General features: G+C 38.0%; 1 protein-coding gene, 1 long non-coding RNA gene and 1 pseudogene across 13 annotated transcripts; 1 reads left to right on the top strand and 2 right to left on the bottom strand.

The window, feature by feature from the left end:
• Positions 1-80,222: 80,222 nt before the first annotated feature.
• Positions 80,223-103,132, bottom strand: LOC106838963 (disintegrin and metalloproteinase domain-containing protein 18-like; annotated as a pseudogene).
• A 1,903-nt stretch (positions 103,133-105,035) lies between these two features.
• LOC106828897 (A disintegrin and metallopeptidase domain 3) lies at positions 105,036-229,003 on the bottom strand. Its single transcript, XM_070499710.1, has 14 exons — positions 228,938-229,003; positions 159,121-159,192; positions 158,728-158,894; positions 157,549-157,630; positions 151,211-151,347; positions 146,061-146,247; positions 132,618-132,716; positions 129,861-130,056; positions 129,279-129,369; positions 128,830-129,019; positions 121,108-121,194; positions 119,096-119,210; positions 114,282-114,441; positions 105,036-105,426 (listed from the first exon to the last, which is right to left on the bottom strand). Exons 1-14 carry the CDS (start codon positions 229,001-229,003, stop codon positions 105,036-105,038), a joined length of 2,040 nt encoding a protein of 679 aa, XP_070355811.1.
• Positions 229,004-247,662: 18,659 nt separating this feature from the next.
• On the top strand, positions 247,663-285,877 carry LOC123278288 (uncharacterized). 12 transcript variants are annotated; one of them, XR_006515608.2, is made up of 8 exons: positions 247,663-248,931; positions 254,611-254,735; positions 255,293-255,381; positions 265,357-265,625; positions 270,801-271,221; positions 272,980-273,093; positions 285,032-285,078; positions 285,786-285,877. It is a non-coding gene; the product is annotated as an uncharacterized lncRNA (long non-coding RNA). The 12 variants fall into 12 exon arrangements; XR_011498889.1 differs by lacking the exons at positions 285,032-285,078; positions 285,786-285,877 and adding exons at positions 279,612-279,695; positions 280,984-281,038 and having other exon boundaries at positions 247,664-248,931; XR_011498894.1 differs by lacking the exons at positions 270,801-271,221; positions 285,032-285,078; positions 285,786-285,877 and adding exons at positions 279,612-279,695; positions 280,984-281,038 and having other exon boundaries at positions 247,665-248,203; positions 248,347-248,931.
• The last annotated feature ends 2,481 nt before the right edge of the window (positions 285,878-288,358 follow it).

The raw sequence follows: 288,358 nt of genomic DNA, 5'->3' as shown, positions 1-288,358 counted from the left end.
AACACTTATAAATATATACGCACCCAACACAGGAGCACCAAAATTTGTAAAGCAACTCTTAACAGAACTAAAAGAAGACATCAACAACAATACAATAATAGTAGGGGACCTCAACACACCACTAACACCAATGGACAGAACATCCAGACAGAAAATCAAGAGGGAAATAATAGAATTAAATGAAAAATTAGACCAGATGGACTTAATAGATATATATAGAACACTTCATCCAAAAACAGCAGGTTACACATTCTTCTCAAGTGCACATGGAACATTCTCAAGGATTGACCATATTTTGGGAAACAAAGCAAACATCAATAAATACAAGAGAGTTGAAATAATATCAAGCATCTTTTCTGATCATAATGCTATTAATCTAGAAATCAACTACAAGAAAAAAGCAGAGAAAGGTGCAAAAATGTGGAGACTAAACAACATGCTTCTGAAAAACAATGGATCATTGAAGAAATTAAAGAAGAAATCAAATATTATCTGGAGACAAATGAAAATGAGAACACGACATACCAAATCATTTGGGATGCAGCAAAAGCAGTCCTAAGAGGGAAATTCATCGCAATACAGGCTCACCTCACTAAACAAGAAAAAGCTCACATAAGCAACCTCAAACGACACCTAACAGAACTAGAAAAAGAAGAACAAACAAAGCCCAGAGTCAGTAGAAGGAGGGAAATAATAAAATTAAGAGCAGAAATAAACGATATTGAAACAAAAAAGACAGTAGAAGGATCAATGAAACAAAGAGTTGGTTCTTCGAAAGAATTAACAAAATTGACAAACCCTTAGCCAGACTCACCAAGAAAAGAAGAGAGAAATCACAAATAAATAAAATTAGGAATGAGAGAGGAGAAATCACAACAGATACCAATGAAATACAAGAGATTATAAGAGAATACTATGAAAAACTATATGCCAACAAATTGAACAACCTGGAAGAAATGGATAAATTCCTAGACTCCTACAATCTCCCCAAACTGAATCAGGAAGAAATGGAGAATCTGAATAGGCCAATCACAAGTAAGGAAATAGAAACGGTAATCAAAAACCTCCCCCAAAACAAGAGTCCAGGACCAGACGGCTTCTCTGGAGAATTCTACCAAACATTCAAAGAAGACTTAATACCTATTCTTCTCAAACTGTTCCAGAAAATTGAGAAAGATGGAGTACTCCCTAACACATTCTATGAAGCCAACATCACTCTGATCCCCAAACCTGACAAGGACAACACAAAGAAGGAGAACTACAGGCCGACATCACTGATGAACATAAATGCAAAAATCCTCAACAAAATTTTGGCAAACCGAATACAGCAATACATCAAAAAGATTATACACCATGATCAAGTGGGATTTATACCAGGGACACAGGGATGGTTCAACATCCGCAAGTCAATCAACGTGATACACTACATCAACAAAATGAAAAACAAAAACCACATGATCATCTCAATAGATGCAGAGAAAGCATTCGACAAGATCCAACACCCATTTATGATAAAAACCCTCAATAAAATGGGTATAGAAGGAAAGTACCTCAACATAATAAAGGCCATATATGACAGACCCACAGCCAACATCATACTCAATGGACAAAAACTGAAAGCCATCCCTCTGAGGGCAGGAACAAGACAAGGGTGCCCACTTTCACCACTCCTATTCAACATAGTACTAGAGGTGCTGGCTAGAGCAATTCGTCAGGAAAAAGAAATAAAAGGAATCCAAATAGGTAAAGAAGAAGTAAAACTCTTGCTGTTTGCAGACGACATGATCTTATATATAGAAAACCCCAAAGAATCCATAGAAAAACTATTAGAAATAATCAACAACTACAGCAAAGTATCAGGGTATAAAATTAATGTGCATAAATCAGTAGCATTTCTATACACTAACAATGAACTAACAGAAAAAGAACTCAAGAACTCAATCCCATTCACAATCCCATGAAAAGAATAAAATGCCTTGGGATAAACTTAACCAAGGAAGTGAAGGATCTATACAATGAAAACCACAAGACTTTCTTGAAAGAAATTGACGATGACATAAAGAGATGGAAAGACATTCCATGCACATGGATTGGAAGAATAAACTTAGTTAAAATGTCCATACTACCTAAAGCAATCTACAGATTCAATGCTATCCCAATCAGAATCCCAAGAACATTCTTCACAGAAATTGAACAAACAATCCTAAAATTCATATGGGGCAACAAAAGACCGCGAATTGCTAAAGCAATCCTGAGAAAGAAAAACAAAGCCGGCGGAATCACAATCCCCGATTTCAAAACATACTGCAAAGCTACAGTGATCAAAACAGCATGGTACTGGTACAAAAACAGGTCCACAGATCAATGGAACAGAATTGAAAGCCCAGAGATAAAACCACACATCTATGGACAGCTCATCTTCGACAAAGGAGCAGAGGGCCTACAATGGAGAAAAGAAAGTCTCTTCAACAAATGGTGCTGGGAAAACTGGACAGCCACATGCAAAAGATTGAAAATTGACCATTCTTTTTCACCACACACCAAAATAAACTCAAAATGGATCAAAGACCTAAAGATTAGGCCTGAGACAATAAGTCTTTTGGAAGAGAATATAGGCAACACACTCTTTGACATCAGTTTCAAAAGAATCTTTTCGGACACTGTAAATCCTCAGTTGAGGGAAACAATAGAAAGAATAAACAAATGGGACTTCATGAGACTAAAGAGCTTCTTCAAGGCAAGGGAAAACAGGATTGCAACAATAAAACAGCTCACTAATTGGGAAAAAATATTTACAAGCCCACTTATCCGACAATATATCCATAATATACAAAGAATTCACACTGCTTAACAACAAAAAAACAAACAACCCGATCAAAAAATGGGCAGAGGACATGAACAGACATTTCTCAAAAGAAGATATGAATATGGCCAATAGACACATGAAAAGATGTTCATCATCGCTAATCATCAGGGAAATGCAAATCAAAACTACACTAAGATATCACCTTACACCCGTTAGATTGGCAAAAACATCCAAAACCAAGAGCGACAAATGTTGGAGAGGTTGTGGAGAAAAAGGAACCCTCATACACTGTTGGTGGGAATGCAAACTGGTACAGCCACTATGGAAAACAGTATGGAGATTTCTCAAAAAGTTAAAAATAGAAATACCCTATGACCCAGCCATCCCATTACTGGGTATCTATCCTAAGAACCTGAAATCAGAAATCTCAAGAGTCCGTTGCACCCCTATGTTCATCGCAGCATTATTTACAATAGCCAAGACGTGGAACCAACCTACATGCCCAGAAACTGATGATTGGATAAAGAAGATGTGGTATATATACACAATGGAATACTACTCAGCCATAAAAAAAGACAAAATTGGCCCATTCACAACAACGTGGATGGACCTTGAGGGTATTATGTTAAGCGAAATAAGCCAGTCAGAGAAAGACGAACTCTATATGACTCCACTCATAGGTGGAAGTTAGTATATTGATAAAGAGATCTGATCGGTGGTTACCAGGGAAAAGGAGGGGTGGGGGGAGGGCACAAAGGGGGAATTGGTGTACCCACAACATGACTAACAAAAATGTACAACTGAAATCTCACAAGGTTGTAATCTATCATAACATTAATAAAAAAATATTTAAACTATTAAAATGAAAAATGCAATAGAGAATTCAAAAATAGAATCAAGCAGAAGAAAGAATATGCAAATTCAAAGACAAGTCATTTGAAATTATCCAGGCAGAGGGAATAAAATTGAAAAACAGTGAAGCAATTCCACAGTACTATGAAATACCACCAAATGAACAAATATATGCATTATGAAAGTCATTTTAAAGAAATAAAAACAGAAAGAGAAAAGTGCAGAAAGCCCATTTAAAGAAATAATGGTTGAAAAATCACCAAATCTTTGGAAGGAAATGGATATCCAGATTCACAAAGCTTAAAATGATCCAAAATAGGATCAATCTAAAGAAGACTAAAAAGATTCACGTTACAATCAAATTGTCAAAAGTCAAGGACAAATATAGAATTTTGAAAGAAGGAAGTGAAAAGCAACTAGTCGCATCCAAGGGAACCCCTACAAACTATCAGTGAATTTTTCAGCAGAAAACTTGCAGGCAAGAATGGAGTGGGAGGATATATTTAAAATACTAAAGGAAAAAAATCTACCGACCAAGCATACTATATCCATAAAAACTGTCCTTTAAAAATAAAGAGAGAATATCATTTTCAGACAAACAAAAAATGAGAAAATTCACCACAACTGGACCTGCCTTACAAGAAATGCTTAAGGGAGCTGTTCAAATTAAAATGAAAACATGCTAAACAGCAGTGCAAAAGCACAGAAAACATAAATCTCATTGGTAAAGTTAAATATATAAACAACTGCAGTATAATGTAAAACTGTAATAATGATGTATAAAGTACTTATAACCTACTATAAAAGTATAAAATATAAAAATTTGTTTATATTTTGAATCACAATATAAAAAAAAAGCTAATTCTGACTAAAAGAACAGAAAGTGTGTGGAAAAGGAGTAAAAGTGTAGATTTTTTGTATTCAATTGAAGTTAAGCTTTTATCAATTTAAGTTAAAATTATAAGATATTTTATGCAAGCCTTGAGCTGATAATGAAGAAAAAAGCATATAATAGATACACAAAGAATAAAGGTAAAAGAATCAAAATCATTACAAAAAATCATCAAATAACAAAGGACAAGAATGAGAGGAAGATCGGGACAATACAATTGCAAAATAGACAGAAAACAATAAACAAAATGGCAATAATAAGTCCTCACTTATTAATAATTAATTTAAATGTAAGTGGACTAAATTCCCCAATGAAAAGGCATAGACTGGCTGAATGAATAAAAAACCAAAAACAAAATCCAACTATATACTGTCTATAAGAGATCCCTTTAGATTTAAGGACACACATAGACTGAAAGTCAAGGGATGGAAAAGATATTCCATGTGAACAAAGGAAAGCAGAGGTGACTAAACTTACATCAGACAAATAGATTTTAAGTCAAAACTACCTCTAGAGACAAAGAAATTCATTATATACTGATTAAAGGCTCAATTAAACAGAAAGATAAAAGAATTATAAATATATATGAACCCAAATCATGTAAAGTATAAGACTGACAGATGAGGAGGGAGTGATTGATAGCAATACAATAATACTAGGAGACTTCTTTACCCGATTCACAGTAGTAGATAGAACATCAAGACAGAAAACCAATAAAGAAACATCAAAATCAATTGTGTTTCTATACACTAACAATGATCTATCAGAAAAGGAAATTTTTTAAAACTCTCATTCACAATAGCAACAAAAAAAATAGAATACTTAGGAATGAACCAAAAAGGTGAAAGACTTGCACACTGAAAATTATAAAACACTGATGAAGGAAACTAATTAAGACACAGATAGATGGAAAGATATCCTATGTTTATGGATTCAAATAATCAATACCATTAAAGTATCATACGACCCAAAGTAATCTACAGATTCAATGCAATTCCTATCAAAATCTCAATGGGATTCTTTACAGAAATAGCAAAAACAATCTTAAAATTCATATGGAACCAGAAAAGACTGCTAATAGGCAAAGAAATCTGGAGCCAGAAGAATAATGCTGGAGGCATCACACTTCCAAATTTCAAAATATATTACAAAGCTACAGTAATCAAAACAGTATGGTACTGGCGTAACAACAGATATGTAGACCAACTGAACAGAATAGAGAGTCAAGAAATAAATCCACACATCTACATTCAACTGATATTCAATAAGGGCACCAAGAACACACCATGGAGGAAGGACAGTCTTGTCAATAAATGGTGTTGGGAAAACTGGATGTCCCCATGCAGAAGAATGAAATTGGACACTTTTATCATATCATACACAAAAAATCAACTCAAAATGGATTAAAGACTTAAATTTGACCTAAAAGTCACATGACCAAAATGGCAACAGAGGAGACTCCAGCCTTCTCATCTCCCTAAAAAGATCAACAATTAGATAAACAATTAGCAAAAACAGCTCTGGGACAGCTCTCAAGTCCACTTAGGAAAAAAATGTGAGACTAACCACTCAAGAAGAGAAGAAAGAGCTTTATTTTGTCTGCATTAGTCTATCCCCCAAGCTGATGTTATTCAGCACCAGAGGGAACTTTCTAAGCAGAAACAATTCTCCTGGCCATGAAAGGAAAAATGGGGTGAGATAGGTAGGAACAAAGAAGGTGTGCACACAACAGGCTCCAGCCACCACTGCCTACATTAGTACCTCACCACTGGGCCTGAAGTCACTGCTGAGGACACCAACAGCCCCTGTGGCCACTGTGGACCATCCATAATACTCGCCAAGGACCACAAAATTGTCAATTCTGTGGACCCCAGTGACCTGTGTCAGAGACAGCACACCCCACTGGACTCAGTGCCACCAACACACCCCAAAACTGGGTGCCCTGCACCACTAAACCCAGGGTCACAGCACAATCCAGACTATCCCTACCTGCAGATGAAGGTCTTCCCTTACAGAAGGCAGTCCATAAAGTCTGAAAGAGGTGATTGCTTCTTCAAATGCACAGACACCTACACAAGGCTACAGGATCACAAAGAAGCAGGGAAACATGATACTACCAGAAAGGAACACAGTAAACATCCAGTAAATGGCCTCAGAGAATTGGAGATTCATCATTTGTCTGACAAATAATTCCAAATAGTCATTCTAATGACTCTCAGAGAGCTACAAGAGAACACAAGAACATAGATAGACAATTTAGTCATATGGGAAAAACAATATAAGAACAAAATAAGAGGTTCAACAAATAGATAGAAAATATATAAAAGAACCACACAGAAATTTTGAGGCTAAAGGATGCAATGACTGGACCAATGAATCCAATAGAGATCTTCAATAGTAGAATTCACCAAGCAGAAGAAACAATCAGTAAGCCACACGACAGAGGATTGAAATTATCCAATCAAATGGAAAAAGAATGGAAAGGAATGAAACAAACCTATCGGACTTATGGGATACCATCAATAGAAATAACTTACACATCATTGAAGTCACAGAAGGAGAAAAGAGGGAGAAAGAGGTAGAAAGCTTATTTAAAGAAATAAAGGCTGAGAACATAAACTGGGGCAGGGGGCAGAAATTTGGACATCCAAGTTTACGAAGCTAATAGATCATGCCAAAAGTTCAATCCAAAATGATCCTCCCCAAGACACATTATAATAAAACTATAAAGTCAAAGACAAAGAGAGAAATTTACAGCATCAAGAGAAAAAAATTTCTTTCATAAAAGGGAACCCCCATTAGTCTATCAGTACACTTCTCAGGAGAAAACCCATAGGCCAGGAAAGAATGGTATGATATATTCAAAGTTCTGAAAGAAACTGCCAACCAAGAATACTTTAACCAGCAAAGCTATCTTTCAGAAATTAAGCAAAGATAAAACTTTCCCTAATAAATAAAAGCTAAGGGATTTAATTAGCAATAAACCTGCATTACAAAAAGTGTTAAATGCAGTACATTTAACTGATCTTCAGTTGCTGGGCTGACATGTAAGGAGCTAATCAGTAACATGAAAACAAGTGAAAATATACAACACAGTGGTGAAGGCAAGGATGTAGTCAGATCATAATACTCTAAAAATGAAATATGGTGGTGTGTTAACTACTTAATTCTAGTATAAAGGTTAAGGACAAAAGTGTTAAAAACAGCAATACCTACAATGATTTCTTAATGGATACACACTACAAAAAAGATGTAAAATGTGACATCAAAAACATAAAAGGAGGGGAGAAAAAGCTTAGGGTTTTGTATGCAAAGTTAAATTGTATCAGTATAAAATAGGCTATTATAATATACAATATTTTATGTAAGTTGTATAGTAAGCATAAACTAAAACCTGCAATAGATTCACAAATGATCAAGAGAAGGGAATCAAAGCATACCACTAAGAAAAATCACAAATTCTCAAAGCAAACCAGCAAGATAGGAGGAAGGGAACTACAAAACACCAAGAAAACTATTAACATGATAGAATTAGTAAATCCTTACCTATCCATAATTATTCTAATTGCAAATGAATTAAATTCTTCAATTAAAAGACACATAGTTGCTGGATGGATTCAAAATAAAGAACATGCAACTATATGCTGCCTACAAGAGAATCATTTCATGTATACGTACAAACATAGGCAAATGTGAAAGAACGGAAAAAAGATTCCATGCAGGTGGAAAAGGAGAGAGCAGGGGTAGCTATATTTACCTAAGACAAAATAGATTTTAAGCCAAAAATTGTAACAAAAGAAAAAGAGGGTCATTAAACAATGAAAATTCATGAAGAATATGTAACAATCATAAAAATGTAAACCCCAAATCAAAGCACCTAAATATCTTAAGCAAATACTAACAAAACAGAAGAAGGACATAGACAGTACAATAGTAGGGAGCTCAGTATTCCACTTTCAACAGTGGATAGATATCCAGACAGAAAATCAACAAGGAAACATTGGACTTGAAACATACTTTGGACCAAAGGGAACCAACAACCATATGCAGAATATTCCATCCAACAGCGGCAGAAGACACATTCTTCTCAAGTATGCACAGAACATTCTCCACAGTAGATCGTATGATATATCAAAAAACAATTCTTAGAAAATTTAAGAAGATTGAAATCATACAAAGTATCTTTTCCAACAACAGTGGTATAACACTAGAAATCAATAGAAGGAAAGCACGAAAACTCATCAATATGTGGAAATTAGACAACACACTCCTAAACAACCAATGAATCAAAGAAGAAATCAAGCAGGAAATCCAAAGATGAAACAAATCAAAATGAAGCACAGGGGCTGGCCTGGTGGTGCAGTGGTTAAGTGTGCATGTTCTGCTTCAGTGGCCTGGGGTTTGCCACTTTGGATCCCAGGTGCAGACATGGCACTGCATGGCAAGCCATGCTGTGGTAGGTGTCCCACATATAAAGTAGAGGAGGATGGGCATGGATGTTGGCTCAGGGCGAGCCTTCCTCAGCAGAAAGAGGAGGATTTTCAGCAGTTAGCTTAGGGCTAATCTTCCTCAAAACAAACAAAATGGAAGCACAACATATCAAAACCTATGTGATGCTAATCAACAAGGAAACATTGGCCTTATACAGCACATTAGACCAGAGGTACTTAATAGAAATATACAGAAAATTCCAATCAAAAGTAGCAGAATATACATTCTTTTCAGGTGCACACGAAACATTCTTCAGGACACATGACATGTTAGGCCACAAAACAAGTCTCAATAAATCTAAAAAGACAAGCATATTTTCCGACAACAACAGTATGAAACTACAAACCAATTACAAGAAGAAAACTGGGAAAAACACAAATACATGGAGGCTAAACAATATGCTAGTAAACAACCAATGGATCAACAAAAAAATTAAAGAGGAAATAAAAAAAAAAACTTGCATGCCAGCCCCACTGGCATAGTGGTTAAGTTTGGTGCACTCCACCTTGGCATTCCGGGTTTGGTTCCAGGTAAGACCTACACTACACGTCAGTAGCCATGTAGGGGCAGACACCCACACAGAAAATAGAGAAAGATTGTCACAGGTGTTAGCTCAGTGAAAATCTTCCTCAGCAAACAAAAATAACAATAATAAGTTTAGAGAAATGAAAACGGAAACAGAATGCTCCAAAATCTATACGAAACAGAGAAAGCAGTTCTAAGAGAGATGCTTATAGCAATATAGGCCTGCCTTAGCAAACAAGAAAAATCTCAAACAATCTACTGTCACACCTAAGGGAACTAAAAAAGAAGAACAAAGCTAAAAGTTAGTAGAAGGAAGGAAATAATAAAGATTGGAGTGGAAATAAATGAAATAGAGAGAAAAAACAATAGACAAGGTTAATGAAACTAAGAGGTGGTTCTTTGAAAAGATAAACAGAACTGATAATTCTTTCGCCAGATTGAAGACAAAAAAAAGTGAGAGGGTTCAAATAAACAAAATCAGAAATGAAAGAGGAGAGTTACAAATGACACCCCAGAAATACAAAGAATCATAAGAGATTACTATGAATAATTAAATGTCAACAAATTGGATAAACCAGAAGAAATGGATAAATTCCTAGAAATATACAATCTTCCAAAACTGAATCAAGAAGAAGTAGAAAATCTGAACCAACCATTTACTAGTAATGAAAATGAATCAGTAATCAACAAACAAGGTCCAGAACTGGATGGCTTCACTGGTGAATTCTACCAAATATTTAAAGAAGAGTTAATACCTATCCTTCTCAAACTATCCCAAAAAACTGAAGAGGAAGGAATGCTTCCAAACTCAAGCTAAGAGGCCAGCATTACCCTGATACCAAAACCAGATAGCATGCTGCAAAAAGAGGCAATTACGGGCCAATATCACTGATGAAGAGAGATGCAAACTCAACAAAATATTAGCAAACTGAATTTAATAATACATTAGAAGGATCATACACCATAATTAAGTGGTATTTATCCCAGGGATGCAAGGATGGTTCAAAATCTGCAAATCAGTCTAATGTGATAAATCACATTAACAAAATGAAGGATAAAAATCATATGATCATCTCAATAGATGCAGAAAAATCATTTGATAAAATTCCACATCCATTTGTGATAAAAATTCTCAAGAAAGTGGGTATACGGGGAACATAGCTCAACATAATAAAAGCCATATAAGACAAAATCACGGCTAATATCATACTCAACAATGGAAAACTGAAAGTATTTCTTCTAAGATCAAGAAGAAGACAGGATGCACACTCTTGCCACTGTTTAAAGTCCTAGTCACAGCAATAATACCAAATAAATAAATAAAAGGCATCCAAATTGGAAAGGAAGAAGTAAAACCATCACTATCTGCAGATGATATGAAACTATATATAGAAAACCCTAAAGACTTCACCAAAAAAGTATTAGAAGTAATGAATGAATTCAGTAAATTTGCAAGATATGAGATCAATATACAGGAATCTGTTGCATTTCTAAACATTAATAATGAACGATCAGAAAGAGAAATTAAGAAAATAATCCCATGTATAATTGTATCGAAAAGAATAAAATACCTAGGGAAACATTTCACCAAGAAGGTAAAATACCTGTGTTCTGAAAACTATAAGACATTGATGAAAAAAGTTGAAGATGACACAAATAAGTGGAAAGATGTACTGTGCCCATGGATTGGAAGAACTAATATTGTCAATATGTCCATACTACCTAAAGCAAACTATGGATTCAATGCAATCCCCATCAAAAGTCCAATGGCATATTTCACAGAACTAGAACAAAAATCCTAAAATTTGTATGTAAGCACCAAATACCCAGAGTATCCAAATCAGTTTTGAGAAAGAAGAACAAAGCTGGAGGCATCATGCTCCCTGACTTCAAACTGTACTACAAAGCCATAGTAATCAGAACTTGATGGTACTGGCATAAAAACATATAGATCAATGGAACAGAAAGCCCAGAAATAAACCCATGCTTATATGATCAATTAATCTATGACAAAGGAGGCAAGAATATGCAATGAGGAAAAGAGAATTTCTTCAATAAATGGTGTAAGGAAAACTGGACAGCTACATTGTGAAAGAATGAAACTAGACCACATGCTTACACCATATACAAAAATAAACTCAAAAGGATTAAAGACTTAAATGTAAAACCTGAAACCATAAAACTCCTGGAAGAAAATATGCGCAGTCAGCTCTTTGACATTAGTCTTAGTAACACTTTTATGGATCTGTCTCCTCAGGCAAAGGCAACAAAAGTAAAAATAAACAAATAGGACTACATCAAACAAAATCTTTTGCATAGTGAAGAAAAGCACCAACAAAATGATATGGCAACCTACTGAATGGGAGAAGATATTTGCAAGTCATATATCCAATAAGGGGTTAATATCCAAAATATATAATGAGCTCATAAAACTCAACAGCAAAAAGACAAACAACCTGATTTAAAAAATGGGCAGAGAACTTGAATAGATATTTTTCCAGAGAAGACACATAGATGGCCAACAGACACATGAAAATAGCTCAACATCACTAATCGCCCAGGAAATGCAAACCAAAACTGCAATAAGATATCATTTCACACCTGTTAGAATGGCTCTCATCAAAAAGCCAAGAGATAATAAATGTTGGGGAGGATGTGGGGAAAGGGGAACACTTGTGTACCATTAGTGGAAATGTAAATTAGTGCAGCCACTATGAATAACAGAATGAAGCTTCCTCAAAAAGTTAAAAATAGACCTACTATATGATCCAGCAATCCCACTGCCAATCCACTTCATATCCAAAGGAAATGAAAACAAGATCTCAAAGGACATATCTGCACACCCATGTTCATTGCAGCATTATTCAAAATAGCCAAGCTATGGAAACAACTTGTGTCCATCAGTGGATGAAGGGGTAAAAAAATATTGTAAAAACATACAACGGAATATTATTCAATCATGAGAAAGAAAGAAATCTTGCAATTTGCAATAATATGGATAAAACTTGTGGACATTATAGTAAGTGAAATAAGTCAGATAGTGAAAGACAAATACTCTATGTTATTACTTATATGTGGAATCCAAAAAAGCCAAATTCATAGAAATAGAGGGCAAGTGGTGGTTACCATGGGCTGGAAAGTGATGGAAAAGGTGAGGTGTTTGTCAACCAATACAAGTTTCCTGTTATAAAATGAAGTTCTGGGGATCTAATGTACAGCATGATGTTTATACTTAATAACACCATATTATATACTTAAAAGTTGCTAAGAAAGTAGATCTTAAATGTTCTCACCACAGAAAAGAAATGGTAATTATGTGACAAAATGGAGGTGTTTGTTAACACTGTGGTGGTAATCATTTTGTAATATATAAGAGAATCAAATCAACACATTGTACACCTTAAACTTACACAATGTCAATTGTATCTCAATAAAGCTGGTGGGGACCAGGGAGGGACACTTACACGTAAGACCTGAAACTGTAACACTACTAGAGGAAAACATAGGGGGAAAGCTCTTGGACATTGCTCCGGGAAATAATATTTTGGATGTGACACAAAAGCACAGGCAACAAAAGCAAAAATAGACAAGTGGGACCAAATCAAATTTAAAAACTTCTCAGAACACACCCAAAAAAATCAACAGTGAAAAGGAAACCTATAGAATGCAAGAAAATATTTGCAAACAATATATCTCATAAGATGTTAATCTCCAAAATATATAAGTAACTCATACAACTCAATAGCAAAATCAAATAATGAAATTTAAAAATAGCAAAGGACCTGAATAGCCATTTCTCAAAAGAAGACATACAAATGGCTGTCTCATATAGGAATAGGTGTTCAAAATCACTAATCATCAGGGAAATGAAAATCAAAACCACAACTCACATCTTTAGGGTAGCTATTATCAAAGAGACAAAAGATAAGTATTAGCAAGGATGTGGAGAAAATTGGTACAGCCATTATAGAAAATAGTATAAAGTCCCTCAAAAATTAAAAATGAACTACCATATGGCCCAGCAATTCCATTTCTGGGTGTATGCATGTAATGGATATATTAAGTAGCTTCATTGTGGCAACTATTTCACAATGTATATGTATATCGAAATATCAAGTCATATATCTTAAATATATACATTTTTATTTGTAAACATACCTTAATAAAGTTTGATAAAATAAAAATGTAGATGTTAAATAGAATAAATAATTTAAATTATTTAATTTACATTCTCTATATATTTATAAATATAGAATCAAAATTTTATGTATATAACTGCCCATTGTCTTAGTAATATTAATAAAAATACTGAATACCAACTATTTAGATGTTACAAAAGAATCTTACCTGCTTCAAATAGGCCCCGACAACATGCATCGAGATCCTGGCATTCTCCACTATAACAAAAATGTTTTCCTCTGCATAACTTTCCATCGTGAAAAGTTATATCAGGTGGACACTGTGGTGAGATTCCATCACAATTCTCAGGTAAATCACATTCATAATGCCTTAGGGACGTACATAGAACATTTCTTCCTGCAATCAAATAGAAGTTAAAATATTAAAAATTAAGCATTATATATGATTGTTGTGATTATCAACATTTATTTCAAAATTTGGTTAATCCATTTATAGTTTACTGATCTATTTATTCATTAATGTCTATTAGTAACTTCTTTGCATGAAACATTATACTAATCATATTTTTAAAATATTGAATGTTATCAACTAAAACAGGAGATAAGACATATGTACAAGAAAAAGTATAACACAAATATGATGTGATGAGAGCCAAAGTTTTGTTTGTGTTTTCGTGTGAGGGAGGAAAAGTCACTTTTAGCTTGGGATAATTATTTTTGGGGGATGAAGATAGTGTAATTTAGACAATTTTGAAATAAAATATGCTTATTCAAACCATAGCTTGTAAGTATGGAATATTTGTAATTCTATGACAAATGTGAAACACAAACAACAGAACAAAGAGAGGGAAACTGAAAGGTGATTAAAGAGGCAGTTCAACTACAGAAGTCTGCAGAGGAAGGAATTCAATTGCTATCTTGAATTATCCTATAGTTAATTAACACTTCCACATATAGAATTCTGAAAATCTATATGAAAGAATCTCAAGTGGGCATCTATCTCATACTTCTTAATTGATGACTTCCAGTTGACACTAAAAAGGGCACAGAGGTAAGAATGTAACCACATTATAAGATTCTAGAAAAAAATAATGCAAAACTGTGTCAGTCAAGAACACAGAACCCAGGGCAGGTAGTTCAATAGAGAGATTTTCATATGATGAATTTGTTACAAATAGATTGGAAGAGTTGAAAAGGAAAACAAGGGACAGGAGTCAACATCTTCAACATATAATCTAAAATGTGATCTTTAAGTCAAATGATCTTTGAATAATACGTTCAGAATTTAAATTTTGTGCTAACATGTAGCATTTGGAAAGTGTTACTTCTGGTGAGTTTCATTATTTACACATTTATAGGAAACTGCAGTATCTTCAATTACATACCTATAGATACCTATCACAACCAGTAATGACATTTTTTATTCATAAAAACATAAGTATTGGATAGAGTGAATGAAAATAGTCCCTCTTAATGGAGACTTTCTATATTGAAGAATTCTATAGCAGCTCTCAATCAAGGCTTAAAAACAATAGCACCAAGTTAGGGAGACTAAGAGCATTAGAAAGAGGCCTCAACATGCACTAAGTTCTCAAAATAAGAAACCTGATTCTGAATTTAGTATCTTTTTGTTTATTTGAAAGGTCATTTATTTTGACTTATGCCTTTATATCCAAGTGTTTTAAAGTATGTTAGACATGATTCATTACATATTGGGGAGATATTAATAAACTTGAATCTTACTTTACAGTTCTTGCAGCACAGTCCTTCCTCACATTGTGCTCCTTCTTTCAGTTTACAAGTTTGAGGATCACAACAGGTAAGAGGTCCACATTGCTATGAATGAGTGGCAAGCACAAGTAAAAATACATCATGACAATAATATAAACTTTGGGAGAAGCTTTAATTACTGTGTGTATTTTTTGAGTTTTGGGGAAGATTATGAATGCTATCAACGTTTATAGATTTTTGCATCCCTAAACAATTAAAATACTAAAGTAGGACTTTTACTTCGGGTTGAAACAGAGTAACTGGTGTCTCACTAATTCTTATCCAACTAGAACACTGGGCAAATTATATGACACAATTCTTTCAGAAATTGGATAACAATAACAGAGAGTAGAATGGTGTCTACTAGTGCCTGGAGGGTGGGAGGAAAGGAGAAATATTGATCAAAGGCTACAAACTTCCGTTTATAAGATGAATTAGTTCTCAGAATCTAATGCACAACATGGTGACTAAAATCAACAATACTGTATTATATACTTGAAATTTGCTAAGATGATAGGTGATGTATTCTCAATACAAGAAAAAGATAGTGTGAGGTGATGGATATGTTAATTAATTTGATTGTGGTAATCATTTCACAACATATACATCTATCAAAACATCATATTGTACACCTTAAATATATATAGTTTTTATTTATCAATAATACTTCAATAAAGCTGGGGGGAGAAGAGTGTGTAGAATTTAGGGCCACTGCAAAGTTAGCGAAGATGTCCCCACGACTTCCCTCACTTCTTACACCAATCACAAGTTCAGTGCACTCCCCAAATCCCCTCAGGTTTAATACTTGGCTGAAAGGATTCATAGAATTCACTGAAAGCTGTTATACTCACAGTTATGGTTTATTACATGGAAAGGATACAAATTAAAATCAACCAAGAGATGAAATACCTAGGACAGAATTCAAGAGAAGCACTAAACATGGAGCTCCTATTGTCTTCACCCCATGGAATCATAGACCCACTACTCTTCCTCCCTTGATGTGTGACACTTTCTAACTCATTCTATGAGGCCAGTATTACCCTAATACCAAGCCCAGACAAAGATGTTACAAGAAAGGAAAATTACAGACCTGTATTTCTCATAAACAAAGATGCAAAAATCCTCAAAAAAGATTAGGAAATTGAACCCAACAGTGTATAAAAAGAACTATGCACTACAACCAAGTGGGATTTATCACAAGTTTACAAGGCTGGTTCATCATTCAAACATCAATTGATGTAATCCACCATATCGATGGCTGAAGAAGAAAAACCATATTATCATAACAATTGATGTAGAACAAGCATTTGACAAAATCAAACACTCACTTATACAAAATGTTAGCAACTAGGAATAGGAAAAAGAAACTTCCACAATTTGGTAATGAACATCTAGAAAAAACCTACAGCTAACATCATACTCATGGTGAGAAACAATAAGCTTTCCCCCTAAGATCAGGAACAAGGCAAGGATGCCCCCTCTCACCAATGCTTTCAACATCTTACTGGAAGTCCTAGCTAATGTAATAAGACAAGAAAATAAAATTAAAAATATACAAGTTGAGAAGGGAGAAACAAAGCTGGTTTTGTGCATAGATTACAAAATTGTCTATGTAAAGGAAATAATTGACCAAATAACTGATTATAGCAAGGCTACTGGATACAAAGTTAGCGTACAAAGTCAATTGTTTTCCTATATACCAACAATGAAAAATGGCAATTTGAAATTAAAAAAGCACAATACTATTTAAATTAACATGAAAACAATGAAGTACTTGGGAAAAGTTCTAACAAAATTTTATAGGATCTGTATCAGAGAAACTACAAAACTCAATGAAAGAAATCGAAGAAGATGTAAATAAATGTAGAGATATTCCACATTCATGGATAGGAAGACTCAATATTGTTAAGATGTCATCTTCCAAATTGATCCAGAGATCCAATGCAATGGCAAATAAAATTTCAGCAAGTTATTTTGTGGATATTTACAAACCGATTCTAAAGTTTATATGGAGAGGAAAAAGATGGAGGAGGAGGAGGGGGAGGAGGAGAAGGAGGAGAAAAATTGAAGGACTGACAATAGCCAACTTCAAAACTTACTATAAACTATAATAATGACAGTGTGGTATTCACAAAAGAATAGAAGAGATCACTGGAACAAAATAAAGACCCCAGAAATAGACCTACACAGAGATAATGAATCTTTGACAATCGAGCAAATGCAATTCACTGGAGAATGGATAGTCTTTTTCAACAAAAGCTTGCAATAACAACCAGACATACACGTGGAAAATGACTCTAGACACTGATCGTATACTTTTCAAAAAATTAACTCAAAAATAGATCTTATACCTAAATATAAAATGCAAAACTATAAAACTTGTGTGAGGATAGATTTAAGAGAGTGGATCTCATGTTAAGTGCTCTTCCACTATAAAAATAATAAATAAATAGGAGTAATACCAATCTTAAACAAATTCATTCAGAAAGTAGGGAGTAAGGGAACACTTTCCAACTCATTTTATGAGTCCAGAATTACCCTGATGCCAAAATGAGAAGAAAATATTACAAGAAAAGAAAAAGCTACAGACCACAATCCCCTTGTGAAAATAAGTCCCAGAATCCTGAAGAAAATATGGGCAAATTAAATCTAGGAACATGTATATACATAGAATAATCCAAGTGGGGCTAATCTCAGAAATACATAGTTGGGTTAGAATTCAAAAAACAATCAATGAAATGCACCATATTAATAGGTAAAAAAAGAAAACTCATATGATCAGCTCCATAGACACAGAAATAAGACATCTCACAAAACTCAACACTAATTCTTGATTGAAAACTCTCAACTAACTAACATTATGCTCAATGGAGAGAAATTGAAAGTGTTTCCTCTAAGATCAGGAACAAGGCAAGTATGCCCATTCTCATCATCCCTATTCAACACAGTACAGGAAGTCCTAGCTAGAGCAATTAGGCAAGATGAAATAAAAGGCATCCAAATTGGAAAGGAAGAAGTAAAACTGCCATTATTTGCTAACAATATGATCCTATATATAAAAAATCCCAAAGAATTGATTAAAAAATAAAAAAACTGTGGGATTAATCAACAATTTCAGTAAAGTGCCAGGATACAAAATTAACATACAGAAACCAATTGCATTCCTTTACACTAATGATGAAGCATCTGAAAAAGAAATAAAGAAAACCATCAGATTCACAATAGCATCAAAAACAACAAAACACTTAGGAATAAATGTAACCAAGGAAATGAAAGATTTGTACAATGAATACAAAACTGCTGAAAGAAATCAAAGAGGACACAAATGGAAAGATATCCCATGTTCATGGATCAAAAGAATTAATATTGTCAAAATGACCATACTAACCAAAGCCATCTACAGATTCAATGCAATCTCCATCAAAATAGCAAAGGCATTCTTCACAGAAATAGAAGAAACAATCCTAAAATTTGTCTGGAACAACAGAACCTGAATAGCCAAAGCAATCCTAAGAAAAAAGAACAAAGTTGAAAGTATCAGACATCCAGATTTCAAACTATACTACAAAGTCCTAGCAACAAAAACAGGATGGTACTGGCACAAAAATAGACACGACAAAGAGAACAGAATAGAGAGCCCAGAATTATCCCTGGCATATATGGTCAGCATATACAATATCTCACAAGAAAGCCAAAATACCCAATGGGGAAAGGATAGTTTCTTCAACAAATGGTGCTAGAAAACTGAAGAAACCCAGGCAGAACAATGAAATTGAATCTCCATCTCACACCACTCAGAAAACTTAATTTGAAATGGATCAAAGACCGAAATGTAAGACCAGATACTCCTAGAAGAAAACATAGGGGAAGAGCTTATCCGTATTGGTCTTGGCAATAACTTGGAGGGCATGATGTCAAAAGCACAAACAACAAAAGAAAAAATCACCAAATGAGACTACATCAAAATCCAAAGCTTCTGCACAGCAAAAGAAACAATTAACAAAATGAAAAGACAATCTACAGAGTGGGAGAAAATTTCTGCAAACCATATATTGGATAAGGGGCTAATATCCAAAATATATAAAGAACTCAGTCAACTCAATAAAAACAAACAAACAATCCAATTAAAAAATGGGCAGATGAACAAAATAGACATTTCTTCAAAGAGGACATCAAATGGACAATAGGCACATGAAAAAATGCTCAACATCATAATCATCAGGGAAATGCAAATCAAAGCACAATGAGATATCACTTCACGTCTGTTAGAATGGTTTTCGAGAAGATATGCGAGAACAGGCACTGGCAAGGATATGGTGGAAAGGAAACCCTTATACATTGTTGGCAGGAAAGTAAATGGCCCAACCACTATGGAAAACAATATGGAGATTCCACAAAAAAATTCAAAATAGATCAACCATATGACTCAGCAATTCCACATCTGGATATATACCAAAGGGAACAAAAACAGGCTTTTGACAAGATATATGCACTCCCATTTTATTGCAGCATTATTCACAATAGCCAAGATATTGAAACAATCCAAATGCCCATCAACTGATTAATGGATAAACAAGACATGCATAATGGAATATTATGCAGCCACAAGAAAGGAATATATCCTTTCATTATGACAACATGGATGGACCTTGAGCACATATGCTAAGTGACATAAGTAAGACAGAGAAAGACACATACTGTAAGGTATCACTTACATGTGGAATCTAAAAAAGTTAAACCTGTAAAAAACGGAGAATAAAATGGTGGTTACCAGGAGGTGAGGGTGGGAGGATAAAAGTGATGGTGCTTAAGAGTACAAACTTATAATGAGTAGTAAATAAGCCAGAGAAATCTAATGCACAATATAATGAATATAGACAATAATATTATATTATAATTATGTAATGTGATAAATATTGCTACATTGGCAATCGTATTGATGTGGATTAAGGCTGCCCCAGGTAGAGAAGCCCAAGGTGACCTGGCCTACATGCCGATCTATATGACCTGGTGGATCTTTATGGGGTGAATTAGGGCTGCCCCAGGGAGAGAAGCCCAGGGCATCCTCACCTACATGCCGATCTATATGACCAGATTCATATCTAAAGTTATACGACCGCACAATAACCAGACCCCATCTGCACTGAAATCATTTAATGAGTTTTTACATCTTCTTTTCTTTTCCCAGCAAAAATAAGTCACATAACCATGCCTTATAAATTTAGCCCTAACCTTCAACTCCGGGCAGCAACTCTTCACTGCCCATGGGTCCTGTCCCCATGCCTGCAGCTCTTCACTGCTCATGGGTCCTGTCCCCATGCTATTCCGTACTATTCTCTAAATAAAAGAGCACTACTGCCAGACCTGGAGAGTCCAAGAAATCTTTCTTTCAACTCTTTAGCTCGCCATCCCCGCATCAATATTACAATATATAAATGTGTCAAATTAACACATTGTACAACTTAAACTTACACAACATTATACATCAAATTCATTCAACAATTAAAAAACCTCCCAGCTAACTAGAAATAGAAGGAAACTTAAGATAAAGGGCATCTGCTAAATATATATAAATATATGTCTAACATATTTAATGGTGAAAGTGAGAAAGCTTTGCCCCTAAAAATAAAAACCAAAGAGGAACACTCTCAGCACTTCTAATCAACACTAAACCCAAGGTGAACTCACAGAAGGCAACTGCATTTTTTTATACTAGCAATGGATAATTGTTAAGTAACATTTTAAAGCAATAACATCAAGACAAGTAAACTAGAGAAGACCTGAATAAATTAAAGAAGACTGAAATAAGTGGAGTGATACACCATGTGCACAGATTGGCAGACTCAGTATTGGTAAGAAAATAATTCCCCCCAAATGGATGGAAGATTGTATGGATACAACAAAACTCCAAAGTTCCTACATTCACATGCTGATTATCCAATTTATATGGAAATACAAAGGTCCCAGAATGGGAAAACTATGTTGGAAAGAGATGCAAAGTGGGATGATTTATGCTGTTTTCAAGACATCATAAAGTACATTAATCAAGACACTGTGGAACTGGCATAAGAACAGACATGAATAAACAGAAAAGAATCCAGGAATAGATACACATGGATGGTAATTTATTTTCATAAGGGCACTAAGGTAATACAATATGAAAAGATAGTCATTTTAACAAATACTGCTACAAAAATTTGATTTTCGTATGGAGGATAATGAACCTCAACCCAATTCTCTCACCAAACACAAAAACAAACTCAAAATGGATCGCAGACTAAATGTAAAAGTTATAATAGTATTTTAGTAGAAAACATAGGAGAAAATATTCACGACTTTGGGTAAGCAAAGATTTTTTAGGACAGAAAAAGCATGACCACAGAAGAAAAAAACAATACCTTGGACTTCAAAAAAATAAAAAAATGCCTGCTATACAAAGATGTTAAGAAACAGAAAAGGAAATACATAGACTAGAAACATGTTTGTAATATAAGTGTCTGACAAAGTTCTGGTATCCAGTCTGTATAAGGAACTCTTACAAATGAATAATAAAAACTAAACGACCTAATTTTTATTTTATTTATTTATTTATTTATTTATTTATTTATTTATTTATTTATTTTGAGGAAGACTAGCCCTGAGCTAACATCTGCCAATCCTCCTCTTTTTGCTGAGGAAGACCACCCCCGAGCTAACATCCATGCCCATCTTCCTCTGCCCTATACGTGGGATGCCTATCACAGCATGGTGTGCCAAGTGGTGCCATGTCCGCACCTGGGATTTGAACCAGAGAACCGTGGGCCTGCCACGCTGAAACATGTGCACTTAACTGCTGTGCCACGGGGCCAGCCTCTAATTTTTAAAACTGGCAAAATATTTGAATGGATTATTCGAACAACAAATGGCCAAAGGGACATGAGAACACGCTCAATATCATTAGAGTCATCAGAGAAGTAAAATCAAAACGAATGGCTAAAATTTTAAAGGCTGCAATATCAAATTTTGGTGAACATGTGGAGGAAATAAAAGTTTCCTATGTTGCTGAGAGAAGTGCAAAACGATACAACTACTTTGGAAAATAGTTTGGCAGTTTCTTATAAACATAAACTTATCATATGACCCAGAAATTCAACTTTTAGGAGTTCAGAACAATGGCCCAATACTACTAGCAACTTAAATGTCCATTTAACAGGTAAATGGAAAAACAGATTTTGGTATGTCTAAGCAATGAAATATTACGTAAAATAAAAACAAAGAAACTCTTGTGACATAAAACAATGTGGGTGAATCTCGCAAACACTGTATTGAACAAAAGAAGCCAAACACAAAGAATATGTGCTGAATCATTCCATTCATAGGACTTTCTAGATCAGGCAAAACTGACATAATCAGAAGTTGCCTGGAGATGAGTAGAGGTGGGCATGACTGTAGGGAGACATGAATAAATTTTTGCGGACAAAGAAAAGAATCTATATCTTAATTGCACCAATGCTTATATACATTTGTCAGAACACACCAACCAGTATCCTTAAAGTGGGTGCATTTTATTGTATGTAGATCATCCCCCAATAAAGCTAATTTAAAGATAAATGAAGAGGAGCAAAGAGGGAGGACTTGTTCTACCAAATGGTAAAACATTTGTTTATCTGCAGTGTTGCTGCAAATATTGAATTGTCTAGCAGCATTATTTCCTGGCCTTTTGCATTCATTATATTTTCAGGGCTTCCCTATCAAGTGAATAATCCAAATCACCCAATGTTCAGACTATAACATTAACACAGTCTTCCCTCACTATACTATTGATTCCACTGTGAAGTAATACCCTGCAGCATACTTGATGGTTTGCTGACATTTTAATTTTCAGTTAGACATTTATAAAATGTCCAATGGGTTAAGCACAGGTTTGGAAAAATCTTATATATTTAGTCTGGAACCCAAAAGCTCATTCTAGATTCACCTTTTCCCCATCAGCAATAATATTTTTGGAGTACATTTTATGTTTGTTCAAAACTCTTCAATCTATAAAACCTAGACAGTATATTCTTGTATTTCAAACTTGATTTCACATACTGCCAATATTCTGCATGGTATTCAGTCATAGTTGAGATATATAACATTTACAATGAAAAGATGAACTAAAACAATAAATATATTAATCAGTTTCCTAGTTATCAGACTTTCTTCCACAGTACCACAGTCACAGACTTCACTGCCCTACACTCTGCGGTTGCCACATGTTGATTGTGCAGATGCTTGCATTTGTGGCTTATTCTGAAGACATCTGGCACCCACTTTTGAAATGAAATTTTCTAAGTCACTCAAACTGCAACTGCTGAAAGTCTTCACACCACTGGATTGACTAAAGATGAATACATATAACGTCATTGTCAGTATACTGCTGAAAACACAATTCTGTATTACATAAATTAATTTCAAAATGCTAAATTTAATAGGTAATGATAAATGTTCATAACAAGTATTTAGAGGCCAAAATCATTCTTGAGGAGGTTATGTAATTTCATTCACTGGAATACATGTCCTTATTAAAACAAAACTAAATACAACCCAATAGCAAAGAACAACTGAATTTGAAAATGGGTGAAGGACTTGAATAGACACTTCTCCAAAGAAGACATTCAAATGGCCAACAGGTATATGAAAAGGTGCTCAATATCACTAACCATCAGGGAATTACAAAGCAAAACCATAATAAGATATCACCTCACACCTGTTAAGATGCTATTATAAAGAAAGATAGCAAGTGTTGGAGAGGATGTGGAGAAATTGGAATCCTGGTACACTGTTAGTGGGAATGTATATTCACAGTGGGTATAGCCACTGTGAAAAACTGTAGGGAGGTTCTTCAAAAAATTAAAAATAGAACTACCATATGATCCAGCAAACCCACTTCTGGGTATATGTCAAAAATAATTGAAATCAGGATCTTGAAGAGATACCTGCACTCCTATGTTCACAGCAGCATTATTCACAATAGCAAAGGTATGGAAGCAACCTAAATGCCCATTGACAGATGAATGGATAAAGAAAATGGGATACCTAGATGCAATGGAATATTATTCAACCTTAAAAAAGGAAGGAAATCCTGCCATATGCAATGACATCCATGAACTTTAAGGACATTATGCTAAGTGAAATAAGCCAGTCACAGAAGGATAAATACTGCATGAGCTCACTTACATGAGATATCTAAAATGGTCAAACTCATACATGCAGACAGTAGAATAGTAGTTGTTAGGGGCTAGAAGGAGGGGGAAATGGGGTCTAAATGGCATTCAATGGGTATAAGTATTCACTTATGCAAGATGAATAAATTCTAGATATCTGCTGTACAACATAGTGTCTATAGTTAACAATACTATATTGTGTATTTTAAAATTTAAGGGGATTCCTGTTAAGTATTCCTACCACAATAAAAAAAATCAAGAATAGATTAATTTTATTTTTGTACACATTACAAATTAAATCCAGTTAAGAGAAATTTTTGAGCTTTTGGGTGTGACTTATGAAAATTCTTGTATATGGAGGAAAAAATGGTTAATATATGTATGACACCTCTGCCTAGGTTAAATAAAACTGAAATGATGGCATGGAGAAAACCCTGTATCCATTTATATAAATTCCCAGATGTATATCAAGAACTCTTCAAACTTCTCTTCTTCTTCCTCTGTCTTTCCCCTGACCATTATAAAATTAAGAATCAAGCTCTTTGAAAGTTTGAATCTCTTCTATTTCAATATTTTTTCAATGTTTATTCACAGGTTTGTAGCACATTTATAATGCGACAGATAATGAATTAAATTGCAAGTTGCTTGAGGTGGGAACTTTGTCATCTTTATTGTTGGTATCACTTTTTACCAGCACAATTCTTAGCAAAAGTAGAATCAACTGTCTATCGATTCTTCCTACAACAAACTTTAATAACAACAAACTTTTATTAAACAGACTATACTGTGCTTAGTCCTGAAATTTCTTAAAGATCTCAGAGAAATTGTGTACTAATCAAAATTTTAGATAATTATGTCCATATTCCCACTAATGAAGATAACTTCAAGGAATATATGTGTAGGCTGAATCATTCTCAATATGTAGTAAGAACCTGTAAAGCAAGGAGGAAAATGACATTTATTGAGCACTTATTATTAGCCAGACATTTTGTATACTGGATTATTTAATGCTCACCACAAACCAGGGAGGTTGGTATTGTCATCAACATTTTATACTAATTGAGCTAAAGTTTGGAGAAGCTAAAAATCTCACCAAAATCAGACAGTTCATAAACTAGCATGATTAGTATTCATATACAATTGTTTAAGACTTCAAATTCAGTTACTTTTACTCAAAAATTCATCTTTGAACATTACATAATTCAATAAAATAGTAATATTTTACTACTTACCAGAAATTTTGTGATCTTACCACCAAAACTGAAAGGTGAAGAAAAATTTAACTAAAAAATTGTATAATATTTTGGCTCTTGGAACTATTTATAGTCAATTATATATAATCCCTACCCAGTCACCTTTTTGCTGCCCCATAATGGTGGTTAAGAACATGTATTCCCAAAGTTTATTTGTAATCAATTATCTGGAATTTTTTTTCATTATTTGGTTGAGATATTGCACTCTGAATTCTAATGCTATGTTAGCTTTGTTCCCAAATTATTTTATAAAAGCTTATTGAAACTATAATATAACTAACCTAAGTTCTGAGTTCAAAGAACAGAGAAATTAATTTATGGAAGGAAATGATGGAAAAGAAAGTAGTTTTCTAAAGTTGAGGTTAGAACTTGACAGCGTTTTGAAAAAAGAAAAGTTTAAATTTTATATTATCTCATTTTCTTTTCAGGGTCTTTATCTCTTCTACTTTTTTTCCCCCTAAATTACATGTTCTCACTGCTCTTGTCTATCCCTACCCCACTATTTTAACACCCTTCTGAGTCTTCCCTACTCCTCAAATAATAAGACACACCAGCACAATGATAAATAATTTACATACATCTTAATTACTTGAATCCTAACAACAACTGTATCAAAGTAGCTCTCATCATCCACATTTTTCAGAGGAGAAAACTAAGGGTTAGAAAAATTAGCAAACAAGTGAAATATTCCAAAGCCCATGTTCCCCTCAATGGATTCATACTCCAAAATGGTACCCCCTTCCCCAATCAAACTTCCATAGCTTAATGAAATTGCTTTTAGCAAGGAATCAAGAGGAAGCAATATGAGAAAAATAATTCAATTTCTTTAAACTGATAAATCCATGCTCCTTCTAAATGTTTTTGCCTTTTTGCAAAATGATGAAACCAGATAGGTGAGCAAACCTTGACTCTGAGTTTTCCCTAGGTTCCTACATTCGTAGCGATTGTCATTTTGTATGCCTCTTTCCTCTCTCTACTTCTGAAGTCGTTTGTGTGCACAGACTGTCCTGAAAGTGAGGGTTTAAGACAAGAGCTACCCATTTTCACAAAGGAGATATAAATTAAATCATCAAACTAATATACAAGCATGTGCCGCATACCGACATTTTGGTCAATGATGGGCCAACAGGGGTCCCATAAAATTAGTACCATATAGCTTAAGTGTATAGTAGGCTATACCATCTAGACTTGTTCAAGTATACTCTATGATGTTCACACAACAACAAAATGGCCTAATGACACTTTTCTCAGAATTTATCCCCATTGTTAAGCAACATATGACTGTACTAGAAGGACCACTGAAGTGTAAGAATGAAGTTTGTACAAATACATACTAATGTCCTCTTGCTACTTTGTTTAAGTTAATTCCAATATATTAACTGTCTTCTATATGAATTCAGTATGCAATAGAGAAAATAACAAAACTCTGAGTTAGATAGACCTGTTGACTTGTACCAACCTTGTGACTTGAGGCTTTAGGCAAAGTCATCAAACTCTCTAAGTCTCAGTTTTCACATCCTCAAAATAGAGGTAACACCTATGTACTTCATAGGATTCTTGTGAGGATTAAATATTATTAAAGTAAAGTGCCTAATTTAATTCTCTGGCTTATGGTAAGTGCCCCAAAATCATTGGTTATATTACTGACATCAGCTAAAGTTTGGCCACTAAGTAACCGTATATCCAATGTAGAGTCATTTAGGCTATCTGTGCTCCAGGGACTTTTTAAAAATAAAAACCATTAAATGAAGATAATAATATTTTATTTACTTATTCTCATTCCTTCTTTGAAAATTACATAAAACAATGTATGAGATGTACTGTGGAAATGCAATATATATATATATATGGAATATGCAATATATATATATATATATATATGGAATTGTTAGATTTTGTAAAAATTAAGATAATACTTGCCCTACACACATCACAAGAGTTTTCTAAGGAGCTGGAGAACATGTACGAAAGCAATTTAAATGTTATAAAGCACCATACAAATCTAAAAGTTTATTAGCACAGATTCTAAAGTCAGAATGCCTGGGTTCAAAATTCAGATCTGCTACAAACTAGCTATCTGACCATGGATAATTAATCCTTTTTACAACTCAGTTCCTCATCTCTAAAAATGGGAATAGTAAGACCTGCCCTATAGACATGTTGTGAAAATCAAATGAGTTAATATATGTTAATTTTTTGGGATCATCTCTAGCACATAGTAAATTCAACATAAATATTTGTTATTCTTACTATCATTAATACTAGACTTTGGGTGACTTGCACATAATATCATAGCATACTCGAGAAAACTTGGACAAATGAAGAATAGGTCCAAAATAGTAATACTCATTTTGTTTATATAGCTATATAAATTATATACTGGATTTAATAAACATATTATTATAATATATATTTAATTTATTATATATTAAATTTAATTAAAATTATATAAAACTTTATACATGTATAAAATATTGTTTTTATATAATCCATTTAGAGCTAATTAATAATATAATATGTGTAGTATATATAAATATATATGTTTGAGTTTGAGCTATTTCTAAAATGTAAGCGTTAACCCTTGGACAGTGCTTAAGAGTAACGATAAAAAGAGCATGGTTTCAAAAATTAATGGCTTATTTTCACTTGTAGCTTTTGATTTTTCTTCGGTTATGAATAGGTCATACTTAGCACAGGCCCTTTTCACAAATAAAAGACCTATAGAATATTAACAACATCTGCTGTAGTCCTTGTCTGATATATACTATTTGGGGTACATTGACAAACTTAGAAATCACTGTAACTAATCTATCACATACTTATGGGATTTTATAGTTTAGAAAATACTTTCCCATTTTGTTTTCACGTTACATTCTTACATCACTCTGTGAAATAAGAGAATTGACATAATCATTCTCATTCTAAAGATGAAAAAAATAAATCCAAGCAAGGTGGGGTAATTTCTCCAAAGTCACACAAATACGTATTTGATATGAGTCTCCAAGTAGGACCTCTTATTCTTTGGATGATAGTTTTTCTACAATATTAAACTACTCTAAAAGCAAAACCAAAAATTTTGTATAAAAACAAAGGCCCTTGTTTTGGCCTATTGATATATTTTTAAAGATCCTTACTAAGGGGTTTCATAAAATACACAGCCTAAGGAGAATTCCTTCGGTAATATAACTTGCATAGCGGACTTTTTAGCATTGACTGTTCTTTTTTCATTTTTTTAGAAGTAAATTAATTTTTTTCAAAATAACATCATAAGATGACTTATCTCCTATAAAACACATAACTGGCATGTAATCAGGAAATGAACTAAACAAATATTCAAGATATTAAATAAATAGTTTACATTTGTAAAAACCAATGCTATCTGAATCATTGTAAAAGTTACTTAAATTAGGTCTTCCTGATCTCTTACTTGGACTCAGTAGCCTCCTACTGATCTCTCCTAACTCCAAACTTCATCTTCCAAAGTCACTATATCCTTCTTTCAGAACAGGAAAACCCATCATGTAACACCCCTAGTTTTTTATTTAATTATTTTATTGAGGTCATATTGGCTTATAACATTGTGAATTTTCAGGTGTACATTATTATATATTGGTTTCTATACAGACTGCATCGTGCCCACCATCAGTAGTGTAGTTTTTATCCATCACCATACATATGTGCCCTTTAACCTCTTTTATCCTCCCCTGTAACCCCCTCCCCTCTGACAACCACTAACTGTTCTCTTTGTCCATTTGTTTATTTATCTTCCACATATGAGTGAAATTACATGGTGTTTGGCTTTCTCCTTCTGGTTTATTTTGCTTAGCATAATACCTTCAAGGTCCATCCACATTGTTGCAAATGGCATGATTGTGTCTTTTTTATGGCTAAGTAGTATTCCATTGTATATGTATATACCCCATCTTCTTTATCCATTCATCCATTGATGGGCACTTTCGTTGCTTGCATATCTTGGCTATTGTGAATAATGCTGCAAGAACATGGGGATGCATAAATCTCTTTGAATTGTTGATTTAATGTTATTTGGATAAATACTTAGTAGTGGGATGGCTGGATGATATGGTATTCATATTTCATTTATTTGAGAAATCTCCATACTGTTTTCCATAGTGACTGCACCAGTTTGCATTTCCAACAGCAATGTATGAGAGTTCCCTTTTCTCCACATCCTCTCCAACATTTGTTATCTTTTTGTGTTCTTAGTTATAGCCATTCTGATGGGTGTAAGGTGATGATATCACATTGTAGTTTTGATTTGTATTTCCCTGATAATTAGAGATGTTGAACATCTTTTCATGTGCCTATTGGCCATCATTATATCTTCTTTGGAAAAATGTCTGTTCATATCCTTTACTCATTTTTTCATCAGGTCGTTTTTTTCTTTATTGTTGCGTTGAGTGAGTTCTTTATATATTTTGGGAATCAACATTGTGTTGGATATATGATTTGCAAATATTTTCTTCCAGTTGGTGGGTTGTCTTTTCATTTTGTTCATGGTTTCCTTTGCCTGTGGAACTCTTTAGTCTGACGTAGTCTCATTTGTTTATTTTTTCTTTTGTTTCCGTTGTCTGAGTAGACATGGTATTTGAAAAGATATTGCTAACACCAATGTCAAAAAGCATATTGTCTGCATTTTCTTCTAGGAGTTTTATGATTTTAGGTCTTACATTCAAGTCTTTAATCCAATTTGAGTTAATTTTTATGTTCTAAGATAATGGTCTACTTTCATTCTTTTGCACATGGCCGTCCAGTTTTCCCAAAATCTATTATTGAAGAGACTTTCCATTTTCCATTGTATGTTATTGACTCCTTTGTCAAAGATTAGCTCACCACAGATGCGTGGTTTTATTTCTGGGCTCTTGATTCTGTTCCACTTATCTCTGTTTTTGTGCCAGTCTCATGTTGTTTTGATTACTATAGCTTTGCAGTATATTCTTAAGTCAGAGACTGTGATGCCTCCAGCTATCTTCTTTTTTTCTCAGGATTCCTTTGGCTATTCAGAGTCTTTTGTTGCTCCATATAAATTTTAGGAATTTTTGTTCTATTTCCGTGAAGAACGTCATTGGCATTCTGATTGTGATTGCATTGAATCTGTAGATTGCTTTAAGTAATATGGACATTTTAACTATGTTTATTCTTCCATCTATGAGCATGGGATATCTTTCAATTTCTTTATGTCTTCTTCAACATCTTTCAAGAATGTCTTACAGTCTTCAGTGTAGAGGTCTTTCACCTCCCTGGTTAAATTTATTCCCATATATTTTCTTCCTTTTGTTGTGATTGTAAATGGGATCAAGGCAAGCCTCCATAAATTTAAGAAGATTAAAATCATATAAAGCATCTTTTGCAAACACAATAGTATGAAACTAAAAATCAACTGCAATAAAACAACCTGGGAAAGGCACAAATACATGGAGATTAAACAACATGCGACTGAAAAAACATTGAGTCAATGAAGAAATAAAGGATAAATCAAAACTTGCCCCCAAATGAAAACACAACATACCAACTGTTATGGGATGCGGCAAAAGTGGCATTGAGAGAAATTTCTAGCAACACAGGCCTGCCTCAACAAACAAGGAAAATCTCAAATGAATAATCTTAAACTGTACCTAACATAACTAGAAAAAGAAGAACAAGAAAAACCCCAAGTCAGCAGAAGGAGGAAAGTAATGAAAATTAGAGCAGAGATAAATGAAATAGAGACTAAAAAAAAAAAAAAACAATAGAAAGGATCAATGAAACTAAGAGCTGGTTCTTTGAGAAGATAAACAAAATGGACAAACTCTCAGCCAGACTCACCAAGAAAAGATGAGAGAATATGCAAATAAAATTAAAAATAAAAGGGGAGAAATGATCATGGATACCACAGAAATACAAATGATTATAAGAGAATACTATGAAAAACTATATGCCAACAAATTGGATAAGCTAGAAGAAATGGATAAATTTTTAGACTCATACAAGCTCCCAAAACTGAATCAAGAAGAAATAGACTCTGAATAGACTAAACGAGAGAAACAGCAGTCAAAAACTTTCCAAACCACACACAGAAACACACACACACCCCAGTCTCATTCCACATTCCCTGAATCCAATCGCCCTCCCATTAAAAGCAACAACTACCAACCTCTCCAAATCCCTTCTAAGATAAAGTATACGAGTCTACCTCTCATACTGTTAGGTGTAATTTAAGATTAATTATTTGAGATCTTCCTTGTTTGTTGAGGTAGGCCTGTATTACAGTAAATTTCCCTCTTAGCATCACTTTTGCTGCATCCCTTAAGAGTTAAGATGTTGTGTTTTCATTTTTATTTGTATCCAGGTATTTTATGTCTCCTTTGATTATGTCATTGATCTGATGGTTGTTCAGTAGCATGTTGTTTAGTCTCCACATAGTTGTGACTTTCCCAGCTTTCTTCGTGTAGTTGATTTCTAGTTTCACAGCCTTGTGGCTGGAAAAGATTCTTGGCATGATTTCCATCTTCTTAAATTTATTGAGGTTTGTTTGCCTTGTTTTCCAACATATGGTCTATCTTTGAGAATGTTCCACAGGCACTGGAGAAGAATGTGTATTCTGTTGTTTTGGGATGGAATGTTCTATATACATCAATTAACACCATCTTGTCTAGTGTTTCATTTAAGGCCACTGTTTCTTTGTTGACTTTCTGTCCGGATGATCTGTCCGTTGATGTAAGTGGGGTGTTGAGGTCCCCTATCATTATTGTCTTGCTGTCAATTTCTTCTTTTAGGTCTGTTAATAGTTGCTTTATATACTTTGGTGCTCCTGTGTTAGGTGCATATATATTAATAAGTTTTACAGTCTCTTGCGGAATGTCCCTCTTATCACTATATACTGCTCCTCTTTCTCATTATCTTTTTTATATTGAAGGCTGCTTTGTCTGATATAAGTATGTCTATACCATACACTTCATTTTTTAAAATCTTAGTTCTCTTTGCTCCTTCACCTGAAGAATTTCTAGATTTCTATCTTCTAGGTCACTTACTCTCTTCTCTATAAGGTCTGCTCTACTTTTTATGCATTCTAAATTATTTTTTATCTCATTAATTGTGTTCTTTGTATTCAGAATTTATGTGTACTTTTTTTTAAGGGCTTCAATCTCTGGTGAAATATTCCTTCTGTTCAGTAATTTTATTCCTGAGATCATTGAACTGTCTGCATTTGCTTGTAACTCGTTGAGTTTCTTAAAGACAACTATTTTGAATTCTCTGTCATTTAGAGTGTAGTTTTCTGTGACTTCAGGTTTGGTTCTTGGGGACTTGTAATTTTCCTTCTGTTCTGCAGTGTTACTATTGTTCTTCATGGTGTTTGATGAATTGATCCTCTGATGGCACATTGTTGGTAGTATCTGGTTGCAGATTGCACCTGCCACTACTGCAAGGTGAGGCAGCAGTTGTGTTTTCCATTTCTGCCCCATCTCCTCCTGTGTGCTGATTGGGCTGCTCTGCATTTGTGCAAGCTGACTGAAGCTGCTCAGTGAGTTGCACTCGTGCAGATGAGGCCACTGCACTCAGCAATCAGGTCACACTTGCATGTGCAGAGTGCCTTCACAGGGGACAACCATTGTGTTTCACAGGTGAGTGGGTTGCAATCTTGCAGGCAGGGCTGCTGTGCTCATCAGGCAGGTCATGCTTATGCAGGCATGGCAACTTCATATAGGCCAGGTGCTGTGCTCAGCAAGTGGGTTCCATGGGCTGCTGCACTTTGGCAAGTGGGGTGTCTTTGCAAGGTCCAGCACTGTGCTTGGCAGGCAGAGCACCTTCGCAGGGACTGAGCCACCACCCCTGGTGGGGAGTATTCTCACTGTACCACTACAGCATAGTGGGCACTCTTATGGACTGGGCTACCACTTTGAAAGCATTTGCACACTGGACAAGCTGTTCTTGCCTCCACTCACAGTCATGCTGGCCACTGTGTGAGGATCTGCATCCTGGATCACTGCCACTGGGTAAGGGGAGGTCCACTCCCTTATTCTACTGCTTTATGGGGGTCCAGTACACCCACCTTCAGATGTATAGCTGCATGGGTTTCTCAGGTATCCTGTTGTGTTGTGTAGGGAATCCTCTGTTGATTAATAGATGTCAGGTTAGATGTAACTTAGAGGAAAAAGACAAAGGGAACAACACATCCCATGAAGCTTACATCACTTGTTGGCCTTGACTGTTTTTAATGGTATACCTCCTTCCACATTCTTCTTACACTTAAAATCTCATGTTTCCATTACTTAATTTCTATTACTTAATCCATTTATAGCTAATTTGCCCCATAAGTAAATGCCAAATTTTTGCACCTTACATATATAAAACAAAATAAACATAACCAATAAATAAATCTTACATTTTTTAAACTTACATAGCTTCTAGATTCATTATACAGATGACCCCTGAAGACTGACATTTCTTTGGGTCATCGTATGATATTCCCAAACTGATTCCCAGCGTCTGGGTGAAAATAACTGAAAATGCCTCCACAGTTATCTCCTTGGGATACTAACATTAACAACAACAACAAAAAATTAAAATGAAAGACAATTCATTGAAGCATGTTAAAAAATAGTTTTCTAATTCTGACCATTTTTATTGTTTCATCAAATACTTAAGAATAGGGAAATATAATTCTTTGGACAGATGAGAAGCTGTAGCTCTTCTTATCAAATTAAATTGATATAAGCATATCGAATCTATGCTAAGCTTTGCCATGATTTAACAACTGAACGTCTAACATAATACTTAAGTAACTACCATAACTATGTAAAAGGGCTGTTTTTGCATTTACATTAGATTTTTGGCTACATGGACCATAATCTTCAACTTACCTAATTTCTTACAACAGCTCTCATATTCATTTAGGACAGTCCAAATGATACTCTGCCTCCCAGCTCACAAAGTGGCTACATAACCAAATCACTCAGTTTAAGTATGCTGCCTGCTTCCTGCCAGGATGGGGCACTGATAATTCATAATATGCAATGATATCATGATTTCTCAGATTATTACCAAATCTGACATAGGATAAGGTGCAGAAGGAGGCCAAGTTGCGCGAAAGATCAAGGCACTTTATTACTATAATGACAAACTATGATAAAGATTTTGGGGTCAACTGGCTTCTATGACAGAAGTAGAGAATGTAGGTTATGAAAAATATGTAGGGAAAGCTGTGAACGAGCACCTGAGAATGCAAATATGCAATCAGAAAGCCTCTGTAACAGCACTGTAGTAACTCCTCATCTTCTGTAGTTGTTGGACTGACACGGCTGATGATCAATCTCCGGGCTTAGTTATGAGGACTACAGGATTGCAGCACCAAGCTAATCCTCAATTCTAACAGATTTGTTAGGGAAGGAGTTAGAATCTGAAACTTGGGATGGGAACAATTGGTGTGACATGCACAAATATCCCTGGACTTCCTTCGCCAGCAGAGGAAGCTTCTCTCTAAATAATGAGAGAACTCCTACATTTAAAAAAACATTTTTAATGACAATACCCAAGAGATTTGTCTCACCACCCCTCATTGCCTCCAGGTCCATATTAAGAACTAAATCACAACAGGAGTGATGTCACCAAAATGGCAACATACGTTGTTCTCAACTTCACTCCTCCTCACAAGAAGAACTAAAAGTTATTCATGGAGTAAACACCACTGAGAAAATCCTAGAGCACAGAGGAGAGGCTGAAGCATCCCCTGCACCAACAGAGACCAAGACAGACAGTATCAGAAGGGCAAGAGGAGTAGCTATGCACTGAATGCACTGCCCCTCACCAAGGCTGGCACAGCACCACACTGAGAGATCTCCCTAGGGCCTGTGGTTCTTCAAGTGGGGAAAGAAAGCCCAGGGTGGACATACAGCTTCCCCAGGATTGTCAGTCACTTCTTGAGAGTTCCAACTCCACTCTTGCCTCATGGGGAGCACAGAGGATGCTGGGGGGCTTGATCGCTGTGATACAATTGTGATGGAGAAGTGTGGAGGAGCATGCAACAACTAGTGTTTCGATCTTGGCAGACCAGGTTCCCACATGCAGTACCCAAGTTGTAGTCCTAATCAGCAGCTTTGGTCATCTGCAGAGCCAAGATAGTGCAGCAGTCTGACCAGAACCCTTGATGGGGTGTATGCATGCCTGATTTAGGTCCTCAAATAAAAAGTCTTGCCAGAACTGGGAGGCTTGTCTGTCCCACACCCCTAGGGGAAATGAGTCATAGCCCTGCCCAATGCCAAGGCCCCACCTGAACAGAAGACTGGCTGAAACAACTGGGAGCTGCATAACCCAGCAAGCTTGAGCAGAGAATAAGGCAGGCAGAGCTGATTTCCAGAGCAAAGCTAGCGGCATTGTTTGGCAAGGGAACTTGAGGTGTGGGTCAGCTTAAGTCAAGACCACAAACAAAGAGCTTTGCTGGGCTTTTAGTCAGTTCTGCCTAGGCAAGGGAGCTAATTCATAGCCCCACCCATTGCTAAATATAGCTCCCAGCTCTGCCCACCAAAAACCTTAACCACAAACACCTGAGAGTCTTCTTGGAACCTGCCCTCCCACTCTGCCCAGGAAGGGGAGATAATTCCTAGCCCCATCCACATCTGAGTATAGGTCTCAGCCCTGCCTGAACAGAAAGCCTGGCTGGAATACTTGGAAGCTGTATAGCCCAGCAATGCTGAAGCTAAGAGTATGGCAGGCAGAGCTGACCATCCACAGAGCAGAGCCAGCAGTGTGTTCAGCCAGGGAACTTGGGGTACAGATCAGCTTGAGTCAAGATCACAAAGATCCAAGTGCTTCTGCTGCTCCACCTGGGCAGGGAAACTAATTCATAGCCCCTTCCATTGCTGAATATAGCCTTCAGCCAGCCTGACCAGGGAACCTAAGCAGAGTACACAAGAAGCTGCATAGCCATCTGCATACAGTGGCACTTGAACAAAGAGCACAGCCCATGGCTTTCCCTATTTTCAGAGCAAAACCAGTAGCCCCATCTGGCCAAGGAATTCAGCACATAGTCTTGCCTGATTCAGGCCCCAAAACAATGAGCCATGCAGGCCTTGGGGCCCATTGTGTTGCCCTGACAGTGCAGAGAAGCTAATTCACAGTCCACCTGCTGCTGAGAAAAGTACCCTATCCTGACAATCTAGGAAGCCTGACCAGTGAATGCAGGCAACCATGGAGCATTCTTACAGCCTCGGTTGGACAGGGAACGAAGCCAGCAGTCCTGTGCAACTGTTATCATCCAGTGGCACCCCCACTCCTGACTTCAGAGCTTGGTCAGTGGCCTCACTCAAAAATAGGCACTGATACTAAGCCCTACCTGCCTGAGGACATTATCAGTGGACGTGTCCAGAAACCCAAACTGAGCTGACTGGTGAAGAACTATCTCTGCCAAAGCAAACCTGTAAAATCTGGAAGAGAAGACCACTTACTCAATTTCACAGATATCCACGTAAGGAATCAAGGATCACAAAAATATCAGGTCAATGTAACACAACCAAAGGAAACTAATAAAGCTGCAATAACTAACCCTAAAGAAATGGAGATCTATCTACTTCTGTCAGACAAATAACTCACAATAATCTTTTGTTTTTAATTGAGTTAATGACAGGTTACAATCTTGTGAAATTTCAGTTGTACATTAATGTTTGTCAGTCGTGTTGTAGGTGCACCCCTTCACCCTTTGTGCCCACCCCCCACCCCATCTTTCCCCTGGTATCCACTAAACTGTTCTTAGTCCACATTTTTAAATTCCTCATATGAGTGGAGTCATACACAGATTATCCTTCTCTAGCTGGCTTATTTCACTTAACATAATTCCCTCAAGGTCCATCCATGTTATTGCAAATGGAATGATTTTGTTCTGTTTTGCAGCTGAGTAGTATTCCATTGTGTATATGTACCACATCTTCTTTATCCACTCGTCTGTTGATGGGCACTTAGGCTGCTTCCATGTCTTGGCTATTGTAAATAATGCTGCAATGAACATTGGGGTACATAGGACTTTTGGGATTGCTGACTTCAAGCTCTTTGGATAAATACCCAATAGTGGGATGGCTGGATTGTATGGTAGTTCTATTTTTAATTTTTTCAGGAATCTCCATATTGTTTTCCATACTGGCTGCATCAGTTTGCATTTCCACCAGCAATGTATGAGGGTTCCTTTTTCTCCACAACCTCTCCAACATTTGTTACTATTAGTTTTAGATATTTTTGTCATTCTAATGGGTGTAAGGTGATATCTTAGTGTAGTTTTGATTTGCATTTCCCTGATAATCAGCGACGATAAGCATCTTTTCGTGTGCCTATTGGCCATCCGTATATCTTCTTTGGAGAAATGTCTGTTCATGTCTCCAGCCCATTTTTTGATCGGGTTGTTTGATTTTTTGTTGTTGAGTTGTGACAGTTCTTTATATATTATGGATATTAAGCCTTTGTCAGATATATGACTTGCAAATATTTTTTCCTAGTTAGTGGGTTGTTTTTTGTTTCAATCCTGTTTTCATTTTCCTTGAAGAAGCTCTTTATTCTGATGAAGTCCCATTTGTTTATTCTTTCTCTTGTTTCCCTTCTCTGAGAAGGTATGGTGTCCGAAAAGATCCTTTTAATACTGATGTCAAAGAGTGTACTGCCTACGTTTTCTTCTAGAAGCCTTATGGTTTCAGGTCTCACCTTTAGGTCTTTGATCCATTTTGAGTTTATTTTGGCAAATGGTGAAAAAGAATGGTCAATTTTCATTCTTTCACATGTGGCTTTCCAGTTTTCCCAGCACCATTTGTTGAAAAGACTTTCTTTTCTCCATTGTATGCCCTCAGCTCCTTTGTCAAAGATAATCTGTCTATAGATGTGTTGTTTTATTTCTGGGCTTTCAATTCTGTTCCATTGATCTGTGCACCTGTTTTTGTACCAGTACCATGCTGTTTTGATTACTGTAGCTTTGTAGTATGTTTTGAAGTCAGGAATTGTGATGCCTCCCGTTTTGTTCTTTTTTCTCAGGATTGCTTTAGAAATTCGGGGTCGTTTGTCGCCCCATATGAATTTTAGGATTCTTTGTTCTAATTCTGCAAAGAATGACATTCGGATTCTGATTGGGATAGTGTTGAATCTGTAGATTGCTTTAGGTAGAACAGATATTTTAACTATGTTTATTCTTCCAATCCATGTACATGGAATGTCTTTCCATCTCCTTATGTCGTCATCCAATTCTCTCAGAAAGGCCTTGTAATTTTCATTATATAGGTCCTTCACTTCCTTAGCTAAATTTACCCCAAGGTATTTTATTCTTTTTGTTGCAATTGTGAATGGTATTGTGTTCTTGAGTTCTTTTTCTGTTAGTTCGTTATTGGAGTATAGAAATGCTACTGATTTATGCAAATTGATTTTGTACCCTGCAACTTTGCTGTAGTTGTGGATTACTTCTAAGAGTTTTCCAATGGATTCTTTGGGGTTTTCTATATATAAGATCATGTGGTCTGTAAACAGCAAGAGTTGCACTTCTTCCCTCCCTATTTGGATTCCTTTTATTCCTTTTTCTTGCCTGATTGCTCTGGCCAGGACCTCCAGTACTATGTTGAATAAGAGTAGTGATAGAGGGCATTCTTGTCTCCTTCCTGTTTTGCAGGGGATGGTGTTCAGTTTTTGCCCATTGAATATGATGTTGGCTATGGGTTTGTCATATATGGCCTTTATTATGTTGAGGTACTTTCCTTCTATGCCCATTTTGTTCAGAGTTTTTATCATAAATGGCTGCTGCATCTTGTCAAATGCCTTCTCTGCAACTAGTGAGATGATCCTGTGGTTTTTATTCCTCAGTTTGTTGATGTGGTGTATCACGTTGATTGATTTGCAGATGTTGAACCATCCCTGCATCCCTGGAATGAAACCCACTGAATCATGATGTATGATCTTTTTAATGTCTTGTTGTATTCGATTTGCTAGAATTTTGTTGAGGATTTTTACATCGATGTTCATCAGTGATATTGGCCTGTAATTTTCTTTTTTTGTGTTGTCCTTGTCTGGTTTTGGTATCAGGATAATGTGGGCTTTGTAGAAGGAGTTAGGAAGCCTCCCCTCCTCTTCAATTGTTTGGAAGAGTTTGAGAAGGATAGGTATTAAGTCTTCTTTCAATGTTTGGTAGATTTCACCAGGGAAGCCATCTGGTCCTGGAATTTTCTTTTTTGGGAGGTTTTTAATTGCTGTTTCGATCTCCTTACTGGTGATTGGTCTATTCAAATTTTCTATATCTTCTTGGTCCAGTTTTGGAAGGTTGTATGTTTCCAACAATTTATCCATTTCTTCTAGATTATCCAATTTGTTGGCGTATAGCTTTTCATAGTATTCTCTTATCTTTTGTATTTCTGAGGTGTCTGTTGTAATCTCTCCTCTTTCATTTCTGATTTTATTTATTTGAGCCTTCTCTCTTCTTTTCTTGGTGAGTCTAGCTAAGGGTTTGTCAATTTTATCTTTTCGAAGAACCAGTTCTTGGTTCCATTAATTTTTTCTATTGCTTTTTTAGTCTCTATTTCATTTATTTCTGCTCTGATTTTCATTATTTCCTTCCTTCGGCTGATTTTGGGCTTTGTTTGTTGTTCTTTTTCCAGTACCTTTAGGTGCACTGTTAGATTGTCTATTTGTGATTTTTCTTCTTTGTTGAGGTAGGCCTGAATTGCTATAAACTTCCGTCATAGAAGCGCTTTTGCTATATCCCTGAGATTCTGGCATGGCGTGTTTTCATTTTCATTTGTCTCCAGGAATTTTTTGATTTCTTCTTTGATTTCTTCATTGACCCAATCATTCAGTAGCATTTTGTTTACTCTCTACATTTTCGTGGCTTTTCTGGTTTTCTTACTGTAGTTGATTTCCAATTTTATACCTTTGCAGTCAGAAAATATGTATGGTATTATTTCGATCTTCTTAAATTTATTGAGACTTGTTTTGTGCCCTAATATGTGACCAATCCTGGAGAATGTTCCATGGGCATTTGAAAAGAATGTGTATTCTGTGGTTTTTGGATGGAATGTTCTGTATATATCTACTAAGTCCATCTGGTCTAATGTGTCCTTTAAGGTGAGTGTTTCCTTATTGATCTTCTGTTTGGATGATCTATCCATTGGTGTAAGTGGAGTGTTAAAGTCCCCTATTATTGTGTTACTGTCAATTTCTCCTCTTATGTCTGTTAATAATTGCTTTATATATTTAGGTGCTCCTATGTTGGGTGTGTAGATATTTACAAGTGTTATATTTTCTTGTTGGATTGTTCCCTTTATCATTATATAGTGCCCGTCTGTGTCTCTTATTACAGTTTTTGATTTAAAGTCTATTTTGTCTGATATAAGTATTGCTCCCCAGCTTTCTTTTCTTTGCCATTTGCGTGGAATATCTTTTTCCATCCTTTCACTTTCAGTTTGTGTGACTGAAGTGTGTCTCTTGCATGCAGCATATACATGGATCTTGTTTTTTTATCCAGTTGGCCACCCTATGGCATTTGATTGGAGCATTTAGTCCATTGACATTTAAAGTAGCTATTCATAAATATGTATTTATTGCCATTTTGTCACTTTGTCTTTTTTTGGGGTGTTTTAGTAGTTCTTCTCAGTTTCTTTCTTTTTCTCTTGCTCTCTTTCTTTCACTTGTGGTTTGATGGCTATCTTTAGTAATATGTTTTATTTCTTTTGTCTTACTTTTTTTCCTGCTTGTTATAGGTTTTTGGTTTGTGGTTCCCATGAGGATCCTATTTAATATTCTATGCATATAACAGTCTATATTGAGTAGATAGACTCTTTAGCTTGACATCTTTCTAAAAGCTCTACTTTTTCACTCCCCTCCTCCCATATTATATGTTTTTCGCATCATATATAGTCTTTTGTTTAGTGTGTGTATATGCATTACCCTCTTATCATTGAAATAGGTAATTTTAATGCATTTGTCTTTCAACCTTCATATTATCTTCACAGGTAGTGGATCTGCTGCCTTTACCTTACAAGTGATTTTATTGACTGTTTTTTTTCTTGTTGTTTTTTTGATAATTTTTTTCTTTTATCTCTATTTGTGGTCATTGCTTTCCCACTTAAATAAGTCCCTTCAGCATTTTTTGTAGAACTGGTTACTTGGTGATAAACTCCTTTAAATTTTGCTTGTCAGGGAAGCTCTTTATCTCTCCTTCCATTCTGAATGATAGCCTTGATGGATAGAGTATTCTTGGCTGAAGGTTTTTTCCCTTTTAGCAGTTCAAATATGTCCTGCCATTCTTGTCTCACCTGTAGGGTCTCAACTCAGAAGTCCGCTGACAGCCTGAGGGGCTTCCCTTTATATGTCACTTGTGGCCTTTCTCTTGCTGCTTTTAGGATTCTCTCTTTGTCTTTAATTTTAGACATTTTGATTATAATATGTCTTGTTGTGGCCCTCTTTGGGCTTCTTTTGTTTTGGAGCTCTCTGTGCTTCCTGAACTTGGATGTCTGTTTCCTTCCTCAAGTGAGGAAAATTTTCCTCTATTATCTCTACAAATAAATTTTCTGCCCCTTTGTCTCTCTCTTCTCCTTCTTGGACACCTATAATCCGAATGTTAGCATGCTTGATATTGTCCCAGAGTTCCCTTAGACTCTGCTTATTCATCTCTTTTTTCTCTTTTCTGTTCTGCTTGGGTGATTTCCTCTAGTCTTTCGTCTAGCTCGCTGATCTGTTCTTCTGCCTCCTCTACTCTGCTATTGAGTCCCTCTAGTGAGTTTCTCATTTCCAGTATTGTATTCTTCATTTCTGATTGGTTCTGTTTTATATCTTCCAGTTCTTTGCTGATGTGCTCACTGTGTTCATCCATTCTTCTCCACATATCTGTGAGCATCCTCATTATATTTTGTTTGAATTCTTTGTCAAGGAGGTCGCTAGTTTCTGTTTCACTTAGTTCTTTTTCTGGGGTTTTGTAGTGTTCCCTTGCTTGGAAAGTATTCCTTTGACTCCTCATTATGCCTCTTTCTCTGTGCTATTTTCTTTGTACTAGGTGAGTCAGCTATGTCTCCTGATCTTGGAGAAGTGGCCTTATGTATGAGATGCCTTATGAGGCCCAGCAGTGTGCTTGCCTCTCATCACCAGACCATAAGAACCAGGAGTGACCCCTTTGTGGGCTACTTGTGTTCTTCTTCTGTGGCAGGGTTGCTCCCACTGCAGGTACCCAGGGAGTCTGATCTTTCCTTCCCTGGCCAGCTATTTGTAAATCCGGTTTGGAGGGGCCACAGCACTGTTGGCTACAAAGTCTATCAGCACACTCTTATTGCAATTGTCCTCTTAATTGGGTTGGTACCCAGTGTAGCTGGTTGCTAGGCTCAGGGGCATACAGTTGTGATAGGCCTGAGGCCAACAAGGCTCTTGTCAGTTCTCTTAGGAGTGCAGCTGAGTGGGGCTAGCCCTGGGCATGGAGGCACTCAGTTGTTTCAGGCTTTGGAAGGTGGGGCTGATCCTTTTTATGGCTATTTGTGAAGCACAAGTCTTCTGCTGCTGATAAGCCTCATCCCCCACTGGACCACATACACTGTCAACACAGTCCTGGTCCATGCACACTTCTCAACCCCCTGGAGCGTACCCCAATGCCACACTTCAGAGGCCCCCACCTCTGCCCCAATGCCCCCCACAGTTCACCTGGTCCTCACACAAGCCCTGCCCCACAAAGGCAGACACCCTTGCCTGCCTGTAGAGGATCAAGGCACTCAGTCAATGCAGGCTGAAAAGTAGCCTGAGGGCTTGCTGTTAGGTGGGGCCTGTCCCTAGGGCTGGTTGCATGCCCTGGCTGAACTGGATTAAATCTGTGCTCAAGTGGGTGTGGCAGATCCTTGGGCTAACAGCCCAAGGGATACACCTCAATGGCCCCCACTGGTGTCCGTATAAGCACTCCTGGACCAGCTCAGAACAATGGCCCCCACCAATGTCTCAGTCTCCGGAGAGGATCCTCCTCTCACGAAGATGCCCCCAGAGCCCACTGGGTGAGTCTTGATTCACCAGAGGACAGTCAGCCTTCTCTCCTGTGATTCTAGGTTGCTGCAATGAGTGAGTTTGTGCGTGGGCCCTGTAAGACCTGGATGTTTTTGGCTTTTGGCTGATAGCTTTTCTGGGGTGTCCTCGCTGCAGTTAATAGCCAGCAAAGCCAGACAGTAAGAACCCCCTCTCAGTTGGGCTGAGTCCAAAGGATGGTTATAGCAGTATTGACCCAGCTGCAGACCTCACTCCTCCAGGGAGGGCTCGTACCTTAGTGTGGCTCCTGCCTGGCCAGCTGAGAGGCTCCGCTGCTCCCAAAGGTGGCTTTTTTCCTCTCCTGCCACAGTTACTGCCTCTTCTGCTTTTGTCAGGACTGTCCCTTCTCGTGGGGGTTCTTTTTCTCCAGTTTTAAGTTTTCAATCCAGGGTTATTCTTCCCAAAATTGTTGTAACCTGGTTGTGTTCGTGGAAGGAGGCGAGTTCAACGTCTGCTCACAGCACCATCTTGACGAGATCCTCCTGCATACTGCTTCTCTAGAACATGAAGCCTTCTGGCAAAAGCCAGGTGTGGTCAGGTAAAGAAGCAGCAGCAGCACTTGTGGAAAAGACTGAGAATACAGTAAAGCTTACAGAACTGAACAAATTTCTTTAAATTTAGTGCAAGGCTTAGGAGGAAAGGGCTTAAGTGGCTCATTTTGAGAGGGGAATGATTAAGATACAGAATAATAATAAAAATAGACATGGGCTTACGGCAATAAATGTGGGTAATACGTGTCATAAAGCAAGAGACCAGTAGGTAAACTGAAGCTTAATAAGAGAGAATGCTAATTTGAGTAGCAAGAATTTTGTAATGGAAGGACTCTGGAGAATGGGCCGCCTTCAATTTATTATTAAAATGAGTTCAACTGAATAAAGATTTCTGCAACGGCAGTGCCAGAATAGTGAAAGATTACAAGTAAAGAGCCACGGGAAAAACTGGTTAGTTCTTTAAAGCAAATACGTGACTCAATAACCATAAGAGAAATGGCAGAAGGTAGCAAAAAATAGATGAATAAACATGCTGCTTTCCTTGACACCAAAATAGACGACTCCATTAGTTATGTTCTGACCAACCCCAGGAATACATCCCCACAAGCAAAATACCTATCCTCATTTTGTCACTGAACTTTACTTTAGCCCCTATGCCAGAGTCGCTCAAAGCAAGCTATTTTATTTTTTGCAAATCCTGAAGCAACTTCACAAAACAAAAATCAAACATTACACTGACCTTTGGAGTACCACAGTCACACTCTTCCTTGGAGTCCACCAACTTATTTCCACAGAAGGGAACGCTATAGGCTTCATCTGGCTTCGGAATATTAAGAAGGCAGCTTCCTCCTTTATTTAAAGTTAACTTCTCAATGTCCTCTGCACTGCAACTGCTAAACTTTCTGGAACCTCTATAATAAACATTAATAAAAAGATCTTATTGTCATATATATCAACAATGGAATACTACTCAGTCATAAAAAAGGCAAAAATCATGCCATTCGCAACAACATGGGTGGACCTTGAGGGTATCACATTAAGTGAAAGAAGCCAAACAGAGAAAGACAAACACCACATGATTTCACTTGTATGTGGGAGATAAACACATGGACAAAGAGAATAGATTAGTGGTTATCAGAGGGGAAGGCGGTTGGGGGGTGGGCATAGAGGTGAAAGGACACATTTGTATGGTGACTGACAAATAATAATGTATAACTGAAATTTCACAATGTTTTAACTATTATGACCTCAATAAAAGAAAAAGAAAAAGACCTTATGTCATAGCAAATACTCATTTCAAAAATTTTAAGTCATGTCTTCAACCAAGTGAATATTTAAAATGGCAGAAAATAAGCTAATAAAAATAGAAAGATGAGAATTAATCTCTATTTCTAATAAATATAGACCATTATTTCAATTACTACATAATAATTCAGCATTTTGGTTACAATATATTTTACCTCCATGAAAATATCTTCCAAACACATCACTTACATTGAAAATCAAAATCATAAATCTCATCATCAGGAGAGACCTTAAAAATTATCTATCTAATCCTATCCTGAATTAAGTTTTACTTACCTTCCATAGTAAAAGTTCTTCAAATATTTGAAGCTAACTATATGCTTCCCCAATCTTTTTTCACTCTGCACAGTAACATTCTTATGTTCCCTCACTGCCACTTACAGGGAGTCATATGAAAATAGCGTGAATGGGCAATTCCAGTGAGGGCGCACTAGAGTCATCCAGTAGTAGAACGCACAGGGGAGAACTTAAGCTTCAGTTTGAGGTTTAAATACCTTTTATGATAACTCCTAAGAATGACAGTTTATACTCTGAACGCTAGATGGGCTTCTAGAAACTCTTCAACTGCAGCTATGTGAGATTTATATGTACACAATTACACATACAATCTTGATGTGTTCTACATGTTGGGGGTTTTTAGTTATTCTTTTACTCAATAACTACAAAATATTTTCAGATAGTCCTATTGGCTATTTTTACTTTTTTTTTTTTGGTGAAGAAGATTGGCCCTGAGCTAACATCTGTTGCCAATCTTCCTCTATTTTCTATGTGGGACACTGCCACAGCATGGCTTGATGAGCAGTGTGTAGGTCCACACCCCGAATCCAAACCCATGAACTCCAGGCTGCTGAAGTGGAGCATGCAAACTTAACCACTACACCACCAGGCTGGACCCTATTTTTATTTTTGAAGACTAGTGGGAAACACATCAATATATACAACAAGAATCTCTGAAAAATCCAAGTCACATTAAAATTTTATCAGGGGAATATGGGGTGCCCTGAAAGAATCTGTTTTCCATTGGTTTGAGTAATGGTGCCAAAAGTAGCAGCAGGAGTGAAAACTGTTGCATTATAGCTATTGAGGAGGTCTCCCAATCTAAGCTGAGTCTTTTGCACCCCCATGGAACCTAAGAAACAGTTCCTTCGTGTGAGACTTTGCCCCCTGGGTATACGTGTTACACTCTTCTTTGCTAACTGGCCCAAGTCTCCAGGGAAGTAGACAGTTCTGGCTCTTGGCTCTTGTGAATGGAAAGCAGTCTGCCTGGAACATTTTAGTACTGTTAACTATTTGACAAAAAAGTCTTTGAATGGAGGAGGCTGAAGGATTTTAACAGATTAACCGGCAGAGAAAGAAAGGAGAAAGAACATGAATAATCAATTGTCTATAATAAAAAGCTCAACAAAGACAATATTTGAATTCATATGGAAAGAAAAGACTTACCACAAGGTTTTTGAACATAACAAAAACATTTATTTTCTGTATTCTTTTTCCTGCTAGTCTCTGTTTAAGAATATTTTGAGTAGGAGTTCTTCTGTGCAATATCATTCATTCAACAAATATTTGTCAAACATCTATTATGTACAAGGCATTCTTCTTTTTGCAAGGGATAAAACAGTAAAAAAAAAAAAAAAAAGCAGACAAAAATCCCCACGCCTGTGAAGGTGACATTCTAGTGAGTGGGACAGACTACAAACATAAGGAAGTAAATTTGATAGTATATGAGAAGATAAGAGCCATGGGGGGAAAAAGCTAAGCAGGTGAAGGGGATGACCTGTGCAAGGGATGGGGGGGCCAGTGCAATTTTTAAAAGAGCAGTCAGGACAGACACTTCATACAGCGAGACAACTGAATCAAAACTGGATATCTAGAGGGAGAACATTACAGGGAGAAGGAGGAGCAATTGCAAAAGCCCTAAGGCAGTAGCCTGCTCCACAAGTTCAGGAACAATAAGGAAGCCAGTGGGTTGGAATGGAGTGAGCCAGGGAGGGAATGCATAAGGAAGAGCCACAGTCAGAGAAGGTGGGAATAGGCCATTGTAGGCCATTGTAAGAATCTGACTTTTTACTGTGAGTGAAATGGGGAGATTCTGACAGGGGGGATGAGACAGTGGAAAGTGTTGAGCAGGAGGAACATGATTTGACTTCCGTTTTAATAGAATCACCATGCTTCCTATGTTAAGCAGGAAAACCACACAGAAGGCTCTTGCAGAAATCCATTCAAATGATGATGATGGATCAGCAGGGTATCAGCAGAAGCAGTAACAAGTGTTTGGATTATTTATATGTTTCAAAGGAACAGCCATTAAAATGAAGAATGTGGGGGAAAAAAGAGAGATGTCAAGGATGATTCTGAGGTTTTTGTCCTGAGCTACCAAAAGGAAGGTGTTACCATTAACTGACAAGGGGGAGACTGTGGGTAGAGCAGGTTTTAGGAGGGACAATAGTAGTTTGAGTCTAATAGACATCAAGTGGAAATGTCAAACTAAAGTGTATAATAATAATTTGATAAACAAGAGACTTCCATTTAAAGAGAGGTTTGTAATTGTTTTTTATTTCCTATTATTGGTCTTTATGTGGTTAGTACAGTGTCTGCCACATAGTACACATTCAACAATGTTTTCTGTTAGAATATATTAATCAGCCAACAGCGAGGGCAGTTGTGCAGACATATGTATATTCCTACATTTGAGTCTTCAGTTTTAATCTACACAAAGTCCACCACTTCTAAACAGATTATTTTTAAAATAAGCTTGTTGTTTTGTAGACAGAACACATTTTCTTATAGAAACAATGCTTTAAATGTTTGATTCTAAAGCAATCTACAAAAATAAAATCTATTTCACCCACAATGAAGTTGACTATAGTACTGAAGAGGATAACAAAATCATAATCACTTCTGGCGCTTTTTAGCAGATGGAGATAATAACAAACATCCCCAGGTTGGCCTTTAGCAATGCTTTCGAAGCTAAAATGAAAACATTCTTGCCCTAGTCATCCTTGGATGGCATGTACAGTTATAAGAAGGATAATCTTTCTCCTGATACTTGGCTTGAATAGCAAGTAAAGTATTCCTACTCTTCTACCTATCACTTCTGGGCAATAGGATATTAATTTAAAGCATCTCCTCATCCCTTTTCTCACATCTAGGTGAGTTTCCCAAAACTGCTTCAAAAGGAGATAGATATGACTGAGAATAATGGAAATGTTCTACCAGGATATGATTTAAAAAAATAAACTATCATGTAGAATTTTCTTTATACCAGTAATCTAGAAATAACCAGAACACATTCCCACCATTAACATCCTAACCCCCACAGCCTAGAAATAGGAAGACCCAAGAGAAGACTCTAAGTGATGGCACTTAGATTTAAAAAGAAAAAAAAAAAAAAGCACTCTGATTTTGGAGACCTCTGGTGTAGGTGGCACTGAGGGGGAGTTAAGAAAGCCATTTCTCCAGAAAATTACCTCCCAGGAAGAGCACCCGACACTTCCAGGAATCCAAGTGTGTGAGACGTGTGAGACGAACACTACCAGGTTACCCAGATATCTTAAATAATAATGAATATCATGTTACAAAGTTAGATTATAACTAATATTTACCAAATAGCATATGAAGTAGAAAGTGGAAAATCTGTCCTCAAAAAAACAAGATTTAATACCACCAAGGATAACAAAATCCTACTTGTCAAATTATTCTTACCAAAAATTATTCAAATACAATGGCCAATACATTAAGAAAACACAACACAAAACCACAGGATACTATGATAACCACTATGAGAAAAAATAAGAGACACTATAAAGAAAAAATGATACAGTCCAATGAAGTCTACAGATACTAGAATTATCAAACAATAACCAAAAAAAAAAAAAAAATCCCTGCTTGCTACATATAGGCAAGAAGAAAAATGACAAACTTGAAAACTTTAGCAGGGATTGAAAATCCACAATATAGGAGATTTGAAAAAGAACCAGATAGAAATTTGGCAAATGAACTATAAGAGGCAAAATTAAGAATTCAATGGATAGGTTTAACAACAGACTAAATACAGATGAAGGCAGGATCAGTGAACTGAAAGATGTCAAAAAAATTACCCAGAAAGGGGCTGGCCTGGTGGCGCAGTGGTTAAGTGCACACGTTTCACTTTGGAGGCCTGGGGTTCACCAGTTCAGATCCCGAGTGCAGACATGGCACCACTTGGCAAGCCATGCTGTGGTAGGTGTCCCACATATAAAGTAGTGGAAGATGGACACTGATGTTAGCTCAGGGCCAGTCTTCATCAGAAAAAAGAGGAGGATTGGCAGCAGTTAGCTGAGGGCTAATCTTTCTCAAATAAAAAATTACCCAGAAAGAAACACAAAATGATAGAAAATATAAAAAGAAAGAGTCAGAGACAAAGAGCACATTGTGAGGTCTCACACACAGTTAGTGAGAATAACAGAAGAAAAAAGACAGCGAATATGCAGAAGCACTATGTACAGAGTCAATATGTGAAAACATAATGACTGAGAATTTTTCACAACTGATAAAAATTATCAAACCACAAACCTTTAAACTCAAAAAACCCTAAGTAGGATATGCATGCATATTTTGTATGTGTTTCTGCATGTTCTATATATATATATTTATATATATTTATTATAAATATTTACAAATATGTTTATAAATATATTATATATATATATATAAAATATATATTTAACTTGAACATGATAGAGAAACTTAAAAAAAAACTTAGGGTGGAAGATGATACTCCAAGCAATGGTAGTTGAAAGAAAGTAGGCAAAATACTTGCACCAGGCAAAATAGACTTCAGAAAACAAAGGTAACAAGGGACAAAGATTGGCATTATATAATAATAAAGGAGACAATCCACCAAGAAGACACAAATATTTATTAATATATATGCACCTAACATAGGAGCACCAAAATATATAAAGCAATTGTTAACAGACCTCAAGGGAAAAACTGACAGCAATACAATAATACTAGGGGACTTTAACACCTCACTTACATCAGTGGACAGATCATCCAGAGAGTCAACAAGGAAACATCAGCCTTAAATGACACATTAGACCAGAATGACTTAACAGATATATATATATAGAACAATTCCATGCAAAAGCAGTAGAATATGCATTCTTCCAAGTGCACATGGAACATTCTCAAGGATAGACCATATATTAAAATACAAAACAAGTCTCAATAAACTTAAGAAAATTGAAATTGTATCAAGTATCTTTTCTGACCACAACAGTATGAAACTAGAAATCAATTACAAGAAGAAAACTGGGAAAATCACAAATTTGTAAAGACTAAACAACATGCTACTAAACAACTATTGGGTCAATGAAGAAATCAAAGGAGAAATTAAAAAATACATGGAGATAAATGAAAATGAAAACATCACATACCAAAACCTATGGGTACTAAGTACTATGCAGTACTAAGAAGGAAGTTTATAGCAATGCAGGACTACCTCAAGAAACAAGAAACACCTCAAATAAAAAATCTAACCTTAACCTACAGGAATGAGAAAAAGAAGAACAAATGAAGCCCAAAGTCAGAAGGAAGCAACATGGGGGCAAGAAAAAAAAAGAGTGAAACACCAACATGCTGACAGAAAATAACTGACAATATAGAATTCTATATTCAACAAAAATATCCTCAAGAATGAAAGAAATAAAGACACTCTCAGGAAAAAACAAAAACTAAGAGATAGTAAATACTATCAGACACACACTAAAGGAAATTCAAAAACAGTTCTTCAAGGATATTAAAAAATGATACCAAACAGAAGGTCAGAGATGCAAGAGGATCAAAGAGCAACGGAAGTGATCAATATGCAGGCAAATCTAAATGAATAGTAATAAACAATGCTCATTAAACATTAATAACAAACAATGATAACAATATCTTTCTGGCACATAGCTATACAAGTCAAGAAGGGAATTTTTTGTTAGTGCTGTTGAGTCAATTCTGACTCCTAGTGACCCTGTGTACAGAGGAGCAAATGCCCTGTTTTGCTATCCCATCTTCTCATCTTCCAGTGTTATATCAAATGATGCTCGACTGTTATTCATAGCGTTTTCATGACCAATTTTTTCAGAAGTAGATGGCCAGGTCCTCCTTCTTACTCTGTCTGTCTTAGTCTGGAAAGTCTGCTGAAATCTGTACACCATGGGTGACTCGCCATGGGGTATTTGAAATACCAGCAGAGGTTTCAGCATCATGGCAAGACCACAGCCACCACAGCATGACAATCAACAGACAGATGGTGTGGTTCCCTAACCTGGAAATTAACCCAGGCCTCGGTGATGAGAGCAGTGAATCTCAGCCACTGGACCACCATAAGAAGGGGAGAAAAGGAGTTAAGCTGCTCTAAAGGCCCAGAATTGTGTAAGGAAGGATACGAATTAATATTAGATATTATAAACCAAGAACATGTGTTATAATTTCTAGGGTAACTTCTAAGAAAAATAATATAATAAAAGACTACATAACTTCCATTCTAATCGAGGGGAAATAATGAATATCGAAAACACACTACCAATACAAAAGAAACAAAAAAGAGGATTTTTTAAAAAGAACCTAAAAGAAGACAAAAAAACATCATAAGATGGTATTTATACTACTACTACTGTATTTCATTAATTCTAAAACATATTTTTTATACATTTAAAATACTCTGAAGTTGGGATTCATCTTACAATTAAAGTATTGATGTAATTGGCACCATTTTTTTCTTTTTTAGTGATATGTAAGGGTATATTTTATAATCAATGACATCTACATTGCAATAAATACAGTATAGTATTAATTACATTAATCATAAGTAAATTAAGTGATACAATTAAGAGACAAATATTGTCAGTCTGGATTTAAAAATAAAACCTAAATGCATGTTGTTTAAAAACATATACCTAAAACAGGAGGATCAAGAGAAGTTCAAAGTAAAAGGATGGAAAAAATACACTGTTGACATTACAAAGTAAATCTGGGGAAGCTAAATTACTATCAGACAAAATTGACAGTCTTAGCTAATGCAATAAGAAAAGAAAACGAAGACATACAGATTGGGAAGAAAGAAAGAAAACTGTCTTTGTTTGCAGAAGACATGATCATCTACTCAGAAAATCCAAAAGAATCAACAAAAGAATTTCTGAAACTAATAATCGATTATACCAAGGTTGTAGGATACAAGATTAATTTACAAAAATCTATCGCTTTCTTATATTCCAGAAACAAAGAATTGGAATTTTCAATTAAAAACACAATACCATTTATATTAGCAGAAACAAAGACAAAAAAAAAAAACAAAAGAAATATTTAGGAATAAATCTAACAAAATGTGTACAAGATCTATGAGGTAAACTACAAAACTCTGATGGAAAAAATCAAAGAAGATGTAAATAAATGGAGAGATACTCCATATTCAAGAACAGGAAGATTCAATTTTGTAAAGATGTCAGTTCTTCCCAACTTGATCTATAGATTCAATGCAATCCCAAACAAAATCCCAACCAGTTATTTTGTGGGTATCAACGAACTGATTCTAAAGTTTATATGGAAAGGCAAAGGATTCGGAATAGTAAACACAATACTGAAAGAGAAGAATAAAGATGGAAGACTGTCACTATCTAACTTCAAGACATACGATAAAGCTACAGTAATCAAGGCAGTGTGGTACTGGCAAAGAATAAATAAATAGATCAGTGAAAGAGAATACAGAGTCCAGAAATAAACACACACAAATACAATCAACGTATCTTTGTACCAAAAAGCATATCTTTGGAACAAAAGCAATTTGAGGGAGACAGGATAGGCTTTTCAACAAATGGTGCTGGAACAAGTGGACACCCGCATGCAAAAAAAAAAATGAATCTAAACACAGACATTATATGCTTCACAAAAATTAACTCCAAGTCAATCACAGTCATAAATACAGAATGCAAAACTATAAAATTCCTGAATATAACATAGGAGAAAATCTAGGTGACCTCGGTTTTGGCAATCACAGTTTAGATATAACACCAAAAGTATGATCCTTGAAAAAGAATTGGTAAGATTTTATTAAAATTAAAAACTTCCGCTCTGCAAATACTCTGTAAAGAGAATGAAACAACAAGCCACAGACTGGGAGAAAATATTTGCAAAACACCTATCAGACAAAAGACATCTAAAATATACAAAGAACTTTTAAAATTCAACAATAAGAAAACAAATAACCCAATTTAAAAAAATGGGCCAAAGACCTTAACAGAACCTCATCAAAGAAGATAAACAGATGGCAAATAAAAATAACACATTATCAATAATACATTATTCGAGGAATAATTGTACATTACCATATCAATGAATATGATCCTCTACTTTGAAAGAATAAGAAGAAAATCATATGATTATCTCACTAGAAACAAAAAAGAGCATTTGACAACATTAAACATCCATTAATAATAAAATCTCTTAGATCACTAGGAAGAAAACAAATTCGCACCAGAATGTTGGTTCTGCAAGGAGAGAAATCTTTGTATTATTAATATATGTGAGGCACTTAAATTAGGGGCTAGCACAAACACTTTGCAACAATTATTTGTTCTTGAATGAACTCCCTTAACCCAATAAGGGATATTTACAAAATCGTCAGCAAATATAACATTTAATGGCAAAATGCTGAAAGCTTCCCTTTTGATATCAAGAATAAGACAAAGATACATATTACCATCACTTCTATTTGAACATTGTACAGGAGCTCCTAGCCAGTACACTAAGGTAACAAAAATATATAAATAAGTTTTAAGGATTGATGAGAAAGTAAAGAAATTATGATTATTGCCAGATGATATGATTGTATAAGTAAAAATCCAAAAGAATTTATAGGTAAATGTTTAGCACTAATATAAGGGTGTAATAAGGCTGCTAGACATAAAATAAAGTCAATTTTATTTTCATATAAAGAATGAGAAATTGAAGTTTTAGAAGATATTTTCAGTAGCTTCTAGAAATATTAAGTAGAGAGAAAACACTAACAACACAGGAAGTTTACATCTCTACAGAGATAAAAAAAAAAAGTACTATAAGAGGAATTAAAGAAGACTCCATACTGAAAATATTTGATTCTTCACCAAACTAATCTAGAGATTTAATACAATACCAATCAAACCTCCAATAAGACTTTTTGTGGAACTTGACAAGCTAACTCTAAAATTTACACGGGAAAGCCACAACTAGCCAAGACCCTCTTAAATAAGTAGGTCAAAGTAGGATAACTTGTTTAATATAACCCATTATAAAGCCATGGGAATTGGGAAAGTGCAGCATTGATGCAAATATAGACAAATAAACAAAAGAAATAGAAGCAAGAGCCCAGAAACATACACATATATTTGTGAACAACTGATTTATGACAAAGGTGACACTGCAAAGGAGCAATAAAGGAAAGTCATTTTAACAAATTGTGCCAGTTCAACCAAGTATTCATATTGGAAGAAACATGACCTCTACTTAGACAATGCACAAATGGTAATTCTAGGTAGATGATGAACCTAAATAGGAAAGTCAAAACAGATGAAGAGTTGGGAAGACAACACAGAAGGATATCTCTGTGACAGCAAGCTCAGGGAACAATTTCTTAAGTAAGACACAAAAAGCAATAGTCATACAGGAACAGATTGTTATACATGACTACAGTAAAATCATAAATTAAGAAGTTTTCACTTAAAGTCATAAAAAAATTTATTTAAAAACTTCTATAAATCAATAAAGATAGACACCCCAGTAGAAAAACTGAGAGGAAATTGAACAGTGTCTTCACATAAAAGGAAATCCAAATGGGCCATAAATATGAATAAGTGATCTAACCTAATCTCATTAGTAATCAAGGAAATGCAAGGTAAAAGCAAAATAAAATACTACTACATACCCAACTTATTATTAAAGTTTCAAGTGGAAGAATATCAATTGTTGATGAGGTAGCTAGTGGGAACTCATTGTGCCCCACAACACACCTCCTCCACCCACCTTTGATTTCAGCAAAGTCATAGTGGACAGTTCCCCACAACTCCTACCTCTAAGCTTATTTGCTTCAGGTGTAACTCAAAAGTACAGGGGAGTTAAAATCCCTGGGGGCAACCCTCAAACCAAAGGCAGTGGAAGCAACAAAAATTAAAATGTACTGCAGCTACCTGCGTCAGGATGGGCAAACATCCCAAACACAATGTCAACTAATAAAAGCCACACCAACAGGAAACATACCATATAACTTTGCTTATTACTCTATTTTATCTACTCTATGATTAGAGCTCAAAAGAGACAAAAAAATAAAGTATTCAAGAATACATATTTAGGTTGCACAACTGTAAAGAAAAGCAAGCAGAGGATCACCATGAAAATCAGGATAATGGTTAACTTTGGGGAAGGAGGTATGATGGGGAAAACCACAAAAGGGACTTCTGAAGATACTTGTAGTGACTTGGGTAGTTACACAAGTGTTCACTTTATAAAATTGTGCTCAGCTGTACATTTGTTTAGCTAGATTTGCTGTATATTTTATTTTCACAATAAAAATTGGGCTTTTTTAATGTAGCACAAGTTCTATCAGAATAAGAAGACCCAGCAAGAGTTATCCTTGGAGCTTCCCTTCCTGCAGTCAGGCTCAGTGGCATCTAGTAGACCAGAAGGGTACTCAATAAGGACTGGGAAATCCTTTAGGAAAAAAAGGATGAATTTGCTCAACCTGGTGGGGGTTGTCAGAGCTCAGAAAGCTGACATGGAGTCATAGCTTTTACAGGAAGTAACCATCAATAAGAAAATAGAATCATAAATAAGAGGCAAACATATTTGAGACAATCTTATATTCACGCTTAGGTTTTAATATGCAGTAAATTTTAAACGTAATATTCATAAGACATTATCTTCAAAATATTTTATAATTACTTTAGACTTTAGGTCTCTTCTTTGACACAAGATTTACTTATCAGAGTGTTTTAAAATTACCAGTCCATTTAGGGGTTTCTGTTATGAATATTTAGTTTTACCACTTTGTAGTCAAAGAATGAGAAATGCTCTGTTACTGCTTCTTAGAAATTATGTAAGTCTTCTTTTGGAAAAATATATGATCAATTTTCGTTGAAATTCCTGGACACGCAAAATGAAGATTTATGTTCTGCTTGTGCAGAGAGTTATATTTTTATCTATCAAACCAATCATATTAATATTTATTTATGACATAACAAACAATTATGAAGAATACTCATTAATGATTGTACATCTCATAAATTAAAAGTGTTCATTTTTGCCTTATATTGAGTCTCTTTGCTTAAGCTATGTTTCCTGGATACAACATAAAATTACAGTGGTTTGTGATCTAGTTTAAGAGGCATTCCACATATATTTGTCAAAACTGTTACATTTGGCCCTAAATCATTGTACCTTACACTTCGTATTTTGGAACACTTTAGTGATATGTTTTTGCTTTCTTTTTTCTATGTAAAATAAATTTCCTGTTATCAATTTTACTTAGGGGTTATTACCATAACAATTTAAGATAAATTAGACAGAAGCGAGATCAAAATGGCAGAGTAGGAAGGTCTGTAGCTCACCTCCTTCCACAGACACACGAAAACTACAATTATATAGACAGCAACTATCGCTGAGAACAACCTGAAGACTAGCAGAACAGATTTTCCACAACTAAGGATAGGAAGAAAAAGCTGCATCAAGACAGGAAGAGAGGTGGAGACACAGTTTAGTCAGGACCCACAGCCCCCAAACAATGACACACAAGTAGGAGGGCTATCACAACTGAAGAGGTCCTCCCAGATGAGCCAAGGGCCCAAGCCCCACATCAGGTTCCCCAGCTCAGGGGGCCTGCACCAGGAAGATGAGCCCTCATAGTGTTTGGCTTTGAAAACCAGTAGGGCTGACACCCCAGAGAATGAGAGAGCTGGAAAAACTGAGACTCTGTTCTTAAAGGGCGTGCACACAAACTCATTCATTCCAAGTCCCCATGCTGAGGAAGCAGTTTGAAAAGTGCCTGGGTTATATATGAAGGAGATTCATTGACTAATTTTAGGACACGTGCCAGAGAAACAGGCATCTGTTGGAACCTTCTCTGGGGACAGTATTGCAGGGTGGAGGTTTTTTTTAACTTTCCTTCTACATAGCTGGCCCGGTGCTGGCAGGTACCATTTCTGATACATTCCATCTACCCTCCCAGCACCGCTCACCCCACTCCTGTGTTCTGCTGAGGACCTGCCCTGGCTCTTGCCACACTCCACACAGTGGATGGCCCTGGCTGGCACCAGAGGCTCTCCAAAGCACCCCCATCTTGACCTACCCAGCAGCACTAAAGGAAGCCCCTGCCCTGCCCCACCCAGCAGGTGGACACAGCCAGCACCAGAACCCCTCTGAAGCAGCTCCCACCCCAGTGGGCTGACCCTGCACATCAGTGCACCCACAGCAATTACAGTTTAGGCACAACAGCAGGGTGCATTCAGCCTACACAGGGGTCACATCTGAAGCACCTGGCTCCGGTGACTAGGGGGCCTGTCTACTAGGCCCCACAAGACATCTTCTACTTAAGGCCACCTCTTCAAGACCAGGAGATGTAGGTGATCTCTAAAACATACAAAGAAACAGAGTTAAGCAAAATGAGGAGCAGAGGAGTATGTTCCAAAAGAAGGAACAAGACAAAACTTCAGAAAAAGAACTAAATAAAACAAAGATAAGCAATCTACCAGATAAAGAGTTCAAAGTAATGGTCATAAAGATACTCACCGAACTCAGGAAAAGAATGGAGGAACACAGTGAGAACTTCAACAAAGAGTTAGAAAATACAAAAAAGAACCAATGACAGTTGAAGAATATAATTACTGAAATAAAAATACACTAGAAGGAATCAACAGGAGATTGGATGATGCAGAAGAATGGATCAGCATTCTGGAAGGCAGGGAAGTAGAAAGCACCCAATTGGAACAGCAAAAGAAAAAAGAATTAAAAAAATTGAGGATAGTCTAAGGGATCTCTGCGACAACATCTAACATTCATATTGTAGGGGCCCTTGAAGGAGAAGAGAGAGTGAAAGAGACACAAAACGTATTTGAAGAAATAATGGCTGAAAATTTCCCCAACCAAGAGAAGGAAACAGACATCCCAGTCCACGAAGCACGAAGAGTTCCAACTAAGATGGATCCAAAGAGACCCACACCAAAACACACTGTAATTAAAGTGTCAAAAGTTAAAGATAAAGAGAGAATCTTAAAAATAGCAAGAGAAAAACAAATAGTTACATACAAGGTAACCTCCCTAAGACTATCAGCTGATTTTCTGGCAGAAAGTTTTTAGGCAGAAGGGAGTGACATGACATATTCAAAGTGCTGCGAAAAAAAAAACTTACAACCAAGAATACGCTAACTGGCTAAGTTATCATTCAGAATTGAAGGAGAGATAAAGAGTTCCTCAGACAAGCAAAAACTAAACGAGTTCATCACCACTAAACTGGCCTTACAAGAAATATTAAAGGTTCTTCTTTAGCAGAAAAAAAGCAGCCATAAGTAGAAAAAAGAAAATATATGAAAGAAAAAAAAACCCACTGGTAAAGGCAAGCATTTAGTAAAGGCAATGGATCAGCCACTTATAAAGCTAGTATGAATGTTAAAAGACAAAAGTAGTAAAATCAACTATAATTACAATAAGTAGATAAGGGATAAACAAAATTAAAAAGGCACAAAATATGACATCAAAAACATAAAACATGGGGGAAAGGAGAGTAAAAATGAAGTGATTTTAGAATGTGTTCAAACTTAAGCAACTATCAACTTAAAATAGACTGCTCTATAAATTTGTTGTTATATATGAATCTCATGGCAACCACAAATCAAAAACCTAAAATAGACACACAAAAACTAAAGAGAAAGGAAAACAAACACTAAAGAAAGTCATCAAGTCACAAGGGAAGAGAGCAAGAGAAGAAGGGAACAGAGAAAAACTGTAGAAACAACCAGAAAACAATTAAAAATGGCAATAAGAACATAGCTATCAATAATTACTTTAAATATAAAATGGACTGAATGCTCCAACCAAAATACGTATGGTTGCTGAATGCATAAAAAAAAACAAGATCCATCTATATGCTACCTACAAAAGACTTACTTTAGATCTAAAGACACTCAAAGATTGAAAGTGAATGAATGGAAAAAGATATTCTGTGAACTTGGAAATGAAAAGAAAGCTGGAGTAGCAATACTTATGTCAGATAAAATAGACTTTAAAATCAAGGCTGTAACAAGAGACAAAGAAGGACATTACATAATGACAAAGGTATCAATCTAACAAGAGGATATAATGCTTGTAAATATCTATGCACCCAACATAGAAGCACCAAAATACATAAAGCCAATATTAACAGGCCAAAGAGAGAAATCAACAGTCATACAATAATAGCAGGAGACTTTAAGATCCCACTTATATCAATGGGTAGATCATCCAGACAGAAAATCAACAAGGAAACAGTGGTCTTAAATGACATATTAGACCAGAGGGATCTGGTAGATATATACAGAAAATTCTACCCCCAAACAGAATACACATCCTTTTCAAGCGCACATGGAACATTCTCCCAAAGTGATCACATATTAAGCCACAAAACAAGTCTCAAGTAATTTAAGAAGACTGAAATCATATCAAGTATGTTTTCCAACCATAACAGCATGAAACTAGAAAGCAAGTACAAGAAAAAAAACTGGGGAAAAACACAAACATGTGGAGGCTAAAGAACATGCTACTAAACAACCAATGGGTCAACAAAGAAATCAAAAAGGAAATAAAAAAAAATACCTTGAGACAAATGAAAACAGAAACACAACTTTCCAAAATCTATGGGATGCAGCAAGAGTAGATTCAAGAGGTAAGTTTACAGCAATACAGGCCTACCTCAGTAAAAAAGAAAAGTCTCAAATAAACAATCTAACCTTACACCTAAAGGAACTAGAAAAAGAAGAACAAAGCCAAAAGTTAGTAGAAGAAAGGAAATAATAAAGATCAGAGCAGAAATATATGAAATAAAGACTAAAAAAAAAAAAGTAAAGGTCAATGAAACTAAGGGCAAGTTCTTTGAAAAGATTAAATGAAATTAATTTAACCATTAGGGAGACTCCAAGAAAAAGAGAGAGAAGGCCCAAATAAATCAAATAAGAAATGAAAGAGAGGAGGGGGCCAGCCCCATGGTCTTGTGGCTAAGTTCAACATGCTCTGCTTCAGCAGACCAGGTTCAGTTCCTAGGCGTGGACATACTCCACTCATTGGCCACCATGCAGTGGCAGGGACCCACATACAAAATAGAGGAATACTGGCATAGATGTTACCTCAGGGCCAATCTTCCACAAGCAAAGAGAGGAGGATTGGCAACAGATAATGTTAGCTCAGGGTGAATCTTTCCCTGCCAAAAAAAAAAAAAAATTTAATTTTTTAAAAAAGACAACAAATAACAAGTGTTGGCAAGGATGTGAAGACAAGGGAATCCTCATACACAGTTGACAGGAAGGCAAATTGGTGCAGCTGCTATAGAAAACATTATGGAGGTTCCTCAAAAACTTAAAAACAGAACTACCATGTGATCCAGCAATCCCACTTCTGGGTATTTATCCAAAGAAAATGAAACCACTAATTCGAAAAGATATATGCATTCCTATGTTCATTGCAGGATTATTTACCATAACTATGATATGGAAGCAACCTATGTGTCCATCAATAGATGAATGGATAAAGAAGAGTAATGGAATATTACTCAGCCATAAAAAAGAATGAAACCTTGCCATTCGTGGCAACATGGATGGACCTAGAGGGTATTATGCTAAGTGAAATAAGTCAAACAGAGAAAGACAAATACCATATGATTTCACTTACCTGTGGAATCTAAAAAAAACAAAACAAAACAAACAGAACAAAACAGAAACAAACTCATACAAAGAACAAACTGTTGGTCACCAGAGGGAGGAAGATGGGGGGATGGGCAAAAAAGTGAAGGGGATTAAGATGTACAAACTTCCAGTTACAAAATAAATAAGTCATGGAGATGTAATATACAGCATAGGGAATATAGTCAATAATATAATAACTTTGTATGGTGACAGATGGTTGACAGATGGTTACTAGACTCGTCAGGGTGATCATTTTTTATAGGATATAGTTGAATCACTATGTTGTACACCTCAAAATACTACTGTTGTGCATTGCTTAACAATGGGGGTACATTCTGAGAAATGCATCCTTAGGCAATTTCGTCACTGTGGGAACATCACAGAGTGCACTTACACAAACGTAGATGGTATACAGCCTACCACACACCTAGGCTATATGATACTGATCTTATGGGGCCACCTCACACATGCAGTCTGTCATTGAATGAAACGTCATTATGTGGTGCATGACTGTATAACACTGTGTGTCAAGTATACTTCAAGAAAAATAAATGAGAGGAAATTTTATAATAAAATAAAACACAATTAGACATATTTCTCCAATTATCAGTAATTTTCTACCCCCCCACTCAGTTACTTTTACTTTTTTCTAATATTATATATTTTCTTTCAAGTTGCATTTGTTCTGGTTGCTTCTCCAGTAAGTCTAAAGGCCATGAAACTGTCTTTCCACTGTGTTCTCAACATCTATAATATCTTTCTTTTAGTCTCTATGTCCCTTCCCCCTGGAATCTGAGAAAATTTATAAGATTGACTTGCAGATTGTTTTTGAACAGGCATCAAGGAGGAGTCACCCAACCAGGGCCAAAATGAACTTCCTATACTAGGACTGAGATAAATTGAGACATCCTAGAATCCATGGACAGAGGTCAAGAGGGAACCCTAAACACTTTACCCTTCTCCACCCGTAACACACACACATGGCCTTGGTACCACTATCTGCCTTTATCTCATTATGTCCTTTATTCCTGTTTTCATCAATCACCATACGAAGCTGCAGCCCCTGTGTAGGCCCTTGTCTCCTGCACTCTAATACCCACGAGGCTACACATGTATCCTGTTCTCTTACCATGCACTCTGGAAATCACAGTCCACCATCAGCAAAAACTCCCAGATCTTCAACCTCTTCTCTGAAAGTAGCCTTTGCCTTCAAGGTCTATTTTGAAACTCAGCCAGCCCCTGATTTCACAGCTTCCACTAGAACCATCTCGAGTGGTGGCAGCTTTTTCTCACAACTCTGATACATCTAGAGACGGAATCAGTGTTCTCCCTTGATTGCTGCTTTTAGGCCATTCTGTCTCCCTCCTTCCTAAAATGTCCAAGCTTTGAATCTTTTAAGATGAAATTAGCCGCTATCTTTGTTACTAACATCTACCAACCCCCAGGTTACTCCTGCTCATTTCCTTCTTGCAAACACTTTCACTGTAACACTACGCTTGTCTTAATTTTTGCTGATTTCAATATACAGGTTGATAATCTTATCAATCTCTTGGGCTGTCAGTGGCTTGAACTCTTCTCCTCCAATGATCTTATCCTCTACCATGTCAATCACTCATGCCCATGATTTTAATGGATACATTCTCATTACCAATAACCATAACTTACAATCTCAACTTTATGCGTTCCACTCTCCCTTTAGTATAGCTATAGTCTCCAAAATCTCTTTAATCCTACCAGAACATCCAATCCATTGATGTTTTCCCTTTTTACTTCTCTCGTCCCATTGATGTCCTCTATTTCATAAGCCTTATCCAGTTTAAATGTCACGGTCCACCAGTATAATTACTGCTTTGCATAAAGGTTTGACTTCCTTGCCTCCTCTTACTTTATTGTAGTTGGCCTAAACACAACCAACTCTGTTACATACCTTTGCAATTGAATGTGGCTGGACAAAAACACAACTCTATACTGATTAATCTCATTTAAAATTCATAACTGTGAATCTCAAGTGGCCCCATTAAAGCTGCCCAGGGGCTGGCCTGGTGGTGCAGCAGTTAAGTTCACACGTTCTGCTTCGATGGCCTGGGGTTCGCCAGTTCAGATCCCAGGCACAGACCTATGCGCTACTTAGCAAGCCATGCTGTGGCAGGCATTCCACATATAAAGTAGGGGAAGATGGGCACAGATGTTAGCTCATGGCTAATCTTCCTCAAAAAAAAAAAAAAATGCTGCCCAGAAAACACACTCTACTCCATTTACTCTCCCATTCTACTAGATGACTATTTCATACCTTCTCCTATTTCCTGAAACCCCCAACAGCTCCTCCCCATCCTCTGTGTCAGCTGAGGAACCTACTTCCTACTTCACTGACAAAACTGACCCACAGACTCCCACCACCACATCCCTCCATCTACCAGCATCTACCTCCATTTACTCCTGTTACTACAGATACCCCACCACTTCTCCACTAAAGCAAAGCCCTCCATCCACTTGTACCCTAGCTCCCAGACCCTCTCATGTACTCAAGGAAGACTGTAGCAATGTTGTCCTCTCTATCCTAGATCATCAATTTTTCACCCTCTGCTAAACCAGGTCTATCAGTATATAACCCTGTTGTAATTTCTTCCATCTTGAAAAAAGAATCTATCCTGCCCGCACTGTTTTTGTACTTGCTCTTCACTCAGATACCCACATTGCTAACTTTCTGCTTAACTTTCTTCAAGCATTTGGGCCAACGTCATCTCAAAGAAACTTACCCTGACAATACAAATTGAAAATTGAAAACTGACCTCTACCACCACCACCACACCACCCCTGGCCCTGCCCATCGTCCAATCCTGCCCTATTTTATTTTCCATAGGGTTTATCATCTTCTAACGTTCTACATCATTGATGTATTTATTATGTTAATAGTTTTTATTCCCCCATTAAAATATGAACTCCATGAAGGGCAAGTCTTTATCTAACTCACTGAGACATTCCAGATGCCTAAAACAAAGACTCCCACATAGTCAGGGCTCAATAATTATTTGATGAGTGAATGAACAAAGGATGAGTCCACCCTTCATCAGTTCTCACATCATTTTAAATTCCACTATGGCACTGTTTCATGACATTCCTTCCTTAAATCTGAACACTCCCTTTTGCATCTTAGTCTTCTGTCTTATCTCATTGTTGATTATTCATTTCTTGTTCCCTGAGTTCATGTCATCCTCAACTTCACTGTCCACCAAAGCAAACACTAAATTTACCTCTCTCTCCTACATGGAATCTTTTACAAAGTTATGACTTTTCTTGTGAATATCACTATTTTTTTATTAAGTCTAGTTTTTTCATAAACACTATTCTATTTCTATTTTTCAGCCTAGTATTTGCTCAAAAACAGACAAATCCTGCAGGAAATTCTACTTGAGTGCTTCTCTTTACACCAGGATGTGATTAGAATTGTACTCTCAGATCTGAAGATAAAGAGCTGGCTAATAGAAACTACTATGATTCTTTCAGTGCTCCAGGAGCTGGAGGGAGGCAGAAAGGAGTGAACATTGGAGGCCATGGATATACCCCACATGAAATCTTCATCTGTGTTTGTTAAAGATGAACATCTTTCATATCTAATTTAGGAGTGAACACTGGGAGTCATGGATATACCTCACATGAAATCTTCATCTGTGTTCGTTAAAGATGAACATCTTTCATATCAAATTTTTCCTCTGGCTCAGCTTCTACTCCACATATGCATTGTGGACATGTCCAGCTCTCTGCTTAGCACTACTGCCTACTAAATTAGGGAGGAATCTTGTTGCCTTATGAAATCTGCATCAAAAAGAAGCCCAACAAATTCAATGGTTTTGTTTGTCCTCAGACCCTCTATTGTAATTTTTTTTGAACCCTGCCAAAGGAAGAGGTTCTAAGATCATAGCCTCTGGACTCAGACTTCCTGACTTCGAATTCCAGCTTTACCACTTACTTAGATGTGTGACCTCATCCGTAGAAAGAGATAAAATAAGGTAGCTACATCTCATGAGGTTGTTGAGCATTAAGTCATTAGTATCTTTTAAGTACTTAGACCAGTGGCTAATACATAAAAAGAGTTCAATAAATGTTACCTCTTGTTTCTCCTCCTCTTTGTCTTGCCTCCCACATTTATCTATAAAATTTAGGGTGTTAGCAGGACTGTGTCAGGACTTCTTTTACTTACAGTGACAATGCAGCACTTTCTCAAGGTGGAGTTTGTGAGTAAATACTTCATATAGTCCTCCAATCTAATCCAACCTGCACTGAATCTAGCAGAAGCTCTTCCCTAGTTTCTACTTCAGATGCAAATTATTCCAGGTTCTTAGAGTTCTTTGGTCTGTCAATTGGTTTACAACAGAGTGTAGCTACATACCTGTGCCCATTTAAATGTTTCTTTCTTAAAGCTCCCTGGAATTATTTATTTAATTTAAAAATAGACTTCTGATTGGTATATCATGTAATTAATTTCAGGGAAGCAACAAATAATTTTCCTGTTTTGTCAACAGAAGACATGAGTAGAGCACAGTTTAAGAAACACTGATCTAGTGATCTTGTCAAGATGGCGGTGTGAGCAGATGTTGAACTCATCTCCTCCCATGAACTCAAACAGGTTACAACAATTTTTGGAAAAATTACCCCGGATTGAAAACTGAAAACTGGATAAAAAGAATCCCCACAACAAGGGGCAGTCCTGAGGAAGGCAGAAGAGGCAGAAATTCCTTCTGGAGAGGAAAAAAGCCACCTTTGGGAACAGCGGAGCTTCTCAGCTGGCCAGGCAGGAGCCACACTAAGGTATGCAGCCTTCCCTGGAGGAGTGAGGTCCGGAGCAAGAGCGATACTGCTATAAGCATACTTCAAACTCAGCCCAACTGAGACAGGGGCCTTACTATCTGGCTTTGCTGGCTATTACTGCAGCGAGGACACCCCCAGAAAAGCTATCGGCTGAAGGCCGAAAGGACCTGGCTCTTAAAGGGCCCGCACAAAAACTCACTCATTGCAGCAACCTAGAATCACCAGAGAGAAGGCTGACAGTCCTTTGGTGAAACAAGACTCACCTGGTGGGCTCTGGGGGCATCTTGCTGAGAGGAGGGCCCTCTCCGGATGCTGAGACATTGGTGGGGGCCATTGTTCTGAGCTGGTCCAGGCATGCTGACACAGACACCAGTGGGTGCGATTGGGGTTCAGCCCTTGGCCTGTTAGCCCAGGGGTCTGCCACACCCACTTGAGCACAGATTTAATCCAGTTCAGCCAAGGCAGGCAACCAGCCCTAGGGACAGGCCCCACCTAACAGCAAGCCCTCAGGCTACTTTTCAGCCTGCATTGACTGAGTGCCTTGATCCTCTACAGGCAGGCTAGTGTGTCTGCCTCTGTGGGGCAGGGGCCTGTGTGAGGACCAGGTGAACTGTGGGGGACATTGGTAGAGAGGTGAGGGCCTCTGCAGTGTGGCATCAGGGTATGCTCCAGGGGCTTGAGAAGTGTGCACAGACCAGGACTGTGTTGACGGTGTATGTGGTCCTGTAGGGGGTGAGGCTTATCAGCAGCAGAAGACCTGTGCTTCACAAATAGCTATAAAATGGATCAGCCACACCTTCCAAAGCCTGAAACAATCGAGTGTCAAGGGCCAGCCCCACTCAGCTGCACTCCTAAGAGAACTGACAACAGCCTTGTAGGCCTGAGGCGTATCACAACTGTAAGCCCCTGAGCCTAGCAACCAGCTACAGTGGGTACCAACCCAATTAAGAGGAAAACTGCAATAAGAGTGTGCTGATAGACTTTGTAGCCGACAGTGCTAAGGCTCCCCAAACCGGATTTATAAACAGCTGGCCAGGGGAAGAAAGACTAGACTCCCTGGGTACCTGCAGTGGGAGCAACCCTGCCACAGAAGAAGGACACAAGTAGCCCACAAAGGTGTCACTCCTGGTTCTTATGGACTGGTGAGGAGAGGGAAGCACTCTGCTGGGCCTCATAAGGCATCTCATACATGAGGCCACTTCTCCAAGATCAGGAGACATAGCTGACTCACCTAATACACAGAAATAAGCATAGAGAAAGAGGCATAATGAGGAGACAAAGGAATACTTTCCAAGCAAGGGAACAGGACAAAACCTCAGAAAAAGGACTAAATGAAACAGAAACAAGTGACCTACTCGAGAAAGAGTTCAAACAAAATATCATGAGGATGCTCACAGATATGCGGAGAAGAATGGATAAACACAGTGAGCACATCAGCAAATAGCTGGAAGATAGAAAGAAAAAAATAATCAGAAATGAAGAATACAATACTGGAAATGAGAAATTCACTAGAAGGACTCAATAGCAGAGTAGAGGAAGCAGAAGAATGGATCAGTGAGCTAGACAAAAGACTAGAGAAAATCAACCAAGCAGAACAGAAAAGAGCAAAAAAGAATTAGACAGAATGGGAACAGTCTAAGGGAACTCTGGGACAATATCAAGCATGCTAACATTCGGATTATAGGTGTCCAAGAAGGAGAAGAGAGAGACAAAGGGGCAGAAAATTTATTTGTAGAGATAATAGATGAAAATTTTCCTCACCTGAGGAAGGAAACAGACATCCAAGTTCAGGAAGCACAGCGAGCTCCAACAAGATAAGCCCAAAGAGGCCCACACCAACACATATTAGAATTAAAATGTCCAAAATTATAGACAAAGAGAGAATCCTAAAAGGAGCAAGAGAAAGGCCACAAGTGACAGATAAAGAGAGGCCAACAGGCTATCAGCGGACTTCTCAGCGGAGACCCTACAGGCGAAAAGGGAATGGCACGGCATATTTAAAGTGCTAAAAGGAAAAGACCTACAGCCAAGAATACTCTATCCATCAAGGTTGTCATTCAAATTGGAAGGATAGATAAAGAGCTTCCCAGACAAGCAAAAATTAAAGGAGTTTATCACCAACAAACCAGTTCTGCAAGAAATGCTAAAGGGACTTACTTAAATGGGAAAGCAATGACTACAAATCGAGATAAAACAAAATTACCACAAAAACAAAACAACAACAACAAAAAATCAGGCAATAAAATCACTTGTAAGGTAAAAATATAGTAAAGGTAGCAGATCAACTACCTGTGAAGATAATATGAAGGTTAAAAGACAAATGTACTAAAATAACCTATTCCAATGATAAGAGGCTAATGGATAGACACACACTAAACAGGAGACTATATAAGGTTTGAAAAACATATAACGTGGGAGGAGGGGAGTGAAAAGTAGAACTTTTAGAAAGAAGTCAAGCTAAAGAGTCTATCTACTCAATATAGACTGTTATATGCATAGAATATTAAATAGGATCCTTATTGTAATCACAAATCAGAAACCTATAACAAGGAAGAAAAAAATTAAGACAAAAGAAATCAAACATATTACTAAAATAACCATCAAACCACAAGGGAAGAGAGCAAGAGAAAAAGAAAGGAACAGAGAAGAACTAATAAAACACCCAGAAAAAAAAGAGACAAAATGGCAATAAATACATATTTATGAATAGCAACTTTAAATGTCAATGGACTAAAGGCTCCAATCAAATGCAATACAGTGGCCAATTGGATAAAAAAACAAGACCCATATATATGCTGCATACAAGAGACACACTTCAGACCTAAAGACACTCAAAAACTAAAACTGAAAGGATGGAAAAAGATAATACATGCAGGGGGGCCGGCTCCATGGCCGAGTGGTTAAGTTCGTGCACTCTGCTGCGGCGGCCCAGGGTTCAGATCCTGGGCACAGACACGGCACCGCTCGTCAGGCCACATTGAGGCAGCATCCCACATCCCACAACTAGAAGGACCTGGAACTAAAATATACAACTATGTATGGGGGGCTTGGGAAGATAAACCAGAAAAAAAAAAAAAGTTAATCCATGCAAATGGAAAGAAAAGAAAGAGGGGGTAGAAATATTTATATCAGACAAAAGAGACTTTAAAACAAAAACTGTAACAAGAGACAAAGACAGGCACTACATAATGATAAATGGAACAATCCAACAAGAAAATATAACACTTGTACATATCTATGCACCCAACATAGGCTCACCTAAATATATAAAGCAATTATTAACAGACATAAGAGGAGAAATTGACAGTAACACAATAATAGTAGGGGACGTTAACAGTCCACTAACACCAATGGATAGATCATACAAACAGAAGATCAATAAGGAAACACTGGCCTTAAAGGACACATTAGACCAGATGGACTTAGTAGATATGTACGGAACATTCCATCCAAAAACCACAGAATACACATTCTTTTCAAATGCCCATGGAACATTCTCCAGGATTGATCACATATTAGGCCCCAAAACAAGTCTCAATAAATTTAAGAAGATTGAAATAATACCTTGCATCTTTTCTGACCACAGACGTATGAAACTGGAAATCAACTACAGGAAGAAAACCAGAAAAGCCACGAAAATGTGGAGAGTAAACAAAATGCTACTGAATGATTGGGTCAATGAAGAAATCAAAGAAGAAATCAAAAAATTCCTGGAGACAAATGAAAATGAAAACACAACATGCCAAAATCTGTGGGATACAGCAAAACCAGTTCTAAGAGGGAAGTTTATAGCAATTCAGGCCCACCTCAACAAAGAAGAAAAAATCACAAATAGACAATGTAAAAGCACATCTAAAGGTACTGGAAAAAGAACAAACAAAGCCCAAAATCAGCCAAAGGAAGGAAATTATGAAAATCAGAGCAGAAATAAATGAAATAGAGACTAAAAAAAAAAAAAAAATACAAAAGATTAACGGAACCAAGAGCTGGTCCTTTGAAAAGATAAATGAAATTGACAAACCCTTAGCTAGACTCACCAAGAAAAGAAGACAGAAGGCTCAAATAAAAAAAATCAGAAATGAAAGAGGAGAGATTACAACAGACACCTCAGAAATACAAAAGATGATAAGAGACTATGAAAAGCTATACGCCAAGAAAGTGGATAATCTAGAAGAAATGGATAAATTCTTAGAAATATACAACCTTCCAAAACAGGACCAAGAAGAAGTAGAAAATTTGAATAGATGGATCACCAGTAAGGAGATCGAAACAGCAATTAGAAACCTCTTAAAAAATAAAAGTCCAGGACCAGATGCCTCCCTGGTAAATTCTACTAAACATTCAAAGAAGACTTAATACCTATCCTTCGCAAACTCTTCCAAAAATTTGGAGAGGAGGGGAGGCTTCCTAACCCATTCTACAAAGCCAACACTATCCTGATACCAAAACCAGACAAGGACAACACAAAAAAAGAAAATTATAGGCCAATATCACTTATGAACATCAATGCAAAAATCCTCAACAAAATACTAGCAAATTGAATACAACATTACATTAAAAAGATCATACATCATGATCAAGTGGGATTTATTCCAGGGATGCAGGGATGGTTCAACATCTGCAAATCTATCAACGTGGTAAACCACATTAACAAAATGAAGAATAAAAATCACATGATCATCTCAATAGATACAGAGAAAGCATTTGACAAGATACAGCATGCATCTGTGATAAAAACTCTAAATAAAATGTGTATAGAAGGAAAATACCTTAACATAATAAAGGCCATATATGACAAACCCACAGCAAATATCATTCTCAATGGAGAAAAACTGAAAGCTATCCCTCTAAGAACAGGAACCAGACAAGGATGCCCACTGTCACCACTCTTATTTAACATAGTACTGGAAGTCCTAGCCAGAGCAATCAGGCAAGAAAAAGAAATAAAAGGGATCCACATTGGAAAAGAAGAAGTGAAACTGTCACTCTTTGCAGACGACATGATTTTATATCTAGAAAACCCTAAAGATTCCACTAAAACACTTTTAGAAATAATAAAGGAATACAGTCAAGTCATGGGATACAAAATCAACGTAGAAAAATTGGTTGCATTTCTATACACTAACAAGGAAGTAGCAGAAAGAGAAATTAAGAATACAATCCCATTGACAATTGCAACAAAAAGAATAAAATACCTAGGAATAAACTTAACCAAAGAGGTGAAAAATCTGTACACCGAAAACTATAAAACATTGTTGAAAGAAATCAAAGAAGACACAAAGGAATGGAAAGATATTCCGTGCTCTTGGATTGGAAGAATTAACATTGTTAAAATGTTCACACTTCCTAAAGCAATCTATAGATTCAATGCAATCCCTATCAAAGTTCCAACAACATTTTTAACAGAAATAGAACAAAAGATCCTAAAAGTTATATGGAACAACAAAAGACCCCAAATAGCCAAAGGATTCTTGAGAAAAAAGAACAAAGCTGGAAGTATCACACTCCCCGATTTCAAAATATACTACAAATCTATAGTAACCACAACAGCATAGTACTGGCACAAAAACAGACACACAGATTGATGGAACAGAATTGAGAGCCCAGAAGTAAACCCACACATTTATGGACAGCTAATATTGACATAGGAGCCAAGAGCATACAATGGAGAAAGGAGAGTCTCTTCAATAAATGGTGTTGGGAAAACCAGACAGCCACATGCAAAAGAATGAAAGTAGACCATTCTCTTACGTCAAGCACAAAAATCAAGTCAAAATGGATTAAAGACTTGAACATAAGATCAGAAACCATGAAAATTCTATAAGAAAACATAGGCAGTACGCTCTTTGACACTGGTCTGTGCAGCATATTTTCAAGTCCCATGTCTGACCGGGCAAGGGAAACAAAAGAAAAAATGAACAAATGGGACAACATCAAACTAAAAAGTTTCCACACAGCAAAGGAAACCATCAACAAAATGAAAATACAACTTAACAATTGGGAGAAGATATTTGCAAACCATATATCAGATAAGGGGTTAATATCCAAAATATACAAAGAACTCATAAAGCTCAACAACAAAAAAAACAACAATCCAATTAGAAAATCTGAAAAATTTGGAAAATCTGAAAATTTGGGAAAAGTCTGAACAGAGATTTCTCCAAAGAAGATATACAGATGGCCAACAAGCATATGAAAAGATGCTCAACATCATTAGCTATCAGGGAAATGCAAATCAAAACTACAATGAGGTATCACCACACTCCAGTCAGAATGGCTATAATTAACAAGACAGGAAACAACAAATGTTGGAGAGGGTGTGCAGAGAAGGGAACCCTTGTTCACTGCTGGTGGCAGTGCAAACTGGTGCAGCCACTACGGAAAGCAGTGTGGAGTATCCTCAGAAAATTAAGGATAGATCTACCATATGATCCAGCTATCCTTCTGCTGAGTATTTATCCAAAGAATTTGAAAACACAAAGGCATAAAGATACTTGCACCCCTATGTTCATTGCAGCATTATACACCATAGCCAAGACTTGGAAGCAACCTAGGTGCCCATCAAGGGACGAATGGATAAAGAAGATGTGGTATTTATACACGATGGACTACTACTCAGCCATAAGAAATGATGAAATCTGGCCATTTGTGACAACATGGATGGACCTTGAGGGTATTATGTTGAGTGAAATAAGTCAGAGGGAGAAAGTCAAATACCATATGATCTTAAGAAGATAAAAACAATGACAAACAAACACATAGCACGGAGATTGGATTGGTGGTTACTAGGGGAAAGGAGGGAGGGCGAAAGGGGTGATTAGGCTCACATGTGAAGGGCTGGACTATAATTAGTTTTCGGGTGGTGAACATGATGTAATCGACACAGAATTTGAAATATATTATGATGTACATCTGAAAATAAATTTATTGACTAATTAAAAATAACTTTTGCTTGTAAAAAAAATATTTTCTTCTGTGGCTGTACCACTTAGCAATGCATGAGAGATCTAGTTTTTGCTAAGTCCTTTGCAGCATTTAATATTGTCACTATTTTTTTCATTTTAACTGCTCTAATAGTTGTATAATAATACCTGATAATGATGTTCATAGGCATTTTCCTAAAGGCTAGTGATGATGTACATCCTTTTATGTGTTTCCTTTTGTTTTGTTGTCATCTGTATATTCTCTTCAGTGAAATGTGTCTTCAGGATTTTACCTATTTTCTAATTGCATTGCTTGCTTGTTAATGTTGACTTTAAGAGTTATTTATATAGCCTAGGTGTCAGTCCCTCATCATATTCTCCTAGTCTGTAGCTTGTCTTTTCATAGTTTTCACAGGGTTTTTTGCAGATGAAATACTTTAATTTTAAGGAAGGCCAATTCATCTTTTGTTTTCTTTTATGGATCATGTGTTTGGTATTATGTCTAAGAATTTTTTGCCAAGTCTAGGTCCTACAGTATTTTTCCTATGTTTCTTCCACAAATTTTACAGTTTGACAGTTTAAATTTGTGATCAATTTTGAGTTAATTTTTGTATATGGTGTGAGGTTTAGGTCATAGCTCATTTCATTGCCAATGGATATTCAACTGTTTCAGTCCCATTTGTTGAAAAGACTAAACCCTTCCTTCATTTTTTTTCTGAGTTTTCTTTTGTGATCCATTGCTGAATGTGTCTATCCTTCCATCCATACCACACAGTCTTGATTATTGCAGCTACATAATACATCTTAAAATCAAGTAGTTCTTACTACTGTACTATTCTTCTGAAAATTATTTTAGCTATTTTAGTTTCTTTGACTTTCCATATACCTTTTAGACCAAGTAAATATATAACTGTAAAACTTCTTGCTAGGATTTTGTTAGGAATTTAAACCTATAAATTAATTTGGAGGAAAATGGAGTATCTATTATGCTGAATCTTCCAACATGTGAACATGGTATGTCTCTTCATTTGTTTCTCCACGGTGTGTCTACTTTGCTTTATTCATCAGCATTTAGTAGTTTTCAGTATACAAAGCGTGTATGTTTTGCTAGATATCAACCCGCAATGTTTGTATTCCCAAACAATTCATATGTTGAAACTCTAATCCCAAAGTGATTGTATTTGGAAGGTGTGACCTTTCAAAAGTAATTAGGTCATGAGGCCAGAGCCCTCATAAACAGGATTAGTGCCCTTATAAGAAGACACCAGAGAGCTAGCCAGCTTTCTCTTCACCATGTGAGGACACACCAAGAAGACAGCCATCTACACACCAGGAAGAGGGCATTCACCAAGAATCTGGACATGCTGGCACCTTGATCTCCAACTTTCAGCTTCTAGAAGTGTGAGAAATAAATGTTTCTTGTTTAAGCCAACTAGTCCATGGTAATTTGTTACAGCAGCCCAAACTGACTAAGACACTCTCTATTTCATTTCTGAATGGTTGTAAATGATATGCTTTTGGCCTACAGTTTCCACATATTCATTGCTAATTTTGATTTTTGAAAGTTCATCAAGTATTCTGTGACTTTGCTGATTTCTGTGACTTTGCTAGACTTATCAGTTCTAGGAGTTATTTTGTATATTCTCTGAGATTTCTAAGGAGACAATCATGCCATCTGCAAATAGACGCATTCTTAGGCCTTTCTTTCTGATCTGTATGCCTTTTATTTCATTTTCTTGCCTTGTTATCCTGCCTAGGAGTCCAACATTATCTTAAATAAGGGTGGAGAGAGTGGATATCTTTGCCTTGTACCAAATCTTAGGAGAAAAGTACTCAGTCTTTATCAATATTATGTCTGCTGTAGGTTTTTATAAGTGCCTTTTATCAACTAGAACAAGTTTCTTTTTATTCCAAGGTCACTGAGAATTTATGTAATAAATCGATGTTAATTTTGTTCTATGTTTTTCTGTATCTATTGAGGAGAATGTGTAACTTTCATTTTTTAACCTAGTAATATGCTAGAATATTTTGGTTTATTTTCAAATGAACCAGACTTCCATTGCTGGAAAACACTGCTTAGTCATGGTGTGCAATCCTTTTTATAAATTAATCAATTCCTTTTGATAGTATTTGTCCAGAATTTTTACATCTATATTCATGTGGCACATTCCTCTATGGGTTTACTTGTTTTGTACTGTCTGTATCCAGTTTTAGTATAAGGACAATACCATCCTCATAAAATGAGTTGTAAACTATTTTAGTTTCTGCTCACTCCTCTTCAATTCTCTGGAGAGATTGTATAGAATTGGCACTATATCTTCTTTTAACATTTATTATGAATTTCCCATGAAATTATCTATATCAGAGAGATCTTCTGTTTGAGCGTTTTTTTTTTTTTTCACTGAAAATTCAATTTTCAATGCTTACGGGACTATACAGGTTGTCTATTTCATCCCGGTTGAGTTTTCATAGTGGGTTGTTTTCAAAATACTGGCCCTTTTACTTACATTGTCAAATTTATATAATTAGAGTTGTTTGAAATATTGGAAACAATATTTTGTTTCAGATCAGAGAGTAGAAAACTGGACAGAGTGCTGCTTCCTTATGTACAACAGAGTAAAACCTGGACAAACTACATATTAATGATTTTTCTTGAACCCATCAAAAATCTGACATTGCAGATTAAAGCAGTAACCAAAATTTTGAGAGAGAATTGTGACTGCAGAGACAAGCAGGAAGCAAGTATTTGCTTACCTGGTTCAAATGACACCAAATGCCATATAAGCTGGTAAGAATATTCAGCTAGAAATTTTGGCTGAATTTCTAAAGGCCAAGCTTGGGATAGCATCAAAGTGTGAAGTCTCTGAAAGCCATAAAAATAGTTGGCTTCATAGCTTCTTACAGGTTTTTCTCCTGAAACCCCACAAGCTATTCACAATGAAAACTGGAGAATATGCTGAAAAAGATTCCTTCATGGTGCTGGCTGGTGGGGAAGAACATCAGCCACCACAAAACTCTACCAAAAGTCCTCTCCTCTATCTACTCTCTGATACAAAAACCTTAATCTACTGGAGGAAGGGGAAAGAGGTTTGTAGCCTGAGGGCACTGGTGAAACTCACTACATCTGGGAGGGTGAAGATGGAAAAAAGGTCTAATTCTGGAGGGAGAGGAAGGAATATTTGCTAGACCCAGTATCACATCTGAAGGAGAGAGGTAGAGACATTTGTGAACACTACATCCCCAAATCCAGGTTCATAGTGCCTTCCTAACACCAAGTCTTAATCCAAACATCAGAGAATTCCTCTATTCTTCACTCTATGTCAAACCCATGTTCTATGCTAAAATGTGTCAAGAAAAAATTACAGTGGAGAAAGCACAGGGATCTGTAAGAAGTAGATTTTATCTGTAAAATCTCAAAACAAGGCCAAGTGGAGAAATCCAAAGCCAAGCAGAGAACAGGAGTCCCTCTAGGAAATTATCATTCACCATAAACACAAGATCTCCCTGAAAGTGATGTGAAGCTTCTGGTAGGTACCCCGGGGGTATCCACAGCAACAACACACACAAACAGGCATACATTCTGATTAGATTAACACAAACTTTCAAAGTAAAGACCTGGTAGAAAGATATTCTCATCTCTGAGCCTAAAAAATTATTTAATTCAGTATCTACTGCCTTAGGTAACATGTCTAGCTTTTACCAAAAAAATGAGAGGGAATACAGACAGGCAAGAAGAAAATGCAATATGAAAGCTATAGCCATCATGAGAATCAGACTGATAAATGATACAGATGTCAGAAATATCAGAAAGAAGATTTAAAGCAACTTCAATTAACATGTTAAAGGCATTAATGGAAAATATTAAACAACATGCAAGATCGGATATGTAATTTCATCATCAAATACTTCTACCACAACCACTCAACACACAAAGGAGTTGGTTGACCTACCCACATGTGTATAAGTACACTTTATCATTGAGTACCTTTGCATTCTGTTCTTGATAAGGAAATGTTTGTTACCTTACAACTGGAAATGGTCTGGAAAAGAGAAAAGAGTTCTCTCTACTTGCCGCTCAGAGAGAAATCTGTTATTATAATTTTCCTACAAACTTATAGACAAAACCAATAAGTGTCTGAAAGTAAAAGTGAATGTTTTCCAACTTATCCTGTCTTATTTTTATATAAGAATTAATAATGATATACCACTTAAAAATGAAAAATGCAGAATAAAGTTCAAAAATGCCCCATGGGAGGATGCTGAGCAAGAGACATAAACTACAAATTCCCTACAAGAAAAAAAGATGTGGAAAACAGAAGTTTTGAAGAATACAAATAAATTGACCTAACTTGTGTAGAATACTTCAGAAAAAATTGCATAATAGAGAGAGAAATATACATATTGAAGTCAAATGCATTATCTAAATGTGATAAAATTCAATTAAAAATCAGTATCATAAAGATATCTAGAAAATCCCCAACTATGTACACTTCTAAATTTCCCATGGGTCAATGGAGGAATAATTGGGAAGGAAACTAGAAAACATGTCATATTAAAGGTTATAAGTACATTTTATAGAAAATTCATGAAATGGAGTGAAATCTGTGAAAATTTAGGGGAGAACCTCCAAAAATTCTCTCCTACAAAAAAACAAAAAGAGAACTGGCAAAAACTGTTAGAATCAACTTTCTCAGATCTCTAGAGATTAACCAAAGGCTTAAGGCATTCTGGGAATATTTATTCAAAAAAAATAACTGATCTCAGTAAAACAGTGATATCTGTGGAATTTGAACTTGCCCTAGTCTCTTCTCCCATTAGTTGAAAACTAATAGCCTGCATTTGCTGTGAATATCACCAGACTGGCAACCTCCAACAAAAGCAGAGTACAGCTGGAGCATCTTCAAAATCTCATTTCCATAAAAATGTCATGATTCGACCTATTTTGTGTTTCCTAGAAGACCTATTTCAAGCTTGTCTGAACTTTACCTAAATCATATCTCATCCAGTATGAAAAGCTTTTTTCTTTGGCATCTGTTGAAAACAATTACAGGCATTTTTTTTTAAACTGCACAGTTGTCTGAGAAAGTAAATAGCAATGGGGCAAACAACAGACCAACCAAAAAACTTAAAAGGAAAAACTGGAGAATGAGAGGTACACATGGAGTTTTGAAAAGCTATGACAAATACCTGGGAATCTAGAAGGCCACACACATGTATAGGACTAAGTACATGCCCAAGGCTATGGTACATGTTTAGTAAAGACCAGCAAAGACCCTAAACTCTTACCTCTGGCTGATTCATGGCTCTAAGCAAGAAAGAAGTAAAATGAAAGTCAAAATTGTTAACTGCCTGGCTGAGTGAAAAAAGGCATGTGCTAACATGCACACAGAGGTCCTCAGCAAAGACTAGGAGACTTATTGGTCCTAAATATTTAAAGAACTCTCTGACTGATCATCAACCCACCAATAAGATAACAGAATAGAGACTTCAGTGGCCGCACACAACAAAGAATACAAACTTTAGAGAATCATCAAAAAAATTTACAAAACAAACAACTATGACAAACAGCAATAATATTTGGGAGGCAGGCAGAATCTGATTTCCAGAGTTACCACATTATATTATTTGGAATGACCAGTTTCAGTTTTCAAAAAATTATGAGACACAAAATGACCAAGAGAGTATGGCCCATGTACAGGAAAAACGCCATCAATAGAAACTGTCTCTGAGGAAGATTACATGTTGGAATTACTAGAAAAATACTTTAAATTAGAAATTTTAAATAATTTCAGAAAACTAAAAGAAGCAGTTAATAAAAAATGTAAAGGAATTATAATAATGATGTCTTACTAAATGGAGAACATCAATAAAGGCTTAGAAATTCTAGTATTGAAAAATACAATAATTGAAATGAAATATCCATTAGAGAGGCTAAACCACAGATTTTGGAAGACAGAAGAAACAATCAAGGAACTTGATGATAGGTCAATTAAGATTATACAGTCTGAGGAAGACAAGGAAAAAAGAATAGAGAAAAATGAACAGAACTTAATAGACCTGTGGGGCACTATCAAGCATACCAACATACACATAATGGGAATACCAGAAAGTGAGGAGACAGATAAAAGGGCAGAAAGAATATTCAAAGAACCAATGGCCAAAAATGTCCCAAATTTGATGAATAACATTAATTTACACATCCAAGAAGTTCAATAAACTCCAAGTATGATAAACTCAAAGAGATCCACTTAAAGACACATCATAAAAAAAACTGTCATAAGGAAAAGACAAAGAGACAATCTTGAAAGAAGCAAGAGAGAATGGACTCATCATGTATAAGGAATCCTCAATAAGATTAAAATAGCTGATTCTTCCTCAGAAACCATGGAGGCCAGAAGACAGTGAATTGAAATATTCAAAGTGATGAAAGAAAAACACCTGTCAAACAAGAATTCTTTACCCAGTGCACAGGTCAATCAAAAGAGCTTAATAATATACAAATGATTATCTATTTTGGAAACATATGTTCCAGTAGTATATAAAGCAAAATATCAAAATATTGAAAGTAATTTTACCAGAATAGTGGTAATTAATGATGATTCTACTCCTCCTGCATCTCTAAATTGTATTTAATAATATGCATTTTTATTTGAATAACAATAAAAAATAAGAAATGTTACATAATACATCATAAAACAATCAGTTTGAAATACATACTATATTTTTTTCATATATTTTAGATGGAATATGGATGTTTTATTTAAAGGTATAGAAAGAAGATATCAAACTCAATATTCCTGCTCAACAGCTTAGTTCCTTTTCACTATTAACAAAATTCTACAGAAGTAATTTCATAGTATGTCATAACATCAGAATCATCACAGTTACCTGTGAGCTTAAATGAACCTTGTAGGGCTGGTCTTTCTGCCAAATATTGCTGTAATTTTCTGATAACAGTGGTATGTCTGGATTGTCATTTTTCACTTGATAAATTATGTGCTCAAATCCTGCTGAAGATTCCAACGGCTCGATTCCATAGCTGATATTTTCAAACTAAAGGAATCCCCTGAAAATGTAGAAAGCAATGATATAAAAATCCTGCAAATGATCCCATCAAAGCTATAACCAAAAATGTTGTGAGAAATGAGGAAACATAGTAAGGAACATGTTTAAAGGCACTTTCTTTTCCTATTTTTTTTCAGTCTACCATTAGTAACTGAGTCACCACATCTGCCTTAGTTTTGCTCACATATTAAAAAACTAAACATATTGAAAAGTATTTTCTATTTTCTGTATAGTAGTCACATTCATTCAAGATATATTAAGGCCAAGTACTGTCTTGGAATCAAGATATTTGCTGAGAATTCCAAGAATAAAGTTCCTGTTCTTACAGAGATGAGAACAAGGGAAAGCAGGTTTATAGAGTAGATACCTAGAGAGGTTGATATCTATGAAAACCACAATCAGGGAATGCCAATTTTCTGAGTTGAAATGAGTAAATTCTGGAAATCAGTCAACCAAAACCAAAAGGGAGTTAGGGAGAGTCTTTTTTCTCTGCTTTTCACCCATCTTCTTCTGATAAACTTACCACCTTCCTCCTGCCACCATCAATGATGAAAATCACTCATCCCTGCCCTGTACTTCTAAGGGACCTTCTTAATTAGTTTTTTTTTTTTTTAAAGATTTTATTTTTTTTCCTTTTTCTCCCAAAAGCCCCCCGGTACATAGTTGTATATTCTTCGTTGTGGGTCCTTCTAGTTGTGGCATGTGGGACGCTGCCTCAGCGTGGTCTGATGAGCAGTGCCATGTCCGCGCCCAGGATTCGAACCAGCGAAACACTGGGCTGCCTGCAGCAGAGCGCGCGAACTTAACCACTCGGCCACAGGGCCAGCCCCTTAATTAGTTGTTTTATGTCTGACACTGGGTGCACCCAAACTGACAGCATACAGAGTGTGCCTATTTAAATAACTAATTAATGTCATTTTCCATAACTATTTGAGATAACTGATAGATAATGTGACAATACTTAGAGAGATGTTCTAAAGTTCCCTTTACTGAAACCATCCCCTTCTGCACTGTGTCCTGAAAATATCTCCAGTCAGGATTCCCCAGACTGATTTCATTTGAATGGACACTAAGGTCTAGCTACTAGTACTACTATAAAAGGGAGGCCATCATAAAGGAAGCTTTCAGACTAGAATTCCCCTTAAACCTTCTACAGTTGTGTCAGCCAATGTTTCTTTTTTTTTTTTTTAAAGATTGGCACCTAAGCTAACAACTGTTGCCAGTCTTATTTTTTTTCCTGCTTTTTCTCCCCAAATGCCCCAAGTACATAGTTGTCTATTTTAGTTGTGGGTCCTTCTAGTTGTGGTATGCAGGACGATGCCTCAACATGGCCTAATGAGCGGAGCCATGTCTGCACCCAGGATGCGAACCAGCAAAACCGTGGGCCGACGAAGCAGAGCGCATGAACGTAACCACTCGGCCACGGGGCCGGCCCCTACTAAGTTTCATCTTAAAGTATGCCCTATGTTTTCCATGTATAAATGCCCTCTAAGATGTTATTACCTGAGTCCAGAACAGATGCTGAGTGTCGCAACTGAATTTGGAAAATCTGCAAAATATCCTTGGTAATGGCAATGCATCTGAAAACAGTACAGAAAGGCAAATAAATACATTCTTTATGAATAAAACATGTATTGGTAAACATTACAGAAGACTCAAAATGTTAAAAGAGTTGAAAATAATAAGATTGTATATCAGATAGATTTATTAATGCAGATTTTCAGGGAAAAAATGTTTTTGACAACTCTACTTTGTACCACCTAGGTGCCCAAGAATATTCTCTCAGCCTGGGTTTCATGTCTATCACATGCTGTTTCTATGTACAACAATCAACGATATGACAGGTCATAATTATATAAAACAAAATATTTGTATTAAACTGCCAACATGGCACAAATGCATCCCAATAGTAATGCTTTGTCCACTTCAATAAAGAAACACATAATAATAAACATCTATGACATCTGGGTCTTACCTTAAAATATGAAGACTCAGCATGCAAAGATCCATTTTCATTGCATGCATAAACCAAAAAGTTCTGGGATAAGAATGAGCTGAGAAAAGCAAAAATAAAAAATGTTTGAGTTATGAATTTAATATGGATATAAATAGTAAAATAATAAAAATGAACGTGAAATATATGATTCACATAATAATGTGCTTTAATTAGAGCAATTTTAATGTGGCATAACAGTTTAAATTCATAGAACTGCTGTATCAGAGAGTCCAGGCTTTGTTAACACTGGAATAGACTCCAAATCCTCTGTTAGATATTTGTGTGTGTGCCTGTTTATGTCTGCACTCAACCAATATTTACTGAGTGCCTACCATCGGACAGATCTTCTTCTAGACACTGCAATACAGCAGTAAACAAAAGACAAAACCACTAGTCTTCATGACAGTGAGGGCCACACATTGCTACCACGTTAGATAGTGATAAATAGGCCTGGGTGAGGGAGATTGGTTGCAAAATGTAGATAAGATGGCATGAAAAGGCTCACTGAATAGACAAAGACATGAAGATAAGCCACACGGATCTGCATAGAAATGTTATTTCAGAAAGAGTTAGGAGAAAATGCAAAGACCCTGAGGGAGAACTATGCTTTATGTCTATAAAGAATAGCTAGGGGGCAATGTGTCTGGAGTGGAATGGGACTGAGGATGACAGACAGTAGTAAGAGATGCTGTCACAGAAGTAAGAAGTCATTGGAAGATTTTTGAGCAGATAAGTGATAGAATCAGACCAACATTTTAATAGAATCAGACTGAATGCTGTGTTGAGAAGCATTTGTAGGGCAAATAAGCAGAAGCAGAGAGTGCAGTTAGGCTGTTGCAGTCATTCAGGCAAGACAGGATGGTGGCTTGAACTAGGATAGGAGCAGTGGTGGAGGACAAATTCTGGATGTATTTTTGAGGTGGAAAACGTGGGACTTAATAATCCATTGGGTATAGAGGAGAACAAAAGAAAGCTGTCAAGGATGACTCCAGGTTTTTGTTCTGAGAAACTGGAAGAATAGAGCTACCATTTACTGAGATGATTGCAGGAGGATAAATTTTGGAAGAGGATCAGAAGTACATTTGGGACATGTTAAGTGTGAGAATTCAGGTAAACAATTGGTTATCAAATAAGCAGTCAGAAAAAGGAATATGGTGTTCTTTGGAAAGGAATAAAGTAGAGATGTAAGTTTGGGAATAATCAATACATAAAAATATTTAAAGCCACAAGACTGGATGAAATAACTAGGTGACTGAATATAGCTAGGAGAAAACAAGATTCAGGAATAACATGATGGGGTATTCTAGGTTTTGAGAGATGAGGAAGAATCTGAAAATGAAACAAAATGAAAAAAACAAAACACTGAGCAAGAGTAAGCACAACGGTGAGAGTCAAACCAGGAGTCTATGTTATTCTGGAAGCCAAATGAAGAAAGTATTTTGTGGAGGAGACACCGATCAGCTATACAAGATGCTGCCAATTGGTCAAGAAAAATGAAGACTGAAAAATAACTGGCATTTAGGAACATGAAGATCAGTGATGGTCTTATCAAAAAACTTTTTAATGAAGTTGGAGAGACATTAAAGACCAACATGGGTTTCATTGTCATGAACTAGGTGAGAACAGTCATGAATTAAGTGAGGATAATTTTCTCCAGCCTTGTTCAACTGCAAAGATGCAGGCAGACAAAATCCAGGTGTTATAAATATATGCTTTCAAAGATGCAATCAGAGAAGGGGCTGTTTGATTTCATTTATATGAAATGTTGAGAAAATGCAAACTAGGAGACAGAAAGGAGACTGATTGTTGCCTGGAGTAGTGAGTGGAAACAGGGATTAAATGTGAAATGGCATGAGGGATCTTAGGTGGGGAATGAAAGTTCTAAAACTGATTTATGGTTGATGGTTGCAACACTGCATAGAGTTATTAAAATTATTAAATTATACACTTGAGTGACTTTTATGATATATAAAATGTGCCCAATAAAGTTGTTAAAAATAAATGCACATATAATCAATACATTCATAAAATGTGCACTGCTAGTTGAGTTTCCCACCACTAACCACTCAATGTGTAACTATGTTTGATTTCACCTGAGACATACTTAACTGCATACATACTTGCAGTTCTTGGGTTCAATGGCTTTATACTCAATTGAAGATTTACATATATGTAGTTTATTTCTTAATTTGAAAATAACAAGTTGGAAAATTATATTGCAACATTGTTATAGATCTAATATTCAAGACCTACTGAATTCTAAATTGAAAAATAGACTGATTAAACAGTCTACATTACACTTCAATCCTGAATTTATATAATGCACAAAACATTTAAAAAGTAAAATCTAAGCTCTAAGGGAAAATCATATCTTACTGTTTTCTGAGATGCAGAGTGTAGTTTTCACCAATTGTAATGATATAAATCACCTAAAATAAAGCAAATAAAGATGATTTAGTAAATCAGAAATATAGACAGACAGGATTTTTCACCCATGTCAAGAAAAGACTCATTCAATCCACTTAAAAATTAATATATTCTTCAGAATTTATTTTTCTAAATAGTAATAATTTACTATTCTAATAAATTCAAGTTATGGTAATGAATTTTTAATGTGTATCAATGTTTTTCTGGGAAAGAAATGAAGACTACCTTTTGAAAAAAACATAATTTTAGCATTATTAATACTATATATAAGTTTTCTTTATTTAGAAAAACATACACATTTTCTAGTCAAGATGAATGAGACACGGTTGTGGGCTTACATTTTACACCAAATATAATGAAACAACAGCACATTTATAAATACATATATACATTCTACCATGCTCACCCAGAGCCACTTAATAATCCTCAACATACAATAGTGTGAGGAAAAAAGACCTGAGAGACGGAAGCCGGCGAGGAATGCGCAGCTCCAGGAAGAAGACCTCTAATCCACCAGCACTGAGCTCCAGCAGCGCTCTAGGAACAGGAGGGGTCTCTGGGGATGTTCACAGAGTGAGTCACTGCACTATCTCCACAAAGGCAGATGGGCATCTCTCCTAGGAAATGCACATCTTCTTTTCAAGACAACCCAGTTTCAAGAAAGATCTCAGATTTTAAGCTGGAACAGAGCCTGTGCATTTGGGGAGAGGGCAGTGCTGCTTATGATTGGAAATAGCCAAGAACTACAGGGAACGCACACTCAGAAGATCAGATGCCTAATAACCCAGAACGGAGGCAAACCTTATCCCTGCCATTCCCCTAAAACCACTGTTATGTCCTCAGCAGATCTGGTGCATTCTTTCAGACTGGATGCAGATGAAAAAGAAAGTCTGACAGGATCTCAACTGCAACGCCAAGTGCACAATAAAAACAGTTTCACCTTTGAGGAATGTCAACACCAAGAAGGAAAGACAACAAATGAAATTAATTACTCCTGAGAAAACTGTAAAATGCGTAAGACGGAACCTGAACATGAAGACATTCAATATCCTTAGAGAAGTAAGAGTCGGTATTATGCCCAAGGAGCAGAGATTAGGGGTACTGGAACACTATTTCTAACACTCAGTGAGTGTTTGTCACATGCCTAGCACTATCCTAAGTGGTTTACATGTTCCTTTAAAAACATTCTTACCCTCATGACAACCATAATTTTTATTTTGAGAAACAGAGATTAAGTGACTCTCCCAAGATAACACACGTAATGAGTATTAGAGCTTGGCAGAGGGGCTATGTGCTTTACCACTATATTAGACTGCTAACACATGAAGAAGAGCAGCCAGTGGTTATCAAAGGAAGAACAGACTATTATGAACTTAACCAATTATAGATCATATAAATGAAAATGTGAATGTCGATTTTTAAGTAAATCCTTATCATGAACAAGAGATTGGATATATCTGAAGCATGGATTGGTGAGGTTGAACATCAATGCTAAGATAGCTTCTGAGAATTAAACACAAAATGATTTCAACAGTGGAAGATCTGCAAGAACAAATAAGAGACAGAGAAGCTATTTCCAAAACTTCCAACATCAGCTAATAAGAATTTAAGTAGGCAAAAAGAACGATAACAAAGAGAGAGTAAAGTTAAGAAATATTACTTCAAAATTGCCTAGACATGGAGATTTCAGTATTCTCATTTCATGTGCTCATGAAGGGTCATAGAGGAAATTAAAAACAAAAAATTAACAAAAAGTGAAGGACCCAGTATAGTCAGTCATCATAATTCTAAGGAAAAACAAAATTGAAGCAATCACATTACCCAATGTCAAGATTTTCTATAAAGCTACCATAAACAAGACCGCATGGTATTGGCAAACAAACAAAAAAACCAGATACATTGACCAATGAAACAGAAAAGAGAGCTCAGGAATAGACCCACGAAAAATATAATCAACTGATTTTTTTAAGAATGTGCAAAGGTTATTCAAAGGAGAAATGACAGTCACTTCAACTGATGGTGCTGGGAAAATTGGATGTCCACATGCAAAATGATACTCAAAACACACCTCACACCTTACACAAACATTAACTCACAAAGGATCATAGACCTTAATGTAAAATGCAAAAGTATAAAACATCTAGAATGAAACGTCAGAGAAAACCTATGTGAACTTAGTGTTGGTGATAACATTTTGTAAATGACAGAAAAATACAACCCATGAATGAAAAGTTATAATAAATTGGACTTTACTTAATTAAAAATCTTTTGTTCTAAGAAAGACAATGTTAAGAAAATGGAAAAATAAACTATAGACTGGAAAAAATCTTTGTGACTCACGTATCTGATAAAAGACTTGTACCCAGAGTATACGAAGAACTTGTAAAACACAAGAAGAATGAAATAGACAACGCAGTTGGAAAAAGGGCCAAAGAGATAAACAGGCATCTTACCAAAAAAGATATACAGATGGAAAATAAACACATGAAAATATGTTCAACATTATTTGTCATTAGGGAAACACAAATTCAAACCTCAATAAGATGATACTGTATAACTATTGGAAGGGCTAAAATTCAGTAACCTTATAATACCAAATGCTGATGAGGATGTGGAGCAACAGATACTCTCATTCATTGCTGGTGGAAATGCAAAAGTACAACCACCTTGGAAGACAATTTTCTAGTTTCATAGAAAACTAGCAAACCTATGTAATCTTAACATACAATTCAGCAATCATTTTCCTAGGCATTTATCCAACTGATTTGAAAAGTTATGTCTACAAAAACCTGTACATTAATGTTAACAGCTTTATTCATAATTGCCATAAACTGGAAACAACCAAGATGTCCTTCAACATGGAAACGGATAAACAAACTTTGATACATCTATACAAGAGAACACTATTTAGCAATGAAAGGCATGAATTATCAAAGCATGAAACCAACCTGGATAAATTTTAATTGCATATTACTAAATAAAAGAAGCCAGTCTACAAAGGCTACATTCTGTATGATTTCAACCATATGACATTCAAGAAAAGGCAACACTATAGAGACTAAACAACAGATCAGTTGCCATGGGCTACACAGAGGGAGGGTAGTATAAGTGAATTTTAGGGAAGAGAAACTCTTCTGTATAATTCTGTAAAGCTGGATACAGGACATTATGCATTTGTCAATACCCATAGACTGATACAGAACCAAGAGTGAACTTTAATGTATGCAAATTTAAAAAAATCATTCCGAAGGTCAGGGATTCCCAAGTGAAGGGCAGATCATGACACAAGAATCTAACTTTATTACAAATGTATGACATTACATCACTGAAAAGGGTAGGGGACAAAATGTTCTGACCTAAGAAATTTTAGAAATAAGTGGAGATCTGTAAGACTTTATAAAGGCATATGAAGTCCACATGGCACTAGTCTAGTTGGTAAAGTCTTTTCCCACTAGTGTATGGGTTAAAAAATTCTGAAACCGCTGTCCATCTAGACTGCGATTTAGAACAAATAAATAACTTGGTGATGGACGATGGGAGTCAGATTTATCACTATTGGTCATGTAAGCAACTTCTGCCAAGGACGCACCAAAATGACAGAAAACAATTCTAAAATTGTAAATGATCTTTAACAAATTCATCCAAACAAAAGATACTTTTCTTCACGTAGTAACGCAGTGAGTTTACCACCTATGGATATGCTATGAATGAATCACTGTAAGATGAACTTCAGCAAGAAGAAAAGCGAACTGAGAAGGAAGGACAGCATGCAAGAAGCAGTGACAAGAATTCCATTGCTGCCATATTAGAAAAACCAGCACTGAAGGTGCTCTTCAGCTGCAAATAACTAGAACACTATATACAATGAATGAAACACATGCTTTATACACTAGAAAATAGGCAGTACAAGGTTGTGATCACAGAGAGAAGGGATGAAACTGAGGTGGGCACTACAATTGCCCTGGCTTTCAGTCTCAATGAACTTTCTAGACTATACTAAAGAGGAGGGATTCCCTTGATTCTATTAATGAATAAAATCATACACAGAACACATACATAGAGTAGAATTTCATGAGGCTGGGGGTATTAGTTTTCTATTGCTGCATACCAAACTATCACAAACACAGAAGCTTAAAATAACACACATGTATGATCATCTAGTTTCTACGGGTTAGGAGTCCATGTGTGACACAGCTCTGTTCTCTGCTGCAAGGTCCCGTCAAGCTGTAATCAACGAGTCACCTGGACTATATTCTTATCTGAAGGCTCAATTGGAGAAGAATCTATTTCTATTTGCAAGTTCAGTCAGGTTGTTGGTAGAATTCATTTTCTTGCAGCTATAGGACTGAGAGCTTTAGATTTTTGCTTTTGGCAAGGAGCCCTAGTCATCAACTAGAGGCCACTTCCAGTTATCTGCTTCTTGGCTGTTGCTATGGACAGTACACAATATGGCCTTCACAAGATCATCTGGAAGGTGAGAGAGTGTCTGCTGGCAAAGTAGAGTTTTATACGATATTAACAATGACAGGAGTGAAATTCAACGTTTGGCATATAGCATAATGCAATCAACAGAGTTAAATCCATCAACTTGGCCACATCCTATTGGTTAGAAGGAAGTCACACGTCCTTCCAACACTCATGGGTGGAGCTTATTCAACAGCATGAACACCAGAAGGTAAGAATCACTTCGTCAACCTATGGTCTCTGCAACACAATGGGCAAAGAACAACTGGGGAGCTGAGGAATAACTCCCACAGCTCACATAGTGCTGAAAGGTATTCAAGGTCTGATCAACCAGAGAAGAGAGATGTCAGTGAACACCCATGCCATTCTGTAGAAACCACAGAAGAATCAAATTTTAGTGTTAAGAAGAAACTGGCCTTAGAGTAAGGGCTACGCTAATGTTCATCCTAAAAACATTAAAAGCCAGCCTGAAATTGTCAATCTGATTCATAAGTAACTTAATTGCCTGCCAGAACAAAGTATAACACATTTTAAAGGAAAACCACAAAAGCAAGAAAAGAAATGAGCCAAAGAAAATTGGCAAGGTTAATCCAATGAAAAATAAATATACATGAGGGCATGAAGTCAGAAAAATGGCAGGATAAGAGGCTCCTGACTCATCTTCCTCCCAAGGATGCACTGAATATATAGCTTCACATGGATCAATTCCCTCTGAGAGAAATCCAGAAACTAGGTGAGAGACTCCTAAACATTGGAAGACTGAGAAAATATCCAGATTGAAACATGTAGGAAAGGCTGATACACACTCTCACCATAACACCCACCCCTGGCACAGTACCTTACTTTCAGGAGGGAAAACCCAACTCTCAGTTTCTCCCTCAGGACTGAAGTGTTTGGACCACACATCTAGCACCCCAGCTTTTAAAGCTGCCACAGAGGGACTGACTTCTAAATCACCTAGTTCAGTGACCCAATGGGGCTTGGTATTCATGATCCCCCAGATCCACATTAAACAAAGAAGCAGTTTTTAAGTAGGTGCATGGGTACTTCACATGGTTATCCACCTGGAATCATTACAGAGGAACAGGCAACAGTACCCAACTCCTAGTTTCTCCCTGGAAGGAGTTTGGCTTCATACTTTCCCAGTTGCAGCTTGAGGGTCCAGCTTCTAATCAGATAGCATGAGGGGGCTGACTGGGAACTTCCAAGTAGCCTGAGAGTGCCAGTGGGCACTTCTCTTGCCTTCTCCCCATTGGATCAATCCAACAGTAAAACTAAGTCTTCAGCTTCTTCCTGGCAGGAGCTTTGCTACACATCTAGACCCTCAACTTTTATGTCTGCCACCTGAGGGCCTGCGTCCCAAATCACTTAGCTCTGAGAGCTGACAGGGCTCCGGGAGCTGACGGGACACATAGTTAGTAGTCATCTGGGAGCCTCAATAGACATGAGCAAACTCTCTGTGCTTTCTCTCCCAGCTCATTCCAACTATAAAACTAAGTCTCCAGCTTTTCTGACAAAGGAGTTTGCCCATAAGTCTAGTGCCCCACCTGCTATAGCTGCCAGCAGAGGCTAAGTCCTAAGTCACCCGGCTATGAAAGTTAACAGAGCTTGGCATTTGTGAGTCCCCCAGGAGCACAGAGCACAACAGGTGGAAGAAGTAAAACTGTCTCTGTTTGCAGATGACATAATCTTATATACAGAAAACCCTAAAGACTACACCAAAGAGCTGTTAGAACCAATAAATGAATTTAGTAAAGTTGTGGGATACAAAATCAACATAAAAAAATCCGTTGTGTTCTTATACACTAACAGGAACTCTCAGAAAGAGAAATAAGACAACGATCCCATTTACAATAACATCAAAAAGAATAAAATAATTAGGAATAAATTTAACCAAGGAGGTGAAAAAGGTATTCACTGACAACTATAAAACATTCACGAAAAAAATTAAAGACACAGATAAAAAAATATTCCATGTTTATAGATGGGAGGGATTAATATTATAAAATTTCCCATACTACCCAAAGAGATGTATGGATTCAATGCAATCCCTATCAAATTCCAATGGCATCTTTTCATAGAAATAGAATAAACAATCTTCAGTTTCATATGGAACCACAAAAGACCTTGTAGTTAAAGCAAACTTGAGACAGAAAAGCAAAGCCAGAAGCATCACACTGCCTGATTTCAAACTATATTACAAGGCTATCATAATCAAACAGCATGGTATTGGCAAAATAACAGACACATGGACAAAAGGAACATAAAAGAAAGTCCAGGAATAAACCCATTCATAGAGGGTCCGTTAATTTTCAACAGACTCCAAGAATACACAGTGGGGAAAGGACAGGCTCTTCAATAAATTATCTTGGGAAAGCTGAATATCAACAAGCAACAGAATTAAATTCACCCATTATCCTATACAAAAATCAACTCACAATTGATTAAAGACTTAAACACAAGATCTGAAACCATAAAACTCCTAGAAGAAAAGAAAGGGGAAAATCCTTGACATTATTCTTAGCCATGACTTTTGGACTTGACACCAACAGCACAAGCACAAAGTAAAAAATAGAACACTGGGACTACATCAAACTAAAATATACCTGCAGAGAAAGGAAATAATCAACAAAATAAAAAGGCAAGCTTTTCATTGCCTTAGAGAATGGGAGAAAATATTTGCAAACCAAATATCTGATATGTATCCAGAATATATAAAGGATTAATACGATTCAAAAGAAAAAAATAATTAACCCAATTAAAATGTGGGCAAATGATCAGAATAGACATTTTTCCAAAGAAGATACATGGATGGCCACATGGTATGTGAAAAGATGCTCGACATCAGTAATCATCAGGGAAATGCAAATCAAATCACGACGAGATATTATCTACATTTAGGTTGGATATTATCAAAAAGACAAGAGGTAACAAATGCTGGCCAGTATGTGGAGAAAAGGAAATACTTGCACAATGTTGGTGGGATGTAAATCGGTACAGCCATTATGGAAAACAATATGGAGTTTCCTCAAGAAAGTAACAATAAAACTACATATGATCCAGCAATCCTACTTCTTGGCATATATCCAAAGGAAACAAAATCACCATCTCAAGAGACATTGGTGCTGCTGTGTTCCCTGCAGCATTATTCACAATAGCTGAGGTATGGAAACAACCTAAGTGTCTGTCAGTAGAGAACAGGTGAAGAAAATATGGCATATATATACAATGTAATATTATTAAGCGTCAAAAAAGAAAGAAATTCTGCCACTTGCAACAACAGGGATGAACCTGGAGGGTATTACGCAGGTGGCGTGTCAGGCAGGTGGTTCTGGCTTGTCCGGCAGGTGGTACCGACGTGTCCGTCACATGGTTCTGGCATATCTGACAGGAGGTTCCGGCGTCAGGCAGGGGGTTGCTGTGTGTCTGGCATGAGTTTCCGGTATGTCCGGAAGGTGGTTCCCACATGTCCGGTGAGTGCTGCAGGCGTGTCCGGCAGTTAGTTCCTGCATGTCCGCGGGTGATTCTAGTGTCTCCGGCAGGGGGCTACGGCGTGTCCGGGACCTGATTCCGTCGTGTCCAGTTGGTGGTGTCGGCGTGTCTGGGTGGTGGTTCCGTCGTGTCCAGCAGGTGGTTCCAGCATGTCCGGCAGGTGCTTCCGGTGTGTCCGGGACCTGATTGTGGCATCTCCGGCGGGTGGTTCCAGAGTGTCCAGGTGGTGGTTCCAACGTGTCTGGCAGTTGGTTCCAGTGCGTCTGGTGGGTGGTTCAGTCATGTCTGGCGGGTTGTTCCGGCATATAAGCGGCCAGGTTCTGCCGTATCCAACATATGATTTTGGTGTGTCCAGAAAGTGGTTCTGGCGTGTCCAATGGATGGTTCCTGCGCATCTGGAAGGTGGTTCCGGCATGTCTGGCATGTGGTTCAGGCTTGTCTGGCAGCGGGTTCAGTCGTGTCCGGGATCTGATTCCGGCGTGTCCATGTGGCGGTTCTGACGTGTCCGGTGGGTGATGCCGGTGTGTCCGGCAGGTAGTTTGGGACTGTCTGGCATGTGGCTCCAGAGTTTCCCAGACCTGATTCCGGCATGTAAGGGGGGTGGTTCCAGCATATCGGAGACCTGCTTCAGGGGTATCCGGCAGGTAGTTCCAGGGTGTCTGGCACCTGGTTTTGGCATATTTGGCAGGTGGTTTCAGTGTATCTGGCACCTGGTTCCAGCATATCCAACAGGTGGTTCCAGCGTGTCCGGTGGGTGCTTTCGGTGTGTCTGGCATTTGCTCGCGGCATGTCTGGCGGGTGATTCCAGTGTGTCTGGCAGGTGGTTCCAGACTGTCCAGCAGGTGGTTGTGCCCTGTCCCGGACCTGGTTCCGGCGTGTCTGAGTGGTGGTTCCAGTGTGCCTGATGGGTGTTTCCGGCATATCTGGTGGGTTGTATAGGGGGCCTGGTTTCAGCATATCCAGCAGGTGATTTTGGCATGTCTGGCAGGTGGCTCCGCCGAGTCAAGCAGGTGGTTCCAGCGTGTCATTCAGGTGGTTCCGGCGTGTCAGGCAGGGGGTTCCTCTGTGTCTGGCATGAGTTTCTAGTATGTCCCAAGGTGGTTCTGGTGTGTCCGGCACCTGGTTCCAGCATGTCTGGCAGGTGGTTCTGGTGTGTCCGTCAGGTGGTTTAGGTGTGTCCAGCAAGTGGTTCAGGCCTGTCTGAATGTGGTTCCAGCATGTCCAGCACCTGGTTCTGGCGTATCTGACAGGTGGTTCCTGCGTGCCCCACATGTGGTTCTGGAGTGTCCATCAGGAGGTGGCTACGGCGTGTCCGGCACCAGATTCCGTCTTGTCTGGTTGGTAGTTTCAGCACGTGAGGGTGGTGGTTCCAGCATGTCCAGCAGGTTGTTCTGTCCTGTCTGGAAGTTGGTTCTGGCGTTTCCAGGACCTGCTTCTGGCGTATCCAGCAGGTGATTTCGGCATGTCTGCAGGTTGTTCTGGAGTGTCAGGCAGGTGGTTCTGGCTTGTCCAGCAGGTGGTTCTGGCGTGTCTGGCAGCTGGTTCTGGCATAGCTGGAAGGTGGTTTCACAAATACTGCATGGTGTCACTTCCGTGTGATACCATCATCAGATTTCCACGTAGGATATATACATACAGGCTACTCATACACTCGTACAAACTACATCAAGACAAAGAATCAGACTGAAATAAAAAGTGCTCCACACACAGGCAGAAAAACATATGTTAAGTGTTTTCAGAGTAATACTAAGGATGGCCTGAGACTTTTCACCAGAAAATGTGCAGGAACAAGATAAAAGATTTGCATGTTTAGAGGTTAGCCCTGTGGCTGTGGTTAAGTTTGTGAGCTCCACTTCAGTAGCCCAGGGTTTTGCTGGTTCTGATCCTGGGTGCGGACATGGCAGGGCTTAGCAAGCCATGCTGAGGCAGCGTCTCACACAGCACAACCAGAAGGACCTACGACTAGAATATACAACTATGTAGTTGGAGGCGTGGGAAGAAGAAGAAGAAGAAAAGAAGTTTGGCAATAGATGTTCACTCAGGTGCCAACATTTAAAGAAAAATGATTTACATGTTTAAAGTGAAGAATCAAAAAAAACAATAAGAAAACCCCACAAATGCTGAGAAGTTTCATCAACCACAAAGCTACACTAAAGGAAAATTTAAAAGATCTTCTTCAGGAAAAAGAAAAACAACATTACATGAAGCGTGATCACACAAAGTAGCAAAAAGCACCAGGAATATTAAAAAAGGGGATAAATATGTAATTTTCTTCACTTGAAATCTAAGGATAATTTACAATTTAAAAGAAAAATAATGATAACATTCTGGGGTTTATAACAAAGGGAGAAATACAATGTATGACAACAGCACAAAGAATAGGAGAATGCAAATAATATTACATCATTTGAAAATTCTACGTTATGTAACATTGTATTATATTATTTGAAGGTAAATCTTTGATAAACAAGATCCAAATGGTGAAACAATGATCAATCACTAAAAAGAAAACAGAAAAAACAATTGAAAGTAACAAGGAGTATTAATGAATATTCAATAATTCACAAGAAGTTAAGAAAGGAAGCCTTGACTCAAACCCACCCACTCAACAAGTCCCTGGGGCTAAGGGTGCAACTGGTTTTGCTCTGCAGACAATCAGCTCTGCCTGTCTAACTCTCTGCTTAACATTGCTGGGCTATGCAGCTTCTAGGTATTCTTTCCAGCCTTTATGATCAGGCAGGACTCAGAACTACACTCAGCACTGCTCAGCTCTCCTGCCTGGACAGAATGGGAGGGCTATCTCCTAGCAGCCTCCCAGCTGTTCCCATTCAGGCTTTCTGGTCAGGAGAGGCCAGGAGCTATACTCAGCAATGGGCCAGGCCACCAAAAACTGTTAAAGCTAATCAATGAATTCAGTAAAGTCACAGGAATACACAGTTAACATACAAAATCATTACTGTTTCTATACAGTAACAATACATTATCTGAACAAGAAATACAGTGGTCTCCCCTTATCTGCTGTTTCACTTGCCATGGTTTCAGTTACCTATGGTCAAGTGCGGTCTGAAAATAATGCTACATCACAATGCCCACATTATTCACCTCACTTCTTCTCCTCATGTAGGCATGGTATCATCTCACATCATCACAAGAAGAAGCATGAGTATAGTACAATAAGATATTGTGAGAGAGAGAGAGAGACCACATTCACATAACTTTTATTACAGTATATTGTTATAATTATTCTATTTTATTAGTTATTGTTAATTTCTTACTATGCCTAATTTATTAAACTTTTTCATACCTATGAATAAAAGATAGTCTATACAGGGTTTGGTACTATCAGAGTTTCAGGCATTCACTGGGAGTCTTGGAATGTATCCCCTACAGATAAGGGGAGACTATGATAAAGAAAAAGATCCCATTTACAATAAGATCAAACAAAGAAAAACTCAGGAATAATTTAAGCAAGGAAGTGAAAGATCCCTACACCGAAAACTACAAGACATTGATGAAAGAAATCAAAGACACAAATAAATGGAAAAATATCCCATGTTTATGAATTGGAAGAATTAATATTGTTAAAATGTCCATAGTCTCCAAAGCCATCTATACATTCATTGCCACCTTTACAAAGATTCCAATGATACTTTTCATATAAGTAGAAAAAAACAATCCCCTATTTTGTAATGAACCACAAAAGACTCTGAATGTTCACATAATCCTGAGAAAGAAAAACAAAGTGAGAAGCATCACACTTCCTGATTTCAAACTATATTATAGAACTATGGCAATAAAAACAGTGTGCTGCTGGCATAAACAGACACAAAGATCAATGTAACATAAGAGAGCCCCAAATAAACCTATTCATGTGTGGTCAAGTAATATTTGACAAGAGAGCCAAGAATACTCAGTGGAGAAAAGACAGTCTCTTCAATAAATAGTGCTGGGAAAATGGAATATTATCATGTAAAAACATGAAACTAGACCCTTATCTTACACCACTCACAAAACTTAACTCAAAATGGATTCAAGACTTAAATGTAAGACTGGAAACCATAAAACTCCTAGAATAAAACATAGGAAAAACGTTCCTTGCCATGGGTCTTCGTAATGATTTTTTGGAAATCACATTTAAAGTACAAGCTAAAAAATCAAAAATAAACAAGTGGGACTACATGAAACTAAAAAGCTTCTGCACTGAAAAGAAATGACCAACAAAATGAAAAGACAACCTACGGAATGGGAAAAAATATGTGCATTTTCTCTATTCATATATCTATTGATATATTTCATATATCTATTAAGGGGATAACATCCAAAATATACAAAGACTTCATACAACTCAATAGCAAAAACAAATAGTAATAATCCAATTAAAAAAATGAGCAAAGGACCTGAATAGACATTTTTTAAAGAAGATACACAGCCAACAGGTACATGAAAATGTGCTCAAAATCATAATAATTAGGGAGATACTAATCAAAACCACAATGAGCTATCACCTCACACCTGTTAGAATGTCTATAATCAAAAAGATCAAGAGAGAAATGCTTGTGAGGACGAGGAAGAAAGGGGAACCCTTCTCACTGTTGGTGGGATTGTAAATTGGTACAGACAGTATGGAAAATAGTATGGAAGTTGCTCAAAAGATTAAAAATAGAACTACCAGCAATTCCACTTTGGGGAATATATTTGGGGAAAATTAAAACATTTTGTTGAAGAGATAGGTGCACCCCCACGTTCACAGCCGTATTATTTATGATAGCCAAGATGTGGAAACAACCTAAGTGTCCACTGATGGATAAATGGATAAAAAAGCTGTGGTACATATATACAAGGGAATAATACTCAGCCATAACAAAGAAGAAAATCTTGCCATTTGCAACAACATGGGTGAACCTTGAGGACATTCTGCTGAATGAAATAAGACTAGAAGGGCTGGTGAGAATACCTGGAAGCTGGGCGAGGCAGCAATGCTCAAGCCAAGAGACAAGCAGACAGAGTAGTAGTCTGCAGAGCAAAGCCAGTGGCCCTATTCAGCCAGGGAACTTGGAGCAAGAGTCAGCTTGAGTTAAGAGAACGAAGAGCTTTACCAGCTTTGGTGCCACTTCTCCAGATGTGCCCGGGCAAGGAAACTATTTCATAGCCCTGCTCATGGTGGAATATAGCCTTTAGCTTGCCCAGCCAGGGAACCTAACCAAAGCACACAGGAAGTTGCATGGCCCATCCAATAGCCCTGCCTACAGGGGCACTTGAACAAAGAGCACAGCCCATGGCTTTCCCCTCTGCAGAGCAAAACTGATGGCCTCACCTGTCCAGGGAGTTCAAGGCCCACTCTTGCCTGATTCTGGTCCCTAAACAATGAGCCATAGAAGACCTGGATCCCCTCCTGCTGCCCTGCTGGGAAGTCAGGGCATCTTCTCTGCCTGCATTTTATAAAGAAAGCCCAGAATGTTTCACAAAGAGATTTTCCAACCTTGTCTTTTAGTCTGAGACTGGTTTGTCCTTTTTTTGCTTGCAAGACTGAATAATGGACTAGTCAGTATTTTGAGGGAATACTTTCAACCAGTTATTGAGCTATCTTTCTGGCACATTTTGGCCCATCTCTAACAGAAATATTAATATGCAAGTCTTTAATACCTCTCTTGAGATACTCCCATTTGGCTTCAGCCATCCATTTTCAGACCTCAGCAAGAACTGACATCATGTGAACAAATCGGTAGAGATCTAGCGGGTGGAATCCCAGATCAATCGTAAGCTCCAATTGGAATTTTGAATTCCTCAATTAAATTTTTGAGGATTCCCTTTAGAGTTTGAAAAGTCTTTGACAATGGCCCTAAGTTCACTTTTGACCATGGAGAATAAATGGTTATATCTGGTATTCCAGGCTCAGCAGAGGGCTCCCGTTAAAAGGCACTGTTTAACCTCCAACTCATCCTCATAGAGGGCAGGCAAACTGAGCAAAGGGATTAGTAGGCTCAGGGTATTTAGAGAGAGAAGAGTAGAGGCAAGGAAAAGTTGGAGTCCGTTAGTATTTAGTTCTCTTTAGTTTCACCAGCAATATGATACTTAAGCTTTTTATTTGCCTTTTTGTAAGGAATCTTTTAAAGAGGCAATTTTTTTATTCATTCAGTCTCCTACAAGCTTCTCCACACCAATGAAAAAATGCAGGGTTTTTGGGAAATTCAGGACCTCTTTTTCTCTAGGACACTTCATAAAAGGATAAGCTTATCTAGATTAAAAGTTCTCCACTGTGGCCACTGTAATTCAATATTATCTTTGTTATCGTCAACCCACTTATTCAGAAAAGCACAAGTTTGGGGGTCATATCTTTTAGTTATATAGTTAGCCAGAGTCCCAAATGAAGGAGTCCCAGACTCTTAAGATTTGGAAGAACTTATTTTCCTTTTATTGTCTTAAAAAAATTTACCTAGCCTGAGGCCTCACTGCATGTAGTCCAGTGTAAGTTGGATCCAGTCCAACTCTGGACCCAGGCTAGAGAAAGAAATGCTCAAGTAAACTCAGAAATGTAATGCAAATGTGCAGAGCTGGGATCCTAAAAGTTGCATACCTTTGACACTCAGGTGCAGTGAGAAAGCAGTGAGCACAGTGGGCTCAGCGGGTACCTTCACCTGATTGCTCATTGCTCCCAGAGGGCACGGGGGCGAGGGATCTCCTTCCTGTCCCACTCCTAACACCAGAACTGTAGGAAGATAAGCTGAGGCGCATTAAATTCTGAAGAGCTGATTTGAGAAAACAACAATTTGAATCAGGCAGCATCAAAATCCCAAATGATTAGGGGCACTCTGGGGTGGGGCTAGGGCAGAGGTTTTTATCGCAAAGCCATGGAAGCAAAGCAAACTATTTAATTGGCTACAGCTTAAACAGTTGCCTTATTTGGGAAAATCTAGTTATTTGGCTATTGATGATTGGTTGCTCTTGAGTTTCATTTTCTCAGATTTGAGAAAATCTAGTTGGCTATTTATGATTAGTTGTGCTTGAGTTTCGTTTTCCCAGATCCAAGTGCACTGACTCCACCTTCATTACGGTTTGCTTCTGCAGGCTACCACAGGCACTAGAGGCACCTCAGTCTACCGGCCTCCTTCCTGAACTACTCTAACAGTCTGTAGATAGACAGATGTACAACGTGAAGTCAACAACCAGCTGAAAGTTCTGCCTAGATGGCTCTTCCGAAACCACATCTTAAATTTAATAGAATATACATATATGTATCCTATGTTATACATATACATATATATACATACAGTATACCTATATATCCCACTTGTCTTCTGCTGTCATTTAGGATTTCAATACTTGCTTCACAGTGTAGCTTTGATTGAGGTCTAATATGACCTAACATAAATTAATTAAATAAAAGGTAAGAAAGAGAAAAGCAGTCTGATATTGAAGAGCTGAACTATCAGCCTTTGCTGTTGAATGTAAGTACTTTCACAGAACATCAACATCACACACACAGCCACTGTGAGAAAATTATGGATCTAAAAACAAGACTGTTTCATAATCATGTCTGAATACAAACCAAATATAAATATTTTCCAATCAGAAAAATTGACCAAATATACACTTATTGGGCTAACATGACTGCGAGTAGCTGTTGCTTTTTAACCAATTAAAGCTTCAGGGCAGTTCTAGTCTTCCCTTCTAGGTAAGACTTATGACACACAATCATAGAATTACCCATACTTCCTGATTGCATGCAAACCAGAGTAAAGTCCTGCTTCCTAAAACCTCCCCCAAATCCCCTAACACAAGCCAAAATCTTACAAGGCCTTTCTAACGCCCTTGTACGGAGATGCCCCATGCTTCCCCATAGCGTGTGTTCTGCCTCACTGCGATTACTAATTTGTCTAACCACAGGTGTGTTCACAGTGGTCTTCAGCAGGAAGGCACTGACAGGAGGAAATGAACTCACTACAAGTGAGGTCAGCTCTCCTCAGCTGAGCAGTTTCTTCCCAGTGTTATACTAACAACAGTACAATGGCTTCCACAGACATACTTAGAAGGCTGAACACCTTCTTCATAATTCCTATAATATCCCCAAATCCTAGCCATTGCTTTAATGGAATGTGTGTTATCATGACAAACTGGAAGTCCATGAGGAAGAATCCTTTATATGTTAATCAAAAAAAAAAAAAAGCAGAAGATGCAGGGTAATAAGGGAGCAAAGGAAGAGAACAAGAGAGATATAGGGAGGTCTACTCTAAGAAATAGAAGGAGAACATTAAGCATTCTCTATCACAGGAAAAAACGGCTTCCAGAACTCCATACACAGACTACAAAAAAAGCAGAAAAGTATCGAACACTTGATGTCCTTCATGGCAAAACTATTTCAAATCCTGCACAGTTGCTCTATGCTTTGTGACAGGCAATTTCAAATAAACAATTTGAAGTTTAAAGTGGTTATTCAATGACAGTGCACTAAGAGAAGTAAATCAGAAAAAAATAATAGAAGAAAATAAACTTTTATGTAAAGAATTTTTCAACAGAAGGTAGTTTACCTGTAATGGAACTGGAGTCGTAAATTAAAGATTAGATTCCATGTCCTGAAACTTGTAACGTTGACACCCTTAACATTTTTAATCCTCTTTGCTAAATACATACATATATTAGGAAAAGTAGGAGATATACACCCACTTCAGAAGGTTAATGTGAGAATCAAGTGAGCTTAGTATATGAAAATACAACCTCTCTAAGAGAAACTATTTTATTGAGATTTTCAAGTGTAATTTACATCTATTTTATTTTTATTCAAATTGTTAAGTAGTAGAACATAATCACGATAGGTGCCAATACTATATGCCAAAATAGAGTTAATGGATTCTAATTTTCTTACTTCCTCTTATTTCAAAAATTTTTCCTTCAACTTGAAAACATGTTTTCAGGGTTACCATAGATTGACCACACCACTTTAGCCACGTGGAAATCTAAATCCCTGTATTGTGCCTTATGGCTTGTAATATAAAACACTGTAACTGCCAGTTTGAAGTATTTTAATCAGGAAAATATTTGACTGAATGCCTTCAATTTAATCACTTTTTTATACAGCAGATAAGCATTTTGTTCAACTTGTTTTTCCAGTTAATATTTATTTATTGTGCAATCATTTTCATCATAATCGGGCAAATGTGAGATTTTTATTTTTCCTTTTCTTTCTTCCTTTCTTTGTCTGGCCATTACTTCTACTAAGTCTGATGCTTCTGGGTCAAAATCTGCAGGTCTAAATTGTGCTCAAGACCAATTTCTCTGTCACTTAGTGGCCATTAACAAATTTTTATAGATTGCAGGCTAGACCATAGTTACATCCTTTTCATACTGAATTTTTTTCTATCAGCATGATTCCTGAAAACTGTTCAATATTTCTTGGAAATTGTGAACAAGTACATCAGAAGAGATGGAGAGATGATGGGACGGGGACAGGACTGAGCAGCAGACAGTGGGGAAGGGAGGATCCAAATGTGCTAAGAGACAATAGTACAGTGAAAATGTTTTGCTTTGCGGTTGAATAGAAATCAGTATGATCTGACTGTAATACAAAGTAAATAAAAATAGTCTTAACATTTTAAATTATACAACAAATATTCTTGGTCATTTACCTGCTTCTCTAAATCTTCACTCTCATTTGACTTTATCTTCCGTGGAACTGTGACCTGCAGGAATATCCCTTCAGAATCTGCAGTAAGAAAGTGGGTGTTTTTGTAACAATAATCGTCTCAGCAAAGCATGGGGTCCTAATCCTGAGTCCATGGGGGGTCTGAAATTGTGAGTAAACTTATTATATGTGCCCACCCTCCTTGGTCCACAGCTTTCACTAGATTTTCAATGGCACATTAAAAATGGCTAAGGTACAAACAAACAAACAAAAATTAGACATTGCAGTTCTACACGACCATCCTGTTCGTTTGCAGAACCACGCTGGAGCCTGTTTCCCTCCGGACGCTGGGGAATAAGCTGAGGGCAGCAAACACCCCCCTGAATCCTCTGGCCACAGAGTAGGTGACCAGGAAGACCGGCTGCTTTTCAGCTGCTGAGACCGTGGACCCCTGATGCAGAGAGAGGACTCCTTGGCTGACATCCTCACTCACCTGGTCTGGTCTGTGGGGTGGGGAGACGAGGAGGAAGGCACCAGCAGGGGATCCAGGAAGGGGGCTTTAGGGGTCCCAGAGCTACAGGAAACTGTTCAGCAGGAAGAGCCCAGCCCTGCTCTGAAGCAAAAGGAGAAGGAAGTTCAGGCTGCTCTGGTCTTACCCAGGCGGGCATGCAGCCTTCCAAGCTCAGCGAGCAGTGCAAGGAGAAGGAACATGGCTGCACCAGAGCGCAGGAAGCACGGCCAAGGTTGAAGGCGGTTGGCGGCTCTCAGGCTCACGGGCACGAGGCCTCAAGAGGACAGCGCACCAGCTTGGGCCCCTGGGCAAAGGGCTGCAGCTGCTTTCAGCCGCGCTGCTCCTCCTTAGGGATCCTGAGCAGCCGGGCACTTCCACCAGGTGGGGAGGGGAAATGCCAGACACAAGCATGTGCGATTGTGCACAGCCAGTTTGTTGGGGCCAAGTTTACATTGTTTAAACCTTCAGTAGTGACTTGGGGGGCAAGTAAGCATGATTAGCTTTTCTGGTGAAGTTCTTGGTAATTTCGTTTCTCCATGACACAGTTTTCTGCCATTTTTTATTTAGTGTGGTGGGGGAGAAAGAGGAAAATAGAAATGTTAATTTTTAGGAGAAATTTTCTACTTAAATCATGCTGATGACAATAGTTTATGTCTTTGCAAATAAAGAAAAAGTAAGAATATTGAACTTGATCTGGCTAAGGCAATTTAAAAGCACTTTTCTTCAGCTGAGTGCCTGTTCTTACAGTTTTCGATTATAATCGATGGAGGAGAGGGAAAGGAAACTTGAAGACCCAACCTAAGTGTATTTTGTTAACAATTACTTTAAAGCACTAAGGAGGCTGGAGAGATGGGAAGGGCAGCACGACAAATGGAAAGAGGAAAAGTGACACCACCGGAGAAGAAAGAGCAGGCAGTTGTCTGAATTTTCTGACAAATATCTGAAACTGCACAAAACCTAACTCAACTTCTATCCCATTCCTCACCCAAACCTTCTTTTATCCCAGTACACCCTATGACAAGGATGACTCGTGGCAGCGGTTGCAAAAATAAACTCTGGCCAGGTGTAAAACCTGGACCTACCAGGTAGTAGTACACCTGATAACACTGATCCTCAGAGGTTATCAGAATAAAGCAGGCCCGTGATCATAATGCCCCAAATGAGTGCAATGAGGATGACGGAAACTTAGGGAAGAATGAGTCCTATGTGTACCTTTTTACCACACAATTCACCCACTTGAAGAGTACAACTGAATGATAGTAGGACTTTTAGTATCTTCACAGATATGTGCAACCACTACCATAGTCAATTTTAGTTTCATCATCTCAAAAAGACATCCTGTACCACTTGGCTATCACCACCCCTCATCTCTGCTCTTCATCCCGCAGCCCAACTCCCAGCCCTAAACAACCACCGATCTTTGTCTCTAAAGATGTCCCTGTCCTGGACATTTCATACAAATGAATCATGTTTAGTGTTTCTGACTGGCTTTATTCACTCGGCATAATGGTTTCAAGGTTCATTCATGTTGTCGCAGTGTCACTGCTTCGTTCCTTTTTATGGCTAAATATTCCATTGTATGGATAGATCATATTTTGTTTATCCATTTATCAGTTGATGGACATTTGGTAAAGGAAACTCTTGGGCTCTGTGGTGACGTACTCCAATCCTTGACCCAGAAGCATCTTTGTTTATTGATGGAGGCTCCAAAGGTCCTATTAGACTCCAGGTAGGCTGATGGTTCCTCAATGCATGTAGAATGCTTTGAGGTGTCCAGAAGTGCACTCATCCAGTAAGAGGGAGATGGGGAGAGGGAGCACCGAAGCAAAAAAATCTTACCCAGAAAAGCTCAGTTTCAGTGAAGAAAGAGCAGCAAGTCGGGGTTCCCCCAAAGGACAAAGATATATCCTAGATCTCAATTCACATGAGGCCAAGGACGTATCACCTGGAGACAGAACAGTTATCTATGACCAGGAACTCAGTTTGAGCAATTCTTTGAAGATAGAATGGATGCTAGTGACTATCTGGGGGCTCTGGGGCTGGCCATACCTAGCAACACTTCCTCTCAATATCCCAAAGCCAGCAAAGGACAGGGCAAGGGAATCATGAACTATTGGAGAGGTGCCGACTGCAGGTGTCCTCTCTTGAGATGTGAGCAATTAGCATAGCCATCTGAAGGCAGGCAGTTAGCATGGGTATCTGAGGGCAGGCAGTGAGCATGGGCATCTGAGGGCAGGCAGTGAGCATGGGCATCTGAGGGCATGCAGTTAGCATAGGCATCTCAGGGCAGGCAGTTAGCACGGGTATCTGAGGGCAGGCAGTGAGCATGGGCATCTGAGGGCAGGCAGTGAGCATGGGCATCTGAGGGCAGGCAGTGAGCATGGGCATCTGAGGGCAGGCAGCAGCAGTGGACAATGGGTGGTTTTCAGCTTGGGATGTGACAGCCTCCCAGGTTCGAAAGAGGCAAAGCTGCTTATTTCCTACTAAAGGATCCCTGCAGGGAGAATAATCAATAGACAGAAACCTACATACTTTCACTCACGGGATTTATTTCGGTTTGTGAAAATGAAAGCTCTAAGTCATAGCAAAAGGAGAGAGAAAGCAGATTTTTTTCATTCTTGGATCAGGCCGGTTAATGGTGAGTTTCTTAGTAATATCCTTTCTCCAACCTCTAGCTTTTTGACATTATTGTTTACTCACTGTTCTGAAAGAAATAAAGAAAAATAGAAGTGCTAAGTTTTAATTAACAAAAGCTGTCTAATTTTACTACACAACTACCGGTATAACAATTAATTAGTGCAGTAAGACCCTGGTTATACTGTCACAATCTATGCCTGTGCTCCACAAAATATGTAAAGCCAAGTTCCTTTTCCTGAATCATTTGTGACAGCCACCTTAGAAGGAAATATTATAAACTGATGTTTGTATATGTTTCATTTACATGGTCTCTATACTTTAGGTGGGTAAAACCATTCTTCACTCCCCTGCACTTCCTCACTCCACGCCAAACTGGTTCTTAGTCTACTATACAATGTCACTAGTAAAAGGTGTCATTATCCATGGTGTCAGAAATGTTTGTCTTCGTAGTTCTCTCTTATTCCAACCCACATATGTCCCTCCAGTCACCACTTCGCTTGAGTCTACCTCTGTTACTTCTCAAGACTTTTCTGTTCTTTTCCTCTTATCCAAGCCTGCCCTCACCACACCTTTCCTGTGGATTCTGTAGTCTCAGCTGTTTCACTGGTCTCCAGTTCTGACTGAATCCGACTGAATTCTCCCCTCCCTTATCCCAGTGGAATTTGTAAAAAGCAAACCATACCATGCTGCATCCCTTCTTTACCACCTCAAAATTGGTTTAACTATGTTCTTATTCATATACGGGAAAACTTAAACTCCCTATCATGGCATCCCAGACACTTGTCGTGGCTCCCTATTACCTATGTATATTTTATCTCTCATAAATTTTAAAATGTATTAAGAGCACAAACTTAGCAACAGGTAGGTCTGGCTTTACATTTTACCCTTGCTATCTTCCTGCTTTATATCAATAAACAGTATTTAAACACTTTTTATTACACTCTACATCCACACTGTCAATTAATCCTGTTGGTTCACCTTCAAAATTTATTCCTAAAGCCATCCTCACTGTCCCTGGTCTGAGGTACTATCCTTTCTCTCCTGGATTAGTGCAGTAGTTTCTGCACTAACTGGTTTCTCTACTTCTACTCCTGCCATCATACAGACTACTTTCAACAACCCAGACATTAAAAGTGTAAGTCCTGTGCTTGGAATCTAAAGCCTCCAGTGATTCTTCCCGTTCAATCAGGGTAAAACACAGATGGCCTCCAAGACCTCCCAAACCCTACAGGAGTTTGATTTCTCTGACCTAATCACCACCGCAGCCCTCTCGCTAACTCTGCTTCCGATACATTGGAATCACTGTTATTCATCAAACATTCCTGACATTTTTTCATTGGATCACCATGTGCTTGGAAAGCGCCTGCCCAGATGTATGCATGGATAGCTCTGCCAGCTCTATGCCTCTGGAAGATAAAGTTGATTTACAGCTGGAGTGGAAAAGGTCTATCTCTATGTCTGGGAAAGGCTGGATGTCTGGTTTCACTTTGTGCCAAGATAGGGGCAGTGGGATTTACGATGGGATATCTAAAATTTAAAATAAGGAACCTTGAGACCTTGAGCACCAGGTGTCTCTTTGACCCCCAATGCTTGCCTGTACTCTCTCTTGCTGCACTGCATACTTTGCATTTAAATAAAAGCCTTATGTGAGTTTCCCCTGTGAAGTCAAGGGACTCCTTTCAAATATCTAAACTGGGTAAATACTTGCACCTCCTCCAATTATTTGCTTACATGTCACTTAGTAATGCCTACTCAGTCAACCATATTTCAAATTGCTATCCAGATCCTCCCTCAACATCATCTCTCCCAGTTATGCCTACTGCTCTAATCTTTTCCATATGATTAATAACCTTTCAATACACTAGATAATCAACTTATAAAATATGTTTATTACTTATGGACTGACTGCCTAACCCACTCAAATTCTTGAGACAAGATTTTAATGTAACTATAAAGTACTGTTGGCAGGAGAAAGCTGTGAAAAAATAATAAAATAAAATAAGATATTGAATTTATGACAAGAGTTGGAAGACATCAAGGAATTGGCAAGCACACTATATTGCTTTGGAGAAAATGACTGAAGTTGGCTGGTGTGAGGAGTTCAGGTGAAGACACTCAGCGTGATAGTGAGAACACAACTGAAGGACATGAGAGGAAGACAGTGAGCCAAGAGCCAAAATCCTCACTTAAGATGTGGGCTTTTAATCAAGTTATCAACAAAGAGGTAGAGATTGGTCTAGGTAGAAATAGGCTATTTTACATTGAGGGTAGGACTTATAAATATTTTCTGGGGGCAGATAAACAGAGATCCATTGACTTAACTCTGCATCTAAATCAGATATGCGAATTAGCAGATAGGTAATTGGATTAACTCTTGATCTCACTCTTGGTTGAATTTTTGAATTTTTCCATTTACTCCCAGTGATAGGTCTAATATGAGAAATATCGTGATTTCTTTACACATGAGTTAGAAATTTGGACAATATATACAGATGCCTATTTTATCCCATTTTATAACAAAGAATTGTCTTCCTGCCTTGTAAGGAGAGTGCATTTAGCATTTTGCCTGGAATCAAATAGGTCCTCAATAAAGGTAAATTCCATTCCCCATCCCCAGTCATGTATCAAGCCATATGTCAAAATTATGGAGCTCCTAAGAGTTGAAACCCTATTATCTGATTGTCCTAAACTCCAACTCAAATACCTACTAAAATTCTATACACATGGGAGATTATTTAAATTCTTTATGTGTTTTTCCTTATGTCTAAAATAAGGATAACAATAACCGTGGAGCCTTACTGAGGAAGAAATGCAAATGTCAGGAAACAATCTCAGTAAATCTACCAATTAGAACCTTAAATGCAGGAGCAAGATGCATAATTGCTCAGAAATATTTTAAGAACATATTTAAAATATCTTTAAAGTCATTTATTATGGCAAGAATTTTGGTTAGTAAATCTCTGGCTAATATTAGTTAACACTGAATATTTCTAAGTTAGTCTAAAATAAAGTTAACATCAAATGCTTTGTTTCAATATATGATATTGACAAATAGGAATCAGGATGATAAAGCACGGAAACAATAGCTTTCTTATACTGAGGTATTGTAAAAATTATAACAAGTATTTCATGAATTGTATCATTTTGTCAATAATTTGATTCCTTCAATTCACCTTTAACTCTACATGTGACTGGATGCTGTTACTACTGCTGTCTTCTGATATAGATCTGCATAAAAGAAATAGCATTAGTTTTAGGATTAGAAAACATTGTAATCTTAAACAAACTCAAGAAAAGTAAAACAGCTAGATTTGTACTAATCAATCAATTAAAAAGGACCAATATCCACTGTACTTCCCGTATCCCACTAGGTAATCATATATTCTAGTGTTTGGTCTTTTCTAATGTTGATTTAACTTTAAAGATTTAAGCATTTTTAAAATTTCAAACTAAAAGCCCATCTATTATTTTTCTATATTTTACCTACATGGAAGACAGGATGACATATTAATATATCTACGTCATGCTTCACCAAGGTTAAAAAGGTAATTTACACACAAATCTTCAAACTCTTATTATTATCTGTCCAATTGTAATACTTCTATTTAAAAAAACCTATGTAAATGATTAATTATTTCACTTTTATTAGTGAAGTCCTAAATGAGTCCTCTATGTCTTTCAGCTATGCTTAGTTATATTTTGTGGTATTTATACAGCCTACATTTTTTCTATGGAAAACTCCTATACATCCCCAGTTCCTGTTGAAAAGGACTGTCATGGTGTCCAGGTTCGTACTACATGTCTACAATTCCCTGGTCACAGATGACAAGATCAGGTTTGAACACCTATCTCAGACAGACAGAACACTGGCTGAATTTAGGTACACTTGCACAGCTATTTTCTTCTGTCTCTTGAGAATATGAATTAAAAGGCATTGGCTGTGGGCAGATTATTGGTGTTTTATTTGAAAATGAATCTACAAAGGTTGAGATATGTATCCTGGCCCATGTGGAAGGAGAGAAGTCATTTTGGAGAGAATGGGCATAGACAAGAAGAGACGATGTCAATCATAAAGCCTTTGGGTGATGGACTGAAAGACCTAGTTCCTGACCATATAGATTATTACCACCCTCCTGTGCTTCAGCTCTACATCATTTCTTACCCTTGCAATCCAGAAATGACTATCATTGCTGTAAAACTTAGGCTTTTATGATCAGATTTTGTTATTTATGATCAATGATCCTTTATGATAACATCTCTTACAAAAGTCAGATTTACTTCCAGGAACTATTCAGATTTTTCCAGGATGTCTTAAGTAATAACACTGGAAGGTTTATGCCAGATATCATTCAATTAAATCAATTTATAACAGTTTGATGGTCATGTAAATGTCTATATAAATCATACAGAATACTGTCCAGAATTTAACTAGTTGCTGCTAACTTGATAAATAAAATTAACTTAGGAAGTAGAAGTGTTGCTTGAACTTTTATATCTTTATCTTATCTCTGTATCCATAAGAAATAAACAGAACCATTTTTGTTTAGTGTGGAACGAGACACATTTATCCTTACTTCTGCATTCTCATTTTCCTAAATATTCACTAAGCAAATTGTGGCTTGCATTGGTGTTAAGGTGAAGAAGAAAGCTGTGCAAGTACCTTAATTCTAATTTTAGAAACACATGAGCAATATTAATTTCGTGTAAAATGGGGACTATCCTATCTGTGTTCTCTCCCTTATTCTTTGCCATCTTATATTTTTCTCACCTTTGTCATATTCTGTTCACAAAATTTGCTCCCCTATCTCTACTAATCTCCTTGGCACAACTGGTTGTCGATGCAAGGAAGATGCTGTTGCTTTGGAAGTAGAACCCCCTAAAGCAATTATAGCCAGTGTGGCTCTCTATTGGAAAGGGAGAAGATTGACTGAGTAGCTCCAATTGTTTCTAGGTCTATTAGAACATAAAGGATACTTAACAACCTGAAATCTGAAAAAAATTTGGTGTTTACTAAGACCCAGTATTTTTAAACATTAACCCAATCCATCCAAGGATCCCTACTTATAGTAAATCTGAGTTACATCTGAATTCTTCCCATAATGCATTTTTAATATTTAATATGAAAAATAATGAGTTTACTTACCCTTCACTTACTGTTTCCTCTCTCTTCCAAGATCTCTTAATTTTATTCCATTTAAGAGCAATGACAGCAGTTAAAATAAGGAAAGGTAGAAAAACATAGAAACTGATCAAGAGGCCATTTTTTCTAGGAGCAGCAGCACGTTGTTTTATAAACGAGTACGTATTCTTACCTGAAAACGTGAGAGTAAATTTTAACTTTCTCAAAAATGATATTTGAAGCTTATTAGTAGTTTGAATTATAACAATTTGGAATTCAAATAATACAGTTATGGAATGAATAAACAAATTTAAAAGTATTTTCGATATTATGTGACTATTCCTCAAAGTGTCTTATATATTTATGTCAACTCAATTAATAGACGTACATATCTCATTGGCATGTTTATTTTTAATTTTATATGCATTTTAATCTTTATTTGTGTGCCTTATTGTAATGTATTTTATCCTGCCTTATTCCCTAATATGAATTGCTACTTAGAATGCATTAAATTGATATTATCTAAGTTCTTCCATTTAAAATGTAAAGCAAAAAGAACTGTTTTAAAAATGATTTAATGAAAAATTATTGATATAACTGAATTTTAGGTTTAAAACACAATTAATGATAGTAAACTAAGTTAAATTTCCTGATTATCTGTATAAGGTGATATTGTGCTAATTTTGAATATATTAATTAGAAAAATAGATATTCCTTTAGGTGTTATAAAGATATTACAGAAAATTAGAAAAATAAAATCAATAGAAACTTGGTGCAATAAAACAAAAGAAATAAACCAGACAGGTAAAATACAAAAAACTAAATCAAGCAATCAGAATTACTACCAAAGCAACTATCATGATATTAAATGCAAAAGAACTTAATGCCCCTGAAAAAAGCCAAAACAATCGGTAACTTTAAAACACAATCCAATTACATGATGATTAGAAGTGAATTACCAAAGAAAGTGATGCAGGATGTTTTATGTATTATAGGAAATAAATTGGCGAACATAGTCCTGTGCCACATAATGAAGTTTCAGTCAATGACAGACTGCATTTACGATGGTGGTCCCATAAGATTAGTACTATACGGCCTAGGTGTGCAGTAGGCTATACCATCTAGGTTTGTATAAGTGCACTCTATGATGTTTGCACGACAACGAAATCACCTAATGACACATTTCTCAGAACGTGCCCCCATCATTAAGCGATGCATTACTGTACTAGTTTGAGCATGCTGGAAAAAAAAGCACCAAGAAGATTCCAATTTCTCCACATCCTAACACACTTTGCCTGAATTTTTTATTACGATTTGAATAAGCATGAACTAGTATCTCATTGTGGTTTTGATTTGCATTTTCCTAAGATGCTGAGCATCTTTTCAGGGGCATAGTGGCCATTTGTAGATCTTCTATGGAGATGTGTTTATTGAAACCCCTTTCCATTTTTAATTGGGTTATTTCTCTCTTTATTATGAACTTGTGTTTTTTATATATTCTGGATACTAGTCCCATAAGAGATATAAAATTTGCAAATATTTTCTCCCATTCTGTAGTTTGTCTTTCACTTTCTGGGTGGTATCTTTTGCAGCACAAAAGTTGTTAAGTTTGAAGAAGTTCCATCAATCTATTATTCTTCTCTGTACGTGTCCTTTGGTATTTTGTATAACATAGCCTATGCCACCCTCACAAAGATTTACTTATATGTGTTCTAAGTGTTTTGTAAGTTTAGCTCTTATATTTACTATCTATGATCCATTTTCAGTAAATTTTTGTGAATGTTGTGATGTAGCAGCTAACTTCCTTCTTTTCCACGTGGTTATCTACTTGTCCCAACACCATTTGTTCAAAAGACCATCTTTCTCCATTGAAGTGCCATACATCCTTGTCAAAAATCAAAGACGTTAGGTATAAGGCTTTATTTCTGGACTCTCTATTCTATTCCATTGAACTGCATGGCTATCCCTTTCCTTAGGACAGTAGTACACTGTCTTGATTTTTAGTTTTGTAATATATTTTGGAATTGAGAAGTAGGTTTTCAGATTCAAGTTTTCTTAAAAACTATGTTTTCAGGATTGTTTTTACTATTCTATGTCCCTTGAATTTATATATGACTTTTAGGATCAGCTTATCAATTTCTGCAAAAAAGACAGCTTGGATTTGTTAAGGATTGTATTGAATTGGTAGATCAATTTTGGGAGTTTTCCTATATTAATAGTATTGAGTCTTCGAAAACATGAATATGAAATGTCTTTACATTTATGCAGATCTTTCTTTCAATGATGTACTTTTAGTTTTCAGTGTCTTACACTTCTTTTCATAAAATTATTTCTAAATACTGTATTATTTTGGGTGATATCATAAATAGAATTTTTTCCTAATTTAACTTTTATTGTGTTAAAATACACCACACTGAAAATTTATCATTTTAAACATTTTTAAGTCTACAATCAGTGGCATTAAGCACATTCACATTGTTGTGCATCCATTACCACCAGCAAACTCCAGGACATTTTCATCCTCCCAAGCTGAAATTCTCTACATTTTCCTCTCCTGTCAGCCCCTGGCAACTACCAGTCTATTTTCTCGTTATGAATTTGACTACTCTAGGTACCTCATAAAAGCAGAATCATCCAATATTTGCTCTATTGTGACTGGCTTGTTTTAGTTAGCATAAGGTCTTCAAGTTCCATCCATGTTGTAGCATGTGTCAGTATTTCATTCTTTTATAAAGCTGAATAATATTCCATGGTATGTATGTATCACATTTTGTTTCTCCATTTACCTATTAATGGGCATTTGGAGCTTCCCACCTTTTGGCTATTGTGAATAATGCTGCTCATGAACATGGGTGTACAAATATCTGTTTTAGTCCATACTTTTAATACTTTTGGGTATATACCTAGATGTGGAATTCTAGAATATGGTAATTCTATGTTTAATTTGTGTGTGTGTGTGTGAGGAAAATTTTCCCTGAGCTAACATCTGTGCCAATCTACCTCTTTTTGCTTGAGGAAGATTGTCGCTGAGCTACCATTTGTGCCAATCTTCCTCTATTTTGTATGTGGGACATCGCCACAGTATGGCTTGATGAGCAGTGTGTAGGTCCACACCCAGGATCCTAACCTGCAGATCACTGAAGCAGAGCATGTGAACTTAATCACTATGCCACCAGGCTTGCCCCTATGTTTAATTTTTTGAGGAACCACCATACTATTTTCCACAGAGGCTGCATCACCTTACATTCCCAACAGCAATGCACAGGGGTTCCAATTTCTCCACATCCTCATCAACACTTGATATTTTCTGAACTTTTTTGGTAATAGCCATCCTAAGAGGTGTGAATTGGTATCTTGTTGTGGTTTTGACCTGCAACTCCCTAACAGTTAGTGGGGTTGATCATTTCTTCATGTCCTTATTGGCCATCTGTGTATCTTCTTTGAAGAAATGTCTATTCAAGTTCGTTGCCCATACTTTAATTGGGTTATTTGTTTCTTTTGTTGTTGACTTGTAGGAGTTCTTTACATATTCTGGATATTAACGTTTCATCAGATTTATGATTTGAAAACATTTTCCCCATTCCATGGGTTACCTTTTTACCTTGCTGATAGTGTCCATTGATGTGCAGCAGTTTTTAATTATGATGAATTTCAATTTATCTATTTTTTCTTCTGTTTCCTTTGCTTTTGGTGTCATATCCAAGAAATCATTGTCAAATCCAATGTTGTGAAGATTTCCACCTCTGTTTTCTTCTAAGAATTTTATAGTTTTAGCCCTTACAATTAAATATTTGATCCATTTGGAGTTACTTTTGTATATGGTGTAAGAGGCCAACCTCACTCTTTTGCATATTGATATCCAGTTATTTCAATACAATTTGTTGAGAAGACTGTCCTTTCCCCTGTTGAATGGTCATGGCATCCTTATAAAAAATCATTAGATCATGTATGTGAGGATCTATTTCTGAGCTCCCTATTGTATTCCATTGGAAAATTTCAGATTTTTTATTTTGTTGCCAGAAGTAATGTATCAACTTTCAAGAAGGTACAAGAGAGCCCTGGAGTCAATTTCTTTCTTTTTCTTTTAGCCTCTATTGAGCACAACTGAGAATTCAGAAATTTTCTTTTACTGCTATACTAATAAAAAAACAATATTGATAGAGAAAGATATTTTATAATTTTTATCAGACAAATGCAAAGAACCAGAGGGCAGAACTCTAGTCTATAATGGTGATGTTGAAATTGATCATGTAAATGAAATCTCATACTATGAGTCTTCATGCAATGATATATCATAATTTTCCTCCAACTCAAGAGTCAATGAGTTAACAGAATATTTCTAGTGACAAAAAGGAAGTATGGTATTTTATCCGGAACATTCTATATTGTGAAAAAGATCTTCAACAGTATCCTTTCATCTTTTATAACAATTGGACATAAACTTTTTTTGATATGGTTCACAAATAGTCAAATATGTATGCAAAGTTGAATGGAAGGCGTTAGATGTTGTAGATGTGATAAACAGTAAGATTAATCATTTTGATTGTTGTTTATAAATATAAATTAAAATATGTCAAATTATAGTACAACATCATTTACAATTGCTCTAAGAAAATGAAATAATAAATATGAAATAATAAAATGTGTACAGTATCTGGTGAAAATTACAAAATTCTGATGAAGGAAATCAAAGAAGATCTAAATAAACGGAGAGACACACCATGTTCATAGATTGAACAATTCAATAATAAATAGTAAAGACGTAAAATGTTCCAAAACTGATGCATAACTTTAACACAATTTGTATCAAAATCACAGCAAGATTTTTGTAAATGTAGACAAGATTATACTAAAATGTGTATGAAAAAGAGAAACCCTAGAATAGCCAAACAATTTTTGAAAAACAAGAATAAAGTGGGAGGAATCACTTTTCCTAATCTTAAAGATTACTGTACAGCTACAATAATCAAAACAGTGTAGCATTGGTGGTGAGAATGACATGTAGATCAATGGTACAGAATAGAGAAATGAGAAATATACCCACACAAAATTCCAATTAATTTCTGACAATGGTGCAAAAACAATTCAATGGACAAGTATAGCTTTTTCAAAGAATTGTGCTGGAGAAACTGACACTCATTAATCAAAAATTAATCTCCTACCCTTTATAAAATGTAGCCAAAAATGGATCATGGACTTAAATGTAAAACATAAAACAACACCTTTTAGGAATATCACAGCAGAAAGTCTTCAGGACTTAAGACTGACAAAGTGTTCCTACACTTGACACCAAAAGCATGATCCAAAAAGGAAAAAAGTAGACCTTATCAAAAGAAGAATTTGAAAAAGCTTTTGGTCTGAGATAAAACCAATTAACAGACTTGGAGAAAATATGTTCAAATTACATATCCAACAAAATACATATTATCTTAGAAACAAACAATTTCTGAAAATTCAACATTTAAAAAACTCAAAAAATCCCATTAGAAAATGGACAATAGATACGAAGAGACTTTTCCCTGAAAAGGATATGCAGATGCCAAATAAACACATTAAAGATATTCAACATCATTACCCATTAGGGAAGTGCAATTTAAAACCACAATGAGACATTAGTACACATCTAATAGAGTGGCTAAAAAAATAAATAATGGTGTCATCAAATGTTGCCAAGGATGCAAAAAGACTGGGTCATTCATAGATTACTGGTGGAAGTGTCAAATGTTACAGAGACTCTGAAAAATAGTTTGGCAGTTGCTTTTGAAACTGTAGATGCCTTACCATAAACCTGAAAATTTCACCCTTGGGTATGTTTTCAAGAGAATTAAAAACTTACTTTCATGAAGAATCTTCTACATGAACGTTATTGCAGATCTATTCATAATAGCTAAAAATTGGCAACCACCCAAATATCCTTCAGGAGGTGAATATTAAACAAACTTTCATACATCCATATAAAGGAATATTAGACATAAATAAAAAGGAATGGAATATTCATACATGCAACAGCTTGGATGCAGTTCATGCAAATTATGCAAGAGAAAAAAGCCAATCTGAAAGAGATACAAGCTCTATGATTCCATTTATATAATATTCATGAAATGGCATAATTAGAGAGATGGAAAGCAGTTTAGTAGTTGCCAGGAGTTAGGAATAGGGAAAGAGAGGACCAGTGTTGCTATATAAAGGGGTAATATTAGAGGCCATATAGTGATGATACAGTTCTGTATGTTGATTGTGGTGGTGGTTACACAAATGTGAACCTGTGGTAAAACTGCACAGAATGAAATACACACACACACAAATGAGTGCATGTATACTGGTGAAATCTCAATAAGGTCTGTGTATTTTACCAATGTCCATTTCCAATATCTACTGGTTTTGATATTCTACTATAGTATTGAAACATGTTTACATTGACAGAAGCTGAGTAAAGGGTACACAGGACTTTCCTCTACATTTCTTTGCACCTCTTTTTGAATCTATAATTATTTTGATATAAAAAGGTAAACAAAAATCACAATGGACTATCATTACACATCTAAAACTGGTAGAACAAAATCAAACGAAACAAACAAAAAAGACAATATCAAATGCTTCTGAAGTGTGGATCATCTGTGTAGAGAAAAAGGAAGTCTCAAAGACGAAAATAAACCTCACTCTTAGGTATTTACCCACCCTAAAATGAGAACTTATATATACACAAAGCCTATGTGCACATTTATAGCAGCTTTATTCATAATAGCCAAAATCTAGAAACAGCCCAAATATCCTCCAATGGGTGAATAGATAAGCAAACTATAATACATCTTTTCAATAGAAGGCTGCTTAACAATAGAAAAGAATGAAGTACTAAGACATAAGGCAACAGGGATGAATTTCAAATGTACATGTAACATATATAACATTCTGGAAAAGGCAAATCTATAGGGACAGAGAACAGGAATTGGTGTTGGGGGATAAATATAAAAGGGCAGCCAGAAGGAAGTTTTAGGGTGTTAGATCCACTGTGAATCATGGTTGTGGTGGTCGGAACAGGGGTGTATACGTTTTCAATACCAATAGAACTGTACACCCTGGAGTGAATGTTACTGTGTACAATTTCTTTAAAAAACCAAACATGTTAAATAAAAAGTAAATATTAAAAAAAAGACAATGGCTAATTTTTTTTCCAAACTTTCAAAAAATACATCAACCTATAGAATCAATAAACTCAGCCAACCCAGGAGGGATAAATTCAAAGGAAAATATAGCTTGTTAAATCATAGTGAAACTGGAAAGTCAAAGATATAAAATAAGTCTGAAACTCAGACAAAGAATAAAAGAAGCATTATAGGCTTGGATGAATAATAAGAAAGATAGCTGTATTCTCATCAGAAAATAAAAGCCAGGATATGAAGGGATTGCGTCTTTGAACTGTTGAAAGAAACAAGCCTCAATGTAGAGTTATACTTTCAGTGAAAATATCCTTCACAAATTAAGACACTATAAAAGCATTTTAAAGACAAGCAAAAGCTGAGACAATTGGTCACCACAAGTTACACACAAAAGAAATACAAAAGGAAGTTTTCCAGGCTGACGGAAAATGACCCACATGGAAATTTGAGAGTGCTGGAAGAGCCAAAAAGCCCTAGAAAGCAATAAGGAGGTGAGTAAATGTAAATATTTATATTAAAAAACTTTAATATTCCATTGGCTATTTAAGGCAAATATAATAATATATCATCAGGTTTACAACATATATATAGATACAATATGTAACAGTAAAAGTAAAAATGACAGAAAGTCACTAATAGAATTACACTGATAGGACATTTTTGCACTGTGAAGCTTAGAAAAAACAAATATGCCATATTTGTTCATGAATAGTCACCAAATAATTAAAAATGCTTTGTTCCATCTACTATCCATATGCTATGGATATGGAAGATTTGATTATTTTTACCTTCCAATAGTATGGTTAACTTTAAAGATGCAAATCGGTTGTGAACTAGCATATCATATCACTTAACATCTTTGGAATACACAGTCTATATAACAAAACTATCGCCTATTCTGTAATTTAACTATACCTATAAAGAAAATATTGTGTATAAATAGAAATGTTTTAGGAACCATGGTTCAAATTAAGGGAAGGACTATTAAAATGTTCACTTCTAGATTTGAATTAAAAGTGTGTACAAAACTTTGATTGATACTATAGAGCTCTTCTGTCTGCTATAGTAGCTACCAGCCCCAAGTGGCTATTTAAATTTACATTAAATAAAGTGAAATAAAATGAAAATTTTAGTTTCTTAGTTGCACTATCCACATATCAGGGGCTCAACAACCACATACACAGTGGAGATGCCAAACATTTCTATTAAGTGCGGAAAGCTCTATTGAAGCACATTGATCTAATACTAACTTTCCACAGTCCAAAACCCATCATCCACACTTCCTCCTGGTGATGATGACGTTGGCTCACAAGTTGGAGGAGCATATCCAGCATCACATTGACAATTAAGGAAATTATTGCAAATCTAAAACGAAACCAAATAAAAAATAAGAACATTTTACGTACAACGTAAAAGTTAAATGCATTATTTGTGATTGTTAGTCTATGTAAATTATTAAAGTACTGTAAGTTAGTATATTATAGGTAGTTTTTAGTTTAATGTGGAAAATGATTTTCAAAGTTAAATATAATAAATGTCCATGTAATATTTTTTCAAGTGTCATAGAGATTATTTGTATTTATTTTTAAAGATTTTATTTTTTTTCCTTTTTCTCCCCAAAGCCCCCCAGTACATAGTTGTATATTCTTCGTTGTGGGTCCTTCTAGTTGTGGCATGTAGGACGCTGCCTCAGCGTGGTTTGATGAGCAGTGCCATGTCCGCGCCCAGGATTCGAACCAACGAAACACTGGGCCGCCTGCAGCGGAGCGCGCGAACTCAACCACTCGGCCACGGGGCCAGCCCCGAGATTATTTGTATTTTTAAATAAAACTACATAACATTCTTGATACAACTGAAATGCCTTATTCTAGAAAGGCATAGAAATTATAAAATAGCAGGAGTTGAAATCCATTATGAATTGTTCTAGATTAAAAAAAATACCTGTGATAAGAGCCAACTTTTACAAAAAATGAAGGAAAAAACTAAAGGGGCAAGCTTGCTTAATCAGACACCGATATCAAAATTTATTTTGCTAAAAAATAGGAAGGCTAAAAGATATAAGTATATCTTATGCATGAAATGCAAGGATTAGAAGCAGAATAGAGAATCTAGAAATAGGTTCATGCAAAAATTAAAATTAAGAAAGGAAAGAAACTGAAAATAATAGGACATGTGAGTGATTTGGGAGAAAATTTTGATACAAGACACACAGGTCACTTTTCTCATGAATTACTATATAAAATATGAAGCATCAATATGGCAGGAGACACTAGTCACAAAGAAAGTCAAAAGCATACTTGGAAAAACTTACAAAGTTTACAAAATTTCTACAACCAAGTAGATAATTTCACAATGCATAGACAAATAGAAATGCAAATGACAAATATGAACATACATACATACTTAAGAATTGTACAATTAATTATTAAACAAATGCAAATTAACAATAATTTCGCATGTGAGAGGAGATTAAAAAGACTAAGAAATTAGTCTGGGCAGAATTTGAGGAAATGCACATTTTTATGCATGATGGGTGGGAGCAAACATATATTTCTTGGAGACAATATAATATTTATGAAAATTTAAATGGTGTATATATTTAACCCATCAGATTTCATTGTTAACAATTTAAGAAATCAGATGAATGTGCAAAGGTAAACGTACAACAATGGGCATTGTACCACTTTTTACAATATTTACAAAATTTAACCTTATTCAGAAGTCCATCAGTAAATGATTTTTCAAATATAGTATGGAAGAGACATACAGGGAAACAAACTGAAGCCATAGAAGGATGAAACAGATCTAAATGGACAAAAGCTCTGCTGTCACAAAAATATTAGATTATAAGTAATATGTGTAATATAAATATATTAAATGTTTGAGTATTTAAATATATCAGTATACATACACTCAATTATAAGCAATATTTACGTATATGTATAAATACATATATGTAATCTTCAATAAATCCATTGCCAAAATTTCATAATCTTAATCTAACATTATAATAGATTATCTTTCGTGTTGCATTTTTGTACAAAGCTCAAAGCTTATTTGCTCATGAGGCCTATAACACTATGAGTGAACACACAGACCATGTACATATTTATAAATAATGGAATCCACTTTCCTTATTTAACTGCAATATTTCAAAAGAAATCTCCATATCAAGTAATTCTGAACCTTATTCCTATTTTGGAAAATGTTATTGACAAGGATTTTAAAAACAATATGTAAAAATAATGTAATCATTACATACCCCATGTCCTTGGCATTTTGTTTCTGAGATACACCTGTTTTTTCCTGGGTAGTCACTGACAAAGAGGCAAGCTCCTCTGGAACAATACTAAAAACAACCAACAACAAAAACTGTAAATGTAAATTCAAGAGTTGAGCAATTGTAGTTGGTACAAAAATTAGATGCCGTAGAGATATGTATACATGTATATATAACATATATATGTATACACGTATATATAAAAGATGAATCTGGATTTCAGGACATCTACTCATTCTAATAAAAGAACTTGAAGTCAAAATGGTATGTTTTTACTTTATCAAGTATCAGATTTTGAGAATCAGATACTATTTTTCCCTTGAGGGAACAGAACTGTGCATTTATTGATACTAATTGGTATAAGAACAAAAATAACCAACTTGTAAAGAGCTAAGATCTGTCTTTGCACTTTTTACACATTTTTATAATATATACTCACACTGAATCTGGGAAGGAGACGTTTTTATACTCATTTCACATTTGGTGAGAAGTAAATTTATATTTTTAAGGTCATGCCATGAGTTATTGACAGGGCAAATATTCAGTGCAAGAACTACTTTACTCACAGAACTCAATGATCAATGCTAAATGCTAGGGTTCTTGTCATTTTTTCATTTGCCAACTTTAATGACAATATCTCTTACCTTCCGCATTAGCAATGTGACTTTGAGCAGCTTATTTAGTCCCTCCATACCTCAGTTTATCCATCTTTGAATTTGGAATAACAATTATACCCAAATAAATGAACTATATCGATCATGAGGATGCAATAATTTGTTACACATAAAGGAACAAAAGCAGAGTCTGGCACATGGTAGATGCTCATGAAATACAAGATGTTGTTTTAATTATTCATTTATTTAACCTGATTTTCCTGTAGACTTTATGTTAATATTCCTCTATCCAAATGTTAATTTAATTTGAATATCTTTGGGGGCATCCTAAGATTATCTGCTGGCTTTTCTCAAGTTATCTGATAGAGTATTCAATATACGACGCATGGTCTAAAACCTTCATTATTTTCTATCGCCATTGGTAAATAAAGAATGAACCTCGGCTTGCTCATTAACTGAAAGTGCTCTGATGAAGCCAGAAAGCCAGAAACGAAATGTTGAACAAACCAGCATTACCAGTCCACAAAACTATATTCACTCTAGTACTCCTTAAACATTGTCATTGAAGAAATAATAAATTAGTCATACTTCACTGGGTTGTTTTCAGAAGAAAAATAAGCCAGGAAAAGTTAAGATCCATGCTTCCGATATAATTTCCTTCAAGTATGTGTAGCTGGCTCTTCTGTAATGACGAGAAAACCCAGGGAAGCAATAAGAGTACTTAGCCCCGGTCAACACCTGGGATGATAACTAACATGCAAGAATTCCTTCGTTGAACAAGAGACAAATACTGTCTCAGACACAGTCACATCACGGTTTAAAAACAAATCCCTAATATAACTAAGCACACATTTCCTAAAGGGAAATGCCTGGATTGTGTAAGCATATTTTGTTACAGTCCTATATATAAGAATGCGTAAGAAAAAGGCAGTTAATTTTAAGTTTTCATTGATTAGCTCATCTATTTTTGAACAATTATATGCCTCAAACATATTCCTTTTCACGTTTGAAATCAAAGTGCTGAGATGTGCTTAACTCCCCTAATCTACCCTATGTCAGCTAGGATCAGTTGGATAAACTATTTTCCTGTTCTACATCTTACAAATGAAAAATTCAAAGCAGCTTTCTATCACGACCAATATTAAGCAAACTTGCCTTGCTGGAAGAATGCCTATCTCCATGTAGTAGTATATTGTTCACTTAGTACATTACAGTATTAAATTTGTGACAGTTTTATTTAGAATTTTTGTTAAAATTAATAAGGGACACATACTTTTCTTCATGTTGATAAATAAGAAATAAAATCTCTCTCTCTCTTTTCCTATCTATCTGTTGGTCTATCAATCAAGATACATAACCACAGAATGATTTCAATTCAAACTGATGACTTGGCGCACACAGTAGCCCCCTTTTTTCCAATGAATGAGAGTAGAGGATAATCATAAAAAATAAGTTAAAAGATGAGAGAATTAAGAACTTCCTGGGATTTTGAAATGAAATGAAGGGGACTGATGGATAAAAGGAAGTGAGAAAGCAAACACATTGAACACAACAGCAAAGGAGAGAGCGAGCTGATCAGTCTCACCTTGCTCTAGAGGAACTGCAGCCTCAGAGTCACAAGGAAAAACAGGAAGGGTCAAAAGAGCAGGATCTGGAAGGGTGGCTAACATGTAGAATTATCAGTGGAAGTCTGTCCACAAACCACAGAACTACTTAGCTCTCAATATCCGCTACTCACCTCTCGCTTTCTCTATTACCAAAAGCAGTCAACACAACATTTTAATCCCAAAGCAGAAAATTTAGTACTTTGGGTACTTTTAGTACTTCAGGGTACTTTGTGCCCTAAAGCAGTTGAATTAATGGTGACTACAAAATTCAGGCTTCTCAAGTGGTCCGTCCTTTAGAATAGGCAGTATCCAATTACTACTGGAAGTCCCATGGCCTAAAAGCCAGCTTCCAAAATGAAGACTGTCATGTGACAAACCCCAGTCACACAGAGAAAGTGGCCAATTAGGTTCTTTATTAGAAAAGGTGTGGTAGTAAAAAGTCATGCCAGCTTAAAGCTCCTACTGAACAAAGGAGGGAAAGTCAAAGCCTTTGTCCTTCCTTCCTTCCTTCCCTGCCTCCCTCTATCCTCCCTTCCCTCACTTCTTTCTTGCTTTCTTTTCCTTCCATGAGGACATTGGCCAGTTGGACATGAGCTAATGATCAGACTTGCCCAGGCAGAGGATCACTGCTGGAGAAATGAGTAATGTGCAAAGCTTTTAGCGGTCATATAGGGCTGATGTGAAAAACCAGAGGGTTTTCAAGTGCATTATTCATTTTCCCACAAGACATTTGCTGACTTCAAGGATGGCAAGGGATGGTAGAGATGAATTTAACCAGCATGGCAACCTTCTGTGGTATTTGTGTGCCTAGTTCCCATATGGTTTTACTTCCATTGTTGTCATCGCCATTGTGTTTTTCCTGCACGTGAGATGTTTCACTCTCACTACTTTTAAGATTCTTTTTCTTGTCTTTAATTTTTAGAAATTTTGTTATGCTGTACCCTACTGTGGATTTCACTGGGTTCATTCTACACCATGTTCTTTCGGCTCCTTGCATGCGTGCGTTTATGCCTTTTGCCAAATTTGGAAACTTTCTAGGCATTATTTCCTCAAATACTTTTCCATCCTTGAATTCTCTCTCCTATTCCAGGATGACAACGACATGGATATTACATCTTTTGTTTCAATCCCACATGTCCCTGGGGCTCTATTCATTTTTTTTCAGTCTATTTTCTCTGTATTGTTCAGATTGAGTATTTTCTGTGATCTTTCTTCAGCTTCACTGATGCTTTCCCCTACCCCCTCCAATCTGCTCCTGAGCCCATCACTGAGTTTTATATATTGCTTATTGTATTTTTCAGTTCTAAAGTTTCCAGTTGGTTTTTCTTTGTATCTTCTATCTCTTTGCTGGAACTTTCTATTGTTTCATTAGTTTCAAGCATGTTTGTAATTGCTCATTCAAACCTTAAGGATGGGTGCTTTACATCTTTGAAGATATTTCTAATATCAGTGCCATCTTGGTGTTAGTGTTTATTGATTGTTTTTTCTCATTCAAGTCGAGATTTTCCTAGTTCTTAGTATGAAGAGTGACTTGTGATTGAAACCTACATACTCTGAGTTTTATGTTGTGAGACTCTGAATCCTGTTTAAACCTTCCGTTTTAGCAGATCTCCTATGTCAGAGCTCTGGAGGGGGGATAAGGGGCCACTGACTCATTATTGCCAGGTAAGGCTGGAAGTATAGCTTCCACTAAAACCTGGGATGAGAGATGCTCCTACTTACTGCAAAGGTCAGTGATGCACAGGCTCTCCCCTGGGCCTCTACACATACCACTCTTGGTGGGGCGGGGGGGGTAGGTGTGCGGCGTATTTTTGTGTTGTTTGGCTGAAGTAGAGCAGCTATTGTTTCACAGTGTACTCTCTTGCTAGGCTGTTCTTTTGGCTAAAGAAGTCAAGATTTCCTTGGTGACTTCTTTTTGTCAGCTACATTTGGTGTTTCTGAGTTTCTGGCTTCTCTGGCACCCAGTTTGGGATACATGGGGCAAAAAGAAAAGGGAAGGCATTATTATGTTGTTCCTTGGGTTCTGAGGTCCCTGGCTAGTTTGCCTTTCTCTCTCCAGCTTTCAGAGCCTTCTTATGTTTGCTTTACATATAATATCCAGGGCTTTTTAGCTATACAATCTAGAAGGAATAGGGAAAAGTGTATCTAGTAGGTCCTTCTGGAACCTCAAATCTTTATCCAGTGATTTTTCATCACAATATAATACATTTATCAATATTTTACTTTATATGTAAATTAATTTTATCATTTAAAAATCTTTTGAGTACACCAGACACTATTCCCAAGTTTTCTCTGAGGTCTTTATTAAAACATTTTGACCTGCAATGCCTCTAAAATAATGTTTTATATTTTAGTCTATAGGTCACTTAATTTATCCTTGTTACCCATTCTGTATTGTTTTAATTACTTAACTTTGCGATGTCTTGATATTTAGTAGTTTCCAGTTTCCATTTTCTCTTTAAAATTTCACTGACTATTTTGTATTTTTAGCCCTTTTCATTTTCATATAAACCTTAAATCAGTTTTTCAGTTTCCAACAGCAACACATCCCCTCCCCCAAAAGTGTCCTCCTGGGAATTTTATTTTTGATAGCATCATATTTATCAATTGATTTTGAGAATATTGACATCTTAACATTATTAAGTCTTCCAATTAAGGAGTATGATTTATCCCTCCATTTATGTAAACCTTCTTTGATTCTCTAGTAACCCTTTGCAGTTGTCAATGTAGAGGTTGTCTTGCATATCTTTGATTAGATCTTCCTAGGTTTTAAATGCTTTGGAATGCTATTAAGGCCACAGTATCTTGATGCTAAGGCTTCTTCTAAAATCTTTATTTTTTTTTACCTGTTTTAAACTTATAATAACTAAGACAGAAAGTCACAGAGTTGCTACAATCTTGGCATGGGGAGGACCAGCAAGACAACTTTAAACCAAAGACACAATCTATGTTTTAGTAGAAATCGCAACTCACAGAAGTTCCATGTGCAATTCAAACAGTAGAAACTCAAGTTTTTCCCTGATTTGTCATCCTCCGTAATATTGTAAATATACTTCCATGTCACTGAAAATTATTTGCAAATGTCATTTTGGAAAGAAATACAGACATGCATTGCTTAACGACAAGGATTCATTCCAAGAAACACATTGTTAGGTGATTGGCTGTGTAGCCTACTACATAGCTAGGCTATATGGTACTAATCTTATGAGACTACTGTCATATATGCAGCCCATTGTTGACCAAAGCATCATTATGTGGCATGTGACTGTACAGGATTGGATATACTGTAATTTATGTAACCAACCTATAACTGGCATTTAATGTGTCCTGATTTTTTCCTCTATTATAACTCACATAATAATTGCTCTATAACAATATATATTTCCTAATATCTTAAAGTTAATTTAACATTATTACATTAGAAACGGGTTAAAAAGTATGCTATTATCTTCGACTCCTTACATGTTTCTAAATCACTTTCCAGAAAGTTTGTGCTAATTTAAACTTGTTTCAGGATGATAATAAGCTATGCTTCTCACCATCAAATATTATTTCCAATGCCCAAATGATAACACCAAAGCAAAAACTGGATATTCATTTACTTTGTATTTATTGAATCTCAAGTTAGGTGGAACATTTTCATGTTCCTTAGTCATACGCTTAATTTCATGAGATTTTTTTGCACTAATACATATTGATGTGCATGTATTTTATGTGTGTGTATGTGTGCACACATATACATAACATACATATATACTGTGATATACGTTTATATTGTGGAGTATATTCTCTGACGCCACCTGGGTGTCCAACAATTCAATTCAACTCAATTCTGACACAATCTACCTGGAATTAGAATCAGATCCCACAAGTTAAAGGGCTCAGTCCCACAAGATTGCCTCTACTTTGACATCAGATGCAAGTCCCAGACTACCCACACTTCTGCCCAACTGATTGTAAATAGAAGGTTCCCATGGCCCTCTCCACAGGTTTGATAATCTGCTCATTTGGCTCACAGAACTCAAGAAAACACTTTACTTAGGTTTACCGGTTTCTTGTAAAGGATACAACTCAGGAACGGCCAAACAGAAAGAGATGTAGGCCAAGGTATGTTGTAGGGGAGGGAACTCAGAGCTTGCATGTCCTCTCTGGTCACATCATCATCACAGCAAATTGATGTGTTCACCAACTTAGAAGCTGTCTGAATCTCATTGGTCAAAAGTTTTTATGGAGTTTGATCTCCAGCCACACCACTCCCCTTCCTGGAGGTCTGTGAGTGGGGCTAAAAGTTCCAACTCTAATAATTTGGTCCTTCTGGTGACCAGCTCCACCTGAAACTCTCTAGGAGCCCCACCCTAAGTCACCTCATTAGCATAAACTAAGGTTTGATTGGAAGAAGATGAGTAACAAAAAACATTCCTATCTCTCAGGGGATCCCCAGGGGTTTAGGAGCTCTGTGTCAGAAACCAGGGACAGAGACCAGATTATTTTGCTATGTTATACCACACATATATACCATTTTAATGCTTTTTTCTAATGAATGAATGATTAAATTAGTTAACAAATATATGTATTTACTCTGCCATATTTACCACAAAACCTTTTTCAGTTTGTTTTAAATGACCTTTGAAGGAATGATGTATTACTTTATAATGTCAGCACCAGTACATTCCTTTGAGATTACTTCATTATTTTTATGTGAGAATATCTATTCCCTTCTGAGATAAGTTTACTATTCACTTCCATTTTCCTCTTACTTTTCATTTCTTAAACTGTTATATCTCATTGTAAAGTATTTTAATTAAAATGTGAGAAATTGTGTACTTTTTTCTTTAGTCAACTAATTTTTAATAATAATAGTTTAAAAATCCTTTATCTTTTATGATTCTCAAAATTTTTAAGAAAAAGAAAAACGACTAAAGCTTAGACTATGTTTTATTATTGTGTCTTGTGGGAGGGCTACATTTTTAACAAGTATATTATATTTTTGGAGAAAGAATTAGAGGAGTAAGTTAATGAACAAATAAATGTTTCACTTTCATTACAAACTAATCTCTTTGCAAACTACTGCGAGACTAAATACTTGGCATTTTTTGTTTTCTTATTATTCACCTTGTTCTGACCTACTTTTTTGGTGTATATTTGATTCTTTTTTTTTTAACACAAATTATTGCAGACCAGATTTTGTCCTAATGAAGAGGCTTACATTTTCAAGAATGAGAAAATAAACTTAAATATCTATAGCAAAATTCACAATAAAAAATAGATAGTGAAGCAATTGTTCCTTTGACCAACAGAAATTCGGAACTTCGAATCTTAAGATCATAAAGTGGTAACCAAAATGTGTAACATTAATTACAAATAAAAAATCTTAAGGTGTTTCTCTCCCTCACTTTCTCTTTCTCTCATTCATACACACACACAGACACAGACGCTCAGATACACACATACCATACACAGAATCAAGTAAAACTTTTATTTACCTTTTGCTCATCACACATAGTGCCATCAACTGCATAAGTTCTATCGCTGGCTATAGATACTGATCTATTTCTTATGAATGCTGACATACATACATGGCCTCCAAGGAAAGTATACTGAATATCATAAGTTGTCGATGGTACTATCTGTGAATGTGTCCAGTGACAAACCATCTTTCCACAAAGGATTTGCCTAATAATATACAGCAGAAAAAAATGTGCATATAAGATACAATATATTAGGTAAGTAACGGTTAAAAATAGGACAACTAAAAATGTTACTCAAATCATAACACCAAAGCTATTCAGAACATATACCATCTTATGAAGTGCAACATATAAATTCATCTGTATATATGGGTTCATCATTCATTTCTAGTAAATGACCCTTTGCTGTACACACACATACATACACATGCATTTAGAAAATGTATAATTTTCTGAATACGTACCTATAAGTACAACGACCATTATTACAGTTTCCGTAGTCATCTGCTTGAAAATTCACTTCTTGTGTACATAGATGAGTAGAACCTCTAGCAACTGAAAACATAAATAAAGTTCCAATTACTCATTTTAAAAAAAAAATTTTAAATCAAAAGTGTGGTAAGTTTCTAAAGACATATCTAGAAAACAGCGATACCCAGTCAGTGTCATCTACTATAAATTTTTGGTGTTATCTACTGGCTATACAAGAAAGAAAAGCACTAAAAACTACCCACTTAAAAAAAAAGGTATCAAAATGTAGAAGTGATTAAGAAGTCAAAACGTCATTTGCTCTTTTATCTACAATTCTAATACAACTCCTTTTCCACCAATCACCTAAAATTTGAGTAATAGCCAATTCATTTTGTCTTATATTTATTAGTCCTATTTTACCTCTTCACATAGCTCAAAGTTGCTTTCATTTGCAATTTTATTTTCAAATTTGAATTTACACAAACAAGACTTTTTATTATGACTACAGGGTGGATTACTGACTTTAGAAAAATATAGTTTAAAAATGAACCCCAGAAAAAAGATACAACTATTACATTTTCCAAATAACTCTAAACACTGTACATCTGGATCTCGGCATGTTCCCTCATAGCAAAAGGCAGTTTTATTATTGCACGGTTCTAAATCAAAAGCCTTTGTATCAGGTACACAAAATTCACTTATTCCATTGCAATATTCTGTAAAATCACACGGATCTTTGCTTTCCCTACAGATAGTTCCTCTTCCAATTATCTGTGAGACAAAAGAAAACAATACTTTTTAAATTAGTAAACCAAAAATGTAAAGAATTTACATAGAAGCATTATATGTGTAGCCATCATTTCCATTATTATATTTTAACTACTTAAAGTTAAATTATGAATTTATTTAAACATTCTAGTGAAACAGATTGGAAAGAACGGAAATGTCCGAAAATCAGACACAAAAGGTCACATATTATATGGTTCTACTTATATGAAATCCCCAGAATGGGTAAATCCATAAAGACAGAATGCAGATTGGTGGTTGCCAGGGACTGAGGAGAAGAGAGAAAGGAGAGCAAGCACTTGAAAGGTTGGGGGTTTCTTGTTTGGCTGATGAACATGTTTTGGACCTACATAGGGGTAGTAGTAGCACGTTGTGAATGTACTAAATGTCACTGAATTGTTCATGAAAATGGGTAATTTTAAGTGAATTTCACCTCAATTTAAACGAAGGCTCTAGCAAAAGCTCTGATAGTTAAAATTAGGTGGTTATCCTGAATATTTACTTCAAGATAAAACGAAAATAGCTGATATAAAGCTATGCATATTTGTTTGTCAACTGTTGATGCTTGGGGACAAACTACACTCCTGAAATGTTGTCTTAACCATCTCTCTAAAATATTGCTTATCGGACATCTTGTTCATTTCTGCATTTCAAGAAATTTTCCTTTCAGGACCTACCCCACCTCCACCATGATGGGTGATAAATCTCAAGAATCTGCTTCTAAATCAAGATGATAATCAGAACACTTCTCCCTAGACACAGTGATTGACACAGCGGTGGGAAATTTAATTTTACAGGATCAGTCAGGCTTTCCTTCACTATCAAAGACTGACATGGACGCTGGTAAAGAGAGGATTACTCTACTGTTCTGAAATATTGTACACTATGGACTAGAAAAGCCAGGAGCTGCAATGAACGATCTCTATCACATGCGGAGAAAGCTTGTTTGAGAACTGTCAACCAAAAAGCAAGGATATCCAGTAAGTAATTAGAATGAGAATCCTGTTGTACTTGTTTTAAACAAAGATTCAAGTGAGCATGAAGCTAGACTCATCTTTTACTTAAGCTTCATAAGCTTCATTTGCTTGGCCATTCATCATCAGCACACAACTGACCAATACATAATCAGTATTACGCAGTAACAATTGCAATTTTTTAAATTACATATAGGAATGTCTGAGTATTAGTCAGAAACGTTAATTATTTTATGTGTCAGCAAAACAGCTGGTTAAATATTGTCTTCCGTATCATTGCACTGGGACTTCTGTCTATCTAAAGTGAACGTGCAGAAGAAAAAATCTGGATTAAATCACTAAATTTCAGACAAGCATTGGTGGAAACTAGCCTAATTGAAAGTAGACAGAAGAAAATAGGAAGCCCTTTACACTTACGGCCAATTATGAAAGAGAGCTGAATGTAAGACACAGTGAGCCTTTAAATGACAGCAAAGCCAAATTGTATACTATAACACGTAATGAAATTAATGTAAACTAACATAGCACACTTAGCTGTCACCCTGAAGCTCTCCCCAAAAACTTGTACGGTGAATTTTCACTCCACCAAATACAGCAATTATCCCTGGTTTAAAGCACTATCCTTTGGGATGTAGGTAGCGGGCAATGGACTCTTTAGAAAAGCCTTATTGTCCAGTCCAACTGATTTGGAGACAAAGGCCAAGAGGAGAGCTCTAGTGAAGGGAAAAGCAACATGGTTTATTGCTAAAAAGTAGAAATTCTAGGCTGGCCTCTACATTCATGAGCCTTGAAAACAAATGGCCATTGGCTTTAATTACTAGCCCATAGAGTGAAAAAGAACACACATAGAACAAAGAAGAATAATGTTAGGAGAGGTCTCCTTGACAGAGAAAAAACAAATCTGGCGTCAAAATCTCTAACTAATCAGCTTTCATGTTTGTCATAGACTTTTGAAAATGACAAAAAAAGGTGACGTGCTATCATGAAGCAATCGCCAGAAGACAAATCTCACCCAGTCTCCACTCAGATGTGACTAGAAAGGAAAACTGAACGGAGAACTTCCCAGGAGAAATCCAGGATTCAATCCCCTCCCGGGGCCAGAAGTGCTTGCTTCAATATTAGTCATGCTACATACTGCTGCCTATTTAACATGGATCCCTTTTTTCTTATTTTCAAAATGAGGTTGTTTAAAATTATTACTGTCTATTTATTCAAACTTGCATGTCAAGTGTGTGTTGAGTGGCTTATGTATAATCTTCTCATAAGTCATTTGATCATGAAGAGCTCAGCTTAGGCACGACGAAGAGGAATTCATCACCCAAGTGATCTGACATTGGTATGGAACGCAATCACTGGATGTGCCTTAGTGGAGACTGAAACAATACAGAGATAGAGCTAAAAAGGAGGTTGAAAAAGACTCAAGGACATCCTCTGAATTCTGAAATCAACTCTGGAACCAGGTACATAAAGTAACGTAATTGAAAGATGTGTAAAACAAAAAGTAAAAAAAGTGAATGAAGAAGAACACAAAAAATTCATGAAAGAAAATAATGTAATAGTTTGAAAGCTTACTTCACAAGTTTTTTTATCACAGCATATTCCACTGCCACACTCTGCATTTCCAATCAGAGTACAATTTTCAGGATGACAGCATTTTTTATGACTGCATTCCTAAAAGCAAATATAATCAAATTTTCAATCAAATAAATAATTGTATTTATTGTCAAAATATACTAAAGTATGTCTCTAAGTTAATTACATCACAATATGATTTTTACTACTGTGTTTATTCATTCAATTTTTTTGGAAGAAGATTAGCCCTGCACTAATATCTGCTGCCAATCCTCCTCTTTTTACTGAGGAAGGATTGGCCCTGAGTTAACTTCTATGCCCATCTTTCACTACTTTATATGTGGGACCCCTGCCACAGCATGGCTTGATGAGCGGTGGATAGGTCCACACTTAGGATCCGAACTGGCGAGTCCCAGGCGTCTGAAGCAGACTGCGCGAACTTAACCACTATACCACCGGGCTGGCCTCACTACTGTATTTATTTTTAACATCACTTAATATATTTTCAGTATAGAAAAGCAATATAGCAATGAAATTATTCATGATTCATATTAAAGAAGCTGAACTCTTAAAAATGTAATGCAATTTCTTTGTGTTTGTAAACACGTGCTGCAAGTTTTTAGATTTTTTTCATTTATTATATGATAAGTAATTTTCCATCTTATCAAGTCTCCTCAAGATATCTTTTTGGGAATATATAACAATTTACAGATGTCACAAAATAGAGGTTTCTATAGTATAACAACATTTTATTATTGTAAATAATGTTTCAAAGAAAATGTTGTGGCATTATTTTTTAGCTATAAAATTTTATATTAAAGATTAATTCTACAAGTTATTAGGTCATAGTGTACAAAATATTAAGGGCTGTTTATAATACACTCATTTCCCTCCTTATATACAATTATCTATTCAATGCAAGAGTGGAGTTATGTTTCACAAGACTTATAGTAATATTTAAAAAATTAGTAAAGTGGATAAGCACAAATAACTGTGTCCATATCTTTTTCAATTTTATCTTTATTATTAATGTGTGAAACATTTTACATATCTATACATTCTGGGTTATTTTATATTTCTATGCCTATATTTCTGTTGCGGTATTCCTCTATTTCCTTTATTTGTAAGCATGTTTATATTAATGATAGGAACGCCTAGCCACTAAGATATGTTACTACATTTTACAGTTTATTGTGAAAACTCATTTTTGTTTTTGTGAGGTTCTTTTTTGGGGGCAATTTTTTGATGTTGTGATATTGTGAAATGGAAAACTTTTATGAAATCTGAAAACTATCATCATTTTTGTGTATTTGCTCTTTGAGTTTATGGATAAAACTTTTTTCCACCCTAACCTCAGTAAAAATGTGAATGTGTAGTGTGTGTGTAAAATGTTAGTGTCATATATATATATATTTATTTATTTTTATTTTACATCAAATGTTTTGACTATTATGTTAGCAGAGAAGCTGTAATAATGGATCTTTTTCCAAAAAGACTAGTTAAATTTATCAGTTGCATTTATAGAATAATAATCTGTTCCTGATGTTTTGTAATACCTGGATTATCTTGTAATATCCTATATAAAATTAGATACAATGTCTTCAATTATACTAACTGCACAGTTATTGTATTATTAAAGCATATCAAAACTTTATTACTATATAATACATTTTTATATTTACAGGAGCCAGATAATATTCTTTTTTTCAATTTTCATAATTCAACATTAAGAGGTGTGCTCTGCTTCAAAAAAATATTTTAGTAAAGAATTATCTAAAGTATTTAGTAAAGATAGAAGATTGAACACACACTAAATATTAATGTTGGAGAGAAAAAAGCAAAAATAAATAACACAAAAGGGAAATTTCCAAAGGCTGAAATCAAAGAGAGAGCCTAGAGTGGAGAGTATGATTTGACAAAACTCAATGTATAATGGAAATCTATCTAAATGCCAGGCTTAGAAATAGACTTTTAATGACTTGTGGTCTAGGTATAGAATCCCATCACTGGAGGGATGGAAGCCAGAATTTTGTAAAATAGGCAGCTGTGGTTTATCATTGAGAAATTATAGAAATCAAAAGGACATTCCTTTACTCCTAGTAGTCCAAATTTTATCAAATGTTCTTCAATATTATTCAATATCAAATTGAATATCAATATCAAATGTTCTTCAATATCAAAATGTTCTTCAATATCTTATCATTTTTTTTCTCTTTGTTAATTTAATGATATAGGCTGAAAAATACTGAAATGTTTCTTTATTTCTGGAACAAACTCCAGAAGCATATATCTTTTCATATACTCATTGGGATTATTTAATAATTTTGATTTAGACATTTTGCAAGAATTTTCCAAAGTGTGAATCAATCATTCAAAGTACTTTTAAACTAGCTAAAGGAGGAATCAATAACTTTCATGATTTAATCCTATTTCTATATGCCTGCAAAGAACACTGGAAATTGAGATTTTAAAATATGTAAATAATCTATAATAACATTAAAAAATATGAAATACTTAGAATTAAATTTAAGTAATTAAAGGCATGTAAATAAATGGAACAATATACTATATTCATAGTTGGAAAATCACAAAATTATGAATATGTCAATTGTGCACAAATTCATCTATAGATTCAAAAACTCCCGAAATTCCAGCAAAGTGTTCTTTGGTGGGGGTAGAAATGGAAAAGTTGATTTTAAATTTTGCATAGGTATGCAAAGACTTAAAAAAGCCAAATCTATCTTGATAAAGAAGTACAAAAGATGAGGATATCTTTTACCTGATTTTATGAGCTAGGGTAAGGAGAGCTGGAATTGGTGCAAGGATAGATACACAGATCAACGGAACACAACTTAGTATGTGGTAAATTGTTTTTCAATAAAAGTATCAAGGTAATTCAAGGGGAAAAGGATAGTCTTTTCAACAAGTGGCATTATAACAATAGACTATCTATATGGGGAAAATATACCCTGATCCTTAACCTATAAAAATTACTCAAAATGGATAACAGACATATACATAAAAGCTAAAAATCAGTAAACTTCTAGAATAACACTTATGAGAAAGCTTCATAATCTTGGGATAGATAGGATACAAGTAGCGTAATACATAAAAAAAATATGATAAGGTGGATTTCACCCAATTAAAAACTCTGACTCATTGAAAGACATCATTAAGAAAATACAGAGTCAAGCCACATACTGGGAGAAAAATCTGCAAAGAGCTTGTATATCGTGTATATTAAGAATTCCTATAACTACACAATAAAAAGAAAAACAATCCCATAAAAGTGTACAAGATATTTGAACAGACACTTTAAAAAAGGGACATATGAATGTCCAATAATCACATGAAACACTGTCCAATATAATTAGTTATCAGGGAAAGACAAATTAAAACCACAAAGAGATACCAGTACACACTCAAATGACTAAAATGAAAAAGACTGACAATAACAACAATTAGTGAGGATAAGGAACAACTGTCACTCTCATACACAGTTGGTTGGAATGTAAAATATGACAATTATTTTGGAAAGCAGTTTGACATTTTGTTGTAAGTGTAATAATAAATTAACATATAACCCAGTAATTCTACTCCTAGATATTTAGCCAAGAGAAATGAAAACCTAAGTCCACACAAAGATTTGGACATGAATGTTCTTCGGAAGTATTTTTCATAATACTCCAAACCCAAAACAACCTAAATGCTCATTAGTAGTTGCATGGATAAATACACTATGGTATATCCATACAAAAAGATACTACACTACAATAAATACCAGTGAACTACATATACATTCAAGCATATGAATGAATATCAAAAATATTATGTAAAGCAAAAATACCAGAATCAAAAAGAATCCATAAGCTATGATTCATTTATATGAAGTTCAATAGTGGGCAAAAATAATGAGTTGTGACAGACTTTAGAAGCTTAGATACTTATGGAATTGACTTGGAGGAGGTAGAGGAGAACTCTCTGTGGTACTATAAATGGTACTATGGTACTCCAAAAAACTCAGGAAGTCAGAAGGAAAACAAATATAAATAAATATAACGAAGACCACTTAGACACATTGTAAGTCCTTGTGTTGAAAACAAAAGACAGGTCACAATGCCTATGTGGATACAAAGAGAGATGGGTCCTATGGCCAGGTATAGCAGGCAGAAACAGACTTGGTCACTGAAGTCTTCAGTGACAATGAGGGCAAATTGTTGTTGAGGCTCTTGATGAGTTCCATCAGTGTGGAGGTGTGGTCTTGTAATACTAAAGAAAGTGTATCACGGTTATTGTTTACTCACCTACACTATCAAGAAAGTAAAACTACTTATATTCTGCTGGTGGCCACAACTATAGGTAGAAAAATACTTGGTGATCAAGAGCAGTTAGTCACTCCAGAATTTACTGAGATACATTCTTATAATGCAAGAGAAAGGAAAAAAATTAGAGCTATACTTAAGCAAAAGCATGGTGAAATCATAAAACCTAGGCTCACCCAACTAGCATATTAGGGATCTACAGAAGTTTTGCTGGATTTCAAGGCTGGGAAGTCACTTGGTCACTTAAGAACCAACCTCATGCTCTAAGCACCACTGGTCAATAATCACTCTGGCTAATGAAATGGACATGGAGTAAGAGAATGTAAAGACCTACTGGGGCTGATTGCAGTAGGTCTTTACAGTCATAATAAAACAGTGGCCTACCCAAGATGAATTCCCATTTTCCAGTAAATACCCTTGGAATCCAGTGGAGCAAGCTTCCACTTCTCTTTGGTCCACTGTGACTCCATCCTGGATTCTTAATGAAGACTAAGAGGGCCCAGATGATGAAATAGTCACCCGATCAGATCCGTTTGTCCAAATGGTGCAATCAGGATATCAGAGACAAGTGAACCTCCTCTGGTGTACCAGGAATAATCTCTGAAAAAGTATTCAGGAACTGGGCAATGAAATCCCCAGAATGGACAAAGCCTCGGAAAAAGCTAAACAAAATTTCCTGCAAGACAAGGGCTATAAAAAGAAACAAACCAATAGTTCAAGTCTACATCATAAGGCCATGTAGATCTGGATGTTGAACCAGAGAAAATTTAATGAGGAAATTGATGGTCTGCCCTTTGGAAACATTCTCTCTCACTACTGGGCTAGAGAAGAGCCCTAGTACTTGAAGATTTGGGTTGTGGCCAGGGAATATTCCTGCCTTCCTTTGTACTTACTGTGGGCAAGCAACAGGAAGACAAGAGGGTCTTGATCCCCTATGTGACATGATGCCATTTGGATTGGCACCTTCTCTGTACACAGATTTTACCTCCTTCAAAAACAAACAAGACAAGGATGAATAGCTTCATTCATATGAATGAAAACCATATATACTGGTCAAGGTGTGTTGGAGAACTGATGATAATGAAGTGGCCAAGCCATTTCATCTCTCCTGGGCACTGCAGCACAATCCATTATGATACCGGAAATTTCCCAGGGATGAGGTTGAAAGAATATTCTTACTGGATTCAGAAATACTTTCAAAGTAGAAAATGGAATCATATAAATTTCTGGTGGGCCCTTTGGGGCCAACACATACTCTAGTAGTTGTAGCCAATATTACTGAATATATGGTGGGAATAGATATTTTATGTGCTTTTAATATTTCTCTGGATCTAAAGAGATGTTCTCAATGGGGAAATGCTACAATTTGGACAATGATAGTGGGATGAGTATACAACTGGAATACCATGTAGCTCCCTTGACCTATCCATATCCTTATTGTGAAGCAGCACAAGATACTGGGCTAAGTGGGGAGAGAGAAAGTAATAGGGGCTTGTTGAGGAGAAAAGTGAGCTGGAAAGGAGGTCACTATCTTGATCAAGGAGACAACAGAGGGAGGGATATTCAAAGAAACCTAGCATCTTATAATAAATCTATTTGACCAGCAAAAAAGGCCAGTAGTGCGCAGTGCCTCACGGTGGCTTACAGCAAGTCAAATATGGCAGTGGCCCCAATGACAAGGGCAGTTTCAGATATTATCATAATCACAGACTGTAGGCATCTAGAGTGTGTTGGTGGACATTAGTAAGGTCTTTGTTTAGCATCCCACTACACCCAGAGGATCATAATCAGTTTGCATTTGCCTCATGTAGCTTGGGCTACAATAAATTTCCATGTGATTTGCTATCGCTGGATATTCTGAGAGCTTGAGAAAGTTGGAATTGGATAAGAACTGTATTATTACCACTATATTGGTGACATCATCTTAATTGGAAAAACTAGAGACAGTGCACAAATTGCCCAAGATGAAATGGTCCAATATCAAAGTGAAAAAGGCTGGAGAACTAATTCAAGATACAAGGGCCCACCACTCAAGTAAAGTCTTTAGCAAACATGTGGGTTGACACCCAGAAAACAATACTTTAACCTGTAAAATTAAAAAAGAGAAAGAAAAAGATAAACTGCTAATCTTAAAAACCTCTAGGAAAAATGGAAAAGAAATCCATGTGTTGGCCATGTTCAGATATCATACACAATTTATAATACACCTGGGTGTTTGAAGACTGTTGCAATCCACTTATAATCCAGACTGGACCCCAAAACAAGACCTAGTGTTTCCAGCACATGGGATCAAGGAAGACCGGCAAATGTGCCTGTTCTACCATCTACAGTCAAGTGACATGGAAAATCTGGGGCACATATCCCAGAGCAATGGACATGGCTAGTGCTTGCTAATACAGCTTGTAGGCCCTTACTCTCCTGTCAAGGGTACTGTTTGGCATTGACTGTAAGAGAAACTTTTTCCAGGTATCATATAGCAATTTCTTTCTGCACAGTGGATCTTAGTCATACTAGTCAAGGACTCTTAAATGGGCAATATTACACATCCAGTCAGACAATGGTGCCACTTTTAGAGCCAAGAATACTTAGCATTGGGCAACTGGCTGAGGTAGTCACTGAACATTACATGACCACATTGTGCACCAGCAGCAGGTGCCATTAAAAGGTGAAATGTACTTATGAGAGAAGTTGAAAAAAGTAAGTGGAGAATCAAGGCTTATCTCTCAGTGCAGCACACACTTAAGACAGGCAGTATCATCTCTAAATGTGGCAATTCCCTGGAAGTAATTAGATTCAGAAGGAAATCCAGACTGACTCTAAAAGAACCAAACCACATTATTAAACCTCCTGTTTTTCTGTTATTTATTCCCCGTGTCTACCCCAACATGCCAGGCTACTGAGACTGAAAGGTAGCAGATAAGAACCAGGGAGTGGTAGACACAAACACGGTGCTTCTTTTACTGCCAGCTTTGCTTGCTGGATCAAGGTGATAATGGATAAAAATGATCACGGCTAAGAGGTCAAAACTACCAAGGTGATCCTGCTGTGGTTCACATATCAATGGATGGGAGATGTTCTAAGATGGTACAAGATATACAAGAAATAAACTACTAAACTACTTAAGGATGAACCCAGCTGAATGGTTTGGTTTGCCCTGGTGAGGATGGGAAAAGAGCATCTTACTGTAGATGCTGGTCATACTGACCTCATGACTATGGAACAAGAGCAACAACTCTGGCAGATGGAGAAGGAACATCTTAGATAGACTCTGGCAGGCCAAGGGTGAGAAGAGGGACAATTGAACTCTTGGCTCCCACAAGACACTTGGCCTGGCCCTGTCAATTCAGAATGCTTTGGTGATCTTGCCCCAGACTATCACCGCTGCCTTAACCTAAGGACTGGAAACCCATTCTATAAGGAAACCTTAACCCTAGACTTGTTGACTTTAGAGGCAGACAGCTGCTGCCAAAGATAAACTTTTCAACACTGATGTGGTTCCCATTAGTCACATTTTATTGGATCAGGAGTTCTGCACTTCCTACTGAAGGAAAAACAAAACTCTTCTGTATGCTTTCCTCAGGTCCATAGCTACTACTCTGATTGCTGGATGTATCATCTCATGACCCTCTTGATGAAAACCATGAGCTGTTCCTTTGAACACTTCATAATATAGATTTCCTTCTACAGGTCCCTTCTGGCACTTAGGTTTCTCTCACTTTAATAATCTCCACTTTCTGTCTCCTAAGAATTGGCAAGAATTGATCTCATGTCAGGAAAATATTGCTGCTGAGATTGCTACAAATGTCTTGGCAGAAATGATTTCACCCAAAGTAGGCCAATGCATTAAATCTAGGTTTGCTATGATAGCCAAATTGTTGTTCTTTCACCAAAACTGCAGTCTGTTTGGCTGGAAATATTTAAATCCATTCAAGGAGTTTGTCCATAAAAGGGACACTGAATTGGCTCAGTCTTGTATTCATTTACTATTTCTGCTGTAGAAAATTACCATAAGCTGAGTGGCTTAAAACTACACACAGGCATTCTTTTACAGTTCTGCAGGTCAAAAGTCCATAAGGGGTCTTACTGGACTAAAATCAAGATGCCGTGGATTCTACATTCCTTCTAGAAGCTCTAGAGAAAAGTCTCTTTTGCTGCTTTTTCCAGCTTCTAAAGACCACCTGCATTCCTTGGCTCATGGACACTTTCTCCATCTTCAAAACCAGAGTCTAGCATCTTCAAATATCATTGTCACATATCCTCTGACTCTGACCTGCTTGCATGCCCCTAATAAGGACCCTTGTGATTACATTGGGCCCACCTGGATAATATAGGATATCTCCCCTGCTCAAGATCCTTAACTTGATCTTATCTTCAAAATCGCTTTTGCCATGTAAGGTACGATATTTGCAAGTTATGGGGATTAGAACATGGGAAACTTTGAGGGTTATTCTACCACATTTCACTATCTGGTCCCCAAAGATTCATGTGCATCTCGCAGGCAATATACCTCCATTTTATCCTAACTCAAATTTATCTAAAGATTCAGTGAAACATCTTTTGATCTTTTTGTTGGCAGAAACTGAAAAGACGAACCAGAAATTCATAGCAGAGGGCCAAGAATATTCAAGACAATCATGAATTAGAAAAACAATGATGGGGAATATGTAATATCATATTCCATGAATTAATAAAAATCTACAGTGATTAAGATAGTGTAATGTTGGCACAAGAGTAGGAAAACAAATGTTCACTTGATCTATACTAAAATTATGATTCAGAGCAGTGAAGGAAGTATCGTCCTTAAGTAAATTGTGATTGTTCAATTTGATATCTATATAATATATATAACAATAAATTACAGCTGGATTGCATATGTAAATATAAATTGTAGAAAAGTTCCAACCACCGTTAGAGGAAACATGTGAACATTTTTGTGAAGTATAGAGCAACACACATAAAGTGGCATGTGTCATCTATTGCTGCAGAACAAATACTTAATGGCTTCAAACAACAATAGTCATTTATTATTTTATGGTTTCTTTGGGTAAACATTCAGGTATACGGCTTAGAGGAGTAATTGTGGCTTTGGGTCTCCCACAGATTCTAATTCTAAAAAAGAATTTAGATACAGATCTTTCCTTTTTCACAAAAATCAACTCAAAATGAATCAGAGACGTAGGAGTTAGAGAAAAAGGAAGGAGAGCTGAATATGTGAACTGAAGGGGATTTTTTAGGGTGGTAAAACTATTCTGCATGATACTGTAATGGTCAATGCATGTCATTAGGAATTTATCAAAATCTGTAGAATTGTATAACACAAAGAGTGAACCTTAGTGTAAACTACTGAATTGAATTATAATGTATCAATAGTGGCTCATTAATTGTATAAATGTACCACACAAATACAAGATGTTAATAATAGGAACATTGTGTGCTGGAGTTGAGGTAGAGAGCGGGGCAGGTAAACAGAACTTATCTGCTCAATTTTTCTGAAATCCTAGTACCACACTAAAAAATGTCATTATTTTTAGGATTTTGTAGCCCAGAAATATATTCTACAAATATGTATGTTGTATGTTTAAGCTTATTAAATATTTTAACTAATCTGGCTATTAGTCTGGTCTTTTATGCCTTTCAAATATTTTTGTTCTTTTGTTAGTCTTTGTGGATTTGATAAATTTTTTCTAGGTTCTCACACACATAGATAAACACTGGGTATTGCTAATACTTTTTATACAGTTCTGGGAAGTTGACCAAATCCATTTCAATTTTATCAGGTAAGGCTTAGAGCACAGTTTGCTGTTCTGGACTTCCACAAGGATGTGTCATCTCTAGATTATAACAATTCTTGTAAAATACTATTGAGTGTGTAGATATCCTGTCACAATTATAACATTTTTATAATGACCTGCACTGAGAAACTTGTTTGCTTTGCACTGCATGCCATTTAAGTATAACTGGATGAAAACAGACTACCATCCAAATAACCTTCTTGATCCACTACTATACTGAGTTACAAACAAAAGCAGCTAAGTTTCTATGGCAGTAGGTGGAGCTCAGCAAGAAGAAGCATTGAAAGTAGTTCAGGATAAAAGGAGTGAGGGTGAAAAGAAGGTCCTGCCATTGGGCACTGTATCTGATTAGGACTCCATGCAACTGCAGGCATCTCTGACCACCTTCACAGCTGATTTCATCCATTGGCCCTGAATTTCCCTTGAGGTTCACTGGTTCCTGGAATTTGAAATCAAAGCACTTTATCCCATAGTTAAGTGAAAAAAAGGTTTGATTCCAATATTCCCATTCTGTTAAAAGTCCTTTATAAAATCCAATTCAAACGGGTGGGTAAACCCCCAAAAGTTCCACTATAAGAGATTGGCCTCTGACGCTTGTAAACTCCACAAATAGGAGGCTTTCCACTCATAAGAAACAAAAGTAGCCCACCTACTGCTGCAACTAAACTACTAGATCTCTGGGGGTCCTCTTCAAAGACTTGTCTCCACCAAAAGAACTTAGTTTAGTGGAGAAACAGCATACCTCTGAGCCTTCTACTATATTGATGATAAATTGCTGACAATTCACAGAAGTGAATGCTGATTAAATGACAGGAAAATGTGGGTAAGACATGAAAAGACTATTCAAGCATAAGAAAACCCAAAGTAAGTAAGATATCCTCAATTCAAAGTTATATTCACTTAAATACCTCATAACATGGCACATTCACTTCTTGGTATACAGCCTGAGAACTGCAGGCACATGTGCAGCAGGAGACATGTGCAAGAAAAGTCATAATTGCAAGTGTCTTAATAGTCAAAAATTGAAAATAACAAATTTTCATTGATGCATAATAAACTATTGTATTCATAAAATTAACACTAAAAGCAATCAAAACAATTGGACTATAGCTACACTCAAAAATTGATGAACTTTTGAAGTACAATATTGGGTGAAAGACCAAGTCACCAAGTGATATAAACCACAGGATTGAAAATTATATAAAAGCATAAAACAGTCAACCAAACTATATTGTATAAGGAGTAAAAATAGGAAGGAAAAACTATGATGAAGAGTAAAACACAGAAATGATTACAGTAAGTTCTAAGCAATGGTTGGAAGGAAGGGGCATGTGATTGCAAAGGCACACACAGAGAACTTCTTTGTCAGAAGTAAGGTTTGTTTTGACCTGAGTGCAAATTATTTAGGTGCTTGTTAAGTGTATACTCATTGCACTCTTCATCAACAATTCATGTTTATATTTCATGCATATTATATATCATAATTAAAAAATGAGAATGACATAAATATTTATTGTTAAACAAAAGTGGGCAGAGAACTGTCCTATCAAGAGAACTGCCCTAAAGCATATTTTAAGAAATAGAATATAATTCAAATGGAAATTATTTCAGAAGGAAACGTTGACATGTCAAAATAAAAAATGCTAATAAATAAAAGGAACGGTAGATAAAATAAAGCCACTACTTTCTGAATAAAGTCTTCAGAGTACTTTCTAATGTAAAGAGTAAAGATGACTGAAATGAAATATTTACAAAAATGTTATGTAAGCTAAGTGAGTTGTAAACCATGCTATTTTGGGGGAAGGTGGCTCAGATATGGTTAAACCTTTAAAAAGTATGGTAAAAATTCAAGGATAATCAGTAAAGGGAAATAAAAAGTACATATCCACTAAATCACTGAAAGAAATAGTGGAAGAAAGGAAAACAAAACACACAGATCAAAAGAAATGAGCAAAAGTTTAATTAAAAAGGAAATGTGGCAAAATACACATAAAAATTATAAATTTTGAGACAAATAAAATTTTAAAAGTATGCAGTCTAGAGGAGCATAAGGAGTTATAACAAATAAATGTAACAAGGTATCCTGGTGGAGATCCTGGAACAGAAAAAGGCTACTGCGTAAAAATAAAGGAAATCTGAATGAACTATGTGTTTTAGCTAATTAAAACAATATGCAAAAATTTAATCACAATAACGTTTAAGGGAATAATCTTGTAAATCAAAAACAAATTAAATAAGAAATTAAAACCCAATGTAGATATCGAACTTAATAGTACAGAAAAACTAAGTGTGAATAGAGAAATATCAGGGAAATACTAATTAAAGCAAGCTAGTGTGTGTGTAGATATAGAAAGAGATATATAGATATGACCGGCAAAATAGACTTTAAAACAGAAAGCAACATTAGAGATAAAGAGATTCAGTATTTGAAGGTAAAAGAAAATTTCTAGGAAGATATAACTATTGTAAATAAATTTGCGTCATATAAAACAGCTTCAAAATATATAAAGCATGAAGTGAGTAAATTATAGTGAGAATTAGGCAAATCCAACTGTATAGTTGGAAATATCAATACTATTTTTCAAGTACTGAGAGGCCAGGCAATCAAAATCAGTAAAAATACAGATTTGAGTCACTCCCTTAAAAGTTATGATGTAATCACGTTATACAGACTTTTGTTCCTAACAATTAAAGAGCTTTCAATTTCCCAAGTAAATAAGGAACATTCCAAAAAATCATCACACATAAGCATATGAAGGCAGTCACAACAAAATTCAATGATTAGTTGTCTTACCAAGAACAACTGAAAAAAAAAAAGATATGCGCAGAAAGCTAAATATAGCAATTACAAAGGAAGGATTATGACTAATTGAATTTTGTGAAAGCAAGTTAAAATAAATGAAGCTACCCTGGATGCAAGGACTAAAACTAAAAGGTGAGGCAGTAAACAACAACATACATTTAATAACTTAGTGAACCGACGCAGTCACCTTGGAGGAATTCAGGAGATGATTTAGGTGATGATTATACTACTAATGGTACCGATGTTTATGATAAAGAAAGGTGGTTATTACTTTTAACAGTTACACAATGAAGAAAATCTATTTCTTTAATCCATGCTAACTTACCCCATAGTTACTCTTCAAATGCTTCAAATCCAGGATGAGTCAGTTATCACATGCCCCCATCTCCCTATCTTAGAAGTCTGATAAAATAGTGCAGCATTTGCAAAAAACGTCCTCCCCTTTTATACCACACCCATATTTATAAGACTACATGAGAAACACAAAAGCAAGACTTTAAATAAGCTATCAATTTTTGTTACTAACCTCTACACTTCCACAATCACATTCCTCGAATTGTTCCAAAACCTGATTGCCACAAGTTGAAGATTTTTCTTGGTAAACCACTTTTGAAACTGTTTGATTCTGAAGACATTCAAATTGAGGCTGTGAAACCACATGTTTAAATTCATTCACGCTGCAACTGCTAAAAAACTTTACACCATGGGAGCGTCTAAAATGAAATCATAATCCTCAGATAAATGGAATACAATCAGTACCAAAGTAACACTCTTCAATAAAGTGCTGTGAATTCTGTACTATTATTCACTTATAGAAGAGCCAAGAAGGAAGGGTGAGTGCTTCTATTTTTAATACAAGTTGCAGATAAAAGCAGTAAGTTCATTTCTATCGTAGTTTGATATAAAAGACATCTAGCATGTAGAGGAAGTTGAGATGACATGAGTTAGAATATATTAAAACACAACAGTGCTTGGCACACAAAAAGCTCTAAGTCAGTCTTATTATTTTAATTATTGTCAACATCATAATTATAATCATTATAACAAGAAGCACTAATTATTTATATGAAAATAAAACATACTAAAAATTTGTGTGAAAAACTGAAGGAATAAAAGAAGATAGATTATGTTAATCAAAAATCAGGGTTATTTGTTCTTTGGTAACAAAATTAATCAATTGAAATATCTCAATGTTAAGTATATAAAATGTATAAGCCCTAGATTCTTTTTACTTTTTTGACTTTTTAAAATATTTCTATACTTCTAAGCATACTATTTAAGGGGTTTTTATTTAATTTTATAACAGTCTCAAATTTAGAGAAATAATACAAACATAGTCCAAAAAATAAATTTTGTTTGCTGAAACCGTTAAGAGTAAAATGCGAACATGATATCCAAATTGGAAAGGAAGAAGTGAAATTGTCACTATTTGCAGATGATATGATTTTATATATAGAATACCCTAAAGAATCCACCAAAAAACTTTTACAAATAATAAATGAATAAAGTTGAAGGATACAAAATCAACATACAAAAATAAGTTTCACTTCTATACACTAACAACGTAGTAGCAGAAAGAGAAATTAAGAATAAAATCCCATTTACAACTACAAGAAAAATAATAAACTACCTAGGAATAAATTTAACCAAAGAGGTAAAGACTTGTACACTGAAATCTATAAAACATTGTTGAATGAAATTGAAGAAGACATAAAGAGATGGAAAGACATTCAGTGCACTTGGATTGGAAGAACTAACGTAGTCGAAATGTCCGTACTCCCTAAAGCAATCTACAGATTCAATGCATTATTTATCAAAGTTCCAATGACATTTTTCACAGAAATAGAACAAAGAATCCTAACGTTTTCATCGAATAACAGAAGAACGCGAATAGCCAAAGGAATCCTGAGAAAAAAGAACAAAGCAGGAGGTATCTCATTCCCTTATTTCAAAATATAATACAAAGCTCTAGTAATCAAAACAACATGGTACTACCACAAAAACAGAAACATAGGTGAATGTAACAGAATTGAGAGGCCAGAAATAAACCCATACATCTATGGACAGCTAATTGTCGACAAAGGAGCCAAGAGCATACAATGGAGAAAGGAAAGTCTCTTCAATAAACGGTGTTGGGAAAACTGGACAGTCACATGCAAAAGAATTAAAGTAGATGATTATCTTACACCATACGTGAAAATTAACTAAAAATGGATTAAAGATTTGAATGTAGGACCTGAAACCATAAAACTTCTAGAAGAGAATATAGGCAGCATTCTCTTTGACATCTATCTTAGCAGTATCTTTTCAAATAGTAGGTCTCACAGGAAACAGGAACAAAAGAAAAAACAAACAAATGGGACTGCATCAAACTAAAAAGCTTCTGCACAGCAAAGGAAACCATCAACAAAACGAAAAGACAACCTAACAACTGGGAGAAGCTATTTGCAAACCACATATCTGATGAGGAGTTAATATCCAAAATATATAAGGAATTCATCCATCTCAACAACAAAAAACCAAACGACTCAATTAAAAAATAGGCAAAAGATCTGAACAGAGATTTTTCCAAAGAAGATGTACAGATGGCCAACAGGCACATGAAAAGATGTTCAACATCACTAATTATTAGGGAAATGCAAATCAAAACTACAATGAGATATCACCTCATGCCTGTCAGAATTAACAAGACAAGAAATAAATGTTGGAGAGGGTGTGGAGAAAAGGGAACTCTCATACACTGCTAATGGGAAAGCAAACTGCCGCAGCCACTGTGGAAAACAGAATGGAGATTCCTCAAAAAATTAAGAATAGAGCTACCATATGATCCAGGTATTCTACTGCTAGGTATATGTCTAATGAACATGAAAACAAATATGTAAAGATATTTGCAGCCCTATGTTCACTGCGGCATTATTCACAATAGCCAAGACTTGGAATCAATCTAAGTGCCCAGTGAGGAATGAATGGATAAAGAAGATGTGGTATATATACACAATGGTATACTACTCAGCTATAAAAAAAAGATGAGATCTTGCTATTTGTGACAACATGGATGGACCTTGAGGGTATTACTCTAAGTGAAGTAAGTCAGACAGAGAAAGTCAAATACCATATGATCTCACTCTTAAATAGAAGCTAAAAATGATAACAACAACAAACAAACACATAGATACAGAGATTAGATTGGTGGTTATCAGAGGGGAAGGAGGGGAGAGAAGGGTGATTAGGCACTTGTGTGTGGTGATGGGTGGTAATTAGTCTTTGGGTGGTGAACATGATGTAATCTACACAGAAATCAAAATATAATGCTGTACCACTGAAATGTATATAATGCTATAAACCAATGTCACCTCAATAAAAAAAAATATTTGGAGAAAGGTACTTTGGTTGTATGTAAATATCCCTTTCCTAATTACATTTTCAATTCATTCATTCATGCATTTATATGAATATGGAATCATATTTTCCTATTGTACTAAATGGATTATAATCCATTATTATAACTATTATTTACGACACTCAAATTGTCCCAGATTTGGCTATTGGGAGCTCTATTGGCTATTGGGAGGTTTTGGTTTTCCTTCGACAAATCTCCATAATTCTTTGAACACTTCCTTATTTTCTGACACACGATGTTCCAGGCTCACTTGTATTTTCTCTGCGTTGGCACTGGAATAAATCATTTCTCCAAGGTGCTCCCGTTCCTTTTAGTGGAGAATAGTATTTTAAAAACACAATCTGGGTGATACATGTGCTCATTGTTACTGGACTTTTTAAGGTCAGAGACCAAGGCCATACCAGCATCTTAAGAAATGTTCGCAGTCCCTTGGCTCTCACCTACAATTTGCAATATCCCCACCAAATCTGCCTCCTGTAATGTATGAGCTTACTCATATTTCAGTCTCAGGGGATCACTTTTTGGGATGTAGATTAGTCAATGATGTCTGAGTTCCCAGGTCTGTACGTTTTGTAGAGGTTCCACTGTGTTCCTTGTTCATTCTCCTACACAGCTACTTTCTTTACGCAGGTCTTATTTTGTCAGTGGATTGGCCCCACCTGCTGGTATCCTTGGTGCATTCCAGTTTGGGAAACGTGTGGAATATGTCTTTGCTTTATGTTTGTTTTCATCGTTTTACTCTCTGTTTTGTGAGAGAATTGGGGGAGGCTAAAATACCATGCTGATACTTTTACCATCTGACTTCCAGCCTCTCCCTTATTCTTAAAACACATTCCTCCCGAGGTAAGACTCCATCCTATCTTGGTTCTTGTCCTAAAATTTTCTTCCTTACTGTTCCTTTTTACTCCATATCACTTTTTCCTCAATAACTCAGCCTGTAAATATGGGAAGTAGACAAAGCTACATCTTAAGGCACCTCTTTTCACCTTCTTTCTAAATGATCTGTTCATGGTTTTAATTCCCATCAATATGCTGATGGCTCATACATTTTACATCCCTTGTCCTTTGAGATCCGGAATTATACATCTGTGCACTTAACTCTAATGGAAGATTTAGGACCCAAAATTTAATACATATAAACTCCCCTCAAGATTTCCCCCCATTTTCCACCTTTCCTAAAATATTTGCCTTTTTAATATCTGTTAATATGTCGTGATATCCAAAAATCTACAGATAAGTCTTGACATCTCCCTTTCTCTCCATCTATGAAACTGCTATAGATTATTATGAGAATCATCATTTCTTAAATATTACTGTATTCTTGTCCCCACTGACATATTTTACATTCATTTTACAAGATAATTTTTACTATCCACACTGCATGAATCAATAACAATGTGTTTTGTTACATTTATTATAAAATCCCAAGTCCCGCATCATGACTCCGTGATCACGCTCTCTCCTACATTTCCTATGTCCTCTCCTGGACTTCCCCTGACTCGTTGTGCTTTAGCCTCATTGCGTTTTACTTTCTCTCCAGGCCTGAACCATTCTTCCTTGTAGTCTCAGGTGTTCTTTCTTTTTTTTGGGGGGGGGGGGAGGGCTCGTTTTTATCCTCCCCTCCATCTCCTTATTTCAGTTCGTCGAGCTTTTCTAATTTTTTTCCAACCAAGTATCACTTCACTTGCTGACCCTGAAAAGTTTTCAACAAGCTTTTTACAGGACCAGATTCACTCCTTCACTTTCGGGTTCTGACATAATTATTTCCTCAGAGAAACTCTCCTAAAGCACTTTATCAGAAAGTTTCTCCTCCCCATGTATTCCCTACTTATTTCCTTCTTGGCACCTATAGAAAGAATTTATATTTTGTTTATTTTTATGCCTATTTTTTAACTCTCTGTCCCTGAAGGACTAATGTAAGATATTTAGGACATATCTATCTTGTCAACCATTCGTAAGACAAACTAACATAATCCCTGGGACACAGTAGATGCTTATTACAGATTTTTAGAATGAATGAATGAATTTCACATGAAGATTCTAGAAAACCCAGAAAGTCATCATCAACATCCGCTTTATACTATAACATTGAATATAGAACTACTAAACACATTTTCTACAATATCAAATACTCATTTTCTTCAATAAGTTTTTAGGCACATATGCATTTAATAAAAATATTCTTACTTAAATTATATTGCAAAAGACTATATATCAGGGAATACTACAAACATTTCCCAAGAGAAGACATAGATTTGATAAAAATAACACCTTACATTGCCTGAGGATTCATTATGCATGTAGTTCCTGGACAGTAACAATTGTAGATGTCATCATATGTTAATCCTAGATTAATTCCAAGCAACTGTACCATAACAATTGAAAATGCATCTAAAGTTATCGTCTTTGGATACTAAACACACACAAAAAACAAAAAACAGATTTGTTGTCTAAGTTATTTCTTCACCCTTTTGATTTTTTCAATAATTTTGTGAGCATATAACCTAAATGCAAATACATATTTAAGAAACTAGTACACCACAGCTCATTATTTTATTAGGAATATGGAAAAAAGTAGGTAAGTTTTATTATGTTTTTGAGTGACAGTGCTTTTAATCCAAATGTCATTGACATACAACAAAATAAAATTACAGCTACCATATGTTTTTACTATACGTTACTGATTTAAATTGAATAAACTTTAAAAATTTTTTTGAGAAGAATAAGCATTGTTTCAGTGACTCTATTACTTTTCAAATGAACACTTGGAAAAAATACACAGATTCTTAAGCGTTGAATTGGTATCAGTATGACTTTAGAAATAGTTTTAAAAGAGAGAGTCAAGTTAATTTTTTCCAAAGGCAGAATACTATAACACCTTGCAAATGGCTTCTTTTTTTTTTTGTCTTAGCAAAAAAATAAAGAAAAAAAGAAAACCCTTGAGAAGGAGCGGTGCCATTAAGGCACAAACCCTTGGCAACCCATGATCTTTTTATTATCTGCATAGTTTTCCCTTTTCCAGAACATCATAGAGTTGGAATAATACATTATGTAGCCTTTTCAGAGTGGCGTCTTTCACTAATGACTATACATTTAAGTTTCCTCCATGTCTTTTCATGGCTTGATGGCTCATTTTTGTAATCACTAAGTAATATTCCTTTATATGGATTTACCCAAGCTTGTTTATGCATTCACCTGTTTAAAGGTCATCTTGGTTGCTTCCAATTTTTGGCAATTATGAATAAAGCTGATATAACCATTCATGTGCCATTTTGTGGGGGGGCATAAATTTTGAACTCATTTGGGTAAAGGCCAAAAAGGACAATTGCTAGATCATATGGTAAGAATACATCAAGTTTTGTAAGAATTTGCCAAACTGTTTCCACAGTGGCTGTACCATTTTGCATTCCCATCAACACTGAATCAGAGTTGCTATTGCTCTACATCCTCACAGTATTGGGTATTGTCAGTGTTTTACATTTCCAGTATGATGCTGAATAGGAGTTGTAAGCTACATTCTTACCTTGTTTCTGATCATAGTGGGAAAACATTTAGTTTCTCACCACTACTGAGTGATGTTAGTTGTAGGTTTTTGTAGATGTTCTTTCTCAAGCTGAGGCAGTTCCCTTATATTCATAATTTGCTACAATTTTTTAAATAATAAATTGTGTTGGACTTTGTCAAATCCTTTTTATGATTCTTTTGATATGATCATATGATTTTTATTGTTTAGCCTATTGATAGGATCGATTAACTAAATTGATTGATTTTTGAATGCTGAATCAGCCTTACATATGTGACATAAATTCCAGGTATAAATATCAAGAAGGAGATATAAAATATTAAAAACAGAAATTCTCGAGCTGAAAAATATAATAAATGAACTAAAAATATTCACTGGAGGGATTCAAAAAGCAGACTTGATCAGGCAGAAGAAAGAATCAGACCTGAAGATAGGCCATTCGAAGTGAGAGGACAAAAATAAGAATAATAAGGAAAGAATAAGGGGAAAAAAAGAACAAGGGAAGTGAAAGAACCTATCAACACTACAACCAGACCAATATGAGTCTCTGAAAGCAAAGGGAGAAAGGGGCAGAGAGCTTATTTGAAGACATAATGGCCAAAAACTTCATACATCTGAAGCAGAGAATGAACATTTAGATTCAAGAAACACAACAGTTCCTAAGTAGGAGAAACCCATAGAGACCCACACAGAGACACATTATAATCAAGCTGTCATACGTCAAAGACAAAGAGAGAATCTTGAAAGCAGAAAGAGAAAAGTGACTTGTCACATGTAAGGGAGCTCCCATAAGATTACTAGTGGCTTTCTCAGCAGAAACTTTGCACTGCCAGAAGGGTGTAGGGTGATATATTCAAAGTACTGTAAGAAACCATCAACCAAGTATATTATACCCAGCAAAACTTTCTTTTTCCAAAGCAAGATTTTTCCAGAGAAATTAAAGTTAATGGAGTTCATTACCATTAGATCTGATCTAAAAGAGATGCTAAAGGGAGGCCTTCAAGTTGGAAAGAAAGGGTACTAGATAGCACTATAAAGCCAAAACAAAATTATAAAGTTCTCTAATAAAAGCAACTATATGGACAAATATAGTAACCTGTATTATTGTAATTTTGGTACATAAATTCACTTTTAATTCTTGCATAGCATTTAAAGGACACAAACCAAACACTAAAGTCTATGTAATAACATAAAGTGAGAGGTAGAGCTGTAAAGGAGTAGAGTTTTTGTATGCAATAGAAGTTAAGTTGCTATCAGTTTACAACTGACTGTTATAACATTAAGATGCTTTAAGTAATTGCAATAGTAACCACAAAGAAAATATCTACATCATATACACAAAAGGAAAAGAGAAGGGAACCAAAGCATGTCACAATAAAAGAAAATGAAACACAAATGAAGGCAGTAAGAGAGGAGGAGAAGGACAAAAATGCTACAAGATAGAGAGGAAAATATTAACAAAATGTCAATATAAGTTCATCCCATCAGTAATTACTTTAAATGTAAATGGATTAAGTTTTCCAATCAAAAGACATAAAATGGCTAAATTAAAAAACAGGATCCAACTATATGCTGTCTACAAGACAGTCACTCTAGATCTAAGGACTCACAAAGGCTGAAAGGTTAAGGATGGAAAAAGATATTCCATGCAAATAGTAACCAAAAGACAGAAGAGGTGTCTATACTACTATCAAACAAAATTACCTTAAGTCAAAAACTGTTAAAAGAGACAAAGACATTATGTAAGGATAAAAGAGTGAATTAACCAAGAAAATATAACAATTATATTTAAGTACCCAAAAATAGAGCTCCTAAATGAATGAGTCAGATTTTGACAGAATTGAAGGGATAAACAGATGGCAACATAATAATAGGAGACTTCAATACTTCACTTTTAATAACGGACAAAACAATCAGACAAAAGATAAATAAGTAAATGAAGAACTTAACAGTATAGATCACTGGACCTACTAGACATATACTGAACATTCCAGACAACAGTAGCAGGATACATGTTCTTCTCAAGTGCACAATGAACATTCTCCAGGTCTCCAGATAGATCACCTCTTACATAACAAAACAAGTGTAACCACTTTAAAAAAACTGAAATTATACAAAGTATCTTTTCTAATCCCAATGGAATGAAACTAGAAATTAAGGAAAGAAAACTTGAAAATTCACAAAACTGTGGGATGTCAACAACATACTTTTAAACATCAGTGAGTCCAAAGAAGAAGTCACAAGGGAAATTAGAAAATACCTTGAGACAAATGAAAATACAACATACCCAAACTTACAGGATCCAGCAAAAGCTGCACTAAGTGGGAAGTTTAGAGCTGTAAACAAATACGTTTAAAAAGAAAGATCTCAAATGAACAATGTAACTTTATACCTCAAGGAATTAGAAAAAGAAGAAGAAAGTGACCCCAAGCAAACAGAAGGAAAGAAATAATAAATTTTAAAGCAGAAATAAATAAAATAGAAAGAATAGAAAGAAATCAATGAAACAAAGAGTTGGTTCTTTGAAAAGATCAATAAAATTGGCAAATTCAGCTAGATTAACAAAGAAAAGAAGAGATAATATTCAACTAACTAAATAAGAAATGAAAGAGGGGACATACAATTGATGACACAATTTTTTTAAAAAAAAGTTTATAAGAGAATACTATGAAAAGTGTATACCAACATATTGGATAAGCTAGAAGAAAAGGATACATTCCTAGAAACACACAACCTATCAAAACTGAAGAAACAGAAAATCTGAACAGATGAATAACCAGCAAGAAGATTAAAGCAATAACCGTAAACCTTCCAACCATGAAAAGCCCAGGACTTGATGGCTTTTCTAGTAAATTCTGCAAACATTTAATGAAGAATTATTACCAATAATCTGCAAACTCTTTCAGGACTGAAGGACTGAAGAAGAAGGAATACTCCCAAACTCACTTTATGAGGTCAGCACTACCTTGATACGAAAACCAGACACTCAACAAGAAAAGAAAATTACAGACCAATATCCCTGATGAATATTGATGCAAAAATCCTCAACAAAATACTATCACACCAAATTCAACAGCACATTGAAAAGATTATACACCATGATCAAGTGAGATTTACTCCTGGAATACAAGGACCATTTAACACAAGAAAATCTACCAATGTAATACACCATTGTTACAGAATAAAGGATAAAAACCACATGATCATCTCAATTAAAGCATAAAACGCATTTCACAATATTCAATACCTTTTTGTGATTGAAACACCCAAGAAACTAGGAATATAAGAAAACAACTTCAGGAGCCAGTCCTGTGGCCGAGTGGTTGAGTCTGTGTGCCCTTCCTTGGTGGCCTGGGGTTCGCTGATTGGGATCCTCGGTGTGGACCTACGCACCACTCATCAAGCCATGCTGTGATGGCATCCCACAGAGAGGAACTAGAGTGACCTACTATTAGGATATACAACTATTCCACATAAATAAGCTGTTAGAACTGATAAACAAATTTCATGATACAAAATCAACATAATCAGTTTCTATACACTAACAATGACAATCTGAAAAGAAATTTAGAAAATAATTCTAGTTACAATAGCATGAAAAAGAGTAAAATATTTAGAAATAAACCTAATAAAGGAGGTGAAGTACTTGTCTATTGAACACTGCAAAATATTGCTGAAAAAAATAGAAAACAAACAAATAAATGGAAAGACATTCCAGTCCAAGGATTAGAAGACAATATTAAGATGACCTTATTACCCAGAACAATCTGCAGATTCAATGCAATTCCTACCACAATCCCAATAGCATTTTTTGGCAGAAAAAGAAAAAATAACCTAAAAATTCATATGGAATTTCAAGGGATCCTGAATAACTGTAACAATTTTGAAAAAGAACAAAGTTGGAGGACTCACATTTTCTGATTTCAAAGCATATCATAAAGCTAACGTAATCAAAACAATGTGGTACTGGCAAAAAGCCAGACCTGTAGCTCATTGGAATAGAAAAGAGAACCTAGAAATTAAACCCTCACTCATGTTGCCAAATGACCTAGGACAAGGGTACCAAGACCAGACAGTGGGGAAAGAACAGTCGCTTCAACAAGAATATTCAACAGAGAAAAGATATCTCTTCAATAAACGGTGATAGGCAAACTGGATATTGACATGCAAAAGAATAAAGTTGGACTCTTATATTACACTATATACAAAAAATAACTCAAAATGGATAACCATCTAAATGTAAGATCCAAAACTATAAAACTACTGGAAGAAAACATAGGGGAAAATCTTCATGTGATGAATATAATGTGAACCATTTGTTGGGATTATAAAATGGTGCAATCACTCTGGAAATCAGTTTGATGGTCCCTCAAAATATTAAAAATAAAACTACCATATAATCCAGCAAACCAACTTCTGGGTATATATCCAAAATAATTGAAGACAGTATCTTGAAGAGATATCTGCACTGTCATGTTCATTGCAGCACTATTCACAATAGCCAAGGTATGAAAACAACCTCAGTGTTCATCGACAGATGAATGGATAAAGAAAATGTCATACACACAATGGAATATTATTCAGCCATAAAAAGAATAAAATCCTGCCACTTACAACAACATGAATGAAACTGGATGGTATTATGTTAGGCGAAATAAGCCAGACACAGAAAGACAAATATTGTGTGATCCCTCTTATATACAGAATCTAAAAATATCATACTCATAGAAGCAGAGGTTGGTTGCCGGCAGTTAGAGGCTGTGTGTAATGGGGCTTTGTTGCCAAAGGGTACAAAAGTTACAGTTATACAAGATGAAAATTTCTGGAGCTCTGTTTCACAACAATGTAAATATACTTAACACGACTGGACTGTACACTTAAAAATAGTTAAAGTGGTAAATTTTATGTGTATTTTACCACAATTAATCTTTAAAAATTATAACATTTGAGTTTCAAAATCAAAAGAAGGATTTTATAAAAATTTCTCAAAACAGCATGGAAGATACACTATATACACTTTCATTCCTTGAAGTGGATATTAACTTTCAAAATGTGATATAATTACTGAAGAGATGGGAATAAAATGCATACCAGAGCAATTCCTGCAGCAAACTTTGGATCACATGCCATTCCATGATATGTTGCTCCCACGTAATTTTGATGGTCCCGATAACTAAGTAATAAAATTTTTCTTGTGGATAAATGCATTTTAAATTGTTAATAACTTAATGACTTTTTAAGAATTGGATGCCTCAATAAAGCTATGTTTTCTTAAAACATGAATAATACATATCATGTCTAATGCTTTCAATTATTCTGTATCGGGTAATCTCCCATAGTTCATACAAAGGTAAGTTCTAAAGGCTACTTTAACATCAACTGATACACAGCCTAAAACCTAGTAGTGCTTAATCATTCAAAAATATTAATTACCGCCATTGTCACCACTGGATGAATATAATCCTAAAATGTAAAATTCAAGACAGTTTACTGCCATGATTTGTACATGGTGAACCCTTAAAGTATGTAAAAAATGTTGGATTGGAGGACAGGAGAGAAGAGACAGAACATGCAGTAGACTCACCAAGAAAAAGAAAGACAGGAGGTAGAAAGTGACCGCACTCATTTTAGTCTTTAGTTAATGTTGTTCCTGAATCCCCAAACCTGAACTTAAATTCCACAGGAGACACCAATAGATTTATAAATGTATTCCATATTATTTAAGATCTTCAGAATTGTCTTTTTGTTTTTTTCATCTAAAATAATTAAATTATTAAAACAAAAATCTAAAGACTTGAAAGATACGGTACAAGTAGTTAAATAGCTACACGTTATGTCAGTATAGAAATACTGGAAGGTAACCACATTACTATTTAAAGGTTTTGTACTGTAACCAGCTTTGTATGCAATTATTGCATTCTGTTAACGAATTTACATTTTATTTAATGTTAAAATGATGGTTTCAATTATTTACTCCTGGGAAAATCTTTAAAACCATCAAGGCCTCATGTTTCTCCTAAGTCTTTCATATTTTCCAGTTCACTACATTTCCACAGGTAGACAGTCCACTCTGAGAATAACGGCCTACTATGAGTTAGTGTCTTAAGTTATTATTGAATTTTTATATTTTGCCTTCTGCCAATACAGTACTCATGCAGTCTTTGTTTGAGATGTCTTGTTATTATACATAATAAATTTTGTATATAACTTTGATAGCTAAAATATCAAATAATTTGATAAACCCTATATCAATGCAAACAAGGTACTTACATTAATAAGAATGCCATGTCATGAGACCTTTGAAACAAAAATTTTTCTTTCCATGACACAAATCTTTGCAGTACTTCATCAGCATCCCCATTAGAGGAAATCTTATTTTGATCTGACCAGATCTCCAAAGAAGTTAACATAACAGTCATTTTAAGCTGGGAAAACATCTGAAAACAGAAGACACATGATACGCAGTTTTAGGCTACATAAATATAACATTACATCTCATACATAAAGCTAATATAATCAATTTATTATTTTTTGGAGATGAAATCCACTGGTGAATGAAATTAGTTGGTAAGACTACTTTTTATAAAAATACAAATGCTATTAATACAATGTTACTTCATTAATAGGAATATTTCTTATTTAAATGTGAAAATAAATACTTACAGTGTTGATAAGACTAAAGATATGGACAACCTTCTCAGTTGCAACTGCCACTTCAGAGCCCATGTAATTATACTGAAAGGCAAATTTTTGTTTCTTAATCACTAGTAAAAATTACCAAACTACTACATTTTAAATGGATATAAAATATAAAACGCTAAAATAATGCAGTGCTCAAGTGAAAGAATGAAAGTAGAATTAAGATTTATCAAGTATTTAGTAAGTTTTAGGCATAAAGCTAGGGACTTCGTATGTTAATCAGTAATATTTAAATGAGGTTGTTGTGATTATCTTCCTTTGTACACATACAGAAATTAAGGATCAAAAGGTAAGGTCAAGGGGCCAGTCCCATGGCTGAATGGTTAGGGTTCCACTCTCTCACTTTGGCAGCTCAGGTTCGTGGGTTCCAATTCTGGGCACGGACATACTCCACTCATCAGCCATGCTATGCAGGTATTCCACATACAAAATAGAGGAAGATTGGCACAGATGTTAGCTCATGGTTAATCTTCCTCAAGCAAAAGAAAACCAAAAACAAAGAGGAAGATTGGCAACGGATGTTAGCTCAAGGCAAATCTTCCTCACCAAAAAAAAAACCCAACACAATTAAGGTTACGATTGCAACAATAATTAAAGGTGAGTACCAGGACTCAAATCTCTAAATAGCTAAACTACTGTCTATGTTGTCTGCTGCAGTGTGCTGTCATCGTTTGTCTTTATCCCAATAAGACAACAGGACCATATATCCTGGATCAACAATGTACTTTGTAAATGCAGAGCTCTAAGTGCTATATTAGTGAATAATTTAAGAAGATGTCCTCATTCAAGGGAACAAAAGTCATACTATTTTCTCTGAAATACTTCTAATTGTGTGTGCACACACATTTCTAAGTGTTGGCTGAAAACATAAAAACTGGCAGCTTGAGATCTTCAATATCTCCAGTAAGTCTGCAGAAGACTCCTGGCAGAAAATAAAACGGAATGGATAGAGTTCTCTGATACAGACAAGAGAGTTGCCATCCTCCCAGCTGTTTAGAGACTGTTTGCACTTTGCTATTTCTCTGTATGTAACCTTCCCCAATAAACCATATTGAATATTTACACAACACAGCAGGTGTAGCATGAGTGAGGGTGATCCTTTGCAAGAATAAACATATGAAAAGCAAGACAAAAGAAAACAAAAATATGGTTTTGGAAATGAATCCACATATGTCAATAATCACAAATTATCAACACATCAAACACTAGGCAAATGATAAAGACTAAGAAAACACACTATACGCAAATTAAAAGAAAAACACTTAAATTATAAAGACATATAAGTACTAACAGTCAAAGCAGGAAAATATACCAGGACAATACTAGACAAAAAGCACATGTTTCGTGATGTGATAGTTACAGTAATTAACATAATAGTAACATTAATATGAAAAAGGAAATAATTATCACAACATATTTATAAAATATTTAATTCATCAGAAAGATGGAAGCATTCTAAGCTTGCTTATAACTAATAGCCTAGCAACATAATACATAAAACAAACTTAACAGAATTATAAATAGAAATTATCATAGTGACGGATTTTTACATACTTCTCAATCATTAATAGATCAAGCAGACAAATTAACCGTAAAGATATACAAGACTTTAAAAACTCAAGCAAACTTTGGACATTATACACATTTATAAAAGCTTATATAAAACAATAATAAAATATATATAAATATTTTTTCAAATATATATGAACGTTTTACATAAGTTGACTCATATTAGGCCATGAAACAGTTCTTTGACTGTAAAGCATAGTATCACGTAGATTACACTGTCCAATCACAAAGCAGTTGTTATAGACTTGATTAAAAGTGTTCTAACGATGTTATTTTTACTTACATGGATAACTCTATTGTGGTTATATAACGTACTGATCTTATTCTAGTAAATGCACACTGAAAAAAAGCTGCATGATGCAATTTACAATTTACTTTCAAATAGAGCACAAGCGATGACGTGATACAATATTAACAATAAATCCAAGTAAAGAGGATACAGGTGTTCTTTGCATTATTCTCATTCCTGCAACTTTTCTGGAAGTTTGAAAATATTTTCAAATAAAATGTTTAAAAAGTGAAAATGAAATAAAGATAATTTCAGATGAACAAAAGCTGAAGAAAATTCAACAGGCTAAACAGAAATATCAGAAACACAGGCCTAAAAGAAGGAAGACAGGGCTTTGGAAATGGTAAATAGGCAGAAAAATGAGAAACCCTTTTTTCTTTCTTTAAACAACAATTGAATATTTAATTTAAAATAATTTATTTTGTGGTTTATAACACATGGAGAGGTAATATAGGTTACAGTAACATCACAAACGTATTAAATGGAATTTTACTGTTACAAGGATTTTCCATTATATATGAAATGGTATAACATTAATTCCAGATTGTGATAAGATAGGAATACTAATTGAAACTACTAGTTAAACCACTGGGGTGGGTCGTGGGAGATAAAGGGGCATAGCAGAAAAAATATATATACGAGATAAAAATAAATGCTAAAAATAGCCCACTAATCCAAGAGCAGCAAGGGAGGAACAAAAGAGCAAACAGTTGACAGGACAATTAGAACGCTAATAGCACACACCACACGGGAGTACTTAACCTCCATCTGCTGTTGTCAGTACTTGTGATAAACAAATCAACTAAATACTCTAACGAAAAGGAGGGGATTATCTGATCCAGCAGAGAAAAAAAAGACCTATGGATATGCTGTTTAGAGTCATACTTTAAAATTTAAGACAGAAAAGTTGAACATAAAAGGAGAGGAAATACTAATCATAGAATATTATAAAGAACTCTTTGGAGGTGTTTTTGCATGATGACAATAGCATCTGAAGATGTCTTCTGTTGCTATTGGCAGGTTAACATCTAAGTGGAGGGAGGAAAGTGGGCTGTCTAGATTTAAATTTAGCAACCTCATGGGATTATCTGGGGGAGCATAATTCCAATGTTCCCTGGTGTTAAACCAAATAATATTATTCCGCATGAAACAACAATAATGAAAATATAAATGACCCAAAGGGCATTAGCTAGTAAAACAGATTAAATTATATTTAATATATTAATTGAACACTATGTAGGCATTAAAATATGGGATAATATTATTAAATTGTTTAGAAAATAGCATTACAAAATAGCATATATAATGCAGATATATAAATATACACATACATAAATATAAGTATGTGTGTATTAAAAATAGGAAATGTGTTGGAGCCGGCCCAGTGGTGCAGCGGTTAAGTGCACACAATCGGCTTCTTGGCACCCTGGGGTTTGCCGGTTCAGATCCCGGGTGCGGACATGGCTTCGCTTGGCAAAAGCCACGCTGTGGTAGGTGTCCCACAAACAAGATGGAGGAAGATGGGCACGGATGTGAGCTCAGGGCCAGTCTTCCTCAGCAAAAAGAGGAGGATTGGCAGCAGATGTTAGCTCAGGGCTAATCTTCCTCAAAAAAATGGGAAATGTGTGCATATAATTTATCTCCTGGTGATAAAATTATGTGTTTTTTTAAATGATTTTGTCTGTGTATTCTTTTCTGTTATTGTTTTTGTAAAAATCATTTAAAGATGTAAATATTTTCTTTTATGAACATAATCTAGAACATTATGGCACTCACCAAGGGACTTTATGCAAAAATATCAGTGATAATGGACAAATCATATTTTTTAACTTGTTACTCATATGGCTTTGTTAAAACTGATTATATAAACAAACATTTCCATAACTAAATGAATGTTCCTATGAATAATTCTTCTCATTTTAAAATGCAGAACTTCCACCAGAGAACCCAAGTGATTACAAAGCATAAAATAATCTTATAAAAGATAATATTTAATAACAAGGATCTCCAATTTAGTAATAAACAAAATAGCTAGTTTTAAAATGGAAATCAATTTAAAGAGAACAGTTTCACCACCATTTTGGGTGGATTCAGAAATATCTGGAGCTAATTATAATCCAATAGGTAATATTGTACTAGAATCCTTCCATTATACAAAGTCATATATTATTGATAGAATTCTATACTGATTTGGAAATCAATATTGTAAATAGCAATCCCCCTATGTCAATGTAAAGGCAACTGACAACATTTCTTTATGTTGTGCTTTACCGAGAGACATATTTTGAACAGAGAAAATGTATCTATATTGCAAACAATGGAAGTCTTTTTTCTCACATTTCCTTTGAATTTAAATACAAAATAAAGATATGAAGAAATATATCAATAATGCATACCAAGGCTTTATCCATAACGATTTGCATCTTCAGAATTCTTTTCGTTAGCGCATCTGAATTTTTCTGGGAAACAGCAGACATGAATTAAGTAAAACACTTTTTAAATTCTCAAATTGTTTGTAATTATGTACATTATATATGTACATTATTACATGTATGCATACATACACACATTATATGTGTATACATACATATACACCACACACACAAAGTATAGATAGATAAATAGATAAATAGTTACAGATACAAATATATAAAGATAATAAGAAAACAAAAGGATAGATGCCCCTGAATAAATAAGCAGGTGAGATTCCAAATAAAAATTTTACGGACAAATCAGAAGCTCTTACTTTATATTATTGATAATTAGAGTCCTCAGAAAATTTACTGAAATGAGGGAGAACTCATGTGTCCTTCCTCTGGAAACCTTCCCCCAAACTTCAAGCTAAACAAGCTCTCACCAACTTTCCCTGAAACATTGCCTCTATTTTCTCATTGCTTTTGTCCTTTTAATTAACTTTAACTTTACTGTGGCTTACACTCAATAGAATGCATCCATTTTAAGAACAGTCATATGAATTAGTACTAACGTGTACACCCATGGAACCATTTCCACAAGTAAAGCAAAGCATGTTTCCATCACCCTTGTCCAAGTCAATAGCCCAGAGGACTCAAGGCAACCAATTATCTGCTTTCTCTCACCATAAATTAAAATAATCCACTCTAGAATTTCACATAAATAGAATTATATGGTATGTACTCTTTTATATTTGGCTTTTTTCACTCAGCGTTCATCTATGTTGTTGTGATTATTAGTAACTCATTAGTTTTTATTGCTAAGTAGCATGCCATTTTAGAAATATATCACAATTTGTTTATACATTTACTGTTGATGATCATTTGGATTATTTAGTCATTTTAGCAATTATAAATAAAGCTGAATATCCATGTGCAGTTATATTCTTTCATTTTTCCTGGTAAATACTTAGAAATGGAATACCTGAGTCATATGGTAATTGTGAGTGTATAAAGTATTATGAAAGCGCCAGATTGTTTTCTAAAGCAGTTTGATCATTCCGCATTTTCACCAAGGATTAATAAGAGTGCCAGCTGCTCCATATTCTTGCCTATATTTGGTATTGTGTTTTCTCATTGTATCCATTCTTGTTAACCTGTATTGATATCTCATTGAGGTTTTAATTTGCAGTTCCCTGGTAATTAAGGACGTTGAACATCTTTTCACATTCTTATGGTTCATTAATTTGGTTTCTCCTAAGTTCCTTACTAGAAATTTTGTTTAGTCTTGACATTTAAGACTATTCTGTAATTCAATTTTTTAAATAGGGGTCAAGATTCATTTTATTCCATATGGATAGCCAGTCTTCTAGCATAATTTGAAGGGATCACTGTTTAACCTTTCAAAGTCCTTCACATCGTTGTGGAAAATCAATTGGCCAATAGTACACAGGTTTACTTTTGATCTATTCTGTTCCACTGTTCTATATGTCTATACTTACACCAATAAAACAATGTGTATCTCTATAGCAGGGATCAGCAAACTATAACCCAGGCTATGGCCACCTGTTTTGTAAAAAATCTTTTATTGGAACACAGCCACACCATTTGTTTGTATACTGTCTATGCTGCATTCATGCTACAAAGGGAGAGTGAAGTAGCTGCAACAGACCACATGCCCCACAAGCTTAAAATATTTACTATCTGGCCCTTTAAGAAAAAGTAATGTAGAGGCTGGCCTGGTGGCTAATGGTTAAGTTCCATGCACTCCTCTTGGGCAGCCCAAGGTTAGCAGGTTTGGATCCTGGGCGTGGATCTTGACACTCATCAAGCCACACTGTGGCGGCATCCCATGTATAAAAAATAGAGGAACATTGGCATAGATGTTAGCTCAGCAGCAATCTTCCTCAAGCGAAAAGAGGAGGACTGGCAACAGATGTTAGCACAGGGCCAATCTTCCTCACAAAAAGAAAGAACAGAAAAAAGAAAAAGTAATGTAAGTACTCTATCTTATTCTTCTTTTTAAAGCTGTTTCACTATTCTAGGATATTTGCATCTCTTTATGAATTTGAGAACATACTGGAATTTTGATTGGGATTACACTAAATCCACAGATAAATTTCAGGAAAACAAACATCTTGATGATGTCAATTTCTTTCTCTCCTGTGACTTTGCTAGACCCTCTTATTAGTCCTGATAGCTCTGGTGGGGATCCTTTGGGATTTTCTACATACACAGTTAGATCACTAAAAATATAGGGTTACTTTTTCCTTTCAAAAGCATGTGCCCTTGATTATTACTCTTTTTCCCATTGCACTATCGAGGAACTCTAGTAAAATGTTGACTAGAACTAGGGAGGGCAAATGGCCTCATGTTATTCCTAATCTTAGGGGCTATTTTAGTAAGCTCAGACTATAAAAAGTATGTCAGAGACTAGGTGGCTTAAACAACAAACATTTTATTTCTCACAGTTCGGGAGGCTGGGAAGTTCAAGAACGAGGAGCCAGTAGATACAGTAGCTGGTGAGAGCTCTCTTCCTAGTTTGCGGACGGCCGTCTTCTTGTGTGCTCTTGGGAGGAAGAGCAGAGAGAGATCTCCTGTCTCTTCCCTTTTTTATAAGAACATTAATCCCATCATGAGGGCCCCGCCCTTATGACCTAATCTAACCCTAATTATTTTCCCAAAGCCCCACCTCTTAATACCATCGTATGGGGGGTCAGGGTTTCAACATATGGATTTGGGGGGGACACAAGCATGCAGTCCACAACAGGGGCAAAACATTCAGTCACTTACATTCATTATGTTAGCTGTAGATGCTAACAGATGCTGTTTGCTAGATCAATGAAGTTTTCTATTCCTAGTTTTCATCATGAATGGGTGTTGAATTTTGCCAAATTATATTTCTGGACTATTTATCAATGATTCTGTGGTTTTCTACATAAATATGTTAAATTGTTTGATTCGATTCCTATTTTGCTATACTGATTGAAGTAATATTGCCTCAAAGTTCCACAGATACTATAGTCTCAGAATTCCTGAAAAAGTAAGAATGTTTTTATATAAAACAGCAACTTGACTAGGTTAAAAAAACTGTTGGGATGTTGTATACAGGCATACCTCATTTTATTGTGCTTTGCAGATATTGTGTTTTTTACAAGACCCTTCACCAGCAAAAAGATTACCACTTGCTGAAGGCTCTGATGATGGTTAGCATTTCTTATCAATTAGGTATTTTTTAATTAAGGTATGTACATTGTTTTATAGACATAATGCTACTGTACACTTAATAGACTACAGAATAGTTTAAACATAACTTCATATGCATTGGGAAATGAAAAAATTGTGTCTCACTTTATTGTGATATTCTTTTTATTGCAGTGGTCTGGAACAAAACTTGTGATATCTCCGAGGTATGCCTGTACCCCCTAGAGAAGCAATTCTCTATACAAGCCCCCAAGACAGACATTGTTGACTGTCTTACAAGCACTTCATTTGAGCAAAGGCTGAGTTTTCCTATCTTTGTAGGTGATTTCTGTGGAGGCCAAGGTGCCTATAAGATTATTCATTACACATTTATAAAGTCCAATATACTAACCACATTACATCTCAGTGTTGCCAGTTTTTATCAGGGTTTCTTGGGGCACCTTTCAAATTCAGAACTCCTTTACATGAACAAAGTTTTATTCTTAGTAACTTGTAATACTTTGGGTGCTATTTTACTCATGAAGGACAATTTTATTATTTTGAATTTCTCTTATCAATCTTTTATACTCTACTAGTCAGGGTTCCCCAGAGAAACAGAACCAACAGGATGTCTGTGTGTATACTTATACATTTATTTTAATTTACTATAATTAAATTTATTATAAGGAACTGGTTCACATGATTCTTGAGGGTAGGCCGGTGGGCAGGAGATCCAGGCAGAGCTGCTGCTGCACTTCCAGTCTGAAGGCAGCTGGCTGGAGAATCCTGTCTTACTTAAGGGAGGGTCAGTCCATTTGTTCTATTCAGGACATCAACCAATTGCATGAGATCCACTCACGTTATGGAGGGCAATCTGCTTTACTCAAAGTCCACTGATTTAAATGTTAATCTGATTCAAAAACATCCTCACAGAAACACCCATCAAATTTGACCAACTATCTGGACACTGTGGCGCAGCCAAATTGACACATAAAATTAACCATCACACGGTCTTAGGTGTTCTCTATCATAATTTTTATATCATTGCTTTCTCTGTTTCCTTAAACCTGACTATAATACTACAATTTGGGGTTTTAGCACAATGTTTATTCTATTATTCACTAGTTCTATTACCAATTTTTTTTATTTTTAAAATAGCTTTATTTTTCTCTTACACTTATTTCCTGAGCACTTTCAGGGCTCTCCTAAACAGACTGTATAGAAGTAGTCCATTAGACTACTAAAGAGCATATCTTTAGGGTCATATTACCTGGGTTTGAATTTTAATGGAGCAACTTACCAGAGAATTTCATAGATTAATAATTTAAACTCTCTAAATCTCTGTTTCCTGATCTGAAAAGAGGGATAATCGTACTAACTCTTAGAACTATTGAAAGAATTGAAAAGACAGGATATATGTAAAGCTTTTAGAACAATACATGGCACCTATGAGACAGTGCATGAATATAAAATAATATCAGTATTGTTTTTTATTCACTTTGGATTTTGTATTTTTCCTATATTTTATATTTATGGTCATTCATATGGCTCATGTTTATTCCTTTCTGATTATTATTCTTATTTTAGAACACATGCAGTTCTCTCAAGTCAAACTTTTCTTGGAGAAACGGTAGGAATTAGTGACTATTATTATACTTTGGGGTATAAGGAATGGCCAGTTATCCAAGAACGATGCTAACTCCCTCTCCAAGAGAAGAGATGTCAGTGACAGGCAGCTGTCCAGGCTCAACTGCATCAAGGTGGGGACCTACGCACTCTTTTCCCTTTATCACTGACTAGACTCAGATAATCTAGTGGGAGATTCTCAGGGGTCCTGAGTCAAGCTAGGAAGACAATCAACCAGGAGAGTTTCATCCAACTTGGTCTTTGCCTGAACAAGACATTAAAACAATGAGCGTTGGGAACTGTTTGCTTCATAATCAAGTGGGATTTGACCTAATATTGATTCTCATGAAGAATACAGTTTGGGGAGAACTGCGTACACAGTTGTTCCATTGTTTGATTTGGTTGAAAGTTCACTCTATTTGGAAAACATTCTTTGTGAATTTGGTTCTGATTGTGGCTGGCTACTATTTTCATTCAGGATGAGATTAGGGCCTTTTTTTTTCTGTTTAACTGTGGCTTGTTTATTTTACAGAATAAGAAGGACATTTCGCATTAGGGAGGAAAGAAATGATTTCTATTAAAAAAACTCAATTAAGTAGTTTTGGTTGGATACAGAATTATAGACTGGAAATTACTTTGCCTTATTTTAAGCAATTGTAGTATTGCCTTTCAACTCCCAGTATTGCTGCTGGAAAATTTCATGCCATTCTGCATCTTGAGCATGTATAAGAAATCAGATTTTCTTATATCAGTCCAGAAATTCATCTTAAATAATTGAGAATTTTTCTTGTCTTGTCTTCAACTCAATTTTCTCTGTTTATTTGTACTGGAACCCCTATTTCTATCACCCATATTGTTATTTTAACTTCATTTCTTCTCTCTCAAACTTCCCTTTCATTTGTCTTTGTTCTTTACGTTTTGTGTGATTTCTGGAATTTTATCTTGTAAACTTTCTATTGAGTTTTTATTATCATACTTTTAATTCCCAAGAACTGTTACTTATCCGTTGAATGTTAGTTTTTAAACAGCACTCCATTCTTACTTTGTGGATGAAATATTTTCTCTTAGCTCTCTGAGGATATTGTCATTTTGTTTCCTTCACCCGCTATATTCTTTGGTACCTCAAACTTTAAAACTTTGATTTTTTTCACGTCTCCATCTTCCATATTACATTGTTTCATCATATATTTAGTGCACCTTCATATTAAGAATTGAGCGTTTAATAGCTTATTCCAACATGTATGATCATACATGTAGTTTCTGGGCTGCTGTCTTCACAGAGGGTAATTTCTCTAGGTGGTTGGTTGGGAAAACCTTGCTGTTAATATGGTTAGTTTTGATTCTTTGGTTGGTTTGATTGCCTCCTAGAGAGGAGTCTCTCCGATATATTTCTTAGAATATATAAGCCGGGTTTCCAATATCCAGTGTGCCAAGTTTAACTTAATTACCTTAGTTTCAGTATGATGATCTTCCCCTAGTGTGGAATACAATAGAACGTCTGTGCCTAGTGCTCCTGTTTCACAGACCCCTCACCCCCCGCCAAAGTAAACAACCTTCGATTATCTATCAGTTTACAACAGAGACAATTGATTAGGAGAGGAAATCAGGATTTCTAAATACTTAACTTATTTTCAATCAATTCTCTTCTTAGGTCTACCTTTAAAGTTATTTCCTAAGGTATGTGAGCATGCAATTCCAGAAACACTGAACAGCACTGCACTAGGTACCAAGTTTCCAGAGGCGATCCCCATTGCCAGTTTAGGATTCAGCTTTTTAGGGGCTAAATCAGCTGTCTATTTGCTATTAAATTTCCATTGTTCTTATTCCTATCTTGTTCTATTTGTGCTTGTATGTTTATGCATTTTAAAAATCTCTTTTCATAGTAGTGGGGTTTAATGGAGGGGCAGGGGTAAATGCATACGTCCAACGTGCCGTTAAAAGGTAAGCCCTTTCTTGTATTTTGTTTGGTTTCTGTTCCATTTTTCAACTCTGCTTATAATGAAAGTGTTCAACTTGCTTGTAAGTTTATTCGTGTTTACTTTCAGAAATATAAAAATGTACCAAAAATATGTTTTCATGTTACTTTTTTTCTGTTCTTTTAAAAAATCTGTTATATTGGAGGTATTCACTTTGTTTATTTGTGCCTGTAAAAGCACTAGTGCATGTGAGAACATGATTACCTAAACTCAGAGATTTAAGTCTATCAGATTCAGGATGAAAAGCAATTATCAAGTTTCCCTATGAAAGATACACAATTCACAAACATGTACCACTACCCACCTATCTCCATTCCTGCAGTGACCTCCCGGGTTTTTTCTTAGGTTCTGAAATCTTTGTCTTTATTTTATTTCATTACTGCATTTTGTTTTGTACCCAAACTTTCCATAATTACTTCCAATATGTTGCTTCACTACATTAGAAAATGCGGTGAGCAAATATTATTAGTAGTAGTAGCAATGTTATTGATCACTTACATTTCTCCATATACTATGCTAAGTAATTTCCATTTATAAACTTATTTAATCTTTGAAATATTGCATGAGTTAGCAATTATTTTTATTATTGGATTTTACAGATGAGAACATTTAAACACAGAAAGGCTATGTTATTTGCCCAGGTTCTTGTGGCTACAGCCGGACAGACTTGGATTTCAAACTAAGGCAGCTGGGACTGTCTGTTATCTGTATCTCTTCCAACCCCTCTCTTGTTGCTGATTCATTGGAGAGGGATGGCTTCAAGTGCGGGGTTATTTGTCTTTCTCAAAGCATATCCACCTCTTCAGGTTTTCCCTCTGCCACAGAAGAGTATTTATGGAATACTTTAAAGTTTTTAAATTTATGTTATAGTGCTCTATTTCAGCTGCGAAAATTGTCTTTACTTGTGTCCAATGTTGTATGGCAACATGCAGATAGTTTCCAGAGCTGGCATAAAGTTTGCGGGCACATCTTAGTTTTATTAAAAATAAAATTTTCGTCTCTATATATGGCTATATTTTATTGTTTTTACGAGATTCTGAAAGGGTAATTTTATTAATCTACATCTGAACCAACATCTTTGCCAAAATAAACAAAAGTAAATGAAAGCAAAAGTGAGATGGAGTTCATCATAAATTAAATTATATTTTCACTTTTTACTATTTTTTTTTTTTGCTTCTCTTTAACATGACATTCAATTTTGATGAGAATATGTAGACAGAGATTCATTTATTTAGCCACTGGTGATAAAATGTAAAGTTGTATAAAATTTCTTAAGGAGGAACTTAGGAGATTATATATATATATACATACATCAAAAAGCCTTTGGAAATATGCCTACTTTTATATGCAAGCATTTATAAGCAAAGTATGATTGCTCAAAACTTGGGTACATTCATGCAGTTCATTTCTTGATTAAAGTAATAATGAAATATGTAAAATATGACATAATTTTATAAAATATATAAATTTCAAATTTGTGCTTAGTATATATATTATATACGTATATGCTTATACATGGATATTTACTCATATATACATATATATGCTTCATATATGCACACACACATATACAAATAAAAAACTATAAAGGAATATACATCCAAATAATTTCAATGGATAAAATGCATTTACCTCTAGAAAATAGAAAATATTTTCTTTACATATGTACATATTTAATATTTTAACACGTTAACCAATATTATCTAATTTAAAATAATAAGTGAAAATTATTTAATGATAAATAAAAATGTACATATCCTCTTAATAGCAAAAAGAAAATTTCGAAGCAGCATATATGGTTAGATCATTTTTTGTTTTAAAAAAATCTGTACATTTATAAAGCTGCATTTATAACCAAGTATATTACAAAAACTGGAACAAATATTTGAAAATTCTAAGACAACTATCTCTAGACAATGAGCTCTGAAACAATTTCTTGCCTTTTACTACTTTTAAATTTGCTATTAAGATAACACTTTTTTACAAAAAAGTGTAATGACAAGGAAAATGCTGACAAAGTAATAATCAGCAGATTTGGGTAACATTATATTGGTAGGATACAAATTCAGTCACAATGCAACTATGTATATATGCTTAAAAATACTTGCAATTAGGGAATTGTGAGAATTTTTAAATTATATCTTTATATCTCTTACATTTTCTAAATATTATATGAATAAACATAAAATATATTTTAAATAAACACCTTACAGGAGAAGATATTAATATGATCAACATCAGTTTAAATTTGTTTTCCAAATGTATCACACCTCAATCTGAATAAGTTTATCAGAAGTAACACAAGCGAAGATCTCACAAAAGGGGTTACTTACTTCTGATTTCACAAAAATCCTGAAGGATTTATCTACCAATTCGGTCATAGGATAAGTTTCTTGTAAGGGAGGAAAAGAGATTTTATTATTCTTTATTCGATGAAGCATGTGCTCATATGTAGCTGCTGATCCCAGTGGTTCAATTCCATAACTGACATTCTCCAATTTCAATAATCCCCTGAATATTTAAATTAAAAAAGAAAAGAAAGAGTAATTAATATAGCTGTGCCATTGAGAAATGTAAGTCAACATTAAATAAAAACATTTTACAGAAATTTGACAGTGATCTTTGTGGTCTAATACCTAAGAATCATCCCATGTTACTTGGATTAACTTTCAGACCCAATTTTATACCGTCTTCTATTTATTACGGTATTTAGGAGTCATTGTGGTTCTAGTGTGGCCAAGAAGTGTGAATATTCTTCAGACTAGTGGGAGGTTTTTCTGAATAAATTTTATGACTGCAAGCATGGTACAGAGACAGAGAGAATAGGAAAAATGATAAGAAGAGGAGGAGGAAAAGAAAGCATATGAGAAGAAAACAATCAAAGGCTATTTTTTTATCTGTATTCTTTAAGAAGTTTTTAAACATTAAAGTTTACTTAAGATTTTCAACCATGTACATCTCTGAAATATGCTGTTACCTGAGTCCAGAACAAGTGCTAAGTGTCACAACTGATTTTGGAACCTCTGCAGCATATCCTTGATAAAAGCAATGGCTCTAAACAGGAGTGTATAAAGATACATTCGTGAATGATTTGAAAATAAAATTTTCGGTTTTATCCTTACTTTGTAGACATCATGAAACATTCAGATTTAGCCATTATCATAATATTGTTCAACAGATATTCCTTTTTTTTTCTACCTACCTGCAATCTCTTCCTCTAAGCCTTCTTCTGCCTAAGAATAATCATGACTCCTATCCTCCCTCAAATAATTCTTGCTATACTTCTAAATTTTTGACAAACAACTTTCTTTTCTTTCTCAGCCACATTTCTTGAATGTACATTTATAACTGCTAACTCAGTGTAATTAGCAGTGTTAATTTGACTTCAACTGTGAACATTTCAATTGTTTTTTCTGTTCCCCAAAGGTATCTTAAATGACATTTCCTCATTTTTATTTCTTTTTAGTATCTCACCATATTGATCACCCTAGTTCCACTCTCCTGCCCATGGACTCTTACAGCATTAGTCTTCCCAGAGTCTTCCCTAATATTCTCTTTCAGTGAATATTCCCTTCTCTGCCCTTAAGAGTGTGGTGATATCTAGAATCAGTCCTGTTCTTTTGTTAATCTGTGCTATGAGAGCTTTAGTATCATCACATTCTCTCCTATGCATTTGTTTATACGTTACTAGTTCCCAGATATATTTCCATTGGTAACTGTTCACTTTTTCTCCAACAAAGGCTTAACTCCTATCCCCCAACCACAGACAGTGGCAGAGCATACCCTGCTCCAAACCAAGCAACAGCAGCAGCCACCTCCACTTGCACTGGTGCCAGCAGACACTGTAGCTACAAGCTCATCACAAAAAGAGAGAATGTAAACCAGATCTCAAGCCTTTACCCAGCAACAGAGAGCAATTCAGTCTCCTGGCCTTGCACCCAGTGGGAGAAAATGATTCTCATGAGATAATTCCCAATGTCCCCAACTCCAAGCAGAGGGAAGTAGCCCAGTTAGGAATATTCCTCACCCAGGGGCACTAGCAGAGATAGAGTGAGAAACACACTAACATCCACTGGAGGGAGAACAGCCAGATGAAATGCTTTCCAGCTCATGGGTCTTTCATCATGCAACCCCACCCAGCAACACAAGCTGGCCCAGGAAAGCACCTTTTATCACTAGAGGCTGCACCAGTGGAGATTCAGCAGGAGCTCCAGCAGAGCCAGAAGAATGAAGCACAACACAATAATATTTAAAGACCCAAGAAAGCTAAACTGTCACTGAACAACAAACAAAACTAAAGCTAAACTTAAATTGTGTGACTGCCTCCGAAAATAGAAGATTTAAATGTCAAGGAAATAACTGAAAATCACACACTATGCCAAGAACCAAGAAAATCGCAACAAGAATGAGAAAAGACAACCAACTGATCCCAATATTGAGATGAGCCACATGTTGGAACTATTAGACAAAGATTTTAAAGCAGCTGTGACAAAATTGCATAAATAAACAATTAAAAAGTATCTTGAAACAAATGAAAAAACAGAAAATCTCAGAAAAGAAATGGAAGCTATAAAAAACAAATAAAATATTAGACCTGAAGACTATAACAAACAAAACACAAACACACCAGATAGGCTCAAAAGTAGAGTGGAGACAACAAGGGATAGGATCAGTGAATTTGAGGACAGATCAACAGAATTTACTCAATATATAAAAGAGAGAAAAATGAGCTAATAAAATACATAGAGCCCCAAGGACCTGTGGAACAATTACAGAATATATAAAAATGCATATCAGAATCCAAGAAGCAGAAAAGAAAGAATGTGGGGTTGAAAAGTATTCAAAGAAATAGAGTCTGAAATTCCGGTCAGGAAGATGGTGGAGTAGGAAGCCTGGATCCCCTGTCCCCCAACAAACACACCAATTCACAGACAAATTCCCTTTGTGAGAAATCAGAAACGAATTGAAAGGCTCATGCTCACCCTGAGAGAAGGCAAAATCAGACTCACCAAAGCAGTAGGGAAATTTGGGACACCCTTTCACCAGAGACTGTCCAAGAGCACTGCCATATGATCAGAAAGAAACCCTCTACCTTCCCAGATTGACCCAGGAGAGGAAAAGGGCTTGTTCACATGTCCAGTGCCCCCATTTTTCTGAGGAGTATACTGAAACAACTAGCATCTGTGTCACCAGTCCTGGTGCTCTGATGGGTTTAGCACAGTCTAGCCGCCCAGAAAACAATGGAGGTGGTGGCTTGTGCTAGTAGACACCATTGATCTGCACCCCCCTCCCTGCCCCCATACATCAGAGTGAATGGAAGAAAAATCGCAGCTCTCTGCTTCTCTCTGGGAAAGGAAAGGGTTGACCTGTGCATGGAGTACCCCCATTACCAAAACGGTCCAAAGAACTAGCATCTGTCTCAGAAATCCTGGAGCACTGATGGATCTGGCATGGTTTAGCTGTCTGGGGGAGAATAAAGGCAGCAATTTGGAATAGTAAACGCCACTGATTCTCCCTCATTCCCAGCACAGAGAGAGTAGGAAAAACACAGATGCCTGCTTCTCCCCAATTCCTTGAAGACACAATTTGTCAAACCTCACACAAGAGGAAATAGACAATCTGAACAGGTCTGTATCTATTGGAGAAATTGAATCAAAAATTAACCTTTTCCTGCTCCAAAAAAGGGATAATCAATGAAGATGCATTTTTGTCGAAGGCAAAAAAGAAAGTAATTTTGTCCTAAAGTAAAATGATTGTTCCAGAATAAAAAAACCAAAAAGATAGGACAAAACCTAACTAGATATGAGAAGCTACAGAAGGTTTGTGGAAAAGAAATCTTGAGAAAGGAATTTTATGTGTGGTTAAGCTCACTCTTCCCTCTTCGCATTCCCTGGCCATAAATACAACCTACTCCACACCCTCAAACAACTTACCTGTAGCTTGCTACATTTGCTTGTCCTAAATTGCAATTCTCTGGCAATTCCCAAATAAACTCATCTTTTTGAGTTTGCCTCAGTTTACTTTGTTATTTAGGTCAACAAATATAACAGAAGGATAAGTAAAAACTACATAGATATGTGGAAATTAAGCAACACACCCTTGATCAACAATAGAATCAAAGGAAAAGTCAAAAAGGAAATTACAAAATGTCTCAAGACAAATGAAAGAGGAAACACAACATACCAGATTTATGGGATCTAGCGAAAGCAGAGCTAAGAGTAAGTTTATAGCTGTAAATTAAAGAAGAAGAAAATCTCAAATTGACACACTAATTTCACACTTCAAAGAGCTAGAAAAAGAAGAACTAAGCTCAAAGTAGCAAAAAGAAGAAAATAAAGATTAGAGCAGAAATAAAATAGAAAGCAGAAAAAATCATGAAATTAGAGTTGGTTTTTTGAAAAGATAAACAAAATCGTCAAACCCCTAGCTAGGCTAAGAAAAAGAGAGAAGACTCAAATAAATAAAATCATAAATAAAAGCAGAGACATTACAAGTGATGTCACAGAAATAAAAAGGATCAAAGAGAACACAATGAACAATTCTATGCCAACAACTGGACACCATAGAAAATGGGTAAATTTCTAGAAACATACAACCTACCAAGACTGAATCATGAAGAAACAGAAAATATGAACAGACTTAAAAACAACTACTATGGAGACTGAATAAGTAACCAGAAACCTTCCAAGAAAGAAAAGCCCACACCAAATGGCTTCACTGGTGAATTATACCAAACATTTAAGGAAGAATTAACAGCAATCCTTCACACACTCTTCCAAAAAGTTGAAGAGGAAGGAACACTTCCAAACTTGTTTTACAAGGCTAGCATTACCCTGATACAAAAGCCACACAAACTGTCCATAAGGAAAGAAAACTACAAGCCAATATTCCTCATAAATGTAGACACGAAATTTCTCAAGAAAACCTCAGTAAACCAAATCCAGTGTAAGCCAGCAAATTACAATGATCATACATTTTGACCAAATTAAATTATCCCTGAATGCAAGGATGGTTCAAGTCACAAAAATCAATAAATGTGATAAAGTCACATTAATAAGATACAGAATAAAAATCACATGATCATCTCAATATATGCAGAGAATTAGATAAAATTCAACATGCCTTCATAATAAAAACTCTCAACAAATTAGGAATAGAAGGAAATTATCTCAACATAGTAATGGCCATATATGAAAATCCACAGCTAATATGATATTCAACAGTGAAAAACTGAAAACTTTTCCTCTAAGATAAGGAAAGGCAGGAATGCCCACTTTCTCCACTTCTGTTCAACCCAGGACTGGAAATTCATGCCAGAGCAATGAGACAAGAAAAAAATAATAATAAAAGGCATCCAAATCAGAAAGGAAGGAGTAAAATTGTCTTTGTTTGCAGATGACATGATCTCATATATAGAAGAGACTACAGACTTCACAAAAAGCACTAGAACTAATAAATTTAGTAAAGTTTCAGGTTACAAAATAAACATACAAAAATTGGCTGCATTTTTGTACTGACAATGAACTGTATGAAATGGAAATTAAAAAAACAATTCCACTTATAATGGCACACAAAACAATAAAATACCTATGACCAAATTTAACCAAGGAGGTAAAAGACCTGTATTCTAAAAACTGCAAAACACTGATGAAAGAAGTTAAATAGGACACAAGCAAATGGAAAGACTTCTTGTGCTTAGGGATTGGAAGACTTAACATTGTTAAAATTGTTGAACAGAAGACAAACAGGTATAGGGTGAATAGGTATATGAAAATATATTCATTATCACTAGTCATCAGGGAAATGCAAATCAACACCACAATGAGATACCACCTCACCCTTGTCAGGTTGGCTATCATCATATAAACAAAAACAAATGTTGGCAAGTATGTGGAGAAACTGCAACTGTTGTACACTGTTAATGGGAATACAATATGGTACATTTGCTATGGAAAATAGCATGTAGGTTTTCTAAAAATTAAAAATGTAACTACCATATGATCCAGCAATGTCACTTCTGCATAGTTATCCAAAACAATTAAAATCAGGTTCTCAGGAAGATATTGGCACTCCTATATTCATTGCAGCACTATCCACAATAGCTAAGATGTGGAAACAACCTAAATGTCCATCAACAGATGAGTGAATAAAGAAAATGTAGTATATACATTCAATAAAATACTATTCCATCTCAAAAAAGAAATAAATTCTTCAATGTGTAAAAACGTGGATGAACCCTGAGAGCATTATGCTAAGTGAAATAAACCAATCGCAGAAAGACAAATACTGCATGATTCCATTTATATGAGGTATCTAAAATAATCGAATTCATACCATCAAAGAATGGAATGATGTTTTCCAGGCGCCAGGAGGAAGGGGAAATGTGGAATTACTAATTAATGGGCATAAAGTTTCAGTTAAGCAAGATAAATAAGCTCTAGGATCATCAATGAAACATCATACCTATAGTAAGAATAATGTAATGTATAACTGAAATTTATTAAAAGAGTAGAATTCACACTGTTTTTACCACAATAAAAAACATATAAACAAAAATGAAGAAAAAAGAAAGAATGGCTGAAAACTTCACAAAATTGATGAATGACATAAACTTTAGACTCTGGAAGCTGAGCAAACTCCAAATGGAATGAACCCAAAGTAACCCAAAACAAGAAACATCATTATTAAAAGATAAACAAGAAAAATATCTTCAGAGTAATCAGAAAGCAATGTCACATAACCTACAGGGGAATACAAATTTGAATGATAGCAGATTTCTCATCTGAAGTCATGAAATCTTGATAGAAATGCCACAGCAATGTTTAAGGAGTGAAATAAAAGTACAAACATGAATTCCGTATCTGGCAAATTTATCCTTTAAGAATGAAGGAAAAAGAGGCACTTTCTCAAACAAAGGAAAACTAAGAGATTTTGTCACTAGTACACACATCCTTAAAGAATGACAAAAAGAAACTCCAAAAAACAAAGGTAACAGTTAGACAAGAATGCTTGGATCATCATAAGGAATTGGGAAAAACCTAATGGATTAAAATAGAGGTAAATATAATGGACTATCTTTGCCCTCATGAGTTTCTCAAATCATATTTGGTGGTTGAAACAAAAATCACATAATATCATGTGATGCTTAGTGTATGTAGAGAAATATTTAAGCAATTATATTTAGCAAGTGCAGAGCATAAAGGAATCTCAGTGGAAGTAGAGTTTCAATATTTCACTCAAAGTAGTAAACATTCCACAATAGTAGGCTATTATAAGTCATATATACATATATATACATACATATAGTAATACCTAGAGCAAACAGTAAGGAAACTACAATGAGGAAAATGCTTAAAAATACTATAAATAAATCATGACATAATCCTAAAAATGGTCAAGTAACCCAGAAGAGGGCAAGAAGAGAGTAACAAAGGAACGAGAAACACAGAAAAAAGAAACAGAAAAGCATATATTTTATAGCAGACAGAAAGCACTTGCATATCAATAATTACTTTAAATGTAAACGGTCTAAAAACACCAAGTAAAATACTCAGTGCCAGGGTAGACGGGAGAAAAACAACACACAGGAAAAAAACAACACACTATGACCCACTAAATACGTTCTATAAGAAACTCACTTGAAACATAACAACACAGGTGCACTGAACTTAAAAGGATGTAAAAATAGATATCATGCACATGTTCATAAAAATAAAGCAGACTGGCTTTAGTAATATCAGACAGAGTGGACTTAAAGCAAAGAAATCTACTAGGGACAAAGAGAGCTATTACATAATCATAAAAGTATCAACCCATCAGGAAGACACAGCAATCCTAAATGTACAGGCATCAAACAACACAGATTCAAACTACATGAAGCAAACACTAATACAGCTGAAAGAGAAAGACAAAAAACCACAAGAATAAATGAGGAGTTCAACACACCCCACTCAGTTATTGATAGTACTAGACAGAAAATCAACAAAACATAGAACAGAAAAACAGCATCAATCAACATGATCTACACGACACTTATGGAAGACTCCACCCAACAATAGCAGAATACACATTGTTTTCAAGCATCTCAGGACATTTACCTACACACACAATGTACTGACTCATAAAGAAAACCATCGCAAATTTACAGGAGCTGAAATCACACATGGTATATCCTCTAACCATAGTGTAATCAAACTAGAAATCAAGAGACAGACGAGGAAAAATCTCCAAACATTTAGAAATTAATTAACACACTTTGAAAAATTCCACATGTCTAACAGGAAGCCTCAAAATAAATTTTAACAATAAGTATAAATGTATTTAAATGAAAATACAACATTTTGTTGTAGGATGCAGCTAAAGAGTGCTGAGAAGGAAATTTTTACAATAGAAAAGAAGACAGGTCACAGACTGATAATAAAAGTTTTTCCTCAACTAACTAGACAAAGAAGAGCAAAGTAAACCCAAAGCAATGTAGAAGGGAGAAAAATAATAACCATAAGGGTAAAATACTAAGAAATCGAAAATAAGAAAACGGTAAAGAAAATCAAAGCAAGAAAAAGCTGGTTCTTTGATAAATTCAATAAACTGAAAAATCCCCAGCAAGATTGACAAAGAAGTTAAGAAAAGAGAAGACAGAAATCATCAATGTCAGAAATGAAACAGCACATCACCATAGCTCTTGTACTCATTAAAGGGATAATACGAGCTATGATGAAATTATACTCATAAACTCCACAAGAGATATAAAATAGACCAATTCCTTAAAAATCACAAACTATCAAAATAATACATAAGAAACAGATAAAATATGCCTATAACTATTAAATAAATTGAATTGGTAATTAAAAAGCTCTCACATACAAAATAATCCCCAAGCCCAGAGGCTTCACTGAAGAATTTTACCAAACATCTTAAGAAGTAATATGTATTTTACATGTCTTCCAGAAAATAGAAGAGAAGATATTTCCCAATTTATTGTATGAAGCCAGTATTACTCTAATACAAAAACTAGACAAAATCAAGATGAAAAAAGAACCATAGACCAACATCTCTCATGAAATTTGACAAAAAAAATATCCTCAAGAAATTATTAGCACATCAAATTCAGCCATGAATTTAAAAAAAGTTATACACCAGGACCAAGCTGTAGCTTTTCTAGGTATGCAAAACTGCTTCAATGTTTGAAAATCAAGCAATGCAAGCCACCATATCATAATAGGCTAAAATATCAAATGATGCAGAAAAGGCGTTTGATACAATTAAAAACACACCCCTTGATGAAAAAAAAAAACCCAACAATTTAGCAATCCAGAAATAGAGAATTTCCTCAACTTTATAAAGAATATATTTTTAAAAATCTACAGCTGGGGCTGGCCCAGTGGCACAGTGGTTAGGTTTGCACCTTCCACTTCGGTGGCCAGAGGTCCACTGGTTCAGATCCCGGGTGTGTACCTACACACTGCTTGTAGAGCCATGCTGTGGCAGGCATCCCATATATAAAGTAGAGGAAGATGGGTACAGATATTAGCTCAGGGCCAGTCTTCCTTAGCAAGAGAGAGTAGGATTGGAGGCAGATGTTAGCTCAGGGCTAATCTTCCTCAAAAAAAAAAAAAAGTACAGCTAACAGTATCCTTAATGGTGAAAGACTAACTACTTCATCCCTAAGATTGGGAACAACATGAAGATGTCTCCCCTTACTATTGTTATTCAACACAGCACTGGAAGTTGTAGCAAGCACAGTAAGGCAAAGCAAGGAGAAAAAGAAGAAAGACTGAAAAGGAAGAAATAAGTGTCCATATTTGTAAGACATCTCAAGAAATCTATCCAATAAAACCCCAAAAAACCTGGGGCCAGCCCCATGGCATAGAGAGCCTGGGGTTTGCAGGTTCAGATCCCAGGTGCAGACCTCCACACCACTCATCAAGCCATGCTGTGACAGCATCCCACAAACAAAATAGATTGGCATAGGTGTTAGCTCAGGGCCAATCTTCCTCATCAAAAAAAAAAAAAAAAAAAAACCCTGGGGCCGGCCCAGTGGAGCAGCAGTTAAGTCTGCACGTTCTGCTTCTTGGCGGCCCGGGGTTTGCCAGTTCCGATCCCAGGTGCGGACATGGCACCACTTGGCAAAAGCCATGCTGTGGTAGGTGTCCCACATATAAAGCAGAGGAAGATGGGCACAGATGTTAGCTCAGGGCCAGTCTTCCTCAGCAAAAAGAGGAGGATTGGCAGCAGATGTTAGCTCAGGGATAATCTTCCCCAAAAAAACAACCTTCATAGATTTAATATGTGACTTCAGCAAGGTTGTAGGATACAAGAGCAACACAAACAAATAAATTTTATTTCTAGATAACAAATGTGGAAACTGAAATTAAAATACAATACCATTTAAAATTTCTCCAGAGAAAATGAAATACTTCAGTGTCATCCTGAAGAAATATATACAGGATCTGAATGGTAAAATTACAAAATGCTAATGAAGGACATTAAAAAATAGACCAAATAAATGGAGATACTGCATTCATGGATTGGAAGAATCAACAGAATAAAGATGTCAATTCTCCCCAAATTGATCTGTAGGTTCAACACAATGTCTATCACAATCCTATCAAGGTTGTTTGTATACATAGAGTAGTTTAGTCTAAAGCTTATATGAAAAAGCAAAATATCCATAGTTTAAATGTCTTGAGAAAGAAGTATAACACGGTAGGAATCACTGTAGTTTGCATAAAGGCTTAATATGCAGGTAAACTAAAGAAGACAGCATGACAGTAGCAGAAGGATAGACACAGAGAAGAAGTGAAGAAAACAAAGAACTCAGAAATACATCCACACAAATATGCCCCACTGACTTTTTGACAAATATGCAAGAGAAGTTCAGTGCAGAAGGATACTATTTTCTATAAATGGTGTTGGGACAATTACACATCCTTAGTCAAAAGAAAAGCTTTGATCCAAATCTCACTCCTTATATAAAATTATGTCAACGTGAAAATACAATTAAATGTAAGTAAAACTGTAGAACTTTTAGAAGAATCTTGTGGACGTAGCAATACATAGAGTTCTTAGGTTTGATACCCAAACCACCATTCATAAAAGGAAAAGGTGATAAATTAACTCTCATCAAAATTACAAATTTCTGATCAATGAGAGATTTTATGAAAAGGATGAAAAGACAGCTTACACACTGGGAGAAAATATTTGCAAACCACATATCTGGCAAAGGACTTGTGTTTAGAACATAAAAATTGCTCAACAATCAACAGTAAAAAAAACAACCAATCCAATCAGAAAATGGGTAAAAGACATTAGTAGACATTTCACAAAAGGTGACAAACAAGCACATGGAAATATGTTCAACATCATTAGTCATTAGAGAAAGCGAATCAGAATTACATGAGCTATCACTACACATAGATCACTATGCCTAAAAAAAAAAAGAATTAAATAGTGATAACACCAAACGGTGGCAAGAATGCAGACATTCTTTCTCTCTCATACACTGCCAGTGGAAATGTCAAATGGTACAGTCACTCTGGAAAATAATTTTGTAATTTCTTCTAAAAAATAAGTATACACTTACCATATGACCTGGCAATCGTATTCCTGCGCATGTATCACGGAAAAGCAAAAATTTATATTCATGCAACATATTGTACACGAACGCTCATAAAAGCATTATTTTTAGTAGTTAAAGACAGGAAACAACAAAAATATTTCTCAACAGTTGGAGTGTGAGAACATCTAAACTTGGTGTATTTTTGTGGGAAAGTGGTTGTTTAGGAATTTAATTTTTTCAATAGATTTCAAATGAATTGAGATCTTCTCTCAGTTTTGTAAGTTGTCCTTCTGAAGAAGTTGTGCATTTCATCTAAATTATCACGTTTATTGACATAAAGCTTTCAAATTACTCTGAAATGTCATTTTATTCTCTGCATAACTAGTAATATCTCCCATCACTCCTAATATTGATGGAATTTATTTTTGTTCTAGATAAGTCTTACCAGAGTTTAACAATTTTAGCAGTCCTTTTAAACATCTAAATTCTGGGCTTTAATTTTTTCTATTCTTTTTCCTTTTTATGTCTCATTGATTTCTGTCCTTATCTGCATTATTTCCTTCCTATACCATGTTTTAACCCTGTATAGACTATTGGGTTTTGCATTGGAAGGCAATTAATTTACTGGTAACCCTCCTTAATCCTCTTCTTGCTGGGTTTTGGGCTTTGGGATGTAGAATGGGGATGATAAGAGTATCTCTTACTCTGGAGCTTGAACCTTCCTCCTAAGGATTAGCCTTTCTTGTCTCAGGTGAATGCCTGGGGTTTTAGCAAGGTCAGTCTACTCTGCCTGGGTTGAAACTCCAACATTTCCCAATACTGTTTGACATTTAGTATTATCTCCATTTTACCCTCTATCCTTCAGTAGAGTCTTACCCACCACACATGCAGCCTAATCCTTAATCAAGGACATAAGGACAACTCCTCTCCTCCCCCAAAAACATATATCTGATAGCCCCTCTACATCTCTGGTCCCATGTCATGCATGTTCTGGGTGCTTCAGGAGCTCTGAACTTCAAACTCAGAGTTCTACTTGGTTCCACCTCTCTGTGCTTTGGTTAAGACATTATCCCCAGTCAGAGGGCTGAGTCAAATGTGAGACTCACTTTCTGTGCCTTCTTTCTCACAGAGAGAAAATTTCTGAGTACCTATTGTCAAATGTCTGAAAACAGATGCCTTATGTATTTTGCTCTGCTTTCTACTTGTAGATGGTGAGAAAGACAAATGTCGTACTAGTTACCATATTTTAAATTTCATTCTCTCTCAATTGCGTGTCGAAAGCTGAGGTGATGTCAAAAGCTCGGCCTTTTGCACCAAACAATTAGCCAAGTTGTGAATATAAAGGAAAAGTTCTTGAATGGAATTAACATTGCTACTCCAGTGAGCACATGAATGATAAGAAAGCCCCACAGCAACAAAGCAGTACAGCAATAGAATCAGACCAACCACTTGCATCGTTTTTTTCTTCTCAGTAAACTGTCCAACAAACTTCTGGATTTTTCATCTGTCAGGCCCTATAATTTTATTTCAGTTAATTCCTTCCTACTAATACTTTCAGATATTTTAAATTACCTCTTTCAATAAGTGATTCTTGAGTTTCAAATTGTAAAAGTAGTTATTCTATTCAATATGTTTTCATAGTAACTGGCACATTATTTTTAGGTTTGTGATCTGTTTGCCCAACAGTTCTGTGGGATATAAAGCATTCTATCTCCTCCCACCAATGGCACCTTAACCACATAAAGAATGCAAATATACACAGCATAAAATAAATGTTACCTTTATAAATGAAGAATCTGGATACAATGTTCCTGATTCGTTGTATGAATACACCAGGAAATGAGGGTCTAGAAATGACCTAATTCAACCAAAGTAATGACACTTCATGTAATAATATCATCAATAAAAATAACTTTCAGAATCATGAAATTAAACAAAGTTTACTTTCTATTTTACAAGCTCAAATATCCAGAAATTAAACAGACCAATTTCACCATGACCTAGCTTGCTTTCTGACAGCATATTGTATATATAAAAAATAAAAAACAGTATAACCAGATACCAGTATGGACTTACATACAATAAAAACCAGGGCTTCCTGACTGCCACAACAAAGTTTTCTTTTAGATTCAACCACCAATAAATTTCACAGCATAGATATGTTAGTTAGAATTTGCTAACAGGTGGCTAGGGATTGATAAAACCAAAAAATATAAGCTTTATTTCCTTCATTTTCATAAAGTTATGCTGTGGTAAAAAGAACTGTCAAATTCTTACTGTCTTAAGACAACAATAAATGTTCTTCACAAGTTTGCTGCAGGCTCAGCTACACACTGCCTTCATTCTAGAACCTAGAGAAAGCCATGGCCCCTCTCCAGAACATACCTTTCTTGTAGCAGAAGGAGAAAAGAAACTGTAAAAGTACATAATAGTTCTTAAAGCCTCTGTTTAGAAGTGGGATATTAGTGTTTTGCTCAAATTTCATAAGCTAAATGATTTCTGTAGACAAACGTGATATAAACATGGTACAGAAGTATAAAACTTCTTACAAGGAAGACAGCGATTATTACGGAACAATCTAAACCGTTATTTATTGTAGGGAGACTGGGATTTCTCAAATTCCAAACACCAAGAGGCATTTCGAGGCCAGAGTCAAAAAGAAACTAGCGTATTCAGAGTGCTTTCTTTCACCACTATAGGCATACCTCGTTTTATTGTGCTTCACTTTACTGAACTTTGCAGATATTGCGTTCTTTGCATATTGAAGGTTTGTGGCAACCCTGCCCTGAGCAAGTCTATCAGCACCATTTTTTCCAACAGCATCTGCTCACTTCGTGTCTCTGTGTCACATTTTGGTAATTCTCTCAATATTTCAAACTTTTTCATTAGTATTATATTTGTTATGGTGATCAGCAATCAGTGATCTTTGATGTCATTCTTGTAATTATTTTGTGATGCTACAAACTGCACCCATATAAGACAGTGAACTTAATTGATAAATCTTGTGTGTGTTCTGACTGCTCCACTGACCAGCCATTCCCTCATCTCTCCCCCTCTCTCTCCTGGGGGCTGAGACACAACAATATTGAAATGAGGCCAATTAATAACCCTATAATGGCCTCTAAGGGTTGAAGTGAAAGGTAAAGTCGCATGCCTCTCACTTTAAATCAAAAGCTAGAAACGATTCAGCTTAGTGAGGAAGGCATATCAAAGGCCAAGATAGGCCAAAAGCTAGGCCTCTTGTGTCAAACAGCCAAGTTGTGAATGCAAAGGAAAAGTTCTTGAAGGAAATTAAAAGTGCTGCTCCAGTGAACACGCAAATGATAAGACGGCAAACAGCCTTATTGCTGATACAGAGGAAGCTTTAGTGGTCTGGATAGAAGATCAAACCAGCCACAACACTCCCTTAAGCCAAAGTCTAATCCAGAGCAAGGCCCTAACTCTCTTCAATTCCGTGAAGGCTGAGAGAGGCGAGGAAAAGTTTGAAGCTAGCAGAGGTTGGTTCATGAGGTTTAAGGAAAGAAGGTGTCTCCATAACGTAAAAAAGCAAGGTGAAGCAGCAAGTGTTAATGTAGAAGCTGCAGCAAGTTATCCAGAAGATCTAGCTAAAACAACGAAGGTGGCTACGTTGAACAATAGATTTTCAATGTACACAAAAGCCTTATGTTGGAAGAAGATGCCATCTAGGACTTTCACAGCTGGAGGGGAGAAGTGAATGTCTGGTTTCAAAGTTTCAAAGGGCAGGTTGACTCTCTTGTTAGGGGCTAACACAGCTGGTCACTTTAAGACGAAGCCAGTGCTCATTTCCCATTCTGAAAATCCTGGGGCCCTTAAGAATTACGCTAAATCTATTCTGCCTGTGCTCTGTAAATGGAACAGCAAAGCCTGGATGACAGCACATCTGTTCACAATATAGTTTACTGAATATTTTAAGCCCACTGTAGAGACTTACTGCTCACAAAAAAAATCTTTTCAAAATATGACTGCTTATTGATAATGCACCTGGTCACCCAATAGCTCTGATGGAGATGTGCAACAAAATAAGTGTTGTTCTCATGCCTGATAACACAACATCAATTCTGTAGCCCATGGATCAAGCAGTAATTTTAAATTTTAAGTCTTACTATTTAAGTAATACATTTCATAAGGCTATAGCTGTCATAAATTCCTTTGATAGATATGGGCAAGTAAATTGAAAATCTTCCAAAATGGATCCACTGTTCTAGATGCCATTAAGAACATTCATGATTCAGGGGAAGAGGTCAAAATATCAGCAATAACAGGAGTTTGGAAGAAGTTGATTCCAATCCTCATGATGACTTTGAGGAGTTCAAGTTTTCAGGGGAGGGAGGAACTGCAGAGGTGGTGAAAATGGCAAGAGAACTAGAATTAGAAGTGGAGCCTGAAAACATGTCTGAATTACTGCTATCTCATGACAAAACTAACTGATGAGGAGTTGCTTCTTATGGATGAACAAAGAAAGTGGTTTCTTGAGATGGAATCTACTCCAGGTAACCATGCTGTGAAGACTGTTGAAATGACAACAAAGGATTTAGAACATAACATAAACTTAGTTGATAAAGCAGTGGCAGGGTTTGAGAGGATTGGCTCCAGTTTTTAAAGATGTTCTACCGTGGGTAAAATGCTATCAAACAGCATCACAGGCTACAGAGAAATCATTCATGACAGGAAGCATCAATTGATGAGCCAAACTTCAATTGTTGCCTTATTTTAAGAAATTTCCAAAGCCACCCCAACCTGCAGCAATCATCACTGATCACTCAACAGCCATCAACACCAAGGAAGGACCTTCCACCAGCAAAAATATTATGACTCACTGAAGGCTGAGATGATGGTTAGCATTTTTTAGCATGAAGTATTTTTTAATTAAGGTACACACTTTTTTTAGATATAATGTTACTGCATACTTTATAGAATACAATATAGTGTACACATAACTTTTATATGCTCTGGGAAATCAAAAAATTTGTGAGTCTCTTTATTGAATATTTGCTTTATTGCAATGGTCTGGAACTGAACCTGTAATATCTTTGCAGTATGAATGCACTTCTTTTTTCATACCTGCTTTGTTTCCTCTCATTCTTGACAACTTTCCCTATTCTTCAATGCAAATAAAACTAGAGAGCTTCCCAGAGAAAAACTTCTATTTATCTGAATGGCCTGGGTTGGTTTAGGTGCAAGTGCCTGTAACATGAATTCTGGCACAAGGGCAGAGACACCTTTTAATAACTGTGAGCATGTAAATGGAGATGGTGGAAATAAGAATCCTGAAGCAGTTCCAAGGAAAAGGAAACTAGAAGTAAAACACCTAAAAGATATCTGGCAAGCATAAGAAAAAGGATAAAACTTTAGTTTGCAAGTTTATTTGCCCAGGGCCCTCAAAAGTTTCCTATTTGCTTCTACATGAAGCAAAAAGTCTGGCTTAATCAGTGAAGTAATAAAAATACAAATGATCATTCAAAGAAAAACAACATCCAATGTAGGAAAAATGAACAACAAAATAAAGAAGGCAAAACTTGAAAGTTAGATCCTAATGAAGTAGCATTGATTGAAGAAAACAATCATAATTTTAAGAAAAGTCAATAAGCTGCCACAAGGAGATCATTTCAAGAGCAAAAGGACACTCTGACAGCTAAAAGGACACATGACAGCTAAAATTAAACAATTCAGTAAATGTGCCGAAGAGAAATTGCTTACTGAGAACAGAATTAGAGGCCTAGCCAAAAAAGAGAACAAATAATGGTAAAACACATAGCAAAAATAAAGATTTGGAAATAGTTATACAAAAAAACTATAATATAGAGGGCATGACCATAAGACCCAGGATGAATCTATAGATTTTCCATAGAAAAAAAATGTGTAGGAATTCAATACTAAAATGAACAGTTAAGGGACTTTTGATCTATCAGGGATGATTAATACACCACACACACACACACACACACACACACACACACACACACATTCACGCATGCACATAAAACATACTGGAAAATTCACTTAAGATGTACTATATCAAATTATAAAAATTTATAGTAAAGGAAATGACTCACAAATTATACACATTGCCTAGATGTTATTCACTTATAAAAATAAAAAGGACATTTGCAGATGAGCACAGTTTCAGAAAGCTTGCTGTCTGCATAGCCTACCTGAAGAAAATAATCTGAAAGTGTTCTAACTAAAAAACACCTGAGTCAGCATAAAATTGCAATTAAAAGAATAAAAAGGAAGCAGCGATAAAACTTGGAAAATGCAATATAGTTGTTAAGTAAAGAAATTGAAAGCATTGAATTTATATCTTAAATGTAAAAATAATTTTAAAAAATACTGTGGGAATATTATGAAATAAATTCAGGATCTGAAAGAACCAGACAGGAATCTGAGAACCTATAAAAGAAAATATGAATATAACGATTACACGGAAATTTAATTTTTATAACAATAAATCCCCTTAACAAAGGATAGGAAATGCCATTTTATTGTATATTAATATTTTCACTGGTTATTAATAACATGTAATATCTTTTCAAATGTTTACTGACCATTCTAATTGAATTGCCTCTCCTCAGATTTTATTTTTAGCTTTTGAAATTTGAGCAAAACACTAGCATCCAACTTGTAAAAAAAGGCTTCTACAATTATGTGCTTCTACAATTTCTTTTCTCCTTCTGCTACAAGAAAGGCATGTTCTGGAGAGGGGCCGCGGCTTTCCCTAGGTTCTGGAATGAAGGCAGTGTGTAGCTGAGCCTGCAGCAAACTTGTGAAGAACATTCATTGTTGTCTTAAGGCACTGAGAATTCCTTTCATCCATTAATTAACAAAAATAAGTGAGTAAAGACACTTATTTTCTTGAGAATGTAGAGAACAGAAACACCTTGAATTGCTGATGTGAGTGAAAATTGGTATAAACCCTTTGAAGAAACAAATTGGCAGTATATAGCACACTTGAGAATTTTCTTATTTATAGCCCATCAATTTCACTGGTGCCCACAAAGTCATGGCAAGGAGATCCACAATACAGCTTTTCTTGCTGTAAATACGGGTGGATAAATAATAAATGAAATATATTCATTTGATGGCAAATACGCATTTAAAAGAAAACTCATTTTGCACACATCAGTATGAATGAATTTCAAAATATAATATTACACAAAACGTTTCACAAGAAACAATCACAAAACCACAACCACATATAATAAAGTGATAAGTATCTATTGCTCATACTCCTAGGTCTTGCTTGAGTAGCCATGGTAGTTCGGCTCTGCCAGGCCAGGCTTGCCCAATGGTTTGGGATTCAGCTGAATGGTGGCTGATCTAGGGGTGATTAGGGCACCTGGCTGTGCTCCACCTATCTCCATCTTCCATCCAGCTAGCCCAAGCATATTCTCATGGGAACGGCAGACAAATAAGATGGAAAGCAGAAAAGCACGAGAGCTTTTTCAAGCCTCTCTTTCAGCCAAGTCAGCTAGCATCTCTTTGGCTACACTAAGTCATATAGCCATAGAGGTCATTTAGCTACATAATCTGTGAGACCCAAGGTAAAATGAAAATGTGAGGCCTCTTGTTCAAAAGTATTAATCATCCCAGGACAGTATAGCAGAACATTAAACCAAGTATAGGGCCCTTCTAACTATGGGGTCCTGTGGAACCACCCACCCATGAAGTTGGCCTTTCATAGATAAACTCAGATCCAAGGGCTGGGGAGTGGGGAGGTTGGAAGATATGTATACAAGCCACCTCTTGATGATAGGAACTCAAAGTTATATGGTAAAGAGTGAAGAAACAGGGACAGGTAAAGGATTGGGGTCACTTTTGTGGTGCACCATATTAAGATAAATAGTATAAAGCAATATACAGTATTGTGTCATTTATATCTAGTTAAAGTAATATTCAAAACATGATTTTTATTGATCTCTAAGTATATGGATGAATGAAGATAAAATATGAAAAATAATATGGGTGAATATCATAATTATGATTAGCACTGGGTGCTAATCATATGAGTGAGAGAATTGAATAGGTCTGGGCATGGAAATAATAACTATTACTTGCCATGTATGCTTTAAAAAAAATATGTAGGCAAAATGCTTATACGTATATCATCCGTGGTAAGAATCTAATTGTTTATATTATTCTCAGAAATTTTCTTTTCTATTTTTAATCATTCAAAACAAAAAAACCAATATAAAAATATTGGGCTAATATAAGCTAGGGACTTTGGGTAATAATGATGTGTCAAGGTAGGATCATCAATTATAACAAACATATCAAACTGGTGGGGGATGTTGATAATGGGGGAGGCTGTGCATGTGTGGAGGAAGGAAGCATATGCGAAATCTCTGTACCTTCCACTCAATTTTGCTGTGAATCTAAAACTGCTCTAAAAATGAAAGTATATTAAAACAGTAATAATAAATAATAACGGGAAAGCCTCATACAGGAAAATTCAAATAGCTGATAAATGTTTAGAGAAATTATTTAAGGAAGCGTCAACTGATATTAAGATGAAATATAATATTTTAACACATCACGCATGATTTTGGAAACCTTAATTGCTACTGTCTTTTCAGAAAATAACTGGCAATATTGCCCCAAATCTTAACATACTATAAAATAGAAGTAATAAAGAATGCCTATCTTAGAGGTTATTGTGAAAATTAAATCGGTTACTACGTGCAAATTGCTTAGAAATATGCCTGGAAAATGCTATGTGCACATAAATGTCAATTACTTTAGTAGTTTTTGTTATTATTATTATCATCACTATTATTATTATTCATACATCTTGATCCAGATGTATCTATTTCTTGATATCAAGCCTACAAAATAAAATATCTACTATGTAAGAATATACATACAAGGATGTTTATTTCAGGACTCTATAGTGACAATACCTGGATATAACCTCAATACCTATCAATATTACTTATTAGTAAATGTTATCTATTAAAGAATAAGTTATAATATATACATAGAGCAAAAAATGAACACCATTAATAAATAAGACCTTCCAGTTGCAAAATACTATTTCCATTAGTGTAAAAACAAATTTTTTTGGTTGGTTTCTATATGTTTTATTTAAGGGAAAGGTGAAATTTAGAATAGAAACTTGTGGAAAGATATACACAAGGTTATTAATATTGGTTTCCTCAGAGTGTGAAAGTAAAAACTAGAAAAGTGGAGAAATTAAAAATATATATTATGGCAAAATGAGAAAAACTTATAGTGCAATATCAAGTAAAATGTTTAAAATCATATGTAAAATGACATGAAGACAAACAAAACAAAACATGGACAAATAAAATTATTCCCCTAATTGTTGCAATCATGGTTATATTTTAAGGAGTTACATAGAATAATTTTCATTTATCAGATATACATTAACATTTACATCACTGAATTAGAATTTGGTTCGAATAGTAGATTTAAAATATCAAGATGAAGACTTGAAATTCTAGTCTCACATGAATCACAAAGTAGATATAACAAGATAAATAAACATAATATTCATGCTCTTGTTTAGGCTTACTTTAAGGAAGTGACTGTAAAAATTAAGAAACTAAAAACAACTGCATGAAAAGAAGAGTGGCAACTTACTGTTTCTTAAGATGGAAAGTGTATATTTTCCCATCAATTTTGATGGCATAAGCGACCTGAAGCAAAGTATTCAGAGAGAAAGTAATTATTAGAAATTCCAATTCTTAAAAATCAAAAGCCGTAATTTTTAAAATGTATGTACTCTTTTGTATAAATAGATTGTATCATGCATGTCTCAAAATTATATAGACATATATAAGTATATTGCAACATTCCTCCATCTTGGAATATATGACAGAATCACTGATAGTCAAATTTAAATAAAATCAAGGAGTCTAAATCAATTTCAAAACCAAGAGCATTAGCCATTAGCATTTATTATCATAATCAAGTTATATTTAAAAATGGTTACATTTAGAAATGCTGAGTGATCTCTGAAGAAACTCTAATTTTATGTATTATATTTTTCTACTTTGCAGTTTCTAGCACAAATAAATTGAAACTTAAATAATACAGCACAAGTCCCCTTTTAAGATTAAAGGAAGTATGCCCAAGCTGTCGGAAGTTCTACCTACAGACAGCCTTCACCTCCCCGTCCCCTTTAGGAATTGCCTCAGCTAAAGAAGGTCAGCTCACATTAAGTCACAACTTTCTGGAAAAGCCCACGTTCAATGAGAAGCCCCCTCATTCCAGCTCCAGATATTCCGACGGGGCATGGCTGCTTCACATTTTGTTGAGCCTCAATTGAGCTTCCTTCTCCCCAGTTCTGCTTCCTTCCCTGCCCTTCAACAGGGTCTCATCATAAGGGCATACCATAATAAACTTCCTTCACAAGAATCTTCTCAGAGACTGCATCTCAAAGAACCCAATCTGTGACACCACCATAAAACATACGCGTTCATTATTGTCTACCATATAGTTAATTCCAGTGAGTGTCCCACATTTGCAGAGAATGTGAATTTTGTCAGTAGGCGCAGTTTTCTGTGTAAGTCATTTTAAACGTTCTAATTTTCAGTCTTCTGTACCTTACAGCTGTTGAAAAAGTTGTGTTGGCATCTCCCAAAATTATCGTGACATTTTTTCTTTCTCCTTTTAATCTGTAGTTTTTTTTCTTTACATATTTTGGAGCTTTGTTGAGTGCAGACATATTTAGTATGGTGATATTTTCAGGATAAACTGATCACTTTATCAATAAAAAGGTACCTTTTTTCTCTAGAAGTGCTTCTTACTTTAAATTCTACTCTGATATTGGTATAGTTGCACAAGCTTACTTCTGATGTTTTCACTTTTTTATTTTAAGATTTGATTCATTTTTATGTAATAAGTAAGTTTTTTTGAGAGGTTTTCACTAATATAAAATTTAGAGATGGATTCTGAAGGATAAAAGTAAGCTGCAATTTTCAGGGATTTACTAGTATAAAGATGCCTTCCAAATCTTATTTATTTCACAATAGGTTCTGCAACCACCTTTGTATATATGCAAACTATATAGAAATTAAACTAATTTAAGAACTACATCTTTTGGTATTCCTCCTGTATTCTATTGATTGAAAATAAATCTGGGTAATTTGCCTTCTATATTCTGGATATTGGGTAATGGCATCACCATATACCCAGAATTCCAGGCAGAAAGCTGATCTATGTAAGAGCTGGTCTGTGTCTCACCTTTTAAACTCACTTTTTTTACATTTCTTTTTCCTGATTTTTTTATATTGCAAATTACTGAAAAAATGAAAATAGGCACCCCTATCGTACTCTGCCCCAAAGGTGGAATGCTGTAACGTTTAGAGCATTAAGTATGACATTTGTTATAGTCTGCTTTTGTTAGTGCTGCCGTTGTTGCTTGGCTCTGTTTAAACCACACTGAGGCTGCTCTCTTCTAAAGTGAGGTACTATGGTGCATCTGGTGAGTCCGTGTGCGTGAATGTGCAACTAATTTTCTAAAATGCTCTTTCTGGATGCATTTGTTGATTTCTTTTAATATGTCACTGTGGTGAGTTAATTTAATGAATTTTTCCAGTATTACGACATCCTTCCACAGAGGTAAAACCTATTTGGTCATAATGTTCTAAAATTATTTGCTATTTTCACTTTTCAAAATACTTTTGTAAGTGAAAGAACCTATAATTTTCCTTTCGCAAGCTTCTTTGTCCTCTTTGTGTTAAAGTTACATTAATCTCTTAAAATGATATTAAATGATCTAAGGGATTAGTTAATATGTTCCATTCTCTGAAAAAGATATTTATCATCTTTCCTTGAATATTGTCTAAAACCGTAAAACCATTTGACTAGCAGGATTTTGTGGGCAACTTCAATTATGAACTTCACGATTATAAGTATAATCTATAACCAGAGATTATATTTCTTCCTGAGTCAAAAGAAGCTTATTAGGGGAGGAAAAACAAATATCAAGACAGTAAACTTATAACAAACCACATCAATAATTACAGAAAAGGAATTTGATAAAAATTCAATATCCACTTTCCGTGTTCTACATGTGCAAATTAAAGTCAAGGGGACTATTAGTATTTTAAGCCTTCTATATCCCTGTTGATTATCTGTTTGAATTTTTTATCATTTACTGAGAAAGGATTTTTTGAATCTCTAATTATAATTGTGATTTGTCTACTTTCTTCACTTCTATAAGTTTTTGATTCATGTTGTTCCATGCACTCTTATTGGATGCAGTTTTAGGATTATTATGCTTTCTTGATAAATTAAGCTATCTATCATTACAAGATGCCACTACTTCTCCTGGTAATATCCTTGTTCTACAATATACTTTGTCAGATATCAATTTATCCACTCTAGCTTCCTTTTGATTTGGATTTTAATGAAATACAGTTTTCCATTCTTTCATTTTAACTCATGCATGTCCTTCATTTAAAGGATATTTCTTGTAGATAGCAGTCAATTTTCCCACCCAATCTGACAATCTCTGACTTTACTTGCAAAGTTACACGGATTACTTTTAGTGAAATTCATTAGAATATAAGCCTATTCTCTTGCTGTTTGTCTTGGCACATCCTATCTATTCTTTCCCCATTTTTTTTCTTTTCCTGTAGCTTTGGATTGCATTTGGATATATCAATATAAACCTATGGTTTTGATATAAATACACATATATTTAGACACATGCACATATGTGTGCTCAGACACCCTACATCTGTGTCTGTGTGTGTACACACACATATTTTCTGGCTTGGGCACGTGACCACTACATAAGCAGTGACACTCCAGTAGGGATTAGCACATCTAGCATACAGTGATTGGATTCTAAACACCATTCTCCACTCCTACTAATAGGAAACAAGCTCTTTAATTGAAAAATAGTTAAAATACAATTTACAAGATAGATTGGATTAATGAAAAAGAAAACACAGAAAGAACAAAAAAAAGTAACAGAAACAAGGTTCAAACAGAGATAGTAAAAATTTGATAGGTTTAAATCCAATTATATCAAGAATCTGAATTTGTAATTGAAAATCTTCTAATAAAGGAATCTCTAGGTCCAAAGGGTTGCAATGGAGAATTGTACTAAACATTTGAATAAAGAAAAAATACTAACTTTACAGAAATTTGTGAAATACAGAAAGTTAGAACACTTTCCAACTAATTTTATGAGGCAGCATAATTCAGATATTGCAACAAGACAACTATATTCGAAGGAAGTAAAACACTTCTCATGATCATAATTTCAAAACCCTCAACAAAATATTAGCAAATTAAATCCAACAAATACAAAACATATTATGACAAAATGGGCTTTATCTCAAGAATGAAAGGCTGATTCACTACACTGACAGGAAATGTATATATACATACACACACAGACAAACATACATATATATTTCTGCAGCTAGCTAGACAGATCTGAAGATATATATTTATATAGCGTATATACATCTAAAATTAAAAAAACCTTTCACAGACTAATAAAGGTCATTTATGAAACCTACAGCCAACATCATACTTATTTTTGAAACACTGAGAGTTTCTTCCTACAGTAAAAACAAAATAAACAAACAAAAAGCATGAATAAACTAGATGAACTATTACGTGCCATTCAACATCATATGGGATTCCTAGATCATACCAAAAAAAAGCAAAAAGATTGGAAAAAAGAAAACTGTCCTTGTCTGCAAATGATATGAATGCAATACCTAGAAAAGCCAAAGGAAATAGCAGAAAACTATTATTAATCCTAGTGATTTATTATTTGCAAAATTGATATGTATAGTTAAATGCAGAAAAATATATTGTATTTCTATAAAATGAGAGATACACAATTGGAACAATAAACTTTATAAATACCATTTACAAGAGCACCAGAAAACATAAAAAGATATGTAGGGCCTACACATAAAAACTACAAAATATGGCAGAGAAAAATTAAATAAGACATAAATAAATGGTACAGATATGCCAATTTCATGAATTGGATATCTCAACATTGTTAAGATTTCATTCCAGTCAAAGTTGATTTGTAGATTGAATGTTATCCAATAGCTTATCTGTAACATTTAGCAAGATAATGTTCAATTTTATATATAATGTCAAATGACCTATAATAGACAAGATAATACTGAAGAAAAGCAAAAAGAAGAGACTTTAAGCACTAAATTTCAAGACTTACTATATAAAGCTATAGTAATTAAGATAGTGTGCCATTTATGAAAAACAATTATATCACCTGGAAAGAACTGAGTCTATAATAAATCCACAAAAAGCAACTTTTTTCAATGGAGGCTCCCATTTAAACTAATGGGAAAAGGATGGCATTTCAAATAAATGGACTTAATACATATTGACCCTTGACCCCTACCTCATATCATAAAAACATTCAGAAATGATCACAGACATAAATACCAAAACTAAAACTATGAATTTTCTGGAAGAAAATATAAGAGAATATTTCCAGGACCTTGTGTAAGCAAATAATTCTTAAATAAAAGATAAAAAGAATAGAGCCAGCCCTGATGGCCTAGTGGTTAACATTTGGTGTACTCCTCTTCGGCAGCCCGGGTTGGGTTCCCAGGCACAGAACCACACTACTCGTGTCAGTAGCCATGCTATGGTGGCGGCTCACATAGAAGGACTTACAACTAGAATATACAACTATGTATTGGGGCTTTGGGGAAGCTAAAGAAAAAGAGAGAGGAAGATCGGCAACAGATGCTAGTTCAGGGTAAATCTTTCCCAGAAGAAAAAAAAGGCAATTATAAAAGAAAAAAGATAGAATAGCCATAAATAAATATTTTATTAATTGGACACCATCAAAATTAAAAACTGTTGTTCATCTAAAGACACTATTAAGAAGGTTAAAAGACAATCCCTAAAGAATATTTGCACTTCATATCCACTTGGCCCATCAACATTATACAAGTCACTCATCATCAATATTCACCATGGGATGCCAAATAAACCAAAAAGGATAAAGGGACCGACTCAGTGGCACAGCAGTTAAGTTCACATGTTCCGCTTTGGTGACCCTGGGTTTGCTGGTTCAGATCCTGGGTGCAGACCTACACACCGCTTGTCAAGCCATGCTGTGGCAAGTGTCCCACATATAAAAAGTAGAGAAAGATGGGCACAGATGTTAGCTCAGGGCCAATCTCCCTCAGCAAAATGAGGAGGATTGGCGCCGGATGTTAGCTCAGGGCTAAATCTTCCTCAAAAAAATGATAGAGAAAAAGGAATCACAGTAACAAAATTGCAAACAACAAAGGATTGAGAATGCCACGTGTTAGTGAGGCTATGGAACAACTGAAATTCCCATTCACTGCTGGTGGACATGAAGAAAATAGTGGACAGTGGACAAATAAAATAGGAAACTATTTTAGGAAACTATTTACTAGATTTCTGTAAATTAAATGTGCACTTACTCTATAAAGCAGTATTTCACTACTTGAAATACCCACATGAAAGCAATATCAACAAGATACTTTTTTCTTTATAGCAGATTTATTCATAATGTTTACAAACTGGAGACAATGTCCACTAACAGGTTAATAATTCTAGTATATTATACGACTATAAAATTTATGAACTAATTCATACATGAATCTATGTGGATGAATCTCAAAAATAGCATGTTGAATGAAAGAAGCCAGGCACAAAAAAGAGTACTACCTGATGATCCCTTTCATGTGAAGTTCAAAACAAAATAGTGAAGTTGCTGGTTATGTCTGAAAAAGGCACAAGGGGACTTTCTGAGGGATCCAATTGAGCGAGGGTACACAAGCGTTTAGACACGCATAATAATTTTCAGATTTGTGACTTTTGATATAATTACACATGTTTTTAAGAATCAGTATAGATTTTAATTGGAAGGAGGGGCATAGGATTTAAATAATGTTTCACTTTCTTAATATGGTAGGAGTATCAATGCTGTTTATTTCATCTTATGTCAGGTTTTTTATATTTTTATGAATTTATTTTGTTTAAATTACAATTTATAAGCATACACTTTTTCATATTTTTATTTACTCCTTTGTATATTTCCCATTTCTAATATTATATGCTTTTCTTCTCCTTTTCATTTTCCTTAGTTTATCTCACCAAAATACCTGTTTTATATTTTCCAAAATCCACTTTTGATGTGAACCCACGCTACTTTAGCTTAATTTTCTCTTTCATTAATTCTACTTCCAAATTTAAGTAATACCTTTAAAAATTTTAAGATTATAATTATTTTTCTGACTTTAATTTTCAGAATTTTTTTTGCTTAAGTATCTGTAGTTATTAATTATGACCCTATACCATCTTCAGCGCATGACTCAAATTTTAGTTTGTAATTTCCTCATTCTTGTCCAACATTTATTATGATTTATGGTTTCTTCTTCAACCCATGAATCATGTGGAAGTGTATTTTTAAATATCCAAATAGATTTTTCAGTCTTTTCTTTAGGTTTTAACTTACCTGATTTGTTACCACATAATGAATTTTGTACTATTAGTATTTGATTTTTAATTTTCTTTCCTCTGCCGTGGTCAAATTTGTTGAATGTTCTGTATATTCTTGAGAATAATGTGCATTATTTACTGTGAGACAGAGCTGAATTACAGCTTGACTGGAAAAGCTCTATCTTTATTTCTGGGGATGCCTACAAATCTGAATGTTTCTGACACTTAGCTAAGGCAAGAACAGTGAGAGTTACAACGTAATGTACTGTTTAGGGTTCAAACTCCCCGCTGCCTGCCCCCTCCCCCCCCCCCCCCACACCGCGCCGCCCCGGCCAAGGTTAGCTTCTTTAGTGTTCCCTAACTGCTTTGATGAGGTTGGTGTGGCTACTTAAAGGGTCACTGAAAGCTTTTTAAGGAGTTCTCCCAAAGCCAAAATTCCTCCCATAGGTCTTGTTATTTCATGCTAGAGCCTCAGCATGTTCCAGGAGCACAGAGACTGGGTTCACGGGGAGGTCGCTGTGGATGTTTCTTGGATTCCTGATACATATTTGCCTGAATTCTCTTTCTCTTGCGGCACCACGTGCTCTGTCATTAAATAAAAGCCTCATGTGGGATTCTTTGAGGAATCTAGTGAATCCTAACAAACAGCAGAAAGTGGAAAACAAGACATTCACTTGGTTGGGTTCACTTCTCTATGTATGCATTGAATAAAATACTTATTTTTCTTGTTCAAAATGTCTTTATGTTTATGAATACTTTTCATATGAAATGAGTTTTCAACCAACATTTGAGAAAACCATTTTAAGATCTATGAAAATGGATCTGAAAATTTCTCCCCCTAATGCCATCAGTTTTTATATGTGCTGAGGGCATCTTACTAAATTCATACAAATTTAGAATTGTTACATGTTCCTAGTGAACTGAATATTTTATTAAGTAATGATGCTTATCCCTCATAATGTGTGTGTGTGTGTATATGTGTACTAAATGCTGGGGTCCTTTTCATTATCCATTATCATGGATACTAACGTTTCCTGTTGGTTAGCATTTTCTCAATATATGTTATACTCTCCTAAACATTTTAACCTCTCTAGATATTTATGTTTTTGCTATAATAGTTTTCATGAACACACAATCACTGGATTTTTTAGGTGCCATAAGGTGAGACAGTCAGACAGACCACTCAGTCTATACAAGCTGCCTTAGTGTCTAATAGTTTTTCAGTTGGCAATTCAACATTCCTTTCAGACCTTGCTTCTGCAGTTCCAATCCTTGGATTCCTATCAGATCCCTGTGGGTCTTTACATCAACACTTCTCCTTTTCTTTTTTTGGAGGAAGACTAGCCCTGAGCTAACTCCTGCCAGTCCTCCTCTTTTTGCTGAGGAAGCCTGGCCCTGAGCCAACATCCGTGCCCATCTTCCTCTACTTTATACGTGGGACGCCTGCCACAGCATGGTGTGCCAAGTGGTGCCATGTCCGCACCCGGGATCCGGCTGGCGAACCCGGGCCACTGAGAAGCAGAACGTGTGCACTTAACTGCTGAGCCACTGGCCAGCCCCCACTTCTTCCTTCTTGAAAACAAAGTTTCCTAACCCAAACTGCTAATTCATATAAAAGGAGAAGTCAAAATCACTAAGAAATTAACAAGAAAAAAAATGATTCAAATAGTCTATATAAAGCCATATCTTGTTAAGACAATCAAAAACTACCTGTTGAAAGTGAATCATTCATTACCACGCTCACAAGAGTGAGAAGAGAAGACTGGACCAAGTGTGGAGAGGCCTCAAGAAGATATGAATCATTACTCTTGGTTATGGGAGTCAAAATCAATGCAACTTTTCTGGTAGACATTTTGCAATATTTACCAAAAATTTTTAAAATGGCTTGCCTGTTGAGCTTATTGAGATGACCATCCAAGAAGGCTTATGAAACTATCTGCATGTGGAAAAGTTGATAAACTATATGATGCTATACCCATATAATGAGATATCACGCAGTTATGAAAAATAATGGGAGCTATATTTCTTATTATAAATGTAAGCTCTAACTTTATAAATAAATGAAAAGGCCAATTATAACTCATATATTATCATTAAAAAAAGTGTGTGTATGCACGTCTCTAAAATTTCATTTAGTTCAAATTTACTACCTTTTAAAAATGATGTGGATGGACAAACACTTTCCTAACAACTCTCTGTGCTATCTAGATTTAATTTTACAATGTACATGTGTTATTATTTTAATCAGGCTAAAAATAACATCACTTCCATTTTTACAAAGATTTACATATGCATATATATGTAAATATAGGCAAGAAGATAGTCTTTATATATAGTGTTATTTGAAAATCCTATTACAAGATAAATATTAGTATGACCTTACTTACATAGAACAGATATTTAAAGGTACATATTTTCTAGAAAAAAGTCCAGTAGACTGTATAAGTTATTTTCTGTGATAGGAGTTTGGGGCGTTTTTTCTTGAGTCTGCATTTTAAAATAGTTTCATAATGTTCATATGTTACTTGAGATATTAAAAAAATTCAAAACACTTGCTGTCGTTCAGACAAAACAGTTCTTTAACACAGTAATTAGAACACAAAATTTCAAAGAGGACTAGGCACGAATGGCTTTGGGTCATGTAGTCTAATAATAATAAAACACTCATTTAAAAAAAAGTGATTTCTTAATTACATGGTTTCCTGAAACAGGGTCATCACTGCTGTTTGTCCCAATCTTCCGTGGCACGGTAATTTGTATAAGTGGTGTTTCAGAATCTGCAGTAAGGAAAACATGCGTGAGCATCCTCAGTGCATGGCAGCATCCTTGGTCCTCACTTGTCCTCTCATATCACATCACTCTTGGAACTTTCAAGCCCCAACACACACACACACACACACACACACCACAAAATCATACTTTGTAGGATTCCAGGAAGAGCCTCCTCTAGAGGTGGCAGTATTACCCCAAGACCCTCCAGAGACACCATGGGGCTTGTTGACCTCAGCCCTGAGTGGGTGAAGAAGGCTGGCCTCAGGACCCTATCCAGGCTCTCTCCTTTCCCACCTCCCCAGGAGATGGGTGCCCTGTCCTGCAAGCGCAGGGTCAGGTAAGTGAGGGACAGCTGTCCCAGTCCTGCTCTGAACCCTCCAAACACAGGCCCGGCAGGACCCTGAAACTAGGCGGGCTCTGACAGGACACTGGGCTCTCCCCAGCCTGGCCTGGGGTTTTGGAGCAAGGAGGGCGACGCCCGCCACTCAAAGGGGCTCTGAGACAGGCGGTCCTCCTAGCATCAGGGTCCTTCACTTACCATGAACCGCGGTGGTCAAGCGGCCCAGGCCTGAGAGGATCAGGAAGAGAGACAGCATTGTGTGGCCTGCCAGCCTGGCCGCAGCGATAGCGGTTGGCTGTTCGCGCGCTGGGGAGGCGGCTGGAGGGAAAGGGCGGTGGGGGTGGGGGGCCCGGGGCCCACCTCTGCGGACTTGACGCCCGGTTGCAGCCCCAGGGGCGCCCAATCACGGCCCTCTGCACACGGGAAGCACCCTGGAGCCTGCGCTTCTGGCCACGTGGGCTTTATTCTCCAAAAATTTGAGTTTCTAAACATATCCTGGGTAACATAAGGGTTATAAAGAACCCTTTCTCCTCTGGAAATAGACCATTTGTTGGTGAAGTTCCTGGCAGTGTTAATAGTGCACCTGACAGCTTTCCAGTACAATGGCTGAATTACTGTAGCGAAAGAAAAAAACGGAAAGTCACAGTATGTTTAGCAGCAGACAGTTGCCTGTTTTATCCAAATCTACTGCCGAATTTCTCTTTTAAGTTTCAGGTCAAATACACATATACACAAATACACATAGACGCACACTCGTAGATAATGTAAAAAAGAAAAAAAATCTAAAGCAATTCTACTGTAGTTAAGTTTCTTAGAAAACTCTTTGGTTAAGGAAATTAAATAAAAACCTAAACATGAAGTGTATGTATGTATGTGTTTTAATCCCTTAGTATCGATTAACAGTCTGAGTATCAGGTCAAAAAAAAAATCACAACTATGAAGTGAGCCTGTAAAAACCCCTTTATTTTCCCATTGTTTGTATATTCCATCGTGTATAATTTGACTTCTTAGAAAAATCTGTGGCTAAGGAGACCAAATAAAAGGTTAAATGTAAACTATCTTTCCCCCTCAACATGGAGTTCACACATGGAAAGGCAATGGAATTAACCTGGAAGGAACTTTCATTTTATGGCTTAATATGCAGGTTGGTGACTGGCATAATTTCAGTTTTGCAAGAATTTTTTACCGGACAATTCTTAAGTTGTCCGTCCACCGAAAACTTGTGCTTGCATTCATTACATGCTCTATTTATACACAAAATCAAATAATGATTTTTTCTCAACTTGTAAAGGGAAACAGAAAAATGGATAAAGCTAGACTATTTTGAAAAAAATTCTTTTTTTCATGCTTTTCCTAAATCACTTCAGTGCATATTTATCAAGAAAATATTTGACCTAACAGTTATTTGCAAACCATATATCAAATAAGGGGTTAATATCCAAAATACACAAAGAACTCATAAAGCTCAACAACAAAAAAAACAACCCAATTAAAAAATGACAAAAGATCTGAACAGAGATTTCTCCAAAGAAGATATATGGATGGCCAACAGGCATATGAAAAGATGCTCAACATCATTAGCTATCAGGGAAATGCAAATCAAAACTACAATGAGGTATCACCTCACTCCAGTCAGAATGGCTATAATTAACAAGACAGGAAACAACAAATGTTGGAGAGGATGTGGAGAGAAGGGAACTCCTGTACACTGCTGGTGGGAGTGCAAACAGGTGCAGCCACTATGGAAAGCAGTATGGAGTATCCTCAGAAAATTAAGAATACATCTACCATATGATCCAGCTATCCCTCTGCTGGGTATTTATCCAAAGAACTTGAAAACACAAGGGCATAAAGATACTTGCACCCCTGTGTTCATTGCGGCATTATACACCATAGCCAAGACTTGGAAGCAACCTAAGTGCCCATCAAGGGACGAATGGATAAAGAAGATGTGGTATTTATACACAATGCACTACTACTCAGCCATAAGAAATGATGAAATCCAGCTATTTGTGACAACATGGGTGGACCTTGAGGGTATTATGATGAGTGAAATAAGTCAGAGGGAGAAAGTCAAATACAATATGATCTCACTTATGAGTAGAAGATAAAAACAGTGACAAACAAACACATAGCAACGGAGAATGAATTGGTGGTTACCATGAGGGAAGGGGGGAGGGCAAAAGGGGTGATTAGGCTCACATGTGAGGGGATGGACTATAATTAGTTTTCGGGTGGTGAACATGATGTAAGTGACACAGAATTCAAAATATATTATGATGTACACCCAAAAGCTATATAATGTTATAACCCAATGTTACTGCAACTAAAAATAAATAAGTAAAATTGAAAAAAAAAGAAAATATTTGTATGAGTAACACATGACAATTAACAGAGGAAATTTAACTTCAAAATAGCCAATTCTGCATATTTCACTAAGGTATTTATAGCTTATTTGGTTTTATTATGATGTGTTGTATACCATATTAATTTAATTTATTTGAATATTTCTATATACTGTATATAAAATACTATAAACAGTATTTTTTATTTTTTTGCCAAATTATATGAAAATTGATAGAATTTAATATATTAGGATTTATTATGTCACTCTTAATGTAAAGTGCCTTCTGGATTGTCTACAACTTGATCAAATTTTTGAAATTTAATTTACGTCACTGAAGGCATGATAATTGTTAAAAGATTGTTCATGGTTCTACTAAAACTCTCTGTTATTCAGTCAAGTAACTAAAAGTGGAATTATGTATTTATTATTTACATTTATTATGGTATTTGCATGATTGGTCTCGACCCTCATTTTTTAATGGGCATGACTTGCAGGCATTCAGATTATCTGTATTTAATTCAACAGTTAATTTTTACATGCTTACTACAAGCTGGGAACTAGGCAGATAAAATATGTATTACACCATCCCTGTTTCCAACTACGTTAGAAACTAACAGAAAACTTGACGTGTAAAAGAGATGCCACAGCTAGAAATGAAAAACTTTGTTAGAGGGATATTCAAAGCTTTCTAAGATACAGCTAAGATAATTTTATTTTCTCTTCAGATATCAAATGAAGCTAAGGAGTGGATGTGACATTTGAGATCTGAGCCATATTTGGATCAGTGAATGACTTCTATGGATGTTAGTGCATTTTAGGACTTTATTCTTAAATAATTTTAAATCATTCAAAAATTTTGGTGCAAAGGAATGATGAATTTTCGTGTTAGAATGGTAACTTGTAACAGTCTGGGAGTGGTGGGATTGAGATGATGAAGACTGGAAGCAATAAGTTCATTGAGGGGAATTTTCCACAGTTTAGGCCAAAAATGTCTACATCTTCAGGATTAGATAATGAGAAGAAAAATAAAAGTAGGAAAGATATCAGAGGGACACTTAGGAATAAAGATAAGTTTGAATAAATTGATATGGAGGTTGATGAAATTGTTAAGATGACTAAGCAACTGTAATGATGGGGACACCGATTCTAGGAGAAGCAGATTTATCTAGGGAGTGGGAAATAATGAGTTCAGTGAAAGATATGCTGAACTGGAGGTGCTTGGGGAACAACAGGTATCGATAACGGATGAGTGGTTGGGAATATGAGTTTTGCGCACCAGAGTTTGAGTTGAAATATATAGGTTTATGAACACATAAAAAGGGAACTGAAGGAAAAAGAGTGAATGAGATCATCTAAGAGAAACATATAGAAAGGAAACAAAGATCCCAAGTAGAATTGTGGGCAATACAACAGGTGATTCGGGGATTAAGAGAAAAGAATTCAGATACGAAATGAAACTAATAAAAATTAAGATCAGTAAGGAATTAGAAGACAGTGATATTATGGTGACTAAAGATAAAATACAATAGAATTTCGAAGTGGAATATTAGTCAACAACTTCAAATGCTACTCAAAGATCAACTAGCATGAGAACTGAGAAAGTGATTATTGTATTGGTGGTAATGAATCCACAATGAGTCGTGTTCTCCAGGAAGCAGATGCTGATGAAGAGTTAGAGAGCAAGAAGTTTTTTAGGAAGTAACATCTGTGAAAGAAAGAGGGAAGCAGAATTGCATAAAGAGAGCCAAGGACCATAATAAAGACCTAACAAAGTTTCTGCCAACCCAGAAAGGGTGCTCCAGAGCAAGGCAGCACCAGAGCAACAATTGTTCATTAAAGGAGACGAAGCTTAGGCCTTCATAACGCTGGCTTGCTCAGTAACTGAACTGAGCACTGCCAAAAGGTCATATACTTGGCTCAAAAGCTGAGATAGACCTTAAAGTAGCTAAGAATTTGAGGCTGTCAGCTAGCCACACTCCTCCCTTGGGTAGCAGTACCTTTCTTGAAGGGGGATCTGAGTGGTGCAGTTTTCTGTTAGCCAAACAGAACTTTCTAGAGGCTGGCGGAACAGCAGGGACAGAAGCTGTCATGCAAAAATTAGGAAGGAAAGTGAGGTGAAGTGATGCAGCTATTAGAAGAGGTGGCCTACATTTTCAGCAAGGCCAAAGAAAGGTCAAGTTAGGAAGGAAGAAACTTAGCAATGGTGAAGGCGGACGAGAAGGAATGAGGAGAAAACTAAATATGAAAGTAAAAAGAAAATTAAATCACCCTTTGAAAGGACATGATTAAAACATGAAACTAATAATCTATTACCTTTTTTTAAAATTAAAGAAGAGAGAACTATTATGCCAAAAGATTTAAGATTTAGATGAAACTAGCAGTCCAAATGTTAAGAGGCCTTGTCTACTGTGGGACACAGAATGTAGTAAAGATAGTAATATTTTCTTAATTAGAATGCAAGCTGCATAGGGCAGGGATATCTTTACTATTTTTTTTATTTTCTGTTTTTCTTGCTATGCCTAAAACAATGTCTAGCATATAGTAAGTACCCTAAATAGCCAGAGCAATCCTGAGAAAGCAGAACAAAGCTGGAGGCATAGCATTCCCTGATTTCAAGCTATTTTACAAAGCAATAGTAATCAAAATGTGTGGGATTAGCAGAAAAACATACATGGACCAATGGAGCAGAAAAGAGAGTCTAGAAATAAACCCATACATATATGGTCAGTTAATTTATGGCAAAGGAGTCAAAAATATACAATGGGAAAAGGACAGTCTTTCCAACAAATGATGTTGGGAAAACTGGACAGCAACTTGCAAAAGAATAAAACTGGGCGACTATTTTACACCATACACAAAAATTAACTCAAAATGGATTAAAGACTTGAACAAAAGACCTCAAACGATTAAACTCCTAGGAGAAAACTTAAGTGGTAGCCTCCTTGACATGGGGCCCGGTGAAGACTTTTTGGATTTGACACCAGCAAAAGCAACAAAATCAAAAATAAACAAGTGGGACTATATCAAACTAAAAAGCTTCCACACAGCAAAAAAAAACTATCAACAAAATGAAAAGGCAAACTATTGAATGGGAAAAATATTTGCAAATCATATATCTGACAAGGGGTTAATATCCAAAATACGTAAAGAACTCGTGTAACTCACAAACAATCTGATAAAAAATGGCCAACAGGTACATGAAAAGATGCTGAACATCACTAAGCATCAGGGAAATGCAAATCAAAACCACAATGAGGGCCGGCCTCAAGGCCAAGTGGTTAGAGTTCTGGGCACTCTGCTTCAGCAGTCTTGGTTCGCCGGTTCAGATCCTGGGCGTGGACCTAGTCCACTCATCAGCCACGCTGTGGAAGCATCCGGCATACAAAATATAGGAAGACTGGCACAGATGTAAACTCAGAGCTAATCTTCCTCAAGCAAAAAAAAAAAAGAAGACTGGCAATGGATGTTAGCTCAGGGTGAATTTTCCTCATCAAAAAAATAAAATAAAATGAAATAAAATAAAACCACAATGAGATATCACCTCACATCCGTTAGAATGGCTGTTGTCAAAAAAAATGAGAAAAAACAAGTGCTGTCAAGGATGTGGAGAAAAGGGAACCCTCGTGCACTGTTGGTGGGAATGTAAATTGGTGCATGGAAAACAGTACGGAGTTTCCTCAAAAAATTAAAAATAGGACTTCCATATGACCCAGCAACTCTACTTCTGGGTATTTACCTGAAGTAAAAGAAAACACTAACTCAAAAAGTTATGTGCAGCCTCATGTTCATTGCAGCATTGTTTACAATAGTCTAGATATAGAAACAACCTGTGTCCATCAACAGATGAGTGAATAAAGAAGATGTAGTACGTATATACCAGGGATTATTATTCATCCATGAGAAAAGAATGAAATCTTGCAATTTGCGACAACATGGATGGACCTTTCGGGCCTTATGCTAAGTGAAATAAGTCAGACAGAGAAAGACAAATACTGTATGATCTCGTTTATATGTGGAATCAAAAACCAAAACAAAACAGAAACCAAGCTCATAGGTACAGAGAACTGATTGGCAGCTGCCTGAGGCGGGGGTTGGGGTAGGTGAAACAGGTGAAGGGGACCAAAAGATACAAACTTCCAGCTATAAATAAATTAGTCATGGAGATGTAGTGCACAGCATGGTGACTATAGTTAATAATACTATATTGCATAATTGAAAATTGCTAAGAGAGTAAATTTTAAAAGATACAAACTTCCAGCTGTAAATAAATTAGTCATGGAGATGTAGTGCACAGCATGGTGACTATAGTTAATAATACTATATTGCATAATTGAAAATTGCTAAGAGAGTAAATTTTAAAAGCTCTCATCAAAAGAAAATAATTTTTTTAACTATGTATGGTGACAAATATTAACTACACTTATTGTGGTGATCATTTTGCAATATATACAAATGTTGATTCATTATTTTGTACACCTTAAACTAATATAATGTTATATGTCAATTATTCCTCAATATTAATAAACAAATTAATTAGTAAATAAAAACTCTCAGCAGATCACTATAATAAAAAATGAAACTTCCCCAATATGATAAAGAGCATTAACCAAAAATCTCTGGTTAACAGCACACTTAAATAAAAAAGTAAATGTTTCCTAGTAAGATCAAGAACAGTTCTCAAATGTCTACTTCCACCATTCATGTTTAACTTTGTATTAAAAGTCCTTTCTAGTGCAGTAAGAAAAATAAAAAAAAAACCTGTATCTATGTTTACATGTATATTTCTGTCTATGTCTATAACTATATCTATCTAACTTTTCACAGATAAGAAAGGAAGAAATAAAACTACTTGTATTCTCAGATGACAAGGTTGTCTGCATAGAAAATCCCAATCAACAAAAAAGCTACCAGAATAATGGAATTTAATATGCAAAAATTATTTTTTTCTACAGTTTAGCAACATACAATTAGAAATTTAAAAAACATTTTAAAGGAGCCAGCCTGGTAGCATAGTGGTTAAGTTTGCACACTCTGCTTCGGCAGCCCAGGGTTTGCTAGCTCAGATCCCGGGCACAGACCTGCATACCACTCATCAAGCCATGCTGTGGCAGCATCCCCCATACAAAGTAGAGGAAGATTGGCACAGATGTTAGCTCAACGACAATCTTCCTCAAGTGAAAAAAGAGGAAGATTGGCAACAGATGTCAGTCCAAGGGCCAATCTTCCTCATCAAAAGAAAAAAAAAACCAAAAAACTTTAAAGTACCACTTACAATAGCCCCCAAAAATATGAAATTTATACTTAGATATATTACTGATAATGATTTTCAGCATATCAAATTATACACTGAAATCTCCAAAAACACCAACTTAAGAAGTTAAAGACCTAAATAAGCAAATAGTTATATTGTATTTATTGGATAAGTAGTTTCAATATTGTTAAGATGTCAATTATCCCATAAATTGATATATAAAAGTCAATACAATGCCAGGATTAATTTTTAGTTGAAAAGCTGGTTTTCAATTCCCATGGAAAGGCGATAGGGTTAACTGGCAGCTGTTCTGGGTTAGCTATGTGCTTGTCTCTAGGGATAACGCCTAGACTGCTAGTATTGATTCTCAACCCTGATAAGGATGAAACGTACTAGTGTTTTATGGTGTATTGTTTTAAATGCTGAAACTCCACTGGAGGCATCCTGTGCTGGCTTCTCTACATTGTTCAGTGAAAATGTATAGATTGATGGTGTACATCTGGTTCAACTGGTTTAACACTTGTTTTAGCTACATGACCAGTGGAGTAAAAGAGACCCCTCAGTAAACTTGTACCTGTGTATCTTAAAACCAAGATACCTTACACAAACCTTACATCTTAAAACCAAGATACCTTACACATATCTTGGTGGATTACAATCCAAAAATAAGTATACCTATGGACCTGAGAAGATAAACCTTGAGGCTGTATCTAGAGGTCTCAGTCCTCTCTATGACTGTCTAGATTTTCCTTCTCCTCCTGGATTACTTACATTTACTACTGCCTTACATGAGTATTCCCTGTGAAGTCTCATGAGTCCTTTCAGTGATCTCATGCTGTGTGATAACTGCAGGCAAAGGAATACAAATAGACAAAAGAATTTTTTTTAAAAAAGAATAATGTCAGAGGACATACACTATCTGATTTTAAAGCTACAATGTTTAAGACTGTAATATTAATAAAAGGATAGACACATAAATGAGAGAAAACGTAGTTGAAACCTAGAAATAGATCCACATATATTTCACCAATTATTTTCAACAAAGATGCAAAGGCAAATCAATAGACACAGGGTATTCTTTTCAGTAGATGGTGCTGGGAACATTTCCAACAAATGAACCTTTGCTCATGCCTCACACATATACAGAAATTAGTAGAAAATACTTCATAGGAAATAAAAGTAAAATCTAACATAAAAATTCTCAAGGAAAACATAGGAGAAAATCTTTGTGACTTTGGGTAAAGGAATATTTTCTTACATAAAATACTAAAATCTTGCTTCATAAAAGAAAAAAAAAATACATAAACTGCACTTTACCAAAGCCAGAATCTTCTGCTCTTCAAAAGTCATTATTAGGAGAATGAAACTCCTAATAAAACAAACTGTAGATAAGCCTTTATTATTTGAAAAAATACGTAAGAGCTAGCCACATATTGGTGAGATACGGAGCAACTGTATTTCTCATGTATTGCTGGTGGGGATAAAAGATTGTACAGCTACTTTGAGAAACAGTTTGGCAGTTTTTTGTAAAGTTAAACATATACTTACCATTTGATGCAGTAATCTCACACACAGATGTTCACTCAAGAAAAATGAAAACTGATCTTTATGCAAAAATTTGAACATGAATGCTTATAACATTTTTCTTCATAATTGCCAACAATTTGAAACAATCCAAGGGCCCTTCAATTAATAAAGAGATAAATTGACTAAATCCATACAACTGACAAATAATTATTAAAAAATGAACTGATACTTGCAACACGATTGAATTTTAACGGCAGTTTTATGTTAACTAAGATAGACTCAAAAGATGCCACAAACTATATGATTTAATTTATGTGACATTCTCAAAAAGGCAAAATTATAATGACAGAAATCAGATCGGGGTTGCCAGAGGCTGACTATGGTAGGAGAATACTGACTATAAAACAAAATGAAAAAATTAGGAGGATGGTGGAAATGTATTCTATTTTATTTTTCATAGTGGTAACATAACTGCATATATTTTTTCAAAGTGCATAAAAGAGTGAATTTTATTCTATGTAAGTTGTGTCAATAAATCTGATTTTGTTTTTACAGAGAGTAATAGAGAAGAACTAACAAAACGGATACATTATGGAACTGGTTGAGAAAAGAGACATGCAATAAAGAATAGTTTTTAAAAAGTCAGAGATATCATTTATCTAGTTTAGTGTTATTTTGTTTTTGTTTTTGAGAAATTGAAAAATCTGGACAACACTAAGCCCAAACTTCTGCAAGGTGATAAGAGGTAAGAGCTGAGTAGAAGCTGTTCACTTTCAATGGTCCTTGTACTGTCACTGTTTGGGATTCCCCATACTCCTCACTCTCTTTCACCTAATCTGCTTTACTGATTGCCAAGATAGTGGGGACATCACTCTTTGCTGCTCCTAAACCAAGATACCAATAATGATCTATATCTGTTGTTTGAGAGAGGGGAAAAACAAGGATCATCAAAGGAGAAAAAGGTATGCTAAAGACAAGAAATACTTATAGGAAAAATTGTTTAACCAGCAGCAATAATGATAGTGAATATTAGGAATTTTAACATTTTCAAAAATAAAAACTTTGTTTAAATGATTTAAGAGTATCTGAGCACACAGAGAGTCACTATAATTTAATGATTAGAAGCACACATTTGTTATCTCTATACAGAAAGATTTGGTCATATTAATAGAGACAGAACTAAAAAATTATTTTTATTTTTTCTATATAATAATTCACAGTATAGGATTTATAAGGCTTTCTTCCACAACAATAAATCTATCACATGTAACCAACTTTGTCAAAAAATTTAAACATTTCACTTTTTCTTTTAAATTAGCTGAAATAGTGCCTGAGGGATGCTGGAAAACACTACAACATAAGGAAGAGGAACAGAGATATATATAAGATTTATAGTCCAGGACTGCAGGCAAAGTTTATCTCTATCTTCTTATCAATAAAAAGATAGCTGTTCCTGCTGATTTAAGAAATTGCAAATTGGGAGCTACAGTCTACCTCAGAAAACCAACTCATTTGTCAGAAGCTTCTAAGTATCTAGCTGTTTTGTTCTTTCTTAAATCTTTTTCGATACATTGGGACAATTAAATTTCCAATAACCCATTTGTTTCTAACATCCACTAGTATCCTTGTTGAATGGGGGGAAGAGATTGTTTGTTCAGAGTTTGTTAACCTTGAAATGTTTTTCAAAATTGTGCCAATTAACCTTTTTCAATTAAATTTTTTATCTCTTGTTTCAACAAGAAATTGACTAACGATAGAGGTCAGGTCTGGAGCACACGCGCCCAGGAAAAGTCTGAGTTCAGCAATAAAGTTTATCCTTTCTCTCCTGGCTTTTGAAAACTGTTTTAGGGAGACAGCTTTAGAATTCAAATTGCATGGGGAAGATCCATTTTGTTGGTTAAAGGATGCAGACCATTGGATATTGGAATTTGTTTCCTTTTGATTTTAAGACTCCTCTCAAATGAATGATCTTGTTCATGTCAAAAGTTCTTTAAGGTTGTCATTCCAATTCTCAATTGTCCTTGTTGAAATTATGCCATTTAAAGAGACACATGCATGCATTAAAATTACGTGAAAACATAAGAGAAGCAGGAGTTCAGCCTAGAGGAACACAAATTTAAACAAGATGACCTCACATAAACTAAAATGTTCTGTAAGAGTGGTATTTCTGTAATGTCATATCTCTAGGAACTGGCCAAAAACAGCTGTCAATAGTTGTGGAACTGACAAATCCACAGTTCCCAGTAGACAGGATAAATAAAGCACTTCTCAGAAAAACAAAAATAATGCTAAGGAATGCCCCTAAAAGTTACTGAAAGGGTGACCCAAGTTAAAGTTTGGCTAAAAGATTGCAGTCTGATAAGATCTTTAGAAACCCCCCAAAAAACCAGTGGACTAGATCAAAGACATATATCAGACAGATATATTGTCAAATTGTTATTATAGGCCACTTATAACTGAATAACACTTAAGACACTGAGCAAGAAAACAGATAATTGAAATATGATGTTAGAAGTCATGTCTCATCAAGGAACATGTAATATGATCAGAGTTCAGTTGCATCAAGAATCAAAAATAAACCTAACAGGGGCCTGCCTGGTGGCGCAGTGGTTAAGTTCATACGTTCCACTTCGGTGGCTCAGGGTTCGCCAGGTTCAGATCCCAGGTGCAGACCTACACACTGCTTGTCAAGCCATGCTGTGGCAGGTGTCCCACGTATAAAGTAGAGCAGGATGGGCACAAATGTTAGCTCAGGGCCAGTCTTCCTCAACAAAAAAGAGGAGGATTGGCAGCAGATGTTAGCTCAGGGATAATCTTCCTCCAAGTAAATAAATAAATAAATAAACCTAACAAAATATTCAGAGATCACAACTGGCACAAAGTGTATTTTGCATTACATGCAGAGGAGTCTCAAGCAGGTGAAAATTCAAGGCCTTTCAGATGAACACACTATTACTGAGTCAAAGATTCTAGTCCATGGCAGGGAAGATTTTAGCCCAATTTCAGGCGAAACTCTGGGATTATTGAAAATTGGATAAAAATAAAGTTAGGTTTATATAGCTTGCTTCAGGAAAGAAGAGCACGATATTAAAACAAACAAATGCACAAACAAAAGCTATGAGGCTATCTCAATAAGAGGAACAGACAGGGACTTTTTATATGATTTTGATTTCTGACTGACAACACTAAGGGAGGATTAAGAAATTCGGGGGCTGGTTGTGGATTATATACTATCAGAAAGTAGTGTTAAATCAGCATCAAAGTATCTTAATTTTCACCTAGGAAAGAGTATTAAGTTTAGGCTAGAGTTGCCATTGCTAAGAAAGCAGCAATCCATCCAGGTTACTCAGAGAATAAAGCTATTGAGAAAGCCGGTGGCGTGGCGTAGTAGTTAAGTCCTGCATGCTCCGCCTTGGCAGCCCAGGGTTCTGGGGCTTGGATCCTGGGCATGGACCTACACCACTCATCAGCCATGCTGTGGCAGTGACCCAAATACAAAATCGGGGAAGACTGGCATAGATGTTAGTTCAGAATGAATCTTCCTTACCAAAACAAACAAAAAAGCTGTTGACTCATTTTGTTGGTTGCAGAGAAGCCCTGTTCCAAACACAATCATGAAGTGTACTTGCCTGTCCTTCTCTGAGCATATTAAATATTAAATTAGGGCCATCACTAGATTGTTATACATTTAAGAAGCTAATCGTAATCCCCAAGATAACCAGTGAGAATATAACAAAAAATACCAAATAATAAAAATTACAGAAAAGGAATAAAGAAGAAAATCAAAACAGTACCCTGCAAAGGCAGCACATGCTAAAGAATACAGTAATGGAGGAAATGATGAAAAAAAATATTTTAAGACGTATAGGAACCACATAGCAAAATGGCAGAAGCAGTCCTTCCTTAATAGTAATTACTTTTAATGTAAATGGATTAAACTCTCCAAACTCTTAAAAGGCAGAGATTGGCAGAAGAATAAACAACCAAACTTAATCCAACTATTTGAACTGTTTGCTGTCTAAAAGAGACCCACTCTGCATCCAAGGATACAAATAGGTTAAAACTGAAAGAATGTAAATATACTCAATTTAAATAGAAACCAAAAGAAAGTGCAAGTGGCAATGCCAGTATTAGACAAAATAGAGTTTAAATAAAAATTGTTACCAGTGACAAAAAAAGATATTATATATTAATAAAAAAGTCACTTCATTAAGAAGATATAATAATTATAAACATTTATGGAAATAACAACAGAACCCAAAATTATGTGAAGAAAAATCTAAAGGGAGAAATAGATGGGTCTACTCTAGCAGTTGAAGATTTCAATACTCTCACTTTCAATAATGGATATAACAACTAACAGAAGATCGGTAAGAAAACAGAAGACTTGAACAACACACCCAACTAGACCTAATAGATATGTAGAGAATACTTCACTCAATAACAGCAGAATATTTATTCTTCTTACCTGCACATGGAACATTCTTCAAGATAGGGCATATGTTAGGGCATAAGATAAATATCAATACATTTCAAAAGACTGGAATTATTCCAAGTATCTTCTCTGACTACAATAAAATGAAATAGAAAGAAAAAGGAGAAGGACAATTTGAAAGTTTACAGTATGTGGAAATTAAACAACACAATGTTAATCAACCAGTATCTCAAAAAAGAAATCACAAGGCAAATTAGAAAATGCTTATGGTCAAATGAAAATACGAAAATTTGTAAGCCAGATTAGTACACAACTGTACACCAAAAAATAGTATAAGATAGATGAAATGGACAAATTCCTAGAGACACACAAACTACCAAAACTGAATCATGAAGAAATAGGAAATATGAACAGACTTAGAACAAAGAGATGGAATCAGTAATCAAAAACTTCCCAGCAAAAGATAGAGAAAGACAAACTCTGTATGACTCCACTCATGGGTGGAAGTTAAATATATAGACAAAGAGAACTGATTGGTGGTTACCAAGGGAAAGGGGGGGTGGGAGGAGGGCACAAAGGGTGAAGTGGTGCGCCTACAACATGACTGACAATAATGTACAACTGAAATTTCACAAGGTTGTAAACTATCATAATCTTAATAAAAAGTTAAAAAAAAAAACTTTCCGTCAAAGAAAAGTCCAGGCCCAGAGAGCTTCACTGCAGAGCTCTACCAAACACTCAAAGAATTAATATCAAATCTTTACAAACTCTTCCAAAAAACAGAAGCCAAGAACACTTCCCAACTCATTCTAGAAGGCCAGTATTACACTGATACCAACACCGGACAAATACATTACAAAAATAAAGAAAATTATAGACCAATAACTCTTATGAATGTAGACGCAAAAACTCTCAACAAAATACTAGCTACCAAACCCAGCATCATCTTAAAAGGATTATACACCAAGACTGAGAAGTGTATAATTTATCCCAGAAATGGAAAGGTTGTTCAACTTGTGAAAATCTATGTAATACAACACTTTAATAGAAAGAAGGGAAAAAAACACTTGATCACTTCAATTATGCAAAGAAGGCATTCAACAAAATTTAACACACTTTCTTGATAAAAAAAAAAAACTCAGAAGACTAGGAAAAAGAGGAATTTCCTCAACATGACAAAGAACATTTATGAAAAATCCATAGTTAACATTTTACTCAGTGTTGAAATACTGGAAACTTCCCCTCCAAGGTCAGGAAAAGATAGGGATGCTCATTTTTGCCACTTGTATTCAAATTTCACTGGAAATTCTAGCCAGAGAAATTAGACAAGAAAAAAAAAAGCTATCTATATTGGAAAAGAAGTAAACTATATCTATTTGCAGATGACACAATTTTATATATAGAAAATCTTAAGGAACACACACACACACATACAAAGAAATGGCTAAGGATAAACATATAGATCCATATATAGATATATAGGAATAAAATTGAGAGTCCAGAAATAAACTGACACATCTATAGTCAACTGATTTTCAAACTAGTCAAGGGAAAGAAGGGTGCTTTTAACTGAATAACCACATGAAAAAACATGAAGTGGGACTCTTACCTCACACAGTATTAAAAGATTAACACAAAGGACCAGCCCAGTGGCATAGTGGTTAAGTTCCCACGCTCCACTTTGGTGGCCCAGGGTTCTCAGATTTGAATCCCTGGCATGGATCTAGCACCGCTGGTCAAGCCACTCTGTGGTGGCATCCTACATAAAATAGAGGGAGATTGGCACAGACCCTAGGTCAGCAACAATCTTCCTCGAACAAAAAGAGGAAGATTGGCAAGAGATGTTAGCTCAGGGCAAACCTTCCTCACCCACAAAAAAAACAGTAACACAAAGTGGATCAAATACCTGTATATAAGAGCTTTACATATTTTGATGTTATATCTCAAGTGCCTATATATTTGCTATTAGTATATGTTAGATAAATTCTTTATTATGAATTATAAATCTTTAATTCAAATGCTTTCTTTTCTTTTCAAAACTATTCCTGATTTTTATTAAATATTTCCATAAGACATATATTTCCATGTTTCTATTAATAAAATTTCTATATCCTTGCAGTGTTTCATTTCTAAGATACATATACTTAAGAGTTTTTTTGTTCACAGTCTGATATCTGTTTTTAAATGTGTATGGGTTGCTAAACTATTCGTGAAATATCACTGAAATTTTAAAATATAACAAACCTTTTCAATCATGCTTGTTTTTTTTCTTTTACTATAGTATATACTATTGCCTTCCCTAAAATTGGGAATATTGAATATATGGCTAATATTCTGAGTGTGAAAACCTTCAATAATCAGGATACATATGTGTATATATTTATGTAAAATATATTTATAAACAGAAAGATAAACAGGATATATATACGCATATGTGCATATATATATATATATGTATATAGAGAGAGAGAGACTCACACATGAATAAATTAGTTAATTAGTTTATTTATTCTACAAATAAGTTAACCTTGAAAAATTAATGGTCAGGATAAAAAAACATAAACTACTTGCCGTCATGTCAATTTAAAAACACAAAGTCCAAATTTCAAATTCAGCATTTATTTTAGTACTTCTGTCCATTTCAGCTCATTGTTATGGAAATAAGCAGAGAGAGAGAAACTTCATATGTATGATCAAGCAAGTAAAATTTGAACTCATGGCAATATATAATATGCATTTGAATTTATATTAAGATTTACCCTCTCAAGCAAATGAAGAACATAAAAATAATGTGTAGGGGACTGCTGTCATGTGGTTTCTTCATTATGAGGCAGATTATAAGGATCAGAAGGATTAAATTATCTTAGAACAACAGTCAAAGGTAACATTGCCAAAAGTAGTTAAATACATATTTTATGTCAGGTTGAAATGTTGTAGGTCCACAATGTCCACTAAAAGAGTTTACGTTTATTTATTTTCTAATCACTATCATTTTTCATATATAATATTAGTATATCTATATTCTTTAATATATAAATACAGTGAACATTTTCAATCATAATTAAAGTATTTGAGACTCACTTTAATAACTTGGATTCTTTGTTTCCAGGCTACTCTTGGGGCATATCCTCACTTTCATACTGTCTAAATATATTTTTAAAAATCATAAGGAATAAATATTTCTATTTAAAATAAATTAAATAGAAACATATTTTCTTAGGGATTCTTATGGACCACCAAAACCCTGCTATTATCCAAAAACATTGAAACCCTTCTCACTCGCTGACCAAGACCGTTAATGCACCTCTTTGCTTCCCCAAGGTATGCAAGCAATTGAAAATTATAAAAATCAAAATCAAGATGTTTTGAATTTATAATTTTCTCGGTTTTACAATTTTGTGATTTTTTTCTCTCCTAAATGTTTCTGTTGCAATCATGAAACTAACAATATTATTTGCAAAGACTTCTATTTCATTTTTTCCACAGTAAAAGTGTATTTAAGTAGTTTGGTTTAATATGTTTAATCATTTTCTGTACTACTCTACTCTGTATATTTCTGTACTTCATACATTTTCATGCTTATTTCATGAGAAACTAATTGAACTGTTATCTGTAACTGAGTCATAGCTATAACCATAGATTTTTAGTCATACGTACTATTTAAATTTTATTTTTATTCCTTCTCTGATTAATTGTGGGTGTAGCAGAAAGACTTAAGTTTCTCTGCCTTATTTTCTTTTAACTGCACAATAGGTTAAAATATCCTCTTGAATTTTCATGAAGCTTCAATAAAATTGTATATATAAATATTTTTTAAAGTATCTAGTTTTGTAAATGCAATAACATGTTATAATAGTAATAATGTGATTAGTCAAAGAAAATAGAAATATTTCAAAGGAGAAATAATTTCTACTTAAGTTCATCGTTAACAGAGTTCAAGTTGCTATAAACTTAAAAACATTAATCTTTTTTCTTTTATTACTCTGTTACTTTCCTTTATATTAATCACTGTTATATCAAGTAATAAACTTGCATATAAAGGCATTTTAAATCTGAGTTATTATTGTTAATTTTACCATAATACTATCTATCAAATAGTTTATATGTATAACTTAATAAATCTTATAATTAAAAATCTAAAACTGACTTCTCTATACTCAAAGCTTGAAGATTTGGCAGTTCTTCATTTTTTTCATAGGAGAGTAACTTTTCTAGGTACAATGATCAGAATACAGAAAATAATAAGATAACAGGAAATACAATTGGCCATTTCCCAATTTTTGAATGGAGAGCACTCTCACTGTAGCGATATCTAGGAAAGAATACAGTAGATATTAGAGAGCATTTAACAAGATCATTAATATTACTACATGTTATTTGATTATCAAAATAAATTTGCTTATATTTTGAACTATTTTACAAATATATAGTATGTATTTTATGTATGAAAAGGATCTAATCGGAGCATGAAAGCACACCCACCTTTGACGCAGGTATAAAACTATGTATAAAAAGTAAGATTTTCTCAGAGATTCTTTAAACCCCCTTCCTTGCACTGTTATAGAGAGGCTAACATTCCTCTTATGAGAATTGCAGTAGCCTGCTTCTTTGCAAATATTTGGTAGTAAGAGGCTTTTTAACTTTTGATATTTTATATTTAATTTGTATTTCCTTGATTACTAATGACATGAAGCACCATTTCATGTGCTTATTGGGTATTCCTTTTTCTTCCAGAATTTATAAATAGCTTCTACAAAGTAGTAACAAAAAGATAAACAGAATAAAAATTGGCAAGGATTTTGATATGTTCCTCACAAAAAAATATAAAGGGATATCCTATAAGTACGTGAAAAGGTGCTCAGTTTAGAGGCCTTGTCCATCTCTTGCTAGATTTATTCTTTAGTTATTTGATGCTTTCTAAAGCTAGTATAAATGATAAGGATTTTCAATCTTATTTATTTTGATTTATCCTATTTTGTTGCCATTATTTTTATAAGGAAATATAACTTTTTAAGTTTACCTTCTATACTGTGATCTTGCTAAATCTATTAGTTCTAGTAGTTGCTTGTAGTTTCCTTAGGATTTTCTATTTACACAACCACGCTACTAGCAAAAAAGGGCAATTTTATTTTTTTCCTTGTAATTTTTATCCTTCCTTCCGTCTATCCATCCATTTGTCCAACCATCCTTCTGCCCATTTGCCTGTTTTTCTTCTTTTCTTCTGTCCTCTCATTCCATCTCCCCAACTTTTCCTCCTTGTTTTCATTCTTGTTTTCTTCTCTCTGACCATCTGTCCACCCTTCCTTCTGAACTTTCACCTGTTTGTCCTTCCCTCCTCTGTCCTTCCATCCTTCTTTCCTCCCATCTCTCCAAAGTCTCTTCCTTGTCTTTATTCTTCTTCTTTTATCTTTGACCCTCCATTTGTCCATTCTTCTTCTGTCCATCGAGGTCTCCCCTCTATCTGTCCATTTGTCTGCTCATCCATCTGTCTGTCCTCTTTGTTCAGTCTCTCTCATTCACCCATTCTCACTCTCTTGGGTTCATTTCATTCACAGGCTTGATCATCCTTCTATTCACTCAGCCACTCCTTCCTTCACTCTCATTTATGGTACACCTGTGAATTGCTGTCCTAGGACAACCACTGCTGGAGCCCAGGTGAACATGGAGGGCTTCTCCCACTCTGTGGGGGTCTCTGTCCCTACCTGATGACAGCCCTTTCCACAGCTCCCAAGCCAGCCACCATGTTCCTTCCTAGTTCCTCATCACCTGTGCAACCAGAAGCCACCAGAAGTATCTCAGGGGCTCCTTTTCCTTCCCAAGAGAAGCTCTCCAGCCCCACAACTCCACCATCAGTTGTAACGCAGGAGCTGGGAAGCCAAGGTATGGAATTCTAGGTTTTGGGCAATCATACTGATCACAAAAATTATATCAACAATTCAATCTGATTCCAGTCCTAAGAATGACCCTAGTTTTGTGAAATTAACAGACAATTATAATACACTGTGGAATGTTTTAGGGAGAGGCACCTGGCATAATTTGGAGGGGAAGAATTTTCTGGAGAAAGTTTCACCTGAATGGAGTCTTTAAGAACGAGTAGGAGTGATCCAGGCAAACAGAGAATAAAGAGTTTTCCTGGCAGAGGGAATTCCTTGAACAAAGGCTCAGTGGCCAGAAACAGCATGGTATATGGGGAGAATTGAGAGAAATTTGGTTTGCATGAAGCACAAAGCTTAACCTGGAGTAGATGGATAAATGAAACAGAAAGGTCAGTAAAAGTCAGACTGAAAAGAGCCTTGAATGTCAGATCAAGAAGCTTGAGCCTAACACCGAAGGCCATAGGTAGCCATGGGCAGTACTAGAGCAGTTGTTCATTTGTTTACTCAAGATATGTTATGGAGGGCTTTCTACATAAATCCAGGCACTAGTCCCATCCTCTAGAGCTTACAGACAGTGTCAGAAGAATTTTAAAATTTTATTTATAATATATACATACAGCACTTGTGATATGCTATGTGTTCCAAGCATTTTTCAAACATTAACTCCTTTGATACTCTCCATGACCTTACAAAGTAGGTATGCTTGTCACTAATGCCAACTGACAGATGAAGAAACTGAGGCACCAACAAGGTAAGTAATATCCAATACAAATATCTAGTAGATTACAGAGCTGGAATTTGAACATAAGGTGTTAGCTCAATATTTTATGCTCCTAACTGTCATCTTTGCTCTCTAAAAGCTTCACAGCAATAAAAAGTGTGATCAACTTACCCATTTTTTGGTACATTCAATAGCCCCACTATTTTATCTGTGTCTGAAAAATATAACACCTGCTTAGGAACTATTGCACATACACACCCAAATTACTTCTAATTATATCCTCTGTCCCTGAAAATTGACACAAAGAACATTTCAAAATATTTCTTCCCCTCGATGGGAGGGCTCTGAGGAAATTCTGTTGTTTCTCTGAGAAGCCAAGGGTAGGCTGGGAGTTGGGTCTCAGGGGAAAAGTGACCTCAGAAATTACCACTGAATTACAAAATCGATGGGAGGTTCTCAGCAGCAACTGAATTCAGGATCTGGTGGAATTTCAACCTGAGCACTCATTTCCTGGCTGTGGATTTACGGGTTGGTAACACATTACAGGGAGGGAGGACAGCTCACTGTGTAGACCCATGAGAGAAGAAATGATGGTTTCCTTTCACAATAGACGTGTGGTGGGAAAAATTCAGCCTGGAAGAGACAGTTGTGTGCCTGGTGTAACCAGAAGGAGTTGCATCTGCTTCAGCCAAAGCAGACAGCCCTTCCTCATGGACTCACTTTACTTAAATAGGACCAAGAAGGAGGAAATAATTTAATGCTCTTCTGGATGTGAGATATGTGATGGTAGAGACTGTGGCTGGGAGGTTCTGAAAGGTGTCACTGAGGTGACATCTGCGGGGACACAAATGACAAGTGTAAGCCACCCCTGCCTTTGTCTGAGAATAGTGTGTCAGGGAGAAAGCACCAGGTGCAGAGACTCACAGGTAGAGGTGAATTTGACCAGAGATGGTTAGAAAGGCAGCCAGTGTGGCTGGAGGAAGCCTGAGAAGAGAGAGGAGGGGAGAGGAGAGTGTGATAGGGTCAGATCGGGGCACCTGGTAGACTGTGTTAGTTTCTGTTCCTCTCTGACAACATCACTCTAAAACCTTATACTTATAAAGTACAAATATCTAACATCTCACAGTTTCTGTGGGCCAGGCATCTGGGCACAGCTTAGCTGGGCGCCTCTGCCTCAGGGTCTCTAGGAAGCAGGAGCTGCAGTCTCTACTGGGAGGGTTTGCTGCCATGTTCACTCACCTGGGTGCTGTCAAGATTTATTTGGACTGAGAGTCTGAGTTCCCATCTGTCTGTTGCTTGGGAACTCCTCAGGACTCTCCCATGGAGCCTCTCCATGGGGAAACTGAAAACATGGGCATTTGCTCTTCTAGTTACAGAGATGTACTAGAGAGAGAGAGAGAGAGATTGAAACAGAGGGAGAGAGAAAGGGAGGGAACTCAAGAAAGTGAGCAAGAAGGAAGAGACAGAGTCTTTGTAATTAAAGCTTAGACTTGACATCCCATCACTTTGGCTGTATGCTGTTCTTCAGTAGCAAGTTACTCACCACTTATTGGTTACACAAGGATGTGCACACCAGGAGGCAGGGAACATTGGGAGCCGTTGTGGAGGCTGCCCACCACATAGGACAACAGGAGGCATTTGAGTCTGATCCTAAGTAAAACAGGAGACCATAGAAGGTTAAATGGCAGACAATATCTGAATGTCCACCAATTTCAACCCCTTAAAGGTGCAGACCTGAAAATGAGGGCAGAGGGGCAGCGACTTTCCCAAGATCACAGAACTGGAACCCAGGCCTGTTTTGAGTGGTGTTCTATGATATATCCCACCCCTTATAATTCTTCCATCTCTGAGTTTGTGCATCAGATACATGTGACACCAGCCCATGGGTGTTGTAGGTATTATCTCATATACACCTGACAGTGTCCCAAGGAAGCTGTGAAGTTTCTAGCATCAACCTCATTGTACAGTTGAGAGACTGGGGAGGTCCTGAGAGGCACAATGGCTTTTCCAGGCCACAGAACTGAGAAGAAAAAAGAGGTCTGGACTCAGTTGTCTCCTCAAAGCTGAGACCCTGGTTCCATTCCCAAGGAGCTGTGGGGAGGGCGGTGATGGATATTTGTGTACAGTTATAGAGATGACACGCGTAAGGAAGGTGAACAGTCAACGGCCCAGAGGGGACTTTGGGTGCGTCTGTTGGAGAAGTGACCTCACTCTGTTGGTGACAGACCCTAATGGAAGTTAACACTCTGGTCACCAGGCATACACACCCTAGACACAGCCTCCTATCCAGCTCACGTGACCAAAAACACTCAAAAGAGCAAGAGGTTATCATGCTGTATCCCAACTTCCTGAGGCTCTGGCTCCTGGAAAACCAAGAGTGAAACCCTCTTGAAGTCACCGTAGACATTGACTCAACCCTCACCTCCAACTCCTCTGGTCATTTGGCAGGAAGAGCCCTAAGGTAACACTGGGCTGCTAAGGACAGGCCATTCTAGGGCAGGCCACAACTTCAATCCCATCTTGGCAGCCTCCTACCCCTTGGCCTTCATTGTGTATTGAGGTGGGTGGAGTGAGGGAAGGTGAGGATGAGGGGGGATCTACCTTGTGCAGGAGCAAGTTCTTAGGTTGGAAGCCTGGTGTCTTTTTCATACACCAAGTCATGGCTGGCAGGATAGGAAGGTGAGTGCTGGGGACCAAGCCCCTCTACCCACGTGTTAATCCAAAGCCCTCGAGGTGTCATTTCTTTCCCTCCTTGGCTCGACATCTAGGCAGATGCCCCTCTCTGCCTGAACTGTGCCTTTCCCCCTGTGGCAAGATCTAGGCAGGCCCCTGATACCTCCTGGCCTAACTACCAGGCACTATCTTTTCAGAGCTCCACTTAGGAGATGATCAAGGAGCTGGTGGGTGAGTTCAACTATTCCACCTCTCTGGACACAGTGAGGTGCACTGGGCCACCGACAATGGCCAGGGCTGGTCTGAGGTGAAAGTGAGTACAGAGTGGTCTCTACAACTAGGACACTGAGATGACTGGAGTGGGCCCAGAATCCAGACTCAAATCCAGGGAGTCCCCGGGACCCTCCCAGGGCTTTCCCACTAGAGTGTCCCGCAGTCCCACTCCTAAAGGAAATGGGACCTCCACTCCTCCCCATCAGCTACATAGGAGGATAGAAAGTCACTCTTCGCATATTCCTAGAAATGTTAGAGAAAAAAATTCTGTTGTTTTCACTTCACACTAGGCCATGAGTATCTTTGAATTTTGACTTTTTCTGAATCTAGGATCTCCATAACGAGGGTGCCCAAACTCCTTTTAATGTTAAAGAAAGAAAAGTCTGTGTCTTTGCTTTGATGTCAGCAGGATTCTTATAGGGTGCATCTGCCCTGTACACTGTCTCCAAACTAGGGAGAGATGAGGTTGCTGCAGAACATTTCACCCAATGTCAGGGGCAGATGAATCCTCAGGCAGTTTAGAGGGAATCCCATGCAGCCCTAGCTTAGGGTGGTTCTCAGTTCTGACTCGCATGGCTGTGAGCAGCCTCTTGACATCACTAAGCTTCTGTTTTCTAATGTCTATAATGAGGATGTTTGTTGAGGATTCACTGGGATAGTGCTTTTAATACAGGGGGGTTTGTTGCTTCTTGGCTAACAAAGTGCCTGGAAATCACTAATTTTATCCTTCACCACCCAAACTCAAATTGTACTTTGAAAGCCCAGAACCTTCTTCAGTGTGGGAACTCCCATCCTTCCTCTTGCATATGTGCCTAAGCGGCTGGGAGTTCCTGGGTGAGCTCCAGACCTCGATCCTCCTGGTGGTTCATGGTGCTGCCACTGACTGTACGTCTCTCCTTGTCCCACCAAGCGTGAAGATTAGTCAGTCGTGTATCTAACTGAAGCCTGCAGGATGTGGTCCCTCCAGGCAGGCATGAGGAGGAAGCTGGCAGAGTCCATGGTACTAGCCTTCTAGGGGAGAAACATCTTCTGCACCACTATCTTCCTGTTCAACTACTCAGGCTTCAACACCGCCCAACAAGTCCTGGACCAGTTGTTCACTATGTAAGTGCCTGCCCACTCCACAGCACAGTGATGACTCTGCCCACGGCTAGCTATGTGTCTTGGGAATGTCACCACATCTCTCTGAGCCTCTGAAAAGTAGAGTAGTAGAAGACAAACTTCATAGGCTTCTTCTAGGGACTAATGGGATCAGCCATGGCAAGTTCTTATCTGGTGCCCAGCTCTGCAGAAAGGGTTACTGGACATGCTGTGGTTGTTCATGGTGATTATTTCTCTCTCCTCTATGAAAAGTAGACTGTCTCACCTATATAGGGATATGGCCTTTCTAAGTTTAGAAAAGCACATGGAAATCGTCCTGTCAAGGAGTTGGAGATTCCATCCAGCTGGTCCAGGTCCTTGTCTTTGTTGCAGCCAATTGGGGATCTCTGGGGGCAGCAGAAGGGCCCCAGGCCCACTCGAATATCTAGGATGGTTCTGGTTGGAGTTCATTCAAGAATGTATATTAAGCACCTACTATACGCAGGACTTTTTGAGATACTTAGCATAACTCAATGAATGAAGCAGACACAACACCTGGGGCTCAATTTTAGCCTGAGCCAGACAGTCACACTAGACATCAGTCACAGGTCCTGTCCACCATACATCACATGTGATGCCCTCATAGCCTCCTTTACATCTGGAGGCATCTTCCATATTCTGACTAGCATGAAAAATCACAGGACCAACTAAAGAAGTGAATGGTCTTTGGGTCCAGATGGAGAGCCCGGTATCTCCAAAGAATAGGGTAGGGGTAGAGTGTGGGGTTTATGGCTGGGATAGGCCCGGAAGAACCCTGGATCTCACTCATCTTTTGATGCCTAAGGGAGGGTATAGGTCTGGTGACTTCCACTCCAGGAAGACAGGAGTCAAAGAGGGCTCTAGATGGGGTCCCAGAACCCTTGGGAATCAGACATGAAGCTGAGCTGGGTTGTCTCCTAGGGACCCACCAACAGTCCCATCTCGATGTTCCTCCCCTTCCCACATCCACCCCTTCTGATCACCACCACTAGAGGCCCAGGACAGGAGGTATGTGAACAACCTGCTCACAAATATGCCTCAATTATTAGCAGTTGCCCGAGTGCATGGAGGGCTAGGGCGGGCTATTTCCAGGACCTTCAAAAGAAGATTGTCAGTGGGAGGAAGAGTCTCACACAGACTCTGTGTTAAACCTGCTGGATGACCAGCCCTGCCACTGCCAGGACAGCCACACAGGTGTCAGAGATGGGATGGGTCGTTCCGCTAGATGGGAAGGGCAGACATAGGGGCCCAGACCCAAACAAGGGTTCATCAGGAGGGCACTGTGGAAGGAATGGCCAAGCCTTTGACTCTGTTGCCTAAATGCCTCCCTCTAGTGCCATCTCTTCTATGGTGGGAACCTGGCTGAACCTGGTGCAGGATTTCTGGGAGCCCCTGCACTTTGCCTGTTTCAAGTCGAAGTTGGCCTAAGTGCATGTCATCTTGCCTGACTCAAACCTAGAGGGTGACTCCCACCTTCTCCAGGTCCAGCTGGAGCATCTAGAGCCCACTGAGGCAGAGCTGGAAGGTGAGGGGACTGCAGGCTGGGAAAACTTATCTGCGGTGAGGTTCATGGGCTGGAGTTCCCTTCAAGGCAGTGGAGTCTTTCTTGTCTTTGGAAAGTCACAGGGAAAGTTAGGTATGTTGGTGAGGTTTCCTCTTTATCCTACTGCAGCCCCAGCTCTACAGCTCCAGCCAGCTTCAGAGCCAGAACAAGGGCCAGCTCCTGGGCTGAGCCAGCTACAGCTCTAGTTCCACCACCTGTGCTAGATCTTTAGCCACCGTCACCTCCACTACCTCCTCCAGGGCCAGAGCAAGTGCCAACCTCAACTTCAACCTCAGTGCCAGCTCCTGAGCTGGAGCCAGATGGACCATCGGCTCTAGTACGACTTCTACCTCCAGTTGCAGAAATAACAACAGAGCCAGATCCAGCCCCAGATCCTTCCTGCCCCTGAGCTGTGACCACCAAGAACCTGCTGAGGGAGGAGAAGCCGAACCTCTTGGAGTTCCCTCCCCAACTGGTAGCAAAGTAGTTGACTTTGTTGGTGCACTGAACAGCAGGGCTCTCAGGCCAAGCGGGGCCATCCCTGTGCCATCAGCTGCCTCAGACCTGCCATTCCCTGATTCGGAATCCAACGATCTGGGTCCAAGACGCAGTTCTCCCACTTACCAACTCTGTGACCCGGGAAACTTGCTTAACCCCAAGCCTTCACCATCCCCACATGGACAGTAGAGGTGGGCACTAAGAGCACCTGCTGCACAGAGTGGCTCTGCAGATGAGTGAGGTAGAACAGAGAGGCAGTAGGGCAAGTCTGGCCTATGATGAGGGAGGAGAGCTCATTGACATGCTGCCAGGTTCTTCAGTCACTCACCCATCTGCCCCGGAGGCCTCAATAGCCTGAGCACTTATTAAGAATATGATCTGTACTTTACTACACAGGAGACAAACAAGCAAAGCCTCTGGTTGTAGCAGCTTCTGGGGAGTGTGCATCTGAATGGGGAGTTTGGATCCAAGGTGTAATCTCAATGGGTGGAAGATGTCCTTTGAGATGGGCAGGTGTGAGTAGTGCCCTGGTGTTTGGAGGAAGTGAGACTGGGCTGGAAGCAAATGCCACTTTCCTTCCCCACGGTATTGGGTCCTCGGTTATCCTGCTCAGGGCAACTCATTGGGCATAGACAAAACCCAGGGACTCCCACAAGCTTCAGGCCACATGCTCAGCTTCCTGAGCTCCAGCTAACCAGTGACTTCTGCCTGGGACTGTGGGGGACTGTGGATGCTGAGCTTGGCTGTGGCAGGGCCTGGTGACACTCTCCATCCTCCTCAGGAGCTGGTCAAGATGGTGGTACCGTGACAGTGCCTCGACTCCATCTGGTCCCAGCAGGACAACAGGGGCAATGAGCACATGGTGCCCACCCTCCATAACACTGTCACACACTTCCACAGTGTGGTCAACTGTATTGTCATCATCTGTCTGGGGACCTGAGAATGACGGTCCAGAACAGGGCTAGGGTGGTGGAACTCTGGATCCAGGTGGGCAAGGTCTGTCTTGGGGGGGACCAGTAGAGTCCCTCTTTGGAGTTGGAGTCTTCCCTTTCTCAGCTCTCAGGATTAAATTCTGATAATTGAATTGTGTCCTGAGCCCCTGCACAGTCCCTAGGCCCCTCCTGGCAGGTGAATTCTGACTCCGACTTCTGTGCCCAGTGTTCGGAAGCTTACTTTCTTTCTGGGCTCCTTCCTTGGGTGGAGATAAAATAATCCTCCCTGTGAGTGTTACTCATCAGGTCCCAGGTGTTCCCTCCCTGGGTTCCCTGGGCATCAGTCTCATCCAGGACAGCAGAAGTCCATGAGGGGACAGAAGCCAGAGGAAGCAGGGCTCCAGCTCCCCCTCACAGCTCACTCCCCTCCCTTTCCCAGAAGTGCGAGTCCTCAGGGACTTCTCCCCACTCCATCCCATCCTCTCTGCTCTGCCACGTCCCTCAATTCACCATCTGAAGAAGACGTGGGGACAGGTTTTCAGGTGGGTAGGCTACTCTCCGTCCAAGCACCACCAGGTGTACCAGACATCCCCCATAGGGCTTGGCATTGCCCCATCAGTGAGGTGGGACCTCCTGGAAGACAGCAGACCCTGGGGACAGGGACTGACCTGGTTGGCAGGTGGCTGAGTCTCTCTGAGAACTTCAGCCAGCAGTTCTGCTTCAGGAATCAGTTTCCTTAAATGTTGGATCCTGGTTTGAACCATATTGGAGATTTTCAAGTGTTTGCTTTGCAGCAACAGAACTCTCTGTCCAGCCGAAATCAACACTCTTCAAAACAATCTGCTCAGTAGATATGGGAACGGAGGCCCCAGGTGACAACAAGAGAGTTCCCACAGAGACCTCAGGGCTCAGAGGAGCCCAGTGAAAACCCTCATTCCAGCTATTTGGATCTTCTGGATTTTTAAACAAAAGGGATTTGCCCTTAAATCTCTCACGTTATTCCCCAATTTTTCCTTCCTTCCACCCCTCCGCTCAGGAAGGGCTCCCCCAAATTTAAGAACTTGTGCACCAAAGACCAGTGAGTGAGCAGGAAGCTATCATTGAGGTAACACGGAGGCTTGAGATCTGGAGGAGGTGAGGGGAAGAGAGGTGGCCCTCTGTCCTAGTCTGTCCTCAGAAGTCAGGCCCACTGCTTCTTCTGTCTTCACTGCACCTCACAGGGGAGGGCACCCTGCCCGCCCCAGGTATGGGCACTGCAGGATCCCACAGACCAGGAGATACAGAAGCTGCCCAGCCTTGGCATGAATGGTGGACCTAGGACTGATATGTGTGCTCTCTGTGACTCTCCACTCTGCCCCGATAGTGGTCACTGCTTATCAATCCCAGTGGGATTCAGTCAAAGTTCACTATTGGCCATGATGTATACTCCAGATGGCAATGAGAAGTATCTGGAAAATTGGTGGATTCTTAATGGATCTTTTCTCACAAGACATTAAACGTTTCCACGGAAAAGAGGAAGCTAATGTCTCCACCCAGTGTCCTGGTCACCCGCTATCCTTTCAGTCCGACATCGCACTTGGGGGTCCCTTTCCTGAGTGTAAGAAGGAAGAGTTCTCTGCAGAGTAATGACCTGAGGGGTTCCTAGGGAGGTAAGGCCTTTGGCATGGGCTCAGGCCCAGCCTGGGTTCAGAGACTCCTCGGGGACTGGGGCAGGCAGGAGCTGCTTGACCAGGACCACCAAGACACCCATCAGCAGGGGCTGCTTCACCAGGCCCCCTGAAACACATTGTATTTCTCCCCACCCTAATCCAACTGGGGACCTGGACACACCCTGAGAGTCCAAAGGACAGGCCTGTGGTCAGTGGCGGGGCTGGGAGTGAGGAGAACACAGGCAGAACATGACCTCTGGATCAGAGGGGGAGTGGCCTCTCCTCTGTGAGCCCCTGAGCAAGTCACTGCCCCTCCACGGGTCTGGGTCTCCTTCTCTGGGAAATAGAGGGAGACAGTCTGTGGTACAGGCCTCACAGGGGCATGACAAGGTTCCAGGGAGGAGGGAAATGTGCTGGCTCCACCTGGAGGGGTGAGGGTAGAGCAATGATGACAGTCAGATGACACTGAGTCCTCAGGAGACCCTGGAAGGCAAGTGGTGTTCTCCTCACACTTTGCAGATGAGGAAATAGGCTCAGGGAGGCCAGGGCAGGCCCAAGGTCATTCACACAAGTGAGAGTTGGTGCTGGGACTGATCTAGAATCAGAACAGGCTGGAGGTGGGAGCAGGATAGTTACGGGGTGACTGGGACCAGATGTCCAGGGTGCAAGGTCAGGGGCCTGAAGGGACATTTGGAGGGAAGTTTGGCCTCAATTACCCTGTCCTCAATCATGGCAGGAAGTGATCTTCATTTTGGCCTTCCTGGAGATGGGCCCCCTGGGAACCCAGGAGAGGCAGCAGCAGTAGGTAAGGGTGCCTGTCAAGGAGGGGCCCAGGAGTCAGGGGCTCTACAAAGAGGGTCCTTTCCCCCTCCAGCCCTACTCCTAGTGCCACAGAGCCTGAAATGCCTTTATTGGAAGTGACCAGGAGGAGGCCCGGAAAGGCTGGGTGCAGGATGGATTTGGGGTGGTGAGATGCAGGGAGCACATACTCTGGGATTTGCCAAAAGCTGGGGCTGGGAGGTGACTGGGGGGAGTTTGGTGTTCCTGGAAGGGAGAGGAGAGAATTGAGGGGAGGCAGCTAAGGGTCCTAGGCTGCTTTATGTGGGAGCCTGGGTGGCCAGGAGGCTGGGGTGCGGAGTTTCAGGGGAGAGTCCTTGGAGGCACCTGAGAGAGGGAGCGCATCACCACCCGACTCCGATGGCACAGGCTGATGTCCCCTTCCTTGGCACATACTTCAGTTACCTGTAGCTGCTGGACACTGTGGTGGAGGATTATCTGGAGGTAAATGAGCCTGGAGGTGGGGCTGGGGGATCAGGATTCTGTGGCTTGAGGGGAGAGAGCCCTGCACTGAGCCCTGAACTCTCAGGACCTGGCAAAACTCCTCTCATGAGAATCTCACAGCCTCCCCTTCATGCTGGAGCAACAGATCCATCTTAGCGAAGATTGAATGGAAGATCTGCATAAGCCACTGTCTGTGTTCCCTGGGCTGGTGAAGCTCAGAGCTGTCTGACTGCAGAGCTGTAGGAGGTTGTGTCCGAGCTCGATTCAGTCTCCCTCAGGCCCTGCAGGTGGGAGGGAAGTCGGGCCCTTCAAGTGAGGAAGCACATCAGTGGCCCAGCATCACTTCATGCCTGAGGCCTCAGTTTCCCTGTCTGTCATTAGAGACAGTTGGGCTACAAGGTCTCTGGCCTCAGCTCCTGTGGCCCCCTTGCTCTGGATCCCGGAGCCTGGCCCAGGTCCAAGTCCTGTTTCTGGCAGTGCCAGCTCCTAGTGGGCCCTGGTGGCCATGCAACATTAGAAGGGGTGGAGATGGGAACTACTTATGGGCTAAGGGGGCTCTTTCTCATGGACTTTGGTTGTCTGCCTTCCAGAGCAATGTGACCAACTTCCAGAAATGGAATGAGGTGAGCAGCTGTTGGGAGGGTGGGGGTATAGAAATCAGAGACCTTCTGGGCAAGACTCTCTCTGGCCCCATCCCTTCTGTCATATATTTACTTGGAGAGTTAGATACACAGAGCTGGGGTAACCCATCCCTTTGGCAGGAGGGGGAAGGGGCTGGCCTCAAGGACACTTTCCTGAAGGAAGAGCTACTTCAACCCAACTGTGAGAACGCGCAAGTCCTGAATGGAATTGGAGGGAAGCAGGGTTCTCACGTGAGCAAATATCCCACACCAGCTCCTTGCCCCTCTCCTCACTTGCTACAGGGTCCCTACTGGGTCCTCCATCCAGGCCCTGTCTGCATCCTGTACTTCTTCTGTCCCAGGAATTCAAAGTACTTAGGGAGATCCAGCTGCTCCAGGAGGCTGCAAATCAATACAACCAGGAGCAATTTGAGGCCTGGTTCCAGGCCATGGAGCCTCTCAGTGAAGATGAGAGGTGAGATGGGGCAGGAGTTGGGTGAAGGAAGGGTGGACTCTCTCCAGAGAGCTCATGGCCATGGCACCATGTTGCATGGCACCCCCTGGGGCACTGGGATTCCAGCTGCTGGCAGGCTCTGGGAGGGACACCTGAGGTGTGGCTCCTGGTAGCTCACAGGGCTACTCTGTCCTATAGCTACAACCTGTCCTGCCAGCTGGAGTGCCCATACCAGTGGGGCAGAAAGATTCGAATGTCCTTCAAGGCCAAGAAGAAATGGCCACCTTCCAGCTCAGGGCTGAGTGAGTGTGCAGTCTGGCAGTGACTGAATCCAGGGGCTCAGTAAAGCTTTAGGCTAAGCATGGGCCTCGGGAGCAGGAAAGCCAGCGCTGGTGTCCCAGCTTCACTACAGTCCTGGCACAGATGATTCCCCTCACCCTTCTGGGACTTGCGTTTCCTTCTCTGTGGAATGGGTGACACTACCTATGTCAGGGACAAATGAGATGCTGCTGATTGAACAGTCAGTACAGGGTTTCGGGCACAGAATGCAGTGGGGGTTAGGATTTGGGCTGTGATTCTGAGGAAGCTCCCCAGTAATCAGTTTCTTCTATTTGGTCACCAGGCCCCTGACATAGAGCCTGTACCAGAGGCAGGTCACACTCCTGAGACCAGCTCAAGTTCAGCTTCTTCCTCAGCAGCGGAGACACAGCTGAGACACTCAGGGTGTACCAGGCCAGCTCCTCCTGCCCTGATAGGAAGGAGAATATTGTAAGCCTTTTCCTTGGGTCCTCTGAAGTCTAAGATGGAGGGGATGACCCCACTCTAACTCCCTGACATCTCTAGTCCAGCACCTATTTACCTATTGCGGAGGAGAAATACTTATTTGTTGTTAATAGCAAATATTAGATTTGAATATTATATTAAAATCTTGTTTCTTTTACAGCCTGGAGTAGTAGTGTGGTTCTTTCACTTCCTGTGCTCATATAATTGAGATACAAAATCTCACTTTTCTCCTTGAATTAAGAAATCTTGCAGGGTGACAGCTTATTGTATGTAGGAGAAGGGAGAAGGGCCAGCCCCATCCTTGGCTGCTGAAAGATACCCCCAGGCCCGCTTACTCAGAGGACAGGTTCATTTCAGTGTGGTTCACCTGGGCCAGCAGCAGAGACAGCCCCTCAGAACTCCCTGGATTTAGAGGTTGGAGATACTTTCACAGGCAGAGCAGCAACTACTGAAAGCGGGATGTCTTTCAAATAGCACTAGCCGGACCATGTTCTTTCCCAGGACGGTGGCTGCCTTTCTACAGCTTTGGAAGAAGCTGGAACGTTTTCTGCTTCTTTTGTTGAGGTTTCTTCTGACCAAATATTAGAAACTTGCAGTTTTCTAGTTCAATCTCTGGATTGCAGCAGCGCTAAGTGGGGAAAACAATGTAAAAAGATTGAAATGTGTCTGTGGAGAGGACAAGGCCAGGGGAAGGTCGTTTGCAGATGGACTAAGAACAGGCAGGACTTTCCCTTCTCAGGCCCTCTCTAGGGGCTCTGTGTTCACCCTTTACCTAGACTTGAATCCTCCTGGGATCCTGGTCCATGACCTCTGAAGTCCTTTTCCTGCTTGTTTTGTATCCAGGGGAAAGATTTGTGATGCAGATTTTAAGGCTACAACTGGACCTTGTTCCATAAACATCTCTGCACCCTGTGAACTAGGATTTCCAGCATCCCTGCATTTCCTTATACAATTCTTCTTAGGGCAGAAATTCTCCCAGAAGGCCCCCAGCCTCTCCGTCACATGCATCGTGATCACTCCTCCCTGGCTGGGACCTGATGGATCACAGGCCAGCTCTGATTTGCCAGGAGAAGGGACCACAAGCCTGGCCAGTGAGTGACCCCACACTCTCCCTTGCTGCCCAGTGTGACTTCGGGTCCCTGTGGTTCTGAGGTCCCTGGTCTCAGACAATCAACATTTTACACACTCATTTATGTTGTTATCAATTTGTCCTAAAGGGGCAGCTGGGCCTGAGCCTATAGAACACGCAGTCCCTGGTATGGCTGTGTTGTTTTCCTCAGTCTTGTGCTGTGGTTATGTGTTATGGGGTGTGAAACTTCCCAGTTGGGAGCTTTGAAAAATGAGGCATGAGAGTAGCCAGGGTCAGGGGATGGGGGCGCGGGTCCAGCAAGGAATGCCATCAAACAGATGATCCCTGGGCCTGCATGGACACAGCCTTACCAATTAAAGTACTGAAATGCTTCCCATCTGGGTGGTGAACATGCACTGCTCTGAGCTCACCCCGAGTACCAACCCCATGACCAGGAGCTAAAGGGTTACCAGCTTGCATTTTGAATGTCATCCCCTGGAAACACCCTGTAAGATAAGGGCCAGATGAATTGCTTGGCACTTCTTCTCCCTCTTTTCTGATGGCTGGAAGTGCCACCCAGGGAGGCCCATCAATAATTCAGTCAGAAGCAGAGTATAAATCATGGTTCCTGGAGCCCAGGCCCTTCCTGACATGGCATAGACATCCAGGAAAGTGATTTGTTAAAGGAAAGTTGTTAAACATGTACTTTCCCTCCAAAGAAAAAGAGGAGCACCAGTTTCCAGGGCTAGTCCAGGGCTGAGGGGAAGGCGCAGTGTCTGAGGGGTGGTTCCTGGGAGCCTACATGTAGAAATATTTAATGTCTTAAATATTAAATTTGAGTATTTTTGTATTATATATGAATACACATATATGTGTACATATATGTACTTATATGTATATATGAATACATATATAATACTCAAACTTAATAGTAACAGAATAGGAAAGAAATAGAACCATCAAATCCATGTTTTTGAAGCTAGTCACCTTTTCATGGCTGGTATTTATAACTACCTTCTTCTGTTATCCATTTCGTATTCCTGTGGCCTCAGCAAGCACTTCAGCTGGTCATGGTTCTCTGCCTGTTTGGGAGACCCTAACCTTCATTTCTGAAGGATCTGGTCCATTAGCAGTCCTGTCTGGATTGGTGTCTTGTAATTTTTCATTGACTTTAATCACAGGGCATGCTGATACAAAGGAAGCCCTAAGGAATCTCCTGAACTCCTGACATGGCTTCTTTACCTCCATTGTGGAGCAGCAGTCCAACTTCCTCTTGGAAGGAAGAGGATAAAGATTAATCATTTCAACCAGTACAAATATTTCATTCTTTCCCTGTTGATTCAGAGACATGAGAGGACGAAAGTGGCCAGGTGGCAATTTTAACTTCCAGTTCAATGGAATCAATGTGTCTCTTGATAGAAGCCTAACTCCCTTAGGAATTAAGACCTCTAGACAAGCAGAGCATAAAGTCATGTGGACATGCAGCAAAAATTCTGAATACCAGGGGTAACAGTGGTAATAGTGAGTGGTACCACTTGCATTTCCACCTTGATCACTGGATCTGTAAATCCTGGCTATGGGAAAATCAGCGCCAAATCACAGATGCTGATTTAGACCATATACGGCTTCCTAGAAAACATCTCCCCAGGGATGCAAGGAATTGCCATCTAGGGGACACTGTCACTCAGTCTTCAAAATCCCATCCTACTGTTCTATCATGGCAGCTGCTTCGGGATGGTGGGGAACATAGAAAGATCAGTGAGTCCATGCATGTCAGTTCTGACCAAAGCATTCCATGCAGGCTAGGCAAATCTGTATCCAGAGTAAATGCCTATCCTAGAAAAAACAAAATATTACCCCTTCAAAGTCCAAATTAATCCAATGGAACTACCTATCACCCAGGGCTGATCACCCCAGGAAATGATGCTTTCTCAAGGACTCTGCCTTGGTCCTGGCTGCTGATAGATTTGACACTCTGTAGTGGCTGTGAATTGGTCAAGTTGATAAGTGAAAGTCCATGATGCTAAGCCCATGCATAACCTACATCCCTGCCATGATGGCACTTTATTCATGAGTTCTTTGGACATCAACAGGTACTGCTGAGGAAGGAGACTGACTGGTATCCACAGAAAGGGTTATCCTATCCACTTGATTATTACAATCCTCCCTGCTGAGATCACTCTTTGGTGAGTACTCTTATGGGAAACAAATAGATTCACATTTTTTTGTCCATTCAGAGAGGATCTCTTCCCTGTACCTCTTTGTCACAAATATTCTGACCATATTCGTTCCAAGTCCCCGACCAACCAGTCAAATCTTGACGCTTGAATTAAAACGCATCATCCTCTGGCTATTTCTCCTTCCAAGCAAAATGAACAACCCGCAGTATTGCTCAAAGTTGTGCCCATTGGGAGGATTTCTCTTCTCCACTTTCTTTTGTAGATGTCCCAAAAGGGTGGGGTAGTGCTGCAGCTATCCACTTTTGTGTGGTGCCGGCCTATCACATAGAACCATGTATAAACCAGGCCCGAGTTTTCTCTGCCTCAGTTAACTTACTGTAGGATGTTCCCCATGAGGCCATAGGTACAGTCTGTGAGAATGAAGGTAATGCAGCCTGAGTGGGTGTCATGGATTTTTCAGCCATATCTTCATGTAACTTAATCGTGTCTTCAGTGCCTGCTCCAGCCCGATCACATAGAAACCACTTCCTTTTGAGGATGGAGTACTGCTCTGCACATCCAATGTTATGGTTTGGTAGGTAAGGTAACACCTCATTCAAAATGGTTAGCCAAGGTCACATGGTCACTTGGTGGCTATAGCTGTGCATTTAGCCTTTACTAAGGCCCAGTAGTAAGCAAGAAAGCTGTTTCTCAAAAGGAGAGTATTATCTGCAGTGGATATCAGAGCTTTACTCCTAAATCCTAACAGTTTGTGTTGTGATTCCTCTCTAGGGGCCTGCTAATGGCACCACGCAACATTTCCACATGGCGCTGACACTTCTGAATACTATTGGGTCTCCTGGATCATATGGCCCCAGTGGCAGAACAGCTTACCCAGCAACCTGGACCTGTTTCAGAGCCTTTTCTTGTTCTGGTCCCTACTCAAGACTTGTAACTTTTTGGGTCACTCAGTAAATGAGCTCAAGTAATCCACCTTAATAAGGATTATGTTACCTGCAAAATACAAAGAGGCCCACTATGCATTATGCCTCTTTCTTGTTCATAGGAGGGAAGGTGCCAGATTACACAACTTATCCTTCATCTTAAAAGTGATATCTTAACATATCCAACACCACTGGACTCCTAGAAATTTCACTGACGGGGGTGGCCCCTGAATTTTTGTTGGGTTTATTTCCTACCTTCTGACACACAGTGTCTTACCAATAAGACCAGAATAGTTGCAACTCCTTGCTGACTAGATCAAATCAGCACAACGTCATAAATGTAATGAGACAGTATTATGCTTTGTGGAGGAGAAAGGCAATCAATGACCCTGCATACTAAATCATGACGTAGAGCTTAAGAGTTGATGCATCCCTGAGGTAGGACTTTGAACGTGTATTGCTGTCCTTGCCAGTGCAAGGCAAACTGCTTTTGGTGGCTCTAACAGATGCTGAGGAAAAAAACCAATTTACCAGATGAAAGCCTGCATATAAGGTACCTGGGCTCAAGTAATGAAACCACATCAGGGACAGCAGCTATAATTGGAGTCACCACATGGTTGACTATATGATAATCCTCCATCATTCTCTAAGATCCATCTGTTTTATGCACAGGCCAAAAGATGAATTGAATGGAGGTGGTGTGGGATTTATCACCCCTGGATACTTCAAATTCTTGACAGTGACACTAATCTCTGCAATCCCTCCAGGAACTCAATATTTATTTGGTTTATTATTCTCCAAGGCAGAGGCAATTCTAATTTCTACTTGGTGTTTCCTACCTTAATAGCTCTCACCCCACAGGTCAGGGGTGAGAATGTCATTTTATGTGATGCTTACTGTAGGGAAGGTGGATTTGGGGATTCTGCCATTTGCTTAGTATGTCCATTCCAATTATGCATTCTGGAACTGAGGAAATGGTTACAAGATGGGTTCAGGGACCTGCTGTATCCATGTGAGACAGACCTGAGTTAAATGACATCGTTCACCTGATTTCATAAGTCCTCCTCTGATTGGGGAAACACAGAGATGTTTTTGCTTCCTGGAATTAGTGTTGGATGAGAGACAGTATCTAGTAATCCTTAAAAAAAAACCTGATTGTTTCCTTTTCTCCAATGTACTATAGCCATTATAAACAGCTATGGTTCCTTTGGAGGTGACTAGGGGAAAGAGAAACACAAGAAAATTTTTGGCGGTGCAGCTAAATCTTTCTAAAAGGGGATTGACCTCCCTTTCATACAAGGGGTTTTGTCTATGTCAACTGGCCAAACTCTGGAAATTGATTGAAGGGCCATAACTCTGTTTTGGTGATTCAGGTTAGACTTGTGTTCACTTAGAATTATTCTGCTTATATGGACCAAGTAAGACTTTAGTAGATTGCCTTCTCTTTCTTCTCTAGAGACGCCATGATCAAGTAGCTAATACCATAGGTCTCCGTGTGTCAGGTTATTCTGATTACTGCTTTAGTCCACTAACCAGAATGGAAAACCACATCCACCTTGTCTTTGGAGAGTAGTAGCCACCACTCAGTCTCTTCCACAGTGGTTTCCAGTTATCCCCATTGTATATAAGGATCCCAGTTCAGTGACAACGGTTCCCACTGTAATTATTGGCCTACAGAGAAGAGTGACCACAGAGCTTCTCAAAAACTCTTAGGCTCACCTCTAGGATTAGTTTCTCACAGTGCTGGCAAAAGGTATGTCCTCTGGACACTTGCAAGCACAGGCAAGCAGGTCTTACACGATCAATCCTCTCTAACATTGCAATCACACCAGCCTTTGGATACCTTTTTCTATGGTATAACAAGGAAATTCAGCTTCATTTAGTGTACTCTGCTTTGTGGTCTGTGTTACAGCCAATCAGCTGAACAAACTGGTAGAGCTCTTTCTAACCCCTCGAAATGCAACATTAAATAGAGAATGTCTGCTTAGTGGGCCCAAATCCATACATTTGACCTAATCCAATTTTATGTTTTTCCACAACTTGTTTTGTTTGTTCCCTCTGTTTCTTATTCCTCTGTTTCTTTTTTCTTGCTTTCCTGTTGTATTTGATTTAGAATTCCCTTATGATTCGTCTATAGTGATTTTTTTTGAGGAAGATTAGCCCTGAGCTAACATCTGCTGCCAATCCTCCTCTTTTTGCTGAGGAAGACTGGCCCTGAGCTAACATCCGTGCCCATCTTCCTCCAATTTATTTGTAGGACGCCTACCACAGCATGGCTTGACAAGCAGTGCATAGGTGCGCATATGGGATCTGAACCAGTGAACCCGGGGCCACCAAAGTGGAACATGCGCGCTTAACCGCTGCGCCACCAGGCTGGCCCCATCTATAGTGATTTTGAGTGTATCGTTTTTATAGTTTTCTTAGTGATTGCTCTAGGTATTATAATATAGAAATACAACTTATTGAAGTCTACAGGCAGACAACTTACCCATTTCAGATGAAGTGAAGAAACTACTTCACTTAGGTCCCCCTACCTCTCCCCACTTTGAAGCATAACTATCTTATGTATTTGCACTCTCTACAGTAGGCACCACATAAAATGACATTGCAAATTTCACTTCAACTGTCAAACATGAATAAAAAGGTCATGAGAGGATAGTTGATTATATCTACCCTTACTTTTATCCATTTAATTGTTCTTTCTTCTTTTGTGAAGTTCCAAGCCACCTTCTGTTACCATTTCTTTTCCTTTTGGAGAATTTCTTCTGCCATTCTTGAAGAGTACGTCTGCTGGCAACAAATTCTCTTAGTTTTCCTTCTTCTGTGAATGTCTTTATTTTCCCAATATTTTCACTGGATGTAGAATTTGGTGTTGACCATTTTCTTTCACATCTTGAAAAATATTGCACCATTTCCTTCTGACCTCTGTGGTTTTAGATGAAAAATCTGCTATTAATTGAATCCTTGTACCCCCTATAGGTAATATGTCATTTCTCTCTAGATTCTTGCAATATCCTTGTCTTTAGTTTTCAGAAGTTTAAATATAATGTACTTTGGCATGGTTTTAGGGGGGAAGCAGGGTGGAGGTTTGTCCTATTTGAGGTACACTCAGCTTATTAAATCCATAGGTTTATGTCTTTCACCAGTTTGGAGACATTTTCAGCCATTATTTAAAAAATATTTCTCAGCCTCACACTCTTTCTCCTATGTTTATGGGACTCTAATTATACAAATATTACATCATTTGCTATTGTCTCACTGGTTTCTGAGGCTTTGCTCACTTTTTTAAGACTCTATTTTCTCTCTTATCTTCAGCTCTGATAAATCCCGCTTATTTCAACACAAATTCACTGATTCTATCGTCTGTCATCTCCAATCCAGTATTGAGCCCATCCAGTGAGTTTTTTCTTTCGGTTATTATATTTTTCAACTCTACAATTTTCTTTTAGTTTGTTTTTATATCTTCTATTTCTTTGTTGAGATTTTCCATGTTTTTGTTTCAAGCTTATTCTAATTGTTCATTGAAGTACTTTTGTGATGGCTGCCTTAAAACCCTCATCAGATAATTCTAACAAGTGAGTCATTTCAAAGTTGGCATCTTTTGATGGTCTATATTCTAGCTGTGACTTTCCTGGTTCCTGGCATGACAGGTGATTTTCTATTGTATCCTGGACATTTTGTATATTATATTGGGAGACTCTGGATCTTATTTAAATCCTCTATTTTAGCAGGCATTCATCCTGGTTAGGTTTATCACACAGGTTCTGATATAACTTTGTGGGCTGTGGTTCCCATGACAATTTAGTTTTCAGAGCCCTTGAAGTGCTCCTCTGACCGGCCTCATTTGGGCATTGCTTGGAGGTCACTCTAAAAATACATCACAGGATCTCACACTGCAGTTCAAGTTTCAAAACTTTTGGCATGTTCTTATCTGTTCATGGTTGCATCGATGAGATGTCTGCCCGGGACTCCTTATGCAGTCTTGGTGAGTCCCTTTCTCTAGCTCCTTCCTCTCCAAGATCCTCCCTCTCTAATTGGGAGAATGAGGGATGCCGTGTGCCACCACTGGTTGGGAATGGAAGATCAGTCTTCCACTCCATCTACACTGAGAAAAGAGGAAGGGAGTGCCAATTTGGGCTCCTGGCTGCCACCATATGGGGGAAAATGTCCAAACTTCCTACTCAGTTTTCCTTGGTACTGATCCAGCAGGCTATCTCCTACAACACTAGTGGGAGACAAAGGAACAGACTCTCAGATCTGTGACCACTGATGCTACCAGTGGAATAGGAAAGCACCCACCTGGGGTGCCTGCTGTTGCCTAGCAGGGGTGAGAGACTAGATGTTTGACTTGCTCTTTGTTGATGCTGCCAGTGAGACAGGAAAGTGACTTCCTGAGCTACTTGCTGCTGCTGGGTTAGGGAGTCAGTATCAGCAGGTAAGAAAGCGTCCACCTGGGTTGCCTGATGTTTCTGGGTGGGAAACAGGCATCCAGACTTCTCACTCAGTCCCCACTGACACCATGGATCATCCATAGTATTTGGGAAGGTTAGGGTGAGTATTGTAAAAAATGTTTCTGTCCTGCTGAGCTTCCCATGTCCTGACCTTTTGGCCAGAGAGAACAAGTTTTTCTTAGTTGTTGGGGTTTTTTTTGTTTTTTGTCTGGGTCTATTGGTGATTCCAGGTTACAGGCTTCTCCAGTGATCAGTATGAGATAAATAGGAGACTCAAAGAAAACCTAAAGAACTCATCGCTGTGTCATTCCTTAAGTGCTGAAGTCTTTAGCCAATCCACTCTCCTCTTTTCATCTTTCCGTCTTCATACAATTATCTGTTAAATTATTTCCAAGGTTTTTAATTGTATTTAGCAGAGAGAAACAGGGAAATGTGAGTCCACACCATTGTGCTCAGAACCAAAAGCCACATTATAATTTTTTTCTTTATGATTTGGACATTTCTTCTTAAGTTTTTGCTTCATATTTTACACACATTGATCTAATTGAAGAACTCTTTTTTTCTACTATATTTTCATATGTATTATCCTTGTATATAAAAAGCTTCTTACATATTGATCTTGTATGCAGTCAACATAATGAGCTTACTGATTAGAAACAGAAATGTGAGCAGAGCCTCTCAGATTTCATTGGCAGATGATCTTGTCATTAGGAAAATTAATGATGTTGCAATATTCTCATCTTGGTCTCACATAAATTGGGAGTTGCTTCAATCCTTAACCAGCAGTGATTAACATGGGTTGAAATATGCCCTCCTCCAAAAAAAATTCATATGTTGAAGTTCTCATCCCCAGTACCTCAGAATGTGACTGTATTTGAAGACAAGGTCTTTATAGAGGTAACTAAGTTAAAGTGGGGTCATTAGGGCAGGCCTTAATCCAATATGACTAGTGTCCTTATAAGAAAAGGAAATTGGACACAAACAGGGACAGAGGGAAGACAGTGTGAAGACACAGGGAATATACGGCCACCTACAAGCCAGAAAAAGAGGCCTGGAACAGATCCTTCCCTCAGGACCTTCAAAAAGAACCAACTCTGCCAACACTTCGATCTCAGACTTCTAGCCTCCAGAACTGTGAGGAAAAAAATTTCTGTGCTTTAAGCCACGCAGTCTGTGGTGTTTTGTTATGACAACCCTAGCAAACCAATACAGGGCTTAATGGCCTTTTAATATTTTCCAAATTAGGGACGGTCTTTCCATTCTGTGAGTTATATATTAAAAATGAGTATTATATTTTCTCAATTTTTTTATTGTGGCAAAAAGCACACAACATAAAATTCACCCTGCCAACAATTCCCAAGTGTACATTATAATACTGTCAACCCCGTGCACATTGTTGTGCAATAGATCTCAGAATCCCTACCGCCACCATCTTGCATGACTGAACCTCTATAAACACCAACTTCCCACCTCCCCCTACATCCAGCCCTTGGCCACCACCATTCTATTTCGCTTCTCTGAGTTTGACTACTCTAGATACCTCATATAAGAGGAATCATGTGGCTTTTGTCCTTTTGTGACTGACTTATTTCACTTAGCATAATGCCCTAAAGGTTCATACGTGTTACAACATATGACAGGGTTTTCTTTCCTTTTAAGGCTGAATAATATTTCATTGTGTGGATATAGCACATATTCTTTATGCTTTAATCCATCAATGCACATTTAGGTTATTTCCAACTCTTGGCTATTGTGGATAATGCTGTAATGCATTTTCCCAAATGTTTTCCTGGCACTTAGTGAGATTGAAAAAAATTCTTCTTATATACATTAGTTAATGTAATAAATTACTTTCCTAAATTTCTAAAGTTTAAATATTTGTCACTCTACAGATAAACTTGCCTAATTATGATTTGCATTGACATCAGTTCATTACTAATTTAAGATTTTTGCATCAAATATTTTGTTACAATAGCTTTGTGTGTGTGTGTTCAGGAAGTTTGCATACTATGGGGATTCCCTGCTTCTTGAATATTTAGTAGAGTTTTCTAGTAAACTTTAAGAAAGGAAGTATCTTCTGGATATGAGGCAGAGAACAGAAAAATAATAAAGTGGTTGATATATTTAACTATATCATAGGAAAACTGTAGTTTTATTAAATTTTTTATATACTCTTTGCTTATTTGTTAGAGTGGCATATATTATTTTATTGATGAAAATAAAATTCAATAAACACTTTTAAAATAAAACAGTATCTACTGGGAACTTCTATGAAATATGAAACTTTTAGCAATATTCTGCCATCAATTTCCTCATCTCTGAATTGGAGATAGATAATAACATCTTCCTTGTGGATTGCTGTGAAAATACCCAGGAGTAACACATGTAAAACACTTAGCATCATGTAAGTTGGAAAGTAATGTTCCATTCATTTTTCCACCAGGATGATTATAGGTTTTTCTTAGTGCTTGAAGTCTGCGGTTTTCAAAAACACTCTACTGTTGCAAAGTGAATCATTTTTATAAATTCTTTATACAGTTTGAAGACCCTTTGGAATTCAAATTCAGGCTTGTGTATGTGTGTATGTGTGTATGTGTGTGTGTGTCTATATACATATATCTCAAATAATAATTCAAGCCTTATAATGAAAAGCTACCCTCCCCACTCCTTACTCTGACTCCCAGAAATATTCTTTTCTGGTTGAAGCTCTGTATTTCTACATCAGCTACTTACACAGCTTTTTCATTTTTTAGCTTTCGACTTTTTCTAATTACCTTCTTCTCTAAAAAAGACAGTATGTAGTTCTCTTACATACCTTAAAACATAATACCCCTCGTCCAATATAATTATTTAATGAATTAGGATACATCAAAATTCAATGTTTATTGCTTTATGACATAAATGTTTACCATTTTATCACACATGAATTTTATCCAGAGTGGTGCCATGTAGATATTATGAACACGTTTTCTCATTTTTTCTTTTGACCTTTAAATGGTGAAATTTCTTTGTTTATTTTCTTCCTATGAATTCATCCCTGGTTCATCCCTCTCCATCAGAAATTTAAACACTTTTCAGTAAATTCAGATGTATGAGACAATTTACCAGCTTCAGTTTTTGCTTGGGGACATCCCTCTTGGGCTTGAACTTATATATATGCATACATATATACACTATATCTTGAAGGATAGAGGAGAAAAGGATGCTTATCTCTGGGCAAAAAGACTAGGAGATAGCGGTGGGCGTGAGAATATTTCACTGACTTTGTACACCTCTTTGAAGTTTTCTTGTATGTACATCCGTGATGTAGTCCCCTTCGTCCCCCCAAGTTTTTAAAATTAAAATAGCGCTAGATCTACTGGCTTGGGACAGCAAGCTGTAGAGGAATGTGAATACAAGATCCAGTTTTTAAAAGAAGTTAAGAACAGCAAACATACCCCCGTAGAGAAAGGATTGAAGAAAAGTTGTTTGCTAAGCATCCAGCTACCTGTACAGTCTAGGGATCCACAGAAAGCCCCGCCTTCAGGCCCGGGCCCTGGAGCTACTTTTCTTCCACAGTCCAGCCCACCAAGCCTATTCCAGCCGCACCCCCGCCCCTGGAACTGGTCCCCGCCCACCGTCCAGCCCTTCGACTCTAGCCCTGCCTCCAGGCCTGGTACCGCCCAGAGCTTTGTCATCGTTCACAGTCCCGCCCAGAGGTCTAGTCTCCGCCCACAGCCCCGCCCTCCGGGCCGGGGGCCCCCCATCGCCTGGTCTTCACTCACAACCCCGCCCGTAGAACTGGTCCCAGTGCCTGGTGCTGACGTAGCCCACGGCCCTCACTAAGCAAAGCGGACACCTCGCCCTAGGCTGGGGGACGGCCCCGCCTCGCCCGCTGCCTCGACCCGGCGCCCCGACCTGTCCCGCTCTCCCCGGCGCCGGAAAGAGACTGGAAACAAGCGCAGAGCGTTCAACCCGAGGCCAGAAGCAGAAGCGCGGGGCCGCGCCGTGGAAGGAGCGGCGGTGCTGGCGGTGGCGCTGCGCAGGGAGCGGTGGCGCTGCGCGGGTGTGCTGTGTCCTCCGTGCCGGACGGGGTCCGCGTGGTGCGGTCTGCCTTAGCGTGGGGGGCAGCCCTAGGCGAGCGGCGGACGGTCTGGCGCTCCGGTCCGAGTCCGGGGAGAGGCCTGGGCTGCCAGTGACTCCGCGCTCGGGGCCCGGCGTCCCTCAGTCCCTCCCGGGAGCCCCGTTTCCTCCTCTGGGCTGTTCGTTCAGGTCTGCCGGAAGCTGCTGTTTCCTCCCAGTTCTGGGCGCCGCCATCCACTCCTCATAGAGTGCGCTGGTCACCTTCCCCTGTGTGGTTTTTGCCCCCACGGGATTTTTAACCACGTCTGAAGGCATTGTTTTGCTTGTTACAGATGGTGGCGCGGATGCTACTAGCATCTAGTGCGTGGAGGCCAGGAATGCTGCTCAACATCCTACAATGCACAGGCAGCGCCCAAGACAAAGAATTATCCAACCCCAAATGTCAGTGATGGGGAGTTTGGGAAACAGAGCTCTAGGGCCTGAAAATCTCGGGAGCCCTGAATGAACTGTAGAAATTGTTTAGAAGTCCACTGAGTCTCTTATAGGGCCCGTAAGTGACAAGCAGTGTTCAAAGTGTGTAGTCACCAAAAAGTCTCCATCCAGCCAGATGAGTTGAGCAAGTCAAGTGCACACAGCTTGAAGCTGCTTTCTCACATCTTGGAGAGCAGATGGCTTTATAGGATTCTGGAAAATCCAGTCACAGCCAAGTATTATGTTAAATCAGCAAATACAGAAAAGACAAGAATAGGATGGGCTTTCCATCTAACACCTGTATTACGCCCTGTATAAGGCCTCAAAAACAATATTTGTGGCTTTTTTCTTCAAACAGGAAAAGCATCTCTGGAGCTCAAGTTTGAGTTGAACTCAGCCTCAAGGGTCACCTGTCCTCACTGATCTGTGGATTTCTGCGTGACCGGGTGAGTACCATGTGGAACGTGTAACAACAGGTTCCAGCAGCCTCTGCTGTGCAGAAGAACTACTAATGGGCTTTCCTGTGCTCAGGTTGTAAACACAAGAGTCACAAAGAGTGAGGGTATCTTAAGAAAAGTATTTATGTTGGATGGGTTATATTCAAGGGAAAGATAGTAAGCTGTATGTGGTTATGTGTATGTAAATAATTTAGTAAATAGTTATGTGCCAATAAATACACATTAAACAAACATATAAATAACTGTAAATATGTGTATCAGTAAAGAAATAAAGATTTACTTGCATTCTGTAATACTAAAATATCGAGATTTTATATATAAGAATAAATATATAAACTTTTTACATGTATATGTATTATTACTAAGTACTGGCAGGACCACTCAGCAACATTCCTCAGGTCCATTCAGTTTGACTTCTAAAGCCCTATAAATCCTCCACAAAGATTCAAAATATAGGGGCACAACGGGGAAAAAATGATTTGAATTTCTTTATATTAGTAACAGAAATTTAAAATTGAGTTGACCAGCAACAAGATGCATTTTCACCAAGTGTTTTTTAATTTTTTCTTAATGAGATTTCAAATCATTTGGAGGAGTATTAAGCAACAACTTGTGGACTGAAAGTTAGGGGACTGGTCTCCAATAAGATTGTGCCCTACGCCTTGCCTTCTAATAGGAATTAACTTTGTTAAAACTTTTCTACGTAAGTCTGCTGATTCATACTTCAGAGAATCATGTCGAGTAAGTTTACGTTGTCGGTCTTACTAATTGTGTCTGTGTGCCTTTTTCATTCTAGCTTTTCCGTAACATTCTTGAGGGGAATGTTTACTTGTCTTGCAATAGGTATTCTTTGAGTACACAATTTATGGTGACCGGTCATCCCCGTTTCTTCAGGACTGAGGGGTTTGCTGGGACACAGGATGGTTAGTATTCAAAGCAGGACAGTCCTAGGCAAACCAGGATAGCTCATCATCACTATGAGCCAGGCCCTGGGCCAGATTCTTAGGGACCCTGGAGAACCAAACAGACCTTGTCCTGCCTCCATGGAATTTATGTTCCAAATTGAGTTTTGAACAATTAATGATAAGAATGATATGGGAGCTTGGCACAAGAGGACTCAAACTGAGGGAACTAGAAAACCCTCTTGAGAAAGACTGATATTTAGCTTGAGAGTTAAAGTTGGGACTGGTTTATCTAGTTGGAGGGTCAGACTGGAGTGAAGGTGTGGGAGTGTGTTCAAGAGAGCGTTTCAGGCAGAGAGACCTGCATGAGGACAGCCCTGAAGCAGAGAGCCTGGTATGTCCTTGAACTGAGAAGACAGGGATGGCTGAGCTGAGTCCACACAGGTGGGCGGGGAGTGAGCCAGACTGGAGAGGTGAGGACAGGAAGCACCAGGTCAGACATGGCTTTAGACTCTGCTCTAAGACCAGTGGGAAGACGCTGGAGAGATGTGAGCAGAAGGATGATGTGATTAGCATTTGGTCCACGCACGTGGGTTAAAATGCACTTTAAGATTAAGAATGAAGACTTGAGAAGCAAGAGAGGACATGTTAGGAAGAAGTTTAGGTATAAGATGATTCTTCCTCAGGCCCAAATGATGGCTGTGGAGTAGGAAAGACGTAGAAAGAAAAGACCTTGGAGTTTAGAACCGAGAGAATGGAACAATAATTTCATGCCTGCATTTGTCCGATGGCACAGGATGCTGACTGTGCTCCTAGCTCCTGTCCACGCAAACCTGCAGGCATCCCCTTCACCCACATCTGTGTTTTCACCCCACTTGGCCACTCACAGGTCCCCCCTCCTCATACTAAAGGAAGTCAGGCCTGAGTTTTTCTAGGGTTCCCCTGTCTACTACCATAGCCACTAGCCACTTGTAGCTATTTCAGTTGAACCAATGAAAAATGTAATTAGGAATTTGTTTTCTCAGTCACACCAGCCACATTTCAAGTGTTTAGTAGCCACATGTGGCTAGTGGATGCCCATATTGGACAGAACAGAATTGTACAGCATTCCTGTCATCACAGAAAGTTGTATTGGGCAACACTGGTTCAGAGTGGTCCATCCTCTGTGACCCTCTTTCAGCACTGAGATATCCAGAGAGGCAGGAGTCACTGACTCTGTGAACTGAACAGAGACCCCCTCCTGCCCTACTATGAGACTTCAGCTTCCAAAAAACCTTGAAAGGGTCCTTGGGGCCTGAAAGTGTCCCAGGCACCTTCTCAGCCTACTTTCCTCCTGGGGCCCCAGTGAGCTGGCTGGATCCCAGCCCTCCTCTCACTCGGCTCAGTGACTAAAGTTATTCCTAACTACAGATCATGTCCCTGGTGGGAGAAAGGAGACCTCCGCCACCTGCAGAGGGGAGGGAAGTTCTGCAGCAGGTGTCTGAGCCCACTGGATTCCCACCAAGGCTCATAGAGCGTTTGCTATGAGAAGCTGTATTAGTTTCCTCTGGCTGCTGTGACAAATTACCACAAACTTCATGGCTTAAAGTAACACAAATTTGCTCTCCTGCAGTTCTGGAGGTCAGAAATCCTAAATGAGTTGGCAGGGCAGCATTCCTCCTAGAGGCTCTAGGGAGAATCTATTTCCTTGCTTTTTCCATCTTGTAGAGGCTGCCTGCATTCCTTGGCTTGTGGTTCTTCCTCTGTCTTCAAAGTCAGCAGGTAGCATCTTCAAATCTCTCTCTCTGACCTCTGCTTCCATCATCACATCTCCTTCTCTGACCCTGGCCCTCCTGCCTTCCTCTTCTAAGGAACCTTGTGATGACATTAAACCCATTTGGATAATCCAAGACCAGCTTCGCATCTCAATATCCGTACCTTAATCACATCTGCAAAACCCTTTTGTCGTGTAAGGTCCCATATTCACAGGTTCTGAGGAATGGAACATGGACATCTTTGGGGTGGGAGCATTAATCTGTCTACCATCCAGGCCCAGGAGTCAGACTCCCTGTAACCCTTTGTCTACCTGGCACAAACTCACTTTTTGTGTCCAACATTCCCCTCCCTGCCCACACTCATACTTTTTATTGCTTTTATCTTTAGGGTGCAGGGAGAACATGCAGAGAGACCTCAAGAAGCTGATTTTATGGAGTTATATTTTATTCTGTGGCTCCAGGGAAAGGATGCCTCCTCTTCCTATAAAAATAAATGTTTCCATAGAGATGGCTTTCTTCCTTGACTTTGTTTTTCCACTTAAGTTTATTGGAGATCAGAATCTCTATCAATACTCAGAGAAGATCTCTTTCTTTTTTCTGGCTACGTGTTTCTTCATTATGTGGATATCCCAGACTTTATTGAACTGATTCCCTGTTGATGGTCATTTGCATTGTTTCCAGTCCTTTGATATTATTAATAAGATCACAGTGAATAATTTCACCAGTGTCTTTTAGTATTTGTGTATCTTTCAGATAGATTCCTAGTAGTGTGATTGACAGGGAAATGGTAAATGTTTTTGCATTTTGCTTGACATTGGCAAATTTCCTTCCATAGGAGTTATACCCCAGCAATGTATGAGAATGCCTTTCCATACAGCCTGGCCAATAAAAGATGTGGCCCACTGTGTCTTTAATAATTTGACAGATAAGGAATAGTATCAGTGTAGTTGCAATCTACATCTCTGTTCTGTGAATAAGATCAGTGGTGACTTTGCCAAGAATTTTGTCCTTGAAATGGCAGTGGATGGAAACCAAGTTATACTGTGTTGAGGAATGAGTAGGACATGAGGAAATGAGACAGTGAAAGCACTTTTCTTGAGATGAGGAAGTGAGACTGGGGAGTAACTGGAAAGAAAACTGTGCTCTTAGGATAAATGTATTTTACTCCTAAAAATACTGTGTCAGGTTGAAATGATGTAAGGAAGAGTTCAGTAGAGTGGGAGAGCTGTTAGGGAAAGAGTGCACAAGAGATAATCAATAGTGTACCGCTCCTAAAATGGCAGGTGGGATGGAGCACAGAGCAGAGATGCAGAGCATGGCCTTAGAGGGCAGGGGAGACAGCTCCTGGTTTATAACAGGAGAGAGGGAGGAAACCATGGTGCAGATTATCGTTTTGGTAACAAGGCAGGAAGGTAGATTCCTTCTCATGATAATTGCTTTTAGAAGTAGGATACAGGACTATCTGATGAAAGCGAGGATGTATTCGCCTTCTATTGCTGCCTAACAAATTACCTGTAAACGTAGTGACTTAAAACAATAATCATCTGTCATGTCTCTCAGTTTTCCTGGCTCTGGAATTCAGGAGAAGCTTAGCTGGAAGGTCCTGGCTTGGGACTTTCATGAGGTTGCAGAAGGATATTAGCTGGGACTACAGTCATCTGAAGGCTCGACTGGTGCTGAAGGATTCACCTCCCAGGAGGTTCGCTCACATGGCTGTCACATCGGTGCTGGCTGTTGGAGGGAGGCTTCAGTTCCTCTCCACATAGATCTCTCCAGTGGGCTGCTTGAGTGTCCTCAAAACATGGCAACTGGCTGCCGCTAGAGCAAGCAGTCCAAGAAAACAAGGTGGAATCTGCAGTGCCTTCCAGGACCTAGCCCGGAAGTCACTCACTGTCACCTCTGCAGTATTCTAGTCACACAGGTCACACAGGTCAGCCCTAATTCAGTGTATGTTGGGGGAACTCACAGAGGTGTGAATACTAGGAGGCCTGTATCATTGAGGACTATTTAAGAAGCTGGTTACCATGGAGGCGAAAGGTGAGGATGTGTGAGATTTAGAGACATTGGAGAAGGTTTCATGACCAGGAAGCTCCATGGAGTTGTTAGATTGTCCTGCGGGGTCAAGGGCTCTTCGCAGGTTGGAGACCATGTTTTTCTAGTGGTGGCAATATGACAGCTCTTGTGCAGATTGGTCTCCCCAAATGTTGCCATGGAGCAGGTGGATGGCTGGACTCATGCCTGGTGGAGTTCTGCTGGGCCAGTGTGAAGGTAGCAGGTAGGGATAAGGAAATACTTTGAAATGAGGGCCATTACAGTCAGAGCTGGGTAAATATGAAATGAGGAGAGATGGTGGCGGACAGACTGTAAGAAAGTAGGAGAGTGGATGGACTGAGTCTTTTGTGTGGTAGAAGAACGCTTGTAATGAGAGGAAAAAAAATGAGTGAACAAGGTAGAAATTTAGGAAGTTGTGTTCAGGGAGAGGGAAATTTCTGAAGTATTGTTCTGGGTGGTAGAACAGTGTCAGGTGACAACAAAGCCTGGGGTGGTGCCCATGGAAATGAGTGGCTGAAGTGGAGTGGGGACAAACTTGTCATACTGTGAGGGTCATCCTCATGGACTCTGATGTCATCTGAGTGAGGTGGGACTGGAGGTTGAAAGAATAGTAGGAGTCAGGTGCCAAAGTGTTGAGTGAATAAGGATTGTAGCTAGGACTGTGATTGTGACAACCATGTGGATGGGAAGAACGTGCCCTGAGACTCAGTGACACTAAGCACTTAAAATGGGGTGAGGGGGGATCAGTAATGTATTGGTGTACTACTGGGGACAGAAGAAGGTACGTTTTGCCATCACATCACCCTGAGTTCATCACTTGCTAAGCAAAATCAAGGCTTAGTAGCGAATATATTACATTTTGAAGGAGGACGTGATGGACAGGCTAAGAGAGGTTTGTCCTCAGGAGCCTGGGGAGGGAGAGAAGCTGTGAAGACTTTGTGTCTTTCCATTTATTCCAGAACCCTGTCCTGAGTGCGCTGTGGGGACAAGGGGAGGAGCGTTGTGGTCCTCTGCTGCCCTCTTGTTCAGGAAGATTTGCTGCTGAGGCTCAGGATGGTAGCCATGGTTCTGTCCCCCAGTTTTGGTAAGTTGTGGGGTCCTGGCAGCCCTCAGAGTCCAGGCATTAAAGTCTCCTGCACCCTGGAGCAGGGATGGGGAGGAGGCTGAGCAGTGGAGGTGTGAGTGGAGCCCCAGGAGGCACGAGGTCACTGGTATCTGATTGGGTGGTTTTGGGCATTGGAGACTTTGGAAGTTTGAGTGTCTGTGGAGATGTCACCTGTCTTGTGAGTGTGCCAGAGCTTCTGAATTTTACCTCTAATTCCTTCTATAAATTTGATATGATAACAATGATGTCCTTCAGAACTTAAGTTTACTCACCTGTGAAATGAGAATAATCTCTTCCTCAAGTTCAGGAAGACCCTAGAGCCTATTTTATGGCCCCGGCTGAGACAAGGCTCTATTCTGGTTTCCTATGAAAACTGTAAGTGTTTGTATGTGGGTATGGATGTGTGGTGTGTGTGTGCCTGTGGGTGTGTGTATATGTGTATCTGTGTCAAAAACAGGTAGGTGGGGAAGCCTCCAGATTTTTGAGTGCTAGAATGTGGAGCAATCCTGGATTCTTGTGTCTCATTTCTTCTCCAGCTCAATCTTCCCTGTTGCCAGCCTCTCCTCAAAAAGGATGCCCAGAGGAGGAAGGGTTGGCTAATGACTTCCTGATAAGCTGGTTACTGGTGAGTCAGATATTCCTTTCTCCAAATCATTATTCTTTTGAGTAAAAGTTGGACTTGTTATCTTTCAATGACCTGGAGCCTCACAGCCAAACCAGGTCTTCAGGTATTCCAGGATCTCTGGGCATCTGCTGGAGGGTTAGCGGCTGCCCCAACAATGTCGTACACGTCAACATTTACCACATTGCGAAGCTTCCTCCAGGGTCACTGTCTACATTATGTTCTACTGAGAGATATTGTTTGTTTGTTTGTTTTGCTTTTGTTTCTGTTTCAAGGAAGATTAGCTCTGAGCTAACATCCACTGCCAATCCTCCCCTTTTTGCTAAGGAAGACTGGCTCTGATCTAACATCCGTGCCCATCTTCCTCTGTTTTTTATATGTGGGACACCTGCCACAGCATGGCTTGATAAGCGGTGCATAAGTCCACACCCAGGGTCTGAACCAGCGAACCCTAGTCTGCCAAAGTCAAGCATGTGAAATTAACCACTGCGCCACCGCCACGTGGCTCGCCCCTGCTGTGAGTTGTAAGGGGAAGTTAAGTAAAGAAATGACTGTGTTCTAAACTCAAGCAGTTGTTGATGGCCATTGGGGAATCATTCATACATTTGCCAAGTATTTCTCTGATTTATGCAATGTCCCAGGCCTTTGCTCAACCTTTGAGATTGAGGGAAATAAGATTGCAGGAGTTCACAGTCTCTCTGGAAAAGAAAATCACCTATGTGTTGGAGGTGCATCTAGACTTGGGCGTGGGCGTAAGAAGACAGGAGATGAGCATTGAGGATTGAGCCCAGAAGCAAATGAGTGCAGAGCTTAGCACCTGCTCGGACTTCTTCTGTTTTGGGTTCCCTGTCCCTACTGCTATTGTCTTTGGCCCTTTTCCTGTCCACATTGGTGGGGGTGGTCTTGGCTAGGCCATGATGTTTGTGATGGTGTTAGGACTTGGTGACCTTCAAGTGTTCACCCAGGAATAGTGGGCATTGCTGGACCCTTCTGAAGACCACCATACAGAGATGTGGTGCTGGAGAACTGCAGAAACCTGGTATTGCTTGGTGAGCCTGACATCATTCCTGCATCTGTTTAATGACTCAGTTAACAAGACTCTTTTTCCCTTGTTTTCAATTTGAAGTAACATTCACAAAACATAAAATTCACTGTTTTTACCATTTTAAAATAGACAATTCATTGCTTTTTGATGTATTCACAGTGTTGTGCAACCATCAACGCTATCTAAATTCAGAACACTGTCATCACTCCTAGAAAAAACCTGTACCCATTAGGTTGTCAGTACCCTTTACCTTTCCCACTGCTGGCAACCACTAATTTGCTTTGTCTCTATGGATTATCCTATTCAGAACATTTCATATCATTGGAATCATAAAGTGTATCATCTTTTGTATCTGGCTTCTTTCAGGCAACATAATGTTTAAAAGTTTAGCTATGTTGTAGCATGTGTCAGTTCTTTTTTATTCCTTTTTATGAGTGAATAACATTCCGTTGTATGGACACACTAGATTCTGTTTGTCCATTCACTGGTTGATAAACATTTGGGTGGTTTCCACTAACTGGCTATTATAAATAAGGCTGCTAAGAATATTTGTGTACATGTTTTTCTGTTTAAACATCTGTTTTTGGTTCTCTTGGGTTTATATGTAGGATTAGAATGCTGGGTCATATATTACTATGTTGAGCTTCTTAGGGAACTGCCAAAGTGTTTTCCACAGCAGCTGCCCTGATGTATGAGGGTTCTGATTTCTCCACATCTTCCCCAACATTTGTTTTTTTAATTATAGCCATCTTTGTGGGTAATGAAGTGGTATCTCGTTGTTTCGGTTTGCATTTTTCTCATAGCTAATGACACTGAGCGTTTTTTTCATGTGCTTGTTGGCTACTTGTATTTCTTCTCTGGAGAAATGTCTTTTCAAGTTCTTTGCCCATTTTTAAATTCTGTTTATCTATTTGTTCTGGGGTTGTAAAATTTCGTTATATATTTTGAATACTAGGCCCTTATCCAAAATATGATTTGCAAATAATTTCTGTTATTTTGTGGTTGTCTTTTCATTTTCTTGATAGTGTCCTTTGATACACAAAAGTTTTAATTTTGATGAAGTCCAATTTATCTGTTTTTTTTTTCTTTTTTTGCTTGTGCTTTTGGTATGATACCTAAGAAATTATTGCCACAGCCAAGGTTGTGAAGATTTACCCCTATATTTTCTTCCAAGAACTTTTTAGTTTTAGTTCTTCAGTTAAGTTTTTGATCCATTTTGAATTAATTTTTTATGTTCTTTGGAGAAAGTGTCAACTTTATTCTTTTGCATTTGTATATCCACTTGTCCCAGCACCTTTGTAGAAAAGACTGTTCTTTCCCCAGTTTGCTATGGCACCCTGGTCAAAAGTTATTTAACTATAGACATGTGAGTTTATCTACACTCAGTTCTGTTCCATTGATCTATATGTCGGTCCTTGTGCCAGCACCACACTGTCTTCATTACCATTGCCTTATAGTGGAAGTGTGAGTCAGGAAGCATGAGTCTTCCTATTTTATTTTTTTTCAAGATTGTTTTGTCTGTCTGGGATCCCTTCAATTCTTATGAATTTTAGGCTCAGCTTGTCCATTTCTGCAAAAAAAAAAGCTGTTGGAATTTTGATAATGATTGCATTGAATTTGTAGATCGCTTTGGTTAGTATTGTCATCTTAACAATATTGTTTTCCAATATATATCTTTCTATTACTCATTTTTAATTTGATTCTGTTGTGGTCAGGGAATATACTTTGTATGATTCCATACAAGTAGTAAGAGAGTAGAGATATTAACTTATCCCCTAACATTCAGTGGTCAAGGTTTTTAGATGGGTAAGAGGGACCATGAATACTTGGTGACTAAGGCCAGGTTTGGAGAAGGAGCAGTGGACATGGAAAAGGAGAGACAGAATCTCCTCCCATTTTGGTCAGAATTGGGATTTGTTAAATATTCTCTTGAAACAAATTCAAAGAGATCAATCTGATAAGCATAAAAACCTCACATAATCATTAATACTTCTTAAATCATGAGTAGATGATTTTTTGGCAGTTGGAGGGCTGAGTTGGAGTAGAATTACAGACTAGATTTTCTCTGAAGATGCAGGAATTGTCCTCTCCTTTCACAGACAAGCAGAAACTCCAGTTCCATTGTCTGCTCACATTTTCCAAACAAGCATCCTATCATAGACCTGTCCAGTAGCATCCAAAGGACCACTGATATATCTACTACCCAAGGCTTCAGGGAGCCCGCCAAGATCTAAGAGATCAGAGACACTGAAGAAGAAAAAGAGATTGCCATCACAGCATACACCACTGGATCTGCCCTACTTCAAACCACTGCTCTCTTGGGGCCAGCCTGGTGGTACAGCGGTTAAGCTTGTGCATTCCACTTCGGTGGCCCGGAGTTAGCCGGTTTGGATCCCAGGTGCAGACATGGCACTGCTTGGCAAAAGCCATGCTGTAGTAGGCATCCCACATATAAAGTAGAGGAAGATGGGCACGGATGTTAGCTCAGGGCCAGTCTTCCGCAGCAGAAAGAGGAGGATTGGCAGCAGATGTTAGCTCAGGGCCAGTCTTCCGCAGCAGAAAGAGGAGGATTGGCAGCAGATGTTAGCTCAGGGCTAATCTTCCTCAAAAAATAAATAAATAAATAAAACCACTGCTCTGACAGGGTCCACAGCTGCATGGAGCAGAAGTACAGCAAACATCCCAAACAATAATTTCCTATTCTCCAGAGCCACAGTTCCAACTGAGTCATTCTCTGATGTGACCATGGGTGCAGAAAGTAACTCTGATTTCACTTCCCCAGTTGACATTACCCCTGGCTCAAATGTTCCAGAAAGGACCAGTCATTCATTTGGGACACAGCCTGTCCACTGTCTTTGAGTTAACACCTAAAACAACCATAACTTCTGGAAAGAGATCCAGCATCCCTCTGACTCATGCTCCTGGGATTTATTTCTTCTCTCCTGGGACTAATTGATAGTCCATTGATAGGACTAGGCTGGGCATTAATTTCCCTCTAACATCATCCTCCATAACTCCAAGTTACCAATGGATAATCAAAAGTACAATCTCAGAGGAACTTGTGCCCACCACAGGGATAGATTTCAGTCCATCTGTCCTTCCTTCCACTGCTCTGAATAAAATTCCAACAACAACTGTATCAGCTGTGATTTTGCATTATTCTTCTCCCTTCGTAAAAGTAGAGCAGACAAAGAAGAGTGGCTTGCCCTACCCAGTGCTTTCCCTGAGGATATAGGCACAGCAGGAACCACTCATGCTGAAACCACCATCTCACTCAGAACACTTGATTGGACAGAGGGTTCAAACCCCATGAGCTCCTCCGTTTATATCACAACCCCAGCCCTGGAATCCACATCCAAGAGATACATTGGGAAGAAGAAACCATTAAGGATGCTTCAGCAACAAGAGCTCCCGCTGAGGCCTCATATTCTGGCTAAGAAATCAAAGCCACCTCTCCTGGCTTTACCATCATTTTTATGACCAGCCCCAAGAAAGAAGTCAGAACTGTGGACAGCACTCAAACATGATGGCCACCATAGGATACCTTGGGATCACACCTATTGGCTCAATAACTACCTTTCTGCTAGTCACTTGGACAACCTCATTAGTACCAGAGTACCTTCTACAAAAAATACACTATCACCCCAGGCGTCAATCTCTTGTCCAGTCTCTGCTTCCAAGCTCCAATGGCCCTGCAGCAACAACTGCAGCCAGGAAAATGGTATCATCAGCACTTCAGACATCTAAATATATGATACTCAGAAGACATTGACAATAATTTTCAGGGAGATTTATTGACTTCTAATATGAATTTCTTCTACTTAATAATTTATATGTTCAAGAGCCAATCACTTCAGCCTTAAGAACAGATATACTGTCTCTACAAATCAACTGACCAATCATGAAAAGCCTTCCTAAATCAGTCACCATCACTAAGATCAAGGATTGCCAAGAACAAGGAAAGGTAAACTTGAGATGCCATAGTTTTATTCTGTGGGACAATTCATCACTAAGATGATTACAATATAAGGTGAAATAATTATCATCCTTTGTTAACAGCTTTCAAAACATGGTCTGCAGTTGACAGGAGGTGTCCATTTGAGGTGCTTAGGTTAATGAGTAGAGCTGTCCTGATTCCTGAAAGCAATAATTTGACATACCCTTCTATGTTGGAAGGTGAAAGGGTCCTGTCCTTTCCGGATGAGAGAGGTGAAAGAATATGAAAATACATAGGAAGTAAGATGCCTTGATTTACCTCTTCCCCTAACCTATTAAAATCAAGCCACAGAGCTACTTTTCAATTAGACTCACAGTTTTGAGGTCTAGGCTAAAAATATTTGAAGTCTACGATAAAATGGATTGATTGAAGCCTGGAGCCAAGGTGAAAAATGGAGCAAAAGAAGGGAGAGTTTTCCTCTCTTCCTTGATAGAATCTTTACCCTCTACTGAGACATGAGATGTGGTTCATAGATCCACATGGAGGCCACACTGATATAGAAACTTAGGGTTCCAAGGTATGCTCTGCAAGCCAGTGATAGATCAAGCTCATATACCCACCGTGAGACACAGGGATGGATAATATGATTCCTGCCATCTAGAGAGGCAGAATATGGTTAGAGGGTGTGCCCAACTGATTTGTAAAGATAGAAGAAGGAGAATCAAAACAAGAAGAACTCTTTTTCTCACCTCCTTGCAAACTTCCTAACTGAAGAGTTGTTTCAGTCATAAACCTGCTGCCCAGAAGCCCAGGAACATCTGAGGATATCAGAAACCCAAGCTCTGAGGAGCCCAGCAGCAGCCACGAGACCAGTTACTGTGGGAACTTCTCTTAAGGAGACTCCAACAGAGACTGCTCCCATGGATACTATGGTGGGACCAGCCACCCCCTTCAGTCCATGGCCACAGGGATTGGCAGCACCGGGATCCCTCACCTGTCCACAGGAATTGTGGTGCTAGCAGAATCATCTACAGAAATGGTGGTAGCTACAAAAAGGATCTCACACTCCGTATTTCCAGCTGAGGCTTGGACCGTTACATACTCTGGGACTCTTGAAGGGACCAGCCAGTCAAGAGGAACAATGTCCTTCCCTGCCCCAGAGTCAACTCCTACAGGCACTACAGGGAATGTTCAGCAAGTCAGCCTAGTTCTGACTCCTAAGACAACTGAAATGGACTTATCCACATGGCTGCGCTCCACTGGGGGACCACAATGGACACACATGTCCCTTTGAGCACATCTTCCACTGGCCTTCAAAACTCAGCAACAAGCTTACAACAAGGTACAATCCCCAAGGTTACTACAGCTCAGTGACAGATAAATATGGACTTAGAATGATGACATGGGTCAGCACCACAGTCGTTTCTTCCACTTCCTTGATTAAAAAAAAAAACGACTACTGAATGGCAGACATGTGCACCTGTGGGTAGTGCTTATTCATCTGCTAGCCCATGGTCAGAGCAGACAGCTGGGAGTGAACTGATATGAGTGTCTCCTCTGTGGACACAAGCACAGATATTACCACCCCCACAGCCCACATTATTCCAACAGGGTGTTGGACTTCTGGTAGATCAGAGGGCCCAGCCACTTTCAGCCTTATAGATGTGGCAGGAGAGAAAAATGGCTCCTCTGTATCTGCTACCTCCTCTTTAGTGGAGCCCAAGTCTGAGTCCACCACAGGATTGGAGACCACTGAGACTACATCTCCACCTGGGGCCCTTTCTGTGATATTATCTCCTGCAGGACTAACAAGCAAGGGCGGGGCTCTTACTCTGTGGGTCATCCCCTCCAGCCCAGGGGAGCAAGGTGAGTTTCAGCTATAATACCAGTCCAGAGAGGAGGTCCAGGACCACAGCCAGCATCCAAGCACTGGGAACCTCTCTGTTGACTGTCACAGACATAGCTGCCCATTTACATGACACTGGTTTGCCTGAGGTCATTTCTACAGAGAGGACACATTCTTCCTTAGTGACAGCCACCACAGCAAGCTCTACCCATCATTCTGAAACTTTCACTGGAAACAATCTGGCCTCCTTATCCTCCTCTTATTCAGATTAAATCACTGAAGTCAGCACAAAACTGAGTCCAGGGGACACAGCTACATCTGTTCTCATTGCAACTTTTCCTGATGTCCAGGAGGTGAGCACCTCATTCCCTGAAATTTCAGGTACAGACCTGACTCCCCAAAGAACTGCACTCCCTATTTCCATTTTTTTTTTTTATGAGAAGTCAAACACACGGACTGGTGTAAATAGCTCCCCTCCCACTTTTATGCCTGATGTGTCCACCTTGGACTTGGCCACTAAAAGATCTGTGTCTTCAGCATCTATAACAGGTCCAATTCATGTGGGAGCCACAAGTTCCCAAGTACTCACCTCGGGACCCAGTGGTAGTTTTTCCCTCTCATTGTTGCCATCCCCTACAGGGGCCATGACAGGTGGGGTCACATTGCCTCAGGAGCATCTGTCACAGGGGAACCTGTGATCACAGATTTTGTGTTCTGGCTGGCAGAAAGCCAGAGTAGAGTTCTGTGCTGCTTCCTACCATTTTTACAATTTCAAGACAGAAGTCCACAGTCATAGTCACTCTTCCTGGAGAGACCACAGCCACAGTGGGAACTCTAACCCTGAATTCCAGTGTCCAGGAACAGAGCCGAGCCCCTGTATTGGAGATGACAGATTCATCTGTCTCTCAAAGTGAGGTACAGACAACCTCAACCACACTACTTGAGCACAGAGATGGCATCAGTCTTTTCCATCTCACTGGGGACCATCAATATGTTTTCTCACTTTCCTGGCCTGCTGACGACCACAGATCTTGGGGGCACAAGCATGGAATCTGGGCTATCAGTTCTAGCTCTGAACCACATTCCTTTGCCTCTGCACATTCTGAGTCACACAAGACCATTTCTTCAACACTTACTGCATCCACTGTGGAGACCACCAACATGTTTCCATCATTCCCATTTATCCTATATCTGCAAAGTCTGGAGAAGAACCTACTTCCACTCACATCTCTAGACTGAGGGAGACCAGTAGTTCAAGATACCAACTCAGTCACAGACAGAAGCACAAGTCCTTTCTCGAGTGCCCAGTGCTGCTACTACTGAGGTCATCAGAACTGAGTTTACTTCTTCTGACAGAATATCTAGCCCAGGCCCTACTTAGTCCTTGGGGACACCCAGTATCTCCAAAAGAACCAGCACCAACCATTCTACCACCTCTCCCATGACAGAATCTTCATACATGACCTTTACCACCCAACAGGTCCCTCTGGGGGGTAGCCTTACTCTGGACAAAACAGCCACAGCTTTCTGGGAAGGGACACCCCTGGCTTTGACTCAGAGCTTTCCACTCTCAGAGATGTCCACTCCTGTGAACAGAGGTCCAGAGACTCTGTCACAGAGAAGCCCTTCCTCTGAAGAAGAAACTAGATTTCTGTCTTCCTCAATGTCTTTTCCTAGTAATCTCACCTTCCTTCAGCTTCTCTGCAACAAGGGAACCCAGAATCCTCACCTCACCTCCTCTTACCTCAGGGCTGACACCATCTATATCATCCATGGACATTCAGTCCCAGAAAACCGAACATTTTCCAGGCACTAGTTCACTAGAAGATTCCTCCTGGTCTCTGAACACTGCTAAAGGAAAGAACAGGACCTCTGAGATTACCTCTATGGACATCACCACATCAGTGGCCAGGAATGAACCACTGAGGGCCCCCACATCTGGCATAGCTGAGACTACAGTCACCAAGGAGAGCTCCTTGGTGTAGAGTCCAGATCTGCTACAGTCCCTGACAACTCTACCTTGTGTGGTAAGGAAGGGTTAACATTTTCTTTTCTGGAGAAGTAGGAAATGGTTTGAATTGAAATCCCAGGAGGGAATGAATGATATTGTCAACCAGAAGGACTCTCTTTCTGTACCATTTGCATATCTCCTACCAACTGATTTTCTAATCACAGGCATACCCACAAGAAGCCCAGAAATGGCTATAGCTCTCAAAATCATAACCTTTGAGGAGTCTAGCACCAGCCCAGAAACCAGGCACACTCTAGGAAATTCTTGGAAGACTTGAACAGTGATTGTCCCCATGGAGAGCACAGCAGAACCAGTTGCCCTTCAGTCCACAGCCATAGGGAGTGGCAGCATCAGCCTCCCTCACCTGCCCACTAATGTCACAGCACCAGGCAAGTCACCAACAGAAGGGATGGCAGCTACAGAAAGAGTCTTACTCTTCCCTTCTGAGGCTTGCACCAACCCCTATTCTGAGATTCCAGAAGGGACCAAAAAGTCATTGGGTACAGTGTCCTTTGTCTCCCTAGAGTCAACTCCTAAAGGCACCACAGGGTCTTGTTGGCAAAGCTGCTCAGCTCTGATTCCAAAGACAACTGGAATGGATTTCTCCATGTGGCTTGGGTGCACTGGAGAGACCACAGTGGACACACATGTCTCTGCGAGCACACCTTCCACTGGCCTCAAAGACTCTGTGACTTTGAAGGTCCTTGAGCTCAGTGACCGATAAATCTGAATTTATAACCAAGACATGGATCATCTCTTCCACTGCCATTCCTTCCACTATCCTGAGTAAAAAAACAACGACAGCTGAATGGCAGACAAGTATATTTGTGGGTAAGCCTTATTCATCTGCTAATCCATTGTCAGAGCAGACAGCTGAGAGTGACCGGACTCTTGGTGCATCCCCTGGGGCCACAGGCACATTGCGTATAACCATGTAGGACACACCATATTAGCATCTCTGACCTCTGAAAGCCTAGCCATTACCAGCCTCACCAATGCTTCAGGAGGAAAAATGAGCTCTTCATCCTCTGTCACATTCCTTTCAATGGGGTCTAAGACTTTGATAGCCATCATAAGTGTAATGACTAGTGGTGCTGCCTCTACTTCTGGGCAACTATCATGGACCTCATCTCCTGCAGGAGTGAACATCATGGATGTAACCTCAGCCCCCTCTCCAGGTGTCGCCACCACCATCACCACCATGGGAACCAACTTGGTCCTGGCTACCGTGCTCAACTCAGAGGGGAGTGTGAGAACCATGGACAGCACTCTGGCCACAGAGACCTGCATACCTGCTCTAGAGCACCCTCCCACCTGGTCATCCACAGCTGTTCCTGCCCAACATCAGGTCTCACAGCTGCCATTCTCTACAGGGGACATAACAAGTGGAATCATATCGTCTACAAAGGTAAGTAGCTCTAGAGTCGCTTTATCAGAGAGGCCAGATCTTGCCAGCAAAGAAGCAGAGCAGGGTTCTACCCAGGTTCCCACCACAACTTCTGCAGAGTCAGGGCACGTATCTAGACCAGAAGCAGCAACTCTGTGATCCCATACACAGTAAGAACTCCAGATCCAACTCCCCAGGGGCATGGGCTAAGGACTCCTACAGCAGATGTAAGAGCTACATCTGATTCCTGGACTGGGGAAGAAGAATCAATGTCAAATACATCTCTGAACACTGGATGATAAATGTCTTTTCTGTCTAAGGGACCCCATTAAGGAGATTACAGACTCCCCAGGCTTATTGAGGACCACAGATGTACTGGGCATAAGCTCAGAATCTGGGACAACTTCATCTCCAAGTTGGAAAACAGCACTTGTGAGAGAATTTCTACTTCTGAGACCACCACAGACAAAGAGGCAATTCACCCTTCTGCAAACACAGAATAGACAATAGTGTGGGCCACAAGTTCTGACCATGATTCTCATCCCACTCCCAGTCCACTCAGAGTCATCCAGGGCCACATATCCAATGACTGCTGCCTTCACCATGGTGAAAACCATTGTTTCCACATCAACAACCACCTGGCCAGAGTCCACAAGGGCTAGAACAGAGCTTGATTACTGAACTAAGGGAATCTAGTACTTACATGGAGCAATTCAACTACAGAGGCAGGTATTGTCCCCTTCCCCAGTTCTATTTATATTACTAAGGGGTACAGGACAGGAGTCACCACCTCTCACAGAATATCCAGCCCAGACCTTGTTCAGTCCACCAGGTCATCAGACATCACCGTAACTTCCTCCTCCCCTGCCAAGATAGAATGTGAAAGAATTACCATCACCATGCAAACAGATCCTTATGAGGTGGTGTCACTGGGTACACTTACTGTAGACACATCAGCCACAGCCTCCTTAGCAAGATTCAGTGAACTGTGACTCAGGGAGTTCCATAGTCAGAGATGACCATTTTCTTATAAACAAAAGTCATGAGGATGTGTCATGGACAAACCCTCCCTCTGCAGAAGAAACCACCTCTCCCTTTTCCCTGGTACCTATTCCTGCCACAACCTCATCTTCTCATGTTTTGTTGGCCTTACAAGGGCACAGTCCCTCTTCTACTCTATCTGTGACCTCAGTTCTCTGGCCTGAGACCTATGGCCTTGGGAAGACCACAGACATGTTCAGGACAAGCTTGGAACCTAGCACCAGTTTACTTCCACAAGTTGAGCAAGACCTCAGATGAGATACTGGCCACCTAAAAAGTCTCCACAGATACAGAAGCAACGCATCCTTCCATAAACACAGCAGTGAAAATGTAGGAACTACCAGTTCTGGGCATGAACCACATTCTCCTGTCCTAGCCCACACACTGCTACCCAAAGCCACATCTCCAATGGTTACCTCCTCCACCATGTAGAACATGACTGCTTTCACATCAGTCTCTGGCTCCTCTGAGGCCACAAAGAATGAGAGAGAGACAACATCCTCTCTGAATCCTGGACTAAGGGAGACAAGCACCTACCAGGAGACTAGCTCTGCTACAGGGACAAGCATTGTCATTTCCAGTGTGTTCACGGGTGATGCTCCTAAGCCCTGCTCACTTCAAACCTTCCCCAAACACACCTACAGAAAGCAGAACCAACCCTTCTACCTGCCTGTTCATGACAGAATCTGCAGGAATGACCATCACCACTCAAACAGGTCTTCGAGGGGCTAGAGCACAAAGTACATTTATCTTGGACACATCAACCAGGCTTACTGAGCAGAGACCCACTCGGCTGTGACTGAAGAATTTCCACAATCAGAGATGACCAGTCTCGTGAGCAAAGTTATGAAGATGTGTCATGGACAAACCCTCCCTCTGTGGAAGAAAGCAGATCTTTCTCTTCCATAGCACCTACCCTAGCCATACTGTCTCCTGTTGATTTCATATTACAAGGGCACCTCCTGTTTCTGTGATTTCAGTTCTCACCCCTGGTCTGGTGAAGGCTACAGACATGTTGGGCACAAGCTTAGAACCTATGACCAGTCCACCTGAAAGTGTGAGTAATATCTCAGATGAGATACTGGACACTTCAGAAGCCACCACCAATACAGAGGCCATTCACCTTTGACAAACACAGCAGTAATGAATATGGGGACCACTAGTTCAACAAATGAATCATGTTCCACTGTCGCTGCCAACTCAGAGCCATCCAAAGCCACATCTCAAATGGTTGCCTCTTGTACCATAAGGGACGCCTCTATTTCCACATTAGTGCCTGAAATTATACAGATTGAGTCTGAGTTAGTATCTTCCCTGACTCCTGGACTGAGGGAGACCAGCGCCTATCAAGAGAACAGCTCAAGTGCAGAGACAAAGCTTTGCCCTCTTCAGTGTGCCCTTGGGTGCTACTACTGAGGTGCTGCTACAGAGGGTCCCTCCTTTGATAAAACATTCTTGCCAGCCCCTGCTTAGTCAACAAAGTCCCCGGATATTTTTTCACAAAGAAGCGGCAGACCCTCTACCTATCCTCCTCTAACAAACATGACCTTCAATACACAGACAGATCTTTCTGGGGCTACATCACTGAGTGCACTTACCTTGAACACATCAACCATAGCCCCCTATGCAGAGACTCCATCAGCTGTGAATCAGAGTTTTACACACTCAGAAATAACCACTCTCATGAAAAATGATTCCGAGAATGGGTCATGGACAAACCCTCCCTCTAGGGAAGAAACCAGCTCCCCACCTTCCCTGGTACCTATCTCTGCCACAACCTCACCTTCCCCTGTTTCTTCCATATTACAAGAACACTGTACCTCTTTTCCTTTATAAATTCAGTTCTCACCTCTGGACTGGTGAAGACCACAGACATGCTGGCCACAAGCTTGGAAACTGGGACCAGTTCACCTCAGAGTTTGAGCAGCGCCTTAGTGGAGATATTGGCCACCTCAGCAGCCATCACAGATAAAGAAAAAGTTCATCCTTCAACAAACACAGCAGTAACCAATGAGGGGACCACCAGTTCTGGACATGAATCACGTTCCTTTGTCCAGCTCACTCAGAGCCATCTGAAGCCACAGTGATTACTACCTCCACTATGGGGGAAAACACTGTTTACACATCAACATCTAGCTTCTCTGAGGCTACAGGGATTGAGACTGAGACAAGTTCCTCTTTGACCCCAGGATTGAGGGAGACCAACACGTCCAAGGAGACCAGCTCAGCCACAGAGCCAGCCACTGTCCTTCCTGATGTAAACAGTGGTGCTAATACTGAAGTCTCCAGGACAGAAGCCATCTCCTCTAGTGGGATCCTCAATCCGGGCCCTGCTCATTCCATGATGTTACCACTCATCTCCACAGAAACCATCACCAGGCTTTTTCCTTCCCCCATCATGACAGAATTGACAGAAATGCTGTCACCGCTCAACAGCCACATTGCAGGGTACACTTCTTTTGGACACATCAACCACAACATCCTTGGCAGGGATCCCTTCAGCTGTGACTGAGGGATTTCTACACTCAGAGATGACCACTATCATGAGCAGAGGTCCTGAGGATGTGTCATGGATGAGTCCTTCTTCTGTGGAAGAAACCAGCTCTCCATCCTCGCTGGTGCCTTTACCTGCCATGACCTCACCTTCCCCTGTTTCCTCCACATCACCAGGGGTTAGCCCCTCCTCTCCTACTCCTGTGACCTCAGTTCTCACCCTTGGCCTGAGGAAGACCACAGACATGTTGGGCAAAAGCTTGGAACCTGTGACAAGTTCACCCTTAAGTTTGATCAGCACCACAGTTGAGATACTGGCCACTTCTGAAGCCTCCATAGATGCAGAGGCAATTCACCTTTCCAGTGACACAGCAGTGACTGATCCGGGGACCATCAGTTCTGAACACAAATCACGTTCCTCTGCCTCAGCTGACTCAGAGTCATCCAAAGTTGTATCTCTAATGGTTACCTCTTCTACTATATGAGACACCACAGTTTCCACATCAATGCCTGGCTTTTCTAAAACTTCAGAGACGGAGACAGAGTCAACGTCCTCCCTGACCCCTGAGCTGCAGGAGACCAGCACCACCCAGAAGACTGGCTGAGACACAGAGACAATTACTGTCCTTTCTGAAGTGCCCACTGGTACTACTACTGAGGTCTCCAGGACAGAAGTAATCTCCTCCTGCAGTACATCCATCCCTGGCCTTGCTCAGTCCATGATGTCACCAGACATCTCCACAGGAATCATTGCTAGGCTCTCTACCTCCTCCATTGTGGCAGAATCTGCAGAAATGACCATCACCATCCAAACAGGTCTCCCTGGGGCTATGTCACAGAGCACACTTACATTGGACACATCAACCACAGCCTCATGGTCAGGGACTCACTCAGCTATGATTCAGAGTTTTACACGCTCAGAGATGACCACTTTCATGAGCAGAGTCCCGAGGATGTGTCAAGGGTGAGCCTTTTCTCTGTGGAAGAAACCAAATTTCCATCTTTCCTGGTGCCATTACCTGCCATACATCACCTTCCCCTGTTTCCTCTATATCGCCTGGGAGTAGCCCCTCCTCTTCTACTCCTGCGACTTCTCACCTCTGGCCTGGTGAAGACCACAGACATGTCAGGCACAAGCTTGGAACCCTTGACCAGTTCACTTCCAAGTTTGAATAGCACCACGGTTGAGATACTGGCCACTTCTGAAGCCTCCACAGATAATTTCTCATACAGAGAAAATTCATCCTTCCACAACTACAGATGTGACCACGGTGGAGTCCATCAGTTCTAGACGTGAACTATGTTGCTCCGTCCTGATCCACTCTGAGCCATCCAGAGTCACATATCCAATGGGTATTTCCTCCTCTGTGGAGAAGACCACTATTTTCACATCAATGTATATCTCTTTTGAGATCACAAGATTTCAGACAGAGCCACTTTCCCATCTGACTCCTGCACTGAGGGAGACAAGCATAGCCCTGCAGTCCAGGTCAGCCACAACCACAAACACAGCTTCATCTCCTCTGTATACTTATCTTTTGAAGAGTCCCAAGACTGATGCCACCTCTTCTGTGGCAGTCCCAGACCAGCTTCCATCTTTGCAGTATACTGAAATTCCAGTGGAAACTATTACCCACTTTTAGGCTTCTCTTTCTTTTACAGGGTCTGTTGGGGTAAACTCCTTTCCAGAATCCAAGATTGCTGTGTGTATATCAGAAAGTGTCATCACCTAAACACGGAGATGCTGACTTCAGCTGAGACTTCAGCTGACACATTGATGCCTTCTCTGTCAGAAGCCAGGGCTTCTTTTGCCACAACTGGAGTTCCAGGTGTCAGCTCTGCTGATTTTCCAGCCAGTCCATTTTTTAGGACAGAGTCAGGCCCCAGGGATGCTACTATGTCCACCATTGCAGAAAGCCTACTTTCATCAGCTTCAACACCATTCCCCTCTTCAGACTTCACCTCCACTGACTCTTCAACAAGCCCATCCTACCATGGGATTACTTCCTTACCAGCTACCCCATGTACTGTATACACCAACCTTGAGGCAGAGAGCAGCACTACTGAAGGACCCTTGGTTATGGTCAGTACTTTGGAGACTTAGACTCAACCAGTCAGGACACCTTTATGCCCATTATGGATTCCAAAATGACAGAGAGTGTTGACTTGGGAACAGTGACAAGTTCTTCCCAAGTTCCTCCACATGCAACACAAGTACCCACCGCACCTATAGTCCCATTATTTGGGACTCATGGGAAGTAACTCCTTTGCTGAGAAGTCAAAAGGAGTTAATGAGGAGTTTATTACTGAACCAGCACTTCCTTTAGCAAATATTTGTTGATCTATCCTCAGTTCTAGGCATTGAACTAGGCCTTGGAGAAACAAAAGTAAATAAGCAAGTAGTTGACTAATTACTGTGCCATGATATATGTTCTAACATTAATACTAACGCTGATGACGACAATCATAATGACCACAAATGTTTACAGAGCACTTATTCTGTGTCAAGCACCCTTCTATTGTTATTTAATCCTCATTGGAATACTATTTAAAGAAGGGAGTATTACAAACCCATTTTACAGATGAGTAAATGATGCACAGAGAGGTTAAGTAATTTGCTCAAGATCACAAAGACGGTAAGTGATAATAAGTCAGACTATGTGGCACTAGGAATCCATACTCTTAACCATTAGGCTAGGCAGGAGTAGTTAGAGAGATACGAGGGAAATAAAGACATTCTGGCATCACATAAGCCATAGGATGGGAGTTTTAGGAAAGAGGAATGGTCACTTCTGTCAAATGCTACAGAATAGCCAAATTGAAATGAGGTAAAAAGTTCTTTGGCAACATGCAAATCCTTAGAGATTCTAATGAAGGGAGCATCAGTGAGTTGTAGAGGACTAGAACAACAGCTAAAGTAATGCATACACACAGGGGAGGGATTCCCCCTTTGAGCTGAGCATGTTTCTATTTTGAGAATAGAGTCAAAAGCAAGGGAAAGGTGAAAGAAAAGGTGAGCATATGAAAAGCGAAGGGACAAAGTACTCACGAATGTGGGAGGAACCCAGGGTCTGCTAAGAGAAACACCACCTCCAAGAGGTCAGTAGATTAGGGAAGAAAGCTCTTGGGGATTCCAGTCCTCTGAAAAGTTGAATTTGGCCCCAACTTTTATTCGGGACACGAGTCCAAGGAGGCCTTACTCCACTACTGTTCACTAGACTGTTGACAGTAGAATGACTTGATTCTCTCTCAAACTAGTTTTAACAATTCACAATAAAGTTAGACATGTTGATGGCTATTAACCCGTGTCTTAAAACATGGCTCAACAATTGAGTTGTGAGTGTTCAGTAAGCAAGTGGTGAGTGGGATGGTAAGAAGGTAGAACTGTGTGGTTGGATAGATGGAAGGATGAAGGGAAGAATGGGGAGATGGATAAGTGAAAGATGGAATGATGGATGTATAGAAGGAATGAAGGATGAAAAGAAGGGAGGATTGAAGGAAGTAAAGATTGAAAGAGAGAGCAATGAAAAATTGAAAGGAGAGAGGAAATATAAAAGGAAGGATGCATTGTAGGAAGAAATGATAAAAGGAAAGATGGAAGGAAGAAAGGATGGCAGAATATGGGTAGATATAGGTATGGGTGGAAGGAAAGATTGACAGATCCATGAGTGGATGGATGGATCTGTGGATGGTTGTGGCCACTCATGGCACATAGCCCTGGCTGAATTCCATGTGGACTGGAGAATAATTGGGTTGTATAGTCATTTAAGTGGATCCATTTAAACAGTACACTCCTTCTGGATAAGATGAGTTATGCTAGATTTCTCCCTCATCCTTGCAGGGACTGCTGGCATTGTGGAGCATCTCACAGGGATACCCAGTGAGGCAGCATATGAAGTTACCGCAGCACCAGTCTGTGTCCCTCTGACATCTACATCATCTGCTAGTTTTAACAGTAGGTTCAACTTTACTTACTTCCTGGTAATCCCTCTTGTGGCCTTATTTCCTGTTCCAGAGAGATGAAACGTTCGTTCCTTTAGAGAGAGAATTATGTGAGGTTGCCATGAGCTTCCCTGTTTTAGCTGGGTCTTTGTCTAGTGGTTACCAGGTGGGTATTTCCACTTTTCCTTCCCTCATAACATGCTGAATGAGTTTAGTTCAAGGTTGGATATGTCACCTTCACAAATTTCACCCAGTTTAACTTAATTCTGAAAATGCTTATTAATAGCTTACTGTGTGTAGAGACTATGCTAAAAACTGAGGATGCACAGATAAAAATATTTTGGCATTACATTTATGGAGCTCTCAGTTCAGTAGGGGAGAAAGCAAAGGGACAAAGTAATTATGATGCAACCTTGAAAGTATGTAATGAATATATATTTGAACTATAGAAGGAAGGGTTCATAGAGGAGGTAATAATTTGCATTGGGTTTGAAAGAATGAGTAGAGTTTATCAGCAAGACAAAGGGAGTTGATGAAGACATTCTGGAGAGAGGAGAGAGCCACGTGCAAAGGCACAGAGAGGAGTAAACTTGGGAATATCTGGAAGGTACAAATAATTTACCTTTGCTAAAGTGTGAAATATGAAGATGGGATGGTGGGAGATGAGACTGGAGACATGGGCAGAAAACAACCTTCAGAAAACTTTCTAAGCCTTAGCAATGCTTGAATGCCCTTTAATAAAGGTTAGAGAAGTTTGTGGTCAAAAAAGTTTGGAAAACATGTTAATCCTTCCTAGAGTTACATGCAGAAGCATATTAAAAGCTCAGAGAACTCCTACTGTAAAGACATTTGATCAGCTTCATACAACGCAGGGTTTTACAGTTATTTGACTGCATAATCTTTTCCTCTGAAAGACCCCTACTGACAGTGCACAGTATTATTGTTCGGCCTGAGCATTTAAGAGGGGCAGGTGTATATAGCGAGGGGTCCTCCTCACTGCGTGGCATAAAGGTAAAGCTCCTTGTACTCATTGAGTTGCTCTCAGGATATTTAGAGACCAACCATTTTACCGGGACATTTTTGTGAGATCCAGGCTTTGAACAGAGTCACCCACAGTCAGGTTAGTAGCCTTTTCCTATGACTCAGGTAGTTTTGGTTGGGTCTCCCCAGAAGCAGACTTGAGTTAAGGAGATGAGGCAAGTGGTTTATCTTAGGTGGAGGTGGGCCCAGGAAGGACTGGAGACGAGAAGGAAAAGGAAGTCAATGCCAGGTGCATTCATGAGCAGGTGACAGCTGTGGGAAACTGTGTCAGTCCCACTGAGGAGTCTGGGAGATAGCATAGCACACCTCAGCATTGTCCTGTCCCAGGAGCAAAGTCACTGGGGTATCGTCCAACCCCCTGCCATTATTGGCTGTGGGCTGCTTGCTCCTGGGGTGGTAATCCTCAGCACTTCCAGCCTGGCCCACACAGAGGCTAAGTGAAAGCCCTCAGGTATGGAGTCACAGGGCCTGTATTAGGATCCTGTTGAGGTCACTGTACTGCAAGAGTGAGCGCTTATGGGATGTGAGTGGGGCATTGACAGAGTGGGCTACATCAGATCACTGGGAAGTGAATCACTAGGCTTCAGGTGACAAGTATTTTTTCATATAGTAACAGCTTTGTTCTAGACTTGACGTCTCATGCAAAGTTAGAATGATTTTTTTTCTAGTAAAATAAAAAGCCTATTAGAAGCTGATAACCAATATTTAGATGGCAAAGCTTTTGAGGGATAGCCAGCAGTATTCGTTGGCTCCTTTCCATGTAGAGCAAGGTTTCTCAGCCTCAGCACTATTGACATTTTGGGTAGAAGATTATCCATTGTGTGAGGTTGTCTTGTGCATTATAGGGTGTTTAGCAACATCCCTGGCCTCTACTCACTAGATGCCAGTAGCACCCTCCACATACACACAGTTGTGACAACCAAAAATGTCTCCCAACATTGCTGAGTGTCCCCTGGGAGCAAATCTGCCCCAGAGAATGCTTGTTAAGTCCCCCTAGATGGACATTTTCTCCCCACGACCTCCTTTTCCCTTCCTGGCCCCCACAAGATCCTGACATTCAGTTAGGGAATTGATGCACTGCAGTGGTTAAGAGCATAGGCTTTGGATTCAGACAGACCTGTGTTCAAATTCCCACACTATCAGTTAGTAGTTGTGTGGCCTTGGCAAATTATGTTCTCTGAGTTCTGTCTTTCTCTTCTGTAAAATGGTAAGGATAATAGGTTGTGCGTTCAGTGTTCTCGTGAGGATCAAAGAGATAAAGCATGCCAGTGCTTTGCAGTTGCCCATCAGCATCAGCATCATCAATCACCATCATTATCGTGTACATATGAAGCACTTTAAGATATCCACTCTCAGAAATATGTTTTTTTTAAATATTCTTAGCAAAAGAAGAACATTGCTCCACCATCAGAGTCAAAATCTTTTTCATTTTGTCCCTCTCCCTGCACCAAGCTCCAGTAGGCTTTGTGGTCTTTATAGAGAAGCCTCCTCCAGTAATTCTTCCTCCTTCCTGGGCTCCATTTTCTGAAGCCTTGGCTAGTCACTGCTGTACTGTCGCTGCAGTGCTCTTTCAGAGGATGAATTCCAGTCACCTTGGCCAGGTTTGGTACTAGTCTAGTGTGGTTCTTGGCAAATTTGATTCAGCAAATGCTTATTTTGTAGTAGAAGGACAAAAAGTAGAAGTAGTAGTAACTATAGTAATAGTACCTAGTAGTAGTAGTAACATGAGCAATAACTCTAGTAGTAGTAGTGGCACAGTAGTAATAACAGTAGTAATGAGTGGTCATAGTAGTAGTAACAACGCTAATAGTAGGTAGTAGCAGTGGTAGTAGTAACAGTATTAGTAGTAGTAATAACAGCAGTAATGGTATGTAGTAGCAGTCATAGTAGTAACAGTAGTAGTAGGTAGCAGTAGGGTTAGTAATAACAGTAGCAATAGTAGGTAGTAGTAGTAATACTGTAAACCAGGAGGCACTATCCTGCGTGTGTTTTTATCAACACTCTGAGGTGGCCACTGTACTGCCCCCTACTTTATAGATGAGAGAATGGAGGTCTAGCAAGATTTGGTAACTTAAAAAGCCACCCATCTATTCAGTGGAGAAGCCAGAATCTTAGTGCAGGACACTTATTCCAGACCCCAAGCTCTTAAGCACAGTGACACATGATCTCTCTCAAGTCAGAGGAGACCTGCTTATGTGTACATCCCTCCATGTGTTCATTCTTTCATTCATTCACTCATTCCTTCATTCATTCAACACTATGTGTGGAGTACCTACTATATGCCAAGCAGTCAGACATGAATAGCTGTTAACAAGCTGACTGTGAGCGTTGGTACCCTACAGGCTCCAACAGCATGAGAAGGAAATAATGAGAAGGGGGAGATGAATTCTGACACGCATTGTAAGGGTAGATTTGAGCTGGGGTTTGAAGCGGGCAGAATGTAAGGAATGTGATGAGAGATGCGCATGGCAGACAGAGAAAATATCCTGAGCAAAGGCTCAGAGGCTGGAGAGTACAGAAGACATTTGGGACCAAGAACGGTCAAGAATTCATGGAGGAGTTGCAGTGCAAGAGGATGCCAGTCACAGTTCCTTCCCCATTGCAGAGGTATCTCATATGCTGGGAAGAGACATTTCTCTCCCTTTACTCCTGTGAAGAAAAAATAAGCTATGGCCAGCCCAGTAAGTGGTGATCATTTTGTGTGAATTGTGTGTCCATCCCCCAATTTACAGGATGATCAACAGGAGGACAGAGCGGGTAGAAACTACTGCCACAGCTCTGAAGATCACCTCCACAGCCACTTTATTAGTCTCTCCACTTACTTTGGGAATGCTGACTTTCCTCAGGATATGTGGTAAAATGGCCAGCAAAAGCACAATAGGAGTGAGCATCCCTGATGTTTTCCCTGATGTTCCAGAGGTGACAGCCTCCTTGACCCTCAGACCTGGAGCATAGACCAGCACAAGCAGTTCCAAGGACAAACCCGTCTATTTTTAATAGAGGATCAGAGACAACATTCTCACTGGTCCCTAGTTCAGGGGCAGAGACCGGTGCAGCTGTTCAAATTCTGACTGTTTCCCTGGTGAGCCAGAGAGCACAACCTCATGGCTCACCCATCCTGCAGAGACCAGCCCACCTGTTTCCAGGGAAACCTTGAATGTTTCCCATAATGAATCAGACAGCACCCTCTCAACAGCTACCAGTTCTGGGGAAGGAGTCGGTTCAGCTGTTTCAACTCCAACTGTTTCCCCTATATAATGCTGGAGATGGTGACCTCGCTGGTTATTAGTCCTGGGGCAGACATCAGTGTGGTTATTCCAACTCTGGCTGATTCTACATAGGAACCAGAGACCATCTGGTGAGCCAGATACAACAGCCTCATGGGTCACCCATTCTGCAGAGACCAGCAGACCTATTTCCAGAACAATTCCTAATTTTTCCCATAGTGAATCCAACACCACACCCTCAAGGGCCATCAGTCCTGGGGCAGAAGCCAGTTCAGCCATTCCAACAATGACTGTCTCACCTAGTGCATCAGTGTGGTGACCTAACTGGACACTGGTTCTGGGGCAGAGACCACTACAACATTTCCAACTCTAATTCCCCACATGAACCAGAGACCACAGCTCATAAATCACCCATTCTGCGGAGACCAGACCAGGGATAGTGACTCCACTGGTCGCCAGTTCTGGGGCAGAGACCAGCACTTTTCCAACTCTGACTGATTCCTCACATGAACCAAAGACCACAGCCTCATGGGTTACCCATTCTGAGACAGAAGTCAGTTCAGCTGTTTCAACTCTGACTGTTTCCCTTGGGGAGGCAGGTAAAACAGTCTCATTGATCACCCATTCTGCAGAGACCAGCCTGACTATTCCCAAAACAATCCCCAATGTTTCCCATAGTGAATCAGACACTACACGCTCAATGGTCACCAGCTTTGGGGCAAAAGTCAGTTCAGCTGTTCCAACTGCAACTGTCTCCTCTGGTACCAGATACGGTGACCTCATAGGTTACTAGTTCTGAGACACATGCCAGTATGGCTGTTCCTACTCTGACTCTCTCTCCTGGTGAACCATAGCCCACAGGCTTATTGGTCACCCACCCCAGTGCAGAGAGAAGCACGAATTTTCCTGCTTCAAGTGTTTTTCCTCAGTTACCAGTGACCGCAGTCTCACTATCCATCTGACCTAGGTTGGTGATTAGTCTAGTTCCTTCAACTCAGACCATTTCCCTTGGTCCACCAGAAACATCCTTCACCAACCTATGACTAAGACCAGCAGAACTGATCTAGGTCCAGCTGTCTCACTTGGCGTTCCTACAGAAACAGCCTCATTCTTCACTCATCCTGGGATAGACATCAGCACAATCTTTCAACTTCAGCTCTTTCCCCTGGTTCATCAGAGACCACAGGCTTATTGGCTACTAACCCTGCAGCAGAGGCCTGTACAACTATCCCAACTCTGACTGTTTCCTGGCTGTTCTTGCAACAGCTCGTGAGCCTCGTACTGTAACTTCCTGGAGCACAGAAATCTCACCACCCACAACCTCACTTGGACTTCCAGAATTTTCCAAGACTGTGACAGGGGACACTGTGGCCTTGATTGCTTCAGAGACCCCAAAACCACCTAAAACCAGTCACAGGGAAGGATCAAGTCCAACCGCTATCCTGGAAACTACAACTTTGGAGACCACTAATTTAGCTGCCATACGTTCATCCCCCATCATTGCTGAGACCACAACCACCTTCAATACACTGGCTAAACGTCTCTTTGTTCCAGTGACCACACCTGGAACGTCCACCTTGGCCTTAGAGTGTGACTTCAGGAACAAGTAAAAATAAGTTTTTTATTATTTTTATTTTTTATTATTCTTTTAATTTTATTTTATTATTTTTATTTGCCATTTTAAACCATTTTAAATGTACAGTTCAGCGGTTGTACTTACATTTACATTGTTGTGCAATCATCATCACTATCTGTTTCCAAAAGTTTTCTATCACCTCAAACAGGATTTGTGTACCCATTAGGCAATAACCCCTCTTTCCCCACCCCCTTCAGTCCCTGCTAATCTCCTTACTGTCACTGTGACTTTGCCTGTTGTAGATATCTCATATAAGTAGAATCATGCTACATGTTTGTCCTTTTGTGTCTGGCTTATTTGGCTTAGCATAATGTCTTCAGGGTTCGTCCATCTTGTAGTATGTATCAGAACTTCATTCCTGTTTGTGGATGAATGATATTCCATTGTACGGATATATCCCATTTTATCTGTCCATTCATCTGTTGATGGACAGTCGGACTGTTTCTACCTTTTGACTATTGTGGACTAATGCTGCTATGAACATGGGTGTACGAGTATCTGTTTGAGTCTGTTTCTAATTCCTACCTAGAAAGGGAATTGTTGGGTCATATAGTGTACTTGTTAGGCTGCCATAGCAAAGTATCACAGCTCAGGTGGCTTAAACAGCAGAAATTTATTGTCTCACAGGTCTGGAGGCTGGAAAAGAGCTCTGGGAGAAGGCATAGAACATGCACCTTGGAATCATCCCATCAGAGGGCGTGAGGGAGCTAGGTATTTATCCACAAACCCCATCAATCATTGCTAGAGGAATGATCCCTGGACCTGTTAATTCCCCCAGGACAAAGAGATACAGGTGCTGGTGTGTGCGGAAATGGTAAAAGCCAAAGGGATGTGGGAACAGGGTGACCAATCCATCTCGCTTTGCCTAGGACCATTGCACTTTTAAAACTGAAAATCTGCATCCCAGGCACCCACACAGTCTTCGGCAAACCGGGATGGGTAGTCATGTATGTGGGAGGGTCTTGGACAGCGACTGCTATGCGAGGTGTCTCAAGTAGGACAGCCGAGAGCAGACGCCAGCTTGGCACTAGAGTAGGTGTGTCCTCAGAATCTCACCTCCCACATCCAGCCCTGGGCCTGACCCAGGACTGACCTCATTTTATCCCCTTTCCTCCTACTGCAGCTGCAGTTCCTTTCTTGATGCCTTTTACTGTCAATTTCACCATCACCGACCTGCACTATGTGGAGAACGTGGGAAACTCAGCTCGGATATATTATATTCAATGCCACTGAAAAAGACCTGCAACACCTGTTGAGAGCCCCCCACCCATGCCCATCTCACCCTGACCCCACCACACCCTGCTGTCTTGGCCTCTCCTGCTCATCTCTCTCCCAGTCTCTCCCAGCTCAGACCCCTGTTCAAAAACTACAGTGTCACTTATTTCTGTGCCGGCTGCAGACTGACCTTGCTTAAATGAGACCTCCTTCAAAGTACCTATAGAAACTCCAATTCTCTATTTTCTTGGTCCCCCACAACCTGGTCAGCCACAATACTTAGGCTTTTGCTGAGAGGAGGCAGTATATCATAATGAATCCAAAGTGCCTGGGTTTGAACCCCTCCTCTCCCATTTGCTAGCTCTGTGACCTTGGGCAAATCACCTACCCTCTCTGTTCTTCAATCACATTATCTGTAAAATGGTGATAATAACAATGCCTTACTCTTGGAGTTGTTAATCATTCATCACAACACCTGGCCCATTGTGAGCCCTCAATTAATGGGATCCTGTAGTACCAGCTAGTGTAGCATCTTTGCCAACTCTATCTCTAGAATCCCTGACACTCTCCCTGCCCCAGCTCATCTCTACCCTACTGGGGACAAACTAGACACTGCAGCTCTGCAGTTTGTTTCCTGAAAAGAGGTAGGGACTTTCCCAGGGAAGCCTTGCTGAGCCAAAGGGAAAAAGAAATCAAGTGTTGGGTACCAGCAGGATATATTGCAGTTTAAAAACTTCAGTGAACCTGAACTCTTTAGAAATGGACATCTTCTGCTCTCTGCCAGAGTCCATTCGGTGTCTTCTGAGGTCAGTGGGCTCAGGACCCTTTCCTTGCACTTCATGACCCCGTGGCCTTTCCGTGGGGCTCTCCATCCAGCCAGCTCGAGTCATCCTACCAGAAGGTGAGTCCTCTACCCACATCACTCCAAGAGGAGCGATTCCTGGATATTGTAGATCGAGTGTCCTCAAATGCACAGGACCTACCACACCTGCCTCCATCTCTCCATAAAATGGGGGAATTGATAATGATTTTATTGCCCATACTACATGTCACCCCAAAATCTAAGTGGTTTACATGTTTTCACTTATTTCATCCTCACAACATGATTATCACCCCACCTTGCAGATGTGGAAGCTGAGGCCTAGAGTCAAGTTGCTTGCTTGAGAGGGGCCAGGATTAGAACTGAGGTGTGCTGGTTCTAGAATCCATCTTTTTAACCGCAGTACCTGCAGTACTCATGCCCTCTCGGCTCAACAACCTTTACATTCTTAAAAAGTGCTCAGAACTCGAAAGAGCCTTTGGACTTTGGGGTTATATCTGCCAATATTTACTGTTTTAGAAATTTAAACAGAAATTTTATAAATATATATTAACTCATTAAAAATAGTAAATCTATTATATCTTAACATAAACATCATATTTTCATGAACAATAGTCATATTGCCCTCCCCTCAAAAAAAGCATAATGAGAAGGAGGTCATTGTTTATATTTTTTCAAATCTTTTTAATGTCTGGCCTACTAGAAGACAGTAGGGTATCTGCCTCTGCATTCGGTCTTTTACAATATTTCACCTCTTCGCCTCTGGAAAAAATTTCACTGTGTGCTCCTGAGAGAATGAAAGTAAAAATAATGTCTTAGTATTATTACAAAAATATTTTTCACTTGGTGGACTTCCTGTAAGAGTTTTGGGAATACCAGGGGTCCCTGCACCACATTTTGAGAACTGATGGACTATACTGTGTGGGTATAAAATGGGAATGCTGTGAATAGCATGGATAACAGCAAACAGAATTCCCAGGAAAGGGAGGAAGGGGATCTTTCTTCCTCCCTGTTAAGTCCCCACTTTGGGTGAGTCACTATAGGGTCAGCTTAAATTCAGGGCAAAGAGGTTTTTGAACCACACCGACCCTTATTACTTATTTACTTATTTTCTCCAAACATGGTTTCCTGCCCAACATGTTTCCCCAAAAGATTGACCTCAGCCTTGTGATTTGCCAACTTGTAATAAAACCCCCCCTTTCAGGCTCTGTGGTGGTTGTTGCACACCATTGCAGCCAGCCACGGGGGTGGTTCACTCACTTTCCCCAAGGTCTCTGGTCCTCCTGCTTTTCCCTTCCACTTGCTGTCTGGTCCCAGGATTCTCAACATTTTCCTCTCTGGGAGCTCCACTTCTCAACCCCATGGCTCAAGCAGGACTCAGCTGTTACTGGAGTCGACACCTTCTGCATTACCTCCATGGGTGGACAGAGAGTGTACTGGGGTCTGGTAGTGGAAACAGTAAGCTTGAATCAATTAATAAAAAGAATGGGGACTAAAAGAAGAAAGTTGGCTGAAGAGTAGCCCTGGAGAACACTGCATTTAAGGATGTGGGGGATCTGGATCCCCACATGAGACAGAAAAAGATGTGTTTGAGAAAGCATTTGAAACCCAGAGAAGAGTGCTGACATCAAAACCAGAAGGTACAAGTGAAAGAAGGAGTTGTCAAAAATATCCAATTTTCAGGTGTCTCTGCATGTCACTATTCCTGTGTCCCTCCTTCCCTAAGGCTGAAAAGGATGAAACAAGCACCTGGATGGATGTGGCCTGCACCTACTGCCCAGATCCCATAGGCTTCAGGCTGGACAGAGAACAGCTGTACTGGGAGCTAAGCCAGTAGACCCATGGTGTCACCTGGCTGGGCCACTACATTCTCGACAGAAACAGTCTCTATGTCAATGCTGAGTAGCTCTGCTGCAGTTAGGGTCTCCTCCTCCCCCGGAGGGGTCTCCTGGCAGTGCACTTTCTCTGTACCCATGTGCGTAGTTCTGGGCCAACCTAGAATTTCCATGGGGGCTCAGTTCCCTCCTCTCAGAAGACCTGAAAAGCACTTTTCAAGTTCTTGACATAAAGGTTTCCTGCACAGTCTTCTTCATTTCAATGACCGTTCACAGAAGCCCCATTGGAGCATGCAGACATCAGGGAAGGATGAGGGTAACGCAAGCCAGTGGTGGCCGCTGGGGTTAACTCTTCCCCAGGAGGCAATGGGTTTCCAATGCAGTGACTGATCCACTTTTTCTCCTCCTTATGGTAGTTTGTGGCCCTTTACTCATTCTCCAAAGGCCAACTGGAACTACACCCCACCTGAGAAGCAAACAACGAAGCTGTTAGTAATGTTCTTAGCAATAAATTCCTTTGCCCCAACACTCTTAGCAACAACACCCACAGTAAGACCTATACCAAAGGCCAATATTCATTGGGGGATCCCTATGATCCAGAATGTTGTATATATTATGTCTTACTAATCCTGTCCACCTCTATGAGTTATTATGTATATTTTACAGATGAATAAACAAGGCTCGGGTGGAAATCCATCTTCCCAAGATCCAACAGCTAATATACGTGGTAGAGTTGAGACTCAAACCCTAAATTGACTCTCAAATCTACGCCCTCTAACTACTAGGCTTCATTGCACACTACGCCAGAACAAGCCTCAAATCTCAGGAAGGGAAAGCATTTTATGGGGCTCTAATATAACAATTTGAACTAAAACTCAATTAATTATGTCTCCACTATATCACCTTGGACATTTTCTTTTGACATGGATTAAAACTTGTTTTGTATTTCAGTAGTCCTTGGGGATTTTAGCAGTAGTTAACCACTGTAGGTTTTGGTGAATTTCAGGTCTTGCTTTAAGCCCTGGTCTTGCCTTTTGTTTATTTGTGGCCCTAAGCAACACATGCAACCTATCTAGGCTTCGGTGTCCACTTTTAGAATGGAATTAAAGAAACATTTCATCTAAGATGAACGTGAGGGTCAGATGAGATAAAACCCAAATAACCCGAGTAAATCACAGTATTACACTTGGTCAAGTCTTGGAGAGGAGTTTCATTTCAAGAAACCCATTCAGACTATCAAATATAAAATAAGTCTAAGTTTTACTTGCATTATTTACAGGCATCAAAGAAGATTCAGTCTATGATCCAGAACCACGTTATTCAAATCTTCTTTTTCCCACTTTCTGTTATTCTCCAACTTTATACTCTGGTTGACCCTCAAGCCTCTCTCCTCTCCATAAGCCTCTCCCTGCTCCCTCCGTCACTTCACCTCTCTCTCTGTCCCTCTCCCCTCACCGCCCTCATTATTTCAATTCAATGTTACATAAATCCAAGAACTGTGCTATCACAGATCAAGTTGTGTTTGGAAAGATGGGTGTGGGAAGAAACTCAGAGTGAGGACAAAATTATAGTTAATGGATGAATAAAACACATAAGTCTGGAAGCACTCACATAAAATTGCTGTCTCTGTTATTCATTTGATGAGGTCGATACTATTCTAGGTACCTAGTAAACTCCACAAGATTGAGGGTGCTTTGATTATTCTCTTTGTGATTAGTGGTAATGAGGATAAAATTATCATGAGCATCACAGTATGAGGCAGTTAACTCATATGGAGGAACGCAATTATTTATTGATGAATATCAGAGAAATACTTGGGAAGGTCTGTGAGCTTGTGTTTCTAATTCTACCCATCACTCCTTTCTTAACCTCCTCCATCATCTGACTCTTCCTCTCTGCCTCTCTCTGAAGGTTATAACCATCAGTACTAGCAGTGAGTAATGAGGGTAGATGTTCCTGTGCCCATGGGACCCTTCCTTCCTATGCCTGCTCTCTGGGAGGAAAGTATCCCCCAACCCCCAGGTTCTCAGCCCCACAGTGGCCCCAGACCAGCCCCAGACCATCCAAAGTCTCAGGCTAAGCCAAACTAGAGATGCAAGTTCCCATTAACATCTCTATCCTCTCATAGCTTCATGATAGGACCCAATAATATTTATTCATGTTACGTTTTCTTTCAGCTATGGTGACCTCTACATTCTCTCCAGAACCCCCACCATCTCTACAGGTAGGAATCTAATCTCTGAGGACGATGAAACTGTAACTCCCATTCAGTAGTTGATGAATTTCTGCATGGTCTGGACCTTGATGCCCACCCAGCCTCAGCCTGTCCTCCTGTCTACCTTGCTCCCTAATCTCTGGCCACACCAGCCCCATTTCTCTTCCTCCAGGGCCCAAACATCCCTCAGTCCTCAGGGGCTTTGCACTTAGTCTTCTTGGAACTCAGCCGTGCCTGGCTCCTCCTTGCCCTCCAGCCCTCAGCTTCAGCATGCTCTTGCTCAGAAAACCTGCCATAAAGTAGCATTTCCCCATCTCCCACAGAAAGCTGGTCTCTATTTTATCCCCATGATCATTTCCTTTGTGTCGATTACTGCTGTTTGGATTTCTTGACTACTCAAGTGTTTGTGGTTCAAGACCTAAGTACAAAACATCTTGGCCCTTCCTCTTCCCACCAAAATGTCCATGATGTGTTAGCCCTTGGACACTTTGGGGTGAGAAGGTTGAGGTTCCCTTTCAAACTGATGCCACACATCTAACATGGAGGTCCCTTCTGCTCCCCTGGCTGGCTGAGGAGGGAGGGTAGCCCATATGGGATATGTCAGGCCTCACCTACTGGACACTATGGACAGAGAGAAGGCACTAGTCCCTTTCCCCCTTAGACAGCTCATAACTAAGATTGGGATGGGTCTCCTCTCTTTTTCTCTCTCCCGCCAGCTTCAGCTATGGGCCCAGCCCTGGTGCTGTTTACCCTCAATTTCATCATCACCAACCTGTTCTACACTCTAGACATGAGGCATCCAGGCTCCACAAAGTTCAGCTCTACCAAGAAGACCCTGAATCAACCAGTAAGAACCCATCAATGCCTACCCCGGTCTGCCTTGTCCTTACCTCACCCAGTCACTGCAACCCCTCCTGCTCATCTCTCTCTCCTTCCTCCCCAGCTTGGTCCTTTGTTCAAGAGCACGAGTATTGGCCCACTGTACTCTGGCTGCAGACTGACCTCGTTTGGGTAAGACTTGCTTCCCTCACAACATGAAGGGCTACACATCACAGGCAAGTTGACCTGGAGGAAAGGCCTTGAACATGACAACTACAAGGCAAGAGTCATAAATGACTGAGGCCTTCCAGGAATTCAGATGCAGAAGGCCTCTCCTCTGGCTGGGTGTGTCAGAGAGGATTTCTTGAAAGAGGTGGCTGTCAAAGGTCTTAAATTATTTGGGTAAGCAGATCCAAGGGGGATTCACACTCATTGATCAGGAAGGGCAGCACTGACTCAAGCAAAATTGAAATGAGGCACCTCAGGCCATGCCCTGTGACAGGTGCTAAGGGCACTGAGAGAATCAGTCATGGACCCTTCCTTCAAGGTGCCCACAACATAGAGAGGACAGCAGCCACGTGAACTTAAATGCATAATATGAATGGGGTTTGTACAATGATAAAGCACTACATGCGGGCCTTTGGAGCCCAGAAAATGGACTTTTAGCTGAATATGGGGAATTCGAGTCGAGGCTGTCTGGAGAAGGTGATGCCTGTGCCAAGTTTTAATAGTTGAGTGCACATTTGCCAGAAGAAACATTAGCAAAAATATTTCAAGGGGCGGCATATCTTAAGTAATGGGACAAATGTTAAGAAATAACCTGGTACATGAGAAAAGTTCTGTGAAATTATAGAGTGTGGGGCAAATAGCAGTTGAATGAAAGAAAGAGAGAGACAAGGGAGGGAGGGAGGGAGGGAGGCAACAAGGGAGGGAGAGAAGGAGGAAGGAAAGAAAGAGAAATGAAGAGAGGGAAGGAAGGAAGTTGATTGACCAGGAGACTGGCTGACAACAGACGGGTGCATGGGAATGTAGTTGCATGAGTGGTGGATGAACTGAGGGATGAGTTGAAGTAGTAGATACCATCAAGAGTTCATGTTGAAGCTTGGGTCAAAGACCATACTAAGGAGTTTTCATATTATTTTGCACAGCAAAAGGTTAAGCATTAATGGTCTCACTGTCCCAAATGCATGCGGTTACATCCTGTTTCTGTCACTAGGCTTGTGATGCCTGGGAAGTTCTATATAACTTCTTTTCCTCAACTGTAAAGTGGGAATCATATCAGCATCTGTTTCACAGAGTTGCTGAAAAGATAAAAAGAGATAGTAATGTAAAAGTAGAACACCTAGTAAGTCTTCCTTAAACATTATCAACTTCTAGATGTTCCATAAATATTAGTTATACTTTTTCAGAGCTGTGGGAAACATGGAGCTGTTGTAAGCAGGGCCTTGATGTGATATCATTATTTTAAGTAATACGACGGTGGATATGGGGATGGAACACTTTGATGTGATGATGGTACAGGAGGCGGGGAGATGTTGGACTGGACTGCATATTGCTTGGATTAGGGGACAAAGGATGAAGGAAGAGCCAGGAAGTCTCCTACATCTCTGGCTTTGGCACTGATATGGAAACATGGGAGGAGGGGCAGGTTCTGCGTTTTTAGGGAGGAAATTGATAAGCTTAATTTGGGATATATGGAATCTAATAGATCTGGAGGAATCCCTGAGGCTGTTGGTTACATGGTACAGATTTCAAGAGAGAGATCTTGGCCAGAAAGAGTGAGATTGGACCTCATGATAAAAAATCTGGTAGCTGAAACAATGAATATGAACCAAACGACCCAAGAAGAATGAAGTGCAAAAGAATAGAAGTTGGCTGAAGATGAAGCCTTGGAGATCAACCACTTTATGGAGTAGGAGGGTACCTAGATGAAAAGGACGCAGAAAAGAATGCGCCTGAAAAACCACACGAGACCCAGTGAAGAAAAATGTCATAAAACGAAGGCTGGGGGTCAATTTGAAGGAGAGAATTGAACAAAGTATGTAACTCTCCCACATCTCTGGATGCCCCATGTTTCCATGTCCATGCCACCCTAGGACTGAGAAGGATGGGGCAGCAACTGGAGATGATGCCATCTGCACCTACCATTCCTGACCCCATCGGTCCTGAGCTGGGTAGAGAAGAATTGTTCCGGGAGCTGAGTCAGCTGTCCCATGGTATCACCCGACTAGGCACCTACACCCTGGACAGAGACAGTCTCTGTGTCATTGGTGAATGTCTGCACTGCAGCTGTGGTCTCCCACAGTGTCATGTCTTTCTATACCAGTAGTTCTCAACTGGGAGTGATTCTGCTCTCCAGTGGACATTTGGCAATGTCTGGAGACATTTCCATGTTATGACTGGAGGAGTGCTAATGACTTCTAGTGGGTAAGGGTGAAGGATGCTGTTAAACATCCCACAATGCACAAGG

This window comes from Equus asinus, chromosome 27, assembly GCF_041296235.1.
Source record: "Equus asinus isolate D_3611 breed Donkey chromosome 27, EquAss-T2T_v2, whole genome shotgun sequence".
Classification (NCBI taxonomy): Eukaryota; Metazoa; Chordata; class Mammalia; order Perissodactyla; family Equidae; genus Equus; species Equus asinus.
The sequence above is the reverse complement of the archived record's forward strand: the minus strand, read 5'-3'. Positions and strand labels throughout refer to the sequence as shown.

What these genes read in the sequence shown, in the direction of transcription:
- LOC106828897 (XM_070499710.1), bottom strand. Translation starts at nt 229,003, where the DNA reads ATGCACTTAGGCCAACTTCGACTTGAAACAGGCAAAGTGCAGGGGCTC. An exon ending in TCTTTAGTCTTATCAACACT is followed by an intron (nt 158,895 to 159,120) that starts GTAAGTATTTAT and finishes TTCTGTTTTCAG; the next exon opens with ATGTTTTCCCAGCTTAAAAT. An exon ending in AATGGTCGTTGTACTTATAG is followed by an intron (nt 129,020 to 129,278) that starts GTACGTATTCAG and finishes GTATATTATTAG; the next exon opens with GCAAATCCTTTGTGGAAAGA.